Source organism: Acinonyx jubatus, chromosome E4 (assembly GCF_027475565.1).
Source record: "Acinonyx jubatus isolate Ajub_Pintada_27869175 chromosome E4, VMU_Ajub_asm_v1.0, whole genome shotgun sequence".
Taxonomy (NCBI): Eukaryota; Metazoa; Chordata; class Mammalia; order Carnivora; family Felidae; genus Acinonyx; species Acinonyx jubatus.
This window is the reverse complement of record NC_069395.1, coordinates 9,767,503-10,011,295: the sequence shown is the minus strand read 5'-3', so window position 1 is coordinate 10,011,295 and position 243,793 is coordinate 9,767,503. Positions and strand designations below refer to the sequence as shown.

The 243,793-nt window shown below is 42.4% G+C and overlaps 5 protein-coding genes, 3 long non-coding RNA genes and 1 pseudogene across 21 annotated transcripts; 5 read left to right on the top strand and 4 right to left on the bottom strand.

The window, feature by feature from the left end:
* The first annotated feature begins 234 nt into the window (after positions 1-234).
* On the top strand, positions 235-55,211 carry MIA3 (MIA SH3 domain ER export factor 3). Of its 9 annotated transcripts, none has more exons than XM_027075017.2 (29): positions 236-402; positions 3,310-3,443; positions 7,020-7,106; positions 9,804-12,630; positions 15,123-15,284; positions 17,849-17,994; positions 35,854-35,985; positions 38,896-38,917; positions 39,645-39,733; positions 39,988-40,065; positions 40,149-40,259; positions 41,484-41,555; positions 41,735-41,839; positions 42,518-42,640; positions 42,737-42,848; positions 43,972-44,027; positions 44,118-44,208; positions 44,322-44,460; positions 49,060-49,161; positions 49,822-49,882; positions 49,994-50,029; positions 50,106-50,173; positions 50,293-50,393; positions 50,555-50,692; positions 51,411-51,479; positions 51,588-51,667; positions 51,800-51,871; positions 53,344-53,494; positions 54,382-55,211. In XM_027075017.2, the coding sequence occupies exons 1-29, from the start codon at positions 270-272 to the stop codon at positions 54,690-54,692; spliced, it is 5,808 nt and encodes a 1,935-aa protein (XP_026930818.1). In that variant the 5' UTR covers positions 236-269; the 3' UTR covers positions 54,693-55,211. The 9 variants fall into 9 exon arrangements, with proteins under 9 accessions (XP_026930823.1, XP_026930822.1, XP_026930818.1 ...); XM_027075016.2 differs by having other exon boundaries at positions 51,585-51,667; XM_027075022.2 differs by lacking the exon at positions 50,555-50,692 and having other exon boundaries at positions 235-402.
* A 767-nt stretch (positions 55,212-55,978) lies between these two features.
* On the bottom strand, positions 55,979-95,284 carry AIDA (axin interactor, dorsalization associated). Of its 2 annotated transcripts, XM_027075024.2 has the most exons (10): positions 95,026-95,284; positions 87,207-87,276; positions 80,740-80,793; positions 80,288-80,342; positions 74,104-74,167; positions 73,770-73,876; positions 64,245-64,367; positions 61,927-62,049; positions 58,936-59,053; positions 55,979-58,809 (listed from the first exon to the last, which is right to left on the bottom strand). In XM_027075024.2, the coding sequence occupies exons 1-10, from the start codon at positions 95,133-95,135 to the stop codon at positions 58,713-58,715; spliced, it is 921 nt and encodes a 306-aa protein (XP_026930825.1). In that variant the 5' UTR covers positions 95,136-95,284; the 3' UTR covers positions 55,979-58,712. The 2 variants fall into 2 exon arrangements, with proteins under 2 accessions (XP_026930825.1, XP_026930826.1); XM_027075025.2 differs by lacking the exon at positions 61,927-62,049.
* Positions 85,118-87,198, bottom strand: LOC128313052 (uncharacterized). Its single transcript, XR_008293185.1, has 2 exons — positions 85,381-87,198; positions 85,118-85,232 (listed from the first exon to the last, which is right to left on the bottom strand). It is a non-coding gene; the product is annotated as an uncharacterized LOC128313052 (long non-coding RNA).
* A 328-nt stretch (positions 95,285-95,612) lies between the features above and the next one.
* BROX (BRO1 domain and CAAX motif containing) lies at positions 95,613-117,936 on the top strand. 4 transcript variants are annotated; one of them, XM_015061641.3, is made up of 13 exons: positions 95,613-95,745; positions 98,276-98,392; positions 102,113-102,219; positions 102,572-102,668; positions 104,956-105,051; positions 106,144-106,216; positions 107,865-107,970; positions 108,669-108,758; positions 110,723-110,808; positions 112,969-113,050; positions 113,359-113,509; positions 114,391-114,550; positions 115,805-117,936. In XM_015061641.3, the coding sequence occupies exons 2-13, from the start codon at positions 98,292-98,294 to the stop codon at positions 115,889-115,891; spliced, it is 1,236 nt and encodes a 411-aa protein (XP_014917127.1). In that variant the 5' UTR covers positions 95,613-95,745; positions 98,276-98,291; the 3' UTR covers positions 115,892-117,936. The 4 variants fall into 4 exon arrangements, with proteins under 4 accessions (XP_014917127.1, XP_014917128.1, XP_053065371.1 ...); XM_015061642.3 differs by lacking the exon at positions 95,613-95,745 and adding an exon at positions 96,083-96,225; XM_053209396.1 differs by lacking the exon at positions 95,613-95,745 and adding an exon at positions 96,252-96,406.
* On the top strand, positions 103,798-103,898 carry LOC113604016 (uncharacterized; annotated as a pseudogene).
* Positions 107,408-140,991, bottom strand: LOC113603944 (uncharacterized). The gene is made up of 3 exons (XR_003425746.2): positions 140,751-140,991; positions 113,796-113,901; positions 107,408-108,327 (listed from the first exon to the last, which is right to left on the bottom strand). It is a non-coding gene; the product is annotated as an uncharacterized LOC113603944 (long non-coding RNA).
* Positions 122,909-136,393, top strand: FAM177B (family with sequence similarity 177 member B). Of its 2 annotated transcripts, none has more exons than XM_053209397.1 (5): positions 122,909-123,205; positions 129,357-129,711; positions 129,991-130,057; positions 132,792-132,889; positions 133,193-136,393. In XM_053209397.1, the coding sequence occupies exons 2-5, from the start codon at positions 129,538-129,540 to the stop codon at positions 133,373-133,375; spliced, it is 522 nt and encodes a 173-aa protein (XP_053065372.1). In that variant the 5' UTR covers positions 122,909-123,205; positions 129,357-129,537; the 3' UTR covers positions 133,376-136,393. The 2 variants fall into 2 exon arrangements, with proteins under 2 accessions (XP_053065372.1, XP_014917140.1); XM_015061654.3 differs by having other exon boundaries at positions 122,909-123,209.
* Positions 140,992-156,458: 15,467 nt separating the features above from the next.
* Positions 156,459-172,475, top strand: LOC113603990 (uncharacterized). Its single transcript, XR_003425811.2, has 4 exons — positions 156,459-156,838; positions 162,139-162,209; positions 162,374-162,512; positions 172,028-172,475. It is a non-coding gene; the product is annotated as an uncharacterized LOC113603990 (long non-coding RNA).
* A 7,547-nt stretch (positions 172,476-180,022) lies between these two features.
* LOC106965588 (flavin-containing monooxygenase 5-like) lies at positions 180,023-191,052 on the bottom strand. Its single transcript, XM_015061653.3, is given in 7 exon segments — positions 180,023-180,374; positions 181,689-181,761; positions 183,793-184,142; positions 185,577-185,776; positions 186,808-186,950; positions 188,875-188,905; positions 190,918-191,052. Coding segments are annotated over 7 exon segments (1,284 nt in total).
* Between the last annotated feature and the right edge of the window lie 52,741 nt (positions 191,053-243,793).

Genomic DNA, 243,793 nt, shown 5'->3' with positions numbered 1-243,793 from the left:
GCGAGGAATACGAAGGAGCGGGCGAGGGAGCGGAGACAGGAGCGCGGGCCGCCGGGGCGGAGACAGCACGGGGTAGCGGGTTCGAGCCCCTCGCCGAGGCCGTGCTGACGTGTCGCCCCGGAACGCCGCGGCCTCCGGCGCCGCCCCGCCCCGCCGCGCGCCCCGCCGCGCGCCCCGCCCGCCGCGCTCCGCCCTCGGCCCCGCCCTCCGGCGCCCGCCCCGCCTCGCCTCCGCCTCCGCGCCGCCGGCTCCCCCGCGGTGACCACAACATGGCTGCGGCGCCGGGGCTGCTCTTCTGGCTGCTCCTGCTCGGGCTGGCCTGGCGGATGCCGGGCCAGCCGCACGCGGGCACGAGCCGGCGCTTCTCGGAGCACAAGCTGTGCGCGGACGACGAGTGCAGCAGTGAGTGGCGGGAGGGCGGCGACGGCAGGGCCGCGCGGGGGCGGGAGCCGGGCACCCCCGCGAGCCGGCCGGGGGCGCAGGCCGGGCGGGCGCGACAACGGGGTGGGCGATCGCCGGGGCCGTGCGCCGTCCCCTCGGTCTTCGGCGCCCGCCGGCCCCGGTCGGGGGGCTGCGCCTCCCACTTGTTGCCAGCGTTTCCTTTCCCTCTGCTGATGCGGCGGGGTCTTAGGGGTGGCGGTGGCCCCCGGTTTCCTCGGGGGCGTCTCGCAGCGCTAGCTCCCGCCCGGTCCCGAGGGAAGTCGGGACACATGGGGTACGCGCCGCGCACCCTGGGCTCCCCGCGCTGCAGGGAGCGCTCTCCTGCCCCCGCCGCGGGGACTTGGGTGGGTGCAGTCGGGGCGCCGATGTGCCCAGGGCTCGGCGGGTGCTCTCCCCGTGGCGGGTCGGTGTTGGGGCTCGGGAAGTGCGCGCTGGCGCTGCCCCTTTGCCCAGCCGCTTTCTCGGGTTTGGGGCTCCTACCGCCTTCTTGACAGGGATTGGAGTTTGGGTTTGGGACGAGCCCGGAGTCCAAGCATGCAGTGTATTCCAAGGTCTCCGCCCCGGCTCTGCCTCAGTCCTGTCATTTCTGTGCTTGGGTGTCTCCTTGCAAACAGCCAGGCAGGGAGGGCACCTTCGGAAGGCCAAAATCTTTCGCTCTCGAAAGAGGCCAAGAATCTGCATTGGCCACCTGGGACCAGCAGTCTCCTCTTCTTTGCGCAGGAAGCGGAATTGTTCCCCAGTCCTAGATTGGGAGTGGGGGATGGACTGTGGGCGGCGAGGAGGCCAGAGATGTCCAGAATCAGATGAGGATTATTAAAGTAATCATAATGCATTCCCCCAAGGGTTTTATAAACGCGATCAGCTTTAGCTTTAGTCACTTGTGTTGTCGGAATCTCTCCCTCTGTGTTTGTGGGACCGGAATCATTCTTACCGTCTCCCGGAGGGTCTTGAATAACCTTGTAACTTAGTGACAACCGCTGTTCGTAAATTGTAAACAACACATATAGAAAAAATATTCATGCCAAAGAGGCCGCATGGCTGCAGTTTATCTATTTATGTTCAAATCGGTGCTATTCACAAGCAAATTTCATAATTGGAGGAGTTTGTATCCACTGCAACACCGTTCAAGAGGAGGAGGCATCGTGGATTGCGTTAAACTGGTTCCTAGAGGTAACCTAGGGCTGAAGCAACTAAACATCGCAAAAGTGGAGCCGATTTTACAGTTTTTGCCTTCAGTTTCCTCTGAGCAAACCCAGATGATTAGCAAGTGGGGTTGGCTAAGACCGAATGTTTGCTATGTTTTGCTTTCAAGGACTCCCTGACTTGGGTTCCTCAAAACCATAGTTAACGTGGAGAATCACATCGCTGATGCTTCCTTAGTACAGAGGCGTGGTGTTGGAAGGGCCCGTGGTTGTCACTTAAGTTGAGAAATGGCGTGTGTCCAAACAGATGTAACTGAACGACCGGCAGCGGCTGAGCAGGGTCTGGGACCGTGTTGCATAAAGTGTTTGTTTAGTAAGGTGTGCGTGTGTGTGCTGTCCTTGTGTACTTTCCAGACAGTTGTTTCACTGTGTGCATTATGTTGTCATCTAGTTTATTGTTATAGATTCTCCATGATCTCTTCTAAGGGGGAACAAAAGAAACATTACCACTTCCAGTTCTGATAGAACCCCCAATCTGAAATTGCCCATTACCTTCAACCTGGCCTTTCCCCCAATTCTATCTGGATTTGGATGCTGGGCATATATTAAAATAATCGGATTTTAGCGTCAAAATTCAAAGAACCGCCTTCAAATGTATCTGTTCACCCCCCCAAGTATGTATTTAAAGATACATTTTAATGTATTGCTAATTGGCTTTAAGAAAAAGTATTCTTTCCATTCACCCTTCTTTTTCTCTGCTATTTAATTGCGTCTATTGTCCGTTTCATCTTACATCAGAAACTGTGTATTTGGCCACCAAAAAGAAAAATTCTGCTTCTACCAGTTTCTAGATCCAGTGTGATTTATGTCCTGCATTTTAAGACTGAAGGTAACTACTGAACAATTCTCATAGTTTTGCTTGTCCCTGCAATATGTGATGCCCACTTGTGATTTTTGTGTATAGACATAAATAAATGAGGGTATTTTCCCTTTGTTTTGAAACCTTTGTAATGTTGGGGACAGTCAACATTACCTACTGTCATAATAATTCCACATTACCCTGTCATGTGATTGGACCCATAATAGGATGTGATATACTTTCCCATTAATTTATCCAGATACTGCACGGGGAGAACAGCGTGGCCTCAAGTGAGGTTGACAATGTTTACTGCTGATGCATGGTAGCAGTTACAGCCACTTAAAGATCGTGCCTTTTAGTGTTAGTTCAAGTTAATTGACCCCTCGGGGGGTTCCTGGGTGCTCTCCCCTGTTCCTTATTACCTCGGCATGCAGTCACGCTTAAGCCAGACAGCATCTGCACTTGAATTTATCCAGTTGCACAGTGAAGCTTTTTAGGATTATGAAACAGCAGAGATTGAGGACAAGAAGGTTAGAGAGTTTCTCTTGAGACCAGCCATGTGTGGCAGTGGACTCACTGCTTTTTGTTTCCCAGCATTATCTTTAGAGAAAAACAGAGAAAGCGGCCCTCTCCCCTGTCTATTTGTAGGAGATGATATATAATGATAAGGCTCTAAAGATTTTAGTTAATTGGAGCATATGAATTGAAAGCGATTGATTCCAGAGAGTACTGGAGAAACTTGATTGTTGTTTACAGAATAGAAGAAACCTCCTTTCCTGATAAATCAGCGTGGACTCTGAAAGTTGAATCCTGACATCTATTTTTTTTTTCCTCCCTTTTTTTTCCCCGCCTTGTCTTTACCTACAGTGTTAATGTACCGGGGTGAGGCTCTAGAAGATTTCACAGGCCCCGATTGTCGTTTCGTGAGTTTTAAAAAAGGTGACCCCGTATATGTCTACTATAAACTGGCAGGGAGACCGCCTGAAGTTTGGGCTGGAAGTGTAAGTACAAATTTGACATACTTTATTTTCTTACTTTTTATTGGCTTCTGTAGGGCTATGGGTTTAAATAACTGTTTTCTTGGGGTCTTTGATGGCATTCACGTGTCCCCTCTGCTGGACTGGGAAAACAGGATGGTTGTGTGTCACCAGCAGGCATCAGGCCTGGCCCTAGGTGGGGGCTCTGTTCCTTAAACAGGGCCCAACTGCTTCTGGTTATTGTTGCTCAGCATTAAGTCATGAGCCTTATCAGCTGTGGCTCCTCCGTGCACAGGAAAGGTTGAAGTGGCGAAAACGGAAAATTCTGAACTTCATTGCCGTGAGCATTAGCCCTAATCCTGTAAACTTTGTGCAGGACTGTTTCAGGTGTTCATGTTTAAAGTTGATTGTGTATTTCTTTTTTTCTAAATTATTATTTTTTAATTTTTAAAAAATGTTTATTCGTTTTTGAGAGAGAAAGAGAGAGAGAGAAGGTGGGGGAGAGTCAGAGAAAGAGACACAGAATCCAAAGCAGGCTCTGAGCTGTCAGCACAGAGCCCGACGCAGGGCTTGAACCCATGAGCCATGAGATCATGACCTGAGCTGAAGTCAGATGCTTAACCGACTGAGCCACCCAGGTGCCCCTCTTTTTTTTCTAAATCATTAACATTTGTGAAAGATTCGCAGGTCTGGAAATAGGCAGCCTAATCATGTATATTGTTACCGGTCTGTTAAAAGAGCAAAATGCCCTTTTCACTGTGTGTTTTTCTTGTTTCCATGTTTTGTTTGCATCTTCTGGGTCAGCCTGCTGCCCACCCCCGCCCTCCACTCTTCAGACACTTGCTCCTGGAGGGCCCCCAGCTGTTGTCTTCCCGGGCAGTTTTACAGGTGCCCTGATGGCAGATGTGGAAAGCAGGGACTCCATCGTGCTTTAAAATTTAAAAAAATTTTTTTTAAATTCAAGTATAATTAAATATATTTAATATATTAAATATACATTAATATATATTTATATATAATATATATAAATATATATTAATATAATATATATAAATATATATTAATATTTAACACCGGGTTATATTAGTGTCAGGTGTACAATATAGCAGCTCTACAATTCGATACATTACTTGCTGCTCATCATAATAATTGTGCTCTTTAATCCCCATCACCTATTTCCCCCATCCCCCCCCCCACCTCCCCTCTGGCACCCAGCTGTTTGTTCTCTGGATTTAAGTGCCTGTTTTTTCATTTGCCTCTTTTTTTCCTTTGTTTCATCTCTTAAATTCCACCTATGAGTGAAATCATATGGCATTTATCTTTCTCTGCCTGACTTATTTCACTTAGCATTATATACCCCCTAGGTTCATCCATGTTGTTGCAGATGGCAAGATTTCATTCTTTTTTATGTCTGAGTAATATTCCAGTGTGTGTGTGTGTGTGTGTGTGTGTGTGCACGTGCATGCATGTATGCACACGCCATGTCTTCATCTGTTCATCTATCGATGGACACTTGGCTGGCTTCCATGTTTCGACTGTTGTAAATAAAACTCAGGCTTTGATGTTTTTAATGAGGAGATTCCCTAGGAGTGACCTGATTGAAAGCCTTATGAGTTATCGTCCTTTCCTTTCTAAGAAGTGTGATGTGTGGACTGCTTCTTTACCAAAAGGAGTGAGAATTCTTCATGTCCTTAGGATTATCCAAACTTCCAGATATCCAGTCCCTGCTGTGGAAACTTACTTTCCATAAAATACCAGACAACAGAAAATAAGGCTTGAGAAACCTACATAAGGGGAAAAATAGGTTCATTTTGTTGGTGTTACAGATTCCTTGGGGGGGGGGGGGATCTTTTTTTTTTTAGTTTTTTTTTGACAGAGAGAGAGAGAGAGTGTGGGGGGGGGGGAGGGGCAGAGAGAGAGGGAGACACAGAATCTGAGGCAGCTCTAGGCTCCAGCCTGTCAGTACAGAGCCTGACATGGGGCTCGAACTCATGGACTGCAGATCGTGATCTGAGTTGAAGTCAGACACTCAGCTGATTGAGCCGCTCAGGTGCCTCCCTAGGGGTGAATCTTGAGCGACCAACTAGCTGGTTAGGTTCAGCCCTTATAATTTAGGTTGAGTCACTGTGTACAAAGAAGGATCTGTTCTGCTTCCTGCAAGTCTGCTGTGTGAGATTTCTTGATAATCTTCACTCTGGGAAAGTTGTTTCCATGTACCTAGGCCTGTTTTATACACGGTGAAGTGGTTGAGTTGGAGCATTTGATAAGTGAGCTTGACATATATGGCATTTTCCTTTGGCCATATTCACCTCTCATGGTGCCTTCTTAGGGAAGCCCTGCCCTCAGCAGCCCAGCCAGAAGGGATCTTGCTGTCTGATAACTGTTCAGGTGGCACTTTGTTTGCACTGCTCACGTGGCATCCCCTATATTGCCTTTTTTTTAAGTTTATATATTTATTTTGAGAGAGAAAGAGCGCATGCTGGGGCGTGAGTGGAGGAGGGGCAGAGAGAGAGGGAGAGGGAGAATCCCAAGCAGGCTCTGCACTGTCAGTGTGGAGCCTGATGTGGGGCTCAATCTCACAAACTGTCCACCCAGGTGCCTCTCAAACTGACTCTTGTTTCTGTTTCTTAGTTTTCATCCTGCAGTCTTTTTTGGTTTCTTAGAGTTTTCAGATTTTAACTGCCAGTGTAGCAGTTTTTAATTACCCTATCTTATCTAATCTTCAAGGCTGTATTCTAGTACTAAGACTGGCTTTCACATATTTGCCAGATATTACAACAGCACTCCTGATGAGGCTATTTTGGGAGTTGGTGATAAGTAAGCCTTTTTTCCCTTGGTGGATTGGATCTGCCTCTCAGCCTCCTTCCCAGTGATCTGCTTTTCCTTCTAGACACAGTCAGTAGAGGACAGTGTGTGCCTCTCAGGAGGATGCTCTGTGTATTTTAACTGTTAGTGCTATAGATAAATGGGGTTATTTTCTCCAGAGGTTTACTTTGCATGAAACTAAAGCTTCTTGTGTAGAGTAGTATGAATTTTATTTTCTCTGCAAATACTCAAAAATCTAGTTTTTGAAAAAGCTACTACAGCCCGTTATATCAATAAATATTTGCTGTTTTATTGTAGTCATCACTTATTTTAGGAATTTTATATTCTTTTTTTTTTTTTTTAAGTGTATTTATTTAAGTAATCTCTACACCCAACATGGGGCTTGAACTCAGAACCCTGAGATCAAGAGGCACACAGTTTTCCGACTGAGCCGGTCAGGTGCACCTGATGTGCTTAGTTTTAACCATAAAATATACAAACACTTTCTGTTATGTAGGTCTTTTATCTACTTCAGAAATCTAGCTCTGTGTTTAGAATTAAGTTGCATGATGAAAGGAAACTTCAGTGGTTTTAGAAAAATTGACTTTAAAGTATTCTGTACTTAATTTTCATTGGAATAATAATCCGTGTAATCATCATAGCAATTATGTCTCTTGTGGTTGTACCTACCTACGTATCTATCTGTTTCCTCTCACTGCTGAAAAGTCTGTCGTTTGTATTTCTTATACAGAATTTTGATTGGTATGTGTTTCTTTTGCCTGTTTTTTCATATAGGTTGGACGTATTTTTGGGTATTTTCCGAAAGATTTAATCCAAGTAGTCCATGAATATACCGAAGAGGAGCTACGGGTTCCCACAGATGTAAGTTATGTTATGGATTTTTAATTTTAATTTTAATTTTTTTGGTTCTCAATTATAAATTGCCTTTCATATTCATCAGTTATAGTCAGTTAATGATTTTTGAAAGTCCTTGTATTTGGGCCAGAAAAAAACAAGTTAACATTTGTGTGTCAGGTTTTAAATTAGAATCAGGTAACTTTTAAAAATAGAAAAAAAAGAAAAATGTTTGAAAAGAATTTATGGGAGACTGTGTCATTATTTGGTAATTGTCTAATATGTACAGTCATATAGGGTTTCTTTTTGCTGCTTTATATGAGAGAAAATTAAGAATTCAATATCTTTGTACTTAGTTATTAAGTTTAAGAGCTATACCTTTTTATAGGCTAAAGAACAAGGTATCTCCATTAGAAAACTTTACTCATTGAATAGCTCTTAGACATTTTAAGTGTAGAGAAATCAGATTAAATGCTAAACTATGTACTAGGTCAGAAATGCCAATTTACAATAGTTTTCTTTTTTCTCTTTCTTTTTTTAAAGTTTATTGTTAGATTGTGCATGCAAGCGAGGGAGGGGCAGAAAGAGAGGGAGAGACAGAATTCCAAGGAGGCTGTGCATTGTCAGCACAGAGCCCAACACGGGGCTCAAACCCATGAACGATGGGATCACGACCTGAGCCAAAATCAAGAGTCACATGGTTAGCCGCCCCTACAGTGGTTTTCTTATTACTGATTCTTTAGTGATTTAAGGGATTATAGTTACGTTACAGGTTTGTAAAAGGGAACCTGAGAGATTCTGAAGAGGTCTGGTCTCAGATCTGCATGGTACTGACTGTACATCCTATAAAGCATTCATCTGGGTGCATGACATAGCTCTGTGATGGCAAGGATTCTGTGTTCTGGGATCCTTAGTCCTGGGGATCATTTTCTGGACTTTTTTTTTTTTTTTTTAAATTTATTTAGTTTGAGAGAAAAGGAGAAAGAAGGGAGAAGGGGCAGAGATGGGGAGAGGGAGAGAGAATCCCAAGCAGGCTCTGTGCTATCAGAGCAGAGCCGGACATGGGATTCGAACCCACAAATGGTGAGATTGTGACCTGAGCTGAAACCAAGAGTTAGACGCTTAGCCAAGTGAGCCACGCAGGTGCCCCTGTTTTCTGGAGTTTTAAAATGTGTGGTAATTGATGCCTACCTTCATTCAGAAATCTTTGAGCAGTTTTTTAAGTTTTTTTTGCAGTGCTACAGATATGCAGGCAGCTGGCCTAGGGCCATCGTTGAATGAGATTGGCAGAATATATGAAGTCTCAGAGCCAGTGCTGTACTTAACATTTCTTTGTAGTCTCAAGGGTCATAAAATCAGCCCCATTACCTGTCTGGCCTCATTCCTAATGAAGAGACTCCCCAGGATATAGGTGTGAGACAGCAGTTCATTGGCCGCGGTGACCTCACTTGTTTGGGAGTCTGCCTTCTTAGTGTACCTCCACAGCATGCTTCCCTCAGTGTTAAGAAAGTGGCTTGGAAACGGATGTGGTGAAAAGAAGAAATTCATCCCTACTGCACTGGTCAGGGCTCCTCAGACTTTGGTGAGAGTTTAGTTAGGAGAAGAGAATTACCTGTGTTGGCTTTTAAACTTACTTTCCGTTTATGGCCTCATTTACGTCAAGTTGCTTATTATTGGAGGAAAGGAAGAATGTAGGTTTATGCCTAGTCCTGAAAGCAGACCTTAATGACACCTACCACCCTGATGTAAAATAGAGTATATTCCTTACGGAATCTTGTTTTCAAGTTGTACTTGAGGTAATAGTTAAGTGGGGAGCCCCCTGACACCCTTATTTGTGCCTTTAAATTTTTATTGCCCATGCACCTATAATTTAATAAGGCTGTATTTAATAAGGCTTCCTAGGCTGATTTATCTTTCCCAGCGCCAAGAAAATATGAGCCAAAAAAAAAATCTGTGTAGACTTAGAGCCTGACAGCAAGGTGATTCTGCCTGTCTCTAGCTGGTTAAAGAGATAAGGATAGTCTGGAGGGCACAGTGATGGGGAAGCTGGATCATCTTCCAGTTTCTCCTGTGCATATTATTATGGCATGAATTCCCAAGACATCAGGCACAGTTCCTGGGAGTTGGGGAACCCAACAAATGACACCCTGTTTTTCTCCACTTGTGTTCAGAACAAATTGAGAGACTCAGGAGTCAGGCATGTGGAGACCAAAGTATCACTATTACTTACTGATAAAACTTTTTGGTGAACACGGCTTGGGTGTGCAGAAGTAATGGGTTTCTTAACTTTGTCGTGTGGAATAAGACAGACATACCCAGCCACAGACAGGGCTAGCTAACAGGGCTAGCTAGCCTCCCCAAGGGGGCTGTCTCTATAAAACTTATAGCATGGAGTGGAGAGGATATGTGTTCCCTCTAGCAGGTCCCAAACAGAAAACAGAGATGGTGCAGAGCAAACTCACCAGCCTCATGAGTCCTCAGGAGGAGACGATGAAGGGAAATCAGGAATATTACTCAGGTAGGAGTCCTTCTCCGTGGAAGCAGGAAACCAAGGAAAAGTGGATACCCACTTTTATTCCCCTCCCACTACCCAAGAACAGTCATTGCCCAAGGTTGGCACAGAAGCCCCTCTGGATCCAGTTTGAGGTTAGCCTTCATTAGCACGGGTAAGAGTTTGCTCTTGCGACACTTAGTGACATGCTAATGTTTTTCTTTCTTTTACAGGAGACAGATTTTGTTTGTTTTGATGGGGGAAGAGATGATTTTGACAATTACAACGTAAAAGAGCTTTTAGGATTTTTGGAATTTTACAATTCTGCACCTGGAGATTCTGAGAAAGCTACAGAAAAAACTGGGCACGAGGACACACTTCTTGAAGTACTTGAGGAAAGCGACCTTGAACCTGAATCTGAACTTGAACCTGAACCAGGAGAACTTGACTCAGAGGAGAGTGAAAGTGTGTTCTCAGAAAACTCTAAGGAACTCAGGGAAAGATCTGGGGCTCAGAGGAACCACCCTCACTTAAACAGTCAAGCAGATCATGCTCAGGGAGACCAGCTTGCATTTGAACCTTTTGAGGAAATGCTACAAGATAAACTGAAAGTGCCGGAAAATGAAAACAACAAAACCAGCAATGGGTCTCAGCTCTCGAGTGAACAGGAGAAGATTGATGCTTATAAACTTTTGAAAAAAGAAATGACTCTGGACTTAAAAACCAAATTTGGCTCGACTGCCGATGCCCTTGTCTCTGATGATGAGACAACCAGACTTGTTACTTCATTAGAAGATGATTTTGATGAGGAGCTGGATACTGAGTATTACACAGTTGGCAAGGAAGATGAGGAGGATGAAGAAAACTTGGACGACCTGCCATTACTGACCTTCACACACGCTGGGGAAGATGTGAAGGTCCCAGTGAAGTCTGGAGTTCAGAAATATCCAACAGATACAGAGCAGAATACAAATGAAAAGGATAAGGTTGAGGTGACTCAGCCCCCTGGCATCAAAAACTATGATCAAAATATACTAACAACCTGGGAGGATACTGTCATCTCCTTCACAGATGGTGACAGACAAACAGGCTTGGATGTAGGGAGTTCTGACCCAGAGGAAGGAAGGGAGGGTGGTGACGCATTCATCCCAGATAGCAAATGGGGGAAACCACAATCAGCACCAGATTATGCCGACCCCCAAAAAGCAGAAGATGGGCTTTTGACTGTAGAGGCCCCTAAAACAAATAATGACAAAGACCCGGAAATTCACTTTACAGGAAACGGGAGGAAAGTTGAGGAATCCAAGAAGGGCCTGGTGCAGGCCGAGATGGGGCTGGAGGGGAAGCAGGAAGGCATGAAGGCACACGGTCCTACTCAAAGCAGTGACCTCGGCTCTTTGCCAGCTGCTGGAAAGAGTAAAGACATGTCGGAATCAGCTTTTGATAACAAAGAAAATGACCTAGAAGGAGCAGCTGTTCCTACATCAAAAGGAATGCTCCATGAAGAAAAGCCTGCAGAGCAGATTTTGGAGGGTGGCTCGGAGCGTGAAGCGGCACCCAAAGCTGTAGGGAGTCAAGTGACCGAGGAAGGGATGGAGCAAGAATCCGTGGGCATCGCACCAACGCCGGGGGCTAGTCCGCATAATGCATCCAAAGACAACGCGGAAGAAGTGCACGCTTTAGTTAGTGGACCAAAACCACGCACGCTTTCACCGGAGCCTCCACACAAGGGATTTCAAGAGGAACAGCGTCTTAAGACTGATGGTCAGCCTAGGCCTTCCCCTCCAGATGAAGTTGATTTGCCAAGAGAACCGGAAGAAGAGGGTCCCACTGTGGGAAGAAATCTTCCCTGGCCACAAGGAAAAGAGGTGGCCCATGCACGTGATAGGCAGATGGATGAGAAGTTACAGCTCTCCAAGGAAGTGGTCAAAGAGGACTCCTCAGGGGAAGAAACGGCTCCTTACAAGCCCTCGGCAGGCACGCAGGAAGTGGAGACAAGAGGCCAGGTGGATAGCCTGGAAGTGCCAGGTTTCCATCCCGAGACACCAGAAGCAGAAGCTGATTACGGCCCTGAACAACTACTGGAGGATGAAAATGCTCTAAGTGCAAAACAGTCTAAAGAAAAAAGCCCTGAGATTCAAGGTGGGCGGTTAGATGTTCATCCGCAGGCCCCCGCAGGGGCCATGTTAGGCACCGTTAGTACTGATGCAGAAGCAGAAGGAAACAAAGAAGAAACTAGCAATATCTTGGAAATTGAAAGAGAAAGTGAAACTTTGGGCAAAGGGGTGGACACAGGGGGCAGGGAAGCGGGTGGTGGGGTGGTGGAAAAAGAAAGCCCTCTTGTGGGTAAGAAAGCACAGAGACCGTCTGAAGGAAGTGACTCTCCTGACCAAAAAAATGAGACCCCAGAGTTAGGGGAAGTGTTTGAGAATCAAGATTCTGATCATTTTCAAGACGGCCCTGAGGAATACCTGAAGACCTCCGGGCCCGCTGAGCAGCCCGGGGTGGAAGGACTCTCCAAAGAGGACCAGGAGGACTTGGAGAGGGTGGCGGACACAGAGGACCAGGGGTCTGCAGTTGAGGAGCACGACGGTGACCTGTGGCACTGGCCTGCGCACAGGGCTGTGCAGCCGCCGCACGGGGACCGGGTGAACGACTTGCCTATCCTCAGCAGCTTCTTTAAAGACCAGCAGTCTCTGTGGCGGTTCCAGAAGTACTTCGACGTCCATGAGCTGGAAGCCATGTTCCACGAAATGTCATTAAAGCTGAAGTCCGCGCAGCGGGAGAGCCTGCCCTATAATGTGGAAAAAGTCCTGGACAAGGTCTTCCGTGCGTCTGAGTCCCAGATTCTGAGCATAGCAGAGAAGATGCTGGACGCTCGTGTGACCGAAAACAGAGAGCTGGGCACCAAGGAAAATAACATATTTGAAGAGGCGGCGGTCCTTGACGATGTTCAAGACCTGATCTATTTTGTGAGGTACAAACACTCCACCATGGAGGAGACCACGCCGCTGGCGACGGCTCCACCCACGGAGGAAGGCTGGGCTGGCGCCATGGAAGGTAAAGCGCCTGCCTGTGGCCTTGGGGAGTTGGGCTTGAGAGGCAGGTGGGGCGCACAGTGGTTGGGGAAGTGCCTCCTGCCTTCCTGGTAAAGCTCTGTCCACAGTTTGCAGTGTGCCTAAAGGTGAGGTACAGCACTGTGACATCCACATGTCCCTTCCTGCTTTCTTCCTTTTAGGCTGGAGCGTGGGTCAGGATTTCTCATCCTGTTTTCCCCTTAGGACAGTTGAGCCTGCTAGCATTTTTTTTCTTTTTTCTTTTTTTTTTATTAAAAAAAATTTTTTTTAAGTTTATTTATTTTGAGAGACAGAGCAGGTGGGGGAGGGGCAGAGAGAGAGAGAGAGAGAGAGAGAGAGAGGGAGAATCCCAAGTGGGCTCCGTGCTGTGAGCATGGAGGCTGATGCGGGCCTTGAACTCACAGACTGTTGAGTTCATGACCTGAGCCAAAATCAGGAATCGGGTGCTTAACCGATGGAGCCACCCAGGCACCCTGAGATTGCTAGCATTTTCTAAAGGAACCTTGACAAGCAGGTAAAGAGAAAGCTACAAACAAGAAAATGACACCCCAAGTAAACCTGTTAAAAAAGTACAAGTTTCATGTAAATTATGAAAGGAATTTTTTTGGTAACTTAAGTAAATTCTTTTGTGTTGTTTTTTTAAGTAAACTCTATGCCTTATGTGGGGCTTGAACTCACAGCACTGAGGTTAGGAGTTGCACATTCTACCTACTGAGCCAGCCATGCACCCCGAGTAAATTCCTTTTTTTTTTTCTTAATATTTATTTTTGAGAGACAGAGTGCGAGAGTGAGGGGGGGAGGGGCAGAGAGAGCAAGGCTGACAGAGGATCTGAAGCAGGCTCTGTGCTGACAGCAGAGAGCCTAATGTGGGGCTCAAATTCACAAACCTGTGAGATCATAACCTGGGCCAAAGTCGGAGGCTTAACAGACTGAGCCACCCAGTCGCCCCCCCCTTTTTTTTAAATTTTTTTTTTTTAACATTTATTTATTTTTGAGACAGAGAGCATGAACAGGGGAGGGTCAGAGAAAGAGGGAGACACAGAATCTGAAACGGGCTCCAGGCTCTGAGCAGTCAGCACAGAGCCCGACGCGGGGCTCGAACCCACGGACCGCGAGGTCATGACCTGAGCCGAAGTCGGACGCTTAACCGACTGAGCCACCCAGGCGCCCTGCTGCCCCCTTTTTTAAATTACAGTGTAGTTGAAACACAATGTTACGTTAGTTTCCGGTGCACAGCATAGTGACAGGGACAGGTCTGTGCGTTCTGCTGTAGCCACCATCTGGCAGCCTACAGGCCACTACAGGACCACTGATTGTATTCCCCACCCTGTACCTTTCACCCCTGTAACTTACTCATTCCACAACCAGAAGCCTCCGAAAGGGCTTTCGCGTGAAGTAACTGCTCTCTGACCAAGGATGAGCTGGCATCACATTTCAGCTGATGCCTTGCCAGAGTTTCTTTATCCTCACCCCTCTCAGTTTTCATCTTTTGTGGGTGTCATGTTCTTTCTTGCCTCTTTGGAGCAGTCACTTAGGTTAGTGAACTTCTCCTGGGCCCTCGGATTCTTGCATTCAGATGAATTAACCAGGGACATGACCGGGATGCAGGGCTCTCTAACACAGCACTTGACATGTGGAAGCCTTTCAGTAAATATTGATTGAACGGACCCTGAGCCAGTCTCCTAACATAACCTGATTCCTAGTTCCACGCTTTTCAACCTGAGGTATTTAAACTGTGGCGTATGATAACGTACCAGGGGGATATAAAGCCACAGGATAAATGCTGTCTTCCCAGAGGGCCAGTTTTTCTTGAATTTGGGGAGGGGAACATTTTTGCATGTAATCAAAGCAGACCTATTTTCCATTAGAATGCAAAACTGATGAATTTTTAGGGTAAACTGTGATGCTTTAAAGAAATTCATCTTTCGTGTGGGTCACATTGGACTCTGCCCTAAGCCTCTTGGGGAAGGAAATGGGTTCTCACTCTTTTTGACAATTAGAGGTACTCTGAAAATATTTGAAAGCTATTTCAGTAAGCTGCCTTTGGTAACGCTAGCTCTGTGAAACAAACATGCTTGTGAATGAAAGAATTCGTGTTCTTTTTGTGTGGCGTAGACATTTCCTATTTCTGCCCTTGACTGGAATTCTCTTCTGCACATTCACCTGGTTGGGCATGTGTTGGGTTTGTCAAGGGGAGTTAGGGATATTGAACCCCTTACCACAAATGGGTTTATTTATAAAATACTTCGGAATATGGGTTTCTTTGTAAATTGTAGTCATCTGTAAGTGAGACAAAAGCAACTGAAACTCTTATTTCCGCACTCAGTCGAGCTTCCTGGGATCCCGGCATGTGGAGGGAGGGCAGTGGGAAGGTGCCTAGGGGGTGACCAGGGAGGGAGAGCTGCCCAGTGGGAGAGGCCGAGTGGGGAGTATCGTCAAGGCTTTGCCAGCCCAGTGCATTCTTCTTCCCTGTAGGAATACAGCCACTCCTTGAAGATAGTTTCCCACAAGATCACACAGAAGACCTTAGAGCACAGATTCCCAAAGAGCCCAGCCAGTTGGATCAACTTGGGACTGGTGACAAGGGTGGCTCAGAAGTGTCACAGAAGCCGAATACTGAGAAGGACATAGACCCAGGTAAAACTTGCAGATTTTTTCTACAAAGTAGAGGTGTGTCATAAACAACAGCTTCTAGGACATTTGTTCTTTTTTTTTTTTTTCCTTTTTTAATTATTTAGGTAATCTCTGCACCCAATGTGGGGCTCGAACTCATGACCCTGAGTCGTGTGCTCTACCAACTGAGCCAGCTAGGTGCCCCTGGACATTTGTTCCTAAAGGCGGGAAATCGAAGGGAGAATAAGACAGGCATGAATGAGTGTTAAAAAACAAGAAACCCCAGAATAGAAAGAAAAGCAGTTGAGGCAGATGGATGGAGGTCAGCAGTAGGAAAAAGGCCAGAGACTATAACCAACCAAAATATCAATGTTTGGCTGTCATTACTCACGTAAATAATTTCAGTCTAAACTATTATTCTTCAAAGGCCTTATGTTCTCAAACAGTAGTTTTCAACCAGACCAGCCAGCATCAGAAACTCTGAGGGTGGAGACCAGCAAGCTGTGTTTAACAAGCCCTCCAGGAAATTCTGATCAGCTGAAAGTTTGAGAGGCACCGCTTTATTTATTTATTTTTTTCAGTGTATTTATTTTGGGAGAGAGCACAAGCGGGGAGGAGCAGAGAGAGAGAGAGAAGACAAAGTCTGAAGCAGGTTCCATGTTGACAGCAGAGAGCCCGTAACGGGGCTTGAACTCCTGAACTGTGAGATCATGATCTGAGCCAAAGTTGGATGCTTTAACTGACTGAGCCACCCAGGCACCCCAAGAGCCACTGCTTTAAAACCCACAAATTCTTCTCCCCCCTCTCCCGCCCCCAGTAGAATACAGTGTGGCTCAGGTCTTGTGTTAATTTGCTACCTGGACATGGCAAAAACCTTAAAAACAGTGAAGGGGATATTTATGCCTAGGTGTCTGTACGCCGTGGGGAGCAGTACAGAAAGTTGTGCATGGTGTCGTGGTCCCGCGTGGCCTGACACCAGTGTGTCAGCATTAATCACAGGGCGCAGCAAACACTCAGTGGAGAGCAACTCACTTCATTTGGATTGAGGAGACTATTTAAAAACAAGACGACAAGCCCAATAATGGCATCAACAGGTTGCTACTGAAGAAAGGCTAATTGTGTTATTTTGTGTGTCCGCTGTGGGGGGTGGTGTGTGTGATACCATTACTGGTTCTGTGTCCTTCGAGGTTGTGGTGTGTAACCCGGGATAAAGCGCTACCCATGAGACCTGGTAGCACCATGTGGGCCTTCAGGAGAAGCCACGGCATGGGCAGGAATTCTGTAATTGGGGAAGAAATGACCTATCAGAGGCCTCCCGTGTTCCAAGGACGTTGCATTCATGTATCATCCTCTCTAGTTCTAAAGTCTTTATCTCAAAAAGAGTCAAAAGAGTTTTTTCAGCTTGTTGAAAATGAGTCCTACGCCACGATGTCTCGTTAACGCTCTTGCTCAGAAACTTTCAAGGCTAGGAAAACCTCTGCTTGCAGAATTAAAAACAGATTTTTTGCCCGGTCCTTCCGAGTTCTGCCACAGGATGACATGAGCTACCCTTACAGGCTCATCTTCCCCAATGTCCCTTCGTGCATCTCAGCCACCCTGACTGTGGACACTTCCCCAGGGTCACAGTCATAGATCCATCGTGAATGGAGTCGCTGGGTTGGGAGAGAGTCACCTCCTCCGCCCCTCACTAACCGCTTGCTGAGCTCCTAGCTGTTTACAGAACGGGCCCAGCCTCAACTAATTCAAACTGAGGTCACCTCCCCACCACCTCCTCTAGTGAAACCCTTTCAGGCTTAGCAGAGCTTTAGGCCAGCCCCCGCTCTGTAAGCAGTTCCCGTTAGCTAGCGTCTCTGGGCGTTTACCTTGTTCTCTTTTGTGTAGCTGTCATTCATCTGTGAGGGAGCAGTCACCTGCCAGGGGCCAGACACCGTGCTAAGCACGGGTGCAGTCCACCTGCGGGTCTGCAAGCTGACGCTTTTCTACTCAGCGGTTGCCTGAAGTTTCTAACACAATGCTTCACCGGCACTGAATGAACATCTGGTAAATGCAACTGTGTCCATGTGGGAAAAAAAACAAAAACCATAAGATTCTGCTTTTCTCAATTCCCATGACTAAATACTGTTCAGAGAGCAGGTGTTTTGCCAGAGACATGATGGGAGATCTGGTGAGGGGTAGGGTGTGTTGGAGATACGTTCATTTCATAATGGAAGGGCGTGATGGCTCGAATGGGTGTTCTGAATTTTGTTCTCTCTAGAATTCTTTAAGAGCATAATTACATAAGTTATATACGTCTTTATATAAGACCTATAGAAACTGTGTCTTTTTTTTTTTTTTTTTTAGTAAATATGATTTAATTTTATCTCAAGTTATCTCTATGCCCAACTTGGGGCTCAAACTCATGACCCTGAGATCAAGAGCCACGTGCTCTACTGACTGAGCCAGCCAGGCGCCCCTATAAGTCTGTATACGTCTTTAAGAGAAGCCACTGACTCATACTCGGTGGGCACTCGATAAATATTTTAAACGAAGAGAAACAAGTCTTACTCTAAAGCATATTATAAAATATTAATTTTCACCCTCAATTTTAGGGATAATTCCAACAGAAAGCAGTCCTGTTGATGCTGTTGATGCAAAAAAGAAACTAGAAACAAATGCTGAAGAGCCAGCAAGTGTCTCACCTTTGGAAAATGCAATTCTTATAATATATTCATTCATAATTTATTTAACTAAGACGGTAAGTTCGACATACATAGCTTCTTCAGATAGAGTTATCGATTAATTACGGTTTTTGAGTTGATCTTGAGCATGAGATCAAGAACTTAAAATTACTGCTGATCCTTTGACTTCAGCCTCTGAAATGGGTCACCTGTGTATAATTTGATGGGTTCTTAGCTCAGATCTGCGGTGTGTCAGAGCCGGGCATAGACAAACCTGTAAAACATGGCTGTTCCCCAGCAGGACCTTTTAGTCCAGCAGGGAGATAAAGACCTTCACTGGGGACACAGTATGATACGGGCAGAGAGGATTTTCCCGATGGGAGAATGATGTGTTGGATACACTGATTTCCTTGTGGTGGGAGGATGGGCAGAGGTCAGAAGTTTCGGCAGGAGCTGAAGGACAAATGGGAGTTTGATGTGTGTTGCTGAATAGAAGGAGAGGGAGGTAGCATGCGGTTCGACCGAGGAAATAACATGTTCAGAGAGATGGACGGTATTACAAAGAGAAGGCCTTTTGTGGAAGCCATGGAAGCCTTTTTGGTGTTGAATAGTTGAGGGTGTGGTTGGAGGGCGTCTTTTGGAGGGAGATAGGGAGATAGGTAAAGGAAGTTGTGTGTTGTGACAGGTAGTGCTACGCTCTTTGGGATTGGGATCCTTGGAAGGTTTTAAGCGGAAAGGGATGTGGTTAGATTTGTGTCTTAGTAAGAGTCACTTATGGCAGAGTATTCAGATTTATCTTTCTTAGGGAGTCAGGATTCAAGTGAGACATTTAATCTACCTGGAAGCATATTTAAGCTTTTTAGGACTTAGCTCCCCCTTGTGGTATTTGTTGAAATTGGACATTTTTCGGTAAATTGTGGGAATGAGCAAGCTTTTCAGAAGCTGGAGGCCAAGTTGTCCTTGGACCTGTAAAGAAAAGTATCCTCCTCCATAAAAGTATTTTGCCACTACGTTCTGTTATTTCAAGACTTGTGTAGGAAAGAGGATTCCCCCCCCCCCACCCCGTTCCATAAAAATGCATGAGTTTTGAGCCAGGATTATCTGGTTTCAAATCCCAGATTCATCATTGAGAAGCTTCAGCAAATTACTGAGCTCCGTTTAGCTGTCCTACATCTTCCAAATGCTGATAATACCTACTGCAATTGTTGTAAGAATTAAATGACTTGATAATAAAGTGTTCAGTGCAGTGCCTGGCATTTGTAGGATCTCACCACCCTCTGCCTGCTTCTCATTTGGATGGTCAGAGGGAAGCATAAAAACACTGGGTACCCAGGGAATTCAGGAGAAAGGCCACCGGGGAGAGTTTTTAGCTTTCTCCATGGTTGTGGTGGTTAGCAGCCCCCCAGGTGAAGGTGTGTATGACCTGCGCAGTTAGAATAATGAAATTTTCAGTGATTAAGGCAGTTTCAGAATTTGAATTTTATCATCAGAATGAATCATTGTCACTTCAAAAATTTAACAGCCTCCAGATGTGGAAGGAGTTCTTTATTCATTTTGTTTGTGGATATGCACGGAGTCCCTTTCTAGGCCCACTTGGGGGCCACAGATGTGGTATAAAACAGGGTCTCTGCTTGGGGATGGTGGGAGAAGGCACAGACGGGAATGGCCAGGGAAAAGTGCACAATGTTACAAAGTAACATGGACTTTAAAGGTGTTGTCAAGAAAGCATTTTGATGGCCCAGTATGTGCAGAGTGTTGTGCTAGGAATAGAAGATTCTGAGAGGTATAAAGCGTGATTCTGATTTTGGAAAGGTTTAAGAAAAGGGCATATCAGATATATGAAAACTGAGAAAATGGAAAATATCTTGAAACAGTTTTTGTGAAATATCAAGTAGTATAGATAATTCTTTGGTAAGGCTGGGGAGTATTGGGGTGCTGACTTGTTCAGGAAAACTGGACCAGAAGTCAGATTCATGGATCCACCGTTGATGGAATCTTGGAGCTGGAAGGGACCTTCGGGGGCAGCTTGTCCAGCTTCACTAATTGCAGAAATGTCCTCTTAGTCACCTGGCAGGTAGTTAGGAGATCTGGGTGTCAACAGCTCCTCGTGTGAACAACCTAACCTTACAGGGCCATACGTTGCCCTGTTGGCTCACTCATTCTCTTATTGACTCTAGAGTTTCCTTGCGTGATTCCTTCTTGTAGAATCTAATTCTTTTTCTGTATAGTAACTCTGAATGTTTGAAGTGGTGCTTTAATTTTTTAAGTGTTTTATCACGGAAAGTTTCAAACATACAAAAGCAGAAGTAATTGTAAAATGAATCCATGTCCTATTCCCAAGTTGACAGTAATTCCTTAATATCATCCAATACTAGGCATAAAAATCCCCTTTCCTACTTTTAAAAATTGTTTTTGTTCAAATCAAGATCTTGCTGGGGTCCAGATATTATAGAAGGTTGCCATATGTCTTAAATCAACTTTAGTCAGATATAAATGACATATAATAAAGGTTACCCATTTTAAGAATACAGCTCAGTGAGTTTTAACAAATGTATTCGCTCATGTTAAAACAATCATAACCAAGACATGGAACATTTCCTTCATTCAGAGAAGTTTCCTCATGTACCTTGTCAGTGTGTCTCCTTTACTGCTGGCTCCCGGCAACACTGAATTTCACTGTAGGTTCTGTTTGCCCGTTGGAGAATTATAAGTATAAAATGGACTCATACCTAGGAGTGAAACTGCCCTGCCACATGGTAAGTTTGTTTTAGCTGGAAAGGAGCGGCCAAACAATTCTCAAGAGTGACTGTCCAGTTTATACTTCCATAGCAATTTATGGGACTTCCATTTGGTCACGTATTTGCTAACATTTGATATTATCGGTCATAAATTTTAGACATTCTAGTAGATATGTCTTTGTGGGTTTTTAAAAAATTTTTTAAGTTTATTTTTTTATTTTGAGAGAGAGAAAAAATGCATGAGTGGGGAGGGGCGGAGAGAAGGAGATAGAATCCCACGTGGGGCTTTATCCCATGATGGTGAGATCATGACCTGAGCCAAAATCAAGAGTTGGACGCCTGACTGAGCCATCCAGGCACCCTTCTTTGTGGGTTTTTGGTTTTTTTTTTTTTTAAGTTTATTCATCTTTGAGAGATAGAGAGAGACAGAGCATGAGCGGGGAAGGGGCAGAGAGAGGGAGACACAGAATCCGAAGCAGGCTCCAGGCTCTGAGCTGTCAGCACAGAGCCTGATGTGGGGTCGAACTCACGGAACCGCAAGATCATGACCCAAGCCAAAGTCAGACACTCAACCGACTGAGCCACCCAGGCACCCCCCCTTCTTTGTGGTTTTAATTGTATTTCTTGGTGATATATGATGAGTACTTTTTCACATGACCATGTTGTGTGTTCATGTGCAAAATAGCTTTTCAGATCTTTTGTCCCCCTTTTTAAAGTTTATTTATTTAAGTAATCTCTACGCTCAGTGTGGAGCTCAAACTCACAACCCGGAGATCAAGAGTCACATCTCTTCCAACTGAGCCAGCCAGGCGCACCTCTTTTGCCCTTTCTTAAATTATTTTTTTCCTCATAAATATTAAGATCTAAGAGTTCTTCATGTATTTTGGTTATAACTTCTTTGTCAAATATATATTATGGGTAATTTTTTCAGTCTATGGCTTGGCCTTTCAGTTTCTTAACATTGCTTTTGAAGAGCAAATTTGTAATTTTGGTGAATACGATTTTATTAATTTTTATTTTTATGGTTAGTGCATTTTGTTTCCTGCCTAAGGAATCATAGGCCCTTCCAATGATGCAAATGTTTTCTCATACTGTCTTCTAGAAGTTTTATAGTTATACCTTTCATGCTCAGGTCTCTGTTCTGTGTTAATTTTTGTGAATGTTGTCAAGTTGCATATTTTTCTTCTATGGATATCATTTGCTCCCGTGGCATTTCTTTTCCCTTCCGATTACCTTGGCACTTGAGTAGAAATCAGCTGACCATATTTGTGTGTCCATCTGCACTCTGTTCAATTGATCTGTATTTCTATCCTAAGATAACACACTTTTCTGATTGGTATAGCTTTATGGTAGGTCTCGGAATCGGCAAAATTGTTTTTGGCTATTTCAGTTCCTTTGCATTTCCATATAAATTTTAGAACCAACTTCTGGAGATTTTATTTGTTACTATGTTGAATCTGTAGATGCGTTTCGGAAGAATCGATATCAACAAATATTAAGGCAACTAATCCATGAAGTAAGTTCATCTCCACATTTAGATCTTTTGTTTCTCAGCAGAATTTTGTAGGTCTCAGGTACAGGTTTCACACAGATTTTGTGTGCCTTTGTATTTCATGATTTTTGATGTGAAATTGTGTTTTTCTTACATGTCATTTACCATTGTTTTGTGCTGATACATAGAAACACAACTGGTTTTGTATATTTGTATCTTCAAACCTTATTGAATTTATTAGTTCTAGGACTTTTTTGTAGACTTCATAGGATTCTCTGTGTAGATAGGTGATTACGTCATCTGTGAATAAACACCTTTTAGAAAAGTCAGGTTAATGAAACATAATTACCTTTAGTAAAATTCACTCTTGCTCTGGACAGTTTGATGAGTCTTCACATTATTTCTTTAGATTTTTTTGTATCCCTCCTCTCTTGCCTTTCCTTCTGGGACTCCAATTACACGTAAGTTAGACCACTTCATGTAGTTCCACAGGTCACTGAGGCCCTGTTCTTTTTTGTTGCTTTTCAGCTTTCTAGGTCTTTGCTTCAGTTTAGGTATTCCTATTGCTGTCTTCATGGTCATTGATCTTTAAAAAAAATTTTTTTTTTAATTTTTAAAGTTTATTAGTTTATTCTGAGAGAGAGAGAATCCTAAGCAGGCTCAGTGATTAAACCTGACACAGGACTTGATCCCATGAGAGAGATCATGACCTGAGCCAAAACCAAGAAGAGTCTGACGCTCGACCGACTGAGCCACCAGGTGCTGCCCCCTCATTCATCTTTCATAGTATCTAATCTGTGGTTCAGCCCATCAAGTGAATTTTTCATTTCTGGTCATTTAATTTTCAGCTCTGAATGTTCTACTTGGTTCTGTTTATGTCTTCCACCTTTTGTCAGTATGGCCAAGGTAAACTTCAAAATATTCTTTTCAAATTTTTTCAGAAAAAAATAAATGTTTTCAAGCCAATTGTCATCTCTGTTGCAACTTCTTGTTTTGTTTTTTTTCTTTTTTCTTTTTTCTTTAGAGAGAGAGAGAGAAAAAAAGACCATGAGCAGGGGAGGGGCAGAGAGAGAGGGATAGAGAATCCTAAGCAGGCTCTGTGCTAGTAGCACAGAGCCTGACTCAGGGTTCAATCCCATGAATTGTGAGATCCTGACCTGAGCTGAAATCAAGAGTCAGATGCTTAACTGTCTGAGCCACCCAGGCGCCCCTCTTGGTCTGTTTTTATAGATTGATTTCTCTCCTACTCATGGGATATTCCTGTGGGTTTTTTTGTTGTTGGTGGTGGGGTTTTTTTGTTTTTTTTTTTACATGTCGACCTACTTTCCTGCTTTTTTTACACATAGTGATTCTAGTGATTCCTTGTTGTTGCTGGATGCCAGGTGCTGTGAATGTTACATTGTTGAGTGCCTGGTTTTTAGTGACTTTTTTTTAAATGTTGAGGTTTGCTTTGCTAGACAGTTGTTACTTGTGGACCAGCTTGATCCTTTCTAGTCTTATTTTTAAGACTTTTTTTTTTTAACGTTTATTTATTTTTGAGACAGAGAGAGAGACAGAGCATGAACGGGGGAGGAGCAGAGAGAGAGGGAGACACAGAATCGGAAGCAGGCTCCAGGCTCTGAGCCATCAGCCCAGAGCCCGACGCGGGGCTCGAACTCACGGACCGCGAGATCGCAAGATCGTGACCTGAGCTGAAGTCGGACGCTTAACCGACTGAGCCACCCAGGCGCCCCTTTAAGACTTTTTTAAGATTGTGTATATAGTTGTCTTGACTCTAGGGGTAGTATAGCCCTACTCCTAAGGCGTGATTCTTCTGGAATCTACTGAATGTCAGGCAATGTCAGGTCACTCTAACTGACTGGAGCGCAATTTGCTTCCCACGCCTGTGTAGAACTCTGGGATTTGTTCAGCTTTCAGAATGGTGGCAGCTATTCTTTTCATCTGAGGGGGTTTTTTTGCCCGTCCTTAGAGATTCTTACCTTGGGCAGATCTGCTTCAAATTCAGCAAAGACTGAAGGAAACCCCCTCACGGATTTCTGGAACTCTTTTTCTTTGTAGCCCCCGTCTTTGTGGTACCTTTCCCTGCACATTTCAGTAACCTTTGTCTCCCTGAACTCTGGCCTTCTCCTCTTCAGGGAGATTGGTGGGCTCTGAGAGGCTTTTCCCTGTGCTCAGGTGAGAATGTGTCTCCAGGCAGGAAGCTGGTTGACCAGCAGGCTCACCTCCTTGTTTTCCCTTCCTTCAGCGGTCATGGTTGTGTGCGGCCTGTTGTTCTCCACCTGAAAATTGTGTTTTTCATGTGTTTTGTCCAGTTTTCTAGTTATTTCAGTGGGAGGGCAAGTATACCCTTTCCTCTGCCTGTAGATTTTCTCCTTTTGTTTGTTGTTGTTGGAATGTATTCATTGAAGAAACGGTTTGTTTGGCCTCTAGGGGCTATATCATGTTCTGCATTTTGCTAACTACATTCCCCAGCGTAACTGAACATGTTTCTCTGACTCTTTGTATTTGCTGGGAATTGGTAGTCCGATTCAGTTTCAATACTGATTGGCAAGGATACTTAACAGGAGATGTTTGCTTTCAGCAGGAGGCATCTAATGTATAAATGTCCCTCTACTTTTTGTTTTTTAATTTTTTTTGATGTTTATTTTTGAGGGAGAGAGAGAGAGAGAGAGAGAGAGAGAGAGACAGAGCATGAGTGGGGGAGGGGCAGAGAGAGAGGGAGACACGGAATCTGAAGCAGGCTCCAGGCTCCGAGCTGTCAGCACAGAGCCCGACGCGGGGCCTGAACTCACAGACTGCGAGATCATGACCTGAGCCGAAGTTGGAAACTCAACCAGCTGAGCCACCGAGGCAACATCCCTGGATGTCCCTCTACTTTTGATGTCACTAGTCATTGGTGACATTGACTAAGTCTGTTAATATATTATGGTGCAAAATGGTGTTAAGGGATCGCTTCTCGGCCTTTTGGCTAAGATCAAGTGTAAAATGGTGATATGGTGATTATATTGTTGCTGCTTCATTTAAAGGCTGGGATATTTCTTCAAAAAGAAACATAGCCAAGTATTGTTTACACTGAGATTTAGTTTGTATAGTATAAATATTTGATTCTTTCTATTTAAATAGTTCCCAAAATAATGACTTGGTTTCCTGGCTTTATCCAGAGATGTCCAGAGGGGTTTTTTGGTGTATTCCTTCTGACTCTATTCTAATCATTATTACGATGTCATGAATTTGAAAATAGTTGGTGTGTTTCAATCCACTGTAGTTCTTATTCTTACCAGTGCTCAATTTCTCCCACTTTTGGCTAGTGGGAGTCTCTTCAGCTTGGCTTCGGAGCCTTTTGGACACCACCCAGTGGTCACTGACACCTTCCTTGCTTTCTAGTGTGACAGCGTGTTCTAATCCTCTACATTTCCTGCCGGCACCTTGAAGGAGTTATTTCTTTAAGGAGCCCCTGATTTCTTTGAATGGGAAATAGTATTTAAAAGCTGCATTCTGGATACGAAGATGCTTATTGCTTTTGAGTTGGGATTTCTAGGCCTTTTCAGGGGGCAAGGCTAAGAAAGACATGGAGTTTTTTTGTGTGTTTCAGTATTCATCTTGGTTCCATATGGATACTCCCAAAATAAAATCAGGATGCTAGAGGGATTGTACTTAACCTCATCTATCTTACACATGCATTTTCTTTCTCCAGTGTCGGAAATCCCAGTTTTCAATGATGTCAACATATTTACTTCATTTTACAGTAGTCACACAACAATATTAAAAACACCAATACCAACACTGCCACCCACGATATATTATTGAAAATGTTTTCAGGATGTTTTTCAGCTATATCCCACTAGTGCATGCTTGAAATAATTCTTTTCTGTCATCCTGCCATCAACTTGATACAGTTAGGTTAATTGTTTCATTTTTGCTTTCACTTTTTAGGGATTGCTTTTAAATGTATTTGTTTGTTTTGTTTTGCAAGTATCTAACATATTTATAAGATCCAAAGCCAATTTATAAAACAAATGCTCTTTGGAGAAGTCAAGGTTTTGTCCCAGGTCCACTAAACCTGTTGTTACCCTCCTCTATGGATAATTTTTAAAATTAATTTCATTATCTTATCATTAAAAAATAAGCACAAGGGGGGGGTGCCTGGGTGGCTCAGTCGGTTGGGTGGCCGACTACAGCTCAGGTCATGATCTCACAGTCTGTGAGTTCGAGCCCTGCATCGGGCTTTGTGCTGACAGTTCAGAGCCTGGAGCCTGCTTCTGATTTTATGTCTCCCTCTCTCTCTGCCCCTTCCTTGCTCTCTCTCTCTCTCTCTCTCTCTCTTTCTCTCTCAAAAATAATAAACATTAAAAAAAGTCCAAAAAAATCGCATGATTTCCACATTCAGCCAAGATAGATTTAGAGATACTGGCTTTACCGTCACCGAAACAACTGGAGAGAAAAAAAAATCAGACAAAATTAATGAAGCCATTTTCAAATCACTGGGCATCAGGTAACAAAGGACAGTGATTCCCAAAAGATCGGGAACAAGTGCCGTGAGCGCTACAATTGTGCCTGCTCACTGCACTGAAAGAGTCCCAGGTTGTGTTTCTCTAGAGAACCTTGACTAATACAACATTCTTGAGCTTTGTTCTGTTTGTTCAGGTAAATAACTAGGAAATAGTTTGATTCTTTGGCGTCTTGGAGTTTCAGGTTTGTTAGGCAAGGTACGAACAGCATTTAGTCTGGGTCGAGACCCTTCTGCGTACTTCATCCAGGTCTAGAATCATAAGGTACTATTCTTGGCCCTATGTCAGGAACTGTTCCCTGGGAACAATTAGATAGTTTCTCTGACGTTGAGTAATTTTGTCAACCTCATGTGCTGATGAATTCTCAAAGGGGATCTTTCCTGGATCCCCTGAGTGTTTGCTCTCTCACCCTGCCCCATGCCTCCTCTTGGTACTCAGCCCTGTGAGTTTTAGCTGCCTTGCTTTGCCTGGACTTTCAGCTCCGTCTCCTCAACTCCGGGTTCCTCACTTCTGTGCCACAATAGGGGACACCCACACACAGCCACACACATAGGTAGAAGAGGTTTTTTATAAGGAATTGACAAACGCACAAATGGAGGCTGAGGAGTCCCACAGTCTGCTGTCTACAAACTGGAGACCCAGGAAAGCCAGTGGTGTAATTCAGGTTGAGTCCCAAAGGGAGCTGATGGTGTAGATGCTAGTCAGGTCTGAAGGCCTGAGAACCAGGAGTAGCAAGGGTAGAAGAAGAATGATGTCCTAGCTCAAGCAATCCCAGAGAAAGGGGTGAATTCCTTTTGCATTTTGCTCTTTTCAGGCCCTCAGTGGATTGGATGATGCCTACCCATATTGGGAAGGGCAGTCTACTTTACTGAGTGAATCGATTCAAATGCTAATCTCATCTGGAAACATCCTCAAAAGCACAAAAATTAAGGTTTAATTTGGGTGCCCCATAACCACTCAAGTTGCCACATAAAAGTAGCCATCACATTTGTTCATAATGTGTGGCATCCAGTCAGAGATCACTAGTCATGCAAAGAGGCAAGAAAATAGAAACCATGATGAGGAGAAAAATCCGCCTATCCAACCAAGAACTACCAGAGATGTTAGAATTAAGCAAGGATATTAAAATAGGTTTTATTACTATATTTTGGATGTTAAAAAAGTTAAGTAGAGGCATAAAAGATATTTTTTTTAAAAAGACCCAAATCAAACTTCTGGATTTGAAAACTGCAGTGACAGAGATGATAAATATACGGGGTGGAAGTAGTGCTAGATCAGACACTGTAGGTGATAAGATTAGTGAACTTGAAGACCTAGCATTAGAAGCTATTCAATATGAAATACACAGGGAAAAAAGACTCAAGGAAACTCATCAGATTCCCTGTGAGCTGTGGGACACTTTCAAGCAGCCTAGTAAATGGAGCTGGAATCACTGGAGGACAGGATTGAAGAGGTGTCCAGAAACAGATTTAAAGACATAATGGTTGAAAATTTCTAAAATTCATGAAAGCTGTAGATCCACATATTCAAGAAGTTCAATGAAACCCAAACATAAGAAGCATGAAGGAAACTGCACTGAGGTATATCCCAATCAAATTGCTCAAAAGTACCTGATAAATAGCAATCTTAAAAGCAGAGAAAAAAAAGACACTTTACATAGAGAAGGATGAAGATAAGGTTGACATCAAGATTTCTTATCAGAACGCATGGCAGAATACAGTAGAATAAAATCTCTTAATATACTCGAAGAACAGTATTGTTGACCTATAATATCATACCAAGGAAGATAATTCTGTAAAGCAAAGATTAAATGAAGATTTTTGTTTTCCAATGTACAAGACCTGAATGAATTCACTGGCACACTTGAGCCTTGAGAAATGTTCAAGGAAGACCGTTAGGCATAAGAAAAATGGCAATAGGTGGAAATAGTGGAGCCACACGAAGGAGTGGGGGGGTGCCAGAAATGGTAACCATATACGTACATGTATAAAACCATCGTGTTACTATTTAAGCGTTTTTAAAATGTAATTTCTTGTAGCATAGGGTTTCAAAAATACGCAAAATAAAATACAGGACAACAATAATATGAAGGTCAGGAGATGGAGAAGTGGTAATAACTCTCATAAAGTGCTTACTATACACATGAAGTAGTACAGTATCACTTGAAGGTGGACTGTGATAAGTGATACACTATAAACCCTAAAGCAGCCACTAAACCACTAAAATAACAAGAGAAGAGAGAAATTAGAATCATTAAGAAGACTCAATGATCTGAAAGAAGCCAGAATAAGAGCAAAAAGGGAACAAAGAACAGATGGAATAAATAGAAAAAAAAGATGCCTAGGCTTAAACTTAATCCTAGAAGTAATCACATTAGATATAAGTTGTCTAAATACCCCAATTCAAAGACAGACGTGGTTAGATTGGGTAAAGAAGCAGGATCCAAATAGATGCCATCAGGAATCATACTTTAAAAAGACATAAAAAGGTTAAAACTGAAAAGATTGAAAAAGATACCTCATGCTAATAGTAGTCAGGTGAAAGCTAGAGTGGCTGTATTAATACCAAAGTAGATTCTAGAGCAAAGTATATAACAGGGATAAAGAAAGTTACTTTCTAGGACAAAGTAGTCATTAGTCATAACAATGACTCCTAATAATAGAGCTCTAAAGTACACGAAGCAAAAGTTGATAGAAGTGAATGGAAAAATAGATATATGTATATAATTATAATTAGAGATTTCAATATCCTTCTCTAAGTAGTTGATAGAATAGACAATGTGAATAAGGTTGTAGAAGATGTGAACAACATTGTCAACCAACTTGACCTGATGGACATTTATAGAACATCCCAGAAGAGCAGAATATATATGCTTTTTGAGTGCACATGGAGCATCTACCAAGATAAATCATATTCTGGGTCATAAACCGAATCTCAAAAAATAAAAAAGATTCATATCATACAAAGTATGTTTTCTGGACATGGTAAAACTGAGTTAGAAAGCAGTAACAGATCTCTTGAAAATTTCCAAATATTTGGAAACTAACTGACATACTTCTGAATAACTTCTGGGTTAAAGAAGAGGGAAATCAGTATTTTGAGCAGAATGAAAATGAAAACAGCATATCAAGTTTGTGCAATAACAGTAAAGCATTACTTGGAAAGTTATAGCACCATATATTAGAAAAAAAGAAAGATCTCAGATTAGTGACCTCAGTTTGTACTATAAGAGACTAGAAAAAGAAGAGCATATTGATCCTCAAGAAGCAGAAGACAAGAAATAAAGAGCATAACTCAATAGAAAATAAAAAGGAAAGCCAATGAAAACAAAAGCTGGTTCTTTGAGATTAATAAAATTAAATAACCACTAGCCAGTGATCAGGGAAATAAAAGAGGAAACACAAACTACCGAGATCTGCAATCACACAGGGACATCACTACAGATTCTACAGAAATTAAAACAGTAAAAGGGAATGTTATGAATAATTTATGTTTATTTGATAGTTTAGGTGAGGTGAAGAAATTCCATCTAAGACACAGATTGCAAAAGCCTACTCAAGCCTTAGGGCTATTAAAGAAATTGCATTTTTTGTTAAAAACCTTTCTGCTAAGAAAACTCCAGGTCCAGATGGCTTCACTGGTGAATTCAGTTAAACATATTAGGAAGAAATAGTATTAATTCTATATAAACTCTTCTGGAGAATTGAAGATGAGAAAATACATCACAGTTCAAACCAGACCAAGATATAACAAAAAAAGAAAACCACAGACCAGTATCTCTCATGAGCATAGGCACAAAAATTCTAAATAAAATTGTAGCAAATCAAGCCCAATAATCTATAAAAATGAATACATAATGACCAAGTATGGCTTATCCCAAGAATGCAAGGTTCATTTAACATTAGAAAATCAATCAATGTAAGTCACATATTAACACATTTTAAAAATAACTTCCAAATGTTCTGCTCTACAGGCACAGAAAAAGCATTTGAACAAATCCAATGTTGATTACAGATATTAAAAAAAAGAAGTAATCAGCAAACTAGGAATAGACAGGGGCTTAAAATAGCCTCTATGAAAAACTCACAACTAATGTCATACTTAATGGTGAATAATTAAATGCTTCCCCTTATGATCAGAAACAAAACAAGGATGTTCACTCTCACCACACCTGTTTAGCATTATAGTGGGGCACAGTGAGGCAATGACCAGTGTACTAAAGCAAGAAAAAGAAGTAAAGCATACAGGTTGGGAAGGAAGGAGTAAAATTGTAGCAGACAATTGGAAATTGAAATTTAAAAAAACCTTTCAGTGCAAAATAGCATCAAAAAATATGAATTGCTTAAGGATAAATCTGGTAAAACTGTGAGACCTATAGTTGAAAACTATAAAATATTGCGGATATAAATTGAAGACCTAAATGCACGGACAGATATACATTGTTCAAGAGAAGACTAAATATTGTTATGCTATCATATTGTCACTGTGACAAACGGTATATCAAATATTAAGCTCCCCTGTGTGATCCCCAGAGTCAACGTAATCCTGATCAAAGTCTCACCAGGATTTTTTTTTTTTTTTTTAGAAAACAACAAGCTGATTGTACAATTCATATGGAAAATTCAAGGGGCCTAGAACAGCATAAACATGACCTGATTTCAAGACTTAGAATAAAGCTGTGGTAGTTAGGAGAGCACTGTATCAGTGTAAAGAGAGACAAAAAGATTATTGGAACAGAGAATAGACAGCCCAGAAGTAGATCCATACCACCCGGCAGTGGGCTTCAGACAAAGGAGGAGAGACAGAGTGGAGAAAGAGAAGTCTGTTCAACAAACAGTACTAGAACTATTGTAAATATCCCTGTGCAAAAAATTGAACCATACCTCAGTCAAACCTAAATTAACTCAAAATGCTTCATAGAAGTGAATGTAAAGCCTAAAGCTATACAACATCTAGAAAAAAAATTAAGCCAAAGATTTCTTAGGTTTGATACAAACAGCAGGATTCATTCATAAAAGAAAAATTTGATAATTTGGATTTCATCAAAATAAAAACTTATGCTTTCCAAAATACACTATTAGGTGAATGAAAAGACAAGCCACAGACTAGGAGAGAACAAAGCATGTACCTGAACAAGGACTTCTATCTGGAATATATAAAGAATTATCAAAGCTCACTTAATAAAAAATAACTCAGTAAAGTAACACTTCACCAAAGAAGATATGTGCATAGGAAATAAGCACATTTTAAAAATGCACATCATTACTTCTCGGGGAAATGCAAATTTAAACCACCATGAATTATCACTATATGCTTATTAGGTTGACTAAAATTAAAAAGTGATTAAAATACTAAGTATGGGAGAAGGTGTGGAGGAGCTGGCACATCACCTTGGAAAACCATTTGTCGGCTTCTTAAAAAAGTAGATGTCAAATGATCCAGTCATCCCTCTGCTAAGCATGTACCCCTGATAAATTCTACATCCATAAAAGGACTTGTATGTCAATATACATAGCCCCTCTATTTGTAAAAGCCAAAAATTGGCGGGGGTGGGGGGACCCTCAAACGCAGATCAACAGCTGAATAAATAAGCAAACTGTGATATATGCATACAATGGAATGCTATTGAGCAATAAAAAGCAATGAGAACCTATTGATGTATGGGAACAACATGGGTGAATCTCCAGTTAGGCTGAGATAAGCCAGAGAATTAGAATACATGGTGTATTATGTATTCCATATATAAAACTGCAGGAAATGTGAACTATTATAGAAATTCTGCTTGGCGTGGGGTTGGGCCCAGTCAGCAAGTGGCAGGAGGTAGGATTACCAAGGGGAGGAGAGGACTTGTGGAGGTGAAGGGTACGTTCAGTTTGAATGTGATCGGGGTTTCACAGGCGTATTCATATGTCACCATATGAATACCAGACTGCACTTTGTGTAGCTTATTGCATGTGAATTTTATCTCAGAGCCGTAAAAAAAAAACAAACAAAACATATATATATATATATATATATATGCGTGTATATATATATATATGTGTGTATATATATATGTATATATATATATATGTATATATGTATATATTTGTCCCTTGTTACTTTCTAATATACAAGTAGTATTCTATGTATTTTTCTCCACCCCTTTAAAAAAAAAATTCGGGAAATCATACTCTGGCAGTATATAAAATCTATTAATTTTTTTTTCCAGTTTCACAGTTTCCTTTAGTGTATTCAGCAACTCTTCTATTGATGGACATTTTGGTTGTTTCTAGTCTTTTGTTACTGTAAAAATGCTGGGATAACATAATTTTGTGCATATTATCTTTTCACCGTTTGTTGTACACACGGTATCTTTGAGATCTTTGGAAGTGAGATTGTTACATCAAAAGGTAAATACATGAGTAATTTGGGGAGATGTTGCTAAATTCCCTTTCACAGAGGTTGTATCATCTTGTGTAATGATGAGCAATGTATGTGTAGAATATTCTCCTACATTCTCTCACCAGCAGAGTATGTTGTCAGATGTTTAGATCTTGCCAGGATAAGAAATGGTATCTCAGTGTAGGTTTAATTTGTAGGTCTTCTATTATGTGTGAGCTTGTTTCCATAGGCTTGTGAGCTATTCCTAGGTTTTTTCCTGAGAACTGTTTGTTCAGTTTTTCAGCCCATTTTTCTCTGGTTTGTTGGCTGCTTTCTTCTCTATCTGTACGGTTTATATTTTAGGAATATTAACCCTTTGTCTCTAATGTTGCAATATGTTTTCTCAGGTTGTCATCGTCAAACTGCTTGTTCTGCATTTTTTGTATGCAGGGGCTGGACAAATTTTTTTTATTTTTAAGTAGTTGCAAATCTTTTGGATTTTGAGACATAATTGGAAAGGTTTTGTTCATAATACATTGAGAAATTTACCCATGTTTTTCCTAGTACTTGTTTTCATTTTTTTTACAATCAGGTGTCTGATCATTTGTAACTTATTATGAAAACCAATTTTATCGTTTTCCGTATGGTTTATTTAGTTATGCTAATACCGCTTATTAAAAAGGCTTCCCCCCCCCCCAACTGACGTATTATATACCAAGTTTTTAATGCAGTTGGGTGTATTTTTGGATTTTCTATTCTGTTCCATAATCTGTATTCTTGGGTCAGTACCTTACTTACTATTTTAATTGCAGAGCCTGCCTTCCCCTCCCTTTCCACCTCCCCTCCATTGCTCTTCGTTTTCAGAATTTTCCTGATTATTCTTCCGAATTGACGTTATATTAAACTTGAAGATGTACCTTTAAAGATTTGCAAACATTATTTTCCCTCCAGGGTAAATGTCCCCACTTTCTACAACTTTTAGAAGGAGTTTATATATAATCCTCGCCCTTTCCCACAAGGCACATCACTGTAAAGTACGGAACCCAGAACTGAACCCTTTCGCATGGTGCGTAATGACGTGGCTCCTTAGAAGCAGCGTTATTACGGGGCATCAGCAAGAGTGTGGGCCGGCCAGCTCGTGGCGTAGGAAGGGGACAAGTTGAGCGGGGCACTGGAGATGCCGGGGAAGGAAGCCTGGCCCAGGGGACCGAGGCGCAGCCCCGGTCCTTTACTAGGGGGCGGGAGAGGCTGCTCTCCCGCGTGGGCTGTAGGACAGATGTGTGCGGTTGCGGTCCCGGCACGCAGTGACACAAGGCCGGCACTGAGGAGCGTGAGTGGCTGAGGGGCGTGAGTGGCGGGTCTGTCCCCAGCCCCTGCTCCTCCTCATAGCCCCCGGGGCCCTTTAAATCAGGCAGTCTCCCCCAGTTCCTGTGGCAGGTGAGCGTCCAAGAGCCGCGCCTCCCTCTTCTTCCGCGCAGGTCTGTTCGCCCTTCGCTGCCTCGCTCCGCCATTGGTTTGTGCCGCTGTGGCCCCGCCCACTGCGGGCCGGCCTCCGTAGGCGCCTTTACGGCCTCTCAGGGGCAGTGTCTGATGACGTGTTTTCCAGGAGGCGTTGGGGGAAAGTGCCAGCGGCGGGGGGGAAGGCGAAGTTCACTCCCAGTGTCCGCCTCCTCAGCCGGCTCCTTTCCGAAGGAGGAAACGGTGAAAGAGGGGAGGGGGTCCCAGTGCTGTTCACGGGGAAACGTCGCCTCTGCTCGGCCTTCCCCACACAATGGATTCAGTTCCTGCCACTGTGCCTTCTGTCACCGCTTCCCCGGGGGACCCGGAACTTCTGGGACCCCTGTCGGTGCTCTACGCAGCCCTCATAGCCAAGCTACTGGAGGTGACGGTCCCCGCTCCCAGGGAGGGACCCCAGCTCTGGCAGGCGGGTAGACGAGTTCTGAGCGGAGTGGGCGCGCTGACCGGGGGAGGGAGAAACGGAGTGGGGTCAGGCCTGAGGCAGGCGAGGCGTTGTAGTGCTGTTTAGAGAGGAAAGGGGGAGTGTGTTTGAGGTTTCATCACTTGCTCATTTGTTACTGATTACTTAAATTGTACCAGGCATTGTGTTACTTTCTCGTTTGCGGCCACGATTTCTTCGGCTCCTTTTCCAGCGACCCCGGCACTGTTGGGGAATGGGGCCGGTGTGATAGTTACTTGTGTATTCGTAGAGGGCAGTCAAAGTATAGAAGCCGGCAGGTGTTTAACACAATTGTATTCCAGGAAACATTTAAATGAAAGGCTTTGGGTTATGTAGAAGATGGTTAATCAGAGCGGTCTAGACCAGTTATCAGGAGCTGTCTGAGCTTACTCAGCATTTGTTTTTATGTAAGAATAGAAGAGAATTAAGATTTAAAATCTTAGAGGAAAAACATATCATTTGTGTTATTCATTATCATTTTGGTCTTATTTGCAGCCACGAAAGGTGATTATTTCTCTAGGGTGTTCAATTTTTTGTTTCATGTGGCTTTTTAACTCATAAAAATTAGCTAAGAGGAAAGTGTGATCCAGAGATTCTAGACAGGTCTTAGACAACATGATGTGGTAAGACCTATTGTAAAGTGGAAATACATGTTCAGCTTAAAGACATTTAGCTTCATGATATTCAGAAACGCTTCATGCCAAACAAGAAATGGGCTGCCAGTATCCCAGCTTTATTGAAGCAGTGGAAGCGACTGAAGATGTTTGATGGAGAAGTTTTCTCATGGAGGTTCATTTCGAATTTCTGTGGATGACTCGTTGTGACTGCTCTATTGTAAATTTCCTCACGGTTTGCTATTTCTAATATTTCTGTTTCAGTTGGTTGCTACATTGCCTGATGATGTTCAGCCTGGGCCTGATTTTTATGGATTGCCATGGAAGCCTGTACTTATCACAGCCTTCTTGGGAATCGTGTCATTTGCCATTTTCTTCTGGAGAACTGTCCTTGTTGTGAGTAAATTAAACTTATGCCTTGACTCATCAAGACAAAGGATATTTTATAATCACTGGCCCTTTTGCTTTTTTCTTCAGCTACTAACATGAACACAAATGCTTATAATCTAAATTAATCTTGTGAAATAATTCAGTGTAATCTTTGTTAGCAAAGACTTCATCTTAATGGGAAAACTTCAATTTATGAATCTTAGGTAAAAATCTAAAGGTTAAGTGTATGTATACCTACTTGAGCACTTATATACCTTTTTTTTTAAACTTTTTTTTTTAATGTTTATTTTTGAGAGAGAGAGAGAGAGAGAGAGAGAGAGAGTGGGGGGAGGGGCAGAGAGAGAGAGGGAGACACACAATTGGAAGCAGGCTCCAGGCTCTGAGCTGTCAGCACAGAGCCGGACGCAGGGCTTAACCCCACTAACTGCAAGATCATGACCTGAGCTGAAGTTGGACACTTAACCAACTAAGCCAGGTACAGGTGCCCCTGTACATTTCTAATGAATTGGGAACTTTTACAGCTATTTTGAAAAGCACTTAAATAGTATATATCAGAATCCTTAAATTTTTCATATCCTTTTATTATAATATATTGCCATGTCTTATAATGTATTCTAAGGAAATAACTAATCATGCATTAAAAATCTTGTGTAAGGGTGTTCAGTGGAACACTATTTATTAGAGTGAAAACTTGGTACAAACTAAACGATTCATAGTAGGGGAATTGTTCAATTCTTGTATATCCGTATAATGGGATACTAGGTAACTCTAACTGTATGTATTTCAAAGACACTGGAGCCTAGAAAATGCTCACAGTTTAATATTAAGTGGAAAAAAGCAGAAATCAAGACCTTAAAATACAGATAAATGTATATTATATAAATATATGTACAAACAAAAAAATGCTACAAAACAACAAAATAGTAAAAGAAATATTTGTATCTAGGACACTAGGTAATTTTTCAGTCTTTTTCCAATTGTATCTGTTTCACAGATTTTCTGATTTGGTCATGTGTTAATTGTGCCCGTAGAAGATCTTTTTATTTAGAAATACAGATTATGTTAGTATCCAGAGAAATACGTATTAAAATTTTTATTCCTTGGAGTCTCTGTGCAGAATTGGTCTTTGGTGCTTATCCATGTGTGTATGTGTGTACACTTATGCATATTTGTACTTGTGACTATATTTCATTTTGTTTCATGGTTATCATGTAATTGGAGAAAAAAACCATTCTGTGTGAATGAGCTTTCCAGATGACAAGCTTTCAGTTTCAGTTGAAGCTTAATAGTTAAAGTAGCCAAAAGTATTGGATGCATGTCTTCCTAAACTTGAGTATTTTTCTGATTTCTTAGTTTTATCAGACATATCATTGTTCATAAACTTTCTCTCGTTGCACAAGTGATGGTAAAGTCACTTAAAAAGAAAGGTCTTTTGCCTGGATTCCTGTGAAGAGTCTTTTAACCTCACAGGACTTTTCCTCAGATGAGAGGAGAAAGGGAGCATAGAGAGGATGAGTGGAAGGGGGAAAAGGTGAAAATGTTTTTTGTTTCCCACTCTTGTTTCTCCCATCTAAAAAATCCTAAAACCTGTTTACATTTTCACAGGGTGAGGCGGGCTTTATGTTCTAACTGCTGCTTCTCAGCCTGTATGTTTGACTTTGGAACCATGGGCCCTGCTCTTAATTTGCTTGGTTCTTGCTTCTTCCCTGCCTCCTCCTGCCTGCTGATCTGGGTGAAAAAGAAATCTGGTGCAAAAGAAGCTTAGTCTCTCATTAGCAAGGCTGTGACATTAGAGAAACAGCCATTTCTTTCCATGTTGGAACTCGGACTGCATTTTCCTATAATGACATTATTAGGAGTGGTGTTAGATACTCTAATAATAAGATATCATGGATGACTTATGGACTGATTTGGGTATCTCATTACCATTTTGTAACTTTTGAACGTGGACATAAATTCTGGCTCGCAAAGACGTTCGGTGATACAATTTAAAACAAATTGAGTATCGCTTAGATTTTATAACCCTATACTTCAATGCTATCTTTAGAGATGAGGTAGAGGTCAGTTGTCATTTCTCTTGTTCGTGAATTTTCCTCTAGCAGTCTTCTTTCCCTTTTAGGTTGAGGACCACTGTGTTTAAAGATTTGGGAAAATGAGATGATCTAGTTTATTAGATTTCTAAACTCAGCCAATTGCCAACTTTTTTTTTTTTTTTAACGTTTATTGATTTTTGAGAGAGAGCTCACAAATTGGGGAGGGGCAGCAAGAGAGAGGAGGACAGAGGATCCGAAGTGGGCTCTGTGCTGACAGCACAGAGCCAAACGTGGGGCCCAAAGTCATGAACTGTGAGATCATGACCTGAGCCAAAGTTGGACAGTCAACTGGCTGAGCCACCCAGGTACCCCATCCAGTTGCCAACTTTTAATAGGATTTAAGATGTTTTCTGGTGAGAGAAAGAGACGTTATCTTAGTACAAAGATTATGCCTTTAATCTTGTTTCCTAAGAGTCTCTTTGAATGATCATTGTTTCTAGACCTCATTCTGGCTGTTTGGGGTTGTCAAATGAATGATTTCAGGTAAAAGAAGCATTAGTGTATTTAATATGAAAAGACCCATTTCCACTATTAATGTTAAGTGCTTTTGGTGCTCTTTTAATAGATAAAAATACCTTTAGTTGCAAAATGAGGTATTCACTTTAGTGCTTTTATTTATCAGAAACTATGAGGTATCACTACCAATTAGATTTGAAATGCTTTTTAACCTTTTTTTACTTTTAATCTTACAGATTATTATTTTGAACTTGTTATTAAATTTTCATTTAGTTATGATTTGACTTGTATATATTATTTCTGTAATATTATATAATACTATAATATTTCTATTAACGTTTTGACATCTAATTTTTTTTTCTTCTAGGTAAAGAATAGAGTATATCAAGGTAAATATTTAGGCTTATTTTGTTACTTGTACTTTTCCCCCAGTATTGGTGTTTGATCTGAGTTGATTCTGTATGTAAGCTAGAAGTAGATAACAATGACTTCTGATGCCTGATTCACTTATTCACTCCTGAACATTTTACTAATCCAGGTTGCTAGCTTGGATGACACAGTAGTTGGTGATGCCACCAAATGAAACAGGAGATGAGATGGGACAAATTGTGGGAGTAGGAAGAAGATGACTAGTTTGATTTGGGGCAGACGTGTCAATGTGAACAGTATTCCTGTACTAACGGTGTAACCAACACTATACATTTACTTAGGAAGGTAATTTGAGGACTAGAGATGTAAATCTACGTGCTTATGTTTATTGTCTCTTTCTTTTTGCAAATGACATGTATCCAAAATGATCACATTTACTAAGAAGAAAGGTACTTCATAAAGGGAAGGATATCAAGCTGAAGTATTTTATTCTACTTCCTATCTTTGAAATAAATTTAAATTGGAGTTTCTCATTGAAATAAAGGTCCTTATCATATTTTTCTTAAATTTTAGTAGTATTTTTATACCCTTATTGCTGTCAGCTACAGATTGCTTTTTTAAAGGCATAATAGTGATGTTCGGGAGTCCTTTTCCTTCATAGTGCTAGGTAGCATACTGCTGATACATTGGGTAATTCAGTTTTATTTAGTGATCATAGTAATCTTATGGATTTCCCCTCCCTTCTAGTCACTGAACAGCAGATTTCTGAGAAGTTGAAGAATATCATGAAAGAAAATGCAGAACTTGTACAAAAATTGTCAAATTATGAACAGAAGGTATAATTATTCTTTCAGTATTTATTTCAGTATATTCCCTCATGATTCCAGCTTGGATTATTTCTTCCTGTATTATAGTTCAGTTATTATGGTTATTTTAAAATTTCATTATTTCCTGCGAACCATCCAAATCGGAAGTAGTCATCCTATGTGTAAAGTATTGTTTTCTTCTCTAAGGGGTTACCTACTCAGAGGTATGTTTGGATAGCACTGTGATTTACATTTCTTAATTCTGAGTGCTTTATTTTCTATAGATCAAGGAATCAAAGAAACATGTTCAGGAAACCAAGAAACAGAATATGATTCTGTCTGATGAAGCAGTTAAATTTAAGGTAAAAATCCCTTCTCTTTTTGAGAGTACATCCTAAAAACAAAAGAAAAATAGTGAGTAATTACTATTAATGTCTGTTAATAGGATAAAATCAAGAAACTTGAGGAAACGAATGAACTTCTGGATGATACAGCAAAAAATCTGCGTGTTATGTTAGAATCCGAGAGAGAACAGAATGCAAAGAATCAGGACTTGGTAAAGTTTTGCTGCAAGGCATTACTGTGATTTTGCTTTCTAACTGCCATGTAGGGGCGGGTGAATTAAACTCTGCATTTTCCCATGCTTTAACTAAAGGAAGAGTGGGAGTCAGGGAAGTTGAACCCGCACCCATCCGTCTTCATAGAATCTTAAATGGTAGTACCACAAGTTGTTATTTTTATGGCTCTAAGAAGTATTTGTGTTCTTAGCCCTGGGTAATTTTCGTATTGCTTGGCTCTGCCCTCTGAAACATATGGAACAACTAAGAAACCGTAGCCCAGTCGAACAGTTCTAGTACTTTTTTTTTGTTTTGCATGATCCTTTTTAAAACAAGCCTTTTAGAACAGTTTTAGAATTTCAGAAAGGTTGCAGTGCTGGTCTAGGGGGTTCCCATACACGGCACACCCAGTCGAGCTTGTGCACCGGGTTGATCCGGTATTTGCCAGCTTTCTCCGCTCTGTTCACCGGTTCCCACTCTTGGTGTGCTGTTCTCTTTGGAAGGAAGGGACTGCACTCGGCCCCCAGCCGAGAGCCTGAAGAGTAGGCACCACCTCCTTGAGGAGGCAGTATCTTCACAAATTATTTGGAATTCTGTAAGTGAGATTTATTTGTGTATTCTGCCTCAAGGCCAACCATTTTTCAGTTCAGGCAGGAGGATTTTTAATTTTTTTTTTAAAGTTTATTTTTGAGAGAGAGCGCGCAAGCAGGGGAGGGGCAGAGAGTGAGACACAGAATCCAGCCTGAGCTGTCAGCACAGAGCCCAACGTGGGGCTGAAACTCACGAACTGCGAGATCATGACCTGAGTGGAAGTCGGATGCTTAACCCACTGAGCCACCCAGGTGCCCCAAGAGAATTTTTAAAGTGACCGTGGGGATTTTTTTTCCCCTACCAATAGGAAAAACCATTGATTTGAACTAGATTATGTGAAAGTTTGTTTTTTCTTTCTTTTTTTCTTTCCCCTTTTTGGTCTGGTCATCTACCACGTTATCTCACAGTCGGGAAGGTTGTGGATGGCATGTGATAGAGCTCCGATTATTTTTTTCTTTCCTTACCTCTTTACCTTCTTGACTTTTCTCCTCGGCTGAAAGTGAATCACCTGCTTTTACCTGAGAAGTAGGGGATGGCCCTGGAATGATGTTTCATCTTTTTAGCATATATCCCACTCTTCTACTAAAATTCTACCACATTTCTTTTGTGTGTGTTCTTTTTCCACATGGCAGATTCTGGAAAACAAGAAGTCTATAGAGAAGTTAAAGGATGTTATTTCAGTGAATGCCTCCGAATTTTCAGAGGTAAAGCTGTCTGTAATTTCTGCAGGATTGCGTGCCTTAGTTTTGTTGAGGAGCAGACGTTTGATTTTTGTTAGGATATGCAGTAAATGAAAACTATATGATGTCTAATTGAGAAAGTGTAACACCTCCCCACCCCACCTCCCCTTTGGAATTAATTCACTAATAGTGTTTTGCATTAGGTTCAGATTGCTCTTAATGAAGCTAAACTTAGCGAAGAGAAGGTGAAGTCTGAATGCCATCGGGTTCAAGAAGAAAATGCTAGGCTTAAGAAGAAGAAAGAGCAGGTAAAGGAAAGTTTAACATCCTAGATTATGTGAACTAGGGGACCGAATATCATTACCTCTTGAGTATCTTTTTTCAGATCTTTTTTTAGGGAAATGAAATATGTATGCAGAACTCTATTCTTAGATATGCAAAGTTTAAATTGTGCTCCCAAAATTGAGTTCATGTATATATCCTCCATCTGTTCTGGATTTTCTGTTCTCTACAATTCCTTATAGCTATCAGAGTGTTTAGTTTTTTCCTTGTCAAATACCAACCAGTTACTAACTTGAATAGCCTCAGGGGGATGATGGATTTGCTTCTTGACCAAAGAATTTGGTATTCATACCCTCCTTTGAGCAATTAACTGCTTCACTGACCAAGGGAAGGTTACATGACCTGCAGTGGACATGGGAGACAGGGAGATGTGCTCCTGGGTTCCTACTGAAGTGAATTATTTGAAGTGGCTGCAGTTTTCTGAAGGGTACAGTAAACTGGATCGACTTCCTTGACAACTCTCATGTTCTCACTGCAGTTCTGAGGGTAGGAGCCATTGCCCCCTCTCCCTTCACCGAGGCCTCAGTCCATAGTGACAGTGAAGAGTAGCATGGCCCCCTGCTTCCCTGTGTCATTCACATGGTCCTGACATGTCCAGTGCAAAAGCCCTAGCCTTTGGAAATTCATGTGTTTTAACATTTCAGTTGCAGCAAGAAATCAAAGATTGGAGTAAATCACATGCTGAGCTCAGTGAACAAATTAAATCATTTGAGAAGTCTCAGAAAAATTTGGAAGTAGCTCTTACTCACAAAGATGATAATATTAACGTAAGTTTATTCTCTTGAATACATGCTTAATTCTCATGAACTCCCACGAAATCTTTTTGAGAGGCTCTTTCTAATACCCCTTTGCTTTTTTTCTAGGCTTTGACTAATTGCATTACACAGTTGAATCGCTTAGATTGTGAATCTGAATCTGAGGGTCAGAATAAAGGAGGAAATGAGATGGATGAATTAGCAAATGGAGAAGTGGGAGGTAAGATGGGTTTCAGGGAGGTTGGACCTCTTTTTGTGTTCCTGTCTTTAAGTACACCACTGCTCTTTTTGGCTGAGTGAACTTCCTCGTAAGTGTTAGAGTTGTAGACGCAAATCACTGGACTTGTGCACACGTTTGTGTGCATTGGGCAGAGGTGGGTGGCGGGGCGTGGTATAGCAGTGGGTGTGCGGTGAGCACAGACTCTGCTTTTCCATCTAGAGCAGCATAGTCGTGACTCCCCCTCCAAGTACTGAGCACTGAATAGCAGGAGAAATTTATTTCTCAGTGCCGTGGAGATGACATTTAAATTTAGTGCCCATCATCTGTGTAGCTTTGCGGTTTTAAGGCCTACAACCAATTTTAGGAGCACTGAGGTGGTGGGAGCCATAGACTACTTGAGACCCAGAGAGTGGAGCTAAAGGGTAGCAGTGTTTACTGATGAGGGACATGTTTCTAGACACTTTTTCAAGTTGGATATTGCTTGCATAGTGGGTGTTTTCAACCACACCTGGTAGCAGATTCAAGGGGAGAACAGGACAGTAAGTCTTTCTAAATAAGATACCTGAGGGGCACCCGGGTGGCTCAGTTGGTTACGCGTCCAACTCTTGATTTCAGCTCAGGTTATGATCTCACAGTTTGTGGGATCGAGGCCTGCATCAGGCTCTGTGCTGACAGTGAGGAGGGAGCCTGCTTGGGATTCTCTGTCTGCGCTTCCCCTGCCCCCTCACCCCTCCTCCACTCGTGTGTGTGTGTGTGTGTGTGTGTGTGTGTGTGTGTCTGCGTGCGTGTGCGCGCACATGCTCTTTCTCAAAACAAACAAGTAGATTTAAAAAATAATAATAATAAATAAGATACCTGACCTGAGAGAGAAGAGCCTTCATTCACACATCCCTTCTTGTTTGAGAATGGCACAGATACCATTTTTCTTGTGCAAACTAGGGATTTACTTTTTGAATCTAAGTTTGCAAGTCTCTTAAAAGTCATGGAGTCTCATCAGTTGTATTGGTTAATTTGGTTTTCCTTTGAATGTTTGAATACTGTAATTGTTTACTTTTGGAGAAATCAAGAAAATATACTTAAAAAGCAAAGGAGGAAAAAGCGATTAAAGCATTTTGTATTTTAGGTGACCGGAATGAGAAGATGAAAAATCAAATTAAGCAGATGATGGACATTTCTCGGGTATGATCTTTTTTGCGGAGTACCATGAGTGCCTGTGAATTCTCACTGTGCCTCCCTTGTAAGACTATTTCTCTCTTTTGGAATTTTTAGACGCAAACTGCAATATCAGTAGTCGAAGAGGATCTAAAACTTCTACAATTTAAGCTTAGAGCCTCGATGTCTACTAAATGCAACCTGGAAGGTAGGCTGCTTCCTGAGAAGAAGGTGCTGTGTTTCTTACCCCCTCTCGCATCCCTCCGCCCCAGTTTGCAAGTCCCGTGTGCACACACAGCCCAGCTGTTTTATCCTTCACAGACCAGATAAAGAAATTGGAAGAGGAGCGCAGTTCGCTGCAGTCGGCCAAAGCCGGCCTGGAAGGCGAATGCAAAACCCTGAGGCAGAAGGTGGAGATTCTGAACGAACTGTATCAGCAGAAGGAGATGGCTCTGCAGAAGTAAGATGCTCACGCCTCGCCCTTCGCTGTCGTGTCGTGTTGTGTGAGCAAACGTGGGACTCCTGGACAGAATTCTGTCTTTTGTGAACATTATTTGTGGGGCTTTGCCATCGTAGTTAGTAGAGATTGGTCTCTGTCTCTTTTTCGTTTCCCATAACTTGCATTTTTCTTCCATTCCAATCAGTCGTCTGAAATTGTGGCCGGCGCAGTTTCCCGGTGCCGGTGTCACCGCTGTGCCTGCCGTGTGGAAACCCACCTGCTCCCTGTCGTGGCTCCACCACGAGCTTCACTTTTTTTTTTGTGGCATTTAAGGAACTGTGATCTGTCCTGTGTTTGGTCTACTACTTCTTAATATATAGACTTTCAGAATCCTGAGTGATTTGTAGGACATGATGTTTAGTAGAATAAATGTTCCAGAAGGAATATTTAGTTATAGGAAGGTGTTCTAAGTTTTGGACTTCATATAGTCAGATGCTCACATTAAACTTTACACAGTGTAATTGTGGCAAGGACGTTTGGAGTTTTAAATCTCGAAATACCGGATTGGTGTGTAGGTTTAGGTATTAATCTCCTGAAATCTACAGATTTCAGATTTGGAGTTAGGTGTGTCTTGTGAAAGACACTTTTGTAGTTCATTTTACGTTTTCTTCTCCACGAAAATACCCGCATTCTCTAAAAATAGCTTGTCAGTGGCAGTTGCCATATGGGTTTGCTCCTCTGCTTTACTCTTCGGCATATCCGGGATTTCTGAGAAGGCTTGTCCTGCTAAGCATACTTCCTCTTTTTGAAATTTAAGCTCAAGCTGCTATTGCCTGATGCCATTAAACATGGAAACCATACCACTGATGTTTTCTCTAACTCCTGGCTCACCACACAATCAGTTTAGATTTTCCAAATTTCTTTCAGGCCAGCCCTCTAAATACCTGGCCTCTTTCAGAGAAATATTTCTCGTTACATTACTTTTGTCAAAAGCACTTCTCTGCCACCAGAAGTAATCTGAATGTCCTAAACGGCAGTTGTTTTCTTGACGATCGTCATCGTGGCACTACTTTATTCCGTTCGTCCGACATGCACAGAGTCACCATGCCTGGCTTGTACCCCGCTCTTCCTCCCCATATCCTCTTCCCTGCCAGTCCTTGACTCATCACCTCTTCCCACTTTCCCTTTCTTGCACCCCCTCCTCCAGGCTCCGATGAATTCTGTCTCAGCCCAGAGTGAGCTTTCTAAAACGCGAGTCTTCGTGTCCTCCTGTGCTTACAGTCTATGAGAAATGCTCCACTGTCTTGTGGATCGGTGCCGGACTGTGTTGCGGGCACGTGGGGCACTGCCCTCAGTTGTGGGGAGCTGCCTCTCGGGTGCATGTCTTGTAGCGACGTGGGGCACGTCCTGCTCTGTGGCCGCTTGGAGCCTGTGTGCGCTGCTTTCTCTGCAGTGAAAGGTCCTTTGGCAGTGTTTCCCCCTGGCAGCCTCTGCCTCCCGAAAAGTTCGTGTTCCTTCAAATCTTTTCCGACGTGAGTTGCAGCAAGAGACTGGGGGAGACTGGGGGAGTGCCCATCTTTTCTTCTAACGTAACTCCTAAATATATGTTTAGATTTAAATCTACCTGTTGCTGTTTGCTTTCTATTGATGGCCTGTTCTGTGTTCTTTTGTTTCTTCCTTCTTTCTGTCTTTGGGGTGTTTGGATATTTTCAGTAATTCTGCTTTTCCCCTGTGTACACTGGGTAGTTACAGGTTGCCATTCCCCTCTCCAGCTGATTACCCGAAAGACCACACCATACACCCTGAACTTGTCAAAGTCTGACCTGAATTAATGGATTTACCTCTTTGTGGGCTTTAGCACCTGCCTTAGATGCTGTCCGAATAATTCTCTAGACACCTACCCTCCACAGATGTTTCTCCTGTCTTGTTGCACTGCTTTCTGGCCAGTGTTCCTTCTGTCGATGCACAGATTCATAGTTCTGTGGTTCTTCGTTGTCTGCACACCTGCAGTCTTTCCTTCTGGGTCGTGTTCATTCTACTTGAAGGACGTCCCTTAGTGGCAGATTCGATCAGTGTGTCTGAGCGTGTCTCCGTTAGGGCCCCCCCCCCCCCCCCCCCGCATGCGCAGCCGCTTGATGTCATCACTGTAGAAGCAACCAGGTACTTGCCGGTTTTATAGTCTCTGTGAGGAGTCCAGGATCAGGCTTCTTTTCCTTGTTCACGCGTCTCATCCCTTCCCTCGTTGCCCTTCGTCATTCTTTCTGACTTTCAGCAGCTTTACCGGGAGGTGCTCAGGTCTCCCTGCTTCCCTGCCCTCCCCCATCTCGTGTGCATTTATGCTGCTTGGGGTCGTAGGCACCTCTTGATTTGGGGGTCCTTGTGTATTCTGCCTCATCCTGTCTTCTTTTCAAATTCCATTTACACTGTTTTTTATGATCTCCCCTGTGTCCCCTACATTCTTAACCAGGATTTGCTTCATTCTGGATTGGTTTTTACCTGCCCTGTCTCCCAGTGTGCTAAAAATCTCACTTTGCTTGCCAGATCAGCTGCTGAAGTCATTCATTCAGTTCATGTCAGTGACTGTGTTTCAGTTTTATAGTTTCTCTTCTGTTAACATCTGTTAATTGTGACTTTTACTTTCTTGAATATGTAAGGCATAATTATTTTGATGTGTGTGTAATGATTCCCATGTGTGGATACCTGATGGGTCCATCCCTCGTTTTTTAGATTTTGATCTTGATGTCTTGTAGAGTGCCCGGTCAGTGATTGAGAGGCAGAAATTGTGTATTAATTGTAGAGGAAATGAGAGGGGTGATGTGATTTTCCTACAGAAAAGATGGGAGTTTATTTCTAGCACGTGGTCATTTGATTTTTAATACAGTCAGCAATTCAGATCCTTTGGAAATGGCCTCATCCCTTCAAAGGACACTGTATTGCCTGTCTGCATAGCTCTTTCGAGTCTCAACCCAAACCCTAGGGCTTTTACTGGGGGTCCCTGTCATTGGTAACCTTGAACTCCACTTATTTTTCTTACAACCCAGGGTCCGTTGAAAGCTATGCTCAGTCTCCTTAGGTCTCTGTTGTCTTCAGTGTGTGGGATGAACCTGGGGAAAAGGTGGCTTCAGATACCAGGCTTTCTTATAATTCTGAGATTCCTCTTCCTCCTGGTACTTGGTCTCATATATTCACTTGTTAGCTAATACATTAGCTCTCTGATGCCTCCAGGCACATTTTTTATGTTTTTGTCCAGTGTTCTAATCGTTCTCAGTATTCTCAGACCAGCTCCTTCATCACTGGAAAAAACATTGACTCATCTTTTCTCACATCTCTTCCTAAGCCAGAGACAGGGATTTTCCTCTTGTTATGTGCATCTTTTACACGGTAAACTGTGAGCTTTGTTAGTGCAGGGAGAGTACTTTGCTCATACTTTTGACTTAGCGTCTTACTAGGTAACCAATATATCATAGCCACTCATACGATATTTTGCTGAGTGTTAAGTATAAAAGAATATATACACCTTTCTTCTCTTTCCTGTTATTAAACCCTTTAACTATAGCTCTTCTCATTTTGCTTCTGATTCATAGAAATTTAAGTTTCAAGTTAAGTGTTTTTTGAATTAGACTTATGGGCAAAGATGTACAAGGGCAACGAGAATAGCATTTTTATTTTTATGTTTTTTGAGAAAGAGAGGGCACAAGTGAGTGAGAGGGAGAGAGACAGACTCTCATGAGGGAAGAGAGGGAGAGAGAAGTGGGGCTCACCCGATGCAGGCCTTGTGCTCACCTGAAGTACGGCTTGAACTCATAAACTGAGATCATGACCTGAGCTGAAGTTCTATGCTTAACTGACTTGAACCACCCAGGCGCCCTGAGAACAGCATTTTTAAACCTTTAGACATTGCTGCCATTGCAGTCTGTTTTATAGTAGATTAACATCTTGAGTTTGAAGGTTAATTGGGTTAAAACCAGTTTCCAGTAGGTAATATCCTGATAATGCAACATCTGGGATTCTTTATCTATTTTATTCACTAGACATTGCCAGTTCTGAGATTGTTCTCAAATCACAAGTCCGCTGAAATAGGTGGTAGATGTTCCATATCTGAAGTGTGGGAATGTTCTGTGGTTAATTGCACAGGTTACAAGACATGTTCTCAAAGGCCTTCTTTGGCCGACTCTCTTGTCGTGGTACCCGTCTCGGATTGAGAAGCAGTCCTTCCGTGATAGCAGTAAGGAAAGTGACTAGGTTTCCTGTGGTAGAAATAAGAGAAGTAATGATCGCTTGCTTTACCTGAAGCTTACCTGTGTGAGGTTGAGCAGCCCGGGCCTTCCACAGGGAATTGGGCTTTCACTGTGTTAAGCACAAGGAACTTGTCCCTGGGCATGTAGAGTTTTTGACATTTCTTTACTGGTGAGTGAAGAATTATGAGACATTAGAAAGTGCAGGTGATTTGCCAACAGGCTAGAGATTGATTTTTTTATCCTTGAATGGCAGGTTTGCGCTCTCTCCTGACTTTGTACGTCTGCTGTGTGCTTTAGAGAGGAGGGGAGGTGATGTGTGCTTTGAGGCATTCAGGCCGCTGGGAAGACCAACACTTTCGACTGACGACCGATTTTGTCTTAGGAAACTGAGTCAAGAAGAGTATGAGCGGCAAGACCGAGAGCAGCGGCTGTCAGCTGCGGATGAAAAGGCGCTTTTGGCTGCAGAGGAAGTAAAAACGTACAAGTGAGTTCAGCTTCGAAAGAGGGGTCAGCGACTGGGGAAACTACTGTTGGCTTCTTAAAAAACCATATTACAGTGTGTAGAACAAAGTAGCCCAGAACATAAATAAACGGTCAAAGGGTGTAAGTACAGTTAATTCATGTGAGGAAAAAAAAAGTTTAGGTTAACAAAGGAAAAAACGTCACGTTAACAGACATTTCTTTATACCCAATACTGGCAAGACCGTAAGGGAACTTGGTTCGTGCCAACGGTTCCGGGGGGTTTTGTGTGTTGGAGTAATTGTTTTCGGAAGGCCGTTTGCTGTAATGATGTAGCAGAAATCATGAAAGCGATTGTGCCACTTGATAGACTCGGGGGTGGCAGCTCTGGGAGATCTTCCGTGGCTATACTTAATGGAGGAGAAAGACATCTTTAGCAGGATTGCTTGAGAACATCGAGGAGCAGTCGGGAAGATTAGCGTATCAACTCAGAATCTCCAGCCGGTAAATAGTAGGGAAATGAATATTAGTTTTGATCATCTTATGCTCTTCTCATGACCACGAGGCTGTGGATGGAGCCCGGAGCCCGCAGGAGTGCAGGTGTTACAGTCAAGGGGGTGTGGTGAGACTGTTGAAACTATTCTTTAGTTGCACTTTAATTGATAAACGCAAGTGTGATTCTTAGGCGCAGAATTCAAGAAATGGAGGATGAATTACAGAAAACCGAGCGCTCGTTTAAAACCCAGGTAATTACTGTACTGCCCTAGAGCTGCAGAATTCTTTGGTATCTAGTGGACTGTTGTAGTGCCTGTTAAACGAGTCCCTAAGCACAGCTTTTGATGTGTTGTCTTTTCCAGATTGCTACTCACGAGAAGAAAGCTCATGATAACTGGGTAAGACTTGTTTTTCCTTTCCTTTATTTTGTGTGTGGCCCACCACAACTGATTTGGATCTTGTTTTCTCCAACAGCTCAAGGCTCGTGCTGCAGAAAGAGCTATCGCTGAGGAGAAGAGGGAAGCTGCCAACCTGAGACACAAGTATGGGATACTGAATTGTGTTTTCAGTGCGTTTTAGGGTTATTAAAGGCTGTGCTTCCGGTGATCGCATGGGGGAATTTTGTATTTCATGTGTGAGTCCGTTTTCCCTCCGCATCCAGGTTACTGGAATTAACCCAGAAGATGGCAGTGCTGCAGGAAGAGCCCGTGATTGTGAAGCCACGGCCGGGAAGACCCAGCGCCCAGAACCCTCCATGGAGAGGTAGCAGCACTTTGAAAGGGCAGCTCTCGAGGTTTTGGTCGAAACGTACAGAAATCACATTTTATTTCTGTGTGTCTTAGTTACGATGCCCTAGAAGTAACCCCAAGAACTCAGTAAAGAAAGGTGGCCTCAGAGTGGTAACAGGGCACTGTCATCGTCAGGTCCTCTGAGCCAGAACGGCTCTTTTGGTCCATCTCCTGTGAGTGGGGGGGAGTGCTCCCCTCCCCCGACGGCTGACCCGCCTGCCAGACCGCTCTCTGCTACCCTCAATCGAAGAGACGTGCCTAGAAGTGAATTCGGTGAGCATTCACATTTTACCTCGCAGTAAACTGTGGCTCCTAGAGGTTTTCCCCCCATCTTTTGAGAATTCTAATGCAAACAACATTTTAGAATTTGGGTCTGCTCGGTATAGAGAAAAAGAATTCTTAATTTGTCTTGCTGAATAAATAGTCTGCTGTAAGATCTGCTTTAGAACAGAAAGAGTTTATTATTATTAACATTAACGTAACATATAAATACATAAAAATATAGACCATGTAACGATAAATATCATTTTTTTGCTTTTGAATTCTTCACTGCAAAGTATAAGCCTTTATCTTTAAATTTCTATGGGGTTCCTCCCTGGAGTATTGTAAAAGTAGCTATAAAAGACTTTATAATTTATAGCCCATTAATATACCATGCTGTACCTATTTCTTACAAATACGTCTGTAATGCTTGGCAAGGTACGGAGGTCAGATTACACACACTGAAAACCGTCCGTGTGTGCCGCTGCGGCAGGCCTGTAGCCCGAAGTCCCTGCCGGTGCTGTTAACGTACGTTTTCTTGCTGCTCTTTCCCTCAGACAGCTCGCCTTAAGCCTTTCAGTCTGTTTGTAAGTTTGGGATCTCCCCTCATGTGTATCAGGAGACCCGTTTTTAATGTTGCTTTCTAGGTAGAGTTGAACCCTGACCTGTCCACAATTGGTCCGTTTCTTCTGAAAAACCCATACAAGGGCTCTGTTCTTTCTCTCTCAAGGATCAGTGGACGGGCCTCCACCTCGTCCTCGATGGTCATCTGAGGCATCTGGGAAACCCTCTGCCTCTGGTAAGGGATCTGAGTGTGTTGAGAGTCTAAAATCCGAGGGTTTCTTACTCTTCCTCGGGGCGAAGATAAGGCAGGATAAATCTAAGTCCTTTCTCTGGCCTTCAGCAGATCCAGGACCCGGTGCAGCTCCCATGGCGAACAGCAGCTCGAGAAGCTCTTCCCCTACTAAGGTGATGGATGAAGGCAAGGTAAGTTCTGCAGGTGTTCTGAGTCGTAACTAGGTATTTCAGCAAACACTGAACTTCTGCAACATTCTCTCTCTGCATCATCCATCTGTGTGCCTGTTACATCTGTAGTATCTCATTTATTTTTTTAAAAAGCAAACTGTTGCCCAAGACCCCGAAGGCCCCTCAGCTCCCAGCATTCCATCTGTGGCTGAGCAGTCAGTAGTAGTAAGTACTTAGAGGTTGAGGACTGAACTGAGCTTGTACTTGGTGTATTCCTGGAAGGGAAGCAGACACTAATCTGCTTGGCTTTAAATTGCATGGCAATATTGATCTTGTTGTCTTTGACTTGAAAGTGTTGCTGGGTTGCTGAAATCTGACTGGTTGGTTTTTCCTCCTTTTTCCTGTTTTGGTTAGGCTGTTCACCTGTTCAGAACATCTCTTGTAATGAACTAAAGAATGTGGAAAGCCCCCACTCCAGCTTTGCATTGTGTGTGCCTCGGCGTTAAGTGTTGTGAGGCAAAGGAAAGTAACTCTATATAGAATTCACCGTCACACCAAGTGTGGCATTTAAGAGTATCTCCAGTTGTATGCTAGGCAGACGCTGTCTTGAGTAATCTGAAATTATGGACTGGCAAGGGAAGAATGTTTGCTGCAGGTGAAATCCTCACCGGTGGAGATCCGTCCTTACCCGCCGTGTGGGTTTCCAGCAGTACCCTTCGGTTACGTTCACACGAGCGTGTTCTCTACCAGAGCCGCACCGGTCCTCACGGTGCTTCTCTGTGTGGAAATCAGAGTATGCGTGATAGTTTAGAATTTCCAACCCGGTTTCCCACAGGAAAGGAGGTCAGGGTCTCTAATGAGAAAGCACAGCATTACTGGTGAAGGAAGGTAAATATGAGAGCTCCACCTGCCTCCCTGTATGGAGAACATTGCTTCTCTAAGTTTCCGTGCAGGACTCGAGGGACATGCGTCTCTTGAGGTCTTTTTGTCCATGGGCAGCTTGAAGAAGATCTGAAAGCCTGGAGTAGACTTCAGAGAGTAGAGGCCCCTTTGTTAGGTTGGGGGAGCAGAAGTGCCGGTAGGCGGGGAAGGCCAGGCAGACGTGATCCTGAATGGCAGCCTGGCTTTTTACATGCTGTGTGGCCTTCAGCAAATTAACACTTTGTGTCTCTGTTCCTTCATGTCTAAAACAGGATGTTCATACTTGGAGATTGAGAGACCTGCAGATTAAATACATGAAATGGAAGGCCCTCTGAATGGTGGCTATTGTCACATGTGTAGAAAGCGGATTTTACATTGCCCCTTGTTCTGTCCGTGCTTAGTATGGAAATAGTGCCCTGTTGTGGCAATGGGAAGGACATGGGGGTGAAGGGGTTGCCCTAGGAATAGATTGTGGTGTTTGTGGTAGGATTTCCTAGCAGTCACCTCTGGTAATGTCCTTCAACAGTCCTCTTGCTTTCTCCGCCTTGCGTATTCCAGCAGTAATAGGACAGGGAAGGTGTTAGCTCCTGGGTCATCCCTTTAACCTGCCTGAGCTGCCAGTGGGAAGAGACGGGAGGGGTAAAGCTTTGTCACACTGGTTGTCCTTTGGACAGGTGCCTGACCTCTGCTTCGTTGGGTCTCAGCTTTTATTGGTGTTGGTGCTTGTGTGTGTTATACCCGAGTCTTCCAGAATTTTAACTGCTTCTGCTCTGCAGGTTCCTATGGCTGCAAAAGGGCCTCCTCCTTTCCCCGGGGTGCCCCTCATGAGCTCGCCCGTGGGAGGCCCTCTACCACCCCCCACTCGATACGGACCGCCACCCCCGCTCTGCGGGCCTTTCGGGCCTCGGCCGCTGCCCCCACCATTTGGTACGGTAATTGAATGGTAGTAATTGACTTGTAGAGTGGAATTCATCTTTTCTCTCTGTTCCTTGTTGAAATTTTAATAGTGGCTTTTACAGGGCCATCTACTAAAAGGGCAAAGCAAGCTGAGTACGCTTTTTTTGGGGGCACGTGGGGGGCTGCACAGTCCCCCTATACGGAGATGGGCAGTAGGTATCTTGTAGACCAGAGAGATTTCTAGAAAGCCAGAAATACTACTTCTGCGGATGGATAGAACTCCCTCTTCCAGCTCAAGAGTTTACAGTGTCCTCTGGACCACAGGCATCGGTCAGGAAACAAAGCTTGTAATCACCACGATGGAAGGATATGCAGGGGATCACAGACGATAGGAGAGAGAGATTGAACCTTCAGTCCCCACCTTGGAAATTAGGGGTAGGGCAGCTTAGCTCTAAGAGAAGGGAGGATTTGGGGGGTGGCCGGAAGGCCTTTCCCCGGTGGGGCAGACTCCTGGGTCTGGTGGCGTGTCGGGTGGATGCTGAGCTACTGCCTGAAGTTTTGACACGGCAGCAGACAGTGAGATGGTCCTGTCACACTTCTTTGTTGCAGTAAAGCCCTTATTTCAGTCTGTCTTCTTGCTGTGACACACGGTGCTTTCAAGTACAAACCAAGCCCTTGTGAGACAGAGCTGGCAGAACTGTGGGACAGAAAACACACAAGCTGGGTCGAGGCACGTCTAGATCCTGCCTGTGTTGTTTCCTGGCTGGCCGGCCGGCTGGCCGGCCGTTGGCCTAGAACTTCACTTTGCCTCCTGCCTGAAGTGCGGGTGCCGCCACCCGGCTTCTCGAGTTGTGAGAAATTAAAGACTGACGTGCCCACGTGTGTTCGCATGCTTTTACGTGACTTATTCTTTCCAGGTCCTGGCTTACGTCCACCACTAGGCTTGAGGGAATACGCGCCGGGCATTCCACCTGGGAAGCGGGACCTGCCTCTTGACCCTCGAGAATTTCTCCCGGGACACACACCTTTTAGACCTTTAGGCTCTCTTGGCCCGAGAGAGTACTTTATTCCTGGTACTCGACCACCACCGCCAACCCACGGCCCCCAGGATTATCCGCCTCCACCTGCTGCAAGAGACTTCCTGCCTTCTGGCTCCAGAGACGAGCCCCCCGCTGCCTCGCAGAGCAGCAGCCCGGACTGTTCACAGGCTTTAAAACAGAGCCCGTAACTCTGACCTCTGACGTTCAGTCTGAGAGAAAGTGGGCTGGGCACATTGGTTACGTTAAAGGATTTCATTGGCTTCAGAATCCAGAAGTTTATTTTAAAAGGTATGTTTTTAGAACCAAGCTGCCCTGGCAGTGTGCATTTTTGAGCCAAACAATTGAAAACTATCATTTCCCCCCCTAAATAAAAACCACCTCATAAGCTAGAGCCTTCTGACAACCTTGAAATGTGCAATAAAGAATACCTGTGTTCTAGTTAACGTAGCACGTAACTGCTCCATGATTTAGAGTCCTGAGAAATATGAACATTTCCTGTGGAAATGCTAGAACATGTATTTCCATTTATTATCCTGTTTTTAGTGTGCACCAGTTGAATACAGAGCAATGGTGTTTATAAGCTTGGTTTTTTAAAATATCTGGTCACAAAGACTGTTATGCTAAAAATGTTTACTAAAAGATCATTAACTCTCCCTTCTTGCTGAAGTTCTTTGTAGTAATAGTTCATAAAAATTTGGTTATTAGTATTTCCCAAGTGTCTGTCGATTCATTGGATTGCTTTCTCACGAGGACTGTGCCATCTTGGAACATGGGCTCCCAGAGCTGGAGTCGTGACCTGGCAGCAAGCTCCCTGCTGCTCACTGTGGGGGAGGGGGGGGCCAGCCTAACGTCCCCTGGGAACACCACAACCGCGTGTCTCCCTTGACCTTCAGGGAGGCCTGTGGGCCCTTACCGTACGGCATCCGTGTGCTTTCCGGTGACTTTTGTTGCCTGGGTGAGAATGCTTTCCTGAGGATGAGTTTCCATCGGGGAAGAGTCGTCTGACCTGATGTTACCTTTACCATTCTTGCTTTGAGGGTGCAAAACAGAAAACTGAACAGGATGTGTTGTGACCGTAAGAAGTAAGGAAATTTCTTTTTAAAAAAGTAAAATGTAATATTTCTCCCATCCTTTGCCTCTGGTTTTCAAGGAATATGGGGGAAAAGATCAGAAGAGGGCACTACTCTGAGAAAGGGTGGTTTAGGACCTCAGTTCTTCCTGTTGATTACCAACCACTCCCACATCAAGACTGGAATGTTGGCACTTAGATTTGAAAATCGGTAAGCCTACGAATCTGGGATTACGCCACATTTAAAGTCCTAACTATCCCCATTTCTATGCCACGTCTTTGAAACAACGTTTACGATTTAATCAAAATTAGAAAAGGCTGGTATTCACTACTGAGGCTATGCTTTCCCCTTCTCCGAAGTTCTGTGACATCCTGATACTACTGAAACCTAGACCATGACTTGTCGTCGTAAATTTAATGTACTAACACGCTATGAAATAAAAACAAAAGCTTAACTGATACAAAGATTTCTCTTTGTACTAAACTAAGAAATACCACTTTAGGAAGATAACCATTGAAAGAAAACCACTCTTCAAAATTCTTAAGGAATACAGAAGTAGTTCCGCAGGAAGAGAATTCATATGTAGGTCTTCCCATTTCATGTCAAGAGAGGAAACGTAAGAGGAACACCTCCATTCTTAATAGCATAGGTTGTTTTTAACTGGGTAAAATACAATTAAGTCCGCAAATGCAACTTTTGAATATGTTGGTCTCTGGACACAAAAATTAGGCAGTTCATACGATGTCTTGTATATAGTGTTAGAATATAGGTCATACCTGCTAGCAGAGAGAAGCAAGTAGGAAAGGTGCATTAGATCTATTTTAAAATCAGAGCCAGTCTTTTTTACCGTGAACTTTTTCCGATGTCTGTCCTGTATCTCCTATTTCTGCACAGTCCGTGACCTGTAGAGCAACTTGAGTACCTATGGCTCACCCGAGCCGCTGTGAGCCTGCCGTAGTCGGCGCCCAGCCCAGCCTCGGACGGCTCCGCCGCCGCAGCAGGGTCCAGGGGAGCCCAGCGCCTGGGGGCTGGAGGTGGGGGAGGGGGTCCCTGGGCTCCAGCCGTTCCAGAAGCCGTCACCGGCTAAGCGTGTATCTGGGCTTAGTGGCTAAACCCATCTCGTTCCTGAGGCAGCCGTGTTTCGGCCTGAAAGCATTTCGACCACAGTGACCGTTCAATAGCTGAGTTTTTTCATTGGAAAGTGAAAAGTAGTTGGTGGGAAGCACCGTGTTCTGTGTCTACTGCTTCAAGGTGATCACTTGTTCTGTCATTCTGTTCAGGTCTGAATTAAAGCTCGGCTAATCACGGCATCCATTAAACTTCTTTAATACTGGTGTGAAAGGCAACTGTAGTTCATACAGACCATTTATGTGAATGACAGGAGATGTTCCTTCATATAAGTTATCACTGACATACATGTCTTACGGTCTATGAGAAAAGAGAAAGACCAATGTATCAGTTTTGCTACATTTTAATAGTAGGTACTTCACGGGATTATTTTCTCGGTCTCGTCAGCAACATCGAACAGAAGGGACTGCGTGCTCTCCAGACTACAGCGTGCCGTCAAGCACCTCAGGACGTTTACACGACTTGGGGAAAATGTGGTTCTTGCCCCTTGAGGAGCTGACGGTCTGGGGGCCGACAGCTCCCGCTCTGAGGGTTGAGTGAACAGCAAGGTAATTTATTAAGGCAATTTCTTCCCCTCGAGCTATCGTGGACTGAATCATCTTGGGATTAGTCTAATCCAAACGAGAGAGAGGATTAATTTGGCTGGGAATTCCTCCAGGCTCACAGTTTATAACCCCCCTCTTGGAACAGAACTGACAGACAACGGAAGGCAAAGACCAGCTCTCGAGAAGTGCAAGGGCTAGAACACTTCATTGTGGCTGCTTATTCTAAAAAGCAAACGCTGCAGGGACACCCAGGGTTCTTCGGCTAGTTGAAAAACAGGCCAAGGACTGGCGCTGCATTCCCCTCATGCTAGCACTGGGCATTTAAAATAGTATTAAATATGTGGGTTCTACGTCTGACCCACAGAAAGCCCACCCCAAGCCTTACTGTTCTGTGTATCAAATATCTACCTCGGGTGTACTCTGGAAGTTTTATTTACGCCCCATTAAGTCAAAAGTAATGTAAATAGTCAAATTATAATAAGCTCATGACCTGCGTATTTCCCTAGGGATGAAAGTCAGTATATCTAGGAAATAAATGGCGATCCTATCTACCTACGTAAAGAAACCACAGAGGAGCTCCAGGTTTTGCACGCTCCCCACTTGAAGAAGAGGGGTGCAGGCTTTAAGGTTTCACAATCAGTTGTCAGAAAAACAGCAGTTATTCCTGCAGTGTCTCGTCAGCATCGGACTCGGGTTAACACGACTCAGAAGACGTTACGGAGCCGTCCAAACACCTGCAGTTGTTCTGAGCCGGTTCCACCGTTAACGCTGGAATCGCCCTCAGAACAGCGGTGCGTGTGACGTAGCGGACCCGCTCATCGGCTGGACCACAAATCCGCGCTCTCGAAAGCAATCCGGTCATCTGGAACGCTCCCACAGGGGACACCGATCCGGCCAAGGCACACGATTTCTAAACAGGAGAACTAGAGATCGGGGTGAATTCAGGCCACGTCTGAGGAGCCGCCTATACAATTCCAGACTGACCTCCCTGGGCAGCAAAATCTGGTCCAATTCCTCTCGGGAAAGTTTCACACCATCCCACCCACATCAGCCCAAAGTCTGGCGTTAACTCAAAAAAACAAAAAAGCATACTGGAGCAGAAGTGAACCGATGTGTACATTCTAGCACAATCTTATTGCTGTATTAGTTTCGAAGGTGAGCACATCCTACGACAGCAGTGTTGTTCCAGGAAGCAGGGCAGGAACAGCGGTAAGTTAGAAGAGAGACTACGAGTTGCACAAACACTAGAAAAGTAAAAACAGGTTTCAAAACTACAACAAGCCTGTATCCAAAGGGGTCGTCCGTGGCAGCGGCGTGCGGACTGTGAATTCTGCAGACTCGCTCTGGCCTCCCGGCGTGGGCGCGGCCTGCTTCCTGCCTGGCGGAGGGGGCTGTGCTACACGAGCTGGGATGGTCTCTACTGAGTGGTGGGATTCACAGACGTTCCAGGTCACCCGTGTCAGGATCATTCCTTGTGCAAAGTCTGATGTAGATGAAGATAAAGTGGTTTCTTGGTCAATAACTGCAATTTCTTTCTTTTAAAGTCAGTGGGTTTCTTGTATCTGTAACCACAGTAGAAAGATCACGGTTTAAAACACTTTGATAGCTGACCTAGTCTTTGGTCACATACCGAGAAGAACTACTAGTCACCATTAAACTAGCATGAATCCTGTGTGTGCGTCACTTACAGTTCTATTACAATCGGCCCCGCTTTAATTTCATCCATCTCCATGAAAGCAAAGCACTTGGTGCTGGTGAACCTTTTTTTAGGCTTGTAGTGTTTGAATTCAAAGAAGATAGCTGCACCTAAGGGATTAAAACAGACCACATTAGCCACAGACGCAGACTTTCACGTGCCCACACATTTATCTTCTCCGATCAGATCACCGGAAGCACATGGAGAAGCAGCAGGCGGCATAATTTGCAAAGTAACCTTTGTCAAACAATCGCCCTGATGCTGTGACTCTCCCCGTCACCCAAAGCCCTTCTCCGTCTGAACGCAGTGACCTCTGTCCACATCCTCCCAGTCCTACAAAGCACAGCAGAACGTCCTGAGCTGGGCGGCCTCAAGATCTCACACACGTTCCCACACGGGTAGAATCGTAAGCCACTGGAGGACAGAACCTCTTCAATAGCACAGAATGAACACACAGGATGCTTGTGAAGTATTGACATTAGCCACAGAAACTCACTAAGTAGCAGAGGCCTGTAAGCGTTCATGAAAAAATTCGAGCTTCCGTCACTTCTGCTGAGAGCAAAGCTCAAAAATTCAACTTTTTTGAGTGTCTCAGAGTTCAAACAACATAGATCGTGTGCTGGTTCAGTTTTTAACTGCCATCTATTTCCTAGGACCTTTTAGAGTGTTCAAAGCACTGTCCTGTTTTTCCCAGAATCCCCTATGTTTGGGTACCGATGGCGTATCGGAAGGCAAAGTCTGGAGAGCAAGCCTATTCCTGCGTCACCCCTTCCCCAATGAGCAGGCGGGGAGGAAAAATTCACACGTTCCCACCTCCCCAAAGATAAGCCCAACGGATCAGCTCTCCCCACAGAAAGCAGCTCAAAACAGAATAAGCTGCCTCGTCAACGTGGGCACGAACAGTTACTTTCTAAAGAAGGCGTGGAAACTAGTTGGGAGGAAGCTGGGGTCTCACTCTGAGCCGGCTACTTCATTCTGCCTGCACCGCAGTGGTGCCAGATCTTGCTTGGCTTTTAAGGACGACACGCATCCGGTACCTAAGCCGGTGACAGAACCCACGGGTGACAAGAGGTTTAACAGAAATGTGTATGCAGTCCTGGCACCCGGGCCCACCCGTCACAGCAGACAGTGGGACGTGGCTGAGGCAGAGGTGGGCACACTCAACCCTCGACCGCCCCGGCACCCGCCACCCCCAGGAGCGTGACCTTCCGGGTCTACAAAAGGGTCCCTTCTCTTTCCCCTCCGATGGTAGTAACTGAGGCAAGTTTGGGATTAAAAACCTTAAACAGATTTTTAAGATGGCGGATCACATTTCTTAGTCTCTGCAGCTATGGACCCACCTACTTGTCCGCACGCCTGTGTCTGGGGTCTGAATAAATGTGAAAATAAAGTCACATTTGAAAACAGGACCGAGGTCCAAATGCGATGCCATCCTCTCAAGGAACTTATTCATGTGCATCGTGAGTAGGTAATATATTTCTGGCATCCCTGGTGGGCGCAGCTTTGTTCTTCGTGGTATTTAGAAGAAGAGAATGTGAAAGGGGACTAGTGTACAGAGATGAACGGAAATGCTTGGAAACATGAAAAAAGTTGCATTTCAGTTGCGACTATAGTAATACTGTCCACCATAAATTCAAAGCTAAAGAAAATGAACGGAATCAAATTCTGAATACACTTGTACTTTCAGCAGCTTGGGAGTCAAGTCCTCAGGAACACAGCACCAAAAAACCCGGGGAAGCGAGCCCACGAAATGGTCCCCATCTCTCCATATCAGAAACACTTCCCAAAGCAAGGGACTTAAATGCAAATGTTTTCATATTTTCATGCAGAAGGCAGAACTGCACGCTGAAACGTCTTGGACCTGGGTCCTTAAGCACATCCACCTCTGTATTCTTCTAACAGCGATTCGCAAACTTTGGCGCACCTCGGAATCGTGTAGAAGACCCCCAGAACCAGAGCGCGGGCCCAGCCCGGGGGGCCCGGGACTCAGGAGGGCCTGCCACTCACACCTGGAGCCACTGCACCGACGGACCCCGGGGAAGACCGTCGTGCGGGGTGGAGCGGAGGCCACGGCAGCACCGGATCCGAGAAGTAAAATGTCAACTATTTTAGAGGATGGAGCGATCGTTCAAGAGGCTCTTCTGGATCTTGTACGAGCTTCTTGCAAAGCGTGAAAACGTCAACAACCGCCAGGGAATCTGGGGTGAGAAAGGGACCGAGGCCTTTTCACAGACCACGACGGTCCCCCCCGGGGCAGGCCGCTCGGAGAAGCATTCGGTCCCAGGAGCCATCTGACTTGGAAGCGGAACTTCACCTTTTCCAAACTTTGATTTTGCTCCTTCCCATCCTCCTCCTGACCGAGCACAAGGTGCGGGGTCCTCCTTCCCAAAAGCTGCAGCTGGAAAAACAACTTGTTCTGTCAACTGTCAGCCTCCACTGCCGAGGAGCCTGAGGGAGCCGCTGCCCCCTCTGCCCCTTAGGATGCAGAAAACTTCATTTGGTTCATTGTTCACGATGATGAGGTTTATTATCAAAGACCGTTTTTGTTTGTTTGTTTGTTTTTTACATTTATTTATTTTTGAGAGACAGAGAGAGAAAGAGCATGAGCGGGGGAGGGGCAGAGAGAGAGGGAGACACAGAATCCAAAGGAGGCTCCAGGTCCCAAGCTGTCAGCACAGAGCCCGACGCGGGGCTCGAACCCACAGACCGCAAGATCATGACCTGAGCCGAAGTCAGTCGCTCAACCGACTAAGCCACCCAGGCGCCCCCAAGACCATTTTATTATCTAACGGTTATCTATGACAACTAGCTAATACAATGCCTAATTCCCACATCCGAAAAATCGATATTGCGTTCAAGTCAATGAACACCGTATGCCATTTACTTCTGCCGACCGCGCTAGGCCACCGGGCACAGAAACACCAACGGGAGGAGAACTCTGGCCACGAGAAGCCAATGCAATAATTTACCATCACGAACCAACCTTTGGTTAATTTTTCAACATGCTTCTGGAGCTCAATGTCCACATTAAAATGAACATACGTATCTTCTTTTCTTGAAGCCACAGGAGTATCTTGCACAGGAGTTAAATCTATGCCATTCAGATCTAGAGAGGAAAGAAGAGTTTCAAATACAGAGACTCAAAAACTGCAAACGAACCACAGAGCGTTACGTTTCCTCCAGAGGCTTGGCAAAAGCAGAGAGGAGATTCTTGGATAACAGACACTCCCTTTGGCGTGAACGGGTTCCTACAGAGCTTCTGGTGTCCGGAGGTGTTGGGGGGAGGGCGGGGGGCTGGGGACAGAGATGGTGGCGGGGGCGCGGACTCGGGGCCAAGGGCGAGGAAGCCCTGCCGTGACTGGGTGCAAGTGCAAGTCTGAAGCGACAAAATTCGATCCTTATTACGAGGTGAAAAGAACTCTTGTCGTCCTTCGGCCACTACCCCGTTGTCTGCAATACAAATTTGGAACGTGAATCCTATTCCACGGTGGGGCCCCTACCCCTATTTTCCAACCCTGATCAAGTGCATGGCGTGGAAAGGCCTCTCATCGAACATGACCAGAATTCCCCTGTTGTACTCAAGTCAGAGCCCAAACGATGGACATGGAAGCTGCCAATGAAACCGTTCCCTAAACGGGTGATTTTTTATACGCATTACCTACGTTCTGATTGTATCTGCTATAAAGTAACCTGATTTACAACAACCAGATGGTACACTATGTGTGGTGTGTGGCTTTAATTTCCTGCAGCCAGGAATCTGCCAGCTTAATCAGATTCAACATGGACTCACTTAATGTCTGGCGTTTCTGTGTGATTCCACAGACTCCTGTCTCAGGGAACTTAAGACAATTTCGTACATTCGATTATTGCAGCTCCTAAACACGTTTACCCAAAAACACGTTTCGGTTCAACGTGTATGCAAGAGGAACGTCGTATCTACCTCATCATCATTACGCTTTTCTGTTGTACAGTGTGCAGTCCCACATGAGGTATGAGGTTTACAAATGGCCTATCAAATAACGGTGGGTATGAATACTTTCCAGTAGACCAGGGATTTGATAGCTGCTAACAGCAGAGGTTCAAGTATTGAGCAGCAGTCGGTGGAGCATGGGGCCCCACGTCAAGAGTCTTCTCTGTGTCTGAACTCACGTTTCTTTTATGAGATACTACTGAGCCCACGGGACTGAATTTACTTCTACGACTGGTAAAAGTTCCTTCCGTGTAATGTCAGTCCCTGCTTCCCTGGTTTGCCTCAAAGTGCAGACGGACTGAGATTATTTGTGCAGTTACGTCTGAATAAAAGTATGACAACTTCATCTGCAGTCACCCAATAATCATTTCTAGAAGACCACTGGCAGCTTCACAATAAAGTGCTGGATGAAAGGCGTGACACCAGCAAATGCTTTCAATCGGTGTGCTGTCCATCTTAAACCAAAGACTAAAAAAGTGGTTTTCAAGGAATCACTGGTATGTCCCACTGGACAGGAGAAAAGCCAAACCCTCAAGACAATCACCCTTAATAAGAAACACATCACTCTTTAATGCCCCTCAGGATGACGTTCAGATATGGATGTTTATAGGCGCGTCCCACTTCCTGTCTCCAGGGACGATGCACCGGAGGCCTGATTCTCACCCACCCCTGGCAGGGCTCCTCTGTGCCTCAAGCATTACAGCAGGAAGCAGAGAACCCGAGGGGAGGGGGGAGGTGGGGGGGGCGGGTTGACAGGAGAACATGGGCTTCGCAAAGAAAACCACACGCCCTGAGAAGGTGAGCAGAAGGACGTGCTATTAAAGACAGGGTGTATGTCTAGTCAGTGTATATGTCTAGATGGAATTTTAAGAATATAGACACATACGGGGTGCTGGGTGGCTCAGTCAGTTGAGCTCCGGCTCTTGGTTTCGGCTCAGGTCATGATCTCACATTTCGTGAGTCCGAGCCCCACGATGGGCTCTGAGCGGACAGTGCGGAGCTTGCTTGGGATTCTCTCTCTCCCTCCCTTTCCCCTCCCCTGCTCACGCTGTCTCGGTCTCTCCCAAAAAGAAAAAAAAAGAGATTTACAAAAACACCCTCAAAAGCAACTGTGCATGAAGGTTATAAATAACAAAGTATTTTTAGTAAACCTCTCAGAAATATTCAGTGAAGGAAAGAGGACAGCTTCCCAGGGATTTTATCTCGGTGTAGAATGAACTCAAATGAGTTGTCGCAGAGGCGAGAACCCACCCCCATAGCCCCTCATGTCCCAAATGAGAATCAACATTATAAAATTCACAAGAGGCGAAAATGTACACAGAGTTATTTACCCTTTACACTAACTGTAATATAGGGGTCGATGCACTGCCCCGCATCCTTCAGACCGATTTTCTCAATTCTGATAGTGAGTAACGTCATTCCCGGTTCTGACGGCAGCCTTGGCAATAAAGTACCTGACAACAGAACAGCAAAGAAAGTGAGCCCCACCAGCAAGTTCAGAGTCAGTATTTTAACAACCCAGAGAAGACAGAACCTTGCTCTCACCTGACTTGGTAACCAGCCAGCCCTTAACTGGGGTTTCTGAAACTCCCAAACACTCAACGTTATTCTTTTGGACAAGTGTTTAATGTAACGCAAGGCACATCTACGCTTCCTTAATTCATATTCAACACCAAAGTGTAAGTAAGTCCAGTTGGTTAAAGATTCAACTCACTAACTTCAGGAAGTCCAATTACAAATTACCACACACTTAATACACTCCTACACACACACATCACCTGTACTTACAAACATAACATAGATTTCGTATTTCTATATGAAGTAGGAGAAAAAACACAGAAAGAGCTTTTCAAACTCTTATATTATCCCAAAGTTTGAGAAACTTAACACCAGAGTCAATCAATAGATCTTTTAGTTATTAACGGAGGAAATAACCTACAACGTAGTATTTGTGTATTTAATTAAATAATTTTCTAGTCTGACCTCCCACCCCTTTCTGCACCCTATTCTGTATGACCTGTTCTCTTGGAAGTTAATCCTGCTGAGACGGCACGCACGAGAGGGAGTGCACGCTGGCAATCTCCTGGATGCACGTATCCACTAGGCTTTCTGAAACTGAAAATGCCCTGGACCCACACACACGTACCCGACCGTGATCTGAAGGAAGACATCAACTGTACAGTTTGTTAACTTATTTCTTATCATTACAGAGAACCGAGGTGGAAAAGTCGATTTGAATCTAATACATATACAGCATCTCAAACTACAGAACCTTTATCGAGGACTTTCATTGACATTCTCCCAATTTCTATCCAACCACGTGTTATCCTACTTTTAATGATGAAGTATTTGAAATGTGTGTATCGATCCACTTACTGCCTTCAAAAGAGTACATTTAATTAACTGCAAACAGGCTTGAGTGGATTTGGGGGGAGGGGGGAGGTGATAAAAACGCCCTCAAGTCGGATCTATGAAACCACGACAAGATGTACAACACTACAGATCAAAAGCCACGGAACTGTATCCTTCGAATGAGTGGATTTTACGCCATGAAAATTACTACAAACGTCCCAGAGTCTTCACTGGTGACACCTGTGAAAACTTCTAGCTGATGAAAAGTCGGAAGTGAGGAGGCCAAAACGGAACACTGAGAGCAGCATTCCACACCGCTTCAAAGGTGAAATTACGTTACCTTTTCACATGAAACAGATCTTGGCCATCTTGCCATATTTTAACACATTTTCAATAGTCAAACGTTTTCTCATATTAAAGATAAGAGAACTCTTACTGCATCCACTGTCTCCTTCAAATATGTTAATTGGCGAAAACTGACAAACATCAGAAGAGCAAATGAAACAAGGACGTGGCTTCATGGAAACCGGAAAGCAGGCATCCGGGGAACCGTCCCTTAGGTCAAAAGATACACACTACCCAGGGGCTTCCTTCTACCACCACCCAAAGTTCTTCTCATGCTTCACTATCCTGGCTTTCAAAATAATTACCGAAAAGCACAGTGTAATAATGTTCTGCCTGCTTCCGCCGGTAGCTGTAACTTGTTCGCCTGTATGACCGCACGGTACGGGTGTATATGGTACGTGGGTTTTATCAACGTAGCACAGTTTCTGTACTCATTCTTCTGTTGGCAGGCATTAAGAGGGGCTCCAAGTTTTTGGAAATTGTTTGGACCAATGCGGCTGTAACATCCCTGCGCACATATTCTAACGTATGTGAGCACACATTTGCAAAAGAGAGGGACCACCAAGTCACGCAGGGCATCGCCCCCCTTTTTACTACGTAAAGACAACCTGTGTCCAAAGTGCTTGTGCAGAGGCCCACGTCAGCACTGCACCCACAGCCCCACCCTCCATGACACCCTTCTCTTTGGTCTGTTTAAGGTGTGGAGAAACGTTGATCCAGTTTTACGTTTTTTATTTATTTTTGGGACAGAGAGAGACAGAGCATGAACGGGGGAGGGGCAGAGAGAGAGGGAGACACAGAATCGGAAACAGGCTCCAGGCTCCGAGCCATCAGCCCAGAGCCCGACGCGAGGCTCGAACTCACGGACCGCGAGATCGTGACCTGGCTGAAGTCGGACGCTTAACCGACTGCGCCACCCAGGCGCCCCCGTTGATCCAGTTTTAATAGGCACTTCTCCAATGACTGACAGAGGTGGAGGCCCTTTTCGTTTCAGAATGAGCATTGGGGGTGCCTGGGTGGCTCAGTCAGTTAAGCGTCCGACTCTTGATTTTGGCTCAGGTCATGATCGCACGGTGGGTGGAATCGAGTCCTGCCTCGGGCTCTGTGCCGACAGCCCGGAGCCTGCTTGGCATTCTCTCTCTCTCTCTCTCTCTCTCTCTCTCTCTCTCTCTCTCTGTCCCTCCCCTGCTTACTCACTTTCTCTCTCTCAAGATAAATAAACCTAAAAAAAAAATTTAGGATGAGCATTTGGATTTCCTCTTTACTGAAGTATCTGTTCGATTATTTTGCACATCTTTTATTGGAATGTTCACCTTTGTCTTATTTGCAAAAGTTCTCTCATGTTTTCATACAAGCTTTTGTTGGATGCGTGTTTTGTAAATAGCTTCTCAGTGACTTACTTTAAAAAGAAACTTTATATTGAAGGATTATATATTAAAAAGTATATCAATTGTGTACAAATTGTAAGTACAGCTTAATGAATTTTCACAAAGTGAACACACCTGCATAACTGCCACCAGACCCAGGAAAGATCTTACCAGCACGCTAGGAGCCCTCCTTGTGTCCCCAGCACAACCGAACCACTATCTCCCCTAAGAGATGACAACCATTCTTGACTTCTAACACCAAAGATTAGTTTTATGTGTTTAAAATGCCTTTCTCTGTTAATGGTGTCTTCTAATTACAATAAATGCTCAATGTTAATACAATCAATTTCTTTTTAAATTTTTTTTACACTTTTTTTTTTTTTTTTTTTTTTTGAGAGAGAGAGAGAGAGAGAGCACAAGTCGGGGAGGGGAAGAGAGAGAAGGAGACACAGAATCCGAAGCAGGCTCCAGGCTGTCAGCACAGGGCCTGATGTGGGGCTCAAACTCACAAACTGTGTGATCATGACCCGAGCCAAAGTCAGATGCCTAACTGATTGAGCCACCCAGGAGCCCCTATAATCAATTTCTTAACTCTAAATTCTTTTATACTCACTGCTTTCTGTGTCCTATTCAAGAATCCTTCTCCATTCCAAGATCACAAAGGTATTTTCTTATCTTGTAAGAGCCTTATTGTTTTTCCATCTGCATTTAATTCTACAATCCACTTTGAATACATATTTGTCTTTGCTGTGTGGAAGGAGCCCAAGCCCATTCTGTCCAACATGGACACCCAACTGTCCCAGCACCACTTATTTAAAAGACCATCATTTCCCCCATTGATCCACAGGGCACCTTGATCACAAATCAAGCATGGGCTGTTCTGGGCTTTCCATTCTACCTCACAGGACCACCTCTTAAACTTGCAAGGCTATGTAGTTTCGTAATGACTGTAACTTTGTAAGAAGCCTTGACATTTGGTAAAGCAGATTCTCCCCTCGACATTACTTTTCAAGGGGCAACTATATTTGGCCCTTTGCATTCCCATGTAAGTTACAAAAACAGATCTCAAGTTCTTTAATAAAAAAAAAAAAAAAAACCTTTGGAATTTCAGCGAAGTTCAGATCAATTTTAGAAACAGTCACATCTTTACAAACTGCTTCTTCTAATCCATGAACTGAACTATACCTTTCAATTTATTAAAAAGACAACATCTCTTGACAGTTTTATTATTTTCTTCACAAACATCTTAAACTTTTTTTTTAATTTTAATTTTTTAAATTTACATCCAAATTAGTTAGCATATAGTGCAACAATGATTTCAGGAGTAGATTCCTTAGTGCCCCTTACCCATTTAGCCCACCCCCCCTCCCACACCCCCTCTAATAACCCTCTGTTTGTTCTCCATATTTATGAGTCTCTTATGTTTTGTCCCCCTCCCTGTTTTTATATTATTTTTGTTTCCCTTCCCTTATGTTCATATGTTTTGTTTCTTAAAGTCCTCATATGAGTGAAGTCATATGATTTTTGTCTTTCTCTAATTTCACTTGGAGTAATTTCACCCTCCAGTTCCATCCACATAGTTGCAAATGGCAAGATTTCATTCTTTTTGATTGCCGAGTAATACTCCATTGTATATATACACCACATCTCCTTTATCCATTCATCCGTCGATGGACATTGGGCTCTGTCCATACTTTGGCTATTGTTGATAGTGCTGCTATAAACATGGAGGTGCATGCGTCCCTTCGAAGCAGCACACCTGCATCCCTTGGATAAATACCTAGTGGTGCAATTGCTGGGTCGTAGGGTAATTCTATTTTTAGCTTTTTGAGGAACCTCCATACTGTTTTCCAGAGTGGCTGCACCAGTTTGCATTCCCACCAGCAGTGCAAAAGAGTTCCCCTTTTTCCGCATCCTCACCAACATCTGTTGTTGCCTGAGTTGTTAATGTTAGCCATTCTGACAGGTGTGAGGTGGTATCTCATTGTGATGATGAGTGACGAGCATTTTTTCATGTGACGGTTAGCCAGCTGGATGTCTTTTTTGGAGAAGTGTCTATTCATGTCTTTTGCCCATTTCTTCACTGGATTATTTGCTTTTTGGGTGTTGAGGTTGATAGTTCTTTATAGATTTTAGATACTAACCCTTTATCTGATATGTCATTTGCGAATATCTTCTCCCATTCTGTCGGTTGCCTTTTAGTTTTTCTGATTGTTTCCTTGGCTGTGCAAAAGCTTTTATTTTGATGAGGTCCCAATAGCTCATTTTTGCTTTTGTCTCCCTTGCCTCCGGAGACATGCTGAGTAAGAAGTTGCTGCGGCCAAGATCAAAGAGGTTTTTGCCTGCTTTCTCCTTGAGGCTTTTGATGGCTTCCTGTCTTACGTTGAGGTCTTTCATCCATTTTGAGTTTATTTTTGTGACTGGTGTAAGACAGCAGTCCAGGTTCATTCTTCTGCATGCCACTGTCCAGTTTTCCCAGCACCACTTGCTGAAGAGACCGTCTTTGTTTTATTGGATATTCTTTCCTGCTTTGTCAAAGATTAGTTGGCCATACGTTTGTGGGTCCATTTCTGGGTCCTCTATTCTGTTCCATCGATCTGAGTGTCTGTTCTTGTGCCAAAAGGTCTTATACTTCTTTTGTTGGATTTATTACTAGGTATTTAACATTCTATGATACTCTAACAAAAGTTATTTCATTTTCTAAGCAATTGTTGCTTGTTTATAGATAGAATCAATTCTTAAGTACAGACTGTTTTTTTCTAACCAAGGAACCATGCATGCTAAACTTTCTTATTAATCCTAATTACTCATCTATTGATTCTTTTACATGTACTGTGTATATATTCATCACATCTACAAATAAAGAAAAGGGATTTTCTGCCCCTAATGTTTATCTTTTATTTCTTTTTCTTCTCCTAGTACACTGGCTAGAACTTCCAGAACAACGTTAATAAAAAGACGTAATAGCCGGCACTCTTACTCCCAGCCTTGTTCTCGATCTGAAAAGGAAAGCTTCAATTTTTACCACTAAGTATGATTTTGGCTCTAAGTGTCCCTACAGAAGTGTTTTGTTCTCAGTCTGCCAGAATTTTTTAAACTCAAGAATAGATTTAGAATTTAATTTAAACATTTTCTGCACCGACTGAGAAGACGGAGATTTTTCCTCAATCCATTAAGGTGTATCACCTTGGTGTACTTTGTTTATTTCACAATATATTCTCAAAAATCACTCATTAGTTCATGGAGATTTTCCTACTTATTATCTATAGTGCTCTATGTATCAGAGTTTACTCCACCAATCTATGTATGGTATTTAGGTTGTTCCTAATATTTTACTATTACAAGTAATAGCACAATAAATAACCTGATGTATATGCCAGCCTTTTTTTTGTTCTTTGTTTTCATTTTATTGGAGGTATAACTTCAGAATAAATTATTAGAAGCAGGATTGCTGGACCTAAGAATAAAATGTCTACTTGTGTTGTCATCGATGAATTCCCCTCCAAAGGGGCTGTACCTTTTTGTACTCGCACCAGCCCCACAGCCTCCGCAACAGTTTTAATTTGTATGTCTCTTATTATAAGTTACATATCTTTTCCCATGTTTAAGGGCTCTTTGTACGTATTTGTGTGTCTGTATGTGTGTGTAAACTGTCCATGGCCTTTGCGCAATTTTCTAATATGCTTGTGGCCTTTGTTGTCACAAGGTAAAGGTTTCTTATCTATGAAGGTTGTTGGGTCCTTATTTGTCTTTTTTACTCTGATTATGGCTTTTCTGACAGTCAAAAGGGGACTGCTTATCCAACTTTAAAGCCAATGGTAGAGTCTCCTTTTACGAAAGCCTATGTTTTTCCCAAGTGAATATTAAAATTGTTTCCACATTAAAGAGGTAAATTTCATTCTTTTAGTTTCAAAAATAAAGGCGTACATATATTTAAGCCTACATAAGAGATAAATCAACACATTCAACATAATAATTTTGAAAGAGCTAAGCCTATATTTGAGCTTCTCACTTAATAGGAAAATGTTTTTTAAAATCTTGAAAATGGTGCCTTGGGCTATTTTTGAATTCATATTGTTTTGGCTTATGATTTTAGTAGCTTTACTATTCAACATTGTCAATACATTTGCTGGACATAAATAACAGGTTGTCAATTTATAGCCTTTACTTAGATGAAATCTACCAAGCCTACCTTTAGAACAATTAAATCTCATTTTCGCTTAAGCCAGTTATTCAAAAGAAATTTATTGTTTGCCTGTGAGGTTTTAAATTTTTGAAAAGAGAAAGTAGTGTCAGGAAAGTTAAGATTCTTAAGCTTTTTTTTTTCTTCAAGAAAGGTTGGCTGAAAGTCATTTTTGATTTTAAATGGGAAAAAACTACTCTGAGTCAATACTGTACCACATACGAAACCTCATTCCTCATCAGCCTTACAGTGGTAGTGGTTACATAACTGTGTGCATTTGTCAAAACTCCTAAGGCTGCGCGCTAAAAATGATGAGCTAGATATGTAAATGATACTTCAATAAATCTGACTTTAAAAAGCCACAAAAAACTTACAATTCAAGAAATTATATAAACACAAAAGTGACAAATAAAAAGTCACAATTCCTAGAACCCTCTTGCCACCAAAATGCGGACACTGCCTAGGCATCACTGAAATGTTGGATTCCCTCAAAGTAACAAGGAAAAAAATTTGTTTCCTGCTTTACAATTAAATGTTAAATGCCACCTTCCTATTTCAGTGGTGATTTCAATAAATATAATCTTACAAATTACTTTTTAATAACATTCATATCACAAACTAAATTCAGTTAATTAAACTAAACGTGCTCTTTCTTACTTTTAGGAAAAAGAAATTCAGGGAACAAAAGGTTTGGTAACCTTCCTGTGTCTCTAAAATGAGATATCACAATGCAATACCAGAATACAAAAATTTATTTAGCTTGGGTTTAATCTTACGGAGCAAACGGATTTAATTTATGGTGTTAGTTTCTTTTCAACTCAGCAACCCGAACCCCACAAAGACCTTAATCTGTACCATGGTTCGCATCATCTGCTAAGGATCCCATTTGCCACAGAAGCGTAGTAAGTGAGCAAACAACCAAACGGGACTGAAATTGACAGCACTGGAAGCTACATCAATTACAACATGTGGTTTGAAAAGAGAATAACGGTTATTCAGTCAGAAAAACAGCAAAATAATTTCTCTCACCCCCTTGAAATTTCCTACGTAAATGACAAAAGTAAGAAAAACACCCCATTCCTCATCAAGCAAAGCAGGCTGGAAATAATGCCCCGGGACCAAAGAAACATTCACAAGAACAGCCACCGTGACAGTGCCTGTGATTCCCCCAGTAACCCGGAGCATAGGTACCGCGACCGTCCGCTGAAGGGTGGTGAAGGGAGAAGCAACAGTGGTCACCACATACTCAGCATACGACACACACTGTGCTCAAAGCTTCAGACCTAGTGCCGTGCTTAACCTTCACAGTAACCTTATAACTTAGGCACTACTATTATCCCATTCTACAAATGAAGAAATTGAAGTGCAGACTGGTTCAGGAAACAAGAGCAAAGTCCTTCAAGTAGTCCTTGTCAGAGCCTAGTGGAACTCCAGCCCACGTATCTGTTGGTTCAAGCCTATGCTGTTCCTACCCCAGAATGCCTCCCCCAGGGAGTTTCAAAAATACCGGAACATTACTATACTTTCATTACCAAGAGGGTTATCTGCATGGCACACAGACTGTATTTAGATCTACCGTAAAGCTTCCAGAGTCTATTTTAAAATGCACGATAACCTCATAGCCTATTGCTATCATTCCGAAGTGGACCAGTTTACCACAAAGGAAAACTACGCACTGTGTAAGACCAGAAGAGAGTAAACCAGTGCTTGGGAGAAGTAAGAAACTAATCCAGGGTGCCTGCCTAGGTCACTTACACCAAGGGCAGATCCTCACTGAGATCTTCTGCAAATAAAGAAGGCTTGCCATACATCACTGGCTTTCCTAAATCAGGATGGGAAAAAGGGCATTTGCTCAGCACCCACTCCCCCTGGATCCAGTTTTCATGACTACTCGTGATTCATTAAAAAGTGCTTATGATAGTGTACAGAAAACAGTTAACACAGCAGGCCTGAGACTCATTCTCAGAAAGGCCTCCTGGCAAGGGCACCCCTTGGCTAGAATCCAGGAACTTGGATGTGGGGCACGTTCCCACCATTCCCCAGTAAGAGTGGCTACTATCCATAAACTGTGCCAACAATATGGCGTACGCTGAATATGCGCCTTCCTTCTGGGAGTCTAGAATTCCGGCCAGAGCTAAGCAGAGGGTGTCTTTGTGATCAACCCCCATTACAGCTGTGGGCATGGAATCTCTAACTACTTCCCTCAGAGACAAGATTTCACATGGAGCACGAGGTACGTGACGCACTGGGAGAGGACTCTCAGAGGCCTGCACCTGGTTTCCTCCAGACTTCACCTTTTCCCTTTGCTGACTTTGTTCTGCTCTTTGCTCATTGCAGTAAATCATAGCTGTGAAGACACTGTATGTTAAGTCCCGTGAGTCCTCCTAGCAAATCCCTGGACCTCAGGGTGGTCAGGTTATAGGTAGTGAGATACTTCCAGACTATACTCACAAAATGGCTACAGTCAACAACATGGCAGTGAAAATTCATTTTTAAGATTGGCATGAGCTCTGGGAAGGTCCTACTTCCCAGTACCAAGTACCCAAATAAGTTCTCAACACCCTCACACTGGATTCAGTTATGTCCAGTTTGAAATAAGGGATACTCACCGGGCACTCGAGCAGGAAAGGAGTCTGGGGACCCTGCTCCAGCACCGCCCTCTTCTTCTTCATCTTCAAATTCCAGATTCTCTTCTTCACCAGGTGCTAAAATTCTTCTACATGTAGAACAGCAGATAAAATAGTGAGCTACCTAAATAAATACACTAGAGAGGAATCACAGCCACTCATTTCACAGTTAAGACATTGATGCAAAAACGCTGACAAACATATTGCTGTATTGATATTAAAGATGGTAATGTTGATATAAAAATTTAGAAATATCTGAAAAATAAGTATAAGACAATAAAATGAAAAGACAAATAGTGGTGCTTATTTATTTTACCTTAAGGGGACAGGCTGAACGTCAAATGGAAATTCTTTATTATAGGTAAGAATATTCTTTAGGACTAGAATAAAAACAGAGAGGAGGATACATAAATTCTTCCATGGATCAAAACAAAAAGTTTTATCGGAAATGGCAGATTCTTAATCAATTTTACTATGCATGTTAATACTTAAAAAAAAATCCCAATCGTAGAATCATTCAGAACCACAATATACTTGTCCGTTGAAGGTCTCAGCAAAATGAAAATATGTAATACACGGCAGGTACCAGTACTTTGTCAGATCTCCAAGGAGAGTTAAGTTCCAGAGTCTCAGAGCCCTCATGGAAAATAAACTCCAAAACAGTTCTTTGTACAAGGTCCCAGTGAGATATGGGGCAGCCGAGAAAGAGAAGACCTCCCTCCCTGCTGTTCTTCAGTTAAAAGACCGGTATCAAAGATAACCAATTAGAGGTACACAAGCTCATTCTTTGCCCTGATTAGATCTCCCCTCAACTCCATAAAACTGGCAACACTGGATAAAACTGGTTATGATTTCCACACGTCATTTACAATAGTTTATTGCAAGCATATATGTACTTACATATACAGACATACACAAAGAAGGATTTATCCTCAAGAAGTCTCTCGGTAACATGGCGCCCACCACCTCTGTATTCTAATGTGGTCGATGATTACATTCCGGCAGGTAAACGTAAAGAGATTCTATGATTCTGCCTGCATTTGGGAAGGCACTAGAACTATGGGTACCTTACAGAAGCACTGTTAAGTGTGTAATTCAGTGCTTCGTAGCTGGTGCTATGGGTTTTCAGTAACTACCTGCAATTGTATGACGGTGAAGTCATGGTGATAACTGAGCAATCCAAAACGTTCCTATGATTTCGTACTCAAGTTATTCGGCCTTGTTCTGGAGTGCTGTAGTCTGCGGATACAACAGCCGTGGCATAAATATCGTCATCCCAAAGTAGGAGACCCCAGGGCACAGACTGTGATCATCTGACTTACTCCAACGGCAGTCGGGGTGCTTCCTGGACTTCCCTGTGCACTCCTACTGAGTCCTTCAGTGAGAGAGGCCTGCGGCTTGTGTCTACCTTCTCATTCATTCTTATTCCCTCTCTCCCGCTAGCTCTTACCCTCATCTTTCCTCTCTTTTTCTTCTCAACAAATGTGCACCAAGTGCCCACAATGTTCCGGTCACTGTTTTAGGTGCTAAAGGAACAGCAGTGATCAAGACAGAGGGTTCTTGCTCTCATCTATGCATCTGAGACTCTAGTCGGGAGAAGCAGACAGTAAATAAACCAACAAATTAACAAGACAGTGTTAGACTGTGATTAGCGTTAGAAAGGACAGGACGAGTGTGTAAGCGGAGTACAGGGTGGACTTTAGCTAAGGTGGACAGGGCAGGCCTCTCAAAACTAACTTGTTGGAAGACGTGTGAGCCATAACCTGGAAAGAGGAACTGTCCATAAGTAGCCCCGGGGCAAGGGCTTTCTAAGTGTTAAGAAACAAGCTAGAGGGGCGTCTGGCTGGCTCAGTGGGTGCAGCGTGCAACTGTTGATATCGGGATTGTGAGTTCGATCCCCATGAGGGGTAGAGAGATTACTTAAAAATAAAACCTTAAAAAAAAAAACCCAACATGCTAGAGCAATCACAAAGGCTCTGAGGCAGGCCCTCGCTCGGCTTGTTCAAGGAAGAAAACAGGCTACATAACTGGAGTTTGGTAGGCCAGAGGGAAGAGGCACAAGATCTGAATCAGATCTTAGCCCTGTAATTATGTCAACTGTCACTGTGTCATTCACGGAACTACTCTGAATCTCAGTTTCCCCAATTCTAAAATGGGAACACTACTTCTGTCACAGACTGTTGAGAGAATTAGTACATATGAAATTGTATGGGAAATTTTAAGTCCCATAGAAGTATAAGCCCACATTATTATACAGCTATAATTATTCTATATATACAGAATATATAATTATATATATATATAATAATAATTATATTATTCTCTCCACGGTATTTAATATTTCGGGTCTCACTGAAAAGCATGATTTTTAAAATTATAAAAACATCCTTTCTAAACTTGTGCATGATTGCTCATTGTGAATAAACTATTAATTTAACTCCAATATCACAGTATTGTGCTAAATACTAAGAATAGGGAAGTGGGTGACCAAAAAAAGACCATGTATCATTCATATCAGAAATGAAAGCACTGAGGGGTGCCTGGGTGGCTCAGTCGGTTAAGTGTCTGACTCTTGATTTCAGCTCAGGTCATGATCTCATGGTTGTGGGACTGAGCCGTGCATCAGGTTCCATGGTTGGGTGTGGAGCCTACTTAAGATTCTCTCTCCCTCTCCTCTTCCCCTGCTCGCACGCACGTGCACTCGCTCTTTCCAAAAAAATAAATAAATAAATAAATAAAATAAAGGAAATGAAAGCACTGAAATGATATTTTAATTATACAAGGGAGAAAAAGAATCCTTACCACATATGTAAAAAAATCAATAAAGAAGTCAAAAATGGTATCAGTTATTAAGAGTATCTCGTGTTTGTACTGTAATACAAGCACTGAACAGTATTTCTTCTCTTAGGTATACCACTGCTTTGAAAACGAAATGTTCAATTAGATATTTAATTTGTATGAGTAATTTCAGAAGAAAAATAACCAATCTTTTCTCATTTTCTGTAATTGTAGGATAGGTTTCTATTTTCACCAACTATGGAATAACAGATTCTGATGTCTTTAGACTTTACACAGCATTTTTCTTCCACCAATACCAGTGGTGATATTTTAGGATATTTGGAGAAGAGAAGCAGTTTGTAACTTCCTGGAAGGTGTTCTTGTGAGCACAGAGTCCATCACGGCTGGCAGTTGACGGTGCACCCGTGCTGGTAAGCATCCGGCACCCCTAGCCCACTGTCACACAGTCTGGCCTGCCACCCTCCACAAGGTCACACTCTGAAGATGACACACAGTTATCAAAACGTGTTCTGCTTGTGCCTAATTCGCTTCATTTTTCTGAGGGACAAAATGAACAAGTGCTACCTTCCCATCCGAAAAGTTATGTTTTAAATTACAGGATAAGATTCCCTGAAGACATTCAACCCTATTCCACTTAAAAATGTGCCAAGTCCGTATGATATGCAGAGCACTACAATGGACTCTGTGGGGAAAATACAAAGGTTATTCACAATCTCCTTGAGGGGAGAAATGAATTAAGTAAGAATCATACAGGGTGGACTACGGTAACAGATATAAAAAATGCTCCTATGAAAGACAGAAGGTAGGGATGCCTGGGTGGCTCAGCTGGTGAAGTGTCTGACTCTCCGTTTCAGCTCAGGTCACGATCTCATGGTTTTGTGGGTTCAAGCCCCACGTCGGGCTCTGTGCTGACAGCGCGGAGCCTATGTGGGATACTCTTTGTCTCTGCCCCTTCCCCGCTCACACTGTGTCTCTCTCAAAATAAATATATAAGCTTATTTAAAAAAAAAAAAAAAAAGGACAGGAGGTAGAGCTTAATTAGGGAGAAAAATCTTTCAGAGAAAGGTGGGATTAATCTGGGGCCTCAAAGGATCAATCAATGGAAGGACTTTACAGGTGACGGGGGCAGAGGGATAGGTTTCAGTAAGAAGTAGTATATTACCAAGGACTAACAAAAGAAAATGAAACAAACAGTACTTTCAAGATCTTAGTTGTAGTACGAATTTCAGACTAGACTATCAAGAGATCTCTTTTAAAACTTTAAAGAAAAAATACATTAGCAGAATAAACTGAGTTCTATGTATTAATTTTTCTTTCCTTCTGGCCTTAGAAGATGCAGAAGCCTGCCTAACTCAATCTGAAATATACTCAAATACCAATTTGTAGAAAATGTTTCATTCTGATCAAGTAACCAACTCATAACCAGTGCCTCACTTTGATAAATGCAAAATTACAGAGCATATCCCGAGATATAACATATACATTTACATTCCTTGAAGACACAACAGCAAATTAAAATCACCCAAAAAGATAATTAAGTACCAAGAAGGTCCGAATGCACTATATAAATTCAAAGTATAGCAAAATAAATCCCAATAGTACTATCTTTGCTTCCCATCCCCACCCCTAATCTTAAAAAAATAAAAACAGACACAAAAGCAAGAAACAGAGGATTAAGACAGGGTTTAGTCCAATCTTCTACTAACACATGGGTCGCTTGAACTGGAAAACCATAATATTTAGGATTGATGTCAATATTGCACCATTACAGATATTAACAACACAATATGGTGGAAGGAACACAGGCTCTGGGGTCACTTAGAAACCTGGTCAAAACCCAGTTCTGACATGTACAAACTGTGAAGTCATGGGCAAGTGTCAGCAAAACACAGCTGAGTGGAGTTGAGTGTTTGGTCCATAGCTGATACTCTAAAAAATGGTAACTATTAATACCAACAAAAGATCCTATAAGGCAATAGGAGAAATCTGTAAGATTCTTAAATTTTATTTGGAAACAAATTGAAAAACAAACAGAAACTAATGAAAAACAGTGACTAAATAGAAAGTCAAAATCCTAATAATTTTTGTCATGAAAAAAACTGAACATTATAATCTTCTTTAGAACCATTACATAACACAGACATCATAACTGCAGTTGTAATTTTTTATATGTTTATTTTGAGAGAGAGAGAGAGAGAGAGAAACACACACAGAGGAGGGACAGAGAGGGAGAGAGTGGGAGACAGAGAATCTGAAGCAGGCTCCACACAGTCAGCAGAGAGGTCGATGCAGGGCTAAAACCCATGAACCATGAGATCACGACCTGAGCTCAAGTCGGACACTCAGCCGACTGAGCCACCCAGGCACTCCCATTGTCATCTTTTTAAAAAGCTATCGATGTGCTTTTCTTAAAATAATCTAATATATAACCATATATGGTACGATTGCATTTATGCAAAATGTCCAGAACACGCAAATTCACAAAAACAGAAAGTAGATTAATGGTTGCCTAGGACCAGGAATCGAGGAGCGGGGGAAGCAGATGTGTGCTAACGGGGATGGGGTTTCTTTCTGGGGCGATGGAAATGTTCTAAGGTGGACCGTGGTGATTCTCAATCATTGTGTCTTTGCCTACATTACAGACATTTGCTCTAAGTGAACATCCATTTGAACCAATAAGAAAACCTTATTTGGCACATCCCAACCACCAAAACATTTGAAGCAACTGTTTACTTCAAAAAAGCTTTCAAGAAGGGAAAGGAAAATGGGAACAAGGAAATACTTCGTAAAGCACAGCAAACAGCTGGACTGATTTCTGTGTAGTCTTCAAAGACAGGTAGTATAAATGGGCCTCAATGGCTGTAACTTTTTCCTCTCCAGGAAACTCTACTGTCAATGCTTACCAAAGTAGGTATAGTCTTATTGAAGTGGTTAAAACAAAACAAAGGCTAAAACATATGGATGAGGTACAACCCGAATCAAATAATTTTTCATATTCTATAATGGTGAACAGAATAATAATTCCTATAATCTTTAGGGGTGGTCCTCAATATAACCCCGAGTTAGATGCAATCATTTTATAAATGTGAAAACTGAAGAGAGGTTAAGTAACTTGCCCTAGACATCAATATATTCTATACATACAACAGTCATATATCCAACAAACCAATATAATTATTTTAATACCATTTGGCCATATGCTTTAGGTTCTTTTAAAAATGGTTTTTAAAAAGGACTTTGTAGTAACTAAGTGGGATGTATCAACGAGTAAATCTTTAAAAAATTAGTTCTCTCCTTTTCTTTCTCTACTATAAAATCCATTTGAATTGAGGCAGTTAACATTTAAGGTAAAATGTTTAACAACTACGATCCCACTAATAACTTATTTTAAATTTAAGCATTTCTGTAACATTTTAGGATGTATAAAAGCACAAAAAAGTCACACATGACTAGATACTAACAGAAGTGAATAAGCATCTACGCCAAATAATCCTTATTTTTTATTTTTAGGAGAGAGAGAGAGAGAGAGAGAGAGAGAGAGTATCTTAAGCAGACTGGATCACAACCTGAGCCAAAATCAAGAGTCAGATGCTCAACTGACTGAGCCACCCAGACGCCCTTATGCTAAATAATCTTTGTATCTCTAAGAGGTTAAATATCTTTCTAAAGGAGTACCACCAAAAAAATAAAGTAAAACTTACTTGGTTCTAGCTTCTTCAGGTCCTCCAGTTTAAATTCTTCTTGAGACTGTGTGGACTGAATTTAAAACACACATATTACATCTTTTTATTACAAAAGTTTCACTACACCCTATGTTTTTTAAGTGGCAAGAACTAAATATTCAAAAAGTAGCCAAAATAAATGAATCCATTTCTTGCTTTCAAAGTAGAAAATGAAAAGTCCCAAATGGGTTTTTATTGGGTTTTATATTTTGGAACATTCAGGGTAAAAATTGCAAAAAGTGGAAGTTATATCTTTTCTCTGTAACTTATTAAATATGAACTAAATCTTTGAATAGGACTTTAACCCATGAATTCCTATTGCTATAAATCTCTTCTGACACAATACTGCTTTTAGCATTAACCCCTATGTTTATTAGAACAGTTCAGAATAATTTTCTCTTACATTAGAAAGAAAAAAAAACGCTGTTTACCTGTAAAGCTGCACTTCGTAATTCCAAGCATGTTGCAATTTTGCCTATGGTTTTCTGTAGGAGAAAGAAAAAGCTATAAATACCAAATACACTGTAACTGTTAGTTGTCAAAATCATGGAGTTAATTTTTGTTCGTAAACGATCTATAATTTTTTTAAAGTTAAATTCTATTTCTTTTTGGTGTCTTGCAGATTTTAGAGAAGAGAAACAAGAGGCAAAGGGCTAGGACAAGAGAGAGAAGGGGAATATATATTCTCTCCACACCTAATTGTACTCTGACCAATTTAAAATCCAATTGGCTTTCTTGAAAGCTTTAAGATTTATTTAAAGGGCAATGAAAAGAATTCCAACTTCTTCCCTCCCCAGCTTTTCCTTCCTTCTTCTCTATTAAGCCTGGAAGTCCTGAAAAGATTTAAAACTAGAAATACCTGAAAATTAGCAATATGGGATCATTTAATTTTGACTTAAGTCCAATCTTGACTTGTCTAATTAAATATATAGATAATACCAAGCAAAATCAATAGTTGTGATATGTGGTGGCTAATTTTGCATTCAGGTCTGTTTTAGATGAGCTATAAGACAGACGTAAATGATAGGGTACAGCCCTTGCTTTTCATAAGCTCAAATTCTATTATGTGAGAGGAGATACTACAAAATCACTGTAATATTAAGAAAAAACACTTAACTCTTATACACACAGCAAAGTAAGCCATTACGTATGTTCTGAAGAAACAGTGCAAGAATCTGTGTTAGAAATCAAACCCTAGTGACTTGGGAAGGTTTTGAAAACTGAAGAGTTGAGAAAACTGTCACAATTCAGTTGTCCAAAGTCTCAAACTGAAAGCAGAGGGATATAGGTTTGAAAATGTGTGTGTCCTAGGGTGGTCATTCAGAAGGACCTTCAACTACACATAAGTTTTTGAACAGAAGAATGACCATCAGATTTGCCCTTTTAAGAAGACTGTTGTGAGAACAGTCCCCATAGGCTAGGGTAGAAAAGGGAAAAGACCAAAGGTAAGAGCAGTTGGGTTACCTCAGCTGTCCAGGCAAACGGTAATCAGAACAAGAACGTGAATGACGAGGGTGGAAATGACAATGAGGAAACCCACAGAAGAAACACCTACAAGAGTAGACGGCTGAAGTACGCCCATCAACATTTTTAAGTCCTTGCAAAAAAAAAGGCATTTCTTCTGTTTTTATTAGAAATAAACCCAGACCATGAAAGTTAAGTATTTACATACAACATGTGCACTGCCTTCGGAACGAAACACTGCTTGGAAAAAAATGATGTGTCTTCTACATGTACTGATCACTTGCAAAAGTTTAGCAAACTGGCTTTTGTGGTTTTCTCTTTGGCCACTTTCTTTATAAGATAAATGAGGAGCAAAAAGGTGTAATGAGTATTGTGTTGGCCCCTGGCACTTAGGCGAGTGGGCACTACGCAATTATCTCACCAACGATAAACAGCTGGTACACAGACTCGACCTGCTACTGAGTGAGACAGGACCCTTGGCCAAGGATCAAAACGCTATTTAACTGTCTCCATGATCTTTAAAACTTCCTTTTAATCCCACTATCTCAGTTTGGAAAATACTCAATTTTATTCTGAAATTTTACATTCAAAGTAAATATAGTAACTGCAAAAGGACTCGAGGTAACTCATAGATTTATCCGTTCTCTCAAATAGCTATTGCATATGAAACAGCAATAGTCTTTTCTACATAAAATATAATATCCCCAAGTAAGGGTTCAAATATACCATCAACTCTGACAAAACTAGCAGGTGATTTAAAATGTGCGTGGGTGTGTGTAGTTAGATAGTAATGGCTAACGGCTATTAAATACTCAGGCTCTCCTAAGTGAGGTACAAGCATTAATTCATGTGATCTTACTCTAACCCCGAGTTAAGACACAATCCTTCTGTAGACGTGAAGACTGAAGAGAGGTTCAGTAACTTGCCCTAGACATCAAAGTATCCTATACGTACAACAGTAATATATCCAACAAAGCAATATACTTATTTTAATACCATTTGGCCATATGCTTTAGGTTCTTTAAAAAATGCTTTTTAAAAAGGGTTTTGTTGTGAGATGTATCAATGAGGAAGTCTTTAAAAATAGTGGCTAACTCCCCTTCTTTCTCTACTATAAAATCCATTTGATTCGAGGCGGTTAACATTTAAGGTAAAATGCTCTTTAACAACTACAATCCCACTAATAACCGATTTTAAATTTAAGCATTTCTTCAAGTTAAGCAGAACCGGCCGCTCTGTACACAGAACCTACTGAACTGTGGCAAAATACCAATGAGCATTATTCATAACTACTTTAAGGGACCACACCCAACATCAGTATTAAAAAGGGAGCGAAACACTATCATTTTCAGCTGCAGCAATGACTTTTAAAACATGTAGCATTTACTGATGTCAAAATCAAGTTCTCGCTACTGTAACTGTTCCACCTTTCTTAGAAACAAACCGTTAGGAAGAATGATTAAGTGGCACAAGGTCGCTTCTGTCCAAGCAGAAGCACTATCAACTCAAGTACGTTAAGACTAAGCCCTGAAGGTAAATGAAGACTAATTTTAGAAAGATTTAAATTATTAGCACCTCATTCAAATGAACTGCTCATGACTAATACGGTATAGCCATGGAAAATGTTCTCATTTTCAGAATATTGGCTATTTTATTTTGTCATTGGTAGGGAAATTAATAACTCTAAAAGAGCAGTTAAGGAAAAGACGGACTAAAAACAAAGAGCTACATTTTAATTTTGCTAAAACATAATTTATATAAGGAAAAAAAGTTTACAAAATACACATAAAGTAACACAGTCTCACTCCAGACGTACTTTTTTTAATTTAAACATCCGTCATCTACTCTCTGGCTGCGGGGGGGGGGGGGGGGGGGGGGAGGGGTAATAGGGGAAAGCAGGAAAGTCAGTGGAAAGGGGGAACCTATAAACCAAGCGTATAGTGCTGGAATTCTCATTACTACCAAATTTGATTCAAAACAGGGAAAAACTTTCTAAGCATCATGAGACAGGATGTTCTATTCTGTCCAGAAACTTACATGAGAAAACCTACTACACCAAAGTAGGGAATTTAATGGAATGAAAGCTCTTGGCAGCTATTTTTTGGCTACTAAACTCAGTTGTTATAATGACAAAACTGTTGAGAATTGAAATGAAAGCTAAGTCAACTAATCACGAGGGAGGATCAAATGAGAATCATAAACCTTATTTTCTACCAGAAATCTATGAGAATATAATAGCAAATCCATAGGAAGATATTTTTTAAATCACCAATGAATAAAGTTTAGAGAGATAAGTAGTTCTGCTTTAGAGTTTAGATTTAAAATAAATATTGTGGGGGCGCCTGCCTGGGTGGCTCAGTTAAACGTCTGACATAGGCTCAGGTCATGATCTCACGGTTCGTGAGTTTGAGCCCCGCATCAGGCTCTGTGCTGACAGCACGGAGCCTGCTTCGGATTCTGTGTCCCCTTCTCTCTATGCCCCTCCTGTACTCGTTCTCTCTCTCTCTCTCTCTCTCTCTCTCAAAATGAATAAACTTAAAAGAAATAAATATCGTGAAGATATTTTTCTCAAAAATTAGGATTTCTCTCTGATCTTACTTATATACAAATAAATATCAATAACCTAAGATCCAACAAAGCATTTATTCATCAAATATTTTTCAAAGCTTATTGTGAGACAGTAAAAAGCTTCATAAAGAAATGTTGCTTTTTAAAAAAATCTTTCAAAGTCCCACAAACTACTGAATGGTTAGTATAATTCTAAGATTTGAGTCTAAGCATAAAAGATATAATTCCAAATAGAAAATACAAAGAACAATTTTGCTTAGAGTAACTGAGGTATATATTCTGCATTTTTCTCTTTTGAGGCAAACACAATTGAGTTTCTTCTGCTTTGGCTTAAGTGCCAGGTCTGACATTCAATTATTTTTGCAGACCTAACGGTTGGTTTCAAAATCTCCCATATTGTGTTCTTCGGAACACTAGACCCAATTAAGTGTTCTATAAAGGGAGGAGGGGGCCTTCGAAAAGCAAACACATTTAAGAAACACTCCACTACCCAAAGCCTTTAAAAATTCAACATACACATTAGCATATGAAAAGCCTTGACAAGTCACAAACTCTCTATTCAAATAACATCTATTAATTTTTTAGAGCCAGTGTTCCCCAGATCACGTCTGGAAAATCTTGGTTTCCTAATCATTAACTTGGAGCTTCTAACTTTTTTCTTCTGTGACATTCAAAAATAAGACGACGTATATGTCACTATGAGTTTTTTTTGGTTGGCTGTGAGTGTTTCGCCTGTATTTTTAAAGAAAATTAAATTTGTAAATGCATACGACTTGCCTTATGTTCCTAATGTAGTACAGAGTGACTTGGGGGGTCCTTCTCCAAGCCCAAGGAACAGGCAGGCAGGAACAAGCTCTCTCTTGGAGTCACAACTGGCAGCCACAAATGCCTCCTAGGCAGGTATTATAAATAACAAATACCTCAGAAATCAGGCCTCCAGAAAAGGAGGAGGTACAGAAAACTTCAAAGGCAGAAGGCATTAGAAGATTTAGGGATATCTTTTAAGATCATTTAGGGTTATCTAATCCCTCATTTCATACTTAAGGAAGTTAAGGCCCAGGGACAGGGCTGGGATTCAAGACCAAAGCCTTCCAACTCAAGGCCTCAGGCTTTTCCTCAAGGTCACGCTGCCTCCCAGGCCTCATGGAGCAGAAGATCTGTGGGTCTGTGTAAACTGAAAAAAGACAGCATTGGTGGCTACTAAGGAACAGCTATAAATTAAAGAATAAAGAGCATAATCACACATCAGCTTCAGCCTTAAAGAAAATTAAGAAAAAGTTTATTGTTTTTCATTAGTCTAATTATTGTTGTGTAACAAAGCTCACTTCTTGATGGCATTTGAAAAGATTTTTGCTTTTAGGTCAACTCACTTTACATTTGAGGTCACGTTGCTCATAGGTCCTAAATCTGAGCAACAGATGTTGGAGATAAAGCATGTAAGTAACTCAAGGCAAACAGGTGATTACAGTGTAGGAAACATTCAACTTCCAAAAATTTCCCTCAGCTTTCATTTGTTTCCCTATTCATAACACACTTGGTCAGCTGTTAATTCACACACTCAGACATTGGAGATTGTGTTTCAAAGTTAAGGTGTTTTGCCTCTCAATTTTGTCATGCCAGCCAATCACTTCCTAATCATTCCCAGAGTTCACAAATCTTACAGAGGTGGTAAAGCCTATGAATAGTGTTTGTTCCTTTCCTCAAGCAAACCCATCGTTTCCTCCCTGGTAATTATTTTGCTGGGCTCAAATCTTAAATTTCCTACATCTACTGTGTACATTAACAACCGTAAAGGAATAAAGAAAAAAACACACTGTATATTGTAGTATTGTGTTTTCTTTTTTAGATAAATAGAAAGAGTACATTAGATAATGTAGCTCCTAAATATTTTAAAAATGCAAATATACAAACTTGTGCAAGAAACATAGCTAACCCTCATCTTTTGGGTTTTTTCCCCATCCAAACTCCTACAAACAAGAGTCAAAAGAATACAGGCAAAAGAACGAAGATAAATTTGTTCAGGCTTACTTAAAACACGTGCAAAAAACCACTCCCACCCCCTTGTACTAAAAAAAAAAAAAAAAGAAAGAAAAGAAAAGATTAATAAAAACAAATTAAGTCACTATAGTTTTTACAACATCTTAAGATAGGAGGGAAAATCTGACGCAGTAATTTTTTTCATTATCTACGAGATTAAAATTTGACTTTAACACTAGACACTCTGAGCCAGGAAAAAATGGGAATTGTTTCTTCCCTTTCTTCTCACTCTTTTAAAGCAAAGTTTCTTAAAGTATCCTGTTGTTTTTTTTTTAATCTCTAACAATCCAGGGAATCAACTTGACACATTAAAATTTTAATTCAAGGAGAAAGAGCACCATTGAAACATTTTGTAACCATATGCAGTTACTTGGCTCATGTATTTTTATGCCAAATTCTTGACTTGAACTAATTTTTTTCAGTGGTGGCTTCTGGGGGAGGCTTGTTTTTTGGATATGTGTTTGTTTTAAGAGGAGGGAAGAGGGAGTTAAGAAAATTCAGAGTTAATTAAGTATTGAAGTTGGATGTAATTACTCACAATCAAAATTGAGTCTCTGGAATCTACCCCCCTGCAACCGGAGTGTAGCGGGTCTCCACTAAAGCTAAAGTCTAAATGGCTAAGTGGAGAAATTCATCAAGTGAGAAAGTCACAGAGTAGTAAATCAAGTGTTATCTCTCAGTGATCCCTTCACGTTCCCCAAAGCATAATCAGTGTCATTCTTTGTACTTAAGTGTAACAGTTTCTCTTGTTTGTTTTTGCTTAATGGATTTGAAAGACAGAATCCTTCCCATTTGGAATCTGATACATGTAGATATTATTTTACAGTACCTTTTGTTCTTCTGTGAATTCAGAATTATTGTGTTGAGCTTGGGCCTCTTTTTGTAGATGTCTTGCTAATCTGTAAGAAGAAAAATAAATATTCTTTAGAATTGAAGGAAAGCAAACAATCTTAAGTGTAACAAGGTGAAATAATTTAAATCTTTTAAAAAACAGACAATGGGGGGGGGGGGCATCTGGGTGGTTCAGTTGGTTAAGCGTCCAGCTTCAGCTGAGGTCATGATCTTGTGGTTCATGAGTTTGAGCCCTGTGTCGGACTCTATGCTGACAGCTCAGAGCGTGGAGCCTGCTTCAGATTCTGTGTCTTCCCCTCTCTCTGCCCCTCCCCCACTCACGCTATATGTGTGTGTGTGTGTGTGTGTGTGTGTGTGTGTCCGTCCGTCCGTCTGTCTCAAAAACAAATAAACATTAAAAGTAAATTTAAAAAAATAAAAGATAAAAACAGACAATGGGGGCACTTGGGTAGCTCAGTCAGTTAAGCATCTGACTTCTCAGGTCCTGACCTCGTGGCTTGTGAGTTCAAGCCTGCTCTCTGCTCTCAGCACAGAGCCAGCTTCACAACCTCTATCCGCCCCCCGGTCTCTCTGCATCTTCCCCGCCCTTGCACTGTCTCTCTTACAAATATTTTTTAAAAACAATGAAGTAGTGCTGAGATTAGTCAAACAGCCATTACAAAATGATAGCAGCCTATTAAATACTTTCCAAAACACTTTTCACGAAAAAGAAAATCCTCCACCAATCAGACATGAAAATCACTGTTTGCCCAATTATTGTTCTTAAAAACAGCAGCTGAGCCAAGGACGGATGTGTGTGACTAGGTCCAAATTCGCCAGTAAGGACCCCAAGCTCTTTCTGAGGCCACAAAAGCTAAATGACTGGTTCTTACAGCCACACAATAAAAAGACAAATAGCTCAATTTAAAAATGGGAAAAGGATTTGGACATTTTCCCAAAAAAGATATAAAACTGGTCAATAAGCCAATAAATATCGTATCATTAGTCATTAGGGAAATACAAATCAAAAGCACAATACGATACCACCTCACACCCACTAGGATGGGTATAGTTTCTAAAAAGAGAAAAAAAAAATAACGCTGTTGGCAAGGACATGGAAATTTTGGAACCTTCATGCAGTGCTGGTAGGAATGTAAAATGATGCAGTCACTGTGGAAAACAGTTTGGCAGTCCCTCAAAAGTTAAACATAGAGTTACCATACATAACCCAGCAATCTCAAAATTCTAGGTATAGTCCAAGAACTGAAAACATGCTCCCACAAAAAGACCTGTACATGAATGTTCGCAGCAACAACATTATGCACGATGGCCCAAACTGGAAACACCCAAGGTGTCCATCAACTGCAGAATGGATAAACAAAATGTGGTGCATCCTTTCAATGAAATAGGATTTGATCACAAAGAGGAACGAAGACTGCTGCTACAAGCTACAGCATGAACCTCAAAAACATCATGTGAAATGAAAGATGCCAGATACAAAAAAAATCACCTGATCATTTACACAAAATGTCCAGAATGGATAAATCCATAGAGACAGAAAGCACATTTGTGGTTGACAGGGGCTGGGTAAGGAGGGAATTGGGAGTGACTGACATCAGATATGGGGTTTGAAATATTCTGAAATGAGATTGTGGTGATGGTTGCAGAACACTGTGAATATACTAGAACCACCAAATTGTACAACTTTACAGTGGGAAATTTTTTTTTTTAATTTTAAAAATGTTTTATTTATCTTTGAGACAGAGACACAGCATGAGCAGGGGAGGGGCAGAGACAGAGGGAGACACAGAATCCGAAGCAGGCTCCAGGCTATGAGCTGTCAGCGGGGCTCAAACTCATGGACTGAGATCATGACCTGAGCCGAAGTCGGACACTTAACTGACTGAGCCACCCAGGTGCCCCATTTCTTAATTTCTTTTAATGCTTATTTATTTTGAGAGACAGACAGAGCGTGAGTAGGGGAGGGGCAGAGAGAGAGGGAGACACAGAATCTGAAGCAGGCTCCGGGCTGAGATGTCAGCACAGAGCCCAACGCGGGGCTTGAACGCATGAACCGCGAGATCATGACCTGAGCCAAAGTTGAACGCTGAACCGACTGAGCTACCCAGGTGCCCCTACAGTGGGAAATTTTATGTTATGTGATATTTATCTCAATTTTTAAAAATCTGTGGGGGGGAAATGACCATCGAAAGGATTCTTTGGTGAAACATTCTGTCACCGGCAAAAGAAATTAAAACCATAATTCTCAAGCATACTATACTGTTCTAGGTGGGGGGTGGAAGCAGGAATGCAAAGGGTAGCAAGTGTTTGATTTCCTACCAAACCAACTGCAAAAGACAGTTCAATGAATTTCAAAAAAAAGTCTTAGATGAGAGTTTTATTCTATGCAATCACACATGTCCTTAAAGACCAGGTGTAAAGTCCATTATATTTGATGGCCTCTCTCCAATCGACGAAAGGTATGCATCTTCCTTATTATAATGTATGAAACTCCTACATAAAATTATTGACATTTGCCAAGAATCACTCCACTATTTTACTTAATCAAACTGTTTCCATCCACTTACTTATTTTACTTCAAAGGTGGAAACCCATAATATTTTCCTATGATGTCATTCACAGACCCACTCTTCGTGGATTCTATACAAGAGAAGGTACAAGTAGGAATAGACATTGCCATTATTCTTGTCCTTGTTCTGCACTTAGTTTCTAACTCTTGCTGGACTACCCCTTATATGAAGTTCTCTTTTAGGACTCACAGTCTACATTTAACAATGTCAATCACCTCAGGGAAGTTCTAGTGTGGCACAGTTTCTTTATTTGAACAGTGCTCACATAATACGCTAATAGTGACTGTTAACCTAAGCATGGTCGTTATCAGAAAGAAAGGGGGTAGCTCTCAACTCCTGCTCACATGTTAATAGTCAGTGGACAAGGATGTTAAATTCAAACAGAACCTTGCTTTTCAAAATTAGGCAACAGACTGGGAGGAAATATTTGCAAATCATATGTCTGATAAAGAACCTATATCCAGAATACACAAAGAACGGTCATAAACTCAATAGGTAGGGGTGCCTGGGTGGCTCAGTCAGTTGACTCTTGATTTTGGCTCAGGTCCCTCTCTCACAGTTCACGAAAGGCAAACTAACCACAGTGAAGTATGCTATCCGTCTACTAGAATGGCTATCATAGAAAAGACAGGCAATAACAAATGCCATCAATGTGGGGAAACAGTAACTCCGATACACCGTGGGTAGAAATGTAAAACTGTACAGTCAGTCTGGACAATACAGCAGTTTCCTTCACAAAGTATATGTAAACTTCTATTACCCAGAAATTCCACTCTTTGGAATGAAAATGTGTGTGCACATGAAGAGTTACCTGTAAACGTTCACAACGGCGTTACTGATAAGAGTCAAAAAGTAGAAACAACTCAAATGTCCTTTAACTAGTGAACGGATACACAACGGTGGTATCCATACGAGGTGATGCTATTCGGCAGTAAAAGGAACAAAATGCTGACACGTGCCGCAACGGGATGAACCTCAAAGACGCTATGCTGAGCGAAAGAAGCCACATACCAAAGATCACACTTTGTATGATTCCGTTTCCATGAAGTGTCCAGAAAAGACAAATCTTTACTATAGATTACAGGTTGCCTGAGGCTGGAACGAGAACATGGAGCGACTGTCAATGGACACAAAGGATCTTTGTTGGGTGATGGAAACGTTATGAAATTTAATTGTAGTGATGGTTGTACAACGTGGTATAAAATCGCTAAAAATTCACTGGACTGTATGTGTAAAATGCATGGATTTCATGGTATAAATATTATACTCTTTTTAAAAACTTTTTAAAGACCTGGATAAAAATTTAACTTTCTGAATCCATAAATGATTGCACTATTTGAAGACAAAGTGAGATGTGATCTTGCCCACTGAGGGAAAATCCACATGCTTTAGATACCAGATGAGCAGCTAAGACAGTTGACGTTCTATTAGGAAAGGTGAGAAACCTCTCAAATATTCTTCTCTCCAGAATAATCTCATCCTACAAGGATGACTGTAGGGGAAAAAAAAAAAACAAACCACTGTTCTCAGAGGGAGCTTAAATATAAACACATAAGCAACTGAAAGAAATCCCACAACGATCTATGACAAATTAGTGCTTCTCAAACTATCTGTAGTGAAGAACTGGTTTCTTTCCCCATTTTGCTCTAAGTTAACACTTTAACAAAATATAATAAAAACTACCATGAAGATGTCAAATTGCTAGTTTCTAAATCCTTTTTTAAGAGACAGAGGGGGGGCGGGCGGGGAGTGCAGGGAGAGAGTAAATCCCAATCAGGCTCCACACTGTCAGCATGAAGCCGGATGTGGGGCTCAAACTCACAGACCATGAGATCACGACCTGAGCCAAAACCAAGAGTCGGACGCTTAACCAACTGAGCCACCCAAGCATCCCTAAAGTTTCCAAATCTTCAATTTCAATTCCTTGATCTCCTTACCGTAGACCAGCACCGCCATCTGCGGACCCACTTTGAGCAGCAGTGATGTAAGGCATAGTAAAGATGATTAACACCAGGTACTATTCAGTCTTCAAACTCATTCATTTAACAAGTATTTATTGAGCAACACGTGCTAGATTAATACCTCAGCACTGATCCTGTGGAATATCTGATTCTGAGCAACAGAGTCCTTATCATTCCATCATAAGTGAGGAGGTCACCGTATCCCCAGATTGCTGAAAGAGCTGGCTGGCCTGCTTCATGAATTACTCTTAATTGGCCATGTATATTTTGGCTAGCAATTCTAGTTTTGACATAATTCGTGTAAATCTTCCAACAATACTTTAATATCAACTCGGTGCTCCCACAGCATACTTCTGAACCCATTCATTAAAAGAATACAATATAGAATATCCAAATAAACAGTGATTTAATAATAACCTCACATCACTAGGACACTAAGTGTAAAGCAGAAAACAAGACAACTCCTCTAACCCTGCCCTCCCAGAGTTTACGCTCAAGAAGGGAGAGAGATAATAAACAATCAATACGTAAAATACACTGTATTTTAGATGGTGATACACACTATGGAAAAAAGTAAACAGGGTGCGTGGGGGGGGGGGGCGGTCATGATGTGGGAGGCTGAGGTGGAGGGTGTGGGGGTAGGTAACAGGCTTTGCAGTTAGAAACAGGGTAGCCAGACAGGTCCTCATTGAGAAGATAATATCTGAACAAAGACCTGAAGGAGGTGACCATGCAACCCAAGCAGATAATGAAAGAAGAATGTTCCAGAAAAAGTACAAACAGCCCTAAGGCAGAAGCATGCTCCTGGAAACAGCAAGCAGTATGTAGCAGCACATACTCTTTTCATACTTCTGTAACAGCAACACCCAATCACTCTAAAATGCTCCATTAGACTCTCAGTGCTTTGAGGGTGGGAATCAAATCGTATTCATTTTTGTATCTCCAGCTCTCACTTGTTGAGTGATGAAATTGTTTAAGCTACTGTATTCTTACACTGTGATGGTACAGACATGTTTATTCCCTCCCTAAATATCCCTCCTCCCATAAATTTCACTGTGTTCCATGACTATAAAGTCCTTGCTGCCTACCGAATTAGAAATACCAGTTATCCTAGACTCTTCCTTCTTCACTCTCAATATGCTGTCCATTCTTTTTTACATGATTTAGTGACCCCCAAATGGTCTCCTTCTCTGCAACCTTTCCTCCCAAACAGATAACTGAAATAAAAAAGACAATTTGCCTTCACTTTTGAATATCCTAATTTTCAATCCAACCTCATTTTACATGCAGCCTGAATGTTTACAAAATTTAAGGCAATCATTACTCCTCCGATTTGACGCTAGCAGTTTCTATCACTTGAGAACTCCTCTGAATCATTACGTTCAAAGGTTAGTATTGAGGTCCAACAATAGATTTCTATGTGGCTATCACTCTCATGGAGAGGTTTCTAGAAATTCCAGCTTAACAGCTTGCATACTCAATTTTCCTTTGTGATTTCAATTGGACATGGTATTCTTCACTTCCCATTGTGAAGTCTGCCGCTGAGTCCCAGCACCGCACAAGCCAAGGCAGCTTTACATTTCAGGGCTTGTGATTTCCGATAACACGCAGAATGAGCACGCACAGGTGCTCGCTAACTGGCCACAGTAAGGTAAAGCTATGAGCTCTGGGAACCCAGTTCACTTACACAAGGCATCTTAAAGTGTCTTAAGCACCATGTAATAGAGCACCCAGGATTTAGTAAAACAACAACAACACACCAAAAAACCCCAAAAACCAAAACAACCGAAAACAAACAACCCGGCTTTCAGTGGTATAGTTTTATGACCCCCCCCCCCCCCCCCGTTAATCTGTTTAACCTGAGAGCTTCAGTTTCCTGGTTTTGTAAAACGAGAGTAATGTTCTCACTAAGTAGTTGCAAGAGCAAGTGAAGTCAAGTGAAGATGCAAAACAAGCGCCAGCGTTGGGGGCACAGGGCTAAACGGCCCAGAGCAGGTTGTTTTCAGGGCTTTTGGAAACTACAAGTCTGTAGGACGGCGTGGAAAACATCTGCACATTTAAATTATCTTAACGGTCAGGTAAAAACAAGTTAACTATTGTAGAGAAAGGAAAAAGAATTTAAAGCTTCCCAGTCTCAATTGCATATCCTTTCCAGAAGACACGTGGGGGCGGGGATTTTACTCACACAAGGTTTCGTCCTCGGTTATACCTCAAACAATAACTTGCTTTTGACCAAAGAGTTAATTTAATGGCAACGGCTTGCAAACAATACCATTTTGGCAAGCAGTTCTTATTTTCAGTAAAAGGTGCAAGAAATAAGCAAGATTTTATGTACACGTAAATCTTGTCTTTTAGTTTAAAAAAACACCCCCGAAGTTTTTTTTTGGGGGGGGGGGGCAAAAAAAGAAAGAAATCGGACTTCGGGTCAAAGATCAAAGAGACTGGTACTCACAAAGTACCCAGCGGCTATACATTAGACACAGGACAAGGAGGAGGGACCCGAAGAGGGAGCGGTGGCTCCCGTGCGGGGTCCATTAATTCAGTTTGCTCTCTTCTGTTCACATCCTGCGCGGACTCCACCCAAAGCGACCGAGCGAGGGGGTGGGTGGGACTCACACAGCCCAGCAAATAACAGCTCCAGAAACCGAAACGGAATCGAGGTGAATTGTGAAAACACGGCTCACCAGCAAGAGGGGTGGAGAAGGGGTGCTTAAGGGGACCCTTGGCTGGTGAGGCACCCCTGTCCTCGCTGCTTCCTGGGGGCACCCCCTCCCCTCAATCGCCACCAGTTCCCTCCTCTTGTCCTACACATGGGAGGAGGAAGGCACCGCACAGAGCAAGGCCACTCATCCCTGGAACGTGGGCGGAGAACACACAAGTCTCCCTGAGCGATTCTAAAAGAGAAATTGAGGGGCAGCAACCTGAGAGAGGCGGGTGAAAGGAGGAAAGGAAACCGACTGCGGGGCGGGGGACGGGCACTAAAAGACGTAGCCTGCTAGGGCGGGCGCCCCAGGAAAGAGGGGCTACCTGTTGAATGGAACCGGCCCCGCGGCGGCGGAGGGGGAGAGGGGCGAGGAAGCCCAGCGAGCGGACCGCCGGTTCCGGGGCAGCCCGCCGGGGCCAGTGCGATCCCAGCCCCAGTGCCTGCGGGGCCCCACCCTGGGAAGCCTTGGCTGCAGATACAGAGATGAGAGACACCGACAGAAGAAAGGGGGAGGCGGCCGACTGGAGCCGGGCTGGCCCGCTCCTGCGGTTAGTCACTCACATCTGATACTCGTCTATCGCCTCCACCAGCTGGCCCCAAGAGTCGAAGTCGGCGCCTCTCCTAAAACTGGCGCCCCAGCGCTGCAGCAGACTCCGGGTCACCTCCGACATGGCCGGTGCCCACCCCGTCCCCTCCCGCCCCTACCCCAGCGAGGCCGGGCTCTAGGGCGCCATCCTCCCCGGGCCTGGCCCCGACATTAACAGGGCCAGGAGGAACCGCTACGGCCACCACCGCCACCCGCCGAGGAGCCGCCCAAGCCCATTTGCCGCCACAGCCAAACTTTGCGGCTCCGAAGCGGCCGCCCCGCCGAGGCTCCGCCCCCGAGGCCCCGCCCCGCGTTAGGTTGAGGCCGCCCCGCTCCCCCGAGGGCCGCCATCGCTATTGCGGCCTTCTTCCTCGGGTTTCGAGGCCTGGCCGCCTCCTCTCTTCCTCTCGGGAGAAGAGAACTGCAGCTCATGACGAAAGAGTGGGCAAGAGAAGCTAGGACGGGGCTGAGGAACGAAGAGCTCTGAGGGGGCCGCGACACGCGGCGCCTCCGCCCCTAAGCGGCGAGCACTGCCGCCTCGGTAGCTGTCATGGCGGCCCGGGCCACGTGACTCCGGCTCTGCGCAGGCCTGGTTCGGCAGCCTCAGCTCCCCGCCTCCCTCTGTCTCGTTTTCGGACTCGGACATTGCCATTCTTCCATCAGGAGGATTGCTGCACAGACTCCCGACAAATCCAGTAAGTTTGTCATGAGAATGGGCGTTTCCCAGAAATACCCCTACCCCTGGCGTTAACCTGGAGTCCCAAGCGATAGGGTCACCTCCCCGCCCTTTATACGCGTTTTGCAGTCTCCATAGACTCCCGGATAGGGATCTAAAAAAGTCTTCTACTGCCTTGAAACAACCGAAAGGGAGAAAACGAATGTTGGCTCTGCGAATCAATCGTATTCGTATTCGACAGTATCGCCGAATCCCTTTGCCCGCGTCTCCACTGGCAACCGAGGACCTTACACACTAAATGGGCGCTTGTTTCGCTGTGGTCCGCCCGCCTGTCCCGGGTGGAGAGCATCGGCTTTCCACAAAAATGCCTGTTCCGATGAGGGACTCCGAGGGTTGGCGCCTGCGCAAGGTCGCCGCTAGCCTCTACGGGACGGGCTGGGAGGAAGAGGCTGGGTGGTAAACAGGAAGTGGGCGCTCTGAGCTCGGGGGCGGTGCTCAGGTAGGTTCCTCTGGGGGCCCGGGCCTCGCGAGTGGGGGTCCCCTTTCGGTGACCCAAGACGATGGAGGTGGCAGCGTCTAACCGGCCGTTGTGCTGGTGGCTCTGAGAGTACCCTTGCACCTGCGGGTGGGCGTGTCGCTGTGCTATCCACCCTCCGAGTTCCTGAAAACAGGAATGGCAGGTCTCCAAAGGGGCAAGATGGGGCCGGGCCGAGAAAACAGTACTTACTCTCTTCGTTCCTGAAGTAAAGATACACAGAACTGCAGACATTTTCATCCAGGCAGTGGAAGGCCGCCTGAAAAGAGTATTAGACAAATTGTTGTCACAAAATCAAGTGTACTGTGTGCCTTTGCTTCTAGAAAGCTTGATTTACATGCACATACATGCTGTATTCATTTACTTGTAAAGTTGGTATACGGGGCTATTGTTTAGAGGGTTTTATATACATTTTTAAAGGAGCTCGTTAAATGTTTTGAGTAAGGGAACTTGCTCAGTTTTTCATTGAGCATGCAATGCATTGAATATCTGGTTTTGTCGTGAATAGGTAAATATTTTAAGGGAGGTGCTCAAGGAGGTATTTCATATACTGTTCAGCCCACGGAAATTTTTCCCTAGTAAGAAAAGTCAACCAACAACATTGTATAGTGTCTTTCAGTTAATTACACCTTATCAGAATTTCGTGTCTGTTGGTTCCGGTAATCTAATCGCCACATTTAAGTGTTCAGTTAGGCCTTCTGTATTTGCATTGTCTACCCAAGGACTTTTAGGCCACTGATGTGCTGTTTTTTGTTTAATTTGTTCTTGGTTTTTTTGTTTGTTTTTTTTTTTACCAAAAAGGAGTGGAACTTAATTTTTTTTAATGTTTTATTTTATTTTTGAGAGAGAACAAGACAGAGCATGAGTGGGGGAGGTGCAGAGAGGGAGAGGGAGACACAGAATCTGAAGCAGGCTCCAGGCTCTGAGCCATCAGCACAGAGCCGGCTGCAGGGCTCCAACCCATGAACAACGAGTTTATTCCCTAAGCTGATGTCAGATGCTTAACCGGCTGAGCCACCCAGGTGCCCTGGAACCTCATTTTTTTAAGTTGGCATTTTACTTAGGTAGTTTTTCAAATATTTTGGGTTTTATAGAATGGAAGTTATTGATCAAGTATTGTGGGTTTTTTTTTTTTTAATGAAAATACAGATGCTTATTAGCTATTTCATGGAAAGTGTATTTATCATAGAGACATGTGCTATAACTAATTAATTGGCATAAGCAGTACTGTGTTGGAAATAGTTCATTTAAAACCTATTTACTTTAAGTAACCTTAGCAGTCTAAATAAAAATAAAGGTCATTGTTTATACCTGTTTTGGAAATTATGGTCTCTTCCTGTGACCTCCTTACTTGCAGCTGTCCAACCACATTCCAGTACTTTGCTATTCAAAAGGGTGGTCTGGGGACCAGTAGCATTGGCATCTCAGGTCCTACCCTAGACTGTTGAATTAGAATCAACATTTTAACAAGACCCACCTTCTCCCCATGCTAAGGTGACTTTTATAAAGCACATTAAAATTTAAACATTACTGCTCCAGTATATTTAACATTGGTCGTTAACTGTGGACAAATTTCCAAGTGCTAAGTTTTTACAGGCCTGATCTAAACATAGACTACAATAAATAGGGGGCGCCTGGGTGGCTCAGTTGATTGAGTGTCCCACTCTCGATTTTGGCTCAGGATCCCAGGGTCGTGGGATCGAGCCCCACATTGGGCTCCATGCTAAGCCTGAAGCCTGCTTAAGATTCTCTCCCACTCCCCCCACTTGCATGCAGTCTCTCTCTCTAAAATATAGAGTACAATAAATAGACATTACAACAAGATTCACTCATGTCAATAAAGCATTTTATTTATATATGCGTATGCTTCATATATATATATATATACTTAAAAAAATATATATACTTAAAAATATATATATATGTATGTTTTTAGTAAACCTTTATTTTTATACTGTTTACGTTATTAAATGTTTTATGTTTAATTTTTATACACTTCCTTTTTTGTTTATAGGAAACATCTGGAGAAAATGACACATTGGTTTCATAGGAACCCATTAAAAGCCACAGCTCCTGTCGCTTTTAACTACTATGGTGTAGCTGCTGGCCCTCCTGCTTCAAAAATATGCAGGTTAGTTTTAATCTCAATAACTACTGATTGAGCCACTTTTGGATACAAGGTACTTTTTTAGGTTCTGTATTGAATGGGCAATACAGAAATATGTAATACATTGTCCCTGTCTTTAGACGACTTCTAAACTTATAAATGATGTGTGAAGACTTAAATCACAGATTATTTAAACTTTGGCAGTCATCTAAGCTGCAGTCCGTAATTTTAGATCAGTGAGTCCCAGAGAGGCTAAACCAATCACAATGAAGGAGTTAAGCTACATGTTACAGAAGTACAAGAGACTCCACAAAGTTGTATGTAGATGTTAATTAGCCAGTAGTAGATTAATTAGCTACTGGTTAATTAGCTACCTGGTTAATTAGCCAGATAGTAGATTCATGGAGTTCTGATCAGGGAGAGATCCTGATGACCTAGAATGGGCTTTAGGGTGTTCATATAGGAGAAAGGGCTTGAGTTGGGGTTTAAATAAATCAGATGCCAGTTCATGGGTTGGCAGACTGTCCTGCAGGTTTGTCCCACTGCCTGTTTTATAAATAAAGTTTTATTGGAACAGAGCCATGTCCCCTCACCCCATTTATTTACATATTATTCTGGCTGCATTTGGCTGCTTTCCTCTACAACAGCAGAGTGGTAATATCAGCAGAGACTTTATGACCCACAAAACATTATAGAAAAGGTTTGCTGATACTTGATTTAGATTGTGAGAAGGGACAAGAGAAAAGCATTTCTGTCAGGAACACTTTTATTCTAGGGATAGTGAGTAGAGCAGTTTGGAACAAAAGAAAGAGATGCAAAAGATACATCAAAGGAGGAGTAAACTGGCCAGGTATCTGATTTGCTCTGGGAAGTTGAAAAGGATTCTGTCTGTAGGAAACACAGAACCTAGATGATCAAGACCTTGATGGCACCAGTAATGGAAAGTTGAGAGTGTTGCTGCTTTTTCTGGAAAGTAATTGGAGCACAAGGTGGGAAAACTGGCTTATTAATCTAGATCAGAGGTCATCAAACTTTTTCTGTCAAGAGCTAAATAGTAAACATTTTAGGTTTTGTGAGGTCATATATAGCTGCTGTTGCATATTCTTTTTAAAATCTTTTTGTTTTTTATTTTTTTTCTTAAGTAACCTCTCCACCCAACGTGGGGCTCAAACTCATGACCCCGAGATCAAGAATCGCATACTCTACCAACTGAGCCAGCCAGGCTCCCCTGTTGCATATTCTTTGTTGATTTTTGCCAACACAAGTGGTGGGCCGTACAGAAACGAGTTAGAGGCTGTAGTTTGCCAACCCCTGATCCTAGACTCCCAGAGGCTGGTCCCAGCTTACCTGTTTTACCTGTAGCATGAGTCTCTTAACTTCTTTGGGTCTAATTATTCATCTGTAAAATGAACAGCCTAAATTAGATGTTTATAAGGTACATTTTTCTGAAATTCTATAATTTTAAAGTGAACGTAACTTTACTCAGCTGGGTTGCAAATTGAGTGCCTGCTTGGAAATAGCTAGCAAACTATTTGAGTCTAGGCCTTAAGAATTCTTTTTCCTCCCTAGTCTGGGAATTACTCCTGCCTAGCTTCTAGTTAAATAACTCAACAATGACACATTAGTAAGGTAGACCATCCCATCTCTCGTTAGTTGTATATAGTTGTTGGTATATGCTTTCTTGGAATAAGCCTTCATGGAGCTGATACCAAAGAGTAAACATTCCATCTAGACCATTTAAGATCAAGTCTGCACTGTCCTCTAAACATCACTGCTACATCATACCTCTTGTAAATCTTAAAATATTTTAGATGTTAGTATTCTTTCACTCAACAAAGAACCTTGAGTACGTGCTTTATCCTAGGCACCTTTTAAGTTCTGGATATACAGTCCCTAGTCTCTCAGTGCTTACAATTTAAGTGTAGTCTTAGTCATTTATATACAAATGTCTTCAGTCATTGTCCCTTTAATACGATTTCTGAACCCTCACTAAGCAAGTTACCTTCTGAAATCAGATGTGGAACTAGAACCTGACCAAGCTGCATCTGGTAGATGTAGATCTCCAATTGGATACAAAGTTAAGACCTCAGAGAGAAAAGCAAAAAGCCAAAGACTAAACATTGTTGAAGGTGGGAATAGAAAGGGGACATGTCAGGGGCGCATGGGTGGCTCAGTCAGTTAAGCTTCCTACTCTTGGTTTCAGTTCAGGGTTTTGTGGGTTCGAGCCCCGTGTTGGGCTCTGCGCTGGCTGTGCAGAATCTGCCTGGGATTCTCTCTCCCGCTTTCTCTGCCCCTTCCCCACTTGGGCTATCTCTGTCTCTTTCAAAATAAATAAGCACTTTAAAAAAAAGGGGGAGGGCGGGGGGACATGTAAAAAAAAAAAAGTAGAAGGCACTTCTAGAGATAAGAGGAAATCCTGGAATATTTTGTGTTAGTAGAATAAAGGGAGAAGAGATTTCAAGAAGGAAATGGCGTGGAGCTTGAACCCATGAACTGTGAGATCATGACCTGAGCCGAAACCAAGAGTTGGGCGCTTAACCTACTGAACCACCCAGGTGCCCCTAGAATGCAATTCAAAAGTAGAGTTTCCTACTTGGGGCGCCTGGGTGGCTTCTGATACCAGCTCAGGTCATGCATGATCTAGCAGTTGTGAGATCAAGCCCTGCATTGGACGCCATGCTGAGTGTGAAGCTTGCTTAGGATTCTCTTTCTCCCTCTCTCTGCTCCCCCCACTCCCCCTGCCCAAAGTTAAATAAATAAACTTTTAAAGAAATTGTCCTTTAAAAGAAATAAAAACAGGGTTTCCTACTGAATAAAGTATATTGAGATCATGTCTAGTTTTGAAACGTAAGCAGATACTAGAATTGCGTAAACATTGTTAAATTCCCATTTTTCAAAAAACTTGCATTGTGAACTGATCTGTTTAATTTACTAATTCTTGATTCCTTTCTCCCATCTTAAATGCTTATGTTTATTTGATGTTTTTCAATTTTTTTTTAACATTTATTTATTTTTGAGAGAGAGAGACAGAGTGAGAGCGGGAAGGGGCAGAGAGAGAGGGAGACACAATCTGAAGCAGGCTCCAGGCTCCGAGCTGTCATCACAGAGCCTGATAGGGGGCTTGAACTCAAGAACCACAAGATCGTGACCTGAGCTGAAGTCGGATGCTTAACCAACTGAGCCACCCAGGCGGTGTTTTTTGATGTTTTTTAATGTTTTATTTATTTTTGACAGAGAGAGAGAGACAGAGCATGAGCAGGGGAGGGTCAGAGAGAGAGGGAGACACAGAATCCGAAGCAGGCTCTAGGCTCTGAGCCGTCAGCACAGAGCCCGACGTGGGGCTCGAACTCACAGACCGCGAGATCATGACCTGAGCCGAAGTCGGACGCTCAACGGACTGAGCCACCCAGGCGCCCCTTTTGATGTTTTTTAAAATATAAATGTATATTTTTATTACATAATTGTATACATGACTTGCCCCTTAGATTGGACTGAGTTTATTTTAGTACAACTTTTAAAACAGTTGTTACCAGAAATTTCACTTACCCCCAGTGTTAGTGCTAATTAAATTCATTCCTGTGTACCCTTAGTCATACCTTAGAGGAGGGTTTGTGTGTGTGGGGGGGGGGGGTGGGTGGGGATATGTGTGGTACTTTAAAGCTTTTACCATTGAAACTTTTAATCCACTTTAACATAGATTCATCATAATTCATGACTTAATTTACTCTTTCTGTCTCTCATAAGTGACTTGAGATCGTCCAGAGCACGACTGCTTGAACTCTTCACTGATTTGAGCTGTAATCCAGAAATGATGAAGAACGCAGCAGATTCCTATTTTTCACTTTTACAAGGTTAGTTATTTATAGGAACTTCAAAGTTTTTGAAAAACAGCTATGCGGAAGTTCACATTTAATTCTTAGACTTTACAAATCTGAATATTCTAGTCTTCTAGTCTGTATTTTTTGGTATATTTGAGTTTCAGAAACATGAGAATGTAAGGGCAGTATTGGTCTTTCTAATGTTTTGAAAAGTAAATGTGTACATATTTCATATTATGTTACCTTAGAAGGAGATGTGAGATATAAAAAGGGAGGGGTGGCAAGGTCTTTTCTACAGGTATCTGGAAAAGTCATTATCTGAAAAAGTTTCTAAACAGAATACCTGATATTCCTTCTAAAACTAAAAGGCTGTACCTTTTTATAGGTTTCATAAATTCCTTGGATGAATCTACCCAAGAAAGCAAGTTACGATATATTCAAAATTTCAAGTGGACTGATACATTACAAGGACAGGTTCCAAGGTAGGTGTGTGGACAGTACTAAATGGAAGCCATTTTTGTAACTATTTGGCCAGTGGTTAACCCATTGCCTCTGTATCTGAAGAAATAGAACATAGATCTGATCAGCATTTTCTCCTATCGGGAAGCTGGTTAAAAACATTTGACCTGAACTCTTAATATACTCAATTAAGTAAAAATCTAAATTATTTCTCCTGGATCAAATCTGTGAGATAATCCATACAAATATTACCCAGAATTCAACAGTCTTAGCTGTATTAATGACATGCAAAGAATAGTTTGGGAATTTGGAATCCAAATCTTTTGCCTACCTTTAAGCAGAGCAGAATTTTGATTTTTATCTAGTTTTCTTTTCTGATGGGTACTTCAGATACCTTTGGTCAATCTCTTTCTATTTGTCCCGGGTTCTACCCCAGCTCCATACCCTTTTGAGTCATAGTTTTATTTTTTTCCTAATTTTTCTTCACCGTTTCTTCTCTTTTAAAAAATTTCCTCTCAAAACTTTCTCATCACACTCTTGAAACTAATCAGAACAGATCTAGTTACAACAGGAACCAGATCATAATGGTGCTAAATTTTTATTGAACTTTTTTTTTTTTTAAGCACCATTGTGTTAAGTGGCCATATTATCTTGATCTCAGTTTGCTGTAGAAAACTGTATAAAGTCAGAAGGGAAGGAAATGGAGATTGCTGAGAGGCCCAGGGCAGCCATGGCAGTGGCAGGAATGTGGACTCAGGCGCTGTGTCAGGTCTTGTACTGTATGAATGCCTGCTTCTTCACATCAGATCATGACCTGAGCCAAAATCAAGAGTTGGATGCTTAAGCAACTGAGCCACCCAGGTGCACCTCTCTTATTATTTAAAGGTAAACTAATAAATTAGATATGCCTACTAGATCACCAGATGTAATTCATTTGAATGTTCTGAATGCTGAAAAGAATAAGGTTTTAAACTATGCATTAAATTTTTTTTCAGTGGGGTAAAATGGTTTTAAGAGTTTGTTCATGGAGCGGGGGAGCTGGCTGGCTCATTTGGTAAAGCGTGCAACTCTTGATCTTGGGGTCATGAATTCAAGCCCCACGTTGGGCCTAGAGCTTACTTTAAAAAAAAGAAAAATTATAAATTTTGTTTAGTGCTCACTTCAGCACATACACTGAAATTGGAACAGTACAGAGATCAGCATGGCCCTTGCTCAAGGATGACACACGAATTTGTGAAACATTCCATTAAAAAAAAAGTGTCAATATTTTGTATGTTATGTTAAACAGGATACCACAGGTTATTTTTGAATGACTAATGTTTTATAACACCCCCCCTTTTTTTTAATCTAAAAAACTTCCCTTTCTCTATTCCTTTAATGATGGTGGCAACAGTTAAATAGAAAATAACAGAGTGGAATCACAATTCTAGTTTCTTTTTGGCTCATTTTTCTGTGTGTTAGTATTATGTGTATAAAATAAGGGTATTACTTCTGTTTTCATCATTTGAGACAGATGAATTTCCAGGGTCTTTTCAGAACAATAGTGATTTAAAAAATTGGCATTACCTTATTTGCTTTAGTAAGCCTTTGTCATCTTCTTTGTGTCATATTTAGTAATAGAATCTGAAGGAATGTGCTTGTTTTTAGACCTTTTTCTTTGTGGTGCATGTACTGATAGGCTTGGCATTCAGTGTCTTTACCAGTTTCACTTCTGTTTGGCTTTTTGACCTGCTCCTCGATTTCTTTTTGCAAACCATGTGCTCCATCATGCTAGGTGGGTCACTGCTCTCAGAAAAATGTTGATCCTTCTTGTGCCTTTAATAGCATCATTCCCTCACCTGGGATGTCCTTCTGCTTCCCTTCCCACCATCTTTCGAGGCACAATTCAGAGACTGTCTATACCATGAAACCTTCTTGAATCATTCTAGCCTGAAGCGGTGTCTCCTCTGAATTCCATTTTTTTAAAAATGTGGTATAAGAACCACCCACTCCAGAGTCAACTGGTTACTTACTGAAAGTGTAGATTCTGGGCCGCTCTCAGACTTTCTGATTCTCTGGAGTTAAGTCCCCCACATTTATATTTTTAAAACTACTCTGTGTACAATAACCTTTGAGAACCTACTGTTCACACGTTTACTATCATGAAGTACATAGTGGGCTGTTGTTTTTAGTCATTAATCTTAAGGCCTGTTTTCTTCATTTTTCCAATTAGCATACAGTTTTTAGAATTTTGAGTTCAGCGTACAATAGGCTTCATATAGAGATGTGTCAGTAATTGACAGAAGTTAATGAACATGTTTATAATTCTAGTGCCCAGCAGGATGCTGTCTTTGAATTAATTTCCATGGGATTCAATGTAGCTTTATGGTATACCAAATATGCTTCAAGACTGGCTGGAAAAGAAAAGTAAGTCTGAAGGGGAGGGTTATATGCATATGTGTTGCTTTCTCAAGTATATGGAGTTTCATTGTTAAAAAGTCTAAGCTACTGACAAAAAGTACCACTTCTGTTAAGTGCGAGGTTGCCTCATAATGTTAGTGTTTTAAGTGTCAGAATTATGGAGCCCAGTGTTGCAAAGAAAAACTAATCTTGTCAGAGGTCTTATCTAAATGAAACCCTATACCAAGGAAAGGAAAAAATTGAATACTGGACTGCATAAAAGTACCAGAAATAAAGTTAGAAACAAATGACAGATGGTCAAAAAAATCGTGATGCATGTGACAAATTGTTTTTGTAATGGAAAATAAAGAGGAAAGGAAAGGATCAACAAATCAATTGAAACTAAGTGAAGGACATGAACAGGCAGCTCCTAGAAAAAGAAATACAAAGATAAGTATGTGAAAAACGTTTTGAAGGATTAAGGAATTGTGACAGGAAATAAGATGCAGTTTTTATAATAGTAGACGTGGATGTCAGCAATATGAAACTGGCAACTATGAGCTGTGGTACATGTGAACATGTGTATAATATGCAGCTATTTCAAAATAAAGTTGAATTGTCAGGGCACGTGGTTGGCTTAGTAGAGCACGTGACTCTTGATCTCAGGGCTGTGCATTAGAATCCCATGTTGGGTGTAGACATTAAAAATAAAATCTTAAAAAATAAAGTTGAATTGTACGTGCTGTTGTAAAATCATGTCTAAAGTAATTTATATGATTAAAATGAGCAGAATAGTGAATATTGTGTGTGTGCGTTTTTTTAAGTGTGTGCATGCACCAAGTGTAGAATATTTTGAACTTGTTTAATGCACAGAACATTATCTGGAAGGAAAAACTAGACCTATAGATAGAGTCTTTCTTTTTTTTAATTTGTAGTATCTTCTCTGGATATTCTTCATGTGCATTTGTTACTTTTTTAATTGTCAAATCAGATTTTTTAAAAGGGAGACTAGTGGTGAGAAACAAATGACTAATTTGGTTTTATGATAATTCACTAGTTGTTGGTTTTAATACAAGAAACAGGATTCATCCTCTAACTGACGTAATCACTGTCTTTAAGCATAACAGAAGATGAAGCAAAAGAAGTCCATCGAAGCCTAAAAATTGCAGCGGGGATTTTTAAACATTTAAAGGTAAAGTAATATGACAGTAAAATGTATTCCTCATGCTTTAATTCTTGATTAAATTTTCTTCCTTTGGGGGCTGGAGGAAAGAATTATTTCACTATGTAAAAAGAATCTACTGTATGTCCTGTTTTTCTTATGTTAAGTACTTTGTTGATGAGTGCAGCCAGTTACAGAATCTCACATGTCTTCATTTCAGAGAGTCATCAGTTAATTTTGTTTTTTTTAATTTTTATTTTTTAAAGTTTTTGTTTAAGTAATCTCAGTACCCAACGTGGGGCTTGAACTCAGGACCGCAAGGTCAAGAGTCACATGCTCAGGGCATCTGGGTGGTTCAGTTGGTGGAGTGTCTGACTCTTAATTTTGGTTCAGGTTGTGATCACCGTGTACTGGGATTGAGCCCTGCGTCGAGCTTTGCGTTGGGCATGGAGCCTGCATGAGCCGCTTTCTTTCTGTCTCCCTCGCTTGTGCTCTCTCTTGCTAGAGTCACATGTTCTTTTGACTGAGCTAGTCACACACCCTATCAGTGACTTTTACGATTGGAAAACTCAAGCTGTAATCACCTGTCTCTTTGGAAAAGACAGGAGAAAACAAAGTACACACATTGATGGTTCTTACCATCTGGGTGCAGCAGTTGCCGGGATAGTCATGGTCCTGCAAAACTGAACTTCTGAGTGTATTGTCTGTATCTCAGTGAAAATGTTGAAGGGCAGTCAGCCTGCACTCATTATATTAAATTGCCTGGAGCTATGATGGAAATTAGAGAAAAGACTAACGTATTTAGTAATCAGGATTACCCCCACTTCATTCTAATTAAACTGATATTTACTGAACGCCTTCCAGAGGCCAATGATGGGCTCTCTCATGATAAAATAGGATGCAGGGGGCGCCTGGGTGGCTCAGTTGGTTAAGGACCCAGATGTTGATTTCTCTCTTGGTCGTGAGATTGAGCATTGCGTCTGCACAGTGCAGAGCTTGCTTGGGATTCATTCTCTCTCTCTCTCTCTGTCTCTCTCTCTCTCTCTCTCTCTGCCCCCTTCCCTCCCTCCCTCTCCCTTTGTCTCCCTCCCCCCTCCCCAGCTCATGCTCTCTTTCTCAAAATAAATAAACATTAAAAAAAAAAGATGTTTTTACAGTAATTAAAAACCTGTGATCCTGAGTTATCTATTAAATTATAGACTTCTTTAGACTGTGCTATTATTAATGAGTGAATAATTCTAGCCATCATGCAAAAGAGAACTTTGGTTACTGTTTCAGTTAAACATTTTCTAAGATGAAAATAACGACCTGCATATCTAAGCTATGTATTTTGGCCCAAAGTTTGCAGAAGTTTATGAGAAGCTTTAAGTTTTAGTATACAGGAACTTTTATTCTCTATAAGCTTAATATCGCTCCTCTTTACACAATTTTGCTGTCCGGAATTTTTCTTTTCTTTTTTTTCTTCCCCCTTCAAGACTTTTATTTTAAACACTGTGGGGCTTGAACTCATAACCCCGAGATCAGGGATTGCATGCTCTACTGACTGAGCCAGCCAGATACCCCGAGTTTCTGATAAATCCCCAAATTGAATGTCTAATAACTTCCATTTTGTTTATCTGTAACAATTGGGTTAAAATAAAATTTGACTTCTTTATTTTTGTTTCTCTTTCTCTCTCAGGAAAGTCATATCCCAAAGCTCATTACACCTGTAGAGAAGGGGAGGGATTTAGAGGCACGGCTCCTGGAAGCTTATGTTGTCCAGTGTCAGGCAGAAGCTCAAGAAGGTATCCTAAATATTGTAAGATTTTGCTTTTTTTTTTTTTTTTTTTTAAGAAATCGCTACTGGCATCTAATTCTTTTTTTTTAATCAGAATTAGCTGATTTTGAGTTTCACATCTTGAGAAATTTCTAGTGAGGAATAATTTCACTGTCAGCATTTGCCTTCATGCATGGTTTATAGGAAAAGGCCTTGCAGTTTAACGGATCTTTTAAGAAGGATTTTAATTTCGTGCCATTTCCGACAGCAACAGATGAATTATGTAGCTCCTCTTTTCCCGATCTCCCTTGCTCATTTCTTTTTCTCTTCCACTGTTTGCCTTGCCTTTCTTCACCTTTCAGTGGCAGGAAATAAATGAAGACTCCTGTAAAAGCAACAAAGAAACTTTGTAGGCTTTTTGTTTTTCTTTCAAATTCCAGTGCCCTGGAGGGATTAGTTTTCCTCTGACATGCTACTTTGTAGTAGTAGTTTTTTGTGATCTAGTAATTAGCTAGTGATTTAAAGAAATAGTGTCAGAACCAGCAAGCTTATTAGTGTTTTCTGTTTCTGTTTGCACTTTCTGTAACTTACTTTTCATGTTAAAATTCTTGACAAATTGTTAAAATGCCAAATAGATTGTTGGGATGGCTTTTGCTATTACAGTTAGCTTAGTATGAATGCAAGTGAACTTAATTATGCATTCACTTTGCTGTGCTTTGGTGACAGTAACAATCGCTCGAGCAATTGAACTGAAACACGCGCCTGGCCTAATTGCTGCACTGGCATATGAGACAGCCAACTTCTATCAAAAAGCTGGTGAGTTTATAATTCTCTTGTTGTATTTTTAGTCTTTAGATGTTCAGATTAAGCTCATGGTTTAATAGGGAATAAGCAAAACAAAAAGATTCTCTAGGTTATTTCTTCATTTGCAAAACTGGAATAATGTCTACATTATTTTATTAATCTTGGTTAAAAGAATGAGAGCTGTTCACAGTTAATATGCTGCATAACTGTTAATGGAGAGGCCAGTGTTATAGTTCTTAACCAGTTATATGTAATAATTACACAGGTGTTTTAGTTTTGAAGTTTTTTGGGTCTTTATAATAACCTTATGGTTGTCATGAAACCAAACTCCAGAGAATTAATATAACTAACCTATAATTTAACTGTTAGCAGGCTGGGAAGTTAGGACTAGAACTCAGGTCTTCTCAGTAGCCTGTTATTCTTTTCATTCACTTATTCAGGAAACATGCATTTATTTTTGTTTATGGGATGGTTACTACTCTAGTTGCTAGCTATACAAAGATCAGTGTATAGACAGAGTCACATCTAGGGAAGGAAACAAACCTGTAACCACATTATAATAGCATAAGATAAGATGTGACTACAGCAGTGAAATGAAAACCTCAAGGATCCAGGCATGCTAGAGGAGGCTTTCTATGAGAAGGTGGTGTTTGGGCCTTATTTTGAAATATAAATAGAAGTTTTGAGTTTGCTAGGAAGCTTTAGCATATGGGAAAAGTAGAACATTCTATAGAATGTACAGAGATAAGAAGAATTTGGCACATTCTGGGACCTTTAAACAGATGCTCTTAGCTGAGGCACAGGATGAGTGATAGGAGAAAAGGTTAGGAAAGTTTGCACGTGTGAGATCATGAATTGGTTTGTAGCCTTAGAAGTTTGGCTTTTATTTGGTAGATCATGGACCCATGAAAAGGTATAAAGCAAATCTGTTTTGATTGGATTTGAATTTAGAAAAGCTCTATAGGGGCACCTGGGTGACACAGTTGGTTGGGCCTCCAACTTCGGCTCAGGTCATGATCTCACAGTTCCTGAGTTCAAGCCCCACATCAGGCTCACTGCTCTCAGCACAGAGCCCATATTGGATTCTCTGTCCCCCTGTCTCTGCCCCCCCCCCCACTTGTACTCTTTCAAAAATAAACAAAATGTTTAAAAAAAAAAAAAAAAAGGAGGGGTGCCTGGGTGGCTTGGTCGGTTAAGCGTCCGACTTCGGCTCAGGCCACGATCTCATGGTCCGTGAGTTCGAGCCCCGCGTCGGGCTCTGTGCTGACAGCTCAGAGCCTGGAGCCCGTTTCAGATTCTGTGTCTCCCTCTCTCTCTGCTCCTCCCCTGTTCATACTCTGTCTCTCTCTGTCTGAAAAATAAATAAAAACGTTAAAAAAAATTTTTTTTTAAAAATCCCTATAATTGCAGGATGAGAAATGGGCTTGTGAGGTGAAGGCTGACTCCACTTAGTGTTAAGGAAGAAGGGATCGTGGTCTGTGGAGGGACAGAAGCTTTGACAAAACAGAGAAGTAGGGAGCAGAGGAGAAATGGATGAGAGAGAAGTTGGCAGGATGTGAATGTGCGTGTTAGGGAAGGTTCAGCCTGGGGCGATGGACCAGGAAGGAGAGTGTCTGCTGCTGACGGGGGTTACCACACTATGCAGCTTGCTGTATTATATAACGAAAGGAAAAAGTGTAACAGTGTAATTTATATTTTTCTTAAAGTTCTATTTTTATCATTATTTTAAGCCTAAGTTGCATTACCTATCAAAGGAGGTGACATGGTATTCAGTCTTATTACGCAGTTAAAATATAGTTATGGGAAAATCACTTTAAAGCAAAGTTTTTTTTAGAAAATATGTAAATGCTTGAGTTTTAGACTTGAATGGCATTCTGCTTTTAGCATCTGAACTAAATGATCATGAACACATGAACTAAAAATCTTCTAGTGAATCGGGGTGAAATTATATTTTGCTTTTTAAAATGTAACTTTAGATCATGCTTTATCCAGTTTGGAGCCTGCATACTCTGCTAAATGGAGAAAATATCTTCACTTGAAAATGTGTTTCTACACAGCTTATGTAAGTACTGATAACCTGAAAACCAGTGTAAATTTACTGTCTTTCTAGCCCCGTGCTTGCTAGGTCTGTCATTTTGTAAATTAGCATTGCATAAATAATGGAAAGCTGTCAAATGTTTACCGACAGCCAGTGCAACTCTTGTGGGCTGAGGTGGGTGGAAAGAGACGACGGAGAATTGTAGCACTGGGTTATAGTGATGGAATTACTATTTGATTCAAACCCACTTTTTATTATTTTTTATTATTATTTCTTTAATTTTTATTTATTTTTGAGAGAGAGAGAGTGTGAGCAGGGGTGGGGCAGAGAGAGAGGGAGACAGAATCGGAAGCAGGCTCCAGGCTCCGAGCTGTCAGCAGAGCCTAACACGGGGCTCGAACTCACAAACTGCAAGATCATGACCTGAACCAAAGTTGAATGCTTAACCAACTAAGGCAGGCCCCCTAAAACCCACTTCTTTTTAAAGTTTATTTATTTTATTTATGTATTTATGTGTGTTTATGTAAATATAAAATTAATATATAAATATATATATTTATGTCTATATTTATAAAGTTTACTTTTTCATCTTGAGAGAGAGAGGGAGAAAATAAGCGGGGGAGGGGCAGGGAGAGAGGGAGAGAGAGAATCCCAAGCAGGCTCCATGTGTCAGCACCAAGCCAAACACCATGAGGTCATGCCCTGAGCTGAGACCAAGAATTGGACGCTTAACCGACTGAAGCACCCAGGTGCCCCTCAAACCCACTTTTAAGCTGGAACCTCTGTATACTTAATGAGAATTCTCTCCTTTCATCTTGTACATTGAAGAAGATATTTACTTATCCTGATCTTAAGGCATACCACACAACATATCCCCTCAGTCTGTGAAGAAACCTTAATAAGCACTCTTTTAGAAGTTACTTATCAGTGTCTTCCACCCACCAAACAAACTCACTTGTTTGTTGGTTAGAATATCACGTGAGAGATCATCAAACACCTTTTTCAGACCCGGGTAGATACTTTTATTTCTTCTACCTTGGGATCTGTTTTCAGGCATACAGTGTTGGACCATGTGCAATGCTTGGGTTTGATACAGACATTTAGAGTGAGCATGTTCTTTTTCAGGCTAATAACCTTTCTCTTGAAACCTGTTTAGTTATTATTAACCTTAGAATCCTCCCTCCCTGTCCCTCTGCATTAGCACAGTAATTTCCCTCCTTTATCTGCAGTGCCCAAATCTTAGAAACCAATTTCATTATTGAAAAGTACTTTGGGGCGCCTGGGTGGCGCAGTCGGTTAAGCGTCCGACTTCAACTCAGGTCACGATCTCGCGGTCCGTGAGTTCGAGCCCCGCATCGGGCTCTGGGCTGATGGCTCAGAGCCTGGAGCCTGTTTCCGATTCTGTGTCTCCCTCTCTCTCTGCCCCTCCCCCGTTCATGCTCTGTCTCTCTCTGTCCCAAAAATAAATAAACGTTGAAAAAAAAAAATAAAAAAAAAAATGAAAGAAAAGTACTTTTGGGGCTCCCAGGTGGCTCAGTTGGTTGAGAGTCTGATGTTGGCTCAGGTCATGACCTCGTGGTTCGGGAGTTCTAGCCGCGCCTTGGGCTCGCTGCTGTCATGGAAGAGCCCACTTCAGGTCTCCTGTCACCCTCTTTCTCTGTCCCTTCCCTGCTTGCGCTCTCACTCAAAAATAAATAAATCTTAAAAAAAAAAAGCACAAACATTAAATTTTGCGGGGCGTCTGGGTGGCTCACTTGGTTAAGCATCCAGCTTTTGATTTTGGCTCAGGTCAGGATCCCAGCCCAGGATCCTGGAATCGAGCCCCGCGTTGGGCTCCACGCTGAGCACGGAGCCTGCTTGGGATTGGAATTCTCTTTCTATCCCTCTGCTCCTCTCCCCTGCTCACGTTCTCTCTCCAAAATAAAAATATACATATGTTAAAAGAAAATCCTTTTTCCTCTCACCCCATGGTTAGAAGGTTAGTTTGGTTCAAAGCGTGACATAATCCCACTTTTTTATACTAGCAGAGATTGGGGGAAGTTTATTCAAGTAAAGAAATGTAAGGGATGCCATTGATATTCAAACAGTGGATGAAGGTCCGCTTCATCTGATGCATTTATAAAACAATGATAGCAGAAAGCATCGTTTGGGGAGAGAATGAATAAGAATTTCTTCCTTTATCAGGCTTACTGTTATCATGGTCAGACTTTGTTGGCTAGTGATAAATGTGGCGAAGCAATCCGGTCTCTCCAAGAAGCAGAAAAATGTAAGTATTGCTGCCAGAATATTAACGCCCTTCTTAAACACAAAAGTTTTATCATGAAAGAAATAGGCGGTTAAAAGAGATTTTGGCTGAGTTCATGAAAGAGGATGGGAACTCAAGTGAGGAACTGGAGAGAGAGAAACAACGTTTCAAAAACCAGAAAACCTGTAGAAAACAGCCCCTTTCCCTTACTCTATTACTGGTATCACTGTCACACTAGGTAAGGAGCAGAAAAGTTGCCATCATCTCTGACTTAAAGCTTCCTTAGTATAAACAATAAGCAGATGATTTTATATCCCTTTCACCTGCAGTTTATGCAAAGGCAGAAGTACTGTGCAAAGAATATGGAGAAACCAAGGGACCTGGGCCAACGGTCAGACCCTCAGGACACTTGTTCTTTCGGAAGCTCGGAAATCTTGTGACAAACACCCTAGAGAAGTGTCAGAGAGAGAATGGGTTCATGTGAGTACAGCTCGGTGTTTTGGCAGTACGAATGCTAGCGTGTGTATCTAGTCACAGCGTTTAAATAGCAATACTGTTGTCACAGGCTCCCAGTCAGTCTCTGCCCCACTTTGTGTCACATTGCACTCAACTCGAATTTTCTCTTTAAATTGGTGGTAAAGTTCCCTCCTGTTGGACCTCGCTTCAACCTGCTTCTGATACATATAAAAGCAGATGTTACAATTTTAACGTAATAAAAGCAGATGTTACAATTTTAACGTAGGTTATTAACAAAGAGCTCACTTACAGTGTCTCAGTTTTCTCTTCTTCGTTTCCCTGGTGTTTCTTCCCTGCGAGTTACATGGAGCTTCTCTGCTGCTCTCACGTGGGCATCCCACCCTGCTCACAGCCACCTGTAAAGCAGGGAAATGGGTTTTCGGTCCATCCTGCCTAGTCCTGTCAAGCAGTTTTCCATTGTGAGGTCAGCACTGTTCAAACTGCAGATGACCACCTATGTGGATGGGTAGAATCTGTCTTGTCCCTGCTCTTTCTCTTTACAGTCTGCCCCTTAACATGCCACACCTGGTCATACCGAGCCCTTTTACTTCGTCAAATATGCCTAGTATAACTCGCCTTACCCGTTTTGGAAAGCATTCCTGAACCTCCCTCTTCCCCCGACAGCATGTTCTCACGGCATGTGATGTCCGTCAGAGCTTCTGTTACGTTGCATTGTAGTGGACAGGTTTCCTGAGTGTCTCATCTACTCATGCACGCCGCATGAGGCAGGAGAATCTTCTCTGTCCTATCATTAAATGGTCTCTTTCTCGCACAGGGCCTTGAACACAATAGCCGCTCAAGTAGTTAATGAATGAATGAATTGCTGTTGAAATTGCTTTTTGCAGTTACTTTCAAAAAATTCCAACAGAAGCCCCACAGCTGGAACTCAAAGCAAATTACGGTCTCGTAGAGCCTGTACCTTTTGAATTCCCTCCGACAAGTGCACAATGGACACCGGAAACGCTGGCCTCGTTTGATCTCACCAAAAGACCCAAGGATGACAGTGTACGAGACTGGCTTTTTTCCGTTTGTTCACAGAGGTTTAAAAAGAGAATTCAGAGTTAGCATTTTGTTATTTTTCTCTACTTAAGTAGATCTAGATATATACACATATGTATCTTTGCCTAAATGTTAAGTTAGCTAACTGCAGTGTTGGTGTGATGTGTGTTGTTGAATTGTGTCAGAGATTCGATCTCTAGGCCTTAATTATCTTCTGATTTCTTACATAACTGAGGCTGTTTTCAACACATTATCTTGCCTTTTTACAATTTATCAGAGCCTCCTTTAGGAACATGTGGGAGAAGTTGTCTAAGGTTGGATGGCTTATCCATGTTTATATTGCTATAGCAATGTTCTGTTTTTGATTTAGCTGCTGCAGGGTATTTGAAGATTTGACCTTATTTCAACGTTCCATGAAATCATCCAGGGGTAAAATAAGACTGCTTTTATTCATTTATATCTAAGTACATGTTGGTGTACTAAATCAAAGATGAGATTAAGTGGGAAATTTATGGTCTGACTGCCCGAAGAGGAGGGGTCTGTGAAAAATAGGGAATGGGAATTAATTTGCAGCCATAGCTCTTTCCTTGACATTGGGTTTTTATATAATTTCCTACCCATTCTGAAACCATTAGTACTTAAAATGACTGTCTTTTTATCCTGGTCAGCCTCTAAAATAATGCAATACGAAGTAGCCTGTTACTGTCCTGAGATATTTTCAAACTTACGAGTTCCACATGCAGAGACTCATCACTCAGTTTCTCCGTCCTCAGAAAGAGTGCAAGCACCATTAGCTTGATGTTTGCCTGCCTAGGTTTTCATCTTCACTGAAGCGTTGCTTTCTGATTACTTCTTAAATTGAATTGATATGTAGCGTTTGGAAAAGCTTTGTTAATTTCAGCGTTGGATAATTTAATACAACATCTTTAAAAAGCCTAAGGTGGGGGCGCCTGGGTGGCTCAGTCAGTCAAGCGTCCGACCATGGCTCGGGTCAGGATCTCACGGTTCGTGAGTTCGAGCCCCGTGTCGGACTCTGTACTGCTGGCTCAGAGCCTGGAGCCTGCCTTGGATTCTGTGTCTCCCCCTCCACCGCTCACGCTCTGTCTCTGTCTCTCTCTCTCTCAAAAATAAAATAAACATAAAAAAATTAAAAGCAAAGATAAATAAAAATAAAAAGTCTAAGGTGGAAAAGACCTAGTGTTTGTTTTCCAAATCTTAGTTTATTATGTACGTAAAACTGTATTTCTTTTTTCTCCCTAGACCAAACCCAAAGCAGAAGAAGCAGTGAAGCCTGTCAGAGAACCAGATACCAGACCTCAGAAGGACACGGGATGTTCCATCTCCTAAAATACACTGATAAAATGTGCACTTCGAATTTCTCTACTAGTAGATAAGATAAACCCTGGGACTTCAGTTCGTATTTCTTGAAAGGTTTTCTCTGAAGCCCGTAGAATGATTTAGTACATTCGGAGGGAATCTGCCTTCAGTTTATTTGTTCTTGATTTTTAATATAGTAGAGATGTTTCATGCTTTGTTTCCAAACCCTTTTTAATCAGGACAACATGTAAAAGATTTTACTGTGCCCCTGAAGGGCGTATTTGGGGGTTGGGTTTTTTTTTCTTCAAAGTCTGGGTTGTAGTAAGTTTCAGGTTAATATAGGCCAGAATCACGTGGCGTCAGGTATGTCTTTCTGTCTTCACACACAAAAAGTTTTATTTTCCTTCCTCTTACCTGATACCAGAAGAATGACAGGAGTTGGTTTTTACCAGTTTTCTTCCTCTTTCCAGTATGGTGTCACACAGACTTGTTGTGTTCTCTTCACATCCCTTACATTTGTAAGAAGCTATAATTTGTTCCAAAAAATCAGTGTTTATAGGTATTTTGAGACCATTTAAGAACTTCTGTTCTGGTAGCCCTGCACTTTATTTCAGCTTCAATAAACCTACAGTGATTTTTACAAGTACTTTTTCTAATGGGTTTTTTACTTCGAGGACAGAACTTTGTGACAGCTCTTCATGTTCCCATGTGAGAGAACACAATGAAACGTTTTTGCAGAAGTCAGGTATTTCACGATGTAAAGAAAAAACATCAACCCTAAGCGAGATAGGTTGTCCTGAATTACACTGCTAACTCTACTTTTTGGTCACAGAAGTTATGGTTAAGATGCCTTCGTTACTGATTTCAGTGTGCGTTATTTCTATATGGTCTTCTAATTTACACATCCTATCAGAATCGTATTGCTTTAGGCCAAAGGCCATAGCAAAAACAAGAGCAAACATATAGTATGAACTTAAAATCAGCTTGTAATATTTGAAACAGTTTAGCGTGTACACAGACTTGGGAAATAGTGGATGCATGCTGCTTTAACAAAAGTCACACGTCTGTAGTATTATCTTTTTTGATTATTCTTCTGGGGCGTTAGCTAATTTTCCTATTACAAATGACAGATTGGTTCACTCAATAGAAATAGTGTATATTGAGAGCTTACTACGTGCCCGGCACTCTGCTCAACACTTACATAGGTAAACCATTGACTCCACGTGGTAGCCCTGTGACAGACAAGTGAAATCTGCATAAGGTGTTGAAATAGGAGTAAACATTTCATGGTGAAGAATAAAGAGATTATTCCTACCTGAATCAGTATTGTGTGCAAAGAATTACTTAAGTTGTAGTTTTCACTCTTGAAAACTACAAAGAATCAGTGAGAGTTTTTTTTAATATACGGAAACGCTAATAACTACTGTATAGCATTTAATATTTGAAACTGCAGTTTCTAGAATAAGTGGAGTAATAACTGGACTTTTACCTTTGTTTTGCTGTCTACAGAAACATACTTTAATGAAATTTCACTGTATATTACGTGACACTACAAAATCACTCGTCTGTTTGCTGTTTGCCATTTATGGACAAAACTTTAAACTTGTGCCGGCTTGTTCTTCTCGGCCTCGTAGGACCTATTTATCTTGGGTACTAGTACTCATTAACCTAGTTGCTAAATTTTCACGTTGACACTTGGGGGTTATACTACCATATATGGAATGAAAACATGTCATATGTTCAGTGCTTTTGTAAAATGCAGGAAATACTGGTATTACTTTGAATCAATAATTGGCAACTTCGACATGAGCAAGTAAGAAATACTGTGTTGACTGAGCAAAAGTGACGCTTTGTGACTAAAATACCCCATTATATATCTTCTTTGAAGTGGCGTTGGAAATTTGGGAAGGTGATACACATCAAGCAGCTGCATGAAGGTTGTAGAGGGTGTAACTTTGTGTTAAGTGTTGCGTATATTTTCGCCCTTCATTTAAACTGGATAATGACCGCCAACAAAAGTGTTGTTTGTATAATGCATTTTTTATTTATGAAAATAAAAGTAATTTTACTTATAATTTCATTGGGATTTTGTTTTTCGATAAACATTTTTACACTTATTAAACCAGTTACCATTAATACAATGCAAAAACCCTAATTCTTCACAGTAAAGTTTTAAAATGACACACATTTGTATTGTTTTACGCTACATGAGTTCATTAAATATTCAACGCTCCTCAATCTATTTGGCTTTTATTTCTGTTTCTTGGTACTTAGCGCCACTGAATGGCAAAGTAGGATCGGAGTTGGCCTGTGTCTTCCTTCCTCAGCACAGTCCAGCACCATGCAGTTCTGTGGACTGTGGGAGACTCGGCTGGAGAGCCCGTTGTGGCTGTGCTGTGCTCTGTAGAAAGCGGTCCTTTGGAAAGTTGAGGTGGGTTTCCAGTACTGTATAAATGTACTGAGAAATACAACCCCATTCAGAAATGGTGCCTCATTTTCCAGGGTGTGCTTTACAAAATCACACATTTCCTACCTCTTTTAACATGTGCGTAAAAATAAACTTGCAATGTCACGTGGGTTACCGTGATTTTGTGTTGATGGACTTGTGATACTTGAGTAATTTGCTCAGCATTTACATTTTTATTTTAAAAAACAGTTTAGTAGCAAACTAAAGGGACTAAAACAAGGGGAGCCTACTCTGAATTGTAGAACGAAAACCCACTTATACAATATAAGGCCAGCGACACTGCTTCAATGCAGTTCAGTGTATCCAATGCCTTTGCTGTGCTTGAGGTGGGTGTAAGTTCACAGTGTCGATCAGAGTGCACCCCCCCCCCGCCCCCGCCACCCGCCCCGGAGAAAATGTTCACCAGTGGCTTGAGTTTTATTCCCTAGAGCTTCATAGTAGTTTGCCTCAAGCTACTGGTCTCAGGCTTCTAGGGCCAGCTGGGCAGGGCCTAAGGTGGCTGGAGCTCCCAGGCTGGTCACCTGGGAATTTCAGAGAATTCCCACCATCACCTGCCATGATGTAGAAAAAGTTGAGAAATGCCCTGATGGCAGGGGCATGTCAGTGATGTTCCTCTTTTTTTCTTCTTAATGTTTATTTATTTAGAGCGAGAGAGCGCAAGCAGGGAAGGGGCAGAGAGGGAGGAAGAGAGAGAATCCCAAGCAGGCTCCACACTCAGGCTCAGGGCAGAGCAGAGCCAAACACGGGGCTCGATCTAACGACTCTGAGATTATGACCTGAGCTGAAATCAAGAGTGCGGCGCTTAACCAACTGAGCCACCCAGGTGCCCCAGTGATGTCACTCTTGTCCACAGTGACTGAGTGCATGCATGCGGTTTAAAACTGAAAATAAAGATCTAATAATCCTGCCAGGTAATGTTCTGACAGCAGTTCCCCTGGGGAGCAGAGGTTTGCGAATGCGTGCGTTCATTTATTCATATTTCACATCTCTCCTCAGTCCACATAATTCCTCACTCAACCCTGCCCGCTCCCTGGCCAGTTTCCTCAGGTGAACCAGCGTGGAGAAGTTGGTAGAGAAGGAAGACTGCTGCCTGCAGGGGGGGCTTTGGATGCTCCATCCCTGCTTGACCTTCAGAGCACCTCGTGGGGGAGGGGAAGGCGGAAGCTGGGAGCACCCACAGTGGCCCAGTTAGCTGGGTGTGTGTGTGTGTGTGTGTGTGTGTGTGTGTGTGTGTGTGTGTAATTCCCGATGCTGCTGCTTTGCTGCCTTTTAACCTGGTTCATTTGAAAACCTGTTTTCATAAACGAAAACTGAAAGAACTGTAGGAAATTTTAGGTACGATATCTTTCTGAAGCTCAATGCCAAGATGTAGAACTCGTGTGTGATTTTGCTGGTACGGATTCCAATGCCGTGTGTCAGTGAAGGAGTTGATGAAAATGAAATGAATAATGTGCAAATGTAGTGAGAAAAATGTGAAACAAAAGGCAGCCATTTTAGCATCAGAAATAGAGACAACTACAAGCCTGTTCTCTCCTTAATTTTCCAATCTATTACATAATACCTTCCCTCACCCATTAAATGATCTAAACGTATGGTTCATTTATTAAGCAAATACTGAGTGTCAGCCTTGTCTCAGGTAGTGTAGGGGCAGGAGACACAGCGGGAAACACACAGGTAAAGCCCCTCCCACTCTGGCCAGAGGACAGGCAGGGGAGGGAAGGGAGGGGGGAGATAGGCAAAATCAGAGTTTGTGCAAGGTGTAAGTGCTCAGGAGAAAAACTAGTAGCATGTTGAGTGGTGGTGGTGGTGAAGGGGACAGGAAGGTGCCTTGAGGGAGAAGAGTTCAAAGTCTGTGGGAGGAAGGACTACTCCTGGGAACCACAGCTACAAGGTACTTGTAGGGGGAGAGTCTGTGGTCAGGGAACCATAACGTGAAGGCCAGTGTATTGAGTGTGGTGAGTGGCGGTCGGCACGAAATGAGATCAGAAAAGTAGCGAGAGCCAGATGGACAGCCTTGCAGGCTATTGCAGGGACTTGGGCTTCCTTCGTCCCCCACTGCGCCTTCCCACAGGTGCCATATGAACCCCTTGCAGATTCTTTTTTAATGCTGTTTTTTTTTTAATTTTTAAACATTTTTATTTATTTTTGAGAGATGGAGAGAGACAGAACGTGAGGGGGGTGGGGCGCACAGAGAGAGACACACACACAGAATCTGAAGCAGGTTCCAGGCTCCAAGCTGTCAGCACAGAGCCCGATGCGGGGCTTGAACTCTGGGACTGTGAGATCATGACCTGAGCCAAAGTCGGCTGCTTAACCGACCGAGCCACCCAGGGACCCCAAATCCCTTGTGGATTTTAAGCAGAGTGACATGATCTGATTCTACAACTCTGGCTGCCTTCTTGAGTATAGACTGTAGGGGGACAGATAGAAGGCCACGGCCACAATCTAGGCGAGAGATGATGGCTTAGACCAGGGTGGAGTGGTCATACGAGGATTCCAGAAATATCCAAGAGGATTTCCTGATGGATTTAATGGGGGGTGTGGCTAAAGGAAAAGAATCAAGAATGACGCCAAGGACTCGGGTCGAACAACTGGAAGAATAGAATTGCCATTTATTGAAATGGAAAGACTGCTAGAGGAGGTACGAGTATGTGTCTGGGGGAGGGGTGTGCAGGAAGAAGGGTGCACTGGAAGTGTGAGCAAAGATTTAGGCACATCAGGACCGAGATGTCTATTAGACACCCAAGAAGCAATGTTGAGTAGACAGTAGGATCTCTGAATTTGAGATTCAAGGAAAAGTCTGACCTGGAGATAAAATTATTGGATATAAATTTACATGTAGGTAGCATTTAAAGCCATAGGACTCAATGAGATGAATATCTATTCATTGATGAATGAACACATAAAAACAGAAGTGATTCCATCACTGAGCCGGGAGGTACTCCAATATTGAAAGGTTGGGGAGATTATATGGCCTTTTAATTATACTATATATACTTAGGCACAATCCTTGATAAACTAGATTTGGGGTTTTTAAGAAACAAAAAGTAGAGGTGTTCATAAGAATTAAATAGAGGTTGGGGAGACTGGGTGGCTTAGTGGGTTGAGTGTCTGACTCTTGATTTCGGCTCAGATCATGGTGCCAGGGTTGTGGGATGGAGCCCTGCCTTGGGCTCTGCGCTGAGCGTGGAACCTGTTTGGGATTCTCTCTGTGTCTTCCTCTGCCCCTCTCCCACTCGTGCTCACTCTCTCAAAATAAAGAACCTTAAAAAAAAAAAATAATAATTAAACAGAGGTAAAAAGCATGCTGTAGGGAATATTTAGCCTTCTGAAAGGTCACTTGCAAAACATCCATGTCTACGTACATGGTGGGAAATTGGCGGTGCTCCCAAGGTTTTTGTAGATAAAAATAAGTAGATTCCACGTTGTTCTGTAATTTTGCATAGCACATCCTAAAGAGTCCAGTAGGTGGCAGAAAAACACTCACTAACTCCATTATAAGTTAGAGCTCTTTCTCACCTTTTTTCCCCTTTTTCTCTCCTCTCTCCTCATGGCTTCCCTTTAGAGCCCCCTGAATTAAAAGCTATAAATGCTTACTTAACTCCCAACACTGTTATCATGAAGAAAAGAAACCAGTATTTTCTTTAGAGGGCCAGCAGATATCATTCGTCTGTAATTCAAGTAACGGGGGAGCCAGGTATATGGGGGATGGGGTACTTCATTTGCTTTGGAAATGTATGAACTGAGAGATGGTCTTCAGAGGAGTGAAGTACAATAAACCACAGCGGGGCTGTTAGGCCGTATTCATTTTTTTTCTTTTTAATGTTTGTTTTTGAGAGAGAGTATGTGTGGGGGAAGGGGAGGGGCAGAGAGAGAGACACACAGAGGATCCAAAGCAGGCTCCGTGCTGTCAGCCAAGAGCCCAAGAGCCCAATGCGAGGCTCGAACCCACAAACCCATGAGATTATGACCTGAGCCGAAGTTGGACACTTAATCGATGGAACCACCCAGGTGCCCCTGTTAGGCCTTATTCTTAAACTTTTGATATATAAGCTTTTAAGGTTGGAGCAAGGTTGGTGGGGGGGAAGGGGAGGCTCAGAAGGCAGAAGGCAAAAAAACCAAAAAAACCCTCTTGAAAAAAAATAGACGAGATGTCTTGGTACTAGCTTCATGTGCAGCAAATCACTGTATCTTTTCCCACATCCTTAGGGCACTGGTTTCCTTAGGAAACTTGCCTGTACATTGGGATCACCCGGACAGCTTCAAAAATAACAGATGCCAGGGGCACCTGGGTGGCTGTGGGTTAAGCATCAGACTTTGGATTTCAGCTCAGGTCACGATCTCATGATCTGTGGGGTCGACATGTTGCGTTCTTCGAGGACAGCGAGGTGTCTGCTTGGGATTCTCTGTCTCTGTCTCAGCACCCCCCCACCCCCCCGCTGGTGCGTGCACATGTACTCGGTCTCTCTCAGAAATAAATAAACTACAAAACAACAGCAACAACAACGATTAACACCTGATGCCATGTCCCACTCATAGAGATGGTGACTTCAGTGGTCTGGGGTGTGGTCTGCCATTTGAATTTTTTAAAAGACCCTTAGAGGATTCTAATCTGCAGACAAGTTTGGTGCCCACTGGGTTCGTTCACTGCCGGATGTGTAAATATAACTGACCTTCCCACAACTCAAACACGTTCCGCCCTGTAAACAGCACACAGAGAATGCTTCCACGTTGGCATATCCCAGGGCCCTGTCTGGCCTCAGCCTAGCTTCTCTGATTTATCATCTACCGAACAACTTCTGGCACCGAATTTTGTACTACCTTCAAAGCCAGACATAACGAATAAAAGCAATGAAGGAAAAAGCAGAGGAATAAATGTAGGTGAGTTGCTTTCAAAAATGTTTGTATTTCCTTCTGATTACTGTTGTAGGATGTGTTTTATTTCACATAGCAGTGTCTTAAACACCAAATTAAGTTACTTTTTGCTGCTTTTTTGGTATCAGAAACTAAATGGTAACAACTATTTCTTGCTGAGGTTCTTTAGTGATACACTGTCACTAAGTCAGTGGGCAAAACCCTGTGTATTCATTGCTCAAGTCTCCTTAGAGGACCCTATGCTGGGTCCTCTGTCCTCATATCACTTTGCTGACAAATTTAACCCTTGACAGGTCTTTTGCAACCCTAACCTTTGACAACGACATAAACTCAGCGTTGTACCAATAAGATTCGGTGATTTACTCACATCCCCTGAAGGGAATGAAAAATTCTTCTCTATGCTCAAGGCCTTCCAGTTGGACTAAGAATTAGGTTTACATGAGACTGATTAGCAGGAGAAAAAAAAAAGTTTTATTACATGTACACACAGGCCCAATAATGAAATTGAGACCCAAAGAAATGACCAAGGCAGGCAGTTTTTACACCTTTTAGACAGAGAGACAATAAATCCGTGAGGAATTGACAAGACAGAGAAATGTTAACTCATTGGAGTTTCAATTAGTGAGGAATTGTAAACAGACTTTGGGCTGGGATAGCAAATTAGTAAAAAGTAACAAGGATTGTTTGTACAGCCTTCTTGGCTCTAAACGTCTCATCTCTGGTGATAAGGATGTCTCTTTACCTCCTGGTCCAGGGAGGCTACCTTTCTCATAGATTTCCTGCTTTTAGGGGCCCAGGGGAGGGTCTGAGTGTCCTTCTTTGCATAGGCTTGTCTCTACAGTAACTTTTAGGGGCGCCTGGGTGGCTCAGTTGGCTGAGTCCGACTCCTAACTTCGGCTCAGGTCATGATCTCATGGTTCGTGGGTTCAAGCCCCATGTCCAGCACTAGCCGTGCAGAGCCTGCTTGGGATTCTCTCTCTGCCCCTTCCCCACTCGTGCTTTCTCTCTCTCAAAAATAAACAAACTTAAAAAAAAAAAAACACCAAATATTGAAAGTTCATAGCCATTGTGTCTTCAAACATTACCTCCCCTGTCCTTTCCATTCACCTCCTCTGAACTCCCATTCAACACATATTGAACTTTCTCATCCATTCTTCATATCTCAAAGCTTTTCCTTGATGTTAACAGAACATATCTCTTTATGCTGGGTTATGAGAGATTGCTTCATTGTTCAATCTACATCCAACATATCCTGTGTTGACTATACATTTCGTTTCTGGAATTTCTGTTCCGTTTTTTTTTCAAATCACCCTGTTCCTTTGGGATATTATGTCTTGCTTCCTTTATCTCTTTGAATATATTAACCATAATCATTGTAAAGTTCTGTGTTGCTCTATTACTCCCGACTCTTGGGTGACAACTTGGTAACGTCCTCAGGAGGGTTGGTTTCTTCCTGGGATTTGTAAGTTTTTGCCATGGCATCCTCAGCAGGGGGTGTTTTTGGTGCAGGTCCCATGTACCTTATCTTCTTGAAGCTTCCCTCTCAGGTGGCTTTGTGCTTGCTTCCGGCAGCTGTGGGTCCCGAAGCTTCACTGCTGGGCCTCACCCCACCTGAGCACTCTGAATCTGGCCGCACCCAGCATTTGGTACTGACCTGGGGTTCCAGTATTTTTCAGTGACTGTTTCTACCCATGTTGCCAGGAGATGACAAATTGTTTTTCCACTTTGATAAGCCAGTAGGCGTTTTTCCAGTCCATAATTTACAGATTATGATTGTAATTTATTTATCTTAGTTTTACTCAGGTATTTCACTTCGGCTGGCTCCTCATATTCGCAGGGTCTGTGATTTGGGCTCTCCTCTCTGCACCAGTGTTAAACCTTTAGCCCCAAGGTCTGTATCCAGTTCTGAAACCCTCAGGAACCATCCCAGCTTTAGCTCACCCCTAGGATTTTCAGTTTTCCTTCTTTTGCTGATACCTAGGCTTCCTTCCAGTCTCTCTGCCTCTCTTACATCCTCAGTCCAGCTGTTACAGCAAATACTCGGTGCCCAGGAAGAGACCAGCCATGTGCACTCCGGGAATCAGAAAAGGCTGTTCATTGCACACCGGTGCCGGCCCAGCGGAGTCACCGCCAAAGGCTGAGCCCCGAACCTTGACATGGGACTCCTTTCATGGCTGGGATGGTAGGGGATTGAGAGATAAAAGAAACAGGGGAGGGGGCCTTTACCAGTGATGCTACACAGGTAGTTGGTGGAGGAGGCAGACAAGATTACGGAAGACAAAAGTATGCAAGGGGAGTATCCAGCCTTGGGCACGGATACTCGTTTTTGCTAGCTTTTCTTCTCACAGCTTGGTTTAGTATTTTGTTTAATTTTATCCAGCATTTCTGTGAATTTGGAACAGGAAGAGGACTTTCACATCAACTCAGTCTGCCACATTTGCTGACATAATCTTCAAATATATTAAGTACTCATTAAGACAACAGTGTGCTTACCACATTAGAACATGTACACTGTTACGGAAGTGATAGGTACTTAATAATACCTAGCTTTTATTAGACACTTGATATTTGCTAAGAATTGTTCTAACTCCTTGCTGTGTCTTTCCTCGTTTAATTCTCATTTTATAAGGTTGGTACTATATTCAAAGATATGCTCAAACTGTATCATTCTTATTTTAGAGATAAGGAAACCAAGACCCAGAGATAGTAAGTAATGGGATATTAAACCTAGGCAGGCTGGCTCCCAAACTGGTGAGATTTATTGAGATATTAACCAGTGTTAACTGATGGGGGAGCAAGAGGCAGGCTGAGGACAAAATACAGGCTGCCCCCCCCCCCCGCCCCCCGTTGGAATATGTGTGATATTCCTCTGACCTGCCTGGTTACCCAAGAACAAAGGAAAGGGGTTTAATTGCTTGCCATGGTGATGTGGGAAACTAAGGCAAATGAGAAATGAAATTCCCTTACTGCCTACAGCCCATTGATAAATCCTTGAGACCAGCAGAGTGATCTCCCTCTAGGAGCTCAGAGGCCTCAAGGATGACACTTTGCAAACGAGAACCTTGGTTTACACCTCCCCCATAAGTCTACTTCCTTTATGTCAACTGCCCCAAGATATATCCTGGCAATCATGCTCCAAGTTTATGGCCCCTGGTATGTATCTGAAGGGTCTCAGGACTAAAGTTTTATTAAACAGTGATAAATGGTGTTTCCCTAGCAACAGCTAGCCCCTGAAGGTCCTGGAAACCTTGCTTCCAAAATTCCTTAGAGATTTAATCTATCCCTGATCCCCTCCCAACCTGAGGGTATATAATGAGTTACCCGTCATGACCCCAGTGCAGCTCTTCCTGCCCATGGTCCTGTCCCCATACTTTAATAAAATCACCTTTTTGCACCAGAGACGTCTTCAAGAATTATTTCTTGGCCATCGGCTCCAGACCCCACAGACCACCCCATCACCCCAAAAGTTCATCATTAAGTGTAGAATTTGATTTGACAAATGTATAGTTGAGTAACCGCTGCTACAATCATGATATCTGTTAGAACATTTCTATTGCCCGAGAAAGTTCCCTTTTGTCCCTTTGTAGTTCTCTCTCCCCCCATCCACCCCAGCAAACACTCATCTGTTTTCTACAACTATAATTTTGCCTTTTCTAAAATGTTATATAAACGTAATCATTTAATATAGAGTGTCTGGCTTCTTTCACTTAGCGTGATGTTTTGGGGATTCATTCATAGTGTTGCAAATATTAATGTCCAAAGGGGCACTTGGATGGCTCAGTTGGTTAAGCAACTGACTCTTGGTTTCGGCCCAGGTCATGGTCTTGTTGCATCCACACGACTCCTGAAACAGAATGCTACGGGCACCAGTGACAGTCACAACAAAGTTTATTACAATGAGAGGCAAGGCCGACCGATCGGGACCAACACTCTTGACAAGAGTGCAGCCCCGAACAGCCGGGGTACAGAGTTTTTATAACCGATCACATCGTTTTATCATCACCTGGGAACAGAACAAAGAAACAGGTTCCAGATGAGTTAGAAACAATTGCCTAATGAGGTGTTTACTTTAGACTTTCTGCCTCTAAGTTGCAACCAGTGATCTCCTTGACCCTGCCTCTGACGCTCTTTTCTTTGAACTTTTGTTTCCTTAATTGGTGAAGCCTAATTTACAAGGGTATGAGGCCTAGTTTACCAGAGCAAAGCAAGGCTGTTATCTCTTAACCTTCAGTGTCAACACAAAGCTGTTATTTTTCAAGCTAAGCATTAGCCCTACACTACAATTTAACCCTTACAGTCTCATGGTTCGTGGGATGGAATCCTGCATCGAGCCCAGCACTGACAGTGCAGAGCCTGCTTGGGATTCTCAGTCTCCCTCTCTCTCTGCCCCTCCCCTTTTCTCTCTCTCTCTCAAAATAAACAAATAAATAAAAATATAAGTGTCCAATACTTTAATCACTAAATAGTATTTCACTGAACAAATGTATCACATTTGGTTTATTCATTAATGGACATTTTGATTGTTTTCAGTTTGGGGCTCTTACAAATAAAGCTGCTATAAATATCCACATACAAATCTTTAGATGGAAATGTTTTCATTTCTCTTGGGTAAACATCTAGATGTGTGATACTGTGATTTTTAATAACTATATATGTGGTCTTCCCATTTCTAGCCCAGGGCTTCTAAAACCTTCGGAATTTCCTAACTGTTGAGAGGACCAAGTGTCTTTTATCATGTTAATGAGGTGACTTGCAAGAACCAACCCTGTGATTAGGTGATTTCCTTCCCACTTCCTGACATCCCCCAGGGGCTGGAGGTTGAATTCATCACCAGTGCCCAAGGGCTAATGATTTAATCAGCCAGACCTCGGTGAAGAAGCCTCCAAAACAAACAAACAAAACAGGGTGGGAGGAGAGCTCCCAGGCTGGTGGACACGTGGAACTTCAGAGAGCGTGTTGTGCTCGGGGGACACACAGAAGCACTGTGCCCTTTCCCTATACCCTGCCCTGTGCACCTCTTCCATCTGGCTCTTTCTAAGTTATACCCTTTGTTGTTGTTGTTTATTTATTTTTGAGACGGAGAGACCAGGGGAGGGGCAGAGAGAGAGAGAGGGAGACAGAATCTGAAGCAGGTTCCAGGCTCTGAGCTGTCATCACAAAGCCTGAAGCAGGGCTCGAAATCACCAGCCATGAGATCACAACCTGAGCTGAAGTCAGACGCCTAACCGATTCAGCCACCCAGGCGCCCCAAATTCTATCCTTTTATAATAAACTGATAATCTAGTGAGTAAACAGACTTCCCGAGTTGCTCTAGCAAATTAATCTAACTCAAAGTGGGGGTTGTGGGAACCTCTGATTTATAGCCAGTAGGTCAGAAGTACAAATAACAACCTGGGCTTGTGATTGGCCTCTGAAGAAAGGGAAGAGGTGGGTGGGTAGTGTCAGAATCGAGTTGAATTGTAGGACATCCAGCTGGTGTCCTGACAATTTGAGAATTGCTTGTTGGTGGGGGAAATCTCTGCCCACCCCCCAGCTTGGAATTGGGTCCCAGAACAAAACTATATGGTAAGAACCTGTTTAACTTTTAAGAAACTGCCAAACTGTTTTCCAAAGTGGCTGTACCATTTTGCATCCCCACCAGCAACGTGAGAGTTCTAGCTGCTCCATTTATTCCTCAGTCCTTTAAATTTTAGCCTTCTAGTGAGGGTGATATCTCATTATGGTTTCAATTTGCATTTTCCTAATGACTAATGACATTGAGCATCTTTTCCTAAGTTTAGTTGGCACCTGTAAATCTTATTTGATAAAGTATCTCTGTTCAAATCCCTCACCCACATTTCAGTTGAGTTGCTTGTCTTTTACTTATTGAATTGTAATTGCTCTTTACATATTCTGAAAATAAGTCCTTTACCAGGATATACTTGACAAATTTGTTCTTCTCTGTGCAAAGCCTGCACTCTTAATCACTACTTACATTGCCTCTCACTCTTTATTGAAATAATTGGGAAACTTCTACACCTTAGTGGCCTCTCTACTAGTATTTGTTGGTTTTGTAATGAAGAGGTAAGGGAACTGTTTAAATTTTTGTTTGAAGACTCAAAGTTCACATTTTTACTACTAATTACATTTTTTTTTTTTTCCATTTTGGTACAGAACTGAACAGTCCTTCCTTGGATTTGAAGAATTGATGAGATCGCAGCTACGTTTACATCTGAATTCTCTAGCTTTACCATCCATTGAAAATAACTAGACACCTCTCAGCTATATAAACACTGCCCTGGGCAACTGGCCTGAAGGTGCCCTGTTTTAAATTCACTAGTTGTTTTATTTCCTTATGGAAAAAGACAGTTTCCAGAAGTCAGAATTAGAGAAAAGTAGGTCTTCCAAAAGAACTACTCCCAAAAGAATTATCCATTTTGTTGATGGAGACATCATGGAAGAATATAGCACCGAGGAGGAGGAAGAGGAAGAAAAAAAGGAACAGAAAACAAATTCAACACATGATCCTGTAAGCTTAGAGTGTCAATATTAGTAACATGGGGGCTTAATGAATAAGAGATTAAGCCAAACAAGGTTTGTAGAAAATACAGTTTTAAGCTAACTCCTTGTTTCCCTTGTCTTACTTCCTGGAGTTTATAGTCAACTCATAGTTTTGATAACTTTACATTTCTCATGTGTGAGAAAGAAAATGTAATATGCTATAAAGCATTTTGAAATCTCTACATGAAACACCTGTATCACTACTCTTGTTACAATTACTCTAACTTGATTTCTTTCTTTTTTTCAGTCTAAACTCTCATGGCAGTCGTACCTATGGTTTTGGGCAGGGCAAATAGCAAGCACCTCATTTTCTAGTAAGTACTGCCAAGGTTATTTATTTATTTATTTATTTAGTCCTAAATACAAGATGTAGACTTATAGGCCCTCAGTGTTCGTTGGGCCTTCCAGTAGTTTAATCCACTCCCTGGCATCCAGAATAAGGGACAACCTAGTCCTTTCTTGATCTATGCTTGAACATTCCCAAAGGTGTAGAACCTCACATCTTCAGGCAGACCCTTCCATCTCTTTCCAACTCTTTTTAGTAAATTCTACCTTATATTTTGTCTTCTTTTAAAGTTATTTCCATTGATCTTAGTTGTCTTTCTTAAGGTCATATAAAACAAGTCTAGATTCCTCTTTCATAGGACAGAGCTTCAAATATTCGAAGACAATAGCCTCCCCCATTCCTAAGGTGACTCTTCACCTGAATAAACTTCCAAGGTTTTTTTAAAACTATTTTTATATGACACAGTTCCAAGTTCCTTCATCATAATGACTCTGTTATGAACAAGGACTTTATGGACCCTTCTCAGGGACAAAGTGAATGGCCTAAGCAGCTATTTATAACAGATGAAACACTGAATCTTATTTTGCTCGACTTTCACCAATTTTCTTTAAAACACAATTGGCAACATCTAATTACTCATTTCCTTCTAAATTTTTTTAAATGTTTTATTTATTCTTAAGAGAGAGAGAGAGAGAGAGAGAGAGCGAGCGAGCATGAGTGGGTGAGGGGCAGAACAAGAGAGGGACACAGAATCTGAAACAGGCTCCAGGCTCTGAGCTGTCAGCAGAGTGTGACACGGGGCTCGAACCCACAAGCTGTGAGATCATGACCTGAGCTGAAGTCAGACGCCCAACTGACTGAGCCACCCAGGCGCCCCTTCTCATTTCCTTCTAATTTGCGTATTCTTTTTTTTTTATTTTTTATTTTTAACGTTTATTTTTTTGAGACAGAGAGAGACAGAGCATGAACAGGGGAGGGGCAGAGAGAGAGGGAGACACAGAATCGGAAGCAGGCTCCAGGCTCTGAGCCATCAGCCCAGAGCCCGACGCGGGGCTCGAACTCACGGACCGCGAGATCGTGACCTGAGCTGAAGTCAGATGCTTAACCGACTGAGCCACCCAGGCGCCCCTCTAATTTGCGTATTCTTGTATGTACAGCAGGAAGGAAACAACTTTAAAAAAATACAAAAATTAAAATTCAAGAAAATACGAAGTATAGCCATAGCTCTGAGGAATTGATCTTCATTCATTCATTAAGTAAACATTTATTGAGTGCCAGTGTGTGTTTGGCACTGTGTGGGTCCCTGGGACACAAAGACAAATGACAGGCTTTGCTTTCAAGGGACTCCATATTCAATAGATATTATAGGCTAGTAAACATGCCTTTAATTACAATTTGTTGTCACAACCGCCGGGCTAGAAGGAGCATAGGGACCACCGATGAAAAGACTTCGTAATGAGTAATGCGGATATATGACTTGAGAGTGCTATGAAAGTATGGCTAAGGTCAGCTTAGGGACCACAACAGTCACTGGGGGTAGGGGAGGGGAGGGAAGTCTTTAAACTACAGTAAAAAGTAATGATGGGGTGATTTAGTCAGATGGTATGAGCCTCAGAGGAGCAAGTGCTTTTATATCAGGATACAGGGTTAGGGATTTGTAAGTTCCTTTGGGAACCCAGGTGAGATACCAATTTTACCTCGACCATAGTACACTGGCAGAAAAAAATGCTGTCTTCTAGAGAGCTCTATGTGTTTAGTTGGGACAAGATTGTTTAAAGAGGTGAAATATTTTGGAGGGAGAACACCCTAGGAGATTAGGTCAGGTAAAAGAAGCAAAACTCAATACAGCCTTATGAGAATGTAAAGGAGAACAGGGACTGTAGTGATTTCCATGTTGGGCTGTGACTTAGGATGGTAGGGACAGGACATGTGGGGAATCACACTGCCTTCAAGGTTCCAAGCAGGACTGTAGCGTTGAAGTGCATCTGCTTGGGGCTTCCAGGTTGTTGGGGAGGCATACAAATGCTAGCAGTCAGCACCCTGGTCTCTACACAGGAACTCTGGATAGAGCTGACACCCACATGAAACCGTAACTAGTGTTTTCAAGGTAAAATTCTAGTAGGTCATAAGCAGGAACGCCTCCTAAGATTTATTCTAATACTTTAGAAACTCCTCTTATATACATGTACCAGGCACTGTGGCAAATAAACAGATTAAGGAGCTAGAGTATTTTTGAAAAGATAAAACACATTTTAAAAAATGGAGAGCACCATTTTGATGTACTATATGAGCAACATCCCAAGAAGAGGAAAAGCCTTAGGGATCAGAAAGTGGGGTCGTGGGGGGTGGGGTGTCAGAAATCCTATAATTCTAAAGGAAAACATTTCTAGGTGTCTAGGAGACCCCGTCAGGAAACCACTGTTAATGCTAAACCTTGACCCCCAACTTTCACAACCAAAGCATCTATTCTGATTGCTTAGGACCAACGCTGTACCTGGAAGTAGGTATTTTGAAAATCTCTCCTGACATACCCATCTGGAAAGGATTGTTTAGATGTAATCCCACGGGGAGACAGAAGATTTAACAATTCCTTGTGAGTCCTGGAACTTTCTGAGAGTCCAGAGCAATTGAAATCTTTTGTCAGCCTTAAAGTTAAGTGTGGTAATGGATCACCGGCAGGCAAGTTTAAACTCTTCACTTCAAATGACTGTTAAGTTTTAGTCATCAGTTCAGCTTACCAAGGTGCCTGTTCTTTCTTTCAGCATGTGAATTTCTTGGTGGAAGATTTGCTACCTTCTTTGGTCTTACTCAACCCAAATATCAGTACGTGTTAAATGAGTACTACAGGACACAAAATAAGGTATGTGACATCCTGATGGAAGACACCAAGAGCCCTGACGTGGGAAGGTTGGTTGCTTGCACTTCAGCTCCGTAGGAGGCATTTTCCCACCTGGTAGCCATGCACAATTTCACTCCATGATGCTTCCTGTTTGCCTTTCTTGTGTGAAGCTAGAGTGTCATGAGATGGGTCGCAGAAGTTGGTTGAACGTGAAGCCTGACATTGCTTAAAGAAAGAAGGTTCTTTCAGGGGTGTTCTGTAAGAGGGGGAGTTCAAAGGTATTTGGTTTACAGGTAAAGTTTTCCTTCTTTCTCTCCATACCAGGAAAGTGACAAGGAAAGTGAAGGGAATGCGCCAAAGGCCCGGCCAACCAAGGTTCCTAATGAAAAGTGTCATCTGGAGGCTGGGGGCCAAGAGTATGGAACCAGACAACAGGACACTGTGAAGGGTGTTCCTCGGCAGAGCGCCTCACCCAGGGAGGGCCTGGCACCTGATTTCAGCTCATAATGGGCAGCAGGACTGTGGTTCCTCTGGATGTCTGTTCCACCACCACTGACGACCATGGCAACAGCCATAGGTAGTGCTTCTGAGCCAGTCCTGATTTTCATCTCCTTGTGATTTATTCTCTAGCATCCAGTGATTGCAAAGCAGTGATGAGAATAATTATGGATGCTTTCTCAATTTTATAAGCCTCCAACTCAACTCCCCCCCAAACCCCCCTTCCCTGGTTGTGATCTATTAGTACTGACATTTGCACAGAAGTGTAAATGACTTAAGGAATTGGATCTGGCAGTTTGGGGCTGAAACTTCATCATGGGGCTAGGGTGCAGAAAAGAATCTCTGTTCCTCAGAAGAAACCTTGGGCATTATGAAGTCTAAATAAGTCCCCTTTCAAGGTTTGGTGTAATGTGGGTGCTTCCCAGTAACCACCCTGGCTTAGTTGGGGCTTGCTTTACAATAAGCAAACACTGCTAGCAATTCTGGGTTTCAATACATCAAAGTCTTTGAGAATTGGGTACATTTCCCTCCACATAGTTAAACAATAACAACAACAACAACAACAACAACAACAACAACAACAACAACCTAAACTCTGGAAAAAGTATTTGGAAAAATGGATGAGTTTGTTTATTTGCCAGCAAAATTCAAAAACCTGGAAAGATCAGGGGCGCCTGGGTGGCTCAGTCGGTTAAGCGTCCGACTTTGGCTCAGGTCATGATCTCACAGTTCGTGAGTTCAAGCCCCGCATTGGGCTCTGTGCTGATAGCTCAGAGCCTGGAGCCTGCTTCCGATTCTGTGTCTCCCTCTCTCTCTGCCCCTCCCCTGCTCATGCTCTCTGTCTCAAAAATAAATAAACATTAAAAAAAAATAAAAATAAATAAAATAAATAAAATAAAAACCTGGAAAGATCAAACATGGAAATCATAGCTAGCTATCACTGGTTGTGCTACCCAGGGGTAGCTGTGAGGTGACAGAAAACACAGCACTTGCAGTAATAAGACCTGAGGTCAAGTCTTAATTCTCCCATTTACTAGTTGTGTGATTTTAGGTGTCCAGATTTCTGAGCCCTAGTCCCTTTCTTTGTAAAATAGGCGTGGCATATATTTATTCCTCAAGGGTTGTTGTTAAACAAAATGAGATAATAAATGTGGAAACACTTTTAAAACTGACAACTCGACGTTAATGCTTAATTAATGGCTGTTATAGATGGTTACACTGAAAGTCCCCAAAGAGCCATGACTTCTGGAATTCACACCCTGGTACAGTCCCATCTACATTGACTCTGGGCTTGGCCATGTGACTTGTTTCAGCCAATGAGATAGTAGCAAATGTGATGAAAGCAGAGGCCTGATAAGCACTTGCAAATGGGAACATGTGGTCTTAGAAACTCTACATTGTAAAGAGGCTTGGACTAGACTTCTGAATAGTGAGAGGCCGTACGGAAAGAGGTTCCCCAGGATGAACGTCTGTCTCGCACATTCCAGTCCCGGCCACGCTCCTCACCAAATGCAGCCGCATAAGTGACCTTCTGTTATCCCATGTGAAGTAGATGAACCCTGCAGCTAAGCCCTGTCAACCCACAGAATCATGAGAAGTAAGAAATCATTACTGTTTTAAGTTTTGGAGTGGCTTGTTATGCAGTCCTATGTAACTGAAATAAAAGCTCTAAGACAAGGGGAAGTTGGAGTTGATTTGACATGAAATCAAGAGAAGGCCTGGAGAATAAGGTGTAAGGTGTAGTCCGTTGAATATATGATAAGACAAGTTTTGCTGCATAATCAGACAACTCTAAAATCTCAGTGGCCTGAAACAACACAAGTTTATTTCATTCTCATAAGAAGTCCCCTGTCAGTTGAGGTGGCTTCCCAGAGTGTCCTCCGTGTGTTGGCTAAGTGGTGGATGCATCTTTGATCTTCTGGATCCTCCACACTGTGATGCTTTCAGGGCTGCTGAAGCAGAAATGGAGTGGATAGGGAAGCTCTGGCAACCAATCTCTCCACTAAGAATGAATCATGTCACTTCTAATTATGTTTCTTCCACCAAAGCAAGTCACATGGCCACAATTAACACTAAGGAGTGTGAGCCTCCTAAGTGAGCTGAGAAGGGGAAACTCTTCCTAATAGTGGCAGTGTGGGATAAATGATAGGTTCAAGAGTCAATATGATGTTGATTAAATCTCAGCTCTGCTGCCTCTTTGTAACCCAATGGCCCTGTGCAAGTTATTCAGTTTCCCGATGTCCCTGTGGGTAAAACAGATTTGATACAGGAAGCAAATTCAATGTGAACTAGCTCATGCAACAAAAAAACATTTTTTGGAAGGATATTAAGGTATTTCATGGACCCCAACGGCACATAAATTTCAGTAGGTCTAGAACAAATCTGGTAAACACATACATAAGTACTACTCTCTCCATTTCTCATCTTTCCTACACATGAGAAAGATCACTCCATAGCTCTTTTATTTTGTAATCTTTACTTTTATTGAGATATAATTGACCTATAATGTTATTAGTTGCAGGTGTACAACCTAATGATTAATTTGGTATATATTGTGCAATCATCACCACAGTCTAGTCAATATCCACGACACAGTTACCGATTTTTTTTCTTGTAATGAGAACTTTCAAGATCTACTCCCTCAGCAACTTTCAAATATACAATGTTATTAATTAAAGTCATCATGCCTTATTTATTTTATAATTGGAAGTTTGTACCTGTTGACCACCTTCACTCTTTTCACCCACCCAACATCCCTCACCTCTGGCAACCACCAGAGGTGGTTCACTGTACTAGGAGTTTGGATTTTTATTGCTGTTTGTTTTTGTTGGTTGGTTGATTTGTTTTCAGATTGCACATATAAGTGAGATCCTGCAGTGTTTGTCTTTCTTTGTCTGACTTATTTCATAAGTCAGAATAGCTGATGTAATATGATTTAGCATAATAATGTCCTCCAGGTCCATCCATGTTGTTGCAAACAGAAAGATTTCCTTCTTTTCGTGGCTACATAGTATTTCACTGTGTGTGTGTGTGCGCTCGTGCGCGCACACACATGCATGGACAACACATTTTCTTTAAACATTCATGCACTGATAGTTGCTTAGGTTCCTTCCTTGTTTTGGTAAATGCAAACACTGTTGCAATAAACATGGTGCATTTATATTTTTGAGTTAGTGTTTTCATTTTTTTTTTGAAAAAATGCTCAGAAATGGAATCGCTGGATCACATGGTAGTTCTACTTTTAATTTTTTGAGGAACCTCCATACTGTTTTCCGTAGTAGCTGCACCAATATACATTGCCACCAAGAATGCATACATGTTTCCTTTTCTCCACATCCTCACCCACACTTGCTTTTTCTTGTCTGCTTGATGATAGCCACTCTAACAGATGTGAAGGAATACCTCCTTGGGGTTGTGATTCACATTTTCCTGATGACTAGGGATGTTGAGCACCTTTTCATATATCTGCTGGTCATCTGTATGTCTTCTTTGGAAAAATGTCTATACACAAGATGTTCTTCCCATTTTTTTAATCGGATTAAAAAATTGTTTTTAGGGGCACCTGGGTGGCTTGGTCGGTTAAGCGTCCAACTTCGGCTCAGGTCATGATCTCACGGTCCGTGAGTTCGAGTCCCACGTCGGGCTCTGTGCTGACAGCTCAGAGTCTGGAGCCTGTTTCGGATTCTGTGTCTCCCTCTCTCTCTGCTCCTCCCCTGTTCATGCTCTGTCTCTCTCTGTCTCAAAAATAAATAAACGTTAAAAAAAATTTTTTTTAATTGTTTTTAGTTTTTATCTTTTGCTATTGAGTTGTATGAGTTCTTTATGTATTTTGGGCATTAGCCCTTTATCAGATTTATGATTTGCAAATATTTTCTCCCTTTCACTAGGTTGTCTTTTCATTCTGTTGATGGTTTCCTTTGCTGTGCAGAAGCTTTTTAATTTGATGTAGTCCCACTTGTTTATTTTTGCTTTTGTTGTTTTGCTTTTGGTGTCAAATCCGTAACATTTTATAACTCACGTGTTCAAGTGACTGCCCCTCGGTCCCAATTCCAAACACACAGGACATAGAATCTGATTAGCCCTTTTTCGCTGAGCTGACCATCCCTTCCTCCAATCAGTTGTGACCAGGGAAGTGGAGTCATGTAGCAGCGACATGAATACAGGACCTATTTCTGGGTGATCATGGATCTCAGAAGAGGATTAAAGTAAACAAGGTAGATGCACCCCATGTCTGTTCTAAGGATAAAATGTGAAAATTGAGGAAATGCACATGGCTCTAATTACATACTTAAGTCATAATACCAATTATAACTATTAATATTGATGGAATTGTGGGGTGGAGTCTGAGTGGTTTATCCTCACCAAGGACTGAGTCTAGTGTTTCATCTGATAGGCCCTGTTAGTTCAAATTCAAGATAAAGGAAATCTGAGGTTATGATGTGGCAGGGAAAGTGGCGAAGCCTACCTACCAGTGAAGCATTGGTCATTTGTGTCTCAGGTGTCAGATCACAGTAAAACCTTGTCTCTGCTTTATTTGCTACGTTGCTTCAAAATAGACCCCATGATGTACTCTTTTTTACTTTTCTCATACGTAGCCTGGAAGATATCCACCCAGTGCTGATTCTAGAGAACTAGGCAAACCAAAGTGTGATGTTTGCAGGAGTGAATTTTAGACAGCAAATATTATACTCTCAATCTACTTTTCTTTTCCTCTGAAAGAATGGAGGTTGCTTTCCCTTATGGTCAGTGATCGCAAACCAATCAAATCTTGAGCTAAATATATTAAGGAAAACATGGAAACCAGCTTCCAGAGCTCCAGGCGGTGGCTGCAAGATAAGTTCACATTTCCCTTAATATCAATTCATCCTTTTAATATTGATTGGGCACTTTCTATGTACCAGTTACTGTTTTAGGTGCTATCAACCAAAGAGACAAAAATCTCTGTCCTCCTCTTGGCCTTAAGTTCCAGACAGCTAAATTATCAGGACATCCAGGCTTTGCGCGGCCAGTCTCTCAAATGGTCCCAATAATCTTTGCCTCCTAGTACTCTTGTCCCATGCAGCCCTTCCCAAATTGAACCAGGGTTGTCTATGTGACCGATAGAATTTGTCAGAAGTGATGGTGTGACACTTCTGAGAAAATTATAAGAGAGACTATGGCTTCTGCTTTGGTCTCTTTCTTAAATCACTTATGCTAGGGAGAGCTAGCGGCTATGTTGTGAATGCAGACGTGCAGTCTACGGAAAAGTCCATTTTGTAAAGAACTATGGTGTCCAGCAAATAGCCAATGAGGAACAGAGGAATTCTCACAGGCCTAGTTTCTCCCAAAAGCCAATCCTAGTGCCCCCATTCCTCTGAACTAGGTCCTGGTGGCTACCAGGCCACAGACTGTCTGGGGACCCCCTTGCTCAGAGAGCTGCCAGGATCCACATGCACAGCTCCCTCTCCTGACCCACGACCCCAGGAGCAGAGGCCTCTTGGGCAACCAGGGCTCCCAGCTGTCTCTGACAGGAGGTAACCCCAGCCAGCCCTGCCTGGCCTGCCCCTGGCAAGTTCCCACCCAAGATCTGCCTTCAGGGGCAATGGCCACATTGGTTAGGTTAAGGCTTGGATTATTCAGGTGCCTTAGGTCCCCCAAGAGCCGAGCCATTGATCCTGTTGCTTAGGATAACCGCTGGACTGTTCCAGATCTCTGGCCACCATGTACCACATAGCATACACAGACACAGCACACACCCTTTCATCAGGCCTTGGGCAGCGAGGCCCTCCAAGCCTCTGGTGCCATGGCTGGTCTAACCACCTGGATGTTCTCCTGGGATGCCACCACAACATGATATAGTCCTGAGGCTGCAAAGGTAGTGAAAGTCAATTCCCTTTTAAAAGTGCTGCTATGGGGCGCCTGGGTGGCTCAATCGGTTAAGCGTCTGACTTCAGCTCAGGTCATGATCTCGCAGTCCGTGAGTTCGAGCCCCACGTCAGGCTCTGGGCTGATGGCTCAGAATCTGGAGTCTGCTTCCGATTCTGTGTCTCCCTCTCTCTCTGCCCCTCCCCTGTTCATGCTCTGTCTCTCTCTGTCTCAAAAATAAATAAACGTTAAAAAAAAAAATTAAAAAAAAATAATTAAAAAAAAATAAAAGTGCTGCTAACAGGTGCCTAAAGTTATCAACAAACAAGGGCTCCCATGTGTCTCATTCTTGGACAGCTCAGTCCCTCCAAACAAGGCTTTAGAGCAATCTCCCCATCTGGCTTCAGAGGGAACAGGAGCCTTTGTGTAGTGAGAGCTTAGACACTGGCAGATCCATGCTTTCTCCCAAGAGCCCACGGCTGTGACTCTGCCCTTTCTGAGCCGGGTCCTGGCCCAGTAGCAGGTCACAGGATGGCCCTTGTTACCCCTTGCTCCAGAGCTGTGCAGGAATACCAAACACAAATCTCTCCTGAATCAAGCCCCCCAGGAGCAGGGGCCTCTCCAGCAACCAGTGCTCCCTGGTGTCTCCTATCAGACGACACCAGTCAGCTTGCCCCACCCTGGCAAGGCAGTCCGGTGTCCTCCAGGTTTGCTGTCAGGGGAAATAGGCATATTGTGTAGGAGGAGGCTTGGAATTAGGCAGACGCCAGGCACCCCCAAATAGCCTGCTCCTTGACCTGACTAATCCCTACATCGGCTCTGTTCCAAGTCCCCGCTACCATGACCTTTGTGGCCTGCGCACGCGCAGTCAGCACCGTATCGGTCCACCTTGGGCTGCATGGGGCTCTCCCGGCCCCAGCGGCTCCGAGAGGAACTCCAACCACCAGAATGACCCAAGCTTCAGGCCCACCTGAAGGCTGGAGGGAGCCCAAGACCAGAAAATATTTCTGAGGTGGCAGATTTAATCTGGCGACAGTCGGCCCAGATTTGGACCGGCTGCCCACTGGTTCCCAGGGTTCTCCAGCAATCAGGGCTCTGGGGGGCCTAAGTGGAGGGTATCCCGATCATGCGCCTCACCTGGCAGGGCCATCCAGATCCCTCCCAGCTCTTCCCTCCGGCGGGAATATGCACATTTGTGTAGGTGAACCCTTGGAATCGGGCAGATGCCTTGGACCCCCAACAGCTTGGTCCCGTGACGCTGCTGGCCCAGACACTTGTCCTGTGCCGGGTCGCCCACTACCCTGATTCCCGGCTCGCGCATGCACACTACGCAGCCCCCATCGGCTCATGGCGGCCACCCGGGCCCTCTAGGCCTGTGGAGCTCCACTTGCTCCCGAAGCACCCACATGGACGCAGGGCGGAGGAAGCACCCCCCTCCTCCACCCCCTCAAAGAGTCTTTAAACTAGCTTTAAACTAGCTTTAAACTAGCGACAGTTGGTGCCCTTTTGGACTGGCTGCCTGTTGGGGTCCTGCACTTACCAGTAATCCAGGCTCCCGGGGGCCCTCAGTGAAGATACCGAGCAGTCCACCAGGCCCCGACCCGGCAGGTCGGTCCCGACTCCCCCAGCTTTCCCTTCAGGGGGACTATGTACCCTTGTGTAGGTCAGGGCTTGGAATTAGGCAGAGGCTTTGTGGCCGCCACAGCCGGCTCCTGCAACCCCTCTCCTCCAGGCACTTGCTCCTGCCAGGTTTCCGGCGGGCCTCCCTGAGGGCGCGGCTGGCGCAGGCGCAGTACTGGCCCCACCCTTCCGGGGAGGGGCTGGCGGGCCCTCCTTGCTGTGGAGCTCGGGCTGGTCCGCGACCACTGCACAGCTTCCTGGTTGGAGAGATCCCACTTCGGAAAAGCGTTTCTTTTTCTTTCTTTCCTTTTCGTTCTTGCTTTCCCTCTTTTTTTTTTTTTAATATTTATTGAGAGAGAGAGACCATGGGGGAGGGGCAGAAAGAGAGGGAGAGAATTCCAAGCAGGCTCTGTGCTGTCAAGGGCAGAGCCACGGGGGGATTGAACTCACCAACTGTGAGATCATGACCTCAGCCGAAATCAAAGTCAGATACCTGACCAACGGAGCCACCTAGGTGCCCCTATCCATTAACCTCTTGAGAATATTTTGGTTGCTTTAAAGTTTTGGGCTCTCTATTCAGCACTCTAAAGGCCATGACTCCTGTAAGAGATCATTTTTTATAACATCGCAGTCATTCCATAAGCAAATTGAGACCATAATAAATACTCATTAAATTAAAATATAATAACTACAGATATTGTTTATGAGTAAGCCTTTCTGCTCATTCAATATCTGAATTTCTTCAGCTAAACCCCAAGATAGATTTTCTTACACCAAAGTCTTCTTTAATAGATGCTCACAGTTCTAGATATTCACAATTTTGTGTAGTTTCTCCTAAATATGCAATTTTTTTTAAGTTTATTTATTTATTTTGAGAGAGAGAGAGTGTGTGTGCAAGCATGGGAGGGGCAGAGAGAGAGAGAGAACCCCAAGCAGGCTCTGCACGGTCAAGGTGAGCCTGACTCAGGGCTGGATCTCACAAACCATGAGATCATAACTTGAGCGGAAATAAAGAGTAGGGCACTTAACCAACTGAGCAACCCAGGAACCCCAATATGTGTCTATTTTATATCTGGATTAAAGGATATATATATATATATATATATATATATATATATATATATATAATTATGGCCAATGTGGGGCTTGAACTCAACTATCCTGGATCAAGAGTCCCATATTCTACTGACTGAGCCAGCCAGGCACCCCCTTAGTATGTTTTTATCTACCCCATTGGATCAGAAGAGTCCAAGAGCTGTGATTTAGATGTCTAGTTTTAAATATCTTTAAAGAGTTTTAGAGTAGTAAACTTACCTGTGTGCATAGTATTTAATAAATATATCATTACTGGTTGACTCTGAAGTTAGTGTTTGCTAGTGTCCTTGAGCTTCAGAAAAAAAGCTACTCTGGACTTAAGAACCATTCCTTTATCTGTGCCATGGAAATAGTCAGAAGCCTGATGGGTATGGACAAACTACATCTCAGCTTCCAGTAGTTTTGTGAAGTGGGAGTGTCTTCAGAGGAGTTTATCCAAGGTAGCCAGGCTTAAATCCTCTGACCACACACAATTTTTAAAAATTTGAACACCACATTTTTAAAAAAATTTGTTTCTTATTCTGCAGTCTCCCAAACCTTCTCCTTATTATTTGTTTCCTCAAGGCCAGCCCTACTTATCCTTACTTTAGAACGGATGATGCAATATGGAATTTCGTAGGCATTTCAATGGAAGCTATGCCTAGACTTCTAATTCTGACATCTGGATCCTGATGGCTATGCTTTTATTTTGATTTCCTCATGGCTGGTATCTTTTCACAAGTATAGATTGTGTTTGGTAAACAAGGAGAGGTTTCAGTCCTTCTGAGTAGCTGAGAAGAAAATGACCTTTTTAAAAAAAATTTATTTTTTATTTTTTTGAGAGAGAGAGAGAGAGAGAGAGAGAGCATGAGCAGGGGAGGGGTAGAGAGAGAGAGGGAGAGAGAGAGAGGGAGAGAGAGAGAATCCCAAGCAGGCTTCATGCTCATCGAGGAGCCCAACATGGGACTCAATCCCGGGACCCTGGGATCATAACCCAAGCCAAAATCAAGAGTCAGACGCTCAACAAACTAAGCCACCCAGGCGCTGCAGGAAAATGACCTTCTAAATCATTGGTAAGATTGTACTCCTGAAACAGAAATATCTCATTTTTAGAGTGTTTGAGGACACTATGACTCATCTTCGGTAAAAGTGACAATGACACAATGATTTGTTGATCAGATTAAGTAGATCTGTACAATATTTGCATAACAACAGGCCACAATAGTGGCTGGCCTTGTTCTTATACTATATGTTCTGTCAACCAAAATGCACCCTGCACAGCAGAAAACTGACATGTTTCACTCAATGCCAAACAAGAACCAGGATTCCTAAACACCTTCCCTCAACTTCAAAATGTGCTTATTTACATATTTTATAAATGGGAATATCTTTTCTATGTATAAACCATAAGCTCATTGAAAAATTAAAACAATACAGAAATCTATAACTTGGAGAATAAAATCAAATTCTTGGTTAAAATCCACATATATATGGTTTCTAAAAATGGGATTGTAATGTTATGTCATTTCTGCTTAACACTATATTATGGCTCTCTTTATCCCATTTATTTTTTGACAAGGCAATGGACATACATGGTAGAAAATTTAGAAGGTATAGAAGGATATAAGTAAGACACCTGGTTCTCCTCTCTGGAGACAACCACTGTTATTAATTTTTTGGATAATGACAATTCATATAACTTTATGTATTCTTTTTGTTCTTTTGCAAATTTTAACATCTGCACATTTGCTTTGTCACTTACTTACTTTCACCTAGTTCACAGGTTAGGGAGTTGTACTACCCCAGGACTCATGTGGCCAACTTCAGAGAGAAGCTCATCTGGGGGCTTAAAAGTGGATGATTCTGGGGCCCCTGGGTGGCTCAGTCAGTTAAGCATCTGACTTCAGCTCAGGTTATGGCCTCACTGTTCGTGAATTTGAGCCCCACATCCGGCTGTGTGTTGTCAGCACAGAGGCTGCTTTGGATCCTCTAAACCCCTCTCTCTCTGCCCCTCCTCCTCTAAAGAGAAAAAAAAAGTGGATGATTCATTAAAGCTTTGATATTCAATTAGTCTGGAAATTGTTAACATCTGATGAGCGAATCTATTTTTTAATAGCTAGAGTAACCAGAAAAGCTTTGAGATTTGTGTGAGATTTCATCTAAGTTCTATTTGATGGGATAGATCTAAAGGGACCGCCAAGGGACAGCTGTGTCCAAGTTTCTATTCTTACAAATAATGCACAGGTGACTATCCATTTAGGCAATAATTTTACACAAGTGTCTCTTTAGGTGATCCCCTAGGAGTAGATTACTGGATTCATGGGCATCTCTGGAACAGATTTTGCCCCAAATCCTTTTCTAAAGTCTTACTATGTTATCTTAGTGCCAAAAGGATTCAGGATGCCCATTTTTCTAAATCCTTGATAGCCGGTGCATTACTGAAATTTTTGTCTTGAAAAAGGTACACATATCAGCTCAATAAATTTTCGTAACTAAACACACCCATATAACCAAAACCCAGACGAAGAAACAATATTACCAATACCCCATGCCCTCCTTAATGTATTTTTATTTGCTTTTAGGTTTATTTATTTTGAGAGAGAGAGAGAGATTGAGAGAGATGGAGAGAGAGAGGGAGAGGGAGAATCCCAAGCAGGCTCTGTCCTGCCAGCGCAGAGTCCAATGTGGGGGCTCAATCCTGAGAACCGTGAGATCATGAACTGAGCCGCAATCAAGAGTCGGAAGCTTAACTGACTGAGCCACCCAGGCGCCCCCATCCAATGTCCTTCTTTACCACCTACCTAAATAAATTATTACTGTGATGGTTGGCAAATGATGACTTTCTAGCACCATTATTCCTTCTATATTTGTATATAGACTTTCTATTGTAAGGGGCAGATGATGTTTTTAATATACATCTTTTATTGTCTATTGACAGTACAAAAAATACAGTACGTTTTTTTAGTAACTTTTAAATTTTTGACCTTGAATCCAGCAATCTTGCTAAAAACTCTTATATTATTTCCAGAAGTCTGAATATTTATTTGGATTTTCTATGGATACAGTCACAGTATCTGAGGATAAAAATAATTTTTCTTCTTCCCTTCAAATATTTATGTCTTTCATTTCTTCTTCTTATGTTATTGAACTTGCTGAAAACTTAAGTACAATGTCCTCCAAACCAAGGACAGTGTTCAGCATCGTGCCATTTCATAAAAGCTTAGCTTTAGGTTATTCTCATATATTTTCTTATTTAGGTAAAAGAAATTTCCTTGTATCCTTAGTTTGTTAAGGTTAAAAACTCATATATATTAATATATATATATAATATATATATAATTTTAGCACATGGTTTTTTCTACATCTGTTGAAATAACCATAAGGTTTTCCTGCTTCGTTCTGATACTCTGATGAGTAACATGGATTTAATTTATTTGGTTGGGGTACATAATGTGGTTATGACACTGACACCTTTCACCAAGTGTGAAAGATCCTCAGCCAGTTTCATTTCAAATATTTTTGCTCTCCTTTTCTCTATTTTTCTTCTCTGGGTCTCAATTAGACATATGTTGGACCTTGTCCTTGTATCCTTCCTGTCTTTGAATTTCTCTTAGGTATGTTTCCAATGCAGTATCTTTCTATATTGCATTCTGAATAATTCCTTCAGGCGTATCTTTCAGTCTTCTAATTCCTTGTTGTGTCAAAACTGCTGTTTAAATTTATTTCTTGAATAATTTCAGTTATCATCTCTTTGGATGAATGTCAAAAATCTGTATGAGTTTTAAAGATAGCTTGTTCTTTATACAGCTCTATGTATTCTTTTGTGTCTCTAATTATTTCAAGCATACTTGTTTTTGAGTCTCCCTCTGATTGTTTTTCATGCCCATGCTTCTTCCACTCTCTTTACTCTCTATACAGAGGCTAGAAAGATTGTTTTAAAAATGAGAGTTGAGTGGCTGCCTCAGTCAGAGGAGTGAGTGACTCTTGATCTCAGGGTCATGACTTCAAGTCCCACATTGGGTGTAGAGATTACTTAAATAAATAAATAAATAATTTTTAAAAATGAGAGTCAGGTTATATTACTCTTTTGTTCAAACCTCTTTCAAAGTTTTCCATCATAATTACAATTAGTCCTGCGTTCCCTCTGCCTGTTTTCTTCTTACTCCAGGTATCAACAAAGCTCTCTTCCTTCATTCTCTCAAATCTCAACTCAAATATTACTGATTCAAGCAAGCTTAGACTCCTCTAGTGCTCTGATTCACATCTCTGCTTCATCTCCAGTTCCAGCGACAGCTATGGTGGACACTATATGGGTTTCATCTAAACTCAGGCTAACAGTATGTGTCTCAAGCTCATCCATTAAGTCATTTACTTTATGTCTAGAACTTCAATGCTTAGCACTCTGGTGTGAGCCCACCTAGCCCATTCACACATGCAACTTGGAAGCGCTGAAGAGTTAACGCCCCCTTATGGGCAACCCCCAGTCAATAATGGATGGGAGCCAAAAGCCAAATTCTTTTGCCTCCTATCTTTGTGCAGACAATTCTTGGAGGAATCAAAGCCCTGTTGCCCTTAGCAGCAATAATAAATACTTACATTGGCTCCTTTCTCCTTCTTTGTCCACTTTTCTGTTCCATCACTCTTGTTCCCTGAAATCACCGCCCAGATAAACCACTTGCATACAAGCCTTTGTCTCAGGCTCTGCTCTTCGAATGAACTCAATGTAAGACATTTTCCCTCACCACCCCATCTAAAATTGCAACCCATTCTACTTGTCCTTACATTACTTTGCTTATATCCTTAGCACATATTACTGTCTGATGTGATGTTATATATTTACATGTTTATTTACAGACTCCTTCAAATGAATATTTATTTTGTCTTTTCACTAAAGGATCCCCAGTGCCTAAAACAGTGCCTAGCACATCATGAACACTCAATATATAGTTGTTGAATATGGAAGGATGGATAAAAGTCAGTACTTGAGTAGTTAACTCTGCTGCTTGTTTTGTTTTCTGATATTTCCCCTTGATGGAATGCTTTCACATGTGTTTTGTAATTTTCGATTGTCAGATTATCTTATGTGAAGCTTATTTTATTACTTTTTATTTTCTTCAGTCCTGTGTGTTCTAGATTGTTGAAGTTTTCATCCAGATTGTTTTTGTATTTGATTTTGTCAGACACTCCAGGGATACCATTAATCAATTATAGACCATGGCATAGTGAAAGGCAGCTACTAGTTATGGGTTGTAGTAAGGTGATTTCTAATTTATTTTGCCTTATATATTAGAAGCCTATGGAGATGAAAATTTTAAGCATATGATTTAAAAGCCATGATTAATCCATTTGAATTATACTATTTAATAGGAACTGTTTCATTTTTGCCTTACATTTTTTATAGGATTTCAATATAGTAGATGCTACTTTTTTATATATATAACACAGATAATTATTTTAATCTTAATATTTTGGGCCGCTTTGTGTTAGATATTGTTTTCTTTAAACAACCTGGAGTTGGATTTTGCATTTTACCTCAGTCTAAGAGAGTTTTCTTAATGTAGAAGTTTAGTTCAATTACCTTAATTTATGTAATTTGTGTTTCTTGGGTCATCTTGTTATGTTTTCTTTTCCCTGTGTTATAAAATAAAAAAAAATTCTCCCTTATTTTGCTTTGTATGCTATGTGTTTTTGTTTTTTGTGGGGGGCAAGAAGTTGTCAATCTTCATTAGCAGCCACATTAAAATGTTGCTGAAGTATTTTCGACCTGCATTTTTAAAGAAGTTTTTTAGTACTTTTGTACTGTCACTCTCCTCACTGTTGGTTGCCTCTTTTAGGGAAAGCTAGAACTTGGGAAGAGCTATAAGGTTAGAAGGAAGAGCAGAAATACTGCTTGGACAATAAGTGCCATTTGGAGCCATTTGGGGCCATTTTGCTTTACCATAGTTGTCAAAGCAGGACTGCTGGTCTCCTGCTGTAGTGAGAGGAATGCTTGAAATATGTAGCCTTCATTTCATTGAAGTCCTAGCACCAGCATGACTTGTCACATACTCTATGTGTATCTTGTCTTTTGTATTATTATATCATTATTATCACATACTCTATGTGTATCTTGTCTTTTGTAGGGAGTTTTTTTGCTTTGAGAGTTAAGGGGGAAAAGCTGCAGTGGCCTAAAAATCAAGTTTAATCCATTATTGTTACCTGGAAACTTGCATTAGGCAGTGGAGACCTCAGAGTTAGTAAAGAAACTAAGAAGGAGACATTTTTATATTGCTGTGGACATCTAAATATGGCTACAGATATTAAAGCCTTGGTAAAAAAATGAATCTTTTCTCTCAAATCATTCTCCCATGATGGAATGTGGCTAGACTTCAAACATCCCACAGACTTTGTGAGCTCTCTGAGAAAAAAAATTTAAGGGGATTTTGTAGTTTGGCTACTAAAAGTTTTAATCATTTGATATCAGACTAGTGAGTTTTTTTATTATGTTTACACTGACCATATATTAGATGTTGCTTTTCTTTTTGATGGGTTTCATTAATTATTTAAAAAAAATTTTTTTAATGTTTATTTATTTTTGACACAGAGAGGGAGAGACACAGCATGAGCGGGGGAGGGGCAGAGAGAGAGGGAGGCACAGAATCCGAAGCAGGTTCCAGGCTCTGAGCCGTCAGCACAGAGCCCGATGTGGGGCTTGAACCCACAGACCGCGAGATCATGACCTGAGCCGAAGTCAGACGCTCAACCGACTGAGCCACCCAGGCGCCCCGGGTTTTCATTAATTATTAAAGGTACGTATTAATAGTTTCAAGTAGACATTCACTATGTCAGAGCTCTCACCAAGAGAAAGGAACATGCACAGATATCTGGAATGGTTTAGATGAGACCTGCTAGGTGCTAGGTAATAAACTTCCAGAGATCTGTCCTAATACAGGGTTCCTCAATTTTGAATAATTATTATAAAAATAGAGGGGCGCCTGGATGGCTCAGTCAGTTAAGCATCAGATTCTTGGTTTTGCCTCAGATCGTGATCTCACAACTCATGGGTTTGAGCCCCTGTGTCAGGCTAGTGATTCTCTGTCTCCCCCTCTCTCTCTCTGCTCCTCCCCTGTTCATTCTCTCTCTCTCTGTCTCAAAAATAAATAAACAAATAAATATTTAGGAGGCGCCTGGGTGGCCCAGTTGGTTCAGCGTCTGACTCTTGGTTTCGGCTCAGGTCACGATCTCACGGTTTGTGAGTTCCAGCCCTGCATCGGGCTCTGTGCCTTCAGTGTGGAGCCTACTTAGGATTCTCTCACTCTACCTTTCTCTCTGGCTCTCCTCCACTTGTACTCTCTCTCTCCCTCAACATACATAAATAAACTTAAAAATAAATAAACATTAAATAAAATGGAATCGCAAACTCACTTGACCTAGATTGTAAACCTCTTGAAAGCAGAGACCATATCTTCTTCATCTTTGTGCCCCAGGGCCAAGGACAGTGTCTGGAATATTGTAAACCCACAATCACAAATATTGAAAAAAAATTCCATGCTCTAAACTTGAACATACTCTAGCATTTTCTGATCGTCTTTTAATACCAGCTTTTCTAAAATTATAAAAAGCTAGCAAGAAGCTCCCTGAGATTTAACTGACATTAATTATATTCAGCAGGTTTAAGCTCAAATGTATTTTTAGCTTATTTTTGAAAGGACCCAGGAGCTAATTATCTCTAATATTTATCTCTAGATTTAAGTCCTACCTTTGTAGTTAGCAAACTGTGCTACAGAAAGAAGTTCAATCTGCTCATTAAATCTGTTGCTCTTAATTACTTCTTTGTCAGCTACCCCTTGAGCTATTAAATATTATGTTACTCCATCAGAACTGTCAAGCTGTCTTTGTGAAGCTCACGGGATTATGATTGTATACATTTATAGACAGAGGATTTACCTCTGCAGGAGAAAGAAAATGACAAGGTACAAGATTAGGTTAACTTCACAGTAGGAAAAGGTAAACAGTTGTCAGCAGGGAAAAGAAATATTCTTGTCACTTTATAAAAATACCTAGATTATGGCATTATTTCAAAGCAATTGTGTAGCCTTTCTACCTGTCAGGGAGTATTCAATATTCTCTAATTGTACATGGCTGAGAGAGCATTTTAAAGGATGTGTCCCAAATATGACTTCACTCAATGGGTTTCACCCTATTTCCATCTGTTTAGTGATCACAATCCTGCTTCTTCTAAAGTCCCTATGATTGGCATTTGTTTTTTCATTCACCAAGTACATGTTTATAGAGCACATGCTATGTTTTCTGTGTACTTTTCTAGGTGTTGGGGATAAAAAGAGGAAAAGACATGGTCTCTGCCCTTTACTGGATAGCAGGAAACAGCTTGAAAAGACACCCTGAGATACAATAGAAGGGTAGTGTGGAGGCAGGGGCACCTGTTCTAAGTCGGGGGGGGGCAGGGTTGCCCATCTGTTGGCCTTATATAGTCAATCACTGCCGCTTGGGCAGAACCAATCACTTACCACAATTCAAATTGGAAAATTTAGCAAAATATTCTGAAAGTGCTGTCTGTATAAAATACACATGTCCCACCCCCCTTTTCTAGTTTTAAGTTTTTTTCACCTATGGCACAGTAAAAAGCCCCACTCAAAAGGTCCTAAGCTTAAAGAGCATGCTTCCAACATCAAATCCTCTCTGGGGCTTGCTCTCACCCTGATGTGAAAGAGATGGAGGAGATGTGAAGGTGAAGTCATTACTTCCCCTGTTGTAGCATCCTCAGTGTGGGCAGGTGGTTGAGTGAGGGGCGTGGGTGTTACAAAGGAAGTGGGGCTCCATCATGACTCCTGACCCTCTGGCTTTGTCCTTTACAGATCTGTTTGCACAGGGCCCTGCCGTCCATGTTACCTCTCAACCTGAGAGGGGCAAGCCCAATATTAGACACGATACTGCCCTTCTGACCTGACAGCACCTCTAGAATCACCAAGTGTTGAGCCAGGGAGGTCTTGGGCAGGGAGACCAGGCTCCAGTCCTATTTCATCAGTCTCCAGCTCCTGACTCTAGTTTGCTCTCTCTTTCTCTGTCTGTCTGTCTCTCTCTTTCACACACACATACACACACGCGCGCACACGCACACACACATGCAATGGGACCAAGAATGGCTAGTAAAAATTAATTGGCCTTCCTTGGAATGTATATAACTTATCTATTTCTTTACATAAAGTGGATGTAATCGTTTGTCTCTAGGAAGGATTTCATTGGAAACATCCACACGGATATTTGCTTTGCCCCAGCATATCGCTTTAGTCCTTCTATCACGTCTGGTTGTTCACTCAGGCTTCTCTAGAGAGCTGCCTTTGCATTGAACTGGATATGATGGAAAAAGGCAGAAGTTCCTAATCCAGAGAATGAGTTCATATGTTTTGTCATCTCAGAAAGTTCTAGGTCTGCTCTGTCTTGTCCCAGTTTTTGTCCATAGGTTTTGCCGTTACTCATCTGCCTCCTTTGTCTTGAAAGATCTAATTAGACGGCATTAATAGGGCACATTTCACAATCGCTACAAAAGGGACTTTGTTACCTTGTAAAACTGCCTCCGTGAGTCACAATTCTGCCACCAGGTGGAAGTGGTGTGCCCGTTTTTGCAATGAAAACACATTTCCAGAAAGATTCCTACAAGGCCTTTTCCACCCACCTGCTGCTCCCTGGTTGTCTGTTTCCAACTCTCTTTCTGATTTGGAACAAGTCCTTCGGTTTCACATTTCAGAGACAGCCCCGTTCTGGGAAAACAAGGAAGAAAGCTTTTATCCAAATGACTCAACTATGACCATTCATATAAAACACACCTGCAAAGGTAGTTTATCAGATATGTTGAAGCAAATATTAACACTTGCTTTTATATTATTTATACATTTGTTTTCAACTTTGAACAGGTTTGTATGTTTAGTTGAACTTGGGGCTGTCCTTACCTGAAAGGACACCAGGTAGCTGGATTTAGTGAAGTTTTACTTTTATTTTTTTGGTGATGGTGGCAGTGGGGGAATGAAGAGAATAAAACTTTGCTAGAAAGTTTCTAGCAAATGGTCTTTGCTAGAAAGACCCAAAATAACCAGAAGGGAATTTTGAAGGTCACCCAAACAAGAGGGCATATGAGGCAACCACAGAGATAGGCCAGGGGCTATAAATGAGGGCCAGGCAATAAGGGGGGTAGCAAGGACTGATAAGTAAGGAACAAGATGGGGGGTGCAGAGGTTGGGGGTGACAGCCTGGCGAGTGGGCTCACTTAAAGAGATGAACAGGAAGCATCCTTGTTCCTTTAGGCTTTCCATCCCACGGGCAGAAGGGCCCTGGCTTCCTGAAAAGCCCTGACTCATTGAGGAAGGATGCAGCGGCCGGGCTCCCCTGACTCTTCTTCAGCTCGTCTCATCCCCACTGGAGTGAGTAACAGTGTGGAGTGGGTCCCGGTGGTGATTCAGTACCTCTTGGGCCGGGTGTCTAGTTCACTTTCTCAAGTTTTCAAGGTTGGGATTCAGATGAGTAGTAAAGAGCGTGCCTGGGAGTGGATGGGACATCAGATATATCCACAGGAAGGCAGAGAGTAGAGGTAGAATGCAGTGGGGTTAGGAAGATTCCACATGTATTTTGTTTCCAGTAAGGGATTAGTCTGTTTAAGGAGGGGAGCCAGATGATGTGTCCTGCTCATATGCTCTTTCTTGGTTCCCAGTGTTGAGAATGGCAGACCTTGAATCACTTTTTGTGTGTTAAACTGGCTCATAGAGTCTCCAGCTAATAACTGATTATGGAGGTGATGACAGTGCTTATGGGTATGAAGAAAGAGTAGGGGAACCCAGTTACTGTAAAGGGGTGTTCTGAATGAAGTGCAGTAATTGGCTAGGACTGGTCAACATGATGATGTTTGGATGTACCCTCAACGTGTTTCTCAGCCTTCAGACTTTTACGTTTATTTTATTTATTTTGAGAGAGACAGAGAGAGAGAGAGTGCGGGAAGGGCAGAGAGAGAGGAGAGAATCTGAAGTAGGCTCCACACCGTCAGTGCGCAGCCCGACTTGGGGCTTGATCTAACGAATCATGAGATCATGACCCGAGCTGCAATCAAGAGTTGGATGCTTAACGGACTGAGCCACCCAGGCATCCCTAGACTTTTTAGTTATCTAAAGTCTTCCTCCTCTACCATCTCATATATAATTAATTTTTGATCAATTATTTTTTTCAAGTTTATTTATTTATTTTTGAGAGAGAGAGAGAAAGAGCATGAGCACAAGTGGGGGAAAGGCAAAGAGAGAGAGGGAGACACAGAATCCGAAGCAGGCTCCAGGCTCTGAGCTCTCAGCACAGAGCCCGACACAGGGCTCGAACTCATGAACCACGAGATCAAGACCTGAGCCAAAGTTGGTTGCTTAACCAACTGTGCCACCCAGGTGCCTCTTGATCAATTATTATTATTATTTTTAATAAATTCCAATATGTTGAAACAAACAAATTTCCAGAATTGGCAGGTTACTGAAATAAATTATGGAAGTTTACAATGGAATAGGTATGGTATGGTCTAATTTTTGCAGAACGATTGTTTGGGTATTTACATGCATCAGAAGAATGAGAGGCTTTGGGGAGCCTTGGTGGCTCAGTTGGTTGAGCGTCTCTTAGTTTCAGCTCACGTCAGACTCATGTTTCATTTCATGAGCTTGAGCCCTGCATTGGCCTCTGTATTGACAGTGTAGAGCCTGCTTGGAATTCCCTCTCTCTCCTCTCTCTGCCTCTTCCCTGCTCATGCAGAATAAATAAATAAACATTAAAAAAAAAAAGTCAGGGACACCTGGGTGGCTCAGTCTGTTAAGTGTCCGACTCTTGATTTCGGCTCAGGTCATGATCTCACGGTTTGTGGGGTCGAGCCCCACATCAGACTCTGAGCTGTCAGTGTGGAGCCTATTTCAGGTTCTCTCCCTCTCTGTCCTTCCCGCACTCACGGTCTCTCTCTCTCTCTCTCTCTGTCTCTCTCAAAATAAATAAAATAAACTTAAAAACAAAAGTCTGAAGGCTGGGAAACATGTAAAGGGTACATCCGAACATCACCTCATGTTGACCAGTCCTAGCCAATTACTGCACTTCATTCAAAACACCCCTTTACAGTAACGGTGGGTTCCCCTACTCTTTTTTCATACCCATAAGCACTGTCATCATCTGACATCACAGAGCCCACTTGGGATTCTTTCTCTTCCCCCTCGCCCCTCCCCCACTTGCATTCTCTCTCAAAATAAATAAATAAACATTTTTTTAAATGGTAAAAAAAAAAAAAGAAGAAGAAGAAGAAGAATGAGACACTAGATACTAAGTTGTTCACAGTAGTTGTCTCCTTCCCCTCCTTCAGGTCCCTGCTGGAATGTCCTCTCTTGAGGGCCCTTCTTTGATCATTCTATTTGAAGAGCCCCTCCCCACCTCCCCACTCCACACCCCCCCGGGGCACTTTCTACTCCTTTCCCTTGCTTTATTTTTCTTCCTGGTCTTTTCCCTCCTTGGCATTATGTTTATCTATCTTATTAATGTCTGTATCGCCCTAGGATATGTAGGTCCAAGGGCAGGGACTTCGGCTTCCTGTTTCCTGCTCTATCCCAAATTTCTAGGCCAGTGCCTGGAGCTAAAGAAACGTTTGCACCCATGAATGAATAAATGGGGGAACAAACTTGCAAAAGTGGAAAACACTGCTAGCACAGTACTTCTTGGGGGTTCAGAGTGGGTTCATGCTTCCACTGGCTTTGTTTGCTCATTAAACAGAATGCCTAAGCCAGCTAAGGGAAAGATTTTCTGGGAATATAAGGACCTATGCGTGCTTTGAATTTTTTCCAGCTGGGGCATTAAGCTATGAGCCATCCACTTAAATTCCAATCAACTGGGAAAGCTGGGAGCCTGTGAGTCCCTGTCCTCAAGGCATCCTTGGGTGAACGTGGACCTGCCACGTGGCAAAGTAGCTGGTGCCCCCACCCCCGCAGCCCTGCAGTTACTGATTTTCTAAGGATTTCCTACAAGCCTTTGGAAACAGTGGTGGTGCAGCTGTGTGATTCAAACTACAGGATCTACTTGGGGTTTTCCTGGTTCTTAATTCCTCCTAACTGTGGTGCCTGAGCCCGGGCAAGCATGTATCTGTTTCATCCCCTCAAACACGAAAGGATATTAAGGCTTCCCGGAGTCTAAAGGACATTATATAGAGTAATTAGTTCATGCTTCAAATTGTTTCACGTTTATAAGTATCCTTACTCTGAAATAAACGCCTTCCAAGATTTAGGGGAAACCACACGTCAAAAATACTAAGCTTGTAATATGTCTTCTTACTGACTCTCCTCAGGCATGGGCCTGCCCAAGGGGAGAGACTTCATCAGAAGTGTTTGATGTGCATCCACTGGGTACAATTCCCTGTTGGATGATGTCTGAGGAGAAAGAACCTACTTATTATAAGGGGGTCTCCTTAGAATGGACTCATTCTCAGCAATGCATGCTTTTTTAAAGTGTCTATTTATTTATTTTGGAAGAGAGAAAGGCGGGGGTGGGGGGAGAGAATCCCAAGCAGGCTCCACGCTGTCAGCACAGAGCCCGACGAGGGGCTCGAACTCACGAACCGTGGGACCGTGACCTGAGCGGAAAACGAAAGTAGGATGCTTAACCAACTGAGCCACCCAGGAGCTCCTGCATACTTCTGACTGTGTGTATTTGTTTGCGGCTTCCTAGTGGAATCTGAAAGATTATTCATCCTGAATACACAGATTCTGGAGTCTGCATCTAGCTCCAGATCTTCAAATGAATGCCTTGGGTAACCTCCTCATCCTATAGTGTCTAAGATGTCTAGAGAACCAAGGGCAGCAGAATATTCCATAATCGGTCCCACGACTCACGTGCTACTGTTGCCAGGCCCAAGTGCCTTCGGAACGGAAAAGGTGTTTGCACGCTTCGATCCACATCCTCACATAGAGTAACACTTCTATTTCTAGTCAGTTCGAAAAATTTTTGTTTTCTGACTTTCACAGAACGACATCATGGAAATTAACATTAAAAAAAAAGTTTATGTATTTATTTTGAGAGAGAGTGAGAGAGAGTGGGGGAGGGGCAGAGAGAGAGAGAGAGAGAGAGAGAGAGAGGAGAGACAGAATCCCAAGCAGGCTGGGCGGTGTCAGCAAGGACCCCAGCTTGAGCTCTCTGTGAGACCATGACCTGAGTCGAGATCAAGGTCGGATGCTTAACCGACTGAGCCACCCAGGCGCCCCCAAATGAACATTTTTAATGGGCATCTTCAGGGTGCTAGGAAACCATAGCTATTAGGATTGGCTTCAGGAAACTACATGTTCACCCCTCTAAGAAGTGCAAGTTTGGAGCTTTTAAAGACATTTAAAGTATATTCTCAGAGGATTTCTCAGGCTTGGCTTGGATAAACTTTCAGGGATATTACATGAGGGCAGGGGTGGGGGCCTCCTGTTGCCATGGTGTCTCTGCTTTGTGCCTGGCGTTTGTCAAAGATCATGAGCTCACTTCCATTTCTGCCCTCGGTAGGATAGAATGCAGCAGAAAAAGCACAGTAATTGTAATAGCGTCTGGCCCAGGGCATGGTGTGAACGTGGGCCACACAGGATTTATTCATTTCATAGACACGAGTCCTCTGTGGGGTAGGGACTGGCATTCACATGTCACAGAGGAGGACACGGAGACTTGGTGGGGTGAGGCAACCTGCCCGACATCACACAGCAATAAGAGGAAGCACTGGGATTTGAATCCCAGTCAGTTTGACTTTGGAGGCTGAGTCTTTCAGCCACTACGTGGGATGATGTGCCTCCCACTGCTTCCATTTTTGGGAATTGAATGTGAAGGAAGAGTTGAGAATGATGTTACGAAAACTTTATTCCATGAGGATCTGACATGCGGCAGCTGAAAGCTGTTTAGGATATATCAAATACTGTATGGAGTTTTGCTATAACTTATTTAAATATGAAAGCATTACTTTTTTTAGATGAATAAAGTCATCAAAAACTATACAAAAGAAAGAAATCATGAAGAAAAAAGCGATACTAATGACCAACCACATGGCACAATAGAATTTATTTTCTCAAAATTACATTTAAATACTTCTTATTTGTGAGTGAGAAGCATTAGCTTTTCTTCACGGTGTCTTTAAACTAGGGGAAGTTGTGTATATAAAGCAGTGGTGCTGTGGCCTGTGTCTTTTTTTCTTTTTCTAATTGAGGTAGAATGGACACACAACATTATGTTATTTTCACGTGTATTCCGTAATGATCTGATATTTGCATATGTTGAGAAGTGATCACAATAAGCCTTGTTAATATCCATCACCGCATGTAGTTACAAATCTTTTTCTTCCTGGGGTGAGAAACTTCCAAGATTTACTCTCTTAGCAACTTTCAAATACACAACACGATTTTTTTTTTAATTTTTTAAATTTATTTTTGACACAGAGAGAGAGAGAGCAAGTAGGGGAGGGGCAGAGAAATAGAGAATCCCAGGCAGGCTCCGTGCTGTCAACACAGAGCCCAACGCAGGGCTCAAACCCATGAACCAAGAGATCATGACCGAAGCCAAGATCAAGAGTTGGACGCTTAACCCACTGAGCCACCCAGGTGCCCCTACAACCGTCTTATTAACTGTAGTCACCGTGTTGTACGTTACATCCCCAGGACTTTGACCCCCTTCACCGGTGGCATTTTTTAAAATGACATTTGGCTCCTTCTCATGCAATTGCTGCTCCCCATTAGCCGTTCTGACTGGGAGAGCTGCAAGCTGTCCACCAGCCACAACTCTTTGAGGTAGCAAAGGTAGTCTCCCAGCCTTCTTTTTCTAACAAATTCATAAACAGCAATTCTCGGAAAATAGAGCACTTGGACTAGTGGGGGTGGGGGTGGGGGTCGGGAGTTGGGGAGTGTCTGGAGCCAGGTCTCCTGAGAAGTGAAGCATCTACAGAGAACTCTGCAAGTGGGGCAAAAGTAAGAAGAAGTGTTAGACTTGTAGTTTTCCATGTACTTTACAGGTTCATCTGATCAAAGAATCAGACCTTGGAAGTAGGACAAAAGGTAACAAAGTAGAACTGAAATCAATGAGTGGGGACCCCCAAATTGGGTAATTAACTGGAAGCTGAGCAAATCGACCAGCCCTGGGCTTTTGCTCTGAGCAGAGCTCACACCTCCCAAAGAGAAAGAGGTGAGCCCATGTCAGAACAATAATAGGGGATTACTTGGAACAGCAGAAACGCCCAATATTGGTGGCTTGCAGAAATAATTTGCAGGTACGTCACAAAACAGTATGTATGGTATAAGTCTATCTTTGAAAAAGAAATAATGTAGACATTCTCAGTGAACTCTGACATCACGTTCACCGGAAACACAAATGAACTTGATGACTTTGAAGGTGTTTACCTTTGTGTTGGAGAGGTCATTGAGAGGTTGTGATGACCATCTGACCTGTGAGCTGACCCTGGGCACTCGGAGGCTCCTCACCTCCTCCCCATCCTTGGGATGTGGGTTCTGCTTGCCTTTGCTGCTCCCAGAGGCTGCTCCAAGGACACAGCCTTGAGTTGGCAATGTGGTGTTGAGAGCATCAGGCTGGCATACATAATGAAACCTGGTTAACGCCTCTATATGAGCTTTTAAAATTCAGCAGGTGGATGTGGGGAGGTCATCCAGGATTAGCCTCATACATCAATTCCCTTGCTTATTAAAACTGCCACCTGCAACCTGGTGTGGCTGCCTGTTTCTTAGGTCTCTCCCTGCCCCCTGTAACCAGGGGGCAGTTTCAGATTAGCTTTCGGATGTTCCCGAAGAGCTTGAGAGCAAACACTTGGTTTCATATGAAATTTTTTTACACTAAAGAATATTGAATCAGGGGCGCCTGGGTGGCTCAATTGGTTAAGCCACCGACTCTCGATTTTGGCTCAGGTCATGATCTCACGGTTTGTGGGTTTGAGCCCCACACTGGGCTCTGAGCTGACAGTGAGGAGCCTGCTTGGGATTCTCTCTCTCCCACTCTCTCCCTCTGCCCCTCTCCTGCTCTCTCTCTCTCTCTCAAAACACATAAACCTTAAAAAAAGGAATATTTATTCGGGATCATAAATGGGTCATGTATACATAAGTACGGTTGAAATGATTTCTAACACTTAGTAACATAGCTACTCTTTTTTTTTTTTCAACTTTTTTTATTTTTTATTTTTTTATTTTTGGGACAGAGAGAGACAGAGCATGAACGGGGGAGGGGCAGAGAGAGAGGGAGACACAGAATCGGAAACAGGCTCCAGGCTCTGAGCCATCAGCCCAGAGCCCGACACGGGGCTCGAACCCACGGACCTAGAGATCGTGACCTGAGCTGAAGTCGGACGCTTAACCGACTGCGCCACCCAGGCGCCCCAACATAGCTACTCTTTTGATTGCTCATGATATGGCAGGTACTATTTCAAACATCTTCAATGTATTAACTTATTTAAATGGAGATATTATCACCTTCACTGTACAGATGAGGAAACTGAACATAGTGATTGTAGATAAACGCGGCTAAGGCCACAGAGCTGAAAAACGGCAGGGGTGGGATTTGAGCTCAAGCTCTTTGGTGCCAGAACACAACTTCTTAGAAACCAAATGATGAGGGAAACAAAGACTAGAGAAAGGTAGCTTCTATGAAATCTCCTTACAGCTTGCAGCCCACTGACAGACAACTGAAACCTATAGAGTGTGACCTTCTTCAAGGAATTCATGGCTGCCTTACTGCTTTAATGTTTTTGTTTTATTAAAAACTAAAGATAACTTTGTCTTTTTTTTCATTTTTTTTTTCAATTTATTTTTGAGAGAGAGAGAGAGAGAACACAAGTCGGGGAGGGGCAGAGAGAGAGGGAGACAGAGAATCTCCAGCAGACTCCGCCCTGTCAGCACGGAACCCAATTCCAGGATGAACTCACCAAACTCACGAAAGCATGAGATCATGACCTGAGCCGAAACCAAGAGCCAGACACTTCAGTGACTGAGTCACCCAGGCACCCCAAAAGTAACCTTATCTTAACAGCAGCTAGCCCCTCAAGGTCCTGAAAAGCTTGCTTCCAAATTCCTAAGAGACATACTCTGTCCCTAACCCCTACTAGTTAAAAAGTATATAATCAGTCACTCCTCACAACTCTAGTGCAGCTCTTTCTGCCCACAGGTCCTGTCCCTGTGCTATAAAAAAGTCACCTTTTTGCACCAAAAACGTCTCAAGAATTCTTTCTTAGTTGTCTGCTCACGAACCCCACTTCATAATTTCATCACTAAACTATACTACTTCTGGTGTAGAAATAAACAACACGGAACTTCCAGAGAGTTGTGGCGAATGTGCACTAACGTGAAAATAGAGGAATGCCCCAATCTCCAGAAATTTCCAAGAGAGACTCTTAAATAGATGAACCATTTTAGATATACTTAGATTCTGCTACTGCTTGAGTAGGGGTAGTCACTGGTGAACAAGAGAACCTGTCAAGTGACTGTGTAAAATGTTGAGACAATTAACCAGTTCAATAAAAAATTTCCTCAGACGTACTCAATGTGTAATACCATCACATCTTTCTGACTTTTTACCTTTTTTTTTTTAAAGTTTATTTATTTATTTTAAGAGAGAAAGAGAACATGAGCAGAGAGCGGAGAGCCCAACCAGCGGCTAGAACTCACGAACCGTGAAATCATGACCTGAGCTGAAATCCAGAGTCAGCTGGTTGACCAACTGAGCCACCCAAGCACCCCCTGACTTTTTACCTTTTAACAAAGTTATGATGTTGCTTTAAACTGAAATCATCTTGAGCCTATGAAGACACATTTTGATAGGTAAATGAACTTCATTAATTTTTATTGAGAAAGAGGCAAATCTTGGACAGCCGTCGTAAAGTTTGAGTTTTTAAAATATTTGGCAGTTTTATTTATCTGTTCTATACGGAGTTCAGAAAAGCTGTTTAGAATGATGTGAACTTCTCATCACAGATTTGTAGAAGTGTGACTTCTGAAAAATACTCATTGATAAATGAGTGTATGTTGAATAAGCTTATATAAGTGTAATATATAGTATTATATACGCAAGATGGAAATGACTAGGGCTTAGGCTGCTGTCTCTGCTGAATTTTCCTGTATGAAGTTAACTATACCAAAGTCAACCCCACCCCCTCCCCCCCCCCAAAAAAAGTTCTGCTATTCTGAAGTGATTCCTGACCCATTTCCTAAGTCATGAGTTAGCCGACTGTGTGTATGGGCTGGTTGGGTGGGATAAGGAATCAATCTAACTCTGGAATTTTTGCCCAGACTAAAATGAACAGAAGTGAATGGAAAGGAAAAGCAGAGGAGCTTTTACTAGAAAGTTAAAGAAGAAGCGAAAGGGGGCTCTGTTGGAAATAGTAGTGCAAAAATAAATGTACTTAGGTTGGAAGAAAGAGACAAAGAACAGCCATTGCCACAGCTATTCTTAGGACACTAGGATACGGGTGACAGTCTTGTCCCTAAATGGGCTTACCGGTTAGGGTCCTAACTGGTAAGATATTTGTACTGTGGCCTGGCATGGTGCAAATAGCCTTGTCATGCTTCATGAGGAACTGATCATGAAATTCTGTCTCATCTTCACATCCTGCCATTATTTTGAGATTGTGGGTGCCACTGTCTTGACGAGGTTGAGACTCAGTGATATAAATCTTGTGGTCTTGTCTTGGACTTACAGAATTCTAGCAAATTCTAGCAATATTCTAGCAAACAGGAAAGACATAGTTTCATGGACGCCTGGGCTTAATAAATGGAAAGTTTAGGAAGAATGACCAGAATCTGACTTTTTTCACCTAGGAGTCCTTAAGGGCAGTTGAGATCTTACGTGGAATTTAGTTGGTAAACTGTATCTCTCCTGTTACCAAGGATGGGATACTGGTAGAATTCCTAGAGAAATAAAATTAGGATTTGATGTTCCCACATCAAGAGTCTCTAGATTCCCATTTCATAGTGAAGAGTCTGCCATTTTTGTTCATTCTTCCTGAGACTTTCAAGGTGCTGTGGATGAGGGGGTAGAAGCCAGGGAGAGGTTTTAGGATCCCACTTAATATTCTTATACTTTTTTATTTGGGATTTTTTTTTCTCACCAATAGATTCTCATTTCTTCTACCTCCTAACAGTTGTCCTGATTTCACATGTGTTTACAGCCTTTCATTCCATTCCTGTCCTTCCACTTCCAAAATTTCTCACAATTGTGCTTTTGTTTTGCAGTGATAATTGCTCACAGCCCTTATATCTCTACTGAACTCAGAAATAATTCAAGATCAAGACACAAGAGTCAGGTATAAGTAACTGAAACACAATTGTATTGCTAATAGAGTTGGTGGTAGAATGGGGCTCCGATGGGCAGCTGTATCTGGGCTTTGTAATGGGATGACCCCACCAAAGGAGAGTTTAGGTCTGCAGAGCAGGTACATTTACCCAAATGGTTGTCTCACACTTGTAGGACCTGATAATCATCGAAAGAAGAGAGAGACTTCAATTTTCCATGATGAAGAAAGGCTGGGCTCCAGAGAACGACACTCCCAGATATGGAGGTGTTTCTGAAATGGAGGCTTCCTCACAGAGCAGGAGATAAGCAAGATGTAAGTTTTCCCTTGAGATTGTTATGTCTGCCTCTACTTTCTTAAAAATATCTATGTCTATTATCATGACACTTCAGTTAGCTCTGAAATAGTTCTGGGGCACCTGGTTGGTTAAGTGTCCGACTCTTGATTTGGACTTAAGACACGACTTCACAGTTTGTGAGCTCAAGCCCTGCATTGGTTTCCGTGCTGACAGTGTGGAACTTGCTTGGAATTCTCTCTCTCTCTCTTTCTCTGCCCCTACCCCACTCATGGTCTCTGTGTCTCAAAATAAATAAATAAACTTAAAAAAAATTGTTCTGATCACTTGGAGCTGCTACTTTCAGTGGATTTTACCTAAGAAGGAAAAAGATGAACTTTGTCCAGTTCCAAACAATTGGCCCTTTGTATGTTTAAGTAAAAGATCAAAGTTCTCACTCTTGCATCATGGTAAAGCTATAGATTTTTAAAAACATGTAAAATTGGGGGCGCCTGGGTGGCTCAGTCAGTTAAGCATCCGACTTCAGCTCAGGTCATGATCTCACGGTCCGTGAGTTCGAGCCCCGCGTCAGGCTCTGTGCTGACAGCTCAGACCCTGGAGCCTGTTTCAGATTCTGTGTCTCCCTCTCTCTCTGACCCTCCCTCTCTCTCTGACCCTCCCTCTTTCATGTTGTCTCTCCCTGTCTCAAAAATAAATAAACGTTAAAAAAAAATAAAAAAAAAACATGTAAAATTGGATTTTTAATCTGGAATAACTGAACATTTCACTCTTCTCCCCCACCCTCCCCATATCTTCTCTCCCAACCTAATCTTATATCTTATTTAAAAAATAGGTAATATTTTTCCCAAAGTTCTGATATTTGAGGGGACTAAATAGACAAATGACCCTGATAGTTGGTTGTTGCTAGAAAAAAAATGGTAAATTTAGCTATTCTAATCTAAATCTAAATTTCTTATTTTTGGTAAATGTTTCTCAACTTTTACCTGTCATATAAATTATAATCTCTAATAATAAATTAGCTCATTTGTATTGGAATATATTTCAAAGTTTACCTGAAAGGATTAAACAGAAAATTTTAAAGATGAATGGTCCTTAGAAACTTCTATAAATTTTTTTTTTTTCCGGATTAAAATCATTCTGGATGGAGTAGAGCAATCAGCTCTTTTTCTCAATCATTTGAGATGGTTGAAATTTCTCAACCATTTGCCTGTGTGGAGCAGATTCAAAACCATGTATGGTGAAGAATGTTGGCCTCAAGCTCTCTTTGGGCTTGTATCTTAGGTTGGAGAGATGACCTACTTTAACGACAGCTGCCCCATTTCGGACTCTCAGTTCCAGAAAACAGTGTGACTCCCATTCTATAATTGTGATCAAAATGACCTTCTTAAAAATTACTCGACTCCAGAGTAACTTTCAGAGACAACATTCTCAATATTTAGAAAAATTACTGTTGAGAGAAACACTATTTAGCCAAGATTTCTCAAAAGACAGTAGGCCGATTATTCTAAAACATATCACAGGAGGAAATTTCATTAGCAAAAAGAAGAGGAACCAGATCAATTGAGATCCTGTTGCAATGAGGCTAAAGACGCCATGAAGGATATTGTTATTATAACACAGCGTCCTCATTGACAGGAACCCCCAGAAAAACTCCTGCCTCATCTTAATACTGAGTATAATTTTTGTTCTCCTTACCAGTTGGTCTGTTTTTATTTCATAAGCCCTATGGTTTGCTTATCTGCATTTCCCTTTTTGGTTTGATTAATAAAAGTTAAACCCAAATTGGTGGCCTAGCTGTGGCACATAGATAAATCATTGTAGAGAATATGTTTTTTCCTAATTTTTTTTTTGATTCTCAAGCATACAAAAGAACTGAACAACTAGTGTAATAAACACCTTTATACCTTTTACCTAGTTTCATTAGTTATTCATGTTTTGTCCCTTTCATTTTCTTTCTCTTACACACATACACACGCATACTTTTGGCTGTATCTTTTGAAAACAATGTCAATATCATGACACTTTACTCTTACTCCTGCAGAAATCTACTAAAAATAAGAATGTATGTATATATCTAAATTTACATATACCATTTACAGAATATAAACTTCTTTAGAGCCTAACAATTTTATGAACACATTTCCATGTGCATGGAGGCTCTCAGGAAAAATTTGTTAAATGAATTAATGAATTTTAATGGCTGCAGACATTTCCACTATATAATTTATTGTTGCACATTTTAGATTTTTTTTCCAGTTTTACTATCATAAATAAAGAAAAAAAAGTTGTACTATTTCATTCCCTTTCCAGGCAACTGGATCTTCATCAGTTATTCCCATTATTGATGCTTGTGAGTACAGGGCATCTCTCTGGTGCAGTGCCTGGGACATAGAACCTTCTTAGTAAATAGTAGCCTGTGTTTTAGTAAGTAGTTAGAAAATTCCACTATGCATAAAAAGTTCAATGAGAATGTAACAACTGGGGGAGGTGAATGTAGTATCTATTGATTCCAGGGCAGTTTTTACTAAGGGTCTTGCCTGATTTTGTATTGTTCTCTCATTTCATTGTCCTTAGTGCCTGATTTCTCTGCCCTTAATTTCATATCTGTATTAAATTTGAATTAAACATATATATATATTAAACAATCATAAGGGGAAGCAATCTGCTAAGTACCAAAGGGATGCAATAGCAAATTAACAAAATAAAAGTTCGAGAAAGAAAGAAAAAAAACCCCAGAAGTTATAATGCCAGTGTTTGAAGAATTGCATTATGGAGGAGATAATCATAAAATCCGGTGCTCCCAGTGCTTCTGGTCCAACAGTATTTCAATTTCTATCTTCTTAATTTAGAAATAATTTAGAAGTGGGGCGCCTGGATGGCTTAGTCAGTTAAATGACTCCTGATTTCAGCTAAGGTCATGATCTCATCTTTGTGAGTTTCATCCCCATGTCAGGCTCCTTGCTGACAGCATGGAGCCTGCTCAGAATTCTCTCTTCCCCTCTCTCTTTGCCTCTCTCTCTCTCAAAATAAATAAATAAACATTAAAAGGCAAAACAAGAAGTAGAAATAAGTGCTATTTATCTTGCCAAGGAAAAATGTACCAGACTATCCACCAAAGAGATCTTCCACTAGAAAGGTCCTTGGATGGAACTAGCATTGGAACTTTAGGGTTTTTTCTTTTTTCTTTCTTTTAATGTGTATTTATTTTAAGCGGGGGTGGAGGAGCAGCAGAAGAGGAAGAGAGAGAATCCCCAGCAGGCTCCATGCTCAGTGTGGAGCTTACTTTCATGACTGTGAGATTATGACCTGAGCTGAAATCAAGAGTCAGTTGCTTAACCGACTGAGCCACCCAGGCGCCCCAACCTCAGATTTTCAGATATAACTTTTTAAAAAAATGTTTATTCATTTATTTTTGAGAGGGACAGAGAGAGAGAGAACGTAGACACACAAGCGGGGCAGGGGCAGACAGGGAGACAGAATCTGAAGCAGGCTCCAGGCTCTGAGCTGTCAGACCAGAGCCTGACACAGGGCTCGAACTTAAGAGCTGTGAGATCATGACCTGAGCCAAAGTCAGATGCTTAACCAACTGGGCCACCCAAGCATCCCATAACTTTTTTTTAATCGAGGCATAATTGACTTACAACACTATTTAAGTCTCAGGTGTTCAAAAGAATGATTTGATATTTGCATATATGGTGAAATGGTCACCACAGTAATTCAGTCCATCGCCTCATATAGTTACAGAATGTTTTTTCTTGTGATGAAAACTTTTAAGATCTACTCTCTTGCAACTTTCAAATATACAATTCAGTATTGTTAACTACAGTCCCCATGCTGTACATTACATCCCCAGGACTTATTTATTTTATTTTGCAACTGGAAGTGTGTACCTTCCAATCCCCTTTACCCATCTGACAACCACCGATCTGTTCTCTGGATCTGTGAGTTCCTTTTTTGTTTTTCCTTTTTGTTTGTTTTGAGATCTCACATGAGTGAGATCATATGGTCTTTGACTTTCTCTGTCTGACTTGTTTCACTTGGCATACTGCCTTCAAGATCCACTGCATTTAACTCTTAATAACATTTTAAAGCACCTCTGTATATTGAGTCTTGTAGCTGTAAGCCCTATACCAGTATCACCTCGAGTGTGATGTGAGTCTCTTCAGGGACTCATAAAGAATTGTCCTCCTGCTGACTTTCCCACTGCTTTATTACTTGGATAATAATATGCAACGCTTAAATTTACAAAGGTGCCAAGGCATCATATTAATGAGATATTTTTAAGATAATGCTAATATGAGGAGGAAAAGGTTTTCAGAATTAAGGGCGTAAAATAATTTCATGACTTAAGTAGAATTTGCCTACCAACATATTTTAGGGGACAGAATCGATATTCTATTTAAAAATCAGTACAAGGGGCACCTGGGTGACTCAGTCGGTTAAGCGTCTGACTTCAACTCAGGTCATGATCTCACGGTGAGTTCGAGCCCCATGTCAGGCTCTGTGCTGACAGCTCGGAGCCTGGAGCCTGCTTCAGATTCTGTGTCTCCCTCTCTCTCTGCCCCTCTCCCACTTGCACTGTCTTTGTCTCTCTCAGAAATAAATAAACATTATACACATAAATAAATAAATAAAAATAAAAATCAATACAAAATATATGTTTCTTCCCTTTCCGTACAAGGATCAGTGTTTCGTCCCTAAAAGATATTTGTCAAGAGCAGGAGCTTGGGTTCTGTGTGTTGAATTACTGTGTGTAAGAGTTGTATACAGTCCCTGGTGAATGAAAAGTTGAAACAGAAGAAGCTTTTAGGAAATCAGAAGAAAGTTACCAGGGTGAGGGACTAGAGGAACCATAGGTGCAGTCATTATGAAATAAATTTGAGAACTCAGGAGCTTAACAATTAGAGGAAAGACAAGATACAGGGCCACAGAGGAACAACACAAGACATAAAGAAAATCCCCAGATTGCAGTGCCCTGGGGTTTAAAGTAGCTGAGCCTAACCAGTGGAATCACCTCCTCTCAGCTGTGGGACTTGCAGGGTCTTGATGGGATCAGATTATTCTGACAAACCGTTTTTCTCTCTCAGAATTCACGGTAGCAAGTTACTCTTGATTCTTGAGTAATTCTCTAACTGTTGCTCAACTATTGGTTAACGTGGCACTTGTATCTCCTTCTGGATCATAAATGGATTATGATACACCCGGGAAAGGCTTGACGAGATTATGCAATTACAAAGATCACGTTCAGGTTGTATGAGGCTAGTATGCTTTGTAAAAGGGACTGGAGGTCATGCAAAGTCACAGATCTGACTCCAGTGAAACAAAATAGACAACATGCAAACCACGGCAATGGTGGGAATTCACTGGGTCTGTCACCAGAAGAAATGCTGGCCAAGTCTTGGTAGCTAAGTTGAATGGCGCTTTCCCAAAGGGATGCATTTTAGTCTCTTTTCTCAGTGAGTCCTGTGAAAAGATGGAAGAAACATGGAGACATCGTCAGGACAGGGGGAAATGACACAATGGCTATTCTGTTGAGCGTTTTCCCCATAGGTGCTTTCCCATATGTGTGTGCACTGGGTGAAGAGCCAACTCCAGCACACTCCTCCTACGTCAGTGACCACGAGGTCAAGTTTGCCTTACTGGATCTCCCAAATCCTCCAGCTCTTTCCACATTACACGGCTGCCTATATGTTTGTTCTCTACATATTTTGTATTAATTCAGCTTTGCTCTGTGAATCTGTATTTTTATGCTGCTCAAGATCATGGGTCTGTCAGCCTTGTCCAATTCTGAGTCCTCAGTGCCTGGCACACAGTGGGTGTGATAGTTAATTTTATGCATCAGTTTGGGTAGGCTGTGGTGCCCATGGTCAAACACCAGTCTGGATCTTGCTGTGAAAGTTTTATTTGAGATATGATGAGTATTTAAATCAGGAGACTTTGAGTAAGGAGATTGTTCTTCATTCTATCAGTGGACCTCATCCAACCAGTTGAAGGCCTTAAGAGAAAAGACTGAGCTCTCCCAAGGAATGAATTCTGCCTGTAGATAGACTTTAGCTTCAACACTACAACATTATCTCTTTCTTGGGTCTCCAGTCTGCCTGCAAATTTCAGACTTGCCAGCCTCCATAATCATGTGAGCCAATTCTTTACAATAATTTTCTTTCTCTCCCTCTCTTCCTCTGTCTGTCTCTGTGTCTCTCTTTATATATAGATAGAGATCTATCTATATGTATCTGTTTATCTATCTATCTATCTATCTATCTGTCTATCTATCATCTATCTCCTCATTGTTTTGTTTCTCTAGAGAACCCTGGCTAATACATACAGTGGACACTCAGTAAATATTTGTGAGATGAATAAATAGGAGGGAGAGTGGGGATGTGGCACAGTCCTGCTTGTTCCAAATGAACAAATTGTCCAAGAGTGTTGGAGCAGGATAGACACTATTTCATGATATTAATTACCCGAGGAACTCATGGATGTATACACTGTCTGTCATAGATGTTCCAAAACTAAGCAGTGGATTAAAATATATGTAATGGGTATGCGGGCTCTTTGTTTTTATGACTCAGAAGTGTTAAAGGAACCGGTTTCTTTAAGAGCATGTAAGCTCACTTGGTTCCAGGGGAGAATTCCCTTCACACTAGGACAGAGCTCTCCAAGCCATTAAAAGAGAGCATATATTCCAAATAAGTGAGCAATGATGTTTCCAGATTGTGGTTTAAAAAGTTTAATCCAGGGGCGCCTACCTAGCTCTGTCAGTGGAGCATGTGACTCTTGATCTTGGGGCTGTGAATTTGAGCCCCACGTTGGGTGTAGAGATTACTTAAAAATAAAATCTTTAAAAATAAATAAATGAAAAAAATAAAAAGCTTAACCCAGTATAGGAAAAGTGTAAAGGTAGAGAAATATTGCATTTACCTAATTAAAAAAACATTTTATGTAAAGCAATTTGGTTTAATGAAGTTGTTAAAGTCTTATGTGTGTTGTAGATGCAGATTGTACATAATTTCCTAAAAGTTTTCATTTGTTTCACCAAAATTCATTTCAGCATTATCAAACACTGTGCCCACAGTCTTTTGTTGTGGGTTTACTCAAACCCTTTGAGTAAGGAGGTAAATTAGATATTGAAGAATTGGTTTAAATAGAAAGAAACACTATTATTTAAACTTCATTGATTACAAAGGAAGAATTATGATGTTGGAAATTAAATAAGTCTCTATTTTAGGAGATTATTATGTAGCTTAAAAAGAAATAGAAAAAAATGTGAGTTGTTCTACTCTGAGCTCATTTTCCTCTTCATTAACACTAAGAGATTTTCTGTATACTTGGTGAAGGCTGACATTTAATTTCACTTTATTAATAATATTAGAATAAATGATGTATTTTTATTTATATTCCATATCTTAGTCTATCCTTCATTGCCTAATATAGGGGTCAGTAAACTTTTTTTTTTTGTAAAGAGGCAGATAAATATTTTAGGCTTTGTGGGCCAGATGGTCTCTGTTGCGACTACTCTACAGAAAACAGCCATGGGAGGTATGTAAACAGATGGGCATGGCTGTGTTCCAATAAAACTTTATTTGTAAAAGTAGAGAGTGGACTGGGCTGGACTTGGTCTGTAGGACATAGTATTTTGTCCCTTGGCCTAACCTTTTGTGTCATTTGTTTTATCTTTGGCAGTTAGACCTTGTCTTATTCAACCAGCTTGAGAGTTTAACCCATTTACATTTATTTTCAAGTGATAAAGTTGGACTTTATTTCCACCATTGTGTTTATGGCTTCCATTTTTTAATATTTCTATGTTTTTCCTTACTATGTGGACAATGCTGTCTCTGCTTGTCTCTTCTCTGCCATTTAGAAAGTTGTGTATATTGTTTTTTGGCTTTATCGGTGGAAGTTTTCAGAAGTATTCTGTAACTTACCCCTGTGTCCAGGTGATCAGGGCTGTTCAAACATGTACCAGTTCTTGGACTTCCTGGGAAACTGTTGTATCAATGGTGATAGGATTGCAATTTTCTTCTTGGAAGTCAGGTGTGGGGCTGACTTGGGGCTGTTTGAATGGCGGCAAAATCTGCCATCTTGAGTGATAAACTGATACCTTGAAGTGTGAGGCTGCCATGCCAACAACCTAGAAAAGTGTTTAATGGTCCAAGTTAGACAGAGGTGAGACTTATGGTTAAATGGTAACCTGTGATAATGTGGAATGCCAATGATGACCTAACTTCTACTCTAAAAAAAGGTCCACAAACTATGACCCACAGGCTAGAGTTGGGTCCACTCTGTTTTTATACAGCCTGCAAGTCAAGAATAGTTTTTACATTTTCATATGATTGAAAAAGTCAAAAGAAAAATGCCATTTCATGATATGTGCAAATTATATGCGATTCAAATTTCAGTGCCCATAAATACAGTTTTTTGAACCATAGCCATACTTGATAAGGTTTGAAGTGTTGGGATTCGGAGCCAACAGGCAAGAAAAAATTCTTGAGATGTCTTTGATGCAAAAAGGTGGTTTTATTAAAGCACAGGGACAGGACCTATGGGTAGAGTTGCCCCAGGATTGTGAGGAGTGACTGATTTTATACTTGGGAATTGGGGGGAGGTAAAGTCAAGGGGAAGTTTCCAAAAGGATTTTCATACGCTGAAGAAGACTCACAGGATCCTGGAGGCCTAGCTGGTGTCAAGCTAAATTTGTTTTTTCCTCTAGAAAAGCATTAACATTAAGACGGTTAGGAGTTCCTGGAGGAATATTTGTCGATGAGCTGCAGGTTATAAGGACATTTAATTTTATCTACATTTCTTTCTGCTTTTGTTTCCCACATCAATACTCATTCATTTAATTACTGTCGATGGCTGCTTTCGAGCTATAGCTGTGGAGCTGAGTAGTTATGTGTGAGGAGTAAGCCCACCGACCCAATCAAGGAGGGACGCGGAGACTCGGAGCACAGTGAAGTGAGGCTTTAATCAACATTCTTGCAAGGGCAGGTGTCTGACAGACAGACGCACTTGGGGCAGTTACAGCAGACAGTTTATCTCCTAGCATATAAGTCCCTCCCCTGGTTCCTCATTGGCTGAGTACTACAGAGGCAAGCCCCTCCCCTGGCTCCTCATTGGCTGAGTACTACAGAGGTTACAGCCTGACCCGGAAATCCCCTATGTCCATGTAAGGCAAAAAGTAGTCTGATTGGAACAAATGTACATCCCTGGCGTGACTCAGAGACTTTTGGTCCCTCTTCTCTTTGTTCTTTGGCGCATGCTCATTGCAAAACCTGAGAAAATACACCCGCGAAATGGAAAGGGGAAGAAGAACCAGGAAGTGAAGTGTCTAAAGGTTTGGGACTCCATTGTGGGGGGGTTTGTACATATTTCCAATAGGTTGTAACCTTACTCTTAACCAGACAGCACAGCTTTTATTCGGTACTTTTGAAAATGAATCATCTCCCTAACTTCGCACATTGTGGCAGGACTGTATGGCCTGCAAAGGTATTTACTACCTCAACCTTTACGGGAAGTTTGCTGTCTCTTGCTTTAGACTCTAGAGAAATGTGGGAGATGCAGAAGAGAAGCATCAAAGGAAGAGACTTCAAAAGGGAAGAGCTGGAGAAGGTGCAAGGCCTTGGGACATGTTTACACAGCTGAACGAGGCTGCAGCTTGTAAGGAACACCTAGAGCCGTTAACATTGTCCAGGGCCAGATCATCCTTCACACCTGACCCTTCCTAGTGTTCTAGAAACCAATTAGCTTGAAATTCAACCTTGAAAAGCTAAACCACTAGATTGATTAACATACTTGCTTAGCTGACTTTATGTATGTAGTCTTCAGCATTTATCCTAATAAAAAGAAGCTTCATTCTGGAGTCGGGGCCTCATTCCAACTCACGTCTGAGGACCTTCGCCTAACTGCATTTTGTTTGCGGACTCATCTTGTGTAAACTCTGGCCATACTCCCTGCAACAGAGAAAGAAGTTGAAAAACAATGGTAGGAAATGTGATATTGTGATTTATAAGAAATATGTATTTGGTTTTCATCCCCTGCACAGAGCTCCTCAACTCCTTGGAATTTTCGGAGATGAGAGCAATAAAGGTATCTTTTGTTATGTTAATGAGGCAACAAAGCCTGCACTTAAGGATGGGGCTCGTTGCCAGGGGAACTGACTGGAATAGAAGCTTGGGACTCTCATTTCCACCCCCTGAGTTCCAGAGAGGGTCTGGAGGTTCAATCATTCAGCGACGGCCAATGATTTAATCAATCATGCCTTTGTAACAAAGCCTCCATAAAAATCTAGAGGACGGTGGTCGGATGCTTCCAGTTGTGAAGCAGAACCCTTCCACGTACCACCATGACAGGCCCCCAAATGCCACAGGGACAGATGCTCCTTTGTTCAGAAATCCGCCCTATATATCTCTTCATCTGGCCGTTGGAGCTGCTTTCTAAGTCCTGGGAGCCACTCTAGCCAATCAGTCAAACCCAAGGAGAGGGTCTTGGGAACCTCTGATGTATAGGCAGTCAGAAGCACAGGTGACAACAGGGACCTGTCATTTGGCAGCTGAAGTGGGGGCAGCCTTGTGGGACTCTCATGTTATCTATGTAGATAGGATCGGAATTGTGTTTAATTGTAGGACACCCCACTGGTGTCTGAGGGTCTCTTGGCGTTGTGGGGAGAATCCACACTTTGGAATTGAGGGGTGCAGAAACAGGAGTGTGTGTTGACTGCTCTCGGGTGGCTCAGTACTCTAAGAAAGAAATAAGCACAGAAGAGAACTGGCCAGTTAGCAAGCAAGAATAAGAGGAATAAAAATGAATTTAAGGGGCGCCTGGGTGGCGCAGTCGGTTAAGCGTCCGACTTCAGCCAGGTCACGATCTCGCGGTACGTGAGTTCGAGCCCCGCGTCGGGCTCTGGGCTGATGGCTCAGAGCCTGGAGCCTGTTTCTGATTCTGTGTCTCCCTCTCTCTCTGCCCCTCCCCCGTTCATGCTCTGTCTCTCTCTGTCCCAAAAATAAATAAACGTTAAAAAAAAAATTAAAAAAAAAAGAATTTAAAAATTGGGTGCTTACAGGATTGGAAGAGGCAACGGCCGCTGAATCCAATCAATACAATATAAAACTGGGAAGACCTTTGAGTGACAAAGGCTGATTAGAACTTAGTCTTGGGGGGTACCTGGATGGCTCAGTCAGTTGAGCGTCCAACTCTTGATATTGGCTCAGGTTGCGATCTTGTAGTTGTCAGATGGAGCCCCATGTCAGGCTCTGTGCCAGGCACGGAGCCTTCTTGGAATTCTCTCTCTCTCTCTCTCTCTCTCTCTGTGCCCCTATCCTACTCACTCTCTCTCTCTCTCAAAATAAATAAACTTAAAAAAATTAAATTAAAACAACAACAACAACACAACAACTTAGTCTTGAGACCAGCATCAAATTAAGGGTATAGCCATCCCACTCATTGTTAAAACCTCTGAGTGGCTTCAGGCACCAAGGTCACAGCCATGGCAGGGCTCAGTAATTCCTTTCAACTGAGCAGAAGAACTTGCAATCCACTCGGGAGGGGGTGGTGAAGAGAGAAAGAGAAGCAAAGGATGTGGGGGATTGGGGGGGTGTGGTGGGGGCAGAGGGGAGAAGCAGAGGTGGGGGAAGGCCAAGAAATACAGCAAGCTGGCTATTGGTGCTTGTAACTGGCAGGAGCTGAAGAGGTAAGCGCGGTTTTTGAGAACGTTGTACTGTCAAAAGGACCATCTGCCTAAACTAGAATAGACTGTAATGGTTTGAAGGCTAAAGATGACCCCCTTGGACTCCCAACATCCAGAAAAGCTGGTTAGTCAGGGACGTCTGGGTGGTTCAGCGGGTTAAGCGTCTGACTTCAGCTCAGCTCATGATCTCGTGAGTTCGAGCCCCGCGTTGGGCTCTGTGCTGACAGCTCAGAGCCTGGAGCCTGTTTCAGATTCTGCGACTGCCTTTCTTTCTGCCTCTCCTCCTCCTCCTCCTCTCTCTCTCTCTCTCTCTTTCAAAGATAAATAAACGTTAAAAAGAAAAAAAAAGCTGCTTAGGATGAAAGCAGAATCCCTAAAGCCCATTTCAGGTGTGGCCAAGGAGAATAACCTCACAAGCAGAACTGCCCCAGGGGTGGAACTAGGGGCTACAGAGAACAACAAACTTCCAGATGGTGCAAATAGGGCTAAATCGGAAACATTCCCCACCCTCAGTCATATCTCAGAATTACCACAGTGAGCTCAAGGGTAAAGGGCGTATCTTGAGCACCTGAGCACTCGATAGCTCCCAGCTATCAGCACAGAGACCAATGCAGGGCTGAACCCACGAGCCATGAGATCATGACCTGATTCAAAGTCAGAAGCTTAAACGAGGGAACCACCTAGGCGCCCCTGACATTTTAGATCCAGGTTTCCGTTGTTATTTTTTAAAACCAATGCCAACGTGTATCTTGTTTTTCCAGAAAATAGTATTGACGTTTGTGTTCAGTTTTGTACCCGAAACAGAAATAATTCTGAGACATTTCTATGTTTAGATGGCTTCGGAGAATAATTCCAGTCTTATATCGTGCTTTCTTTATTTATGAGCTTTTCATCTCCTTCAACTCTTTTAGTAATTTCTTCAACAGAAGAGAGGGAACGGTGACTTGGCCACCGTATTGTTTCAGCCGCAGCATGTGGCTGAAGTGTTCTTGGGTTTTTCATCTCCACACCCAGCAGTGACTCAGTGTTTAGCCTTAGGCCACCCAGCTTAACATAGCCTCGTTTCTTGAGGATGAAAAGATATTAAAACCTTTCTGACCTCTGAAGGATTTTGTACAAAGTATTATCTGCTGTCAAAAATTATAATATACGTGCGGTTACGGTCTCTTTGAAATAGACACCATCAAAGATCTGGGATAGGCAGGGAGCAAGAAACATTTCAGAAGTACTTTCCAAGTGCATGGAACCCCTCCAAGTGTATTTGGGTTCAGTGTGAACTTGATCATTCAGGTACGAGTATTTCTTGTGAGCCTTGACTGATGTGAGCTCTGAGGCAGGTGGGACATGTGTAGAGGCTGATAGAGTAAGGGGTTGTGTCGCAATTCATGGGCCCACTGGGAGGCCCAGCCTCGCACAGAATTGTCTGTGACTAAGGAAAGAATCTCTCTCCAGGTCTTTCAGGTGAAGGTGAAAATAGAGAAGACCTCTGTGGCTCGCTTAGGGTGCTGAGCCGGTTCCCCCAGGGTCCCAGGGGTCTGGTACCCACCATTCTCTATCTGTCTATGCAACTGCTCTGAGGGAGCAGAAGCTGTCATTTTCCTTAAAACCCGTACTTAAGGCATTCTTGGCAGGATTCACCTCCTATGAACAGAGAAGATGATTTCAGAATGAATCGCATGGTTACAACTGTTACGGGGCGATGGTTCTCACACTGCGGCCCCCCAGGTAGCAGCAGCAACATCGCCTTGGAATTTGTCAGAAATGCCAATCCGTGGGCCCCACTCCAGACCTACCAAATTAAAATCTCTGGGGACAGAGTGCAGCAGTCTGTGTTTTCACAAGCCGTCTAGAGGAATCTGATACACACTGAAATTTGAGAACCATTGTTGAAGGGGTTCATTCGTCAGCAAGAGGCCAGACCAGAACTATCAAAAAAATGGAAGCAAATAAAAAAAACAAAAACAAAACTTTTTCTATACTTGAAATTACTCTTAGGTTTGTATGGTGAATCTCCTCAGAAGCATGGTCAGGGGCCTGAGGTGAGGACAACTAGAATATGTATCAGATGTAAATTCAGATTCTAGTATTGCATTTCTGGATAAATGAAGTGAAGAAAACTTTAATACAAACGGAAAACTTGGGGAGGTAGGAAAACAGAACAGAACAAACAAACGAAACACAAAAGAATGGAAAATTTCACTTCACTTACAGCCTATAAAGAAGAAACATTAGGGGCGCCTGGGTGGCTCAGTCGGTTAAGCGTCCGACTTCGGCTCAGGTCATGATCTCGCGGTCCGTAAGTTCGAGCCCCGCGTCGGGCTCTGTGCTGACAGCTCGGAGCCTGGAGCCCGCTTCGGATTCTGTGTCTCCCTCTCTCTTTGCCCTTCCCTCACTTACGCTCTGTCTGTCTGTCTCTCTGTCTCAAAAATAAACCTTAAAAATTTTTTTAAAAAATAGTGACAGTTTTAGTTTAAGCAGGGGAATGTTGTGACGAGATCTGACTTTTAGAAATTTAACCCTGGCAGGTCTTTAGGAGATGGTATAAAGAGTGATGGCACTTAGGAGACGGTCGGATGGGGGTGGGAGCTGGATGCAGGGAGACAAAGGGTACGACTGTGAGAAATTCTAGGTCTGCTCCAGATCAACCAAGGGAGTGGGGGTAGGTGTGGAGGGCAGAAGTCCTTCCATTTCCGTCCCCAAACCACCGCTTCAGGCTCATTTCTATCACTTCCCCCCCCCCCCCCCTTGTATATCCTGTGTTGTGTTCTTGCATGAATTCTCTAGCATTCTAGGCTGTTGTGCTCACTCATCCATTGCATAGTTGGTGTCTTTCTCTTTTTCCAGAAACAAACTCCTACTTATCTTTAGAGAGCCAAGTCTACTTTCCTGATCTCTGTCATTCCTTCCTCACTTCCCCTTTCTTGAGTTCTTTGCTCTGTCTTCTGTATTCCAATAGTACTTGCTCGTATATTTGCTATAGACAGATGTGTCCATGTTCAATTGTTATTCATATTCATCTGTTCAGGTGGTTGCTTTTTCCTATTAAACTTAGAGCTCTTTGGGAATGGGGACAATATCTACTTGTTCACTTATCCCACAAACATTTTTTAAGCTCCTGGTTTGTGTCTGTTCTCACAGAACAGGGAAAATCTTCGCTACGGCGAAGAGGGAGTTAGAAAAACAAATAGGAAACAGAGAACCAGTTAATATGTATTATGACAGGGAGAAAAATAAAGCAGGATAGGAGGATGGGAATTGCTGTCTTATGTAGTCAAGAAAGATCTCACTTAAGACAAAAAAAAAAAAAAGGAACCAAACCTTGCAAACCTGCAAACGGAGAAGATAAGCAATATAATGTAAAGCTCAGAATCTTGCCTACTAGCATTTAACGTGCATAAAAAAAATAGAGAAAGAACTTGCTTTAAAAGATAACATTGGAGCAAAGACCCGAAGGAGGTGAAGGAGTGAGCTTTGTGGATGTGCAGGGGGAGGAGTGTTCCAGGAAAAGGGACAGCACGTGCAATGACCCTGAGGTGAGAGTGGGCTTGGCCTGTTCAAGGAATGGACACGGAAGAGAGCAGTGATAGAGGAGGCCAGAGAAGTGGTGGGGACGTAGGTCATAAAGGGCCTGGGAGGATTGTTAGGATTTAGCCTTCACTCTCAGTGACAGGGAGGCCATTGACACTTTTGGATATAATGTGTCATAATCTGGTTTATGTTTTATATTTTTATTTATTATTTTTTAAAATTTTATTTTAGAGGGAGAATGTGAGTGGGGGAGGGGCAGAGGGAGGGAGGGGGAGAGAGAGAGAGAGAGAGAGAGAGAGAGAGATCTTAAGCACACTCCATGCTCAGCGAGGAAGCCCTACACAGAGCTCCATTTCACAACACTGGGACCATGACCTGTGGTCGGTCAGTTCAGGAGTCAGACGTTCAACAGACTGAGCCATCCAGGAGGCCCTGGTTTATGGTTTAAAAGTATCATTTGGCTGCACCAGTGAGAATAAACCACAGAGATTAGGGGTGAAGGAAGGAATGTGCTGAGGACACTATTATAATGACACATGCAAGATGGTGACAGGGAGTAAGGTGGTAGCATTAGAGGTGATGAGAAATGGTGGGATTCTGGATTTACTGTGAAGGTGATATGATTTGCTATTCAACTAGATATGGGATATGAAAGAGAGGAATCAAGAGAATTGAAAAAGGAAGCCCTTTTACACTTTTAGTGGGAATGTAAATTGGTACAGCCAGTATAGGAAACAGCATGGAGGTTCCTCAAACTATTAAAACTAGAGCTCCCATATATATGATCCAGCAATCCCACTGTTGGTTTTTATCCAAAGGAAATGAAAACAGGATCTTGAAGAGACATCTACACTCCTAAGTTCATTGCAGTGTTAGTCACGAAGCCAAGATATGGAAGCAACCTAAGTGTCCATTGATGGATACAGGGATAAAGAAAATGTGATGTGTGTATATACATAATGGAGTATTATCTAGCCCTATGAAAGAAGGAGATCCTGCCATTTGTAATGTAATGGGCGAAACTGCAGGACATTATGCTAAATGAAATAAACCAGACACAGAAAGACAAATGCGGCATGATCTAACTTACGGAATTATGAAAAGTCAAACTCTTAGAAATTAGAGAGTGGAAGAGTGGTCACCAAAGGCTGGTGGTTGGGGGGAAATGGAGAGATGTTGGTCAAAGAAACATTCAGTTATAAGATGATAAGTTCTGGAGACCTAATGTACAGTATGGTGACTATAGTTAATAATACTGTCTTACTGAAGTATTAAATATTATATTGTATATTGCATTGAATATATTATTGAGATTTGCTAAGAGGGTAGATCTCAAGTGTTCTCATCTCAAAAATAAACATATCTATGTGAGATGATGACTATGTTAATTATCTTGATTATGGTCATCATTTCACCATGTATGTGTACACTTACTACTTTTTCTCCCCGTTTCTTCTTCACATTCTCCTGAACGATTTTATAGAATTTTGTATGTTTACTGTAGAATTTGTTCCATGTTTGGATAGTTTTAACAGAACACAAATTATGTGCATTTTATGACTTCTATTATTCCTCTGTGGTATTCTCCATCCCCTAAAATACCCTCAGTAATACCTGAAATAACCTGTGTATAAGTAACCTGTTACCTCAATATCCATGATTCTATAGAATGTGACTGTAGAGGAGAAGGTTTCTTTCTTTCTTTTTTTAATGTTTATTTATTTTGAGACAGAGAGAAAGTGTGAGCAGGGGAGGGGCAGAGAGAGGGAGAGAGAGAATCTTAAGGAGGTTCCACACCCAGCATGGGGCCCAACATGGGGCTCCCTCCCACAACCCTGGGATCCTGACCTGAGCTGAAATCAAGTTGGTCGCTTAACTGACTGAGCCACCCAGGGCCCCGAGGAGAAGGCTTCTGATGAGGACATTTGTTCATCGTTAGCTATTCGAGATCATTTGAAGAAATACTTTTTCCCAGCCTGTGCTTTACACGCGAAACCAAGAATTTGCCAATTGCGAATAGCTGACAAACCGTGTGTTTATTATAAAAGGAGGGCCTAGGAGAACTTGGCGTAACTGAGAACATCTGCCATATTATGGAAATTAACTTTTCGCTTCCAAAGCAAAGTTTCATACAACCCACTTCATTTGAACTCTCTGTTGAAGGAATCTCCAATTTTGCCAAAACACTCACACAGAGAGATTTTGGAATTATTCGTTGTACTGGTCTAGTCTGAATTGAGGGATAAATACTTGAACACGCTCAATCTCCTTAATTAGTGTGTGTCACTGTCAGCTCCTAATATACTAAAGATCATAGGATTATCCTTTAATAATGACTAAGGTGAGAACAAAGAGAAGAGTTGCACAGGCGCTTTTAAGCCAAAATGGCACAGAGGATGGAGGCTGGTCACAGATGAGGGTTCGAGTCCTCAGGGGCTTGATGATCCACTCTCTCTGGGTCAGGATGGCTCTCCGGGCCCCAGCCCACTTCCCTGGCCCCTGCAGGCGGTACTGGTAAGGCGTGCATGGGCCAAAGAAAATTTCTATAGCCAGCTTTGGATCCCACAGGAAGATGGAGGGCAGGTTGGGTTTCGCTCCTATTTCAGAGGCAATCTCGTCCCTGTGTTCCACGTATTGCACTCTGCATGTGTCGCGAGGATTATTCAGGAATCTGAAAGCAGAAGGGGAAAAAAACCACAGCCCGAAACCTCAAGTCAGATGACAACCTCCTTCCTTCCAAGCATAATTTCCTCTAAACATCGGTGGACTTTGTGTGAGGGGATAACCCATGGGGGAAAGGACTGACGGCTACGGGTAATTTCTTAGTGGTTCCTTTTCTTTAAAATTTTTCTTGTTTATTTATTTACTTCTGAGAGAGAGAGAGAGAGAGAGAGAGAGAGACAGAGAGAGACAGAGAGAGCACACAAGCAGAGGAGGGGCAGAGAGAGAGGGAGAGAGAGAATCCTGGGCAGGCTCAGCACTTCCAGCACAGAGCCCGACATGGGGCTCAATCCCATGAACCACAAGATCACGACCTGAGCCAAAATCAAGAGTCAGATGCTTAACTGACTGAGCCACCCAGGTGCTCCTCTCAGTGGTTTCTAACAAAATATTCACACACTGTATTTTTCATCCTCAAATCCTTCCCAGAGTCTTGGATGGTAATAGGTGGGTTTCAGAAGATTGTTATTATATTAATGGTATTCTTTTCTTAAATCCTGTACTTTGGCCATTCATTGGATTCTCATTCAGGGTATAGTCTCATTTTGGTAAATTGGTGGGGAATATGAAATTGTACATGCCAGTTATTTAGGTATGTGTGACATTCATTTGATTTTAAGTATTACTAAAATGTAATTCCTGGCCGACCTTTTAAACCAGTTGCTGGATAACTGACTCTTTTTGGGATAAACCCTTTGGTCTTAGAGACAGGCTGTAAACATTCACACTGTAAATTCTCAACAGGTATTTGTTACATAGAAATACCTTACATTTCCCACCTCAGTGGTTGAGAATGATTTTCTATTAAGAAGATTTCATACAACCTATGAGCCTCTGACTTCATGTCAGTATTTTAATTAGATTCTGTAATGATTTGCCAACTCATTTCTCACATTGATTTATCTTTCCAACTCCTTAAAGAAGTAAAACCCTTCATTTCATCTTACATTTTTTTACACTTCGCAGCTCTAAGGCTATGATATGACATAAATTTGTCATTGTATTTATCTAGTGTTACATGAATTTTAAACAAGATTCTAAGGTTTCCATATTGGACTATTCTGTATCCATTCTTCCCATAAATATTCCCTACATTTATATTATGTATTATAATAGGAAGAGATGGCGAAGTTGATAATTTGAGATCTCATCTAGGCAAATAGACTCAGATTGTATGATGAGAAAAATAGAAAGAATCTTTGATAGGCAAACAGCTCCACCTAAACACGTCCAATTGACTTTTACTAAGAAGCAAGTTTCTTACTCTTTTTCAAATTTTTTTCTCTTCCGTCTTATGTCTGCCATCATGCCACTCACCGAAGGTAATTTGTTCAATCCTAGGAAAGAAAGAAGATGAGATTCCAGAAGAAATGAATACCTTGAGGGTCATTTTCGTGGAGAACATCCTAAGTGAGGCAGCACAAGAGTGAGGAAGCTGGATCCAGGAGGTCCTCTTGTGTGCCCTCCACTCATTGTTTCGTCCGATGCAAATGCCTTACAGATGCAAAGACATGTCCTCTAATGAGTTCACATCTTGACTAGCAGACCTCAAAGCCCACAAAGAAGGATGGACTGAAGGGAGTGACACCCAAATGACAAGACAAAAAGTAGCATGCGTGTGCTTCCATTATCAGAGCATTCACTCTGGCTGTCCTTTATTTATTTATTCACATATTTTAAGATGTTTATTTACTTAATTTCTGAGAGATAGAGACAGATAGAGAGAGAGAGAGAGAGACAGAGAGAGCATGAGTGGGGGGAGGGGCGAAGAGAGAGGGAGAGAGAATCCCAAGCAGGCTCTGCATAGGAGAATCCCAAGCAAGGCAGAGCATAGCCTGCCATGAGGCTTGATCCCATGAACTGTGAGATCATGACCTGAGCCCAAATCAAGAGCCGGATGCTTAACATACTAAGCCACTCAGGCTGTCCTTTAAATAGTGAGTTACCCCTGTTCACTTATGTTATGAATTTGTTTACAAATACATATTGTATTTACTAATTAATAGTGACTCAATGTCTCTTGTTTTCATTGGACAAAGATTTATTCTTAATTTTCCATCTTTAAAAAAATTTTTTTTGAATGTTTATTTATTTTTGAGAGAGAGACAGACAGACAGACAGAGCATGAGCAGGGAAGGAACAGAGAGAGAGGGGGAGACACAGAATCTGAAGCAGGTTCCAGGCTTTGAGCTGTCAGCACAGAGCCTGACATGGGGCTCGAACTCACAAACTGTGAGATCATGACCTGAGCTGAAGTTGGATGCTCAACCGACTGAGCCACCCAGGCGCCCCTTAATTTTCCATCTTAACTCATGGGAGACACCTTCCTATAATTCTCCCTCATTTCTTTGATGAGTGACATTCTATATTTTGAGAAACACAGAATGTTCCGGGAAAATATGGGGAACTTTTTAAAGGAGAAACAAATGAGCAGAATTAATACAATGTGATTGACAAAAGGTAGTTTGTGAATCTGTCTTCATCAATTAATTCTCAACCTTAGAATTAATGATATGGAGGAGCTGGGTTTTCTTTCTTTTTCTTTCTTTCTTTCTTTCTTTCTTTCTTTCTTTCTTTCTTTCTTCTTTCTTTCTTTCATTTTTAAGTTTATTCATTCATTTTGAGAGAGAGAATACACAGTGAGGGAGGGGCAGAGAAAGAGGGAAAGAGAGAATCTCAAACAGGCTCTGAGTATGGAGCCCAATGAAGGGCTCGAACCCACAGACCGTGAGATCATGGCCTGAGCTGAAGTCAGATGGTTAGCCGACTGAGCCACCCAGGTATCGCTGGGGGAGCTGGGTTTTAATCCCAGGTTTGTCTTGGTACAGAGCTCTTACTCTTTTAATTGTGCTGTGGTGCTACCCCAGTTACTTGGTGATTCGGCCATAGTTCACATAATTCACATAATTTACCATTCATAATTCTGTGACTCTGCCTGTCCTCTTTTATTTTGAACGTGAGAGGCGAAAAAATGCTCCCTTTAATTTAGGCTCATTCCAGAATTATTCTAGCAACAATTGAGAAGTAACATAGCCATTATTTCCCATCTATACTTTAGGTTGAGCTCTTTCTTCTACTTCCATCACTTCCTCTACTAGGTACTGCCCTAATGTGCTCTGAAGAATTATTTGCCAATAAGTTGTCACTTGATCGTAGCTTAAGGTAATTTTTTAATCTCCATTTTTCATGGGAATCCTAAAGGTTAAATAGCTATCAAACACCGACATAACAAATACGAAGTGGTACAATTTCGGATACTGTAAAGGTTAACTTCACATATGTTTTGCAGCAGAAGACCTTTGCAATGCCTCTGAAATCACCTCTTTGGGTGGTCACCTTTTCCAAATATGCATAAGGTCAGCGCATACCCTTGAATACACGCATGGCCCATCAGCTCTGGAGTTCCGATGTGGAAATGGTGGCTCCCACTGGCTGGAGGATGCCAATGAAAGCTAGTGTTGGTTTCTCTAGTTGAGGGGGGAGGACAAATTTAAACATGGAGTGCTGGCTGTCCAGAACTGTTGCATTGTTTTCCAAAAAGGGAAAAGAGAAACTATATCCTGTGGCAAAAATAACAACATCAAAGTCCTCTTCTGTACCATCTCCAAAGATGGCTGACGTCTCTGTGAACTCCCTAACATCTGCTTTTATCAGAACTCTTCCAGATATTATGTGATTGGGTAGATCATCACCACAAGTAGCTTGATGACTGAGAAGTCTGAAGAATAAAAATTGAAATTCAGGAAAATTAATATGTCTTTTGGGATAGGAGTTGAGCTCAAAAATATTTCAAATATTTTTTGGTTGAACTAAAGAAAAAAATCTTGCATTTTTGTTTTATAAAAAATTTCTTTAAGTCAATACTTCTTCTGAATTGTTTACTGAATAAATATCCTGTACTTATTAGAATGCCAATAGCATTTATTTAATACTTATTATATGCAAAGAGAAGATTTTGCAATGGTATATAAGTTTATGCCAATGATAATATTGACATATAATTTCTTGGAAACCATTTTTGGGGGGAGAGATTTTTTAAAAGCAATTGGTGGAAGTGTTCATACTAGAATAGGAAAATTAGATCATATTCTGATTTCCATTTATTTCGAGAACCTACATACCACTTTTATAAGCTTTACTGACATATTTAATACTCAGTAGTCTCCCTGCTTCTACCCCAGCCTCCCTATAATTTCCCCTCCACTTGGCAACCTGAGGGATCCTTTGAAAACATAGAATTATATCCTGATGGGTTTCTATTTCACCAAAAATGAAATCGAAAGCTATGACCATGCCCTAACCCTAAAAATCCCCCCGTGATCTGGCTCCTGCCTACATCTGTGAATTTATTTCTTACCACTTCCCCTCCCCCAACAGTCTCTACACTGGGTTGGTTCCTTGCTCATTCCATCCAGCCTTTGAACTTGCGTTTCTTCTGCCCAGAATATTCTCATCTTAGACATCCTTTCAGGTATTGCCTCCTCACTTCCTTCAGGTCCCATTCAAATGCTCTCTCATCATATATACATTCCAGAACCACCCCATCTAGAAAAGATTCCTCTCCCCAACTCTTCTTACTGTTTGTTATAGCACATATGACTCCACGTCATTGCATTATCCCCTGGTTGGTTTCTCCCCTACTAGAAAGGAGGTCCAGCTAGAGCTAGGACTCCACCTGACCTTGTCCTTATTCTACTCCCAGTATCCAGAAACATACCTGACCATAGTAGGAACTCAGAAATATTTATTAAATTTATCCACACTGTACACAATCAATTTTTTGTGCTTGCACATTTTTACCTCATAACAGATAGGAGATAGGGATTGCATTTTACCAATGTAAAAAAGAAAGAAAGAAAATACTTAACTACACCAGGGTTAAAAGACAGAGGCAAAATTAGTTTTTTTTTTTTTTTAATGTTTATTTATTTTTTTGAGAGAGACAGAGACAGAGCTTGAGCGGGGGAGGGGCAGAGAGAGAGGGAGACACAGAATCCGAAGCAGGCTCCAGGCTCCGAGCTGTCAGCACAGAGCCCAATGTGGGGCTTGAACCCACGGACAGTGAGATCATGACCTGAGCCGAAGTCGGACACCCAACCGACTGAGCCACCCAGACGCCCCAAAATTAGTTTTTAAAAAACCTAGAACATACCTGTGTTTAGGTAGTAAGCCATAAACGTCATGGTTAAATCGAGCGTTTAATTTATCCTCTGCCCATCTGTTGATTAAGAACGTAGGGTAAAATTTGTTGAGGATGGTCTTAAAACGAGTGAAGAGAACAGTGTCCATGGGCATTCCATTATCCCAGACCCGGTTCCAAATCCACACACCCTGCCTTGTGCTGAGATACACCTGGGAGAGAATGCAGGTAAATGAAATATAGATGCCTCACAGTGTAAGACTTTCCTTTCTCAGTTTTTCAGATGTTCTCATTTGGCTCATGAGAGATGGATAAGAACTCTCTTGCCTTGTTAGCTTGAAGAGTTCCTCTGTCCTCAAAGACAGATAGACAGACAGATACAATCACACACACGCAAACAGACACGTTTGGCTTGTGGCTTATAGTTCCAGAAATCTCCCTCAGCTTTCCTCTGGGTTTCACTCACTATCTCTCTTGCATTTTCCCCAAAGCAGTGTTTGATGCCTGCCATCTCTTACATTGCAGATTCTGGACAAACACAATGATGTAAGATGACTAGAGGTCAACAGATTGACATGTAAGATCCCATCCATCTGCTAATTATGATATTATAGAATTTGGAATACGTACTTGGTTACTATGTATCCCTAGAAATCTAGGTATGGAAAGAATCAGAGTTGGGAGATGTATCAAGTGTCGTATCAGTGAAAAATAAAGGGATTTAAAGTGGTTTTCTGATATAGTTCATTTTTTTTAATATATTTTTTTAACATTTATTTATTTTTGAGAGATACAGAGACAGAGTGCAAGCAGAGGAAGAGTGGAGAGAGAGGGAGACACAGAATCCGAAGCTGAGCTGTCAGCACAGAGCCCAACACGGGGCTCGAACTCATGAATCGTGAGATCATGACCTGAGCTGAAGTCGGTGGCTTAACTGACTGAGCCACCCAGGCGCCCTTGATGTAGTTCATTTTTTTAACTCGTGGCTGTACCAGTGAAGCTGACACTCTCTGGTGAAAATAATATGGCGGTCCCTAAAGTTTGAAATATCGATTTTTATTCAATTCTCATTTTTTAAATGTATTATCAAGATTGCTACCAAGAAAATGAGTGTGAAGAGGTAATTAACAATCAGGATTGAAGCAGTGTGTGGGTACCCACCACACACACTTCATGCAATGCCAACATCTCAGAGGGCAGTGGGCAGGGTGCATCTCAGGAAAGAGAATTTTAGGAAACAAACCTGTGAAGCTACATGACTGAGCTCAATTGCCAAGTCAGCTCCAGAATTTCCAATGCCAACCACAATGATTTTCTTCCCCTGAAATTTCTCTGGACTCCTGTATTCACAGCTGTGGATATATTGACCTTTGAACCTGTTGATTCCTGTGGGCAAGAATAGAGTTACTCAAGCATTGGTCTTTATGTATGTATGTATATATGTTTGTTTGTTTATTTTAAGAAAAGAGGGAGGGGGAAGGGCAGAGAGAGGGAGAGAGAGAATCCCAAGTAGGCTCTGTGCTATAAGCACAGAACCTGATGAGGGGCTTTATCCCATGAATCTTGAGATCATGACCTGAGCCAAAATCAAGTCAGACACTCAACCAACTGAGCCACCCAGGTGCCCCTATATTATTTTTTAAAGCTTATTATTTAATTCAAAGTCCATCCTATTTAAACCTCTCATTTGCTGCTTTACTGATGCTGGCCTGCAGATTGTATCTGCCCAACATCATCAAACAGAATAAATCCTCAAACATTTTTGTTCTAGATCATAAATTCCAAGCTCAAACAAATTATCAGGTTTCTAAACAACTCAGACATCTAATTTCTGCCTCCTTTTTACTTACCTATTCCTTGCCAAGCCTTCATAGGTGAGTTAGGCTCCTATTTAAGTAATGCATCTTCCTTTTCCTTCATCCTTGTTATTTACAATTACTGCTTTGGACTCACTTTCTGTCTTGCTTTCCCAACCCAAGCTTCACCCTTGTCTAGATGTTTCCATCTCAGGCTAGGCCCAGCACACCCTTCCCACCAGCACTACTCACTCTGCTTTACTACTGGGGACAAACACTCCAACATCACCTATAGGATCTGAAGCTAAAATAATGTAGGAACTTAATATTTTTGCCTAAAAATTTCCTCTGACTTAAATAGAAACCTCATATGGCAAAGCCATAAAAGCTGGTTGATTTTGCAGTATTTCATTTCATTTATTTATTTATTAAAAAAAATTTTTTTTAACGTTTATTCATTTTTAAGAGACAGAGAGAATGAGCGGGCTCATCACAAGTGCCCTCCTTAATGCCCATCCCCCATTTAGCCCGTTCCCCCCACCTACCTCCCTCCATCAACCCTCAGTGTGTTCTTTATCATTAAGAATCTCTTAGGGTTTGTCTCCCTGTCTCTTTTTTCCCCCTTTCCATATATTAATTTGTTTTGTTTCTTAAATTCCACATATGAGTGGAATCATTTGGTATTTGTCTTTCTGATTGACTTATTGCACTTAGCAGAATACCCTCCAGTTCCATCCACATTGCTGCAAATGGCAAGGTTTCATTCCTTTTGATGGCTGAGTAATATTCCAGTGTGTGTGTGTGTGTGTGTGTGTGTGTGTGTGTGTGTGTACATATGTTACATCTTTATCCATTCATTAGTTGATGGACATTTGGACTCTTTGCATAGTTTGGCAATTGTTAATAATGCTGCTATAAACATCGGGATGTATGTACTCCTTTGAATCTGAATTTTTGTATCCTTTGGGTAAATACTTAGTAGTGTAATTGTTGGATCATAGGGTGGTTCTATTTTTAACTTTTTAAGGAACTTCCATACTGTTTTCTAGAGTGGCTGCACCAGTTTACATCCCACCAACAATGTAAGAAGGTTCTCCTTTCTTCACATCCTCGCCAACTTGATGATCACTTTAAATGTTTTGATATATATGCTTTTGGCCTCAGTTTCTCAATCTTTCAGAACCTCTATCATCTACTTATCTATATGCATACAGATAGGTATATTGTATTTTAGCACTTTACAATATGTTACGGTTTATAAAGAGTTAAAAAATTTTTTTTAATGTTCATCCATTTTTGAGAGAGAGACAGACAGACAAACAGATAGAGCACAAGCTGGGGAGGGGAGGAGAGAGAGGAGACACAGAATTTGAAGCAGGGTCCAGGGTCCAAGCTGTCGGCACCTAACGCAAGGCTCGAACTCACAAACTGTGAGATCATGACCTGACCCGAAGTTGGACACCCAACCAACCGAGCCACCCAGGCACCCCTAAAGAGTTTTTTATATACATTACCTAATTCAATCTTGTGAAGCACATTATCATGCTAATTTTTCAGGAGTCCACACAGCACATAATATCTGTTATGTGTGTTAGCAACCATTCCTGATTTTTTTTGAAACTAAGGCTAGACACTTAAGTGATTTAAGGCTAAGAAAAGAAATACACCACCACTTAAAATATGTTGTTTTCTCCCGGGAAGAATTTATTATAATCTTAAAATATAGTCATTTTAATATATGTACGCAGAAAACACAATTGGGGAGGAGGTTATTTTTTTCATCTGTTGTATATTATTGGTGAAATAAAGAATCAGTAATACATGTACTATGAATATTCTAAACTTGAATCCAGAAAATATGGAATCTAATTCCTGCTAAATCACATCAACTTTAAGAACAGATCAAAATATGTGTTTTCTCCCTCAAAATGAAGAGTATTGTTTAATAAATGCCATTGTAGTGAACACTCATATATAAAAATATCCCTTCTGAGAAGGATAGCTTCTGCAAATATAAGCAGCATTTTTATGAGTGAAAGCTTAAAAGATGGGTATCAGATGAGATCAGATGACATGATGTGGTATTTTGTGGCATTCTAATGTGGTCCTGGAGATATATCGTTGTCTGGCTTGGATAGGGAACCTGACATCAAATCATTTCTCTGAATCTATTTCTTCGCCTGCAAATAAGTGCTTGCCTCTCTCACGGAGTTATTGTGAAGACCAAATCATGCACAAAAAATGCTTAAAAACCTTACACACCTCAACAAGTGCATATAGTGTGATATGACTAATAGCCTGCGTGCACAGGGTGCTATAGACATCGGGCGTGGAGGCTGGAGAAGCTTTCCTAGAGAGAGGCCTGTATTGATTAAGGTCCAACCAGTAAGATGGAAACTGGGGCACCTGGATGGCTCAGTCAGTTAAGCATCCTACTGTTGGTTTTGGCTCAGGTCATGATCTCAGGGTTCCTGAGTATGAGTCCCGCGTCAGGCTTTGTGCTGACACACGGAGCCTGCTTGGGATTCTCTTTCTGTCTCTCTCTCTCTCTTTGCCCCTCCCCTGCTCACTCTGTCTCTCTCAAAATAAATAAATAAACTTAAAAAAAAAAGAAAGAAAAAGGAACATGGAAACTACTCCCAATACTTGAAACTGGGAATGTAATGGAGGGAATTGTTCTTCCAAAAAAAAAAAAAAAAAAGGATAGACCTAAAAAGCCAACTAGGTGTTGGTGAGACATCCCAGAGATTACCTTTCTTTTATCGCCACATGGCAACCTCGGAGGTCGCATGGTCAAGGGGCATAACTCTAAGTTGGAAAAGAACCGCTTAGTCACATCAGACTATGATGCGGGACAGAAACCGTTATTGTGCTAAGTCCTGGAGATTTCAGAGTTTGTCTGTGGGACAGTTAGTGTTAGCTGCCCTTACTAGCACATATATATTATTAGGATGAAGATCAAAATCTACAGATAGATCAAGCATTAGCATGTATGTGGTAGCTGAAAGCCAAGGTGGGGTGATAAGGAAGAATCCCAAGGGACTTGCAAAAAGTAAAGGACCAGAGGATCGAGAATAGAACCAGAATCAGCCACGTTGAGAGGCCAAGTGGAAAACTATCGCGTTGGAAAAGGAGAGAGAAAAGAGAGTGAAATCACGGAAGCCAGGGACAAGCGGTTTTTAAACTGAGTTGGTTTTTGACACTTTCAGATCCCCTTAAGAAAGCAAGAAAACTCAACACAGGAAGTCCATCTGACTTCCTGAGATGGAAGATGGTAACAGCCGTGAGAGCAGTTTTCTGGGAGGGCTTGTATGCCCACTAGGTAATGCTGGTGGAACTTCAGGAAGTTAGACTCTGTAAGGAGGAAGGACCGTTGGAGCATCATCCTTGGGGGAAGGAAGGATTGGGATTCGACGCACAGGTGTAGGCACTATTAAAAATAACAATTATTACGCTGGTAGTTGAGGATAAGTTACTGCTGATATCTTTGCATTCCTACTTCCAGATATGGAAAAGATGTCATCACACATGCGGTGACATAGTCTATTCAGACTTACCTGGTATCTCCACAGTCCTCCAATGTCATTGGTTCCTTCAAAGCAGGTGGGCTCCAATCCCTCCTCCAGACAGATCTTAATGGCCCCTAATCCACTGACCCCAGCACCAATCACCGCAATTCTCTTTCCTGGCATTGTTCCCTGTATCAGGGAATTTATTAGTAGAAAATCAGATTTTTCCTGTCATGGAATTTTCTTCTACAGTTCAACATCATTAGGTTTTTTTTTTCTTTCTAAAATTGCAAGTAATGCATTTAAGTAATGTCCTACTCAAAGCTGCTATCCAATTCAAAGGTTCTCTGAGCGACAGAAAACCCTACCTCACACAAGACTTTCTCATTTTCAAGTACAAAGTAGATTGCATAAAAAAAGTTTTGGGGGACCCTGGGTGCCTCAGTCGGTTAAGCATCCGACTCTTGATTTCAGCTCAGGACAGGTCAAAGATGGAACCCCTCGTGGGCTGAAGATTCTCTCTCGCTGTCCCTCTGCCCCTCCCCTGATCGTGCGTGCACATGTGCACTCTCTCTCTCTCTCTCTCTCTCAAAAAAAAATTGATTCCTAAAGTTACACACACACACACACACACACACCTCCATATACAGATTTTGCACAAACTGACTTTTAACTCCTTCTGCTACTACGATCTGCTTGCCAAAACACTCATGTCGGTGACTTTTGCACAATTTACTTTTGATTTAAGCCAGAAAATGCCCACTTTTGCCCTGTGATAGGGTTTGAAGTGGGTGGGAAAAAGAAAACTCCAACAGAGCATTTCATCAAGTAAGTATCGCTCATCTCACTGTTCTTGGGGCAGAGTGCAAGCTACATACATGTAAACGTTCTTCACAAAAGTAGTCCAACTGCCTTCATCCTGAAGATTAATGTTCTGCCATTTTCTCATTCACTAAACATTTACTGGTATCTACTCTGTTGCAGATATGACTTCAGTTGGGCAGATACAGCAGTGAACAGATCTAACATAGTTCCTTGAGAACATTCCAATGATGTAGAGAATAAACAAGGGAGTAAATAAATAGTAAGCTGGATGATGATACACACTATGGAGAAAAATGAAGCAGGGTAGGGGCTGTGGGGAATACAGGAGGCAGGCTATTGTTTTCTACAACACGGTCAGGGAAGGGCTCCCTGATGACACTGAAGCAGGAAGTGGGGGACCAAACCCACCTGTAGGCATCTGAAAGAGAATTCCAAGCAGAGAGTCTGAGGCAGAAACATGCTGGACATTTTTGAAGAAAATCAAGCGAAGCTTTGTGAGTGGGTGCCAGAAGGGTAGAGGGTACAATGAGGTTGGAGATGAAGTATTAGGCGTCAGTGTCAGGGTCAGGATCAGGGTCAGGGATCAGATCAGGCAGTGCACTTTTCAACGGATGGAGCAAAGAAAATATACGGGCAATATCAACAGGTATTCAGAAATGCCACTTATCTGTAAGTGACTCTGAGGACACCACTCTCCTCACCCTGTCTGCTCTATGAGCTTGCTCTGTCCTCTGCTACTCAGTTGAAACATGAGGAGATAGAATTTTCTTCCTTCCTTCCTACTTCCTTTCCTTTCCTTCCCTCCGTCCCTCTTCCTGCCTGCCTTCCTTCCTTCCTTCCTCCCCCCCTTCCTTTCTAAAATAGTTTTTTAAAACCTTTTTTATTTTTATTTTTTTATTTTATTTATTTATTTTTTAACATTTATTTATTTTTGAGACAGAGAGAGACAGAGCATGAACAGGGGAGGGGCAGAGAGAGAGGGGGACACAGAATCGGAAGCTGGCTCCAGGCTCTGAGCCATCAGCCCAGAGCCTGACGTGGGGCTTGAACTCACGGACCATGAGATCGTGACCTGAGCTGAAGTCGGACGCTTAACCGACTGAGCCACCCAGGCGCCCCCTTAAAACCTTTTTTAAAAAAGTTTATTTATTTATTCTGAGAGAAAGAAAGAGAGAGAAATTGCGAGCAAGCAGGGAAGGGGCAGAGAAAGAGAGAGAGAGGTTGAATCCCAAGCAGGCTCCACAATGTCAGCGCAGAGCCTGATGTGGGGGTTGAACTGCAAGATCATGACCTGAGGTGAAACTAGAGTCAGACGCTGAACCAACTGAGCCACCCAGGTACCCCTGAAATACAGTTTCCTTAGGAGAGGTCTCCTTAACTCTCTGGTGATTTCCTCCCTGTATCTTTGCTCTTTAGCTGAAATTCTCTCTGAAAGAAAAGCTGAATTTCTCTCTGAAAGAAAAACTGAAAGGAATTCTGTACTGCATTTTAAAAAAGTTTTTAAAAAATGTTTATTTTTGAGAGAGAGAGAGAAAGTGGAGGAGGGGCAGACAGAGAGGGAGACACAGAATCGGAAGCAGGCTCCAGGCTCTGAGCTGTCAGCACAGAGCCCGATGTGGGGCTTGAACCATGAACTGTGAGATCATGACCTGAGCCAAAGTCGGACACTTAACGGACTGAGCCACCCAGGTGCCCCAGGAATTCTGTACTACATTTTAATACGTTTCTATTACAGTGGATTCGAGCTGCTATTAAAATATGAGACTGTTTTTTAATCTGGAGTTCCTTGGTAAATTCTTTTAAATTAAGGCTTATTAACATAACCCTGTACCATTGGATGTGTTGCTACTACTTGAAAATGTATCCAGAGGCTACAAGCAATGAGTTTACCCAGTGACAGCAGCTAGTCCTTAAATAATCCCCCCGAGTACACCAGTTAACGCATAGATTTTCCATGCACTTCGCAGGATTGTAATATCAGCCAACACCCTAGATCACAAAGTAGCAGAAGGAGTCTATATTAACAAAGAAATTGCTACCAACAGAAATACATAGACAATGAATGTTGCATTTAATAATTTGAAAAGTGAACCCAAATACTCAGTGTCCATGTGTTTAATGCCAAGGCTATTATGTTTCATTGGGACATATACATTTGTTTGAAAAATCACCTTTCAAATATCAAAATTATCCGGTCACTTTTCTCCAGGGTAGTTGATTTCCTTGGCTGCTGAAATAAAAGGCTATTAGCATGTGCAGTCTGTGTTTAGTGTGTTGTAGGTGTCTCCTTGATCATTTATATGCTGTTGCTTCTTCAGCAGCTCCCCTTGACCTCCAGTGCCCAGTCACCTCTGTCTATTTATCCCCTCATCTGAAACAAACTCAAATTAAATCTCAGTTGGCAAAATCTCTCTCCATACGTATAGCCAACACTGACCTCAACCTGTCTTCTTCCTCACTGGAAATGGTAATGAGTTGCTCTTTGGATAAATTCTTAGTCCATTTTTCCTTCCCTTGTGAATATTCCAATGAGCCATTTTTTTTAATTGCACATATAGAACACAACGATATTTTTCTAATCATGCACTTATATGGCACAAAATAAAACATTTAAAATCTCATTAAGCCCCAATTTCTTTGAGGAAATAAAGGTCATAAAACTAACCTGTCACAAGAAGGAAAATAACAGCAGATTTGCTCTTGAAGTTTCCTGGTGCCAGGGTGAAGAAATGGGCTCTGAATCCTTGTCTCCTATGAAGACTACTAACTTCTTCTTTGCTCTTTTCTATACTGAGGAGCCCGTCAAGGTGAGTTTTATGCGATGGCTAATTTGCAAAAACTCCTCCTCTTGTCTCTCCCCCTTCCACCTGGATTCTAAAGTTGGGATTCGGGTAAGAAACTGTCATGATGTCAAATTTTTCTAAACATAGTGATTGTGTTGGTTTCACAAAGTCTGATTAAATCAAAGGTAAGAAGGAGCCTGGAAGCAAGTTCATCTAGACAGTATACAGTTTGGAAATTGATCTATAGTGAAACTCAGCAAACATGGGGAAACATTTCATCTCCTGGGATGATAGATAATTAATTTACACATATTTCTTCTTTTTAATTAATTAATTTTTATCGATTTATTTTTATTTTTAACTTTTTTTCTAACTATAATTTATGGTCAAGTTAGCTAATATACAATGTATACAGTGTGCTCTTGGTTTCAGGAGTAGCTCCCATGATTTATTGTTTACCTACAACACCCAGTGCTCATTACAATAGCCACATTGTGGAAAGAGCCCAAATGTCCATCAACTGATGAACATTTGATGTGGTTTATATATACAATGGACCTAGTTTTTGTTTTAGAGAGAGAAAGAATGTGGGCAGAGAAGGGGGGCAGAGGGAGAGAGAGAGAGAGAGAGAGAGAGAGAGAGAGAGAGAGAGAGAGAATATCAAGCAGAGTCCACACTCAGCATGGAGCTCAATGCAGGCTTGATCCCACCATCTTGGGATAATGACCTGAGCAGAAATCAAGAGTCTCACACTAAACTTACTGAGCCACCCAGGTGCCCCGAATACAAATGCATTTCATTTGATAGAGGATCATCACCAAATTTAGAATAGGGAATGGGAGCCATTGACCAAAAATATAACTCGTACATAATTTTGTACCCATTTCTGACATTTCTTTAAGGTAAATTCCTACAACTGCAATGGCTGAGTCAAAGGGCATTTGAAGAAGTTTTTCAGATCTTTGATGTATTGGTTCTAATAAAGATTCAAGCGGTTTCATTATAATTTAAAATGTTTGAAGATACCCTTTCCTTCCTCCTTGTTAATTACATAAATATTCCATTTTCTTAATGAAATCTGCCATTCTTTGAATATCAGTGAGTCTAAACTCTGTTCGTTTATTTTTGGTCCATTTGTATTTTTCTTCACTGAGTTTGATGGATGTCATTTTTACATGTTTCTATTCTTCCTGTTGAAAGAAATCTTTAAAAAAATTTTTTTAAACTTTTATTCATTTTAGAGACACAGAGAGAGACAGAGCGCAAGTGGGGCGTGGGCAGAGAGGGAGGGAGACATAGAATCCGAAGCAGGCTCCAGGCTGCAAGCTGTCAGCGCGGAGCCTGATGCGGGGCTCAAACTCGTGAGCTATGAGATCATAACCCGAGCCAAAGTCAGATGCTTAACTGACTGAGCCACTCAGGCACCCAAGATAATTATACAGATTTCTAATTTCATCTATTGCCGTAATGGATTATATTAGTAGATTTCCCAATTGAACCATATATGCATTTCCCCATTAAATCTTACTTGGTCATGGTATACTAGTATTAAAAAATCTAAAAATCTAAAAATCTAAATCTAAGAATACTAGTATTAAAAAATCCCTCTTGAGGGAGTGGGAGGCCACTAAACTTCCCAATGAACTCAGGAGCTGTGGATCTGGGATCTTGACCATGAGATCCCTGCACCTGTGTTATTGTTGTTACTCCTTGGCCATTTCCCAGAATGAACAATTTCAAAACAAGTAAAAAAGATCTAATTTACTTTTTTGAAGGCCCCATATCATGCTCTGCGGTTAAGGGACCCCTAGAAATAAAAAGGGTATTAACAGATCTAAAACAGAAAGCAAGGGAAGGAAATCTTTGAGTGGGTAGAAAGAAGCAGACAGAGTGTTTGCCTAGGGTTGTTCTCAAACATAACCAAGTGGGGACCCACTTGGTATCAGACATACAGTGAAATTCTATCAAATGAGTTTAGAAACCACAAGTTTGAGGACACACAATGAATGAAATGCTGAAGTCCGTAAATCCTCCACCTGCCTTGTTCTAAGCATTTCGTTTGGCTCGTGTCCTTAGTCAGAAATACAACTTCTGGGGCACCTGGGTGGCTCAGTCAGTTGAGCATCAGACTTTGGCTCAGGTCGTGATCTTGCTGTTTGTGAGTTCGAGCCACCGTCAGGCTCTGTGCTGACAGCTCGGAGCCTGGTACTTGCTTCAGATGCTGTGTTTCCCTCTCTCTCTGTCTCTCCCCTGCTTGTGCTCGCTCTCTCTCTCTCTCAAAAAATAAATGAACATTAAAAAAAATTAAAAAAAAACCCACAACTTCTGAATTGCCTTATAGCAAGCACATCTAATTATGGGAGGGGTTCTAAGAACTGAACCTACCTAAGATTCCTACAGTCATGTTCTCAGGTGCTGACTTAGTTTTGCTTTATAACTGATGAAAAATGGATTGGAAGCTTATATAATACAATAAAGTTCTCTAATAAAATTTTGCCTTCTATTTCATGGTAATGAATTGTGACATTATAACACATCTTAATAACTTTGTGGTAAATCTTATTAGTCCTTTAAAATCATTGCCAGTATTTCTTCAGTTAATTAAAATCAGCGAGTCTATTTAATGGGCAATGTGATTACTATAATTAATTAGGAACAGACAAGGTAAAAAGTCTCTGAACTAGAGGTTTCAAGATTTTGTGGAATCAGGGAAGGTAAAGTCTCTAAAATCAACATTTTCAATTGCTTTGTGACTTTCTTTTCTTTAAAAAAATTTTTTTTAAATGTTTATTTATTTCTGAGACAGAGGGAGACAGCACATGAGTGTGGGAGGAGCAGAGAGAGAGGGAGACACAGAATCCGAAACAGGCTCCAGGCTCCAAGCTGTCAGCACAGAGCCCGCTGTGGGGCTTGAACTCACAAACCTTGAGATCATGACCTGAGCTGAAGTCAGTCGCTCAACTGACTGAGCCACCCAGGCGCCCCTGCTTTGTGACTTTCTGAAGTGCAAGCAGAAAGGTAAAACTGGCAGCTAAACTTCTTCTTGTATCTTAAGTAATTAATTTACACACACACACACACACACACACACACACGTATATAGACACATTTTGACTGTAAAGTTATAATTTATAGATAATTGATAGTCATGTTATGCATTGTACCTTAAAGACTGCTAAATCCATCTATTAAATGTTCCAGCGAAAAGCAAAGACCCACAACGAAGCAGCTGGAAACTCTGTACGCAGGAAAAGCACTGAACTTTTCAGAAGAATTGTTCATCTCTCTATTTGCTGCTATTATCTGTGTGAGTCTGAGCAATGCCTCTTTTTTTTTAAAGTATAAAGTAGGCATGATAATATGTGAAACGAACCTCACAGAATTATGGTATGGTTTAGATAAAAAGCTACACTTAAAGATATTTTCAAAAGCAGAACATAAACTACAAATTTGTTTTTTATTATTTAGAATGTTACCTATTTTGGTGGTTTTCATACCTAGTTGAGCATCAGAATCACTAAAGAACTTAAATAAATGCTGAACATCTTTCTGGGCTTCACTTTATATTTACTAAAGCAGACTGTCTTGGGGGAGAAATGAAAAATCAATATTTTTATGAAGCTACCAAGTTGTTTACAGATTTATATCACATAAAACAGCACCTGCCATATCTCAGATACTTTGAATGGTAGGCAATTTCTCCACATTTGGTATCTCATTTAGACCTCACAAGAGTTCTGGAAGTAGGCATTTTTATCCCCACTTTATACAGATGAGGAAAAATTAAATAATACACCCAAAGTCCTCTGGGCGTATAATTGTTATGTGCATAACACATTATTATGGCATAATTGTTATGTGGCAGAAACATCATTAGAAACCTAAGACTGTCAGGAGGCAAAATCTTTGCCAGTGGTTTCCAACTTTCAGGTGTTCGTGGCACCTTTGAGGACTAGAATTTCTAAAATGATACTGGAAAAGATGAAAGGACTTAATAAATCGAGGCAAGCCATGGCTGGAGTGTCACAGTGGCCTTTTAAGCAGGCACGTGTCACTTGGCTGTCCATCGACAGTGCAATGCTGTCGCAGCAGAATGTCACTGCCTAACTGAAACTGCATGTTCCACGGGACGTGTGACCATGTTTCTTGGGTGCTGACTCCCTGTTGCACTGTGCTTTTCATTTCTAAGTGCATGAAAATTCTCAATGTCTATCTGATCTTCATGGCCCCAAAGATATAGGTTCTTAGTTTGACAAAAATTAATTTTGCACATTCGCCAAAATTTGACGCACGCTGAAAGGTCCGCAGACCATATTTCTTCCACTAAAGCATGCCTCCTACCTATTTAAGACAGGTGTTTTTTGTGTGTGGTTTGGGGGTGGGTGGTGGTAGTGATGTCAAATTCTTTCTTATGCTAAACATAAACTTATACTTACGGTCTAACATAGACTGTCTGTTATCCCCATTTAACATGTGCCATTTTGCTTTATTTGAACTTAGACTTTTTCCCCCATTCTGAACACATTTAATACTTTAAAAGGCATTTCTGAGGCACCTGGGTGGCTCAGTCAGTTGAGCATCCGACTTCGGCTCAGGTCATGATCTCGCAGTCCGTGAGTTCGAGCCCCGCGTCGGGCTCTGTGCTGACAGCTCGGAGCCTGGAACCTGCTTCGGATTCTGTGTCTCCCTCTCTCTCTGTCCCTCCCCCGCTCATCCTCTATCTCTCTCTCTGTCAAAAATAAATAAAACATTAAAAAAAATAAAATAAAATAAAAGGCATGTCTGTGAAGAGTTTGAATGTGTGAGATTCTGGTCTGCTTTAGAAACAGGGCAACATTCCAAGTTGTGATATTTGAAAGACTGTTACACAAGACCCTGGGACCCCTCACAAGGAAAGCCATGTCCCTGAGATGTACATTAGGTTAGAGAGGGAGCTCTTTGCCCAGAAATTTGGGCAAACTTTTCTTTAATCTTCTTGTCTCCTGCCTTAATATATAAAGAACCTTTTTTTTTTTCTTTTTTTGCCTCCTCCTAGTATTTTTTGCTGTTTTTTTGAAAAGGTACTTCCAAAAGTTTCTTACTTTTCTTAAAAACTGACTTCAAAACTGTACCATGTAAGATATTTCTGTAGCATGGATTATTACAGTATTTTGTATTGTGTTTTTTTAATAAAAATTTTTTTATGTTTATTTTTGAGAGAGAGGGTGGGACAGGGAGAGAGGGAGACACAGAATCTGAAGCAGGCTCCAGGCTCTGAGCTGTCAGCACAGAGCCTGACGCGGGGCTCGAACCCACCAGCTGTGAGATCATTACCTGAGCCAAAGTCGGACGCTTAACTGCCTGTGCCACCCAGGAGCCCCGAGTATTAATGTTTTGATTTAGTTTCGGTTGGGGAGAACTATCATTTACTGAGCATTAACTATGTGCCAAGCATTGTGAATAAGCGCTTTGAAAACATAATCTCATTTAATCCTCACAAAAAGCATATTTCCATTTCATAGACAAGGAAACAGGCTCAAAGGAGATTAATTGTCCAGCAAATGGTAGAACCGGAATGGAAACCCTTAATTATTTAACTTCAAATTCCCTACTTGTCACTCTGATTTAGCAGCCCCTTTTTTAATGCGTGTGTTGGTTTTAGATAAATGGCCACAAATTCTTTGATATTTCTCCTACTGAGAGGTGAAAAGCACCAGAAATGATAAATATAGAGATAAATATAAAAGGCATTTTTGTAATTAAATTATACCTCTAAAAGATAATACATTGTTGGGGCACCTGGGGGGCTCAGTTGGTTATGTGTCTAACTCTTAATTTTGGCTCAGGTCATGATCTCCCAGTTCGTGAATTTGAGCCCTGCATCAGGTTCTGTGCTGACAGTATGGAGTCTGCTGGGGGTTCTCTCTCTCTCCCTCTCTCTCTGCCCCTCCCGTGCTTGTGCTCTCTCTTTTTCTCAAAATAAATAATTAAAAAAATTAAAAGATAACACAAGGTTGAAGGCAAAATAAATAGCAATGTAGTGTGAGGATTAAAATATACGTAGAAGTAAAATGTATGACACAAAGAACAAAGGACAGAGGGGGGACAATAGAGTACACGGGGTTATATATGTACCACAAATATTATTTGAGAGGGCAGGAAGTTAAAATATGTTTTATAAACTCTGGAACAGCCTCTGAAACAAAACAGAACAAAAGAGATTGAACAAAATACTCACAAATATTTTTTACGTGTTGCAAGCAATCATTCTGTATTTACAAAAAAAGGCTGGATTAAATTTAATAATAAGGCTGAATTTTAAAAAGCTGCAGAGGAAGATTTTTAAAGCTTTCCACTTTCGGATTTGGCTTCTAGTTAGGAAGTAACCTCAGCGACAGTCAGAGGCAAAAGATTTTGGAGACCCTACCCATTTCTCAAACCCTCCTCTCACCCCGGGCTGCCCCAGCGGTTCATCACTTGCATAGATGGTATGTAATCCAGGTGTGTGTGCGTGTGTGAACTGTTCTACTGAGGGCAGCATCTCTCCTTTGTCCATTGCTGTGTCACACGTGCCTGCATGGTGGGTATACAATAGTATTTGATGATTTACCGACTGGAAGTATTAGAACCTTTCGGAGAAGCAGGCAGGTGAACACCGAAGTCAATCTTTGCATCTGGGTGAGTGAATGACAATAAAACATTCCACCATTTGTGGCCTGGTATTTAAAAGCCCCACTCTGATGATAAACATCTCGCCTTTTGGTGATCCTGGATGAGAATGCTTACCCAACAGCTCTCAAGACTTTTGAGTGTGCCTGCTCTTGGCTTAGCCAAACTAACCCTGATCGTCCACACATTTGACATCTTTCCTTGGATCCCAGCTGTCCTCAGCTCAACAACTAAACCTCATTTCCTTATTCTTCCTTTAAAATTGGAAGTGGAGGGGCGCCTGGGTGGCTTAGTTGGTTAAGCATCCGACTTTGGCTCAGGTCATGATCTCACAGTCTTTGGGTTTGAGCCCCGTGTTGGGTTATGTGCTGACAGCTCAGAGCCTGCAGCCTGCTTCCCATTCTGTGTCTCCCTCTCTCTGCCACCCGCCCTCCTCATGTTCTGTCTCTGTCTCTGTCTCTCTCTAAAAAATAAATAAACATTAAAAAAAAAAAAGATTGGAAATGGAAGTATGGGGAAAGATATGCCAGGCAAATATAAGCCAATGTTTTTCGAGCCTTCCGAGATTGCCATGCAAAGAGTATACTAAAAAAGAGGTGGTGTCCTGGTCCCTTGTTACTTAGAGTGACCTGAGGACCAGCGGCATCTACATCTTCTCCGTGCATTTAGCCCCGAAACCTGCATTTAACCAGGTCCCCATATTAAAATGTGAGAATCCCTACCTTTCCTGCAGTTTGTGGCCAGAGGCAAATGGGGACGATTTGTCACCAGACTGGAGACTCCAAAAGTCACTTGTTACAAAGCTTTCCAGTGGCTCCCCATCTCACCAAGAATAAGTGAGGCTCCTTACTATGGGCCTTATCTACCTAATGAACAAGCTGAACTAAATAATTGCCACAAACATGGTATTTTAGCGTTTTTTATTCTCTAAATCTCTGTCCCTGAAACCGTCTCCGGGTTTTACTCTCCACGTCTTTGCTTCAAAATGTTTCTTCGTTCATTCACCTGTTCTACATGCAGTGATTACTGGATTCTGTGGCCCAAGCCCTCCCCACATTCACAGAATTCCATTTCCCTAAGTGCGGGAGGGTCGTCCTCGTTGCTCTGCACGTGTGTCGCAAGGGTCTGACGTGACCAGATCATCCTCAGTCTCGGAGATGAGCTTGAGACATGAAGCACGGAAGAGCCCCCCACGGGGCATCGAGGCCTGTCCGCTCTCACACACTTTCTGGACCTGCTCTCGGCTTTCCTTCCTTCTCAGGCCAGTGGTGGAGACAAAACTGACCACATCGTTGCGACATTAGGTATTGGGCTCTCGTCTACACGATCTCACGTACCCCAGTCTGTCCTCTGGGGGCTTTCCCGAGCAGGGCCCCTCAGTCATCCGATCAGCAAGGCTTCACTGCAGGCCCACTGTGTGCTGCTATGCAGGTGTCCCTGAAGCATCAGGAATGACCCAGCACGGTCCCCGCTCCAGAGAGCCTCTGCTCTAGTCGGGAGACAGACATTAGGCAATAATTGTAGTGCCGTAGGTCACAGGCAGGAACACAAATCCATATGAGGAATGGAAGCGACCAGAGAAAAGGGAATTTATGACTCCGAGGCAGGTAAGGGCAGAGAAGTTTTCTCAGAACAGACACTAGCTAGGGGCGCCTGGGTGGCTCAGTCTGTGAAGCATCCGACTCTTGGTTTCGGCTCAGGTCATGATCTCATGGTTTGTGGGTTCGAGCGTCGTGTCAGGCTCTGCGTTGACAGTTCGGAGCCTGCTTGGGATTATCTCCTCCTCTCTCTCTGCCCCTCTCCAACTTGTTCTCTCTCTCGCTTTCAAAATGAATAAATAAACATAAAAAAAAGTGCAAGTGCGTGGAGCTGTCCTGCAATGTAGAGTGAAGGGGCCCTCGTGGCTCCAGGTCCTGAGGGGAGGGCACCTGCTGTGCACGAGTCCTCCTACCCACAGAGAGGTACCACCGGGGGCTTTCAGATAAGACGGTGCTATGGTGCTATAAGATTTTGGGTTTTGCAAAGATTATGCCGTAAAGAGTGGGGAAACTATCAAGGCAGGAAAACCGGCCAACTAGCATCTAAGGAGTTGTGCTGTCATGAAGGCACTGACAGAGTCTGCAGATAAAATGGATGTTTAGGAGGTAAAGATACTGAGTGAGCTCAGTGGATGATGGAGTGAGTGGTGAGGGAGAGGCAGGCATCCGCTGACGGGCAGAACTTGGGTTTGGCCGCTGGCTCCATGGTGACACCCCCAGCCCCTGGCCTCTGTTTGGACACTTGGGTCAACAGTGACCGCCCTGCTGAGGTGAATGATATGACTGCCTTCACTTATTTTCTTCTCTCCAGTCCACATTCAAGGGCAGGGATCTTCTCTTACTAACCAGGGCTTGCCCAGGGTCTGGCCCACAGACTATGCTCAACTATTGCTTATAGACTTGAGTGAATAAAGGAGCTCTTAAAACAGACAGACGCATAGAGAATCAGAGAATGTTACAGTAAGGATGTTTGTGGAGATCGTTTGGTTCAGCCCATGAATTATACTGATGAAGAAATAGGCCCAAAGAAATAAAGAGAAAGGGAGACTGGGTGCTGGGTAAGTTTGGGGTGGGGGGTGGGGGATAATGAATTCAGTTTGGGTCGTAGTTACATTCGTGAGGCCCATGGTGTATCTAGACCCCACATCCAGTGCACTGTTGGAAGGTAAAGCTCAGGAGAGGGGTTGAGTCTACACTACAGGCTTGGGTTGCAGATCTTACAGAGCCCAGGGCAGGGAATGCTCTCATGACCCCATGAGACCTACCCCATGAGATGAAGTTAGGGGTCAGGACGGCTGTGGGGCATGTAAGCGAAATCAGCTTAGCACAGTAGGAGGCAGCACAGCAAGTTACTTACCCTTCCCATGCCTCAGTTTGCCTGGCTGAGTGTGTACCTACTTCACAGGGTTGTCATGAGTTTAAATGAGTGAATATTCACTAAGCCCTCAGGGCAGTGCCTGGCATGGAGGAAGCTCGGGCTAAGCGTGAGAAGGGATATATAGACACTACATTTGATGCTGGACAGATGGACACGAGCTCTGAAAAATAAGCAAACTAGGTATGATGAGAAAAGGAGGAGGAAATCAGGCAGGATCTGAGGGGGAGTTTAAAGGGGGTGGGAGATGCAAATGTGAAAGGGCTTTGGCAACTGGAAGCTCCTGGGTGATGCTACAACTGCTCCGGAGGAGGGTCAGGGAGACAAGGGGTAGGCGGAGGAGTGAGTTGCTTGGTGGGCAAGAAGTGGGCAGGGCATCTGGGTGGCTGGGTCCGTTAAGCGCCCGACTCTTGATCTCGGCTCAGGTCATGATCTCACGGTTCATGAGTTTGTGTCCTGCAGAGGGCTCTGTGCTGACGGCGCTGAGGTTCTCTCTCTCCTCTCTCTGCCCCTCCTCAGCTTGTGCTCTCTCTCTCTCTCTCTCTCTCTCTCTCTCTCTCTCTCTCTGTGTTTCTCAAAACAAATAAACTTAAAAAAAGAAGTGGGCAGGTGGCTGAGAGGGAGGCTGTGCAGGGGCGCGGAGGAACCTGAACCAGCCCCTTCTCCATCCCAGAGTCCCCAGGCGTGAAGTGAAGGCGCCTCACTCCTACCTGCTCTGGTGGCCTCATCGTTTTCTCTTCTTATGACTGACATTCCACGGTGATCGAGTTCTTTTTTAACTTAGGAATGGCACCTGAATTAGCTCATGATATGCTCTTTAAAGCTTGTTTTGAGTTTATGGAGATGGGTGTTGTCAAGGGCTGGTGTGGTTTTTAATTTACAAAACGTTGCCAACGTACGATTTCACGTGTGACGGTTGGAAACGTGGATTGCAGGGTATTTTCACTTCTGCTCAATGAAACAGATCCAGAAGGATGGCATGATTTTTCTCCAAGTCACAAAAGGAGGAACCCATGACTTTAATCCAAGGCTGCTGGCAGGAAACCCAACGCCTCCCAGTTTATGGGAACAACTGGGGTGGGTGCCAGAAAACTGGTTTAGAATTAGGTCTTTAAAGAACGTAGTTTCTATTTATGAAAAACACCTATGGGGGCGCCTGGGTGGCTCTGTCAGTTGAGCGTCTAACTCTTGATTTCAGCTAAGGTCATTATCCCAGGGTCATGGGCATCGGGCTCTGTGCTGACAGAGCAGAGCCTGCTTAGGACACTCTCTCTCTCTCTCCCTCTCTCTCTCTCTCTCTCTCTGCCCCACCCTCTCTCTCTCAAAATAAATAAACATTTTTAAAAAAATGTGTCGACAAAAAATGTCTTCTATCTATTTCTCTAAATCATGGTGTTTTTGTTTTTGTTTTTAACCATGTTTTTTTTCTCCTACAGTAGGACATAATCTAACCTAAGATTTTTTTTGTTTGGAGAAATAAACTTGTTGTTGTTGTTGTAATCTTCTGACTTCTTCTATGGTGGTAGAACATTTCTTAAAACCATCAATTTTATTTTGTTAGATTGATGTGATAGATGATTTCAAAGCACTTTTGCTTGCATTATTCATTTGACTCTTCCAGCTGCTCTTTGAGAATGGTAAAACAGGGTGATGAATTCTGTTTTACAGGTGAGAATCTCCTGTTAGAAAGACACCCCTATGTTTATAGCAGCGCTATCAACAATAGCCACATTATGGAAAGAGCCCAAATATCCATCGACTGATGAATGGATAAAGATGTGGTTTATATCTACAATGGAATATTACTCAGTGATCGAAAAGAGTGAAATCTCACCATTTGTAACAACGGGGATGGAACCAGAGAGTATTACGCTAAGTGAAATACATCAGAGAAAGACAAATATCATATGGCTTCACTCATCTGTGGAATTTAAGAAACAAAACAGATGAACATATGGGAAGGGAAGGAAAAATAAGGTAAAAATAGAGAGGGATGCAAGCTCTCTTAAATACAGAGAACAAGCTGAGAGTTGTTGGAAGGGAGATGGGTGGGGGGATGGGCTAGATGGGGGAGGGGCATTAAGGAGGACACTTGTGATGAGCACTGGGTGTCATATGTAAGCAATGAATCACTGGGTTCTACTCCTGAAACCAATACTACACGGTATGTGAACTAACTTGAATTTAAATGACTTAATTAAAAGAAAAAGATCATATGACCCACCCAAGGTCTCGCGGAATCACTCAGGGACACCATTTAGATGCTCAGCTCCTCATCTCTAAGCTGCTGAAGGTGATGTCCAGCGTGGGAAGCCATGGTGTGAGCGTCCATCGAATGAGGTCAGTGGCTGCCTGGCCTGTAATTGCAAACCCGGGCTGTAGATCAGTCAGCATAAGTCAATGAGCATTTTAGGAAAGCAAGGCCCCCACCTCTTTGTGAATCGTCAGGTTTACCGGCAGGGTGTTGGGTGTGGTGTTTTTACATCTTAGGCGCCGAAGCATAGGAGAAAACTAAAAATATGGCATCAGGTGAGAGGAAGAGAAAGGGAGGAGGAAGAGGAGGACAGAAGTGGAAGCAGCTCGGTAGCAGGTGAACATTTCCCAAGTGGTGGCTTTGCGTCTTTCACATACTTGTATAAAGTGCTGACTTCATCATTCTACGAAGCATTTATGAGATTATATCTAAGAAGCACTTCGAGCGCCTTGGGAAATAGTGTTAGACAAATATAAAATACTGAGAATATAAAAGTGACAGACAAAATCAGATATATAGTCTATGCGTTAAAAGGAATAAAACTGCTTTATTCATCAAAGTGATCAATGTACAGTGAAGAAAGCAGAGCGGTTTTTTTGTTTGTTTGTTTGTTTCTTGGCTGGGCAAGTCCGTCTGGTTTTCCTCGGGATTAATGCAGTATAAACATGTTTACCACCAATGAAAGTTTCTATAGAAATATTGCTTCCTCGTTGAACATGTGGATGAAACATTACTAATTTGGTCCCAGCAGAAACAATTCGGCTGTCTTTAGTGCTGAAATCTGCATAACTTTAAGTTGCTAATAGAGAGTAAAAAATGCTGGGATCAGGTAGTTCATCAGGATGTGACATTTAGAGTGTGACCGGATTTTATCTCAGAAGGACATCTTTGTGGGCATGGCTTCAGAATATTCTGGACATCTTCTTTTGAACCAATTAGTACTGTTATTTTCAAAGGATGACAACATAAGGGGCAATCTTTTCTCAATGTCATTGCTACTAAAATTCTTATGCCAATTTAAAGAAAAGTATACTGTAAGTTTGACTATAAAATAGTTTACTATAAAATTGGAAGGCCAACAATGATTTTTTCTTTTATCCTGAGAAAATAATTAAAGTTTTTTTTGGATATTTATTTATTTATTAACATTTACTTATTTTTGAGAGACAGAGACAGAGCATGAGTAAGGGAGGGCCAGAGAGAAAGGGAGACCCAGAATCTGAAGCAGGCTCCAGTCTCTGAGCTGTCAGCACAGAGCTCCACGTGGGGCTTGAACCCACGAGCCATGAGATCATGACCTGAGCTGAAGTTGGACGCTTAACTGACTGAGCCACCTAGGCGCCCCATGAGAAGATAATTTTGAAAAAAAACAAAAAAACAAAAAAACAAAAAAACTACCTGTGCAAAGTTACTTTTAGCTGCATTATTTGTAATAAAAAAAAAAAAACAGGGGCGCGTGGGTGGCTCAGTCAGTTAAGCGTCCGACTTCAGCTCAGGTCATGATCACATAGTCTGTGAGTTTGAGCCCCACGTCAGGCTCTGCTGACAGCTCAGCCTGGAGCCTGCTTCGGGTCTGTGTCTCCCTTTCTCTCTGCCACTTCCCTGCTCATGCTCTGTCTCTCTCTGTCTCAAAAATAAATAAAAACATTAAAAAAAACCCAGAAACAACTTAAATAATAGAAAAAAAATAGTTGATAAATAATTGCAGGTTAATATATTAGGCTATTATATAACCATTAAAATGACAAATATGGTGTTCAGAAAAAGATGAGGAAATGTTTACAATATGTTTTGCAAAGTGTCAAAGGAAAGTGTATGTATACTATGATCATGTCCATGTAAAAGAAACTTTATGTACATGAAGTGAGATGAGAACATGAAGAAATGGAAAACCTGGCTGTGTATCAGTCAGCACAAGCCAGGTCATGCCACAGTAACAAACAATCCCTATCTCTCAGTAACTCACAACAAATGCTCGTACTAATGATCAGGCTCTGCTCATTGTAATCACTCAGGAACCCAGGCTGAAAAAGTTCCCATCTTCACACCTGCTTCCTCAATTATCTCAGCCTTGACAGAGGAAAGGTGTGATTGGCACTGTATCCTAAATATTCTATATGGGAGTGACATATGTCATTTCTACTTACATTTATTTGGCCAAAGCAAGTCAGATTGTCATGCCTAATGTCAAAGGGGCCAAGAAGCTAACTCCTACTATGTGATCAGAGAGAAAACCATGAATACTTTAAAAAAATATTTATTTGTTTTTGAGAGAGAGAGAGAGAGAGAGAGACGGAGTCTGAGTGGGGGAGGGGTGCAGAGATACAGAGACACACATTCAGAAGCAGGCTCCAGGCTCTGAGCTGTCAGCACAGAGCCCGACACGGGGCTCAAACTCACAGACCTCACGGACTGCAAGACCATGACCTGAGCTAAAGTCAGGTGCTTAACCGATTGAGCCACCCAGGCGCCCCCCAAACCAGGAATATTTGATGAACAACACTGCTGAATCTTACAATGAGATTGATAGAATTATAGATGCTTTCCCAGATATTTTATAATGTGGAAATACATTTTACATTTTCATTACCTCAGATTCTACTGAAAGCCAGAATTTGGGAGTTGATGATATATACCATACCAATCATTCAAAGAAAGGTTTTTAACCACAAATTCTTTAAAATGTACATTTTTTCTAGTCAAACATTCTAAAGGGACTGAGATGATAAACATTTTCATGTTAGGAAATAGAATTTGATTTAAAAATATTTCTGGCTTCACATCATTGGAATATGCAATTTGTAAATTATACGGAGAAGGAAATTTCAAGAAGGCATTCTGTTATAAATATTTATGTGTTGTTAGAAAAATACATCTTTTGCTTATGCACACTATCACAATTCACTGGCTTCAGCAGGTAATCAGCAATAAAGAAAATACATGTCACACTAGTAGGGTTGTAAATATTCTAGTATATAAACTCCTGAAATATATCCTTTGAGAATGAATGAAAGATAGTACAGCACACAACATTGGCTTTGGTATCAGTTAGGTTCAAACGCGGAACCACCATTTATTAGTTGTATAACCCTGGGCAACCCGGGCTAAAAAAAAATAAATAAATAAAGAACACTTCCCCTGTGTATATTGTTTTGATGTTTCTGAAGTAACATACATAAAACACTTATGACAGTGGCTAGTGCATGGTCGGTAAATAAATGCTCATTTATTTACGTGTTTGCTGAATAACGGGCAATTACAATTCCATAATAATCCTGCCATACGCTAAGCGGAGTGGATATTGTCCAAATTCCTGTGAGTTAGGAATGTAGAAATATTTGGTCAAAGCAACCATAATCTAGTTGTTCCTGCTCAATGGAGGCACTGGTCACATAGAATTCCATGAGATGCATTATTTTTTTTTTAACTGATGCTCAACCAGTGTGGGATGATTGCTGTTGCTGGGGACAGTGCAGGGTGTATCGTGAGCCCTGAATACATAATGACAGAGTAAAACAATGACAACTATTCCAACTTCCTCTCTCAGTGGTCTATGATGAGCATATACCTCTTTGGGAGCAAGCCGGGTGAGGGGAATGAAGCCATCCAAAGGCAGTGGCATTGACCTCAGGAAGTAGAGAGACATAGGCTCCTATAACCTTTGCTCCATTCTGTCATGGTATTTTTTCTTTCTTTCTTTCTTTCTTTCTTTCTTTCTTTCTTTCTTTCTTTCTTTCTTTTAATGTTTATTTATTTATTTTGAGAGAGAGAGAGAGAGAGAGAGAGTAAGTACATGCACTTGAGCCAACAGGGGTGGACAGAGAGAGAGGGATAGAGAGAAAATCCCAGTCTCAACACTGTCTGTGTAAAGTCTGAGGAGGGGCTCGATCTCAGGAACCATGAGATTATGACCTGAGCTGAAATCAAGAGTCAGACGCTTCACCGACTGAGCCACCCAGGCACCCCATTCTGTTGCGTTGAGAGCAGGTGTTCATGAACACTGAGATGGCCAGGCTGGCCTCTGAGACTGGCCAATGGACTTATGGATCACCGAGGTTCTTCATGGGATGGAGAATTCATTCTCTGGGGGTCAGGATGGCTCTCTGGGCCCTGTCCTATTTCCCCAGTCCCTGCTGGTGGTACTGCCGTGAGGTGCATGAAGAAACTTCCAGAACTTAGACTGGGGTCGATGATGAAGAGAGACAGCAAACTAGATTGCCTTCCTACCCAAGAGTCAACTTTGTCCATGTAGGTTATGTAATCCTTCTGAAGCCTGTGCCAAGGGTTCTGAGATACTTAAGAACAAACCACACGGTTTTCCATGACTGTGCAGAGAGAATAGAAACTGTTAATGACTTTGCAACTTCTGGGGCCATACTTGATCCTGGGATGCTCGGCCTCTCCTTCCTTTTGCACAGACAAGTGTTACTTTCAGGACGAGGTTCGAGCCCCTCCCCTTATGGCCACCAGAATTCTCTTTACCCCTCCCCACAGGGCTCCTGCCCTCACTGATTCTTTACCATGGCCTGTCTGCACTGTGCATATTGTCTGGGAATATCCCTATGCACATGGAGTCTCGTGTTCTCAATGGTGCTGGACACTGCCTGTTAGTGGGGCCCACAGCTTATTGACTGTTTTATAGCCTACATAGATTTCAGCACACATGTAGGCGTGGAGCGGACATTTATTTCAGTGTTTCCCACAATTAACTAAGAGTTCATTTGTAGTATCTGGCTGCAGAAGGTTGAATTTGGCTTTCTTTCCACCCTGTTCTAAGGGTTGAGTTTAGTTTCCTTGTTTATTTTATTATTTTTTAAAGATTTTATATTTAAGTAATCTCCACACCCAACGTGGGGCTTGAACTCATGACCCCGAGATCAATGGTCTCATGCTCTTCCGACTGAGCCAGCCAAGTGCCCTATTTTCCTTCTTTATTAAACCTAAAAAATGGACCTGCATAGAAGTCTCCCAAAGGTGACAAAAAGGACTCTAGGAAATATCTAGTAGCCTTAGGTCTTTTCCTGCTTAGAGCATTCAAATTATTCCTGCCACTTTCAAATTTTCTCCTGGGACACATTTGTGGTCTTAGCTTGTGTGAAGTTTCATTCCTTCAGCTGGCAAACATTTAATTACTGTCATCTGGCTGTTCTCTGTGGGTAGGAATCATGTTATTGCCACCTTGATCCTGTCTGAGTCGCCTGGTTCCCGACGCATCGTAATCACTCAGATATTTGTCTCGTAAGCGAATTTCTGCTTTCTCTCATTTCTCCATTACGAAGTGTTTTCTCTTGGCTCAGAAGATAATCAAATTGAACTGGAATATTAAAACCAAGGCAGAGTAAGCATAAGAGTAAGCAATAATGAGCTTTCAGTCTTTCCTTTGAATGGTCCTGGAAGCTGTCTCTGGTGTTGTAAGCTGCGTCTAAAATCTGACTCAGAGATTTTGCTTTCCTTTAACCCCCACCTCCCTAAGCCCATAAATGCTGTTTCCAGTAAGTGCCTGCTGGTGAAAGGCCCTACCTTCTCCCCAAATCCTCTTGTCTGCAGGAGGTATCAGCCATGACATCCTCAAAGGAGAGCAACATGTTTGGTTATATGAAAGGACACGTGGTGTAAGGAAGGGTCTACGCAAAGACAGAGTATGGTTCTGGGAAAGCAAAAAAAAAAAAAAAAAAAAGAGGGAATTCTGGTGCTGAGCTTCTCCAAAGGTAGTTTAAAGACCCTGAAAGAGGAACTCTAGAAAGAAAATGCACACTTGACTTTTCTGTTAGTAATAGAGAGGGGAGTTGGGCAGAACTGCTGAAAAAAATTCTTCCATTACTGTTGGTTCCTCCATTACTGTTGGTTCCATAGAATAGATAGAGAAAGAATCAAGGAGAAATTTTATTCCAGAAAGAATTGGAATGAAAATTCTAAATGGAACTCACAGCAATGGTACGACACTGGGGCTGGCTGCTGATTCTCCCTGTTTTTGTGCTGAGCGTGGAGCTTAGGAAGCATAGACAAGGATGGGGAAGTCGTTCGCTTTTGTAACACTGGTATGATTGGATTTCTTCTACTTTTCTTTTCCAGACCTTTATGAATAAGAAAGAAAGAAAGAAAAAAGAAAGAAAGAAAGAAAAGAAGAAAGACAAAAGAAAGAAAGAACAAAAGAGAAGAAAAGAAAAAGGAGAAAGGAGGGATGGAGGGAAGGAAGGAAGGAAAAATCTGTTCTTGTTATTACTTTCAGTGAAATAAAATTTGGCTGGAAGATGGAATCATTTTAAGTGAAAAAATTAGTGAATAGTAATGTTGATTGTAATCAGCCAATCCTTTAACTTAAACTGGCTTGATTTTCACACTCCTTTGGTTCAGGGTGTCTACCAGCAGCAAAGAAACCACAGAATTCATTCTACCCCTGTCCTCTCAACTTTAAATAGTGCCTTTGAAGTTCTGTTGTTAGTATGACCATTCCCACTGACTGGATTAAGCCAATACAAGCCAAAGGTGGTTTTTCGAAATTAAGTAGGAATGTTCTATGCTACAGGGATATTTGGTCATCAGTGATATTCTCAGAATCTCCAAAGGAAGGAAATGAGAAAGTATACCCTGTAGCAAAGATGACCACATCAGTATTTCCACGGTGCCACTATCTTCAAAAATGGTGGCCCCTTCTGTGAATTTTTTCACTTTGGATTTGACCATTGTTCCACCATAAATGATGTGATTGGGAAGGTGGTCAGTGATGCTCACTGGAGAGGTTAAGAATCTGCAAAACAGGGAGGTTGACTCACATTAGTCTTTATTTTCCTTCACTTATTCATTCACGTATCCATTTATTCATTCCAGAGACTGCTGGGTATCCTTTTTCTGCTGTTTCCTCAGATGAGATAAAAATGTTCCTTAGGAAAGGTGAAGACTCCAAGGTTATGCTTTTCCTCTTCTCTTCCTCTTCCACTACAAGGCCATTATCATACTAAGAAGCCAGTAAAAAGCCAGGAAAACAAAGTCCTGATGCTCCAGGGCAAAAGGCTTAGTCTTGTTTTCCACCCTTAAACAGGACTATCTACATTAGTGCAAGACAGTAGGTTAGGTAAATGCTAGAATGTGAAGGTTCCATTCTTAACTTTGATCCTGTTCTCAACTCTGGTCAAGTATTTATCGCAACAACCAACCCCTCCTCCTCGCTCTGCTGTGATGCCTCAGCTCTAGCACATAGCTCTTGAAAGTACTGAGATCTTCGGTTGAATTTCACACGGTGGTGGTGATTAGGCACTGTGGTGTAAGCAGAATTCTGAGGACACTGAAAGGTAGGCAGATAAGGAAATCCTTATTTACTTTCAGTTCCTTCAGTTTTTACTTTGTGTTTTGATAAAAATATTTCTAAAATTTATCACACTCTTGCCTCGTTTTTCAGACCGTGTGCGACAAACATAACTTAACCGGCTTTTATGGCTCATTCTTATCATTAAGCACCTTAATTACTGCTCAAATACTATAATGAGGTTTTAATGTCTCCTCCCTGTGCTGGTCATTATTATGGCTCTTGTCACGGAGTCTGTAGCCAGCAGTATTTCCCTTTCATTTGTTGCTCTGGCCTGACAAAGCAGACAACCCGTGGTTAGAATTATCTGTAAAATTAAGGGTCAATAAATTCTGGGGGATTATTTCCAATCCTGTCTCATTAGTGAAGTGTATGGGTCGTAATGTATATAAGCCTGTTTTTGTCCTTTCCAGGTCTTATAATCACGTCAGCTGAGACAAATGCACCCTGCAGAGTGACACAAATACTTTTTCTGAGACTTTGGATCATAGTTTGCATAATTGCAAACTTGAATTTAATTTATTCTCTGCCTGGTCATCATCACAGATGCCACCATGGTCTTTTGGATGAAGCAGTAAAGCAAATGAGGGGTGCCTGGGTGGCTCAGTAGGTTAAGCGTCTGCCTTTGGCTCAGGTCATGATCTCACCGTTCATGGGTTCGAGTCCCCCGTTGGTCTCTGTGCTAACAGCTTGGAGCCTGGAGCCTGCTTCAGAATCTGTGTCTCCCTCTCTCTGTCCCTTCCCCTGCTCATGCTCTCTCTCTCTTTCTCTCTCAAAAATAAATAAGCATTAAAAATTTTTTTTAAAAAAAGCAAATGAAAAGGAGAGTGTCCATGGAATAGCTATTGTTCCACACACTGTTCAAATCCAAGCCCCTCATCTGGTGCTTCGAAACACCTGGAATAAAGTAGGAGTGTGTTCCAAGTGGGATAGTCAAGGCAGCCGTGGGGCAGAACAAATGACATAGAAGTTACCTGGCCTCTTTGGTGAAGACAGAACCACATGATCTACTTCATGGGGTAAAGTAAATTTCAGAAATATTTTAGAAATAAATTTTAGTACTTCAGACTGTAAAGGCTGGAAAGGGTGGAAGAACCAGAATCCCTCCTACACTTCAGAGCCTCCTCCTGGTGGCTCTTTGGAGCGTGACACCTCATTGGGGACCCTGCTGAGGACATGCCTGTGCTCACAAAGGCCTCCAACTCTTCTTGCCCAGACTCTAGTGTGTGTTCTAAAAAAAAAAAAAAAAAAAGACTTGGTAAACCAAGACTTCACAACCTTTGCAGAGTGTAACCACAAGATCAAGTGCTTTTGTCTTTTATATATCGAGTGCCCTAGCAGTGTCTGGGTTCTCTCACAGTCTTGGTCTCCTGAGCTCTGCCAGACTCCAGCCCTGGATCAGAGCAGGCATGTTCTCTCTGGAACTCCTAAATCCCATACCTTGCAAAGGGTTGGGATCAGATTTCCTCATTTTTAATTTATTCTCAACTCACCCCTGGTCTTCTCCTCTGTTCTCTGACCTCAGCCATACTTACATCCATGTGGATGAACCCTAAGTTCATGTTTCTACGTAAAGTGTTAGTTCTTATGTGTTTCCTTTATCAAACCAGTGGTCGTGGCTTCAACATAAAAATCCGCAACAACAAGAAGCCCGAGCACAACAACTTGATTCTTTTGTTTTGTGATTATTTCTGTCTTCAGTTGCAAATGTGGCAAATCAATGAAAAAGGTGATATAAATTTTAGTGCTGGCTATTTTTTCCCCCTAATTTTCTGTCTGCCTTTACACTAGCTGGTACTTTCTCCGTTTTCTTGACTCTAAAGAAGGTTGAACTAAATAATTTCTTAAGCCATCCCTGGTCCTAAAATGCTATGGTCTCTATTACATGCCTTTACCTTGTTTCACTGTTTCAAAAAATTATCAGAACTCCTTTAAAATATTGTTTTGTGCCAGTCTCAGCCTATTGAGGGGAATGTTATGGTCTGGGAAAGTCTGGGGGCATTCACCTGGGCCCCGGCGAATTTCCCACAGACATTTCCCCTTTCCAAACCGTGTTATGACTGGACCAACCCTCATGGTTCTTACGACTGCAAGATATCCTTCAGTAACAACCGTTATGAAAGTTTGAAAACATAAAGCTTTATTACTTAGAAGACCTGGAAATTACACAGTACACCTGGGATCACGCAGCGAGGTCGCAGGTAGAGAGAGAAAGAGAGAGAGAAAGGCAGAGAGAGAGAGAGAGAGCGAGCTAACTGGCCAGGGATACTGCTTTTGTTAGGGTTGAGGATGGGGACTTAAGGTTTTGAAGGCTTACTCTTTATTGGTGAATTTAAAGCATGGGGATTTAAAGCAGGGGAAGAGAAAAGAGAAATGGCCCAAACGGCCAGTTACCCAAATCAGCCACGATCTCTGAAACGAAGGAGCCTCAGTGCAGAGAGGCTGCCCGGCTCTCTATGGAGCAGCATGGCTGGCAATGTGTTTATTCCAGATAGTCTGTGAAGTGATGCCTCTTTGAAATGGCTGCCTTATCACTTGCATTACAAAAAGGAAAAAAAAAGCAACTGTCAGGGCTTACACTAAACACATACAATTTTGTTTTTCACATCACTTTTCCGCCTTGTCTTCCTCTCTACACTGGATATATTTTTAATGAGGAAATACTTTAAAGCTACCAGAAAGTAAATCGAATCATACAACAAATACGAAAGTATCATGTATGATGATACATATATGCACCTGGCACAGAGTAGGTGACCAGTTAATACCCTTGGAATGAATGAATGGTCCGGACCGTAGTCGGGGAGGACACTGTTGTTTTAAAACCGCTGTGGTTTCCCCCAGAGTGGCCAGCAGAGGGCGAGCGTGAACACTGGCAAAACCCACCATTGGTTTAGATGAGTTACCTCGCGAGGGGGCTCCCCTCAGTGTAGGGCTCTATTGTGCGATTGCTTAGTACATTTCCAACAACTGCTCTGTTTGCACTTTGTGAACCATGCTCAATAAGCATAACTACACACATGTACACATTGTTCACAGACCTCAAAGTGAGAGGCGTGTTAGGTATCTATTTGGAAAATTTGCAATATTTAAGTCATCTGTCTAGCTTATTCTGAACCCCCTAAATCTTCTCTGCAGGTTTTAAATACCTTTCTGAAGCATGCCTATCAGGACAGGAGACCGATGATCTGGATTAATTATCACCATTGCTGCCTATTTTGTTTCACCGATAGTGTATAGTCTCTCTCAGTTAAAAAAAAAATCCATAAAATGTGGAAGACTGTCCTTTCCCTATGCACACATACCCAATCCTTATCCCCAGAGGAAGCCACTGTTAAGTGTTTTGTGTCTTCCTAAAACTGCATATACGGGGGCGCCTGGGTGGCTCAGTTGGTTGGGCCTCTGACTTCGGCTCAGGTCATGATCTCACAGTTCATGAGTTCAAGCCCCTCATCAGGCTCTATGCTGACAGCTCCGAGCCTGGAGCCTGCTTCAGATTCTGTCTCTCTCTCTCTCTCTCTCTCTTTCTCTCTCTCTGCCTCTACCCCGCTCACACTCTGTCTCTGTCAAAAATAAATAAACATTAAAAACAATTTTAAAAACCCTGCACATACAGGGGCAATCATAGGTAAATAGTTTCTTTCTGTAAATGAGATCACAATGCACATGGTCGTACAATTAGATGTTGTTCAATGGGTATCTTTCAATCAGGGCATACACATGAAGTTATTTTATATGCATTTATTACAGAGCAAATTCATTTTGGTGATACCGAAATTCACACACTGAACTTGTAGTTGTTTTCTGTGATTGTCACAAAGGACTCTCCAAATTGGAAAATTAGATTGTCTGGTCCAATCTTACATTATATATGAATATAGCCCTGCTACGCAAAATGTGACCTGCAGACCACCACCAGCAGCAGCACTGGGGGACTTTGTCAAAGGCAAATCCCTAGGTCACACTCCAGACACACGGTGTCAGAATCTCACGGACTTGGAAGCAGCAATCTGATTTTTATTTTTTATTTTTAAAATTTTTTTTAATGTTTTATTTATTTTTGAGACAGAGAGAGACAGAGCATGAACGGGGGAGGGGCAGAGAGAGAGGGAGACACAGAATCAGAAGCAGGCTCCAGGCTCTGAGCCATCAGCCCAGAGCCCGACGCGGGGCTCGAACTCACGGACCGCGAGATCGTGACCTGAGCTGAAGTCGGCTGCTTAACTGACTGAGCCACCCAGGCGCCCCAGCAATCTGATTTTTAAAAGTCTCACAGTGATTGGGGCACCTGGGTGGCTCAGTAGGTTAAGCGCCCGACTTTGGCTCGGGTCATGGTCTCATGGTTTGTGGGTTTGAGTCCTCCATTGGGTCTCTGCTGTCTTCCCGGAGCCCCCTTCAGGTCCTCTGTCCCCCTCTGTCTCTGCCTCTCCCCGACTCTCACACATTCTCACTCTCTCTCAAATATAAACAGTAAAAAAAAAAAAAAAAAAAAGTCTCACAGTGATTCTTACCCCATAAGAGGTTGAGAACGACCGATCAGAAAACCTCTCATTGACTGACGGTCATGAGTTTCGGCTTAAACGCCTCCTGACTTGGGAAACTCACTACTTCACAAGGCACACCATTTCACCTTGGGATATGACTTCTTGTTGGAAAATCTCTTTTTCTTTTGAGCCAGGCCTACCTCCCTGGAACTTCTGCCTCCCAGCCTTGCCCTGCCCCACAAGAACACACACGGCGTTGACTCCATCTTGCAGTGAAGTTCATACTGCAGTCAAAGATCCTGCTCCTCTCCTGCCTCTGGAAGCACGTGTCTTCCAGCCTAAATAGTTTGAGCCGTTTTTCAACATTCACCATGCTGCATTTGCCTGGGATTCTGGCTGATCTCCTTTTCCTTTAATTATGTTCCTTTTAGTGGCCATTCCTCTGGGAGGGGACACTGGAGCAGAGCACTCCAGGTGTGGTCTGATAACACAGGGCAAAGCAGATACCTCTCTTCTGTTGAAACCTAAGTGACATTATCTTGGGCTTGGACATTATGATTATGACAGAATTTTTCTTTTATAAAACTTAACATGGGGCGCTTGGGTGGCTTAGTCGGTTGAGTGTCTGACTCTTGATTTGGGCTCAGGTCATGCTCTAACGGCTTTGGGGCTAGAGCCCCGTGTCAGGCTCTGCGCTGAATCTCTGCTTGGGATTCTCTCTCTCCCCCATTCTCTGCTCCTCTCCTGTGCACGCACATACTCTCTCTCTCTCTCAAAATAAATAAACATTTAAAAAAGCCTTAAAACCTCCAGAAGTCAGATTTTCTTCTAATTGTATTATTTGGGTTAATGACTTATTGTTTGCTGTTATTAAGCGAATTCTAAAGAGGACAAGAGAGAGATGGTTGAATACCAACTCTGTAACCAACTCTGGTGTTTTCACAGAGGCCATCTATGAAGACCTGCTTACGAGTGTCTTCTAGGTCAGGGAACGGGGGCTCTGAGACTTGCCCAGCTGAGGGTTCCAGTCTCCCCTTCCAGTCCTGCTTTAGGGCTGCCCCCCAGCCTGTGTGCCCGCAGCACCTCCAGGACACCTGGCTCAGCTCTGCACACTCTACCTCGTACTATAAGGATCTTCCACGGCTTCTGTGCTTTGCCACAAACTCTGAACGTCAGGAACCCGTCCTGTTTATTTTTCTATTCCCCACAGGGAGCGGTTGCCAGCTCACAGTACGTTCTTGTTTTACATTTGTTGCGTCGTACTGAGATTGGACGTGAGCTGTATGCCATCCCAAGAACTTTGTGACTTGGAATCTGCAGAGTCCTTCCATGTTGTCACGTTTTCGGAGCAGGGGGCACTCCAGTCCTTTGTCCAAGCGGCGCTTGGTGGCCCCCTGACCACTGATCCCAGCTCCCATCACTCCACTCTCCGCATCCCCATGTTCTTCGACATCACCGGGAGGAACAAAAGCCAAATCATCACGGCTGCCACTCCAGGTGAGTGGGGATGAATTGCCATTCGGTTAAAACACCTCTACGTTAGTAAAGATCTCTAACAATTCTTTTTTTTTTTTTTTTCCCAGAAATAATTCAGTATCCTACGGTTTGGGTTGGCTCCTGCCTTCCCAGAGTTTCCCAACGGAATTAGTGATGATCTGTCCCACTTGGTTCCTGAATCATTATTGACCATTAGGGAGAAATGTTGGCCTGGATAATGTATTAGGACATGAAAATTTTAATCTCCCCTTTATCTCTAGTCAAGCAGGTTACAGGCTCTCTGAGCCATTGTGTCAGGGAAAAATAAGCCAGAAGTTAAAGAAAAGCAGACTTTGCCATTTTCTGTTGTTCTTGTTCCCGAACGTCTCTGGGCCAGATGGGGGGAAGGGATTAAAGGAAGAAACAGTAGTTGAATAAACAGGAAGCAGAGAGGGGCCTCCCCCGGAACGTACAGGTACCACTTGCCTCCAGAACCAAGCCAGTGCCCCCAGGCTCTGCTCTGCCCAGTCTTGTCCCCTCTCCTTCGACCAACCGTTTTTTAACGGAAGTGCCTCTGTGCTTTGCCTCTGAACTTGCCCATGCCGTGACTGTCTCTGAAGACGTACATACATAAATTCCCTCAGCCACCTTACACTGTTTGGTGCTCAGTTGTCTTCCTAGCACTTTGGTAAGCCTTTATTTTCAATATGGCCCTTAGAAAAAGTAGGCAGGGCAAGTACCAGTACAATCCCATTTTCCTGATGAGGAAAGCCATAGTTGGAGAGCAGTCTTTTGTTCAAGGTCCGCAAGTGGCAAACAGAGAAGCTAGGCCAAGCACATGGGCTGACTGACTTCCAGTCCGGTACTCTTCCCCGGCATTCCCTGGGGCCTGCCCACAATATTTCACACTGCCTACCCGTCCACATTTCCTTCTGGGGGATTCCTGGCTGGACCTCCTACTGCCCCAAGCAGTCATGCTCTGGAGAGTGTGTCTTCTGCCAGCCCTGGTCCCCAGCTGCCTGGACTTAGTAAGCTCCTAATCCATCCAAGGTTAGCACTGAAGGGAAGAGGTCAGAAAGATACAACACATGGAGAGCTGTGATGTTACTGAGGAGGCTAAGGCAGACTTTATGGGCCATGAGTAAGGCAGAACAAGGATATCGCCCAGCAGAGAGGGAGAAAAAGAGAGAGACAGAGAGAGAGGAGACAAGAGAGAAGCAGAAGGTAATGGCCCAGGCCTGGAGAAGGAAATAGAGCATCTACAGCTTTCCAAAATGGCCATACTATGGCTACCCGAATCCCTGAAACAATCCCATTTTCTTTAGTCAGCTCTTCTCTCTGCTATGATTGAAGGCTAACCTGAGTCCCATTGAGGTCAGAGCACTGAGCGCTGATCCCTTCCTGCAAAGGGTGTGGACTGAACAACTCAGAGGCCACTACCAATGGAGTGTCATCAAAACAGAAGCTGGGAATAAATGCAGGAAACGGCTTGAAATCTAAGGTCCTTTCTTCATCATGCGCCTCTTGGGGATAGTTCTTTCTTTCTTTCTTTTTCTTCTTCTTCTTCTAATGTTAGTTTATTTTTGAGAGAGAGAGAGACAGAGAGAGAAACAGAGCACAAGTGGGGGAGGGGCAGAGAGAGGGAGACACAGAATCCGAAGCAGGCCCCAGGCTCTGAGCTGTCAGCACAGAGCCCGACACGGGGCTCGAACCCATGAACCGTGAGATCATGACCTGTGCCGAAGTCGGACGCATAACTGACTGAGCCACCCAGGCACCCCTGGGGATATTTCTTTAAACTATTACTTAGTCCCTCAATTCTACTATGGAGAAATGTATTAAAAATTCTAACCAGTTGTTCATACCCTTTGTTCATATAACACTTTCTTTCTTATTTTATTTTATTTTATTTTATTTATTTTACTTTATTATTTTAAAAGAGAGAAAGAGACTGTGAGCGGGGGAAAAGGGCAGAGGGAGGGAGAGAGAGAATCTTAAGCAGGCTCTACACTCAGTGCAGAGCCTGACACGGGGCTTGATCCCAGAGCCCTTGGGTCATGACCTGAGCCTAAATTAAGAGCTGGATGCTCAACGAACTGAGCCACCCAGGCACCCCAACACTTTATTTCTACACTAAGAAATTAATATATTAAATTGTGATTTATATATGTATTTGTCTCTTCACTGGACTGTGATTGCCAGGACAGAAGGGACTGGCTTACTTGTCTTTGAATATCTTTTATCTACTACTACTCTTTGCATGCTGTGGGGACCCAATAAATATGTGAAGAATGAACGCATGAATAAATTACCAAAGACAGGTTTACCTCAGTAAATGGTGTGAAAATGTACTCTGAAAGAAAGAATAAATAATGTGGAAAACTCTTATGACTGATCTAAAGTCAAATTCCCTCTCCCCACCCCATTAAAAGAGCAGGAGGGGGCGCCCGGGTGGCTCAGTCGATGAAGCGCCCGACTTTTACTCAGGTCATGATCTCGCAGTTTGTGGGTTCAAGCCCCGCGTGGGGCTCTGTGCTGACAGCTCAGAGTCTAGATCCTGCTTTGGATTCCCTGTCTCCCTCTCTCTCTGCCACTTCCCCTCTTGCTCTCTGTCTCTCTCTTAAAGAAATAAATAAATGTTAAGAAAAAAAAAATAGGACAAGCAAACCCTATGCAGCATAATAAATACAATTCATGTGTTCTTTCCGTTAAATCTCAAGGCAGAATTGTTGAACCCTGGCTGCACAATTTCCACATCCTGTCATAGTGAAACGCCACTCGCTGAGGGCCTGCTGGGTTATGGCCATGCTCCGGGAGTGTTCCTGACGCCCAGCCCGGGGGGTGTGCCTTTTGCATCGTGAGCACAGCCTGCTCCCACAACTGACGTTGCTTTATGAGTGCTTTCCGCAAATATAGCCAGCTTTCCAGAAAATGACTACAGGCATCTCTCCCCTAAGGGCCAGAGGCGTTGTGGAAGGGATCAAAGCACCAGAAAAAGGTGCTTTGTTGCTCAGAAAAGTAGGTGCACCAGCCCCTTGGAGTCAGCTAGGTCAGACCCCCGTGGCTCAGTTTCTAGGAATTCCGCAAGCTGATTGTTAAACCCGGTCGTTAGTAAAACATATGTAAACTTACAACTAAATGCGTTTTGTTAAAAATGAAGATAATAAGAATTCAAAACCCATCACTTCCCAGTTATTTTGCTACATTTTCCTGGTATCCGTTCTCGTGCGGTTATCTTCACGTATTTGTACCGCGGAGGAGCACTGAATGATGAGCTATTCTGTGTCTCTTCCCCACGCCGCGTTCAGTGGCATCATTTGATAGCTTGAGACTGGCTTTGGGGGGACTACGCACACCTTAGAAATCAGCAAATGCTACAAATTAGGGCTATCTCCTGCCCGCCCCCCCCCCCCCCCCCCCAGCCTGTTATCAACCACTGCCGAGCACACACTAAGGTGCACTGGAATAAACCCTTTGTGATTTGAGCCTCACAACGAGAGTGAAACATTCAAATAAGGGGGTGTCTGGGTGGCTCAGTCAGTTAAGCGTCCGACTTCCGCACAGGTCATGATCTCACGGTTCCTGGGTTCAAGCCCCCAGTCGGGCTCTGTGCTGACAGCTCAGAGCCTGGAGCCTGCTTCGGATTCCGTGTCTCTCTCCCCCTCCCCTGCTCGTGCTCTGTCTCTTTGTCTCTCTCAAAAATAAACATTAAAAAAAAAATCCAAAGAAGGGCAGTGCGTTTGAATGCACACAGAAGTTGCCTCAGACATCTGCTCGGGGATCTCTAATCCCCGAGAGAGCAAGAGTCCCATAAAATCGCTCCATTGCTTTATTTCACGAAAGCCACCACGTGTAGACCCTCCCTCTCCCTGGGAAGCCCTCTTCTTGGGAACCAAATGCTAGAAAGAGATTATGTCTCAACTGCATTTTAATACCCTGCTTGCAAACCTTTAATGAAAAACGCAGAAAAAGTACATTAAAAGCCTCATATTGATCCATCAGGCTTTTTATGATCACAGACACAGAAGTGGAGTGGTGAAGCGGAGGCTATTATCTTACTGCGATAACAGCAGGACAAATAAACAGGAAAACATTAAAAAAGTTACGTGTAAGTATGAGCTTAAGTAAGCAGATTGCAAAGGAGTCACCACCCTTGGGATTCTATCATTCATCAAGGCGATTAAGGAGTCACAGTGATTTCAGCCAGGGGTAGCTGAGGGTACAGCCTGCAGTCAGATACCTCACGTCCCGATGTAATTGTTAGCATCCAATTCCCTCGGAACAGTTTGCATGTTTTGAATTCAAATTAAACCAAGAAATCATGGCTGGAAATGGAGGTAATAAGATTTGTTTTTTGCCCCCAGGTAGGTCACAGTCCAATGTATCAAGCCACAGATTTTTTTTTGTTTGTTTTTCCTGTCTAGGAAGGTTCATGTTAAAAGAATACAGTAAATGCTTGCTTAAAAAACAACAACAAACCAAAGCAACAACAGCAAAAAACCAAGACAATAATGATAATAATGAAAACCAGCATTTACTCAGGTGCCGTATTAGATCTAATCTAGTCATTGGGTCAAACAGGTACAATGTATTTCTTCTCTCTGTTCATGACTTCCTCAGCTTTAGTCATACTATGGATTCTGGAACTCAGAACACTCACTTCTACTTCTATGAAGCTGGGGGAAAAAAAAAGCAGTTTTAGGCATTTCTTTGAAGACAGCAAGTGTTGTTTTCTTGACTCGGGTTGCTTGATTTTTGTTGAAGCAATTTTCCTGTGAGTTATTGTTGAAGTTGCCCACAAAACATTTGTGAGCAAACCATCTCACGAATTCAGGTTAAAAAAACAACAACCAATTAGTTAAAAGGTGAAAAGATGGTGAAAAGGACACAAATCCTCTTAAAGCTCAAAAGGAAGCACACTGTTCTCACATTTCTAGGTTTTATGCTTCCTTTGGGGAGAGCCTGGGAGAAAGAATTTCTCGCTCACGAGTGGTGGGGTTGCTTCTGGGTTAATCGAGTATTCAGTGAAACCATGAAAAGTTATTTTCTTTTTCTTTTTTAAAAAAATTTTAAATGTTTATTTTTGAGAGAGAGAGAGACAGAGACAGAGCATGAGCGGGAAAGGGACAGAGGGAGAGGGAGACACAGAATCTGAAGCAGCCTCCAGGTTCTGAGCTGTCAGCACAGAGCCCAACCTGGGGCTCAAAGTCACAAGCTGCAAGATCATGACCTGAGCTGAAGTTGGCTGCTTAACCGACTGAGCCACCCAAGTGCCCCTGAAAAGTTATTTTCAAAAAATAAGTTATTTTCTATTTGCCCTTTTGATACTATTTCTGTCCTCCTTTCCTTATCCCTTCTTTGAAAAAATATTCGCACAGAAATTTGTCTTCTCCGTTGAGCCCCAGTCTTAGCTAGTGTGACATTTTACACTACATACATTTCTACCGTGAAAACATTCCTAGCAAAATTAAGATATTTCCCTCAGTAGATAAAGCCACATCATAGCTCCTTCCCAACATGTTAAGACAGGCTTCAATTCACTGGGTTGTGTAGGCATAACATTTGTGAATGAATGAAGATACAAGGCAAAACATACATTCACAGGATCTCAGAAAATTTCCAGGCACCTTAGTGAGGAAGTTTGATGGCTTCTAACTGGTCACCTGCTTTCTATTTCTCTCCACGTCGAGGCCAGAAGTATCTTTGGCAGGTTACTCCTGTCAATCCCCCCCCCCCCCCCCCCCACTCAGAAACGCTTTGATGGATCCCCGTGGCCTAGAGAACAAAGTTGTAAAGCTACAATATGGCATTCAAGGCCCCTCAAGTCTTGATTCCAACTTTCCAGCTTTCCATCCCTTGTGACCATCCACAGGTGGTGTTTCCTGTGAACTGGGAACTGTGTTAAGCACTTTAGATGCACTAAATCACTTCTGTCTCATGAGAACCCTATGAAGTAAATGCTGCTGTCATCACCATTTTGCAGAAAAGGAAACTGAGTCTCAAAAAGGTCAAATTACTTGCCTGAGGTCACACAGAGGTCAGATAGAGCCTAGCTGAGGCGTTGTTGCTGTAGTGTCCGTGCTCTGACCACTATCATTTACTGCCTTGTGTTCTAGAGCCCCACAGACCCTTCTCTGCTGTCACTCAAGCTATCGCTTTGCTTTGGAAGTACCATTTCTCACACAACGTCTGCCCATCCTTCAGGATCCGTGTCAAATACTCCTGTGTCCCAGAAGTGGCCCCTCATCCCTGCCTGCCCCACATCCTTTAGGGATTCCCCTCCTTTATTTCCTGTTTGTGCTTCTTAAAGCATTTCACTCCTTGGGGTGCCTGGGTGGCTCTGTTGGTTGAGCGTCCAACTCCTGATTTTGGCTCAGGTCATGATCCTAAGGTCATGGGATTGAGCCCTATGTCGGGCTCTACGAAGGGTGTGGAGCCTGCTTAAGAGTCTCTCTCTCTCTCTCTCTCTCTCTCTCTCTCTCTCCCTCTGCTCCTCTTTCCTGCTTGAGCCTGCTCTGTCTCTCTCTTTCTGAAAAAAACAAAAAACGAAATAAAACAAAAACAACCAACAAACAAAAAAAACAAACATTTCACTCCGCTGCTCAAAAAAAAAGCCTGCTACTTTTACAGTCCTTGAGGGCACGGCCTGTCTCCTCTTCATATAAACTCCCACAAACGCTTTCTGTAGAGTCTTGTAATTAGTTTGTGCTCATTGCATTTTGTTGAGTTTAATTGAACATGGCTGCTTCTGGAAAAACCCTTCCTAACTACAGGTGGTTACATTGAATGAACAGCAGGGGGCAGCAAATTTAGTAAAAATCTGAGACACAGGATGAAGACCAAGGGGATAAACTGACTGGGGCTGGGAGGCAGGGTGGCTTAGTAAAGAAAGGATGTTTTTAGTTGTACCATCTGGGTTCCAATCCTCACTGCTTCTCTTAGCTGAGTCTTTAATCGGCACAGTCTTTAATCTCTCTTAAAGTCAGTAGGGTCATTAATAACCTGTGGATGCTAGCACCTTGCAGGGGCAACATAAGAGCTGTGGGCTAGCAGACATGTGATCCCATTTTATCTAAAATAAAATGACAGCCATTTTACTAAGTATTCGTTTAGGGTCTGGTAACGTCTTTGGTACTTCTCTGTGTCTCTCATTTTCCCTTCAACTTGCTCCCCACCAACACCATCTTCTCTACCCCACTGAAGGAGCATCATTATCTCCAAGGTGCTTCCCCCAAAACTGGAAGCCTCCCATGATTCCTTGCATTCTTTCATCCCCCCCATAGCCAATACAATAGCAGGTTATACGGACTCTGTCTCTCAGAAGTACCTAATATCTGTTGATTTCTCTTTATCACTGTTGCCATCACACCAGTACAAAGCACCATTATATCTTTTTTTTTTTTTAATGCTTATTTACTTTGAGAGAGAGACAGGGAGAGCAAGTGGGGGAGGGGCAGAGAGAGAGGGAGAGAGAGAGAAAGAATCCCAACCAGGCTTCCCGCTGCCAGTGTGGAGCCTGACACAGGGCTTGAACTCACAGACTGTGAGATCATGACCTGAGCTGACACCAAGAGTCACTCAACCGATTAAGCCACCCAGGTGCCTCTCTTTTCAAAAGTTTTTTATTTTTAAAATTTTTATTTATTATTTGTTATTATTTTTAAATCAAAATATTTTATTTTGTTATTTTGTTATTATTTTTATTTTCTTTTTAAAACATTTTTTTTTTTTCAAAGCACCATTATCTCTTACCTGGCTTTCTGCAGGGGTCTCTAAACGGGTCTCCGTGTATCCATTTTGGCCCTTCAATCCATTGCCCACACGGTACCTAGTCACCTTTACAAAATGTAGATAGGATCACACAACTCCCAGCTTAAAACCACCCGTTGGCTTCCCACTGTCCTTAGACCAAAATCCAGCCCCCGTGTGACCTAGCTCCTGCTACCCTTCTGACCCCTCACAGCACCCCCTCCCCCTTCTTTCCAGCCTACTGGATTCTTTCCAGCCTACTCACTTTCCTGCTGTTCCTCCGTCATGCTGGGCTCGTTCCCGATTCCAGAAGCCTCCTGGCTTTCCTAAATTCCTTCATCACACTTTTCCATGAGCTGTTTCCAGTGCCTGGAATGCTTTTCCTTCTAGAATTTACACAGGTTCCTCCTAGTCATTCAGCTCTTAACTTAAATGTTACTCTCTACCATATTGTGTGTGTGTATAATTTGCATATATAATAAACACACACTTGTTTGTTTGTTTGCCAACTCAAATGTCAGTTTCAGGAGAGCAGGAACCTTGTGTTTCGTGTTGAAAACCATCTCCTTACGGGTAAACTATTGAGATGTGGCTGATGCTAAAAAAATTATTGAATGCATGAATGTTAATACATGTAAGTAATAAATAACAAATATGGATAATAAGAATCCACATTAGCATGTAACAATGATAAAATAGTCATATTCACTCATTGAACAAACATTTATTAAGAACCTGCCATGAACCACACACAATAGTGTGATGTAGTGGGGAATCAAAAGTGAAGTATAAGGGTGTCTGGGTGGCTCAGTCGGTTAAGCGTCTGACTTTGGCTCAGCACATGATCCTGCGGTTTGTGGGTTCAAGCCCCGCGTGGGCCTCTGTGCTGACAGCTCAGAGCCTGGAGCTTGCCTCAGATTCTGTGTCTCCCTTTCTCTCTCTCTGCCCCCCCCTGCTCGTGCTCTGTCTCTTTCTCTATCAAAAGTAAAGAAACATTAAAAAAATTAAAAAAAAAAATTGAAGTATAATCCTATCCCTCAGGGAGCTTATGGTCTGCTGCTATGTTTTTATTCTGGCAAACTGAGACTTTTTTTATAAGAAGGTAAAATGCATTCTCTATGTTCTTCTTCTGTTTCTTCACCTTTCTAGTCTTAATTGCTCACGCGGTCTTGTGAGCAGGTGGGCCCTTTAACAGGATAACTGTAGTCTTTGGACTTTGATAGCCCTGGATTCAAACCCCAAGTTTTCCCCAGCTGGCCGCATGTATGCATACACTGTGCACAACCTCTCTGGCTCTCCTTTCTATATTTCTAAGAAAAAAGGTAACAACACTCCTCTTGTAGGGTCCCTTGGTATTTAAATATTTTAAAGATGCTATAAATCACTTCTTCCTACCTTTTTACTTAGCTGAGCTTCGAGATAGCAGATACTCGATCTTGCGATTGCCTCCAGATATACACCATGGCTGCAATATGTTTGTATCTCCTCAAAAATCCTCTTTTTGAGTGGCATGACAACATAAAGGTTAAGTGTGCAGGGCCTGAGGGCTGGGTTACCCCTGTTGGATTCTCAGATGCGTAAATGCGGACAGGTTGCTGAATTTCCCGATGCCTCAGTTTCCCTTCAGCAAAGGATGAGAATAAGTACTTACCTCATAGGATTGCTGTGAGCATCAAACGCACTATTACACTTGAAGCCTTTAGGATAAGTGTTGAGCATACAACAAGCACTCAGTAACAGCTAGCTACTGTTCTGGTTATTCGTTGCTGAATTAATGACATAAAGCAACGACCATTTTATTATGTGCCTGGATTCTGTGGGTCATGAACTTGGAAAACGGATCCAAGGGACAGCTTATGTCTGCTCCACAGTGTCTGAAGGCTCAGCTGGGCAGACTCTGACAGGGGGGCTCTACGGCTAGAGGCTGGAATCATCTGATGGCTTCTTCACTCATAGTTCTGGTGGCCGATGCTGACTGTTGGCCGGGGGCTCAGTAGAGGCTGTTAGTCCAAACACCTCTATGGGGCCTCTCCGTGTGGCTACGGGGCTTCTCCCAGCATGGTGGCCGGCTTTCAAGAGTCAGCATCCCAAAAGACAAGGATGGAAAGCAGCAATTTCCTGAAGACACTGGCCCAGGAACTGGCGCAGCCTCACTTCCCCTGTACGCTTCCGGTCGAAGCAGTCACCGGGCCCCTCCCTCCAAGTTTGAGGGGAAAGGACACAGACGTCACCGCCCGAGGGGGGGGGGGGACTGTCGACGCCATGCTGTCGTGAGGCGTGTGGGGCTGATCATCTTTGGAAAGCATACTCTGCCACAGCTATTGTTATTATTGACATTATGCCGCAACAGCTGTAAAAACAACACTCTAGCGCTGACAGATGTCCTCTCCAGGGTGCAAAAGTCGAGATAAGAGAGATTAGAAGAGGAGGGGAGGTAGGCGTTAGCCCTTCAGAGACCATCACAACAGACATTTTAGTCTGATGCCCTTACTTCACAGATGATATTAAGTGGCTAAGAGATGTGAAGTGACTTGTCCCAGGTCATGCAGTTGGCAGAAGCACCAGGATATTTCCATCCCCAATGTACCAAACACCTGGAAAAGTAACAACAAAAAAAAGTGCTTGAGCGGTGTTAGGATGGTGAAGAGAGAAAGAGAGAAGTAGAGAAAGCCATTGAAAGGAAATTCAGACCACAGTCTTCTTTGGATACATCCCCCACTTGATTTTTTAATTTTTATTTTTAATATTTATTTATTAAATAAAGAGAGACAGAACATGAGCAGGGGAGGGGCAGAGAGAGAGGGAGACACAGAATCCAAAGCGGGCTCCAGGCTCTGAGCTGTCAACACAGAGCCCGACGCAGGGCTCGAACTCACAGGCTGCGAGGTCATGACCTGAGCTGAAGTTGGACGCTCAACTGACTGAGCCACCCAGGCGTCCCCCACACTTGATTTTTAAACCATGGCTTCTGGGAAACCTTAACCCCGGAATGATGTTGGCAAAACCTCTCGGGTCTTTGGGATGACTTCCGTTCTTTCCTAACCCTGAGGATAGGGCCCAGGCCTGAGAGGCAGGTGGAGAGTGGAAATTTACCGTTGTGACGAGAGCAGATGTCTCTTCTTGCTGTTCCTTCCTGTTGTCTTGCTTTCCTGGTTGCCTGGGACAGGCTTCCATGTCTTGCCATCAGACTCTCTAAATGTAGCTCCTCCTGCCCACTCTGTGTGGGTTATTTCCCATGCCCCCATGGTCGCCTTGGTCACCTAGTGTGCATCTGATCTGGGCTTCTGTTCAGTTCTGGTGTTTGGTCTCAGATGAGGGCTCTAAGCCCTTGGGGACAGAGAGTCCATTTTGAGGTCTGGGGTTTGCAGAGTCCCCAGGTGTGACGGAGGCAACAGCCATGGGGAACTCCAGGCTGGTCCATCACTGCTTGGCTCCCCATCCCCCCCGACGACTTCATGCTGCTCTGTCCCACTGCAGAGAAGAACACTGCCCTAAAGCAACCTAGAGAAGCTCACCTTTCTTTTAAACTCACCTCAGTATGAAAGCACCAACCTTCCTGCTAGAGAAGCCTCCCTTACAGCCAGCTCAAAGGTCCAGTTATTAATTAATAGGAATTATCCTATTTCTTCTTTTTGACTCAATGGTGCCAGAGACCAACAGCTGTTAAGAGCTAATGTAATAGACACCCTTGTAACTAATAGAGCAGAGAGTCTCTCTTTCTTCTCCAAGAGAATGTCCAAATTTCTTATTTTTATGAGTTTGTCAAGCATTTTCCAAGTGTTTCTTAACATGTTAGGTTCACTGGTAATACAAATATGAATAAAGTGCCTCAATGTCCTCAAAGAGTTTATTGTCCAGTGAAGGGATTAGAAGCTTAGGATCCATGGACTGTGAACCCCCCAAATCACATGCAAAGCTTTGGGGGTGTATGTACATTTTTCCGAGTGTAGAGTAAGTCCCTTTTTTACCAGATTGTAATCAGGGGCCGTGATACAGAAAATGAAGAATCCTTGAGATATAGACGGAGTCACACCCAAATGTCACATTCATGACCCCAGAGGGAGGGGTAGAGTTACTATGCGTACTTACTATGTGTGGTTGCTATGCATAGTCACTATATGTGTCCCTATGTGTAGTCATTATACACAGTCACTATGCGTAGTTGCAATAGAGAAGTCAGTACCCAGGCCAGGTGGGACTGTCCAGGGTGAGTGCCTGATGCAGAAAAGACCTCCCTGACCACTGCGTTGGGGAAGGAGGCTGGTTGCAGATGGAGGTATTACTTTGAAAAGCCTGCCTCAAGAGGAGGGAGCCCTCTCACTGTTGTTTGATCCACTTGGGCGACCTCGTCTTCATATTTTCCACAGCTTTGTCATTTTCATTATGATTCTCAGAACACGTTTCGACGTCCTCATGGGCCTCTTCATCTGTAAGCCCAGACCAAACAGGGCTCTCCGCTGGGTTACGTCACACAAGTATGCAGTATGCTGCTGAAGGACACAATTCAGCCAAAAAGACCATAAGTTAACTTTACAAATGATTTGCCTAGAACTTGCACATTCATTCTAAGATCACCTTGGACTGAAAATGTATGACTATCTTGCAAAGTTTGCCATTCTTTGGAGTTTCTTCCACTGCTGATACCTATAAAACAATATATAATGAATATGTGTATGTGATATGATATATATCATATCTGATATGATATATATACACATATATATCATCATTTACACAAGTCAGTTTTTATCAGAAGTGGAAAATAGGAAGGAGAGAATTTGGAGGAAAGAAAGGCTGAGCATTGAGGGCTCCCAGTAATCAATTTTGTGACATGAATTATATCTTCTTGACGGTTTAGAGAGTCCTGTTACCAAGAAAGAACAACTCATAGTTTTTGCAAGCCAAGAAGATCATAGCACTGCATTATAATGGCTTTTCCTCAGGCTAAATCAAATTATTTTGCTTTTATCCAAAGGCTGCTGAAATACTCATCAAGTAGGCAGCAAAGTGTGATATCTAGAATAAGAGGCAGATTACAGTGAGTTCCTCTGCATGGAGATATTTGGTGTTTCAGAAGGAGTTACATTAAAGAAAGTACCTGATCAAACATACCATTCTGTCAGTAGGACTGTGGGATCTGAAAACAATTTTAGCCCTTACTTCTTAAACATCCACTTTTAATGATTTCATAACCTTTGTCACATACTCAGAAATTAACTTTATTAGAATATATTTAAGTTGTCAAGCACTTACTGAGTACCTATGACTAGCAAGGTGCTGTGCTTAGCTTTGCAGGGGATACAACTGTGAATGAGAAATGGTCCTTCCCTTACAGAAGTTACAGAATGGTGAGACAGACTCCTATTTATAAGCAACTATAAGTCAAGGCTGAAACTATCATATGCTGTAATAGTAAAAAAAAAATTTAAAATACAAGGGAAGCAGAAATGAAGGAGGGAGTAATGTGGGCTTGGAAAAGTCTCATGAAGGGGGCAAGATGTGAGCTGGGCTAGGGTATTGCCAAGCAAGAGGGGACAAGGTCACTTCAGGCCCAACATGTGGCAACAGGCAGAGAAGAGGAAATGAGAAAATACGTCCTGGGAGCAGCAAGAGGCCAGTTTGGCTAGAACAGGTATCTTGAAGGGGAGTAGAAAGCAATATGTCTACAAAATTATGTTAAAGCAAGAATTTCGAGAGTTTTAAATACATACTAAGGAACTTCAACTTCTCCATAGGTATAGCCTGTGGTTTGGGGTGGGGGAAGGAGTGTTTTGGAATACAACTAATAGCATGAAAATTCAGAAATTGGAGACAGACCACTTAGGAGATTATTACAAATCCAGCACTGGCCAAAGATATACACATGAGACCAGACCAGGAAGAACATTTGTGAAGACGAGGGACTTTGGCAAGGTAGTAGTCTTCCAATAAAGCTAGTTAGAAATACCCTCAAAGGCGTCTGGCATGAATCCCAGTCTACAGAGTAGAAAAAAAACCCAAAACACAGTATAGATGGTCGTCTAGATCAGGAGCCCAGCAAACGTAGACTCTGATCCACAGCAGTCTGGCGGCATCGCATTTAATCATGGAGGCCAGTTTGATGGGCAAGGAAAACTCTTCCAAAGCTTATCTGAAACTGGGAAGGATAAGGCTAATCAAGTCGATTATGATTATATTTGATTAATGTACTCTTCATGGAGAATAATTGCATCTAAAAATGTCATCTGATTGTAGAGCATTTTAAGTAAACCCTGTTGCAAGTTTTGGTGCTTGCTCAAACAAAGACTTTTGAATTCAAGACGTTGCTATCGTGAAGGTCAAAAACACCGGTTCCAGCTTGCCCGTCACCAAGTAAGGGTGTAATCCTGACCAGCTACTTACATTTGATAATCGTTACTTCCCCCATCTGTAACATGTTGTCTATTGCAGCTACCACCTTTGATTATTATGACGATTGGAGGAGACAATGTATATTGAAATGCCTGGAGCAAAGGAGGGCAGTAATATTGGTTTTCTGGCTTTTCGTTGCTTTGCCTTTTAACAATCTTGCATTAAAGTGCCTTACGCCAACCCATTCAGTTGGACGCTTGGCTGTGGTGTGCTGTTGTTGGACTCCGAGAGAGGGCCGCATGATCATGCTTTCAAGTGAGGGATTCTCATGACAGCTCCATTCAAAGTCGGTAAGTTACAAGAGGGCAGAATTAGACTATTACTTAGAATCAATTTGGGCTACCGTTTTATCCACCTCTCACATGTCCATTATTTTTTTTTTAAAGTTTACTTATTTATTTTGAGAGAGGGTGGGGATGGGCAGAGGGAGAGGGAGACAGAGAATCTGAAGCAGGCTCTGAGCTGCCAACACAGAGCCCAATGTGGGCTCTAACTCACGAACTGCGAGATCATGATTTGAGCCGAGGTCGGGGGCTTAACTGACAGCCACCCAGGTGCCCCCCCCCCCTTGCCCATTCTTATTTCCAGGACTCTTTTGCCCCATTGTGCCCAGCTGTGAATCCTGAGATCAGGTGGCTCGAGGGGCCAGAGCTGCCTGGCGGGCAAGATCCTCTGAGCCGGTGAGAACATGGCAAGGGGACGTGGCGAGGAGCTGGCAGTCGTGAAGCAGCAGACGGAAGTATTCCGAGCAGAATGAGAACCACCCAGAGAAAACTCACTTCTCACTTGGAAAGGCTGACCTGCTTCTCATAAAGGGAGGGCCAGGTTGGAATGGAAGGTGCAGACTGCCAGGTCTTCCATGGGGAAGGGGATCAGGCAGAAGGGTTGGATAGATCTTAAGGATACCTTTTGTCCTTCCTGAGAATCAATCCAGAACTAGAGAGGGAAGCTTTCCTGTTGGTGGCTCCCTGGTCAGGCCGCTGTCGGAGTTACGCTAAGTGCCATCCATCACTCTGCCAGATCAGCTAACGAAGAGAAGGGTTTCACACCTGATAGCGCGTTCACTTGGCTTCTCCCCTCAACTGCTAGAACAAAGTTCTTGCAGCTTTTGCATAAGTCAGAAGAGCAGACAGAGGATTGCTGTCAAGGAAACGAGGAAATTCACAAATTGCTCTGATTTTTAGGGGCAGGTATTAATACGAGACACAACCAAACTCCCTGTCACCTCTAAAAGAGGCAGGGTAGCCTGGAGGTTAATTCTACAACCAGCCTACCTGGGTTCACTTCCCAGCTCTATCACTGACTAGCTATGTGGCCTCTGATCAGTTGTTTAATCTTTCTGTACCTTGGTTTCCCCATCTGTAAAACAGCGGTGATAATGGCATCACAGGGACGTAATAACAGCATTTGTTGTGACAAAGAGTTAGCATGCATAAGATACTCAGTGAATGGGATCGACTCCTGAGGCGGATAACGACGCATGTGTAATGATGATCCCTAAACGTTATTTTACTACAACCCTTTCATACTGCACAAAATTTTAATTGGCACTTCAAGAAAGAAGTAAGTAGACTTCTCTGGAGACAGCTGTTGAACAAAAAGAGGGAGAAAGCCAGAAGCCATGGAAAGGGGAGGTAAGAGATAAGAGAGCCTAAATAACTGCCCTCGGGACAATCCCAGATGGCCTTGTCACCTCCCTCAGTTCTGTCGATGACACCTGATGTCATATGTGATGAAAGCCAAGAGCGTGATTAGGGAATAGACTCCAGGCTCCTAGCTTCACACCTTCTGCAGGGGCAAACCCCACGGGTATCAGTTCACAGTGACCGAGGAGTGGCCTTGAGGAGTGAGCGCCCATCCCAGCTCATCCACTGTCTAGAAGCACTAGGTTCAGAACAAAGTGGTGTCGGGGCGCCTGGGTGGTTCAGTTGGTTAGGTGTCCGCCTTTGGCTCAGGTCATGATTTCGCGTTCGCGGTTTGTGAGTTTGAGCCCTGCATCGGCTCTGTGCTAACAGCTCAGAGCCTGGAGCCTGCCTCGGATTCTGTGTCTCCTTCTCTCTCTGCCCCTCCCCACTTGTGCTCTCTCTGTCTCTCAAAAATAAATAAATGTAAAAAAAAATTAAAAGAAAAAAGAAGCAAAGTGGTGTCTTTTTAGACTGGGTATTTTTGCATGGGCTTTGTCTTAATCAAATAAGCCACCTGTAAACACGGTAAATACTAAAAGGCAACTGGAAAGGTGGACGTTCATTTTGTACCAGGAGATACAGAATCCTTGTCCACTGAGTGCCAGTAACCTGTTCATGGCCTGCGTGAAGGAGGGAAGGAATATATAAAACTCTTTTTTAATGTTTAGATATTTTTGAGAGAGAGAGAGACCGAGCACGAGTCAGGGAGGCGCAGAGAGAGACACACACACAGACACAGAACCCAAAGCAGGCTCCAGGCTCCAAGCTGTCAGCACAGAGCCCGACGCGGGGCTCGAACCCATGGACTGCGAGATCATGACCTGAGCCGAAGTCGGACACTCAAACCACTGAGCCCCCCAGGCGCCCCCCAGATAAATATTCTTTATAGCTTTCTCAGAGACTCCCTACATAGGTAGTACTTTTCCAGCCTCATCTAAGACCACCTTTTTATCCACCAAAGTCACATTGTCAAGGCCCCTTAAGCTGATTCCTGAGCTATGTTTACATCTGCTATTTAATTTAAATGAAGCTTCTCTCTACAGAGAGCTCTTCGTGCTTGGTGAAACAGTACACCCTTGGGGAGTTCTGGCAGTGATGCTGTGGCGTGTGATTCTGTCCTAGTCTAAATGGCCTCAAACAAACAGCCAGAGTGAGTTTCAGTCAAAGCCCAGCTCTTATATTGGGCCTCAGATCGCTTCAGCATCCCGCTTCACCCCAGTAGCCAAAAGCTTGAACAAAATTCAATCTAAGGTTTATCATGGACTAAATTCTGTAAGGGATATTAAAGAGTAATCTGTTCTTTCGAGGCCAGCCCAAGTCTCCTTTCCCCTCTGGACGCTAGCCCAGTGGACCCACATATTGTCCCCAGCATGCATTTGTGTGGCTAGTTAACATCTTTTTTTGTTGTTGTTGTTGTTTTTTTAGTGTTTTTATTTTATTTTATTTTATTTTATTTTTTGAGACAGAGAGAGACCGAGCATGAGCAGGGGAGAGGCAGAGAGAGAGGAAAACGCAGAATCTGAAGCAGGCTCCAGGCTCTGAGCTGCCAGCATAGAGCCCGACGCGGGGCTCAAACTCATGGACTGTGAGATCATGACCTGAGCCGGAGCTGGATGCTTAACTGACTGAGCCACCCAGGCGCCCTGGTAGTTAACTTCTTTACTGCCACTTTTCTCTTGCGGCTTTATTTTTCTGGCCACAAAAGCAGTTCAGAGACTGTATGCAAGGACAGTTCATTTTGTGTACTTTGGAGTCAATCTAGTGTAAAATTCTGTCACTTCCCACCTGTGCACTGTGGCAAGTTACCTGTTAGCTGGGGATGCGAGGTTTAGAATTACATGAGATAATGCTTTTATCACGCTTGGCACTCTTGTTGATGATCATTGTATAAACTGGAAAATACAGAAAAGAAAAGAGAAAATAAAATAGCCCGTAATCCTACCACCCAGGAGATAAATCACTGTTGGGATTTTGGTGTAAGCTCTTCCTTTATCAAGGCACACACATGGGTACCCAACGCTATAGTTATATAATTTCTTTTTTTCATGTATTATATAAGGAGACTGGCCCCACAATACTTATTTACTTCAAACTCATGATTTTAATAGCTGCAAACTATCAGACGAGTTTTACCCAATGTAGAGTCCTCCAAGATTATCAGATGTTTTATTTTTATTTTTCACTATTGTAAACAATGCACAGTGAATGTCTTTTCACGTAATAACCTTTGTGTGCCAGTCATTTTGTGTGCGTGTGCTAGTTTGTGTGTGTGTGTGTGTGTGTGTGTTTTGTAGCAGGGTGCCTTTGAGGACAGAACAGGGTTCAAGCCCAGTCTCTATGACCCACTAGCTATGTGATCTTTGAGCAAGTAACCTAACTTTTCAGGGGTGCCTGGGAGGCTCGGTTTTTTGAGCATCCAGCTCTTGATTTTGGCTCAGGTCATGATCCCAGGGTCATGGGATGAAGCCTTGCCTCGGGCTCCTCACTGAGCGTGAAGCCTGGTTAAGATGCTCTCTCTGTCTATGGGACACCTGGGTGGCTCCGTCGGTTGAGCATCTGACTTCGGCTCAGGTCATGGTTTGTGAGTTCAAGCCCCACATCGGGCTCTCTGCTGTCAGCTCGGAGCCTGCTTCAGATCCTCTGTCCCCCCTTCTCTTTCTGTCCCTCCCCCACTTGTGCTCTCTCAAAAATCAATAAACATTAAAAAAAGAGAAAAACATTTTCTCTCTCTCTCCCTCTGCCCTTCTCCCTTGACTCACACGTGTGTTGTGTCTCTAAAATAGTAACAAAAAAGTAACCTAACTTTTCGGAGCCTCAGTCCAATGATTTGTAAAATGGTGATAATAATAGTGTCTGCTCACAGGCATGTTGAAAGGATTGAATTGATAATCCATGTAATGTGCTTAGCAAAATGCCTGGCATGTCCATAATAACCTCTCAATAAACATTAACTACTATGGTTATTTTTTTTATAAGGGAAACTACTGGGCCAAAGATCGGAAGTGATCTTTGCATAGCAAAGATGCATAGCATAGCATGCATAGCATACATGGAATTTGCATAGCATACATGGAAAGATATCTTCATGGGAAATTTGGGAGTCTCTATATAAAAAGGTTACACTGAGCCTACAGTGTCCAGAACTCTGACTGGGGTTAGTGTAAACAGTAACCTGATTAACGGTGGGCACATGTCACCTCATCTGTCTTGTCTTGCGGCATCACTGAATGCAAGTATGTTGTCAGGGGCAGGCAAAAAGGTGTGAAAGGGAATCCCTTGTGATTTTAGTTATCTTCTTGTGTGCTTGCCTGGAACAGCAAGTGTGAGGGTGCCCATGGGCTCCCCAGAAACCGTTCTCACCCTGTGTTCCAGGAGGGGTGCACCTGCTCTGTGCAAAGTCCAATTCAGAGGCTCTGGAAAGAAACAGCAGGGCGGCCCTGAGTTCCTTAGAGAGTCAGGCTCAGTAACGGAAAGGCTGAGAAGAGACGCTTCTGTGGGGGAGCAGGTGGGGCAGGGGTTTCCCCCTGGAGAAGTAGAGGCCGGGAAGCTGGAGACACAGAGGTCATCATGCAGGCTCTGGCTGTGGCAGTGGTCAGGACAGGGGGGCATATACAGGTGTGCTGAGGCCAACCGTCCCACTCTTCACCCGTCTTCAGTGTCTCACCAGAGATCGCCATCTTCCACCCGGCTGCTCGGGCCCCAATTCTCCACGTTCAATCTGTCCCAAAGTTCTGTGGCCTCTCTCTCCAAAACGTGTCTATCTGGAGCTCACATATGTCTTCACCTTCACTGTTGGAACCCCGGTTCATGCCATCAGCCTGTCACCCAACGACTGCGGCCGCCCTGGACAGGCCTCCTTGCTTCCGCTCTTGCCCGATCCCTCTCCCACGTGTGTGCTCCACAGGGCTGCCAGAATAATCTTTCCAAAGCATAAACCAGACCGTGTCACTCTCCTGCTTAGTATCCTGCAGTGACCGTCACCATGAGGAGAGTGACGCCTAGTCTAGGCCTGCAACCACATCATCTGTCCCCAGCCTCTCCGATCTTGCCTCCCCCAAACCCTGTGGGCCCTCCTTCCCATGATAGGACCTTTGCATTAACTGCGCCCTCTGATCGGAAGACCCCTCCCCCTGACCTCCAGGGTGCTTACTCCTTCTTGGGCATAAAATTTCAGCTCTAAGTCACCTCCTTAGAGAGGCTTTACCTGATCACCCAAACCAAAATATCCACCAAGCCACCCCCTTTTATATCTGTCCCTTCATTTAAAAAAAATGTTTATTTATTCTTGAGAAAGAGAGAGACATGAGTGGGGGAGAAGCAGAGAGAGAGGGAGACACAGAATCTGAAGCAGGCTCCAGGCTCCAAGCTGTCAGCACACAGCCGGACGTGGGGCTCGAACTCACCGACCTTGAGGTCATGACTTGAGCTGAAGTTGGATGCTTCACTGACTGAGTTACCCAGGTGTCCCTCCATTTTGATTCACTGATACCACTTGTCATAATCTGATCTTCTTCTCACGTAGTTTTTGTTTGTTTCCTGTCTCCCTCCACCAGAAAGGTGGCCTTGAAAGCAGAGACTCTTCCACGACCCTGTTCACTGCTGAATCCTCAGGCCCTAGAACCGTCCCTGGCACATAGTAGGCACTCAGTAAACATTTTCTGAATACAGGAGCTACAGCCAGTGAAATCTGGATCAGATTTTGCCAAGGGGTTTGCCTCTGTGTCGGTCTGGCGTGGAGATTCTCTTCTCTGCACCCTATTGTTCTGTTCCCACATCTGTCAGATCTGTGCCAGTCTGTTCTATCAGGTTTAATGGACCAAGGGCAGAAAGTTCTCTTTCTGTCCGTAATTACTCAAAGTCGGGGTTTATGTTTCATCATGCCAACAATCCACACTTCTATAGCTCTAGAAGTTTCTATTTCTATTGTTACACATACATCTATGTATAAGGAGGCATGGCTCTTCTTGGATGTCTACCTGAAAGAGGTGCCAAACATTGTGCCCTATGCTCATGCAGGAGGGAAAATCTCATAAGTGTGCCTGGTTGCTCGAGGGAAAGGAATTTCTAAGCTGAAGTTTTTGCAAACAGTTTCCACTAATTGTTTGGAAATTCCCGATCTGTGGTGATGTTTGATGTCATCTTGTTAATTGCTGAGGGTGACAACAGATTATGGGATTGAAATAGTCCACATGCTTGCATGTTCTGGATATCTTACTTGCTCCTCAAGGACGATTCTTTGAGCAGCCACATGCACCCAAAGATGGAAAGTGCTGGCTACCTCTGGGAGCGGAGAGCTTCCTCTCATTGCAGAGTCCCCACTAGAAAGATAGTCGTGGAGAACATTTTCTACCATGAACTGAGAGACCAGATGAGGCCCCCTGATGATTCCTCCCCATTCTGGAATCCCGTATTTTTTTTTTTTTTTTTAACCACGAATACAGTTGCTTTTATAATTGGATACATGAAGTCCTTTTTTGCTTGTTTGTTTTTCAGGGAAAATTCTGGAGTCAGTGTGGAGGATGGTTTGAAGAATGGTGTCACCATTTTCATGGGGACAGGGGAGAAGCTCTTTTGATAGCACGGGCGTGAGTTTGAAGACTGAACTCCCACAGTAATAGTAGGGATCCAGCCACCCCAAGGTTAGTTAGTAGGTCGTGGAATGGATTTTCAGCCAACGCTCTTCTCAGGAATTCTTTACATTAGTAGGAAGAAGATGGCTTCTTTTACAAAAGGAATGCTGTGGACATATCATCTGTGGTGTATGCATTTGGAGGTGCCACTTTCTTGCCTAAACTTCTTGTCACTGGAACTTGTTTTTACAAGAGGGCTGGCTTTGTTGTGTGATTCAGTCTCTGGCCAGGCCAGGCCAGGTGTTTATACAGAAGCCATCTCATGACTCAGTATTCATTACATTATTCTCTGTTCAGCTAAGATAAATGCTTGCTAAGGTAAATGCTTGCTAAACTAAAGAATGCTGAATGAGGAGAAGGTGTGGATTCAGAGCTAGACAACACATAAGAGTGCAGCTTCCAGTTGCCATTGTGGGACTCCAGACACATTTCTTCTCCCCTGTGTGCCTCATTATCCATTCATCAACACAATATTTTTTGAGCTCTTTCTGTACCAAAACTATTCTAGGCATCTTCACATGTCAGGTTGGCAAACAGATCAAGGATGCTGTTGATAGACACACAAAAAGAAAAAACAACATGTAGAAACAGTGTGCAGTTTTATAGTTTCTATTTTTAAGAAATAAGAAAAGGACAGTGTGAATTCATTTTAATTCAACAAATGTTTATCAAACATCTACTGTAGCCAATGAGCTAGGCACCATTGGGGGTGGTCAGGAGAGGGAGGGATAAACAAAGCTTAATGATGCAGAGGTCCGCCCTTCCCAACTAGTGAAGGAAATAGTTATAGAAACAATTAATTTAAGGTAGAATAAGATGAGTGTTGTCACACTAATTGTTATTCATTTTAGTTGAAGAGGTCATGGGAAGAGTAGTATTTGTGCCCAGCTTTGGCCAAGAAGTCTGAAGGATGTGTTAGAGCAAGAGAGGGCAGCCTGAGTTCTAGCACATCTGCCCAGTGTAGACCCATTTCCATTCTGAAGGATGAGTATAGCTCTCCTTTTCTGTGCTAAGGTATGTACTAGTCTAGGGATGTGAGGAAAATAGACCAATCCCTTCCCTGATGTACCTCATCACTTAGTAGTAAATGTTACATGAATCAAATAATCCCATGTACAAGAACACGATGGAAGCATGGATACAACATTTTTATTTTTCCTTATCAATAAGCCAGTTTCTCTCCCTGCACCTACCCCAAGACCCAGGGGAAGAGAGCAAAACAAAGGCCCCTTGTGAATGAGAAGAATGTGACATAGGGGAAATTTTGCTAGACAGGAAGAGACAGTGGAAAGCCTATTTTGTTCATCTTCATTAATTATAGAGAGAAGGAGACCTAGAGTGTGAGAACTGGTTAGACGTGCACACACCAGCTTTCCTCCACTCAGAGTAGAAGCTAAGAGGAGGAAGTGTGATAGAAACATTCAGAGAGTGGGACATTAAGGGCATTAGAAACCTTAGCAGATAGTTAATGACATGCTTCCCTGAGCATAACGCTAGTGGTTCTGCGAGGTCATTTCCAGCACAGAGAAGGAAGACAGAGTCGCATTTGCAGCAGTAAAGCTGATGTTGAAATTTTCATGTGCCCTAGTGAGAGGGTATGAAGAGGCTAAGAAATCCCCAAACCATTACTGAATTATTCAGTGTAGGCTAGATTATTGCTTCGGAGCTGAATTGTGGTTCCCCCAAGATTCGTGTCGAAGCCCACATGGTATTTGTAGAAGGGGCCCTTGGGGGATGGCTGGGCTTGAACGAATTCATGAGGATGGGGTCCTCGTGATGGGATTCGCGCCCTTATAGAAGAGACACCAGAGAGCTTGCACTGTCTCTCTCTGCCATGTGAGGACCCAGAGAGAAGGTGGCCATCTACCAGGAAATGAATCAGCCAGCACCTTGATCTCGGACTTCCCGGTCTCTAGAACCAGAAGGAAATAAATTTCTCTTGCTTAAGCTACTCAGTCTATATTTTGTTCTGGCAGTCCGAGCAGGCTAATACAGTTATGTAGCTATAATAAACGACTCCCCCAATCTCAGAGGCTTAATGCTACGAACATATATTTCCTGCTGGTGCAAAGGTAACTGCTGTACTGGGCAATTCTACGGACTCACTGCCTTCAGGGTGAAGACAGAGATCCAGGGTGCTTTTACCTGGTTGCTCTGCTATTTCAGCCTGGGAAGCTACTGAAAGATTTAATCATTTCTGAAGACAGCTCCCTAACACAGGCTGTCTTGGGATGGACTTCAGCTGATGTAAGGTTTCAGAAGGCCAAGTGTAGTCTGCCGTGGGTAAAATGCTAATGAGTCCCAATGAGCAAAGTGAGCCTCTGTCTCCACGGTGAGCTTTTTTTCCCTGAGAGAAGTAGATAGTAGAATATCTCTCTTTGTCATTTACTGTCATGAATTTCTCTGCTGCTTTCCCCTAATAATCTAGAGAGAATCAAATCAGAGACAGTCAGATAAATACTCCTCCTTCTTTCTTCTTCTAGTGCCCACGTGGGTATGTAGGTCGTCTAAAAAGAACCAAAATCTCTTATTAAGATTTATACGTTATCTACATACCCAATAATCAGTGCAATTCTGCAAGTTGGGTTACAGAATAATTATAAACACCAAATGTGGTTCAAATTGCCTTTTACAGTTTCCGGCAAAGCAAGAAGACGGTGTTGATTTGCTGCACTATTACTCAATGCATCTCTGGGGCCATTAAAGTAAATGTTACATCACAACAGCACACAGCGTCCTGAAACACAGGGAATTCATGGCCATGAACATTTCAAAGAATATCAC

Bases quoted from the DNA above. Each gene is read 5' to 3' on its own strand.
- MIA3 (XM_027075016.2), top strand. From the start codon at position 270: ATGGCTGCGGCGCCGGGGCTGCTCTTCTGGCTGCTCCTGCTCGGGCTG. The intron at 44,209-44,321 runs GTAGGCTGCTTC...TATCCTTCACAG, and splicing joins TACTAAATGCAACCTGGAAG to ACCAGATAAAGAAATTGGAA. The intron at 50,030-50,105 runs GTAAGACTTGTT...TTTCTCCAACAG, and splicing joins AGAAAGCTCATGATAACTGG to CTCAAGGCTCGTGCTGCAGA.
- AIDA (XM_027075024.2), bottom strand. From the start codon at position 95,135: ATGTCGGAGGTGACCCGGAGTCTGCTGCAGCGCTGGGGCGCCAGTTTT. The intron at 64,368-73,769 runs GTGAGTATCCCT...TTCTGTTGTCAG, and splicing joins CTTTCCTGCTCGAGTGCCCG to GTACTTTATTGCCAAGGCTG. The intron at 62,050-64,244 runs GTAAATAACTCT...TTTCCTCTCTAG, and splicing joins TATTACAGTTAGTGTAAAGG to ATCTGAATGGCATAGATTTA.
- BROX (XM_015061641.3), top strand. From the start codon at position 98,292: ATGACACATTGGTTTCATAGGAACCCATTAAAAGCCACAGCTCCTGTC. The intron at 105,052-106,143 runs GTAAGTCTGAAG...ACTGTCTTTAAG, and splicing joins AGACTGGCTGGAAAAGAAAA to CATAACAGAAGATGAAGCAA. The intron at 110,809-112,968 runs GTAAGTACTGAT...TTCCTTTATCAG, and splicing joins TGTGTTTCTACACAGCTTAT to GCTTACTGTTATCATGGTCA.
- FAM177B (XM_053209397.1), top strand. From the start codon at position 129,538: ATGGAAAAAGACAGTTTCCAGAAGTCAGAATTAGAGAAAAGTAGGTCT. The intron at 130,058-132,791 runs GTAAGTACTGCC...TCTTTCTTTCAG, and splicing joins AGCAAGCACCTCATTTTCTA to CATGTGAATTTCTTGGTGGA. The intron at 132,890-133,192 runs GTATGTGACATC...TCTCCATACCAG, and splicing joins ACTACAGGACACAAAATAAG to GAAAGTGACAAGGAAAGTGA.